At 43.8% G+C, this 288,358-nt stretch overlaps 1 protein-coding gene across 1 annotated transcript; it reads left to right on the forward strand.

Annotated features, from left to right (window-relative positions):
- Nucleotides 1-82,986: 82,986 nt before the first annotated feature.
- On the forward strand, nt 82,987-230,046 carry LOC126456535 (homeobox protein unc-4-like). Its single transcript, XM_050092285.1, has 3 exons — nt 82,987-83,119; nt 127,852-128,030; nt 229,207-230,046. Exons 1-3 carry the CDS (start codon nt 82,987-82,989, stop codon nt 230,044-230,046), a joined length of 1,152 nt encoding a protein of 383 aa, XP_049948242.1.
- The last annotated feature ends 58,312 nt before the right edge of the window (nt 230,047-288,358 follow it).

Here is a 288,358-nt window from a genome sequence, read left to right on the forward strand (position 1 = left end):
GTAAAGCTTATTGGGACATGGTAAATGCTAGCTACAAAGAAGTCGATAATTCGATTGTAATACTGGCACTTTAATTTGATATCCCCCACAACTGACAAAGTTTACCAAAAAATGTGAAATTCTTTGTCCACTCACACACTCCTGAGAATGGCACATTAACAATTTGCAATTACGCGCCCCTATTACCGGCAGATACGTTGATAAATACTCGGCACCTCGCAAGGATAACTACCAGATCAAGAATATTAGGTAAGTTGTTGGAAGTGGTTAAGCGTCGGTGAAAATCTCTCTTCTGAGCACGCAAAGAGCTCTAACCGCAGAACTCTGCACGGAACACGCGTTGGTGCAGTGCTGCGATACAGACCGTATATCTCCCTTCGAAGACGATGGCCAAGACGCCGTCTCCAAGTCCGTACCGCTCGATGGCTCAAGGCGAAGTCCTCTCCCTCCTCAATTCTCCTGTCTCCCACGCATACGAAAAAGCGGCGGAAGAATACTCAGTTTCGGCCAGTGTTGAACGCTCTATCATCGCCGAAATCCCTCCACTGAGATCTACCCAATGATCGAGTAGGCCATAACGCCCCTAGGCAAACGAAATTCCCGTCTTCGCCACGTGTTGCCCAGTGCAGGTGGCTCCGGATGCCGGGTTACCCCCAAAAGCGCCGTATTGTCCCGCGTTTCCGGTGACCGCTACCTGCCGCCCACGGCGGCTCGGCGAGCTACGGCCATCTGCAAACTTTACGTTCCACAATTCTCAACTTCCGACACATTTCACCAACGATTTAAGTTAGTGGGTCAATCATGCAGACATGCAGGGAATACTGCTCGAGAGTGCCTCATGTTTATTATAATTGAATAGAGTCATGATCTGATGCCCTTGCCAGTCCCTTTATTATTAATACTAATGTTGGTAAGCTAGCGTGTAACTGCCCATGTCCTGGCACTTTACAGGAGTCGTGTGCACAAACTCCAGAATCTCGTCCTCTTAGCTAGAGTTGGAGGTCTTGATCATCCCCTCTCCAAACCAGTAGATATTCGTACGAGGGCCGTTTCAAAACTTCTGCACAGAGCGCATGGCCGTCCGTAGAAGTGGAACGATTCTCGCGCGCTAAGCATAAGTTGTGAGACAAACTTTCATCTACCACGACGTGTTTTTAGTGATATGATAATTTGTGTTTTGAGTGAGGTATTCTGATTTGAAATGGAGTGAGAAAATGACTCAGGTAAAACCTTACCTACCGACCAGTTTGCCGGGAAAAACACCTACCGAAATTCACATCGCTCCGTCTGAAAAGTTTGTGGGGATGGTGTAATGGATCGAAGCACAGTGTCACGGTGGGCTTCCACGAAAATCGGAGTAGTACTGAAGATAATGCAAAGAGCGGGCCGTCCGTCGGTATCTGCAACGAGCTACTTTCTCTTTCACTATCGCCATTGACGACTAATTGCAAGAAGATCGACGCAAAACGCCCAAAAAATTTCAAATGAGGCAAACATGCACGTTTCTTTGGCGTTCAGAAACATAACAGAGAGAAACTTTTTTTGTCCATTATAGGTGTGTAAGTAATGCAAATAAATCGATCTCCTAATGCGAATAATTCTCGCCACATTCAGTGCGTACACGTGTCTTTTACACATTTTGCCACAGCTACACGACCCCTCACAATGGTGAAAACATGCAATAAATATGTATCATCTGCTGATGAACCGCTAGAAGATTCGAAATCGGCAAGGAAAAATAAAATCTAAATAATAAAACAAAAAAAGACTGGCTGCAGTAATTTCTGGAAACATTCATAACAATGAGGTCACAGAAGACAAAAGTCGTTGCAAAATGGTTTCCTCATCGCCGTATTGAAGATCAAAAAGCAGGTGGCAAGAAAATCGCGCAACAGTTGCTTCAGCTTCACGAGACTGGAGATCAGTTTTTAAACGGACTGCTGTGTAGATGAAACATATCAGTCTTCGCAGTGGAAATGTCGTGCTTCTCCTCGGCCAAAACAAAACCGCCGCCTACAGTCGAAAGTCAGGCCGATAATGATTGAGGCTTATGACAAGAATGGAGTGATAGCAGTACAGAGTGCCCCAGGGAACCACTGTAACAGGGCGAAATTACGTGGTCTTAATGCGAAATTTTTTGTAGCCACAAATTCGGCGCCGGAGAGCTCATTCTGCGTGACAACGCACGACCACAGAGTTTTAGAGAATTATAGAGGGTAAATCCTTTCGTATTCACCGTACAGACATGACATGAGCTCATCAGACTTTGAATTGTTTCAGAACCCGAGAACCCACTCCGAGAGAAACGATTTCAGACTACCGAGGAAGCGTAAATTGCAGCGACCCGTGTAATGAGACAGATCAAGAAAGATGGCGTCCTAACGGGAATAGAGAACTTGCCGAGACGGTGGTCTGCTGTTATTTAGAGGTATGGAGATTTTATTGAAGGCCTTCTCATTTTGTGAAAGAAACAGAATTGAAGCACAATTTTCCTGTGTGCGGAATTGTCTGAAAGGTCACACGTACAAAGAAGATTCACTTGCAGTGCTGACTGTTGTGTGCTGCTGGGAGCAGTCGTTTATACAGAGTCCTGAATCCCGTCCTCTACATCCAGATTTGTGGATCTTCGACGCCCCCTCGCCAAACCAGGAGATGTGTTGTTATTCGCGTAAGGACGGCGATGGAGACGTTCAAATGTCTCCCTATTTGGACATCTTCGCTATGAGCCAACGGCCTTGCCGCAGTGGTAACACCGGTTCCCGTCACATCACCGAAATTAAGCGTTGTCAGGCTGGGTTAGCACTTGGATGGATGACCATCCGGTCTCCCGTGCGCTGTTGGCAAGCGGGGTGCACTCAGTCCTTGTGAGGCAAACTGAGGAGCTACTTGACTGAGAAATTGCGGCTCTGATCTCGTAAACTGACATATGGCTGGGAGAGCGGAGTACTGAAATAAATTCCACTTTATATCCGCATCTGGTGGCGCCTGTGGGATGAGGATGACACGGCTGCCGGTCGTTACTGTTGGGCCTTCATGGCCTTTTCTGGCGGAGTTTAGGTTTTTAATCTTTACTATGGGTATCTCTCCTGGTACAAATGACGAGCTATCGTAGCCCTTCCGTCCGCGTAACTGTACGTGAAGGGCACTTCTACCAGCTTGCCGGCCGCGGTGGTCTCGCGGTTCTAGGCGCGCAGTCCGGAACCGCGCGACTGCTACGGTCGCAGGTTCGAATCCTGCCTCGGGCATGGATGTGTGTGATGTCCTTAGGTTAGTTAGGTTTAAGTAATTCTAAGTTCTAGGGGACTGATGACCACAGCTGTTAAGTCCCATAGTGCTCAGAGCCATTTGAACCATTTTTCTACCAGCTTTTGATTTAAGCACACGTCGATAGCACATTATTCAGTGTACCCTTCACCTCGGAATTACGCTGTTAATACAAGTATCACCTGTCATAGTAGCTACCTGTTAGAAGAATAGGTGAATAACACTGATTTCAAGGCCAGAAATTTCCAGACTGATGTTGTAATGAACTTCTTTGTTGTTTATGTACAGAGAATACATAAATGAATTTACTCCCTCTGTTTTCGAAACATCTGTATATACACCGATGGATACAGACAGTGTTACACCATGAAGCACAAGTCCGATATTAATCAAACTTCATGATCATTTTCATTACAAATTTATTATACTGTAGCATACCGACCGAATTTGGCCAGAAACGCACAAGATTGCAGCAGCGTCATCTCCAGGCAAGCAAGGGTGTTATGCAGTACAAAATGCAACACAAGCATCGCACTGTTGCGAGGCGAGCCGGCCTGGCGAGATGCCGAAAGAGTTGACACAGCAGTACTTCAACGGTGGGAGGCCTTTCCACACTGGCAGCCGCAGAAGTGTTTAGTATAATGCCGCAAGGCACAGTAAAGCCAAAGCAAGCGGAACTTGAAAGCCAACCGTTTTGTACTAAAGTCAGTTGTGTTAGTAAAAGCAGCATGGGTTCGTGACGCTGGGAGGCACCGTCTGGAATGCTGTTCGTGGGCCGCAGGTCGACTCTGCGAAAGGGCAGTCCACTCTCGCTGACAGAGACGGGTGCGTCTCTTGCCTCCGTTCGGTCGGCGCCGTACTTTGTCAGTATTGCTGAATGGCACACACGGGGAACCGTCAGGCGCCCCAGCCACGTTGCTGTTGCATATACAGAACGATGGTGGGGGGAGGGGGGGGAGGGGCTGTAATAAAGACATCTGAGAATTTATATTTGTCTGTCTGGCATCCCCCTTCACTCCAAATCCACCAGTCTATTACTATACTGTCTTTCCATTCGAAACTGATCTCCACTGTCAATATCTGTTGGAGCCTGCAACCCTCTGGCGTTAATAGACTCTCGTGCTTGTTGTGGCTTGGAAGCAAACAGCCGTATGATGTCATCATGGTAAATTTCTTGCCATATTTTACACATGCTGCGTCAGTTCTTGAAGGTTACTGACCGCAGCCTGGTATGAACGTATACGTCTTTGCACCACGTCCTAGACATGAGCGACAAATCAAGAGATCTAGTAGACCAGTGATAGATTGGACGTTTCTCGCGGCGTTTGTAAACAGCAGTCTGTGATCTTGCAATGCGTACTGGAATACACGGTTTAGTTCTGCAGTCGTGAAGGGTGTGGCAATAGGGTTTTCCAGTCAACACCATCATGAAGCGGCAGGCTTTTTAGCTTGTTCTGCCTCAAAATGGTTCACGCTGTCTATGACGCCCAGCTGTTGTCTAGTACAGCAGCTTTAGTTGTATTATTAGGTACGCATTGGACATGGTCTTTCCATTTCAGTCTCTATTTGTCAGTTACATTTGTAATGGGTACAACATTTGGTTCTTTTTGAAATACTTTAGTAAGAGAGGAGCTGGGAGTAGTAAGGTGCCAGGCACAAAAACATAACATGTAACTCAGAAAAAGACTATAGGAAGTGGTATAAATTCCTTTTTATTTTAAACGCATAAAATTTAACAATGCCAAATAAATGTAAGAAAACACGCAAAATATTTAATATTTGAGAACTGAGAAACTCTCAGTTGATGTATGAAATTGTGAGCTTACGTAGCGCTTCTATCAAGATAATCGCGCTAAAATGCAGAGTGTGAAATTCGGGCATTACTAGAACGGACAGAAAAAAAAAAATTCAGTAATTTCAGTAAAAGACAATTTGAAATTCAGATATTACTAGAACATAAAAAGTGAAAAACTTCAGTTCACTGTAGTTCAAAAGTAGGAATATCGTTAAACACTAGCCAAAACGTGAACTGGCACTTGGATGCCAATCAAATGGTTCAAATGGCTCTAAGCACTGTCGGACTTAACATCTGAGGTCATCAGTCCCCTAAGAACTACTTAAACCTAATCAACCTAAGGACATGATACAGATCCATGCCCAAGGCAGGATTCGAACTTGCGACCGTAGCAGCAGCGCGGTTCCGAACTGAAGCGCCTAGAACCGCTCGGTCACAGCGGCCGACCAGGGATGCCAATCAGTTCAGAACAACCAACAAAGAATTCTAAAATAATGTGAAGTATCGGCTTTACCTAAACCAGAGAAATACTATTATTAATTTGCGGTGTCTGTTCTTTCCGCCTTATCTGAATGAACAGAAACCGCAGATACAATAATGTACAAGCGCCTTGACGGGGCATAATGATACCTTCAGTGCAGATGCACACTGCATGCGAAGTCTTGCGGGAATCAGATGAAGCTGCAAGCAATGATGATACTGGACACTGCAATTTTGTTTGGATGGAAAGTGTCCTCGAATGGCTGAAGGGGTTAGGGCGACCGCTCATGTAAAGTGGGAAATCAGGATTCGAGTCCTGGACCGGAACATATTTTCTCTGGTCGCGATTTGATTTATTTCACTGCCCAATTGCGGCTGATGCCCGACTTACTCTTATGCCAAGAGAATGGAAATGACTCAGTCTACTTCTGTAACAGAATGTATAAATAAAATTCAATCTTCGCAGAGAAAGAAACAGGTAACAATTTGCACAACTTGACTTCAAAGTGAGATTACTCAGGTTAATTCATAAAAGAACGAATAAGTAAAAATTGAACCAGAACGTCCACATGGCTTCAACAGACAGTGGCCTTACATTAATCCTGAGTGTATGATACAAGTACGGGATAGACTCAAATAACATTGACAGAGAGAAATAGCTTTGAGGTACAGAATATAACCAATGTAAATTAGTCCGACCGGTAAACTCATTAAATAGCACCACTGTTAACTGACGCCTAAAGTATATAGCATAAAGAAATGCGGCACAGCGGACAGCTCCGAATAGCGTCTTGTACAGTCTACGTTTTGAGGCGTCCACGAAACAAGTGCATCAAACGCTCAGCTGCCTCACTTTTCCCATGATAGCAGGCCTTCCACCACATCCGAGTGCCGTGTTTCTCAGACGTGGAAACTGACAGAATGGCAACTCTTGCTCTCGCCTAAAATGAAATTCAATTTTGGCCGTTGCTCGTAGCGTCCTTTTGCCTCGTAGCTTGCCCTTGGATGGCCATTCTCCAGCTGTCGGCGATCGGGACGTAAAAGAGGCGGTGGCTTACCTACAGGCGAAGAGGTTATATCGTGCTTTCGATTAAATATCGAAACAGTGCACGCATCGCTTTTCTGGTGCAGTAATGAATGTCCTTCTACTAAGTGGCGTAATGATACGACTCGCAAACGCGCAGTGCATTGAGCTGTACAGGTGCAGGATGTCAGATTGTAGGATGGGATTCCATGCCGGTTGACTTCGTCGGCCAGTACAGAAACGGTATTGCTGTTTGTGGATGAGGCCGGAGTTGTCGCCCGATGATGTCCCATATGTGCCCGATGATCGAGCAGTCCAAGGCAAGAAGTCGAAACGAGAGCATTTTGGTATGTGGTATGTGGGCGAGCGTTATCCTGTTGGAAAACACCCACTGGTATGTTGTTCATGAATGGCTGCGCAACAGGTCGAATCACCACATTGACGACCAAATTTGCACGTCTATTGAAAGAAGTAACAGAATGTGAGGTATCCTCTGCCGTACTAAGTGGCAAACATATATCAGTGACGGCACTGGACGATCACGTCTCAAACTACTTCTACCACATGGACTTGTTCACACACTAACACCTTTATTTAATGCAGTCTTAACTCAAAAAACTGTACCGTCCCAATGGAAACAAAATTGGAATGATTCCGATAAAAAGATAATTGAAACACAACCCTAACTCAGACAGACCTGTCATATTACTTCAAATAATTGGAAGAACTTTTGAAGTAATAATTAGCAACAGACTACAACAGTTTGCAGAAGACAACAGCATTACAGCACATGAACAAGATGGTTTCAGAAACAGTCACAATACCACTTATCCATCATTTCCACCCTTTTTGTTGCTCACGAAAACCACGCATTTCTTGTTGTACCACCACACAGCGAGACCTTCAGAGATGGTGGTCCAGATTGCTGTACACAGCGGTACCTCTAATACCCAGTAGCACGTCCTCTTGCATCGATGCATGCCTGTATTCGTCGTGGCATACTATCCACAAGTTTCTCATAGGACTGCTGGTTCAGATTGTCCCACTCCTGAACGGTGATTCGGCGTAGATCCCTCAGAGTCGTTGGTGGGTCACGTCGTCCGTAAACAGCCCTTTTCAATCTATCCCAGGCATGTTCGATGGGGTTCATGTCTGGAGAACATGCTGGCCGCTCTAGTCGAGCGATTTCGTTATCCTGAAGGAAGTCATTCACAAGATGTGGACGATGGGGGCACGAATTGTCGTTCATGAAGACGAATGCCTCGCCAATATGATGCCAATGTTGTTACACTGTCGGTCGCAGGATGGCATTCAGGTATCGTACAGCCATTACGGCGCCTTCCACGACCACCAGCGGCGTACGTTGGCCCCAGAAAACGCCACTCCAAAACAGAAGGGAACCTCCACCTTGCTGCACCCACTGGACAGTGTCTCTAAGGCGTTCAGCCTGACCTGGCTGCCTCCAAACACGTCTCCGACGATTGTCTGGTTGAACGCATATGCGACACTCATCGGTGAAGAGAACGTGATGCCAATCCTGAGCGGTCCATTCGGCATGTTGTTGGGTCCATCTATACCGCGCTGCATGGTGGTTGCAAAGATGGACCTTGCTATGGACGTCGGAAGTGAAGTTGCGCATCCTGCAGCCTATTGCGCACAGTTTGAGTCGTATCACGACGTCCTGTGGCTGCACGAAATGCATTATTCAACATCGTGACGTTGCTGTCAGAGTTCCTCTTAGCCATAATCCGTAGGTAGCGGTCAGCCCTAGTAGTAGCCCTAGGGCGGCTTGAGCGGGGCACGTCATTGACAGTTCCTGTCTCGCTGCATCTCCTCCAAATAACATCGCTTTGGTTCACTCCGAGTCGCCTGGACACTTCTCTTGTTGAGAGCTCTTCTTGGCACAAAGTAACAACGTGGACGTGATGGAACCGCGGTATTGACTGCCTAGGCATGGTTGGACTACAGACAACACGAGTCGTGTACCTTCTTCCTGGTGGAATGACTGGGAATGATAGTCTGTCGGACCCCCTCCGTCTAAGAGGCGTTGTACATGCATGGTTGTTTACGTCTTTGGGTGTTTTAGTAACATCTCTGAATAGTAAGGGACTGTTTCTGTGATTCATTATCCTCAATCAACGTCTGTCTTTAGGAGCTCTGGGATCCGGTGATGCAAAACTTTTTTTAAATGAAAGAGGAAGCCGCCTGGTAGAATTTTGCACAGAGCACAACATAATCATAACTAACACTTGGTTTAAGAATCATGAAAGAAGGTTGTATACATGGAAGAACCCTGGAGATACTAAAAGGTATCAGATAGATTATATAATGGTAAGACAGAGATTTAGGAACCAGGTTTTAAATTGTAAGACATTTCCAGGGGCAGATGTGGACTCTGACCACAATCTATTGGTTATGACCTGTAGATTAAAACTGAAGAAACTGCAAAAAGGTGGGAATTTAAGGAGATGGGACCTGGATAAACTAAAAGAACCAGAGGTTGTACAGAGATTCAGGGAGAGCATAAGGGAGCAATTGACAGGAATGGGGGAAATAAATACAGTAGAAGAAGAATGGGTAGCTTTGAGGGATGAAGTAGTGAAGGCAGCAGAGGATCAAGTAGGTAAAAAGACGAGGGCTAGTAGAAATCCTTGGGTAACAGAAGAAATATTGAATTTAATTGATGAAAGGAGAAAATATAAAAATGCAGTAGGTGAAACAGGCAAAAAGGAATACAAACGTCTCAAAAATGAGATCGACAGGAAGTGCAAAATGGCTAAGCAGGGATGGCTAGAGGACAAATGTAAGGATGTAGAGGCCTATCTCACTAGAGGTAAGATAGATACCGCCTACAGGAAAATTAAAGAGACCTTTGGAGATAAGAGAACGACTTGTATGAATATCAAGAGCTCAGATGGAAACCCAGTTCTAAGCAAAGAAGGGAAAGCAGAAAGGTGGAAGGAGTATATAGAGGGTCTATACAAGGGCGATGTACTTGAGGACAATATTATGGAAATGGAAGAGGATGTAGATGAAGATGAAATGGGAGATATGATACTGCGTGAAGAGTTTGACAGAGCACTGAAAGACCTGAGTCGAAACAAGGCCCCCGGAGTAGACAATATTCCATTGGAACTACTGACGGCCGTGGGAGAGCCAGTCCTGACAAAACTCTACCATCTGGTGAGCAAGATGTATGAAACAGGCGAAATACCCTCAGACTTCAAGAAGAATATAATAATTCCAATCCCAAAGAAAGCAGGTGTTGACAGATGTGAAAATTACCGAACTATCAGCTTAATAAGTCACAGCTGCAAAATACTAACACGAATTCCTTACAGACGAATGGAAAAACTAGTAGAAGCCAACCTCGGGGAAGATCAGTTTGGATTCCGTAGAAACACTGGAACACGTGAGGCAATACTGACCTTACGACTTATCTTAGAAGAAAGGTTAAGGAAAGGCAAACCTACGTTTCTAGCATTTGTAGACTTAGAGAAAGCTTTTGACAATGTTCACTGGAATACTCTCTTTCAAATTCTAAAGGTGGCAGGGGTAAAATACAGGGAGCGAAAGGCTATTTACAATTTGTACAGAAACCAGATGGCAGTTATAAGAGTCGAGGGACATGAAAGGGAAGCAGTGGTTGGGAAGGGAGTAAGACAGGGTTGTAGCCTCTCCCCGATGTTGTTCAATCTGTATATTGAGCAAGCAGTAAAGGAAACAAAAGAAAAATTCGGAGTAGGTATTAAAATTCATGGAGAAGAAATAAAAACTTTGAGGTTCGCCGATGACATTGTAATTCTGTCAGAGACAGCAAAGGACTTGGAAGAGCAGTTGAATGGAATGGACAGTGTCTTGAAAGGAGGATATAAGATGAACATCAACAAAAGCAAAACAAGGATAATGGAATGTAGTCTAATTAAGTCGGGTGATGCTGAGGGAATTAGATTAGGAAATGAGGCACTTAAAGTAGTAAAGGAGTTTTGCTATTTGGGGAGCAAAATAACTGATGATGATCGAAGTAGAGAGGATATAAAATGTAGGCTGGCAATGGCAAGGAAAGCGTTTCTGAAGAAGAGAAATTTGTTAACATCCAGTATTGATTTAAGTGTCAGGAAGTCGTTTCTGAAAGTATTTGTATGGAGTGTAGCCATGTATGGAAGTGAAACATGGACGATAAATAGTTTGGACAAGAAGAGAATACAAGCTTTTGAAATGTGGTGCTACAGAAGAATGCTGAAGATTAGATGGGTAGATCGCATAACTAATGAGGAAGTATTGAATAGGATTGGGGAGAAGAGAAGTTTGTGGCACAATTTGACCAGAAGAAGGGATCGGTTGGTAGGACATGTTCTGAGGCATCAAGGGATCACCAATTTAGTATTGGAGTGCAGCGTGGAGGGTAAAAATCGTAGAGGGAGACCAAGAGATGAATACACTAAGCAGATTCAGAAGGATGTAGGTTGCAGTAGGTACTGGGAGATGAAAAAGCTTGCACAGGATAGAGTAGCATGGAGAGCTGCATCAAACCAGTCTCAGGACTGAAGACCACAACAACAGAGGGTGTTAACAAAATGTGCGGCCAAACTTTCAGGAAACATTCTTCACACACAAAGAAAGAAAATATGTTATGTGGACATGTGTCCGGAAACGAATCTGTTGTTGAGAAGCGTACGAACACTTCGACTGAACTGTGCAGGAGCTCCATCTTGCATGAACCACATGTAGTGTCGTACTTGTAAAGGCACATGTTCTAGCAGCAGAGGTAGAGAATCCCGTATGAAATCATGATATCGTGCTCCACCGAGCGTAGGTGGAAGAACATGGGGCCCAATCAAGACATCACCAACAATGCCTGCCCAAACGTTCACAGAAAATCTGTGTTGATGACGTGATTGCACAATTGCGTGCGGATTCTCGTCAGCCCACACATGTTGATTGTGAAAATTTACAATTTGATCACGTTGGAATGAAGCCTCATCCGTAAAGAGAACATTTGCACTGAAATGAGGATTGACACATTGTTGGATGAACCATTCGCAGAAGTGTACCCGTGGAGGCTAATCAGCTGCTGATAGTGCCTGCACACGCTGTACATGGTACGGAAACAACTGGTTCTCCTGTAGCATTCTCCGTATAGTGACGTGGTCAACGTTACCTTGTACAGCAGCAACTTCTCTGACGCTGACATTAGGGTTATCGTCAACTGCACGACGTATTGCCTCGTCCACTGCAGGTGTCCTCGTCGTTCTAGGTCTTCCCCAGTCGCGAGTCATAGGCTGGAATGTTCCGTGCTCCCTAAGACGCCAATCAATTGCTTCGAACGTCTTCCTGTCGGGACACCTTCGTTCTGGAAATCTGTCTCGATACAAACGTACCGTTCCACGGCTATTGCCCCGTGCTAATCCATACATCAAATGGGCATCGGCGAACTCCGCATTTGTAAACATTGCACTGACTGCAAAACCACGTTCTTGATAAACACTAACCTGTTGATGCTACGTACTGATGTGCTTGATGCTAGTACTGTAGAACAATGAGTCGCATGTCAACACAAGCACCGAAGTCAACATTACCTTCCTTCAATTGGGCCAACTGGCGGTGAATCGAGGAAGTACAGTACATACTGACGAAACTAAAATGAGCTCTAACATGGAAATTAAGCGTTTCCGGACACATGTCCACATAACATCTTTTCTTTATTTGTGTGTGAGGAATGTTTCCTGAAAGTTTGGCCGTACCTTTTTGTAACACCCTGTATATATCACAAGCATCTTGGCATCTTTGTAGTTGAATTGACAGAAACACATATTCGACAAGATTAAACAAGCCGATAGCAGACTTTAGTTCCTACATCTCATCAACTACAGAACACATGAAGTGGAACAATCAGCAGACAGAAAGTTTTTGTCCGCCCCATTCCCGAAAATGCATATCAAGCATGAATCATGTCATTTACTGGAGGATTCTTCGAATTGCTGGAGATCTGCGCCATGATTTCCCACGAAATTCCCTTTATGAAGCATGTATAGGTCCAATGTGTTTGGGCCACAGGCTGGTTGCAGACGCTCACCATAGCCCCTTCTAAACAACAAATGACCACCGCTGGCCCTGAGCCAGAACCAGATTTCATCAGAAAACACAAAAGATCTGCGCTTTCCCCTCCCTTCCCTCCCCCCTCCTCCTCCCCTTCCATTGAGCTCTCGCTTGACACCACTGAAGTGGCAAACGGTTGTGGTTTGGGGCCAGTGTAATGCACGCTACATGGTGTCTGGCTGAGATCTATCCTTCACTTAACCAATTAGTTCTTTGGGTTACTCTCGTGCGAACTGCTACTCGATTGCTGTTGCAGACGCAGTGGGATGCGCCAGAGCCGTAGACATACGCCGAACACGACAGTCTTTCCCCTCGATAAGACCACATCGGCATGGGTCCGCAGCTCGTGGTCTCGCGGTCGCATTCTCGCTTCCCGAACACGGGGTCCCGGGTTCAATTCCCGGCGGGGTCAGGGCTTTTCACCTGCCTCGAGATGACTGGGTGTTTGTGTTGTCCTCATCATTTCATCATCACTCATGAAAGTGGAGAGACTGGACTGAGGAAAGGTTGGGAATTTGTACGGGCGCTGATAACCGCGCAGTTGAGAGCCCCACAAACCAAACATCATCATCATCATCACATCGGCATCTGGAGCCCGGTCTTCTTGCGACCGTTCATTCTCATGGCCATCGCTGCCAGCAGTCACGTACAGCGGCTACATTCCTGCCAAATCCTTCTGCAATATCACGGAAGGGATATCCACCTTCTGTTCAAAGTCAGTAAGTTGTTGCAAATGGCGTCTTCGTTACCTTTAAGCATTCTTGACCAACATCAACTCACTACATCCAATCTAAACGACCGTTGCAGGACGTACTTAAAGTAAATCTGATTTGCATCCTCTTAGTGGCGCTACTAGCGCCTCTCTGACGCGATTGTCGCGACATTTACAGATGTAAAAGCACGAATATCGACTTCTGTTTATCTGACACAAGTCCTTTTTGGTGTCGGGATATCCTTTTTCCTTTAGTGTACATACACAGGGATTGAATGTCACTACTACCTGCAGCCACGAAGCTTGTATGTTGGAACTTTGTGTCTAGATCTTATGGGAGCAAATTGCTGATGCCATCGGTCGCTAAGCTTACACACTATTTAGTCTTACTTAAACTAACTTACGCTAAGGACAACACACACAGGCATGCCAGAGGGAGGACTCGAACCTCAGACGGAGAGAGCCGCGTGGACCGTGACAAGGCGCTAAAGACCGCGCGGCTACCCCACGCGGCGCTTGTATATTGCTTTAGTTACAAGAGTAAAACTACAGTTTACGACTTCTGTTGACGTATGTATTCTATTACTCATTATTTTCTATTACTCACTATTTTCTTTTAGGCAACTTCTTACTTGCTGTCCTCCATTTTCCATAGTATTGCATACACAATAATCATAAGAGCTGTAGCGTAGTAAACACGTTCTGTGCGTCACAATCGGCTATAGTAGTTAACATAATTTTCATGCAGACACGAAGTAACAAGAAAGGGCCATAATTTAAGTGAATTGAAACACACATAATTACACAACAGGCGGAGATTTAATCGACACACATTAATGAAATTGCCAAGATAACATCGAAATGAATTAAATACCAATGTTCTTAAAGCTGGCAGTCCGAACAATGTTATAGTCATGTTAGTTATTTAAATATAAGCTTTCCTGGACAAAGAGCGTGGAAGCAAGTTTTTGCTTGTATATTACCGACTCCAATAGCCTTCTTCTGACACTTGACGATATGTTTCATTTGTGTGTGTGCAAAGACATTTTTACAAAATCTGATGTACTTTGGAAAAATTTGGAAATTTATGATAAGGTCTTATGGGACCAAACTGCTGAGGTCATCGGTCCCTGAGGTTACGCAATACTTGACCTAACTTAAACTAACTTACGCTAAGGAATAGGATTAAAAACAGCCGACCAGTTGCAAAGGATAAAGTAATCTTTACCTAGGTTTCGATAGATTTAAATCTATCTTCTTCAGAAGGCGGCTAAGGACGACACATACAGCCGTGCCCGAGGGAGGACTCGAACCTCCGACGGGGGGAGACCCGCGAACAGTGACATGACGCCTCAGACCTTTGATCATTAGTTAAGCACTGTGTGGAAGCTGAAAGGTACGGCGTTCACTCGCCTTTCTGCGTAAAGCATGAGCCATTAGCTGTAATGTTTTTTGTTGTCAGCGTATGGTTTTTCTGTTATTAAACGCCGAGTTCTTTTCTCGAGTTTCTCAATGTCATCCTCGATGCTGCCTTTTTCTTATTCTGTGCTTTGCCTCATTGTTTGTTCTTTCGATGGCAGTGCGCCTAATTAATGTGTTAAGCGCTCGTTTACGAGTTTCACGAACTATCCTATCATTTCTTTGTGAAACCCGTTTCACTAGAGGGTTGAACACTAGTAAAAGTGGCTTTAATTACATGCAATGTAGGCACTACAGTCTGCTTTAAGATATTATTTTGTGGAACTTTTCAATTATTCTTACTGAAGGTCCTGCACATAATCGTCCTCTTTATAGTTATGCTATAGATAGCTTATGATTATTGTGTATGCAATACTATGGAAAATGGAGGACAGAGTGTAAGAAGTTGCCTAAAAGAAAATAGTGAGTAATAGAAAACAATGAGTAATAGAATACATACTGGAACACGTGAGGCAATACTGACCTTACGACTTATCTTAGAAGAAAGCTTAAGGAAAGGCAAACCTACGCTTCTAGCATTTGTAGACTTAGAGAAAGCTTTTGAAAATGTTGACTGGAATACCCTCTTTCAAATTCTAAAGGTGGCAGGGGTAAATTACAGGGAGCAAAAGGCTATTTACAATTTGTACAGAAACCAGATGGCAGTTATAAGAGTCGAGGGACATGAAAGGGAAGCAGTTGTTGGGAAGGGAGTAAGACAGGGTTGTAGCCTCTCCCCGATGTTATTCAATCTGTATATTGAGCAAGCAGTAAAGGAAACAAAAGAAAAATTCGGAGTAGGTATTAAAATCCATGGAGAAGAAATAAAAACTTTAAGATTCGCCGATGACATTGTAATTCTGTCAGAGACAGCAAAGGACTTGGAAGAGCAGTTGAATGGAATGGATAGCGTCTTGAAAGGAAGATATAAGATGAACATCAACAAAAGCAAAACAAGGATAATGAAATGTAGTCGAATTAAGTCGGGTGATGCTGAGGGAATTAGATTAGGAAATGAGACACTTAAAGTAGTAAAGGAGTTTTGCTATTTGGGGAGCAAAATAACTGATGATGGTCGAAGTAGAGAGGATATAAAATGTAGACTGGCAATGGCAAGGAAAGCATTTCTGAAGAAGAGAAATTTGTTAACATCTAGTATAGATGTAAGTGTCAGGAAGTCATTTCTGAAAGTGTTTGTATAGAGTGTAGACATGTATGGAAGTGAAACATGGACGATAAATAGTTTGGACAAGAAGAGAATAGAAGCTTTCGAAATGTGGTGCTACAGAAGAATGCTGAAGATTAGATGGGTAGATGACATAACTAATGAGGAAGTATTGAATAGGGGAGAAGAGAAGTTTGTGGCACAGCTTGACCAGAAGAAGGGATCGGTTGGTAGGACATGTTCTGAGGCATCAAGGTATCACCAATTTAGCATTGGAGGGCAGCGTGGAGGGTAAAAATCGTAGAGGGAGACCAAGAGATGAATACACTAAGCAGATTCAGAAGGATGTAGGTTGCAGTAGGTACTGGGAGATGAAGAAGCTTGCACAGGATAGAGTAGCATGGAGAGCTGCATCAAACCAGTCTCAGGACTGAAGACCACAACAACCACAACAACGCCATCATATCTGCTACAGAGGTGAGCTTCCTGATCATGTGCTTTTGTGTCTGTGAGAAAATTGTAACTAGCTTTCACGTACAGCCACAGCCCAATTCAGCATTACTAGTGTCAAACAGAACGAACAAACCCGGCAGAACAGAGAAACTTACTCTCTTCAACACGTAAGAGCACGCGCTAGCTGAACGTGGTTTCTCGATAGTGACGTAACGCGCAGAGCGGAGAAAAAATTTCAGTTCTGCATTCCTCCCTCTGACCTCCCTTCATGCTTGCTGTTTACAGTCATTTACTCTAAGTATCATCACAAAGGTATGACTAATATTGAACATACGTCGATCGTTAATACAGTCATGTGGCAACAGTGTTCTTAGTTCACAGTGGTCGCCTATGTTCAGTAACGGAGTTTTTGCTGCTTCTTCGCTACAAAATTGTACGATCTCAAAGTTCGCCGAGTGGTTGCTGAAGCAAATGAGCTTTTTTTCTTTCCTTGAAAGAATATGTTGAGAGATGCTTTGTCCAAACATCGAAATAGCTTTCAAGATATACATGGCAGTGTGACGTAACTGCGACACTTGACTTCAGTGACGTAAGAGTTTGGTTCGCTAAAAGCAAAGAAATTAAAAGTAATTAATTTATACAATATTAATCATTTATGAAGAGCAAACAACATCTGACCTTCACTGTACATCTATTAAAAGCAATGTACAACACTTGCCATGAAAAACTGGATTTACTTTCAGTTTTTTTTAGAAAGTTTATATAATTTTTAGTTTATTTATGACAGTGATACATTTAGTTGACCGTGTGCAATATCTTCATCAATATAATACATTTAAGAAATATTGTTCAGAACTCCTACATTTTTATTAAACCTGATAACAAAATTATAAGATATGCTATATCAACGTAGAAAAAATTGCCGAAGGGTAGATTTACAGGCAAGGAAGGTGGATGGGAGGGGGTGTTGGCGCGGAGGGGGGGGGGGGGGGGGGAATGGAGAGTGGGATGCAACTTCTGCAGTTCTTTCAGTCTATGGTTCCGGAAAACCGGAATTGTCCCTGATTTTCATGGTGTAATGTCCCGTACGGCTGAGTAAATGTCGTGGATTTTTAGAAAGTAATCCTTTTATGTAGATATCAAGGAAACAAAGTTGTAACGACTGCCTAATCTCTTGAAACTTCGATTAACTGGAATAGTTGAGGCTCAAAAACTAACGATTAAATTTGGTCTTATCGATGAAGTAAGTAAACTGTCGAGTTATCGGGTCTTTGCCGTAATTCCGATGTGATCACTTACTTTCCAACCGTAATACTGGGAAGTACCTTGTTCAATTATCTGTATTTTAAGAGGAAGAATCCTTACGAATCCACTACATTCACTGTGATATTCTGATAAGTGACCAGTATTATCGAGTGTTAGAAAAAGTGTTCTCATGAATGCTCATTGTACTGAGGACAGAATTTGGCATAAATATGTCCACTCTTGACATCGAACTTAATATTGTAAACTCTAGTATCAGTTGTTCTGAATTCTATGTATTAATCTCCAGTCACAAATTGTCAAATACCTTGACACTGTACAGTCATCTCAAAACATCAAAATTACGCTAAATATATTTGTATCGCCTATTTCATTAGGTGCACTAACATGCATTTGTTTGTTTTGTGCAGGAGAATTATGGCAAACCTATGCGAAGGTCACAGGATCGCCTCGGTGCGCTTCCCGGTGATGCGAGCTAGCAGCCGATCCCAGTGCGTGGTTGTGGAGTGCAGACTCGCATGGCGAATGTTGTTGTCATGGTGCCCGACGGCCAGAGAAGCTGCGCTAGGGCGGGGCTTCCGCGTCGCGGAACGTGGAGGGGTGGGCGCAGTGGTGGGGGAAAGCGCTGAGGGGAGGCACGCCGCTACTGCGCGCATGCGCGCTCCGTCGCATTCTTGTCCCGGTCGCCACGCTGTGACGCTGCCGTGGCAGACGCACGAAACTCCGGCGCTTCAGTGGCAAACGGATGCGTGTTTAACTGATTAAAATCTTCACAAGACGACACAGCCAAACGTCTAAGAGTCGCAAATATAATCATGTCGATGAAGCAATGCAGCGATAACAAAGAGAGGTTCAGGAGCGGAAATAAATTTCAGAGCGAAGCGTTAACAGTGATTAGATTCGCACACGACTTTGCTTCCTCTGTGAAAGTGGGCAACACTACTTGCTGAATCGAACGAACATTCGGATCGACACGTACTACGGACTGACAGTAAACGAAAGATATTTCGAAGTGTTGAGGAGTACTTTGTTAAGGTCGGCAGGCAATGTTCCACTCAAAAAGTGTCTGTCTGCTCTAAAATCTTCCAACCATTGTTTCAGTCTGTTTATTAGCTAACAACATGAGCCCTGAATACCAGTCCATTCTGTGAAAACCGCATATCAAGCACCTGCCTGATAACGTGTAGGGACCCCGCGAGCACGCAGAAGTGCCGCAACACGACGTGGCATGGACTCGACAAATGTCTGCAGTAGTGCTGGAGGAAACTGACACTAGAAATCCTGCAGGGCTGTCCATAATTTCGTAAGAGTATGAGGGGATGGAGATCTCTTCTGAACAGCACAATGAAAGGCATCCCAGATATGCTAAATAATGTTCAAGTTTGGGGAGTTTGGCGGCCAGCGGAAGTGTTTAAACACAGAGGAGTGTTCCTGGAGCCACTCTGCAGCAATTCTGGACGTGTGGGGTGTCGCATTGTCCTTCTGGAATTGCCCAAGCCCTTCGGAATGCACAATGGAAATGAATGGATGCAGGTGATCAGACAGGATGCTTCGTACATGTCACATGTCAGAGTCGTATCTAGGCGTATCGGGGTCCTATATCGCTCCAACTGCGCACGCCCCGCAACATTACAGAGGCTGCACCAGCTTGAACAGTCCCCTGCTGACATGTAGCGTCCATAGGTTCATGAGGTTGGCCCCACAACCGTACACCTATCCACTCGATACAATTTGAAACGAGACTCGTCCGTGCCGGTGTTGACGGGTCCAGGTGAGGCGTAAAGCTTTGTGTCGTGCAGTCATCAAGGTTACACGAGCGGACCTTCGTGTCCGGAAGTCCATATCGATGACTTTTCGCTGAATGGTTCGCACGCTGCTACTTGTTGACGACCCAGCTTTGAAATCTGCAGCAATTTGCGGAAGGGTTGCACTTCTGTCACGCTGAACGATTCTCTTCAGTCGTCGTTGGTCCCGTTCTTGCCGGATCTTGTTCCGGCCGCAGCGATGTCGGAGATCTGATGTTTCACCGGATTTCTGATATCCATGGTGCACTGGTGAAATGGCCGTACGGGATAATACCTACTTCATAGCTATCTCGGAGATGCTATGTTCCATCGTTCTTGCACAGATTGCAACACCACGTACAAACTCACTTAAATCTTGATAACCTGTCACTATAGCAGCAGTAACCGATCTAACTACTGCGCCAGACACTTGTCTTGTGTAGGCGTTGCCGACCTCAGCTCCGTATTCTGCCTGTTTACATATTCTATCTCTGTGTTTGAATACACATGCCTATACCAGTTTCCTTGGCGGTTCAGTGTATATACCGCTTACTGGGAAAGCGGGAAAACATTATCCGCTAAGCCAAAATGCGGACGTAAGTGTGTGATGTCTCTTGATGAAAATAACAGGACAACAGCTGAAAAAGTCACTGCAGTACTGAATATTATTCGCAAACGCTGTCGGCACCAAAACAACAGAAAGGCAGATCCGTACGAAGGCAATTTCAGAGCGAGATGGAATTTCGAAATCAGTCATCAGCGATGCAATTGCCCATAACAGAAGAACGTGGTGCCGAGGCCATAATGCCTGGATTATGACGAACGGAAGAGTCTTGGTTTACACTGTTTTCAACTTCTGGCTGACGTTATGTCTGAAGAGGGAAATGTAGCGGTGGGTTTGGTGTTGATTTGGGCAGCATTGCTGCCAAGGATTGTATGACGACTTTGACTGATCGTATTCATCCCATGGTACAATGTTGGTTCCCCAATGGTGATGCTGTGTTCCAAGACGATAGGACCACTATTCACACAGTTCGTATCGTCCAGGACTCTTTTTTGAGCACAAGGATGAATTTTCGCTTCTTCCTTGGCAGCTACAGTCTCCAGATCTCAATATTACCGAGCCTTTGTGGTCTATTTTAGAGAGTGGCAACAGTTTTCCTATACTCTATTAGGCATCGTAGTGTGTTGTGCTTGTGCTGTTTCCACGTTTTACATGTTAAGAGCTGTCAGGCTTGGCTTGCACTTGGAGGGGTCACCGTCCGAGTGCTGTTTGCGTGTGGAGTGCAGTCAGCCCTTGTGAGGCCAATTGAGGAGTTACTAGCATGAGAAATAGCGGCACTGGTCACGGAAACTGACAACGGCCGGGAGAGTGGGATGCTGACCCCATTCCTCTTCATATCCACATCCGATGACGCCTAAGGGCTGAGGATGACACGGCGGCCGGACGGTACCGTTGGGCCTTCAGCACCTGATCGGACGATGTTTGTTTTTATATGAGAGCTACTGTGACGTTTGGGAGGTAGGAGACGAGGTACTGGTAGAAGTAAGGCTGTGAGGGCGGGTCGCGAGTCGTACTAAGACAGTTCAGTCGGTGGAGCACTTGCCCGCGAATAGTCCAACGTCCCGAGTTAGAGTCTCAATCCGGCACACAATTTTATTTGTCAGGAAGTCTCAATTATAACTAAATATCTGGGAAACAACGTATCGTCAAAAAAAAAATCCAAATGAAAAGTTAGCATTAGTTAAGGCAACATCTGTCTGTGCTATAGCTGGCCACCTCCTAACCATCCCTCCAGCGTGGGCAGGGTCAATGTATTCAAATAGGTACCCACATTTTACTGCATATTCGTATTCTACGTCAAAAATTACGTTCTGTTTACTCAACGTATTGTATTGCATTCGTGGTAGATGGCACTATAATCGATAAATAAGAAGTGTGCCTGTTTTTGCAATTAAAGACCGACACATGTAATTCTAAATTTCATTTACGACGTAAATGGAAACGTTTGTGTTCTAACGGTTGACATTTATATTCGGAATTTACTTCAGTGTTTCAAATCCAGTCGTACAGTACAACATGCTTAGCCGTTTCACTGTCTGGCTAGAAACTACACTTAGCTTGATTTGAGGTGAAATGGGCCTCACAAATGTGGATTAACACAAAAAAATCTTAAACGTATTTTCATTTAAAAATAAGTAGATGACTTTGCAGTTCTTCATTTGTCCAAAAGTTACAATTCCTTTACAATGTATCAGCCAACCCTGATTTTGAGACGCATTAGCATTCTTAATCTTAATAATATTATAAACAGCCGACGAGTTGCAATGGATAAATCAATTCTTTACCTAGGTTTCGACAAATATAAATTTGTCTTCTCCGGAAGGTAACAATTTTACATTAGTAAGGACTAATGTACCATCGCCGTTTTTACGATTGTCGGCATAGACCCATGTGTCAAAAATAAAATATAGCTCTAGAATTAGGGTTTGTCACGTTAATATGAAATAGCTCATGAATCTTGCATAGCTCACAACCGACTCACGAGTGAGTCATCCTCTTTCAGTTTACTCTCAATTCCTATTCTGTATTCATTAGATTGTTCATTCCATTCAGCAGATCATGTAATTCTTCCTCACATTCACTAAGGATAGCAATGTCACCAGCGAATCGTACCACTGATATCATTTCGCCTTGAATTTTAATCCCATTCTTGAACCTTTCTTTTATTTTCCTCATTGCTTCTGTACAGATTGAACAGTAGGACCGAAAGTCTACATCCCAGCATTACACCCTCTTCAATCCGAGCACCCCTAGCAGTGAGAAAGGCAATCGTAAAATTATTGTTTGCTTTTAATTATTTTTCTACTTAATTAACGAAATAGTGGTTATAATTTTGCCTTCCAAGCAGTGATAAACTATCGAGAGAATGATTCTGAAATGAATGTAAAAACAACCGAATCTAACTGATGCAGTGACAAAGCTACAACTTACTCTTGAAAACATACTTTCGAATATGTGTATAATTGCAGCTTAATCTGCTGAAAGCAAGAGAATATTAACACTTATTTGACGTACGAGAAGTATATTTTTCTGTCCTTTGCTCAACACATAGGCTAACAATTTAGTGCAGAGTCGAATGATTCGCATATTCTTACACATCACTCGACTATCTCATGCACGAATTTTTTGTTTCAAGAGCGAATGTATTGAAGATTCTTGTCGTTCGTGACTGAGATGGAGCAACAGTTGTGTAACTGCTTCTTCTGTGTTGGGCAACAGTTTTATACCTTTTGACTTTTTTATCATGTCTGAGTGGTTTTTCCTTCATCAACAGTTGTGGTGGTTTATTTGGTGAGTTGAACAAAACTTCATGTTGTTGAGTAGATATACGACATCTGTTTGCGAGAGGTCACGTCTTGTGCTGTTTACTAGCCGTTTTATGTTATTAAAAGGAAACGACACTCTTCAGTAAATATCTGCAGTTACAAGATAGTCATAAATAAACTGCCGAGTGAGGTATCGTTACATACCTCCGTAGCCTCCTTGGAAAACCAAAGAAAAAGAAACGTGGCGTCAATTTTTAATAAACTGTCGATTTTTCTAGCACTACATACTCTCCCTAATGAAAAACTTTGTTACAAATGAACGTAAACGATTTGACTCGCACTAGTCCGATATCATGTTCGGAAGCGTAGCTTACTGACTGCTTTGAGTGCTGTTGTAGTAGTATACTAACAACAGAAATGAGCAAGAGCGTAGTGACCGTAGCTGGACACAAGACGGTCAATTCTTCAACTGTTGTTGAAGGCAATTGTTCGATTAACAGATTAGCTTTTAAGTTAATTATAAAAAACGTTACCGGACTATTGAACTTCCGTTACCTTCCTTGGAGTCCGTTAATTAGTTACTTACTATTTATGACAAAAATGACTCCGCGCCGCCCGCAGAAATCGTGTTTTGCGTCTGCGCGTGCTCATGATGTAAACAAACGAGTGCGAGCGAGAGTAATTAGAAGTTGGCTGTCAGCCATAGTTTGTTTACTGAGCTCGCGTTGGGCACTATTTTTTGTTAATGGACTGACTGTGGAAACTAAGTCATGGGACCGGATTCTAGCTCCACAACGATGAAAATCTGCGGCCAAATTTCAATTATTTCACAAATTTTGTATCCAGATCATGAGATCAAATACTTATCGATTGTTAACTGTGCTTGCCTAAACAATTCAACAATTAGGGCTCACACTTCGAGCCTTAACAATTTGAAATAATACGTAAGGGGAGTACATTGATTTCTGTACTTACAGTTCGAAGAAACAGTTGAGGCAGGATCCAGTTGAGGAAAGTCAAAAAGAAAAATAAATCTCGGGCTGGTAGCAGTAATTCAGTCAAAAGAATACGGCAGAGAAGCGATGGAGAATGTTTTCGCATTGCAACAATTGTTAGCGAAGTGTCTCAAACTAGTGTGGGGCAATGCATAGTAAACTTTTTTGTTACGGACATGATTCCCTTACATGTCATCGAATCAAGTCGTTTAAGAAGTTGAGAAAAACTTTAAATCCCTGCCTCTCGAGTGCTGCAGTGGAACGACTTTTTTGTGTGGGCAAAGACTTTTGCCTCCAACACTCTCGGATGAAACCTGTAACATGTTGATGTGCATGAAGAAAAATATTCACGTTATGTCAGATACTACCGGATTCTCCTATATTATTGCTGTCCCGTAATTTAACAACGTGAACTAAATAATTATAAAAATAATTGATTAAATGATTATAAGCTGTTTTTCTTATTTATCTTCTATGTCCTATCTAAAATTTCCCAACCAAAAGATTTTTATTTAAGCAAAGGTAAAACGTTTGATTCACTTGGCACGTTTCACTGGACCCACAACCGAAAGTTTGCGATTACGAGTTCAGAATTAAAGATTAACTTTAGCTTCCGACCAATCTCCTGTATATTAATCCTTCTACGTTTAACGAAGCAAACTTTTTGATTAACGTTGTCCATTTATGGTCGTGACTCTATGTGTGAGACTGTGCCACAGCGTAATTTGTGGAGTTTCAGAGATACCCATTCATAAAGAGATGCTTCTCCAAAATCAGGTTGTTTCACCGATACGCAATTGATGTAATAAAAATTAAAAATAAAATGCTGTTATATGTGATACAGAGATAAATTACATAGCATTTGAATTACTGTCTAATGAACTTTCCAGTACTTGTCTTGTAAAATACCAAAGAATTCTTGTTTTTGCTTGCAAACTCCCTTTAACGATGACCTGTGAGGAGCGAGTTTAGTACGGAAATAACACGCCAGGAGCGCTGCAGTAGACAACTGCCGCGAGTAGTCCAAAGAGATAAGAGAGTCGCTCGTGTAAAAAGGTGTTCAGACCGGCTGCACCGTGCGTGAATACCGCACGGCAGCAGTTCAGCTCCCGCGACGACACGAGAGAGATGGCTGGTTGGCTGTGTAGCCCTGGGCGGAACCGGTCGCAACGGAATCTTCATTATCCTGCCGCTGCCGCCGCCGTCAAAATAAAACTAATAATAAATTACGTACACTCCGTCTGTGTACGCCGCCTGATTGAGATATTTAATTAAGGCTTATTAATAATTACGTATTTACGGCACGACCGCGCCGCCAGATAACGGGCAGACGCTGCCGCGTATTTTTATTTTTTGTTTCCGTACGGAAAAGGAAAGTGGGAGAAAAAGAGCAACGCCGAATAATCACTGCGTTTAGCGTGTTTCGTCCCGGGACTGTGGGAACCGAACCGCTCATCCCATATTAATAAAACCGACACCTCTCCTTTTTTTTTTTTTTTTTGGTTGTTGTAGCCGCCTCGTGTTCGCAAGCGGACTTCATCATGCGGTTGCGCCGTTTCGAGAATTTCCACTTTTAAATGTTTTTGCAGTCTAATTGTGTTGCAAAAAACGTAGCGAGGGCGTGGAACTTGGCGCTGGCTGGTAGGGGAGTGGCTGTAAATTGTCGGGTGCTGCGGCACTAGAGACCTCAGAATGAAAGAGCTCTCGCGGTATTTTGCCTAAGTCAGAACATTAAAAGGCATTATTTTGAGGAAGTGAATCCATCCTTTTACTACAGTTAATTTAGTCATGTATCGAAACTGGTGCAACATTTTTTGCCTAAGAGTCAAGATGAAAAGTTATCTCTTTCATCTTCACGGGAGCAACAGCGTTCTTGAACAACGAATGTGCACGTTTGTATGATATTTCTACTATTTGGCTGAACAAACTTCTTTATTTATATTACTGTCATGATTTCGACCTTAAGCCGTTATCAAGTACAACACTGAAAAATTATTTTGTAGAAATGAATAAAAACTGCGAAGGACCCGAATTCAACATCAGTGCGTCACTCCAAAGTCAGATTAAAAGTTATCGAAATAATACTACTCATATGTTGGGTATAATTAGGCTTTGCTAAGTGAAGTCATTGTCAAGACCTATTGAACTGGGTGTCCCAGTGTATAGGTAAAACCAAAATCACCAAAATATGTGCAGACAGATAGCAAACGTATTTTCCATCCATGAGACAATTGAGCCGCAGGATGAACATCAATGCTGTAGTTACATGGTCTGAAAATATACTACGAAAGTTGCTGATTGACTGGTTGATAAAGACGAACAGCGTAGGTTGTAAGTCTATGTTGCATAATACATGATTACGGAAAGATCATAGGTACATAAAATCATACCTCTTTGGAAGAACTGTGTTACCTGTAAATACATCTGTAAATACATCTTTGGAAGAACTATGTTACCTCTGAGTACATGGTGTAAACAATATGCGTATAGCACGAAAATATGACAACATGCCAATAGATTATCAATGAATAAGCATTTTCGAAATGCAGTAGAGAAATTTATCTGTTGTTAAGCAAAAGCAACAGGGATTTTTAAATTGTCGTGATTTGAGGATCGAGAATAAGAAAAATGTGTGTGAAATCTTATGGGATTTAACTGCTAAGGTCATCAGTCCCTAAGCTTACACACTACTTGACCTGAATTATCCTAAGGACAAACACACACACCCATACCCGAAGAAGGACTCGAACCCCCGCCGGAACCTACGGCACAGGCCACGACTGCGGCGCCTAAGACCGCTCGGCTAATCCCGCGCGGCGAGAATAAGTTAACAAGCTTGAGATAGTATTATTTTGGAAACTTACTCTCACGTGACAAGCTCTCATGCCACCTTTCTAAACAAAAAATAGCATTCTTGAAAGATGCATGGCATAAGGCTAATTCAAGAATGGTTCAGTCCCCTAGAGTTAGAACAACTTGAACCTAACTAACCTAAGGACTACATACACACCCATCCCCGAGGCAGGATTCGAACCTGCGACCGTAGCAGCAACGCAGTTCAGGACAGAAGCGCCTAGAACCGCTCGGCCACATCGGCCGGCCTAAGGCTAATTCAATCCTGCTAAGCCACAAGAACAAAGATGAAGAAATGAAAGCCGACAAATAGCGGCAGAAAATAGCTTTGAAGCGGTTTCATAGACAGGATTGATGCATCGGTAGGACAGACAGCAAAACAATTAGAAATATCCGCAGAAATGTAGAGTTATGCCATATTTGGGATTTATACTAGCTTAGCGCCCTATGTTTCGTCAGCGTAGACTGTATGGCCTGTACAAATTATTTTTTTCTTTTTTGGTTTTGTATTTTTCTTTGGCAGAATTTTGATGTTGCTCGCAAACTGTAACATCTTCTAAACTTTTTGCGCTAATTAAGACCTCGAAAACATGCTCTTCTCCCAATGCATTTCTGACCAAAAAGCGCTTCTGGTGGCTAGTGAACCGGAGGTCTTTGGTAATCCCGTCTTGAGTTCTTGTGGTGATTTTTCCATAGACACTTTCATCCCCTAATACGCATTTCTTTAGAAGTCAGATAACAGTTTTCATAGATTTCGATTTAAAAATGTTGTAACGTAACGAAATATTTTCATAAAAATTTTCATACTCTTTTGCAAGGGGTGCATTTCCAAAAAAGGGTGAAGCAAGTTATTTTTTTTTTAAATTTCGAACCGAGGAGTCATATACCAGTTTTCATAGACGTAACTTTAAATTTCTTTAGGAGTACTTCAATAAAGATATACCTTAAAAAAAGTTCATCCACTGTTTCAGCCTCTTAGTGGCTGCATTTCCTAAACTTCTGACAATTGTACTTTTCTTTTTGAAACTGAGAAACGAAATACCAATTTTCGTAGTTCTGGCTTCAAAATTGCGTTAATCTAAGAACGTTCCGCCGCTGAGTAGATTAAGTCGATGGCTGCTTCTCAAGGAGGAAAAAATGCCCCTTGGACACATAACAGAAATCTTTTCAAAAAAACTTTCATCCCAAGATTCATATCTTTTAGGGGATGAGTTCGAACACTCCCTTATTAAACGATATCTACGGTGTAAGATTAACCCTTGCCAAATTTCAAGTTTCTGTACTCAGCGGTTTGGTGTGGGCGATGATGAAGCGGTCAGTCAAGACGCTTATTTTTTTTTAGACATGAGAGAACATAAAATGGCGAAGCACTTCAAGAACAAAGGGGCTAAAATTGCATACAGGACAGACGACAAACTGGAGCAGAGGCACAGATGAGAACCAGATCCAAAGCGGGAGTTTATGCAATAGAGTTCCTGGATTGTGAGCTGAAGTGTGGGACAAACTGGGAGAAATCCATAGGTTTAATGAGCATAACAGTAAAGAGAATGGCTCACCGGCGGTGTCTGAGCACCTCACGAACGAGCAGTATTCGTTGGGTAATATTGCTGACAGCATAAATATATTTCACTTTGAAGCAAAGGGTGGCTGCTGTCAAATTTGGTGGAAGCGGAAATTTTTTGCACTTCAAGAGAGGAATGCATCAGCCTGTTTGAGAAGAGAGAAGTGTCCAAGGGGCATTCTGTCCTCCGTGAGAAGCAGACACCAAGTTAATCTACTTAGCGGCAGAACGTTCATAGATTACACTGTAGACAGATGAACTATGTGGACTGTGATATGTACGTCACACGACAGTACTATCTTTGGCAGAGAAAGGCAGCTGCCTTTAGTGTACAACTGATCTTTGTGCGAGTACTATACGCCAGCATGAGGCATTCTGTGTTTGACAACGCTTATATGTTGCTGCCTTTTTGTTTTTGACTGTCCCTAATGGTGTTTTAACTTTAAGCCACTACATGACACTATAGAAATTTGCATCGTCGTCACTATGTGTATTATTACGTTGCATTGATATGCTGATTTCTTTCCTTTATAACACTTGACAATGCGATGACGTAGTCCCATAACATGTTGAGGTAGATATATCACGAGTTCGACAACTGATGCGTAACATGCTGAGTAGTGATGTATTAGAGAAGGCTGTGATGAAATTTTCTTTGGTTAATTGTTTATCGTTTTCTTTCTTTCTTTCATTTGTACCATGTTTGTTGTAAACGTACGTAAACTAATATTCAGAATGTTATACAATTCCAATTACAGGTTTCTAGGAGCTGTAGAGGGGACTTCACAGTTAAAGTTTCTATGAGGGACTCGCGTTCGGCAAAGTATCATTTGGATGTAAAAAAAGTCTGAGTGTCAGATCACTTTCAAACCTCCCTCTTCACGGGACGTACTCAGCGGAGACAATGAGCTCACACCTTTGTGCTCTACAGAAGTTCCCCCATGTGGCTAACCTGATATACGTTGCACAACATACAAGATGTGATCTAAAGTATCCGGACACCTGGCTGAAAATGACTTACAAGTTCGAGGCGCCCTCCATCGATAATGCTGGAATTCAATGTTGTGTGGGTCCATCCTTAGCCTTAATGACAGCTTCCACTCTGGCCGGCTTACTTTCAATCAGGCGTTGGAAGGTTTCTTGAGGAATGGGAGCCCATTCTTCACGGAGTGCTGCACTGAGGAGAGGTATCGATTCGGTTCGGTGAGGCCTGGCACCGTCCCATAATATCAGAAAGGTGTTCTATAGGATTCAGATCAGGCCAGTCCATTACAGACATTACAGAGATGTTATTATCGTGTAACCACTCCGGCACAGGCCGTGCAATATGAACAGGTGCTCTATCGTGTCGAAAGATGCAGTCGCTACTTCCGAATTGCTCTTCAACAATGGGAAGCAAGTAGGTGCTTAAGACATCAGTGTAGGTCTGTGCTGTGATAGTGCCACGCAAAACAGCAAGGGGCATAAGCCCCCTCCATGAAAAACACGACCACACCAGAACACCATCGCCTCCGAATTTTACTGTTGGCACTACACACGATGACAGATGACGTTCGCCGGGCAATCGCCATACCCACACCCTGCCACCGGATCGGCACATTGTGTACCGTGATTCGTCATTCCACTCAACGTCTTTCCGCTGTTCAATCGTCCAATGTTTACGTCCCTTACACCAAGCGAAGCGTCGTTTGGCATTTACTGACTTGACGTGTGGCTTATGAGCAGCCGCTCGACCATGAAATCCAAGTTTTCTCACCTCCCGCCTAACTGTCATAGTACTTGCAGTGGATTCTGATTCAGTTTGGAATTCCTGTGTGATGCTCCGGATAGATGTCTGCCTATTACACATTACGATCCTCTTCAACTGTCGACGGTCTCTGTCAGTCAACAGACGAGGTAGGCCTGTACGCTTTTGTGCTGTACGTGTCCCTTCACGTTTCCACTTCACTATCACATCGGAAACAGTAGACTTGGGAATGTTTAGCAGTGTGGAAATCTCGCGTACAAGCGTATGACACAAGTGACACCCAATCACCTGACCACGGTCAAAGTCCGTGAGTTCCGCGGTGCGCCCTGTTCTGCTCTCTCACGATGTCTTAATGAGCACTGAGGTAGCTGATGGGGGGAACCTGGCAGGAGGTGTCAGCACAGTGCGCCTATTATGAAAAACGTATGATTTTGGGGTTGTCCGGATACTTTTGATTGCATAGTGTATATCTGCTACGCATGCATTCGTTCACGCGATCCACAAACACTGGTGAGTGCGCGTCTGTGGAGGACCACAGTGAACGCTACTAGTGGCGATCAAATCATTTTCTTGCATCCGTTGTATTCGCACGACAGTGCTATGTGATGGACTTACGCGATCCAGAAAGCGTTCTAGATACATGCGTTCTGCATCCCTACCATTGCTTACTGCACTGTGAAGCGAGAGAGATTTGAAAGTGATCCACTCTTATAAATTTTATTTCCAAACGGGACATTATCAAAAATGGGTTCTTTATCAGAGCTTGTCCCCCTACTACCATAAAAGCTGTAATAAGAACTGCGAAGCACCCTGCATTAAACACTGTGTGTGTGTTTCTCCTATTGTATGTGCTGCGCCCGGAGAGACATATATTTGTGTAAAATAAGAACAGACAGTTGAGTGACGAGGAAAATTTGATAAACCACGCTGCGCATTAGAATTGAAGGATCACTTTTTTGAAACCCTACAATTGTTTCCCACTACGACGCGTAACTTCGAGATTTGCCTCCCCCAGTAACGGTGCAAAAGCGTGGCACCCTGCGACGTCACAGTCGACCTCTTTGTTGCTTCAAACAGCAAGATGTCGACACTTGGTAAAAAAAGGACACAGCTCGGAAGATTATGAGAGCTGTAAAGTGGGGTGATTATGTCACATTGACACGAAATTTCACCTCAGTTTTTCCAAAAGCAGTTGTGGACGTGTCGTCACAGTCCCTCTTACCCGAATTTTACTCCTTCTTATGACGTCTGTGCGATGGAGGCCAGAATGTCAACAACGAGCTTTGAAATCACTCGGCTTTCTTAAAGATAACCGAGGGAAACATTTCAGACACACCCATCGCTCAAAATCGACACGGTAAGGCCTCAGGGGAGGCATAAAGGGGGTCAGTGAAACCACCCCTTTCCCTAGGGTGTTGATTCCCACACACTTCGCGGTCGAAAACGACTGTTGGCAGTGCGAGGATTAACAAGATGTCCTTGACACCCTCCGACGTTTCAGTTCTTCCCTAAGGACACTCCCTCATTGAACAAACGTGATCGCACCATTTTGGAGAGCAGAGCGACCACAATTTTTGCTCTTCTGTACAAATTGGAACCACGTCCTTATGCTTTTTCTGCTCTCTTGTTTTTCACTCTCCTATGGCGTGAGCCGGCCGAAGTGGCCGTGCGGTTAAAGGGGCTGCAGTCTGGAACCGCAAGACCGCTACGGTCGCAGGTTCGAATCCTGCCTCGGGCATGGATGTTTGTGATGTCCTTAGGTTAGTTAGGTTTAACTAGTTCTAAGTTCTAGGGGACTAATGACCTCAGCAGTTGAGTCCCATAGTGCTCAGAGCCATTTGAACCATTTTTGTGGCGTGATCACGGGGGAGAGCAATATTAACGTGTGCGAGAGTGAAAAGACGAAGAGTGTAACGTCCCCAGTAAATTGGTTTTTGTCTGAAATTTAGCCCAACTTCACCTCCCGCTCTATAAAATCTACGTATCACGAAAAACTACATATTCATAAACTGTTATCCAACTTACACTCGTATGCTAATCTTTCACTAAACAGAACCTGGTTTGAAGCGAACAGTAACTGATCTGAATGCTGCTTGACTTTGTATTAAATGCGCAAGGGAAGTAAAACGATCATCTGGCCGTAATCAAAATTTCCACTTACCTCGCGTCTTGACAGCATTGTTGCACATCAAAATAGCAAACAGCAAGCAGGCAACGGCTGAACTAGATTGCTGTTTCTGAATACATATTGAAACTCTTGCGTGTGGTGATGCGTAATGATAAACAGTGGCGTGGTGAGAGTAACTACTCCTATGACAAGATATTCGAAGACAACGATTTTAGAATGAAGTATATGTTCAAAAAGAGAGAGTAAAACTTCGAATGATCTTCACACATAACTTAGGTCTGAGCAATACTACGCTTAACAAAGTGAACAATGATTTAAATAAGGTACAGCGCTAGCAGAGAATTTCTATAAAAATCAAACAGCTTAATCAACTAATTCGTTAATCCATGATTGAGGGAACTGGGGTGGTCTTTCTCTGAGCTCAGAGCAAGTTGACTAGCTGACAATAATCATTCCGACAAATTAGGTGCGCAGTGCTGCAGTCTTACCTCATACTTCTACCAAAACCAGTTACATTATTCAAACTTTATATTCCTTTCACCTTTCATTGAACACAATATACTCAACCTTGCTGTCCTTTCTTCATCCAGCAGATACCACCACAAGTCAACACAGCACACTAAATACGTCCATCTCCTGCCACCCTTCAACTAATAATACATCAGAGTGCGCAGAGGCAAAGACTGTGCCACGACAAGACCAAAGATTGTGTAACAGTAACGTAACCTGTTCCCTCTCTGACGTGAACATCGATGACTTACAGACTCAAATGACGTGACTGCCTTACAAGGGTCCCTCTAAGCCCTACCCACCTTTCGGCAACTCCCTCGGAGTCACCCACCCACCTTTATTGAGCACATCAAAAAATGCAGAAATTCCGACATCAAAGCAGCCTGTTAGAGGTTTGTCAATCCCTTCGTCACTCCTTGCGTGGGGTTTCCCCACCTTCAGGCGCTAGAGCAGTCGCCAGACTGAACTGAAATTTCTGAGAGGCACATCTGTGACATGTTCGACAAAGTTGTGTGGCTGGCACCTAGGGTCTTGCCGAACAGAAGGTTGTTAGAAGAACCCTTTGCCGAGGGTGCCAGCTGTTTCAGATATTGCCAAGAACAACTTACTGTTGCTCATCGCACTCGGAACTGTCGACAACAACGAAATGTGTGGGAGTCACCGCCCGAGGGAAAAAATGGTTCAAATGGCTCTGAGCACTATGGGGCTCAACTGCTGAGGTCATCAGTCCCCTAGAACTTAGAACTAGTTAAACCTAACTAACCTAAGGATATCACAAACATCCGTGCCCGAGGCAGGATTCGAACCTGCGACCGTAGCGGTCGTGCGGTTCCAGACTGCAGCGCCTTTAACCGCACGGCCACTTCGGCCGGCGCCCGAGGGAAAGGGGTGGTTTCATAGACGCCCTTTATGCCACACCTGTGCCGATTGTGGGCGGTGATGTGCCTGAAATGTTTTGCTCATTCACGCGTAAAAAACTACGTGATTTCAAGGCTGGGTATTGCGATTCTGACCTCCACCGCAGAAGTGAAATGTCGGTAAGAGGGGCTGTGGCGACCTCTTTTTCGTGTGAAACGTCCACGGTTGCGCTGGGCAGTTGGTTGTGAAATCTGGTGTCAATGCGATATCATCAACCCATCTTTCAGGGCACATGACGTTATGATCTGTGGCCTTTTTTCGCACGAGTCGACACCTTGCTGTTTGCAGAGTCGCCGAGCCAGTGGGTGATGTTGCAGCATGCCACGCATTTGCTCTGTTACAGAAGTAGCTTGTAGACACCTTTGAGCCACATTTGAAACTTACGCGTCGCAATGGCAGACAGTAAAGGGGTTTCGAGAAAGTGATCCTTTAATTTTAATTGCGCTCTGTAGGTGGTGCTACGATGTACAAGAAACACAATAAGTTGTATTAAACAACACTGAGAATTTATTGTTGGTGTGGAAAGCGGTAGAAAGTGACGGAAAGTGGCACCAATAAATCACGGGGAGCAAAATTGCACCGAGCTTATACTAATGACAGCCACAATGAACAGCATTACTTAATCAAAATACTGAAACATCACCGTATGAAGTGCAGAACTAATTTTGGACATGAGGGGCTTCTATTTTGAATGACATGAATAACACAAGTAAAGATTAATAACATCTTAAATACACTGTTTAAGCTCCTCTGCATATAGCAGTTTTCGTTAGTAACAGTAATAGTTCATTTATTTCTTAATTGGAGGACAATATGATGGGGACCCATAAACTGCTGTAGTTTCACTAGCCCAGATTATTGCAAAAGTAAAAACTATCTTTAAAGGCTAATCATTCACTTAAATTACTTTGCAAGGTAATAAAATGCAACACTGGTCTTAATTAACTTCAAATGATGGGTACCAGAACTACACTATCTTTGAAAATGTGCGTAACTTCACTTCTAATAGTACTACCTCAAATCGGTTCATTAACGATTTATATGTACTTGTACTTTAATCAACTGTGAAGCAGGTGTTCTTGGCAATAACATTTACACAATCTTGCACTGTAAGGATACTTTAGCAGTAGCCTATCCAACCTCACTTTTATGGTTTTAGGTTTTAAATATTTAACGTTTTCACTTTCCTATTGATTGATCTTTAAATTTTTGTACTTAACCGTCCTACCTTAAGAATTTCAATTGGAGTAGTCCATAAACAAAGCATCCAAATTTTACTCTTACTTTAACTTTTACTACTACTTTTACTTTAGACAAAAAATCAGTTTTAAACACATGACTGCCAGAATTGTTTATTTAAATCAGGATACTCGGTTTCAGTAACACTTAGGGGAGGACCCTGTGTAGGTTCATGATCAGGATTGAAGTTATGGTTTCGAACACGGACGTTTTATGTGATTATTATTGAAACAACACACAAATTAACTGGTCTATGCCAATATATATTACGTAACTGAACGTATGAAGTCTGTGAAGCAGTGGCGAAGATTAGTGTCAGGCGGCTAAGTGTAATAACGGCTCTTGATGTGCAAACGCCCTATAAAATTTCTTCTTGGCGTCGGATTTTTAACATATTAGAGCCATTCCATTATTCCGTGAATACCAAATACGAGTAATAGCCAGATCCACATCCGAGGCAAACTTCTTCTAATGCAGTTTCCAGCTGCGTCTCTTAGCACCGTCGAGGTGTACCGTGCTAAGCCTAGCCACACACTGCGTGCCGTTGACACAAAGGAGCCGCTCAGTTCGGCATTGAAACCCACCGTTTACATCGCACCATGCCACCTTACAGCGTTTACATGTTACAAATACAAGTTCCCTGAGCATGAACCAGCTTTTAATAAACATACTTTTTTCATAAGGGTATTCACATCATAATAATTTATAATTTCAACATATTCTTTTGCTTTTTTCATATATACATTTCAAAACTATAATTTTCTTGCAAGACATCAAGGAGTTGAAACAATACAGAATGCACACTTCATAAATTGCAGATACACAGTTACTTAAAGTGAACCTACTGCTAATCGACATAAGTGTTACAAGGTTCCCTCCCATTAGGATCTGCTCTACGGGGTACATATCTATCCAGTTCGTGGTCAACTATTCTTTTCAACTTGAGCCATAGTTCCTCTGCATCCTCCTGCCCTGTTCTGAAAGTTTTACGTTCCTCATTGAGATATGACACTACCGATTTTTTAGCTACGTTACTGAACATATACATCTTTCTGCTTGTTTTAGTTGTCCTTTGTACTTTGGTTATCATTGTTGCCACATCTGCATCATGGTCACTAACACCAGCTTCGATGTGGACATCCTCAGAGACATGAGATCTACTCGTTGCCATTACATCCAGCATATTTCCGCCGTGAGTGGGGTTCCCAACTATCTGTTCTAGGTAGTTTTCAGAGGAGTTCAGCATGTCTTAACACGCCTACCACTAACAAAACTGTAAATTTCTTAATTGATTGTTGGATGATTAAAGTCTCCACCGGTGTTACAGTACGACTGGGGAACTTACAAACAAGTGATCTGACGCTTTCTCTAAAGTTTTCGGTTACATCAGGAGATGAGCAACGCAAAGATGAAAATTGCTTCAAGTTCAACAGTGGTTCACACAGCGACAATCCGGCTTTGACTGAGAAATCTGAGTGAAAACATTTCCCCATAACAGATTACGAATTTCTAGCTAGGCAGTCACGTGGTGGGGATGTCACCTTATGCCTCCCGTCCTGTGCTTTCTCTCGGGGTTGTCTGGCCCAACCAGGGTTGGTTGGTCAATTTGGGGGTAGGTGACCAAACAGCAAGGTCATCGCTCCCACTGGATTAGGGAAGGATGGGAAAGGAAGTCGGCCGTGCCCTTTCGGAGGGACCATCCCGGCATTTGCCTGAAGCGATTTAGGGAAATCACGTAAACCTAAATCAGGATGGCCAGACAAGTTCGAAACGTCGTCCTCCCGTTTACGAGTCCATTGTGCTAACCACTGAACGGCTGCTGTGGCCAAGCGGTTGTAGGCGCTTCAATGTGGAACCGCGCGACCGCTACGGTCGCAGGTTCGAATCCTGCCTCGGGCATGGATGTGTGTGATGTCCTTAGGTTAGTTAGGTTTAAGTAGTTCTAATTTCTAGGGGACTGATGACCTCAGACGTTAAGTGCCATAGTGCTCACAGCCATTTGAACCATTTTTTTGCTAACCACTGCGCCACATCGCTGGATCCTGGGTGACATCGTTCTAAAGCGCCAGGGACTCTTTAACCCCGTCCCGTTGGTTGCATAAAATACAAGGTTTCCCAAGTATACGAGATATTCGGTCGAGTTTGTGAGTGGTTTCAGTACTTCCAAGCAAACAGAACTCATAACGTTGACGAAATCGACGCATCTAAATGTTATTTTCAAGGAATCGTTAGACGCCCGTTACTGTTTACAATTTTTATAAATGTTGTAGAGGAGAACGTCGAAAGGTTCATGAGGTTCTTCCTAGACTGTGTCTGTTGGAAGATTTCAGCGCCAGAAGGATGCAGCGGATTGCTTGAAGACCTATGGATGATTTTTGCAGAGACTGGCCGTTGACTCTGAACGTAAATCAGCGTAGCAGACAGTGAAGAAATGGGCGAAACGGATCCATTACTGTTGGGTTGCGCTATTGGCAGTAAATCATTTGAAACAGAAAAAAACGTAAATTACCCTTACCGTCCGGAATGACCTGAAATGGAATGATCACATGAAACTTGCTGTGAGAAAAGCAGATGCCAGGCTGAGTTTAATTGAAAGTATCCTGAAGAAGCATTATTCATAAACATGCCTGACAGAACAGATACCATTCGCGATGAAGCAGCTGCAAAAGGAAAGGAAACGGAGTGGGAAAGAGATAGGAAGGAAATAATGATTTGCAGCCGCACATGGCGCTGCGGCAATGCACCGGTGAGTTTTGAAAATTAGTGTAAGACGGGGACTCACATTTCTAGAGCAGTTACCTTAACTGCCTCTACCATATTTTTTTTATTTTTTTTTAAAGTATTTCGGAAGCTGAAGCAATGAATCAAAATTTGTGCCATGGCCGGAACTTGAACCTAGGTGTCCTTGCTTGCTAGGCAGGAATGCTAGCCACTGTTAGACCTCTTCCAATCACCCATACGACCCCCAAAAATCTATCTAACCTAAAAACAAAAACAAAACTACTAGTGCCTCCACCACTTTCACCCTAACCAACTTTTTTTTTATTCGAGCCAGGATCTCTTTTTTGCCACTACTTCAGCTTTTTTTATTGTTTTTAATTTTTTAACAGAATCTAAATAAATCTCCTTTTCGTACCAAAGTGTCCAGTATCCGTAAAATAGAATAAAATAAAATAATTTTTTATGTATATTTAATGATTTTCCATGTTATGGATTCTGCCAAGATTAGTTTTCCTGGCGCACCTTGACTTAGGCTTACTAACAAAAATAAATTTGTACCAATTTAATTAAAATGATGCAAACTTTGTAGCGACTCGCTTTATTGTTGTGCGCCAACCAAAAATTACCTCTCATTATGGCAAAGTGCGAAATAAGAAATTTTGAAGCAAAGCTATGTATTTCGGACTCTTTTTAAGATTATGGTGCTCTTCCATTATACACTGTATATGCGTCTGTACTCGCATGTTTAGACGTTATAGCGAAATATGCGAACTGGCCAAATCCAAGTGTAGCTGTTCTTCTTTGTTTCTGGAAAGAAATGCCAGTCAGGTTGAAGTACTTCTTTAAGTGTTGTAGCAGATTCTTTACTCCTAGTAATTGTTGCGAGTTTTTTTTTAGTCCAGTTCCATATGTGGAATTGGTCTCAGCAGATTAGGATGTGTGCCAAGATATCTACAGTATGGCAATGATCGCAATATGGACTTTACTTCAGTTTGATATTATGCAGATTTCACCTGTGGGGACCTTCTCGTTTACAGTGTCACACCATGTGGACACTATTTTAGTGTGGAGGATGGGATTGTTAATATTTTTCCAGACGTTACTCCAGTTGACCGCTGGATATTTCGCTTCCACGGGGTTTGGCCTATGGTGTCTCGTGAGGTGGCATTTGATTCAAGGCTAGATTGAGATCAGAACAGGCGACGCACATACTCTTTGGAGTGAAGAAGAATGTTTGAGACAATTTTCATTTATTATTCAGTTTCGTTTGCACATTGCTAGTTACATGACTTGTTTTGATCACTCTAAATTATCTTCAGATCTAAGTGGTTGCGTCAGCAACGAGACTTGTCTGTTCAGAACCTCGTATTACTGTACTGATAGTATGATGTTCAATACTTTCAGTACTCTGATATGAGATTCTGAACAGACAAGATGGATTGGTGATGCAATTACTTACCTCTGAAGATGATCTGGAGTGATCTCAACATCTCATGCAATTAAGCATGTGCAACTGTGACTGAAGAATAAATGAAAATTACGTTACATATCAATATAGTTCCTCATTCTCACAAGATAAAGTGAAGAAAAATAGCCAGAATGAGATAGGCAAAGGTCCCGAGTTCGAGTCTCGGTCGGGCACACAGTTTTAATCTGCCAGGAAGTTTCGTTTGAAGAAAAATAGTTTGCTAGACGAGGCTCATGTAGCTTTTCGGACGACGGAGTTCAAACTCCCATACCGCTATCCTGAAGGGAGAAGGAAGATCAGGCCGTTAGAGGCGAAATGGAAACCCTGATGAGACAAGAATGAAAATGAATATCGGCCGTTCCCTTTTTCAAAGTAAACATACCAGTATTTCCCTTGGGCTATTTAGAGAAATCACGCCTACAACTTCATGATCGGTAGAGGATCTAAATTCATTTTCTCTGTAATACATGTCCGGAGTCGCAACCATTACACAAACTCATTCATTGTTGTTGAATTCAATGTTCCTTGCTGTTTGTCCTTAAAATGCCTCTGCCACTTCTTCATAGGAGAAAATATGGCGCAAATAACTAGCAGGTACACGGTCTTAGGCCAATCGAGATTGTAATTTCGAACCTTTGGAGAAGTAAAACACTGAAGGAAGAGATACAGCAGTCAAAACTGATATTGGTTCCAGTACTAATGGGAATAGCGTCATACATTAATCGGCATAGAACTGTTAATTACTCTTTTGTATGCCGTCTGGCCGGCAGCGGTGGTCTAGCGGTTCTAGGCGCTCAGTCCGGAACCGCGCGACTGCTACGGTCGCAGGTTCGAATCCTGCCTCGGGCATGGATGTGTGTGATGTCCTTAGGTTAGTTAGGTTTAAGTAGTTCTAAGTTCTAGGGGACTGATGACCACAGATGTTAAGTCCCATAGTGCTCAGAGCCATTTGAACCATTTTTTTACGCCGTCTGAACTCCAATACTGAACTTGATATGTACAGCGAAAAACGGGTATAAGTGCAGATATTTTAAATGTGGTACCTTAATATGTACACATATCACTGTCTTCCCAAAAACACGTCGCAAACTTTACGATGCGATGTTTTCTGCATAGCCGTACCTGGGCCGGTAAGTGGACAACGCCTGGCAGTATAGACTATCGTTTTGCTTCCTCGTACCTCGATACCTGATCTGCTGCGCAGGGGGAAATAGACATTAACGACTTACTGGTGCCACGCATACGTGGAGATACCACCCAACCTAAAAACATATGATCTGTAATAGCTATAGTTATTAGTCTGCAAATGACTTAACTACTGATGTAATGTTGTTCAGCATACCGTCCTTAGTCACCAGTAGAAATATCTGCACTTATACCTGCTATACCCTGTATAATATTATTTACGGAAAACAAAGATACGAAACGTACGATGCGAAAGCAATTTTTTCCCCTCAGCTTCATGTCAATTTAGAACATAACTTCAGTCACTTCGCCATGAAGTCGTTAACGATGTCCACATGTGTTGTGAGGGTCTGGAGAAATTTTGTTTAAATAAAAGTTTCTGATGGTTTAAAATTGTGTGCCAGACCGGGACTCGAACCTGTTTCCTTTGTCAACGATGAGCGTGATCTCTAAAAAACGTTTTTTTCGCTCTGTAGCGGTGGTCCCGTTCCAACCCTCCAAGAGCTAAGGACGGAAAATGACCTTACTGGATCAAGAGACTTTTATTTGAATAAATTTATTTATTTATCTATTTATTTATTTATTTCCCACCGGATCCTAATACCGTCATCAAAAGCTTCCGAGTAGTCTTCGGGCAAGTTAATGGAGGGGGAGATTCCCTCTAAACCGTTTTCTCGGAGGATCGGTCATATTCCGTGAGTCGTCTTCAAGTGTGCCTTCTGGTACTCGGAACGTTCCCGAGGAGCGGGGGTTGGGGGGGTCCACTGGGGGCCGAACCGCACAATAACCCTCGGCTCGGTGTGGGGTGGCGGTGGGGTGAGTGGACTGCTGTAGCCTGTTGTGGGGTTGTGAATTACTGAGGGCTACGGCGGGGACGAAGCCTCTCCGTCGTTTCTAGGTCCCCAGTTCCATACAATACAATACAAGGTCGATTCTAATTTTTCCCTTCACCGTCTTTTCAAGTGATGTCTGTAGGAAGAAGCAATATATTGGCTGACTCACATGAAGAGAAACTTACCACTTTTTTTGTAGTATCAAAATGTTGGGAAGTCGATTGAAAAATTTCACACACACAAAAGTAAAAAGCGGAAAGTTATTATTTAAATAAACACCTTTTTAATATAATACCTTTTTAAAAGGGTATAAAAAGTATAAAATAATTTCTCCTATTCGCATACAGATTCCTAACCCCACACAGACAGTCCTGGAAATTTGGGCTTGTGAATTTTTAATACGAGGGCGGTTCAGAAAGTAACCTCCGATTGGTCACAGTGCGGGTTGTGGGGGGAGTAGCGATGCCATCTGTTCGTTCACGCACTCAACAGGTCAGTCGGCATCAAGCCGTGGTCGAGTGAACGTCGTACCTGCGCTAGTTTAGTTTTTGTGGCAGTTTGAAATGTGTGCTGCAATCGAATACCCCGCCAAATGTGAAGTGCGTGCTGTCATAAGGTTTTTTACAGCCAAAGGATATTCTGCAGCAGCTATTCATCGTGAGCTTTGTGCCGTGTACGGACCAAGAGTTATGAGTGAAGGAGTTGTCCGTGAATGGGTACGTTTATTTAAAAGTGGACGAGAAAACTTTCATGATGAAGAGAGGAGTGGTAGACCATCATTGGTGACTGACGAACTCGTTCAGACAGTTGATGCAAAAGTTCGTGAAAATCGACGTTTCTCAATGTCGGAGTTGTCTACTGGTTTTCCACAGATTTCTAAGACTCTCTTGTACGAGATAGTGACAGCAAGATTGGGTTACCGTAAGTTCTGTGCACGATGGGTGCCCAAAATTCTTACCGACCACCACAAAACTCAAAGAATGGCCTCTGCATTAGACTTTCTGTCACGTTATGAGGACGAAGGAGAACCATTGTTAAACAGAATCGTGACCGGTGACGAAACCTGGATTAAGTACGTGAACCCTGAGACAAAAGAACAATCAAAGATGTAGGCACATTCAAATTCGCCTACCAAACCAAGAAAAGCCTCGCAAGATTTTTCTGCCAGAAAACTGATGGCAACGGTGTTTTAGGATGCCAAAGGGGTGTTGTTGGTTGAATTCATGGAACGTGGTACGACCATTACTCAAGACGTGTACTGTGAAACAATAAAAAAGTTACGACGGGCTATACAGAACAAACGCCGTGGTATGCTGACTTCCGGTATCGTTTTTTTGCACGATAACGCCCGTCCTCACTCTGCTCGCAGAACAACGGCCCTTCTTGAGTCCTTCAAGTGGGACGTTATCAACCATCCACCTTACAGCCCAGACCTGGCGCCAAGTGATTATCACCTCTTCATGCATTTGAAGAAATGGCTCGGGTCACAGCGGTTTGATGACGACGAAGAGCTCAAAGATGCGGTCACAGGCTGGCTCCAGGCACAAGCGGGTGATTTTTATGCAGAAGGAATTTCAAAGCTTGTGAAGAGATACGATAAGTGCCTCAATCGCTATGGAGACAATGTAGAAAAATAGTGCAAAGATGTAGTTGTAAGATGTATATATTAAAATATTTTTATTTAATTTGGTGTATTTTTTTAAATCAACCGGAGGTTACTTTCTGAACGGCCCTCGTAGCAGTGACAATATTTGTAAAATTTAAAATGAAAAACATGCGGCAGATGCAATAGATAATAGAAAGGAGTGTAGAGAGTGGCTAAGTGGCTATGATTAAGAAAAAACCACACGCCCGAAATTTTATGGAGCAAGACCAGTTTGAATGGGAGAGTTGGTAGGGATCGACCTCAGCAAATGTATCTATTTCACACGGAGGACGTTTTTAGCAAAGGCCGGCTTAGGAGTACCCTAATTAACACTGTACCTCATCATCATCATCATCATCATTTATTGTATTTACGGGCCTTTAAGGCCTACAGCAGAATAAAAAGGATACAAACTACAATATAAAAGGAATACAACAAACCACATATTTTAAAAATTTGCAAAGGTACACATTACAAAAAAACACCAGTCAGTCACAATCTCACTGCAGGAGACATTTATTGCAGATGGCGGTCCGTCGCTGTCGGTCCTCAGCCTCATATTCTAGCGCTGTCGGCTCCGCTTGTTTGGTCATGGCGAGTACCCGATCCTTCCGTCGCGACGTCGGTCGTCCCTTTGGGCGTCTCCCAGCAGGGTGGGAGTGGAGAACACGGTTACGGACGGATCCACAGGCTCGGAGGATGTGGCCAAACAACTGTAGCCTCTTCTTCCCCAATATCCGGCAGATGTGTGGCTTTCCATACCGCTGGTAAAGGGCTTCTTTCGTTCTTCGTTCCCATTTACTTTCCACGGTATTGTAGACAGCCCATACATATTTCGAAGTGCTTCCTGTCGAATGCACAAATTGCTTCTTTACTTGCTGAACTACTGGCCATACTAATGTCATGAACAGCCGAATCTTGTTTTTGAGGGATATCAGCCGGACCGGCTGCTGTGGCCGAGCGGTTCTAGGCACTTGAGTCCGGAACTGCGCTGCTGCTACGGTCGCAGGTTCGAATCCTGCCTCGGACATGGATGTATGTGATGTCGTTAGGTTAGTTAGGTTTAAGTAGTTTTAAGTCTAGGGGATGTTTAGTTCTATAGTGCTTAGAGCCATTTGAACTAGTTGATATCAGCCGGGATTTGAATGTATTGTTTAGGCTGAAGAAAACGCGGCTAGCGTTTGTCATTCGTTGCTGCACCTCTTTCGTCATTTCACTTTAGTTGGTCGCTATGGACCCCAGGTACTTAAATTCTCTTACTCGTTCGAAGGCATGCCCTTCAACAGTAATGGGGGGGGGGGGGGGGGAGGGGAGAGGAACTTGATGTCGCGATGCAACGAGATATTGTGTTTTCCTCTCGTTCACTACCAGCCCTTTTTGTTTCACGGTACGGTGGAATCGTGAAGTGTCAGCCCTTTACTTGCTTCTGGATGTCGCCAAGGATCACAACATCGTTAGCAAATGCCAGGATTGTGTCTGTTCCCACCATCTCCATTTCTCTGTACCTACCTTCAAGTTTACAAAATCTGGCACTCAGAAGAAATTTTATTCGTTTACAACTGATATTTTCCTGTGTTGACTAACGAGTTTGCCGACCACTAGGCTAGAAGAACGCGACCACATTGCGCTGCATTAACGACTTCGGCACCACCGTGACGTGTAGGCACTGATGTTCAAATGCGCGTGAATTCCTAAGGGACCAAACTGCTGAGGTCATGTGACTAGGGCCTCCCGTCGGGTAGACCGTTCGCCGACCCAGACGGGAATGGAACCCGGGCCCTTTGGACTGACAGTCTGTCACGCTGACGACTCAGTTACCGGGAGCGGACGACTGCTGAGGTCATCGGTCCCTAGACTTACGAACTAGTTAATCTGACTTAAACTAACTTATGTTAAGAACAACACACACACCCATGCCCAATGGAAGACTTGATCCTCCGGCGGAAGGGGCCGCGCAATCCGTTACATGGCGCCTCAAACCGCGTGGCCCCACCGCGCGCTATAGGCACTGATGTACGGCGACAGGGGCCTCTTTTGCCAGCCTGGCAGTGGCCGACCGCGAGGGTCGTGTTGGTCGTGACATTAGCCGGCATAAGCGCGTCGAGACGACCACCAACCGCGCCCGCCCCTTTACTGCCGCGCGATGGCTGTAAACAGCGGCGTCTAATCCCGTTTCAATTTGCATGTATAACGCAATAAAACGATAAATAACGCGCCGAACTGCGGAAAGTGGGCGCGTCTCGCACTGCTCTATTTTTATATTATTCAATCTTGTTACGGTTTTATGGCCAGCCGCCGCCGCGTATCTCGCGTCCCCGGTATCAGATGCGAATAAAGATACCGTTACTCTCCGGATTAAAATAAATGTCTTTATTTTCCCGTAGATGCCACAATAAACCCGGAACGAGTATTTTCGTATGGAAATTGAATCCGGGCAGGGAGGACGGAGAGATATGATCGGGAAATATGTCGTGTTCTCTCGAAACAATGTTGCTACTAGGGAAGAGGACAGCACTGGAGATCTGTAGATGCGTCGATATCCAGCAGAAACAGCAGGGGAGCCACGCATTCTCGTTGATTCCTTTCCATTGTTAGAAGTCACCAGCTGTATTATTTTGTCTCCGATTTACACCTATGTGGAAGGCAAATGCGATGCAAGATCGTGGACATGATTCTGCCATTGTGTAGTTTCTGTACGAAAGTAGTAGTGCCAATCCACTTGTGCGTGCTCTCAAAAGTATTGCTCGTCTCCCTTTGCTGTTAGTTAGGAATAACATAAGATATTAATGAAGGTCTACATCTACATCTACATCCATACTCCGCAATACACCTGACGGTGTGTGGCGGAGGGTACTTTCAGTACCTCTATCGGTTCTCCATTCTATTCCAGGCTCGTATTGTTCTTGGAAAGAAAGATTGTCGGTATGCCTCTGTGTGGGCTCTAATCTCTCTGATTTTATCCTCACGGTCTCTTCGCGAGATATATGGAGGAGGGAGCAATATACTGCTTGACTCCTCGGTGAAGGTATGTTCTCGAAACTTCAACAAAAGCCCATACTGAGCTACTGAGCGTCTCTCCTGCAGAGTCTTCCACTGCAGTTTATCTATCTTCTCCGTAATGCTTTCGCGATTACTAAATGATCCTGTAACGAAGCGCGCTGCTCTCCGTTGGAACTTCTCTATCTCTTCTTTCAACCCTATCTGGTACGGGTCCCACACTGGTGAGCAACATTCAAGCAGTGGGTGGACAAGTGTACCGTAACCTATTTCCTTTGTTTTCGGATTGCATTTCCTTAGGATTCTTCCAATGAAACTCAGTGTGGTATCCGCTTTACCGACGATCAACTTTATATGATCATTCCATTTTAAATCACCCCTAATGCCTACTGCCAGATAATTTATGGAATTAACTGCTTCCAGTTGCTGACGTGCTATATTGTAGCTAAATGATAAAGGATATTTCTTTCTATGTATTCGCAGCACATTATACTTGTCTACATTGAGATTCAATTGCCATTCCCTGCAACATGCGTCAATTCGTTGCAGATCCTCCTGCATTTCACTACAATTTTCCATTGTTACAACCTCTCGATATAGCACAGCATCCGCAAAAAACCTTAATGAACTTCCGATGTTATCCACAAGGTCATTTACGTATATTGTGAATAGCAACGGTCCTACGACACTCCCCTGCGGCACACCTGAAATCACTTTTACTTCGGAAGACTTCTCTCCATTGAGAATGACATGCTGCGTTCTGTTATCTGGGAACTCTTCAATCCAATCACACAGTTGGTCTGATTGTCCATATGCTCTTACTTTGTTCATTAAACGACTGTGGGGAACTGTATCGAACGCCTTGCGGAAGTCAAGAAACACGGAATCTACCTGGGAGCCCGTGTCTATGGCCCTCTGAGTCTCGTGGGCGAATATCGCGAGCTGGGTTTCACTCGATCGTCTTTTAAGAAACCCATGCTGATTTCTACAGAGTAGATCTGCACAGTTCATGTAGAATTAGTATTTTAAGAGATCAAATTTCTAGCAGCCTATGGATTATGGGGAAGGCAGGAGAATTCCGGAAAGATTTGTATCTCCACAATTAAATAGGCCTAAATTCAGAAAGGAGTATGGTTACTCTGTATCCAAACTATCCGAACAGGTCGTGAAGGCCCAACGGTACTGACCGGCCGCCGTGTCATCCTCACCATTAGGCGTCGCCGGATGCGGATACGGAGGGTCCTGTCATCAGCACACCGCTGTCCCAGCCGTTGTCAGTTTGCGTGACCCATGTCGCTACTTCTCAGGCAAGTAGCTCCTCAATTGGCCTCACAAGGGCCCAGAGCATCCCAATTGCCAACTGCACTCGGCAGACCCGGACAGTGACCCATCCAAATGAGCTTCGGTGAGCTGTCGGGAATCGGTGTTACCACCGTGGCAGGGCCACTGGCTTACGTTGTATTTTGCCATCTTATTTTCTTATTTATTTGGATTGTATGCAAGGTACATTACGAAGTTTACCGTGTTAGCTGAAGAAGAAACAGGAATTAAAATAGCTGGGATAAATACACTCCTGGAAATTGAAATAAGAACACCGTGAATTCATTGTCCCAGGAAGGGGAAACTTTATTGACACATTCCTGGGGTCAGATACATCACATGATCACACTGACAGAACCACAGGCACATAGACACAGGCAACAGAGCATGCACAATGTCGGCACTAGTACAGTGTATGTCCACCTTTCGCAGCAATGCAGGCTGCTATTCTCCCATGGAGACGATCGTAGAGATGCTGGATGTAGTCCTGTGGAAAGGCTTGCCATGCCATTTCCACCTGGCGCCTCAGTTGGACCAGCGTTCGTGCTGGACGTGCAGACCGCGTGAGACGACGCTTCATCCAGTCCCAAACATGCTCAATGGGGGACAGATCCGGAGATCTTGATGGCCAGGGTAGTTGACTTACACCTTCTAGAGCACGTTGGGTGGCACGGGATACATGCGGACGTGCATTGTCCTGTTGGAACAGCAAGTTCCCTTGCCGGTCTAGGAATGGTAGAACGATGGGTTCGATGACGGTTTGGATGTACCGTGCACTATTCAGTGTCCCCTCGACGATCACCAGTGGTGTACGGCCAGTGTAGGAGATCGCTCCCCACACCATGATGCCGGGTGTTGGCCCTGTGTGCCTCGGTCGTACGCAGTCCTGATTGTGGCGCTCACCTGCACGGCGCCAAACACGCATACGACCATCATTGGCACCAAGGCAGAAGCGACTCTCATCGCTGAAGACGACACGTCTCCATTCGTCCCTCCATTCACGCCTGTCGCGACACCAGTGGAGGCGGGCTGCACGATGTTGGGTCGTGAGCGGAAGACGGCCTAACTGTGTGCGGGACAGTAGCCCAGCTTCATGGAGACGGTTGCGAATGGTCCTCGCCGATACCCCAGGAGCAACAGTGTCCCTAATTTGTTGGGAAGTGTAGGTGCGGTCCCCTACGGCACTGCGTAGGATCCTACGGTCTTGGCATGCATCCGTGCGTCGTTGCGGTCCGGTCCCAGGTCGAAGGGCACGTGCACCTTCCGCCGACCACTGGCGACAACATCGATGTACTGTGGAGACCTCACGCCCCACGTGTTGAGCAATTCGGCGGTACGTCCACCCGGCCTCCCGCATGCCCACATACGCCCTCGCTCAAAGTCCGTCAACTGCACATACGGTTCACGTCCACGCTGTCGCGGCATGCTACCAGTGTTAGAGACTGCGATGGAGCTCCATATGCCACGGCAAACTGGCTGACACTGAGGGCGGCGGTGCACAAATGCTGCGCAGCTAGCGCCATTCGACGGCCAACACCGCGGTTCCTGGTGTGTCCGCTGTGCCGTGCGTGTGATCATTGCTTGTACAGCCCTCTCGCAGTGTCCGGAGCATGTATGGTGGGTCTGACACACCGGTGTCAATGTGTTCTTTTTTCCATTTCCAGGAGTGTATAAATAACCTTAAATATGCAGCGATGCCATCCTGATGGCGAAAGTGAAGAAGAGAGTTCATCTTACTGAAGGTGAAAGAAGAAAGTGCAAAGAGTGGACTAATGTCAAGGAAACAAAATTATGGCAACTGCACACATCACTCTGTGGCATATAGGACTAGGAACATGAAGGTAGTTTCTATTTTCAACTATCTGAATTCCTAGGCTTCTTGTGTTGGTGAGTGGAACTACGAAACCAAGACGGTTGTTACTTGGCAGAAAGTCAATGTCCAAACTTGACAATGTTTTAAGGGGCAGGGCATAGTTTTAACAACAAAGATCCGTATTGTAGAGGCTATGGTCTTTCCATTTATCATATACGGATGTGAGAGCTGGGCGTGAGATAGGCTGGACGTCGTGGAGTAGACATTCTTTGAACAGTGTTGTTGGAGAAATGTCCTTAGAGTTCCATGGGCTGCAGACGAGAATGAACAGGACCGTATTCCAGCAAATAAAATCAGGTTGCTCTTCGGAAGGTCTGATACCGAACAAAAGCTGATCTACACTTGGCACATCTTGAGAAGACATGATTTGCTGGAAATGACCTTAATGCTGGAAGAAGAGGGCGGCAGAAGATAAGATGCACTGACGGGTTCATAGGAGTAAGAGATTCCAACCAAGAAAGATTTCCGGAGGTAGTGCAATATAGGAGAAATTGGGATGCTATAATTCATGGAGTCACGGAGAGTCGGGATCAACTAAACGACAAGAAAGGGACTTTGGACCGGGATTGTGTTCGTAGCACGTGCCTATTGGGATGCAAATAGGCCGTAGAGCCCTGATAATTATCATCCACTTTGCATCTGGATAGTTATTTTACTGTATAGCACTGACAGGACTGACGTCGAGAAAGCTGTGTGTTTGAAAATGTCGCAGAGCGCTACTCACATATTTCTAAAACGCACGGCATTTTGGTTCCATGCTCTCTGACTCACAGCTTTCTCAGAGACCACTGGCACAGAATGGAAGTTCATGACATGACTCATGAACACCTGCCAGTCCAAATATTTGTCTCTCCATGTTCAGACTGTGCCATTATTCCAATACTGTATATTCATTTATTGAAAGGCCGCTACAGTTGCTGCTGTATGCGTCCATGACCGGTTGCGGACTTCGCATCCAGTCCCTTTTCAGGTTGGCCTGAAAATTGTGCTGTGGTGAAGCAGATTCAGGTGCTACTTCAGAATGGCCCAGATGTGAGACCGAGACCGATCACGGACTTATACAGGGTGAGTCACCTAACGTTACCGCTGGATATATTTCGTAAACCACATCAAATACTGACGAATCGATCCCACAGACCGAACGTGAGGAGAGGGGCTAGTGTAATTGTTTGATACAAACCATACAAAAATGCACGGAATTATGTTTTTTAACACAAACCTACGTTTTTTTAAATGGAACCCCGTTAGGTTCTTTAGCACATCTGAACATATAAACAAATACGTAATCAGTGCCGTTTGTTGCATTGTAAAATGTTAATTACATCCGGAGGTATTGTAACCTAAAGTTGACGCTTGAGTACCACTCCTCCACTGTTCGATCGTGTGCATCGGAGAGCACCGAAATACGTAGGGATCCAAAGAGAACGGTGATGGACCTTAGGTACAGAAGAGACTGGAACAGCACATTACGTTCACATGCTAACACCTTTTTATTGGTCTTTTTCACTGACGCACATGTACATTACCATGAGGGGTGAGGTATACGTACACACGTGGTTTCCGTTTTCAATCACGGAGTGGAATAGAGTGTGTCCCGACATGTGAGCCAATGGATGTTCAATGTGGTGGCCATCATTTGCTGCACACAAAAGTAATCTCTGGCGCAATGAATGTCGAACACGCCGCAGTACATCTGGTGTAATGTCGCCGCAGGTTGCCACAATACGTTGTTTCATATCCTCTGGGGTTGTAGGCACATCACGGTACACATTCTCCTTTAACGTACCCCACAGAAAGAAGTCCAGAGGTGTAAGATCAGGAGAACGGGCTGGCCAATTTATGCGTCCTCCACGTCCTATGCAACGCCCGTCGAACATCCTGTCAAGGGTCAGCCTAGTGTCAATTGCGGAATGTGCAGGTGCACCATCATGCTGATACCACATACGTCGACGCGTTTCCAGTGGGACATTTCGAGCAACGTTGGCAGATCATTCGGTAGAAACGCGATGTATGTTGCAGTGCTCTCCGATACACACAATCGAACAGCGGAGGAGTGGTACTCAAGCGTCAACTTTAGGTTACAATATCTCTGGATGTAATTAACATTTTACAATGCAACAAACGGCACTGATTACGTATTTGTTTATATGTTCAGATGTGCTAACAAAACTAACATGGTTCCATTTAAAAAAACGTAGGTTTGTGTTAAAAAACATACTTCCGTGCATTTTTGTATGGTTTGTGTTAAACGATTACACTAGCCCCTCTCCTCACGTTCGGTCTGGGGAATCTGTTCGTCAGTATTTGATGTGGTTTACGAAATACATCCAGCGGTAACGTTAGGTGACTCACCCTGTATATCAGCAACTGCAGCGACCTTCCATTAATTACCTTCGTGCCCATCCACTACTGGATAATTTGCTGGATAATTCTACTCAGCCCTATCGGAGTCAGGAGACCAACGTGGGTGGAAGACTGTCTTTTACAGAAACGACATGTCTTATCTGGAGAAATAAGTGGAAGTAGGGAGGGAACGTTGTGAATGATTCCTACAGAATAGATAAGGCCGTACACTAACAACTCAAGAACCCGGTTTGGTGTGCAACAGTTCTGTAGTAAACAACATGCTGTGAAGTAGAATAATCGACTCGCTTCCCCATGTTATGCCGCTAAAAGGTGTCCAATCGAATATCTACGTAGGACACTAAACCTTTTATTCCAGTAACAGAAGATGCTATATATTTTTACCTAGTTTGCAGCTGAGGGAAGACTCCCATATGGATTTAAATCGAGAGAAAAAAATTTATAAACATATTCATAAACTTAATGAGAATTGTAACACACAGAATTATTACGATTACAAGTACAACTACTCGTCGAAAAATCAGTTTGCTTTCCTTAAAGAGAATTGAAATGCCCTGCGTAACCCACAGGAGGGGACAGATAAAATAATTGTGGAAAGGGGTCAAAATAAGGAGCGGTCAGTTACACTCGAACATACAACTTTATTATTTGATCAGACATTACAATAGCCCAAAAATTTTTTAAACACGCAGCTTTAATCTTTGGGGCTTAATTTAAAAACGGCTGAAGGCCAATAACTTAAAACGCAAGCATAATCAGAAATTTAAAAGGCAAGCCTTATCTTAATACAGTTCTTTAGTTTGGCTGAAATAAACAAGTTAAATTCAAATCAGCTGAAGGCCGAACACTTAAAACTCGAAAACATTTTTTTTTTTTAAATACCAAAGTCCGTCTGTGAAACAGTCCTTAAATATAGGCTGAAGGATTTAAGCGTAAAAGAACTCTAATTTAAAACACAGAACCGGCTAGAAGCCATACAAGTTCCAACGACAAGAACAAATTTTAAAAAATAAGGCAGTACACACAAGGGCGCCCAGATGTTCGAGGGTCGGCCTGTAATTCAAACACGAACTCTCGCTTAGGTGAGACAGGCAGTTGGGCCAACCATTCACGATCCGACGACAACCCAACCGACCGACAGTCAGCCGTCCCATCCCAAGATAACTTCCACTTCAGCCGGCCGAAATGGCCGTGCGGTTAAAGGCGCTGCAGTCTGGAACCGCAAGACCACTACGGTCGCAGGTTCGAATCCTGCCTCGGGCATGGATGTTTGTGATGTCCTTAGGTTAGTTAGGTTTAACTAGTTCTAAGTTCTAGGGGACTAATGACCTCAGCAGTTGAGTCCCATGGTGCTCAGAGCCATTTTTGAACTTCGACTTCACCCGACCAGGGCACAACAGGGAGTTCAACGGAACAACGTAGAAGATATTGGCGCCCACAACCAATCATACACGGAACTGTCAAACTACACACCGTGCTGGACAGCAACAACACGATGAGGAAACTACACTGCCTGAAATTTACGTCAACGCTTGGGGCAGGTGGAAGATTCCGCTGGTGCACTTCAATTCAAATAACCAAATACAGTGAAACTCCACTGGAGAGTGGCTGGAATTCTCCAACTTGAAAACCACGTTGTTGCTCGCGGGAATATCCCAACAGCCGACTACAAACTCCAAACGAAACAATGTGAACTGTCTTGACTTGCTGGTAGGTTAAATCAAAACTCAACTTTCGTGTCCAGGGTCGGTGAGCCGCGGACCTCGTGGCAGCGGCGCACCCTCCGACACGTGTAGAGACCGCCAGCGCGTCTCGGCCAAACTACGCCCCGCCGAGAATTCCTCACTGCTCCACGCCAACCGAACGACTCGACAGAGCCAGTACCCGATAACATTTAAATTAACTTGTCAGTCAACATTACACAAACTACACACAGTTTCACGAACACTTGCCCGAAGAACTAGACAATGCTAACGGCAGTGACTGTACAATAACAGGGACAAATCACGAGTCGGCACACACAGCCAACACGTATGCGATGGCTGACCAAATAAACGTCGTCCGGGAAGACAACCGACCGACGACTACCCAAAGTCGTCGCCACTCCAATCATGTGTGTCGGCAACCGTCGGGCGAGTCATGGAGGTCCGGATCTCATCGCTGCCGCGCCCCGACTGAACTTGGGCCGCGTGCCAACTGAAACACTGCCAGGTCCGAACTATCTAACAACACATGACGACCGGGGAGTAATACCAGTCCAACAAAGATAACACTGCAGGGCCTGTATCGATAAGCGCTGCTGGTGCCGCTCACGGTCAGGCAAGCCAGCAAATCAGTGACACCAGTAGTTGATAATTAACATAACGAGGTGGCAGTACGGTAAAAAGAAGACGTAAAATAAGAAATGGCACGAACACGAGCCACACACGGCTTAAGAATAATTTACAAACATGAGTCCTAGGTAACAAGTAAATGCTATTACAGGTTTTTCTTTCGGCGTTATCTCTTTCGCGGCAATAAGAGCATTTTCTTTTCTGTGGTAATACAAATTGCTTTGTAAACTATCTAGGACTGTAATACATAAATTATTTTTACTATCAATATGTGTGCCATGGAAAATGCAGAAAAAAAACCAGAAGCTACAGGATGACAGGACGCATGGTAAGACATCAAGGAATAACTTCAGTGGTACTTTAGGGAGCTGTAGAGTGTAAAAACTGTAGGTGAAGACAAGAATTGGAACATATTGAATAAATAACTGAGAACGCTGGATGTAAGTGCTGCTATTGTCCAGTCAGCCAACGGCCTTGAAGCAGTGGTAACACCGGTTACCGTCAGATCATCGAATTTAAGTGCTGTCGGGCTGGGCTAGCACTTGGATGGGTGACCATCCGGTCTGCCGAGCGCTGTTCGCAAGCGGGATGCACTCAGCCTTTGTGAGGCAAACTGAGGAGCTACTTGATTGAGAAATAGCTGTTCCGGTCTCGTAAACTGACATACGGCCTGGAGAGCGGTGTGCTGAGCACATGCCCCTCCGTATCCACATCGAGTGATGCCTGTAGGCTGAGGATGATACGGCGGCCGGTCGGTGCTGTTGGGCCTTCCAAGTCATGTTCGGACGGAAAGTGTAGTGTCCAGTCACATTAATGTGACCACCTGTCAAAAGCCTGCATAACCACATTTTGCAGCACGGATCACTGCCTCACTTTGCAGGAAGAGAGCAAGTGAGGTTCTGGAAGGTACAGGCAGGGATGTGGAGCCACGCTGACTCCAGTGCCGTGGCCAGCTGCGCTAGGTTTCCCGGCTGAGTATCCATGGCCCCAACGGCCCGAATGAGGTGATCCCGGGCAGTTCGGTGACAGAAGAGGACAGCAAACTCATCCTGCTGCTCTTCGAACCACGCACATACACTGCGGGTTGTGTGACATTTTGCAAAGTCGCACTGGTAGATGCCGTCGTGCCTAGGAGGAAACAAACTTCTTGTAGGGGTGGACATTGTCCCCAAGGATAGATGCATACTTGTATTGATCCGCTGTATCTTTAAGAATGACGAGACCGCCCAGGAAATGTCACGAAAACGTCCCCCAGACCAAAATGAATGCAGGGTGTTTGCGTTCATGTTTCACTCGTACACGGCAACGGCCGTATGTTCGATGGAGCACAAAACGTCATTCATCTGCAAAGGCCACCGGTAGCCACTCAGTATACGTCAAGTTGCAGTACTGGCGTGCCTTCGTCGCCGATTAACAGCAGTCAGCATGGGTGCATGAAGCAGGCTTCTGCGGCGGAAGACACTGTTGGTAGCTCCTTGGTTCATCAGGTTGGTCAGATGCTCCTCAGCTGCACGTCTATTTGTCGGTTCACACAGGTTCAAATGGTTCAAATGGCTCTGAGCACTATGGGACTCAACATCTTAGGTCATAAGTCCCCTAGAACTTAGAACTACTTAAACCTAACTAACCTAAGGACATCACACACAGCCATGCCCGAGGCAGGATTCGAACCTGCGACCGTAGCAGTCCCGCGGTTCCGGACTGCAGCGCCAGAACCGCACGGCCACCGCGGCCGGCTACACACAGGCTCAAAATTATTGATCTACATGAAAAAGAAACGTAAATTAGTTACAAACTACGGCCTGCACACCCTTTACTCAACACGTAATCGTCACTAAAGATATTCCGATTTAAGTTATGTATGTTTGATATGTCTGCCGTCATTGGCGATGATGTGCTGCAGACGAGTAGCGAAATTCTGCATGACTGTCGGAACATAGAGGCTGTCGATGACCTCTTGAATGACTGTTTTCACCTCAGCAATGGTTTTGGGGTTATTGCTGTGCACCTTGCCTTAAATCACAAAATGGAGTCGCATGTGTTCAGATCCGGAGAATACGGCGGCCAATAGAGGACCATGCCAGTGGCCTCTAGGTACCCCAGAGCCAGAATGCGCTCCCCAAAGTGCTTCTCCAGGACATCAAACACTCTCCTGCTTCGATGGGATCGAGCTCCGTCTGGCATGAACACATCTTGTCGAAATCGTGTCACTTTGGATAATGGGGACGAAATCCTCTTCCAAAACCTTTGCGTATCGTTCGGTATTCACCGTGCGATCAAGGAATATCACACTGATTATTCCGTGACTGCACATTGCACGCCACACAGTCGGCCGTTGAGACTGAAGAGACTTGTCTGCCGCGAAATGCGGATTCACAGTCCCACAAGTGCGCCAGTTTTGCTTATTGAGAAACCCGTTCAAATGGAAGGGGGCTCCGTCCCTAAACCAAACCACGCATGCTCACACTAATTCCCATCATGCCCCGCGGCCAAAACCTGCAGTTTGAACGTCCTAACGCAAACTGTTCTGAAGTTATGACGATTTTATTTCATATAGTTCAATTACTGTCATCCTGTATCTCCGCAACCGTAATTCACCCGTCATCTACGCCACGTGGCCTCGACGCAGGTTTTGGATAGCGCTATTTTGCCATGTACGGTGTACTCAACCACGGCGGCACACGGACAGTTTACAAACTTATCCGCTTTGGACATTCTTCGACCCTTGGCCCGAAAGCAAACGATTATGATCTTTTTGAAGTCAGATAAATCACTTCGTTTGTACAGTACGACAAAGACTGCACTGTTTGCCCCGTCACCCCGTCAAGCTTTACACAACCTGCTAGTACTGCAACCTACCGTCTGTGAGTGGTTACTACAGGTTGACATCGAACATAGGCGGTGGTGATAGTAAAGTAACTGGCCGTGCATAAGATGAAAACGTAGGCATAGAATAGGAAGTCGTGAAGGTCCACATCAAACCAGTCATATAACTGAATGCCTAAAATAGTTTTAGATTGTCTATTACAATTATTATTATCACTGCAGACAAAATAAACACATATTTGAAAGACAAAAATAAAAATACAGGAGCAGGGATTTTGGACTTCTGTCGTCATGAATGCAAGTCTAGTGTTAATAAGGCGCCACCTTGACAAAGAGAGAGAGAGAGAGAGAGAGAGAGAGGTGGGGGATGGGGGGATGAAGAAGGAGAAAATAGCACTTTGCATACTGCCACCATCACTTGCAAATTGAGGTCAATGTTCAGTGGGACGTGTCGTCCATGTCAGAAACTAATAACATCTGCCACGAGTAAAGTTATAATATTGTGTACAACTTCTCTCAAACCACATTGATTCGAGAATATAGCCCGTTTCAAACTAGAGGAACGTCCGCCTCGGATTCTCGTATTTTACGTAAGGTACCTGGAATAGCATAAGCAATTTTCGCAGCAGGTATGATGTAGCGAGGTTTATGAAGTCGCAGCAGTTATGTGACGAGAAAAACACGTCAAGCCCGGAATTACCTTATTAAGTTAGCATTTTACGTGACCTGTTTCCACGGGTGGCAGTTAACAAGAGCTGCGAGTCACCGGGCAAGTTTCGCGACAACGAGCGGTCGTTAACGCGCTGGTGGAGGGTAGTCCAGCACTGATTGAATAAACACCACAGATCGTTCGGAAAACTCGAGTACAGCATCAACGATACGTCGATCGCTGTCTGAGTTGAGCGTCTTTCTTGCCTTGGAAAAAAACAACCACAATTAGGTGTTAGTGCTAATTGTTGTTGTGGTCTTCAGTCCAGAGACTGCATTGCTGCAGTTCTCAATGCTACTCTATCCTGTGCAAACTTCTTCATCTCCCAGTATCTACTGCAACCTACATCCTTCTGAATCTTCTTAGTGTATTCATCTCTTGGTCTCCCTCTACGATTTTTATCCTCCACGCTGCCCTCCAGTACTAAACTGGTGATCCCTTGATGCCTCAGAACATGTCCTACCAACCGATCCCTTCTTCTAGTCAAGGTGTGCCACAAATTTCTCTTCTCCCTAATTCTATTCAGTACCCCCTCTTTAGTTATGTGATGTACCCATCTAATCTTAGCATTCTTCTGTAGCACCACATTTCGAAAGCTTCTATTCTCTTCTTGTCGAAACTATTTATTGTTCACCTTTCACTTCCATACATGGACACACTCCATACAAATACTTTTAGAAACGACTTCCTGACACTTAAATCTATACTCGATGTTAACAAATTTCTCTTCTTCAGAAACGCTTTCCTTGCCATTGCCAGTCTACATTTTATATCCTCTCTACTTCGACCAGTGCGAGTATCAAGACGATAAACGGGGAATTTCTTGAAAATTTAATATCGAGCAAAAATTTTCAAAAGTCAGTCAGGCCCAACGCATTTCTGTCGCTTTTCCACTACTACAGCAGTTACAATTCAACCAGCGAACTGAATAGGAGCGTACGGTATGTTACATCAGCTTTGCAATTGGAATGGGGAGCTCCGAGCAAACAGAATATATCAAGTCCAACGGACAAAAAAATTCAGACGTAAGTAACCTCGATGGTATTTCAACGTACTGTTATGGACCATTACTATTCGCTGTATTCACTAATGTGTCAAAACATTTTGACCAGCTGATTAATAGCTTGTTTGTCCTCCTTGGGAACGAAATAAACCACTGATTCTGCGTACGAGGGATCCGACATGTGTTGGTAGTTTTATGGAGGTATGTGGCATTAGATGTCTACTCACATGTCATGTAATTCGCGTAAATAACTGGCCACTGATTTGCGCACGCGGTGATGGCGCCTGCTAGCGACTCAGATAGGTTCAAAAAATGTTTGAAATGGCTCTGAACGCTATGGGACTTAACATCTGAGGTCATCAGTCCCCTAGAACTTAGAACTACTTAAACCTAACTAACCTAAGGACAGCACATACATCCATGCGCGAGACAGGATTCGAACCTGCGACCGTAGTGGTCGCGCGGTTCCAGACTGAACAGCCTAGAACCGCTCGGTCACAAGACTTACGTCAAGTGAATTTGGTTCCGAGACATCAACGTGAGTTCATTATAATGCAACTCAAACCACTGTAGCACGGTTCTGACTCCGAGATAGGGACAACTATACTGCTGAAAGATGAGATCGCCATCGGTGAGGACATGAATCATAAAGGGATGCAGGTGGTTCGCAGCTGTCAACGTGTCTTCGATTACTACCACAGGTCCCATACAATCGTAGGAGAATGTCTCCCCTAGCATTATGCTGCTCCCACGAGCCTGCGTCCGTGAAGCGCTGCACGTTTCGAGCCGCCGTTCACCGCGACGACGGCGTTTGTGGAGACGACCATCGACCTAGCGTAGCAGAAAGTGATTCACCCGAATAGTCGACACATTTCCATTGATCGACTGTCGAACCCCGATGGTCCCGTTCCCGCTCCATTCGTAACTGACGATGTCGTTGGGTGACCCTGTGAACACGTAGGGGCGGTTTGCTAAGAAGCTTGATGTTGAACAATGTACGATGAACGGTTTGCTCCGAAACACTTGTGCGTGCACCAGCGTTGTGCTCTTTTAGCAGAGATGCCAAAGATCACCATCTATCCCACTTTAGAGCAGACAAGCCTCCGAATCCCAAGTTCTGTGAAGAGTCTTGGACGGCCAGCGCCTGGCGGTAGTTTTACAGTCCCTCTACCTCTTTCCGTAGATGCTCACGACAGTAGCACGTGAACATTCGACCAGCTTCGCCGTTTTCGAGATACTCGTTGAAAGGCTCTGCTTTATATCGCTCTCTGACATCCGACCGTCAGTTGGCAAGACTCAGGGGCAGGGATTTGGAAAACCGATCGATTAAAAACTATACCGGTATTTTATTTCCGAATGACCTGCGTTTTTCGGTATTTGTTTTGTCTTGGTTATAAAGGGTGTTCTTCTTTTTACTAATAACCGGGTTGAGAACCGAAATATCAAGTAGTCAAATCAGAAGTGCTAAAATTTTTGTTTTTAAATAAATCTTTTGTAAAAAAGACGAGTAATTTTATTCGTAAAATTTCCATTACTTCGAAATATGCTATTATTATAGCAAATGGTTAAAACGATCAGTGCTCTTTTAATAGCAATGCCGACGGGAATGAGCAACAATCACGTAGTTTAAGGATTGGTACAGCATTGCTGAGACAATAACGTACCAGTTACCATGTGGCGTGGCCTATTGGATAGTACGCATGTACATGCATTGTACGTGACTTGCCGCACCTGGTCTATTTGATAGTTTGGCGCTGTCGTCGTCTGGAAATATTTCACGAATTGCGGTACTGATCAAGACAATGCTTTATTTCCTTTAAAACATTGAGAACGGGGGGACCCACAATAAACTTGCGACATCGTATGAGGAGAAAACTTATAACTTAGCAATTGGTTCATAGTTTACAATAAAAACTCAGCTGATGACTACGTAATATGCCTTCATTTGCTTGTAGCCCTTGAAAAAGGACAAATAAGGCGAAAAATATAGTTCTTCAACCTCAGTTTTCACCCTTTATCACTATTGCTAATGCCCGAATTGTGATATGATCCTCGATTACAATATGATTTTTAAGCAGAGTTTCAAAAGATTAGAATCAATAGGAGAATAATGGAGATTTTTTTGTGGTATTCAGCCACTTAACACTTTTCGACAAAAGCAGGGAACGGTGTACGAACTACGTTTGCTTTTTATTTGGCTGTGTAGTGTTTTGATTCTATGCATCTTGAAACATAGGGAGTCAAAATTATTCAGTCTTTGTTGGATTTCTGCGTTTATTACAGGAAGTAACGGGAACAGAAAAGCTAAAATCGGTTATTTCAGAAACCTGTTATTGTGAGTGGTTTTAACACTCAAGTTAAATTGGCGTTGAAAAACCGTTATAACCGACAACCGGTGGTTTCAGCGATAACCACCACCCCTTCTCAGCGGAACCAGGAGCACCTCTGAAGATGTACACTGCATCTCCGGACTTAACGTCAGGAACAAAACTGTTCCATTGACCACGGTAAATTCATCAGCTGCTAAAAATGAAATTGTCTTCTGCGGGAGACCATCGCTTAGAACAAGCTGTCGTGCCACAGATGATAAAAAAAGCAAAGATTCGGGACCGACCGACCACCATGTCATCCTCTGTAATAGCGTCACTGGATGTGAGGCTATGGTGTCACCACGACGGAAACAGTCTCAGCAAATGTGCGTATGAGGTCTTGTTGTTGTGGTCTTCAGTCCTGAGACTGGTTTGATGCAGCTCTCCATGCTACCCTATCCTGTGCATGCTGCTTCATCTCCCAGTACGTACTGCAGCCTACATCCTTTTGAATCTGCTTGGTGTATTCATCTCTTGTCTCCCTCTACGATTTTTACTCTCCACACTGCCCTCCAATACTAAATTGGTGATCCCTTGATGCCTCAGAACATGTCCTACCAACCGATCCCTTCTTCTAGTCAAGTTGAGCCACAAACTTCTCTTCTCCCCAATCCTATTCAATACCTCCTCATTAGTTACGTGATCTACCCAACTAATCTTCAACAGTCTTCTGTAGCTCCACATTTCGAAAACTTCTCTTCTCTTCTTGTCCGAACTATTTATCGTCCATGTTTCACTTCCATACATGGCTACACTCCATACAAATACTTTTAGAAACGAGTTCCTGACACTTAAATCTATACTCGATGTTAACAAATTTCTCTTCTTCAGAAACGCTTTCTTTCCATTGCCAGTCTATATTTTATATCCTCTCTACTTCGACCATGATCAGTTATTTTGCTCCCCAAATAGCAAAACTCATGTACTACTTTAAGTTTCTCATTCCCTAATCAAATTCCCTCAGCATCACGCCAGTTAACTCGACTACATTCCATTATTCTCGTTTTGCTTTTGTTGATGTTCATCTTGTATCCTCCTTTCAAGACACTGTCCATTCCGTTCAACTGCTCTTCCAAGTCCTTTGCTGTCTCTGACAGAATTACAATGTCATCGTCGGATCTTAAAGCTTTTATTTCTTCTCCATGGATTTTAATACCTACTTCGAATTTTTCTTTTGTTTCCTTTACTGCTTGCTCAATATACAGATTGAATAACATCGGGGAGAGGCTACAACCCTGTCTCACTCCCTTCCCAACCACTGCTTCCCTTTCATGTCCCTCGACTCTTATAACTGCCATCTGGTTTCTGTACAAATTGTAAATAGCCTTTCCACTCCCTGTATTTTACCCGTGCCACCTTCTGAATTTGAAAGAGAATATTCCAGTCAATGTTGTCAAAAGCTTTCTCTAAGTAGAAACGTAGGTTTGCCTTTTCTTAATGTAGCTTCTAAGATAAGTCGAAGGGTCAGTATTGCCTCACGTGTTCCAATATTTCTACTGTATATGTTGTATTTAAGAGACAGGCTACGGAGTGCAGTCTGCACCGCTACTGGGACTCGATCCCGGTGCCACCGCAGCGGATGCCAGCCGGTTGTGCCTCATCGCTATGCAGACGGCCGGCTGCGCGGATTTATCTGCCGTTCCAGGAAACGCAGCCGGCAGGGCAGTAACAGCTCTATCAACCGAGCGATAGCATCCGCCGGCTATCAAGACATAAAGCCCCCCCCTCTTCTGCCCCCCTGTCTTCCCCTCCCTCCATGTACTACTCCCGACACCCGCGGCCCAGCCGCCTATAAACAACAATTTAAATACATAATACGCCCGCATAACTCTGAAGCAGCGCGGCCGTTTTCCCGGCAATAATTACATTTCCCCGAAGATCGTGTCCGAGGCCCACAAATTTGTCAGGCCGGCCCGGGTGCCCCCAGGGCCCTCCCCCCCTTGCCGTCTCCCCCACTCCCTCCTCACTCTGGACTCCAGTACACGGCTCCTCGGCGCTCCACCGAGGTCCGGCTCTCCAGCGCGCGGCCCACCGCGCAGCACCGCCTAATTGCCTATTCAATTTGGATGCGCCGGCCATTAGGTTCCCGGGCCCACCGCCGGATTACGCCGATATTGTCTCTTTTTTTTTTCTCGGCGGCTTTTATTAATTTTCTGCCTAATTCCTACGGACTTTAAAAGACGAACCAGGAGGTAGGCGCCGGCCAGCTAGTCCGGAAAGATGACCGGGGACGCCGGGGAAAAAGTGACGCCGGGACCCCTCTGGGAAGCAAAGTGAAATATTCTGTTTGTCGTTTTTTGTTCTGCTCTGATGGCTTAATTCGGCCGAACCGAGCAGGTTGTCTCTCTCTCTCTCTCTCTCAGCATAAATATTTAGTTTACGATGGCCATTCGAAGCAAATTATTTCGGAGGGAGACGTGATGGGAATAGCAAGTGCTTCTCATCGAAACGCGCCCATGTTGTGCGGCTTGGTGCACAATTACTCACAGATTAATAGACGGTACAATACTTCAAGCACATCTACATCTACATGACTACTCCGCAATTCACACTTGAATGATTGACAGAAGGTTCATAGAACCACCTTCAACTAATTCTGCACCGTTCCACCCTCGAAGAGCACGAGGGGGGGGGGGGGGGACTAACATTCAATGATTTCTCTTATGTTATTACGATGGTTGTTGTATCTCTATACGTAGACGAGAGTCAACAAAATACACGGTGGTTATAATGAAACTTTCTTTACTTGAGAGGGCCCCCCATGAAAACGAGTGATTATAGAACGATGGAGCCTCATGGAAACATTTCTAAGGACATGGAGACGAGAAATAACGAACAAACCACTGAAAGAAACATATTTTAATTTTTTTATGGGAGGGTAACATTTGTTGATTACGCACCATGTTTACGTTCCAGGTGACGAGCATCTGCATCCTCGACTGCCTGGAATCGCAGTAGAGATTGCACTACTGCTGCCCGAAACATTTTAGGCGGGATGTTGGCTACCTCCTTCGCTATCCTCATCTTTAACGTGTGTTAATCTCCCGTTGATAAACCTTGTCCTTTAGGTAACCTCTCAGCTATAAATCACACGCGTTCAAATCTGGTTGCCGGCCGCTGTGGCCGAGCGGCTCTAGGCGCTTCAGTCGGGAATTGCGCTGTTGCTACGGTCGCGAATCCTGCCTCGGGCATGGGTTAGTTAGGATTAAGTAGTTCTAAGTCTAGGGGACTGATGACCCCAGATGTTAAGTCCCATAGTGCTCAGAACCATTTGAACCATTTTTGAACCAAATCTGGTGCTCTTGGTGGCCATGCACTTTGGAACGATTGGCCAATGGCTCGGTTTTCTCCAGATGTATTACAGAGTAACCGGGTGACCTCAAAAAGCGGTGTGAGGTGGAGCTCCAGTGTGTATCAGAACACTTGATTTCAAAGCACTTATCTTTCATAGAGCTAGAATATTATGTTGGCGAAGCAGACCACAGTAATGTGTAGAGTCCAAGCTGCATCGTCTTCGTCCTGTAGTCCGAGTTCCTCAAAGAAAAATGGACTAGCCATGAACTGTGCAATGTAGTCACACCGCACGGTGATGTTTTCGCTATGCAAGTGAACTTCATGAGCGTTCGTTGGCGGCGAAGATCCCCAAATGCGACAGTTGTGAGTGTTCACTGCCCCGGTGTGCGTAAAGTGTGCTGAACCGCTCCACAAAATGTTCCAAGGCTACATTTCGTCAATTGCAGCCACTGCAAGAAAGGTAAGAGCAAAGTGTATTCGAATGTCTGCGTCACTTGGCAAAACTTGGTGAGTAATGTGAAGTTTGAGCGGATACCATTTCACAAAGGTTCGGAGCAACTTTCGAACGGCGGACCACGGAATATTCAGCTGTCATGACATCCCCCGTGCACTGCTTGAAAACCACACATTGCATCCGTCAATGTCAGCAATGGCAACAGTAACTTCTTCAACAATTTGTGGTGCAATTGGCTGTTGGTCTCTCCCAAGAGCAAATGCCAAATAGCCAATTAATACGAAATTCCGAATCATGTTCTCCAGTACCGCTGTGGAAAGAAGGCCCCTCTGTGGTACTTTAATATGGCGATACTCGCGAAGAGCACCAGCACTATTACTGTTGTATTGATAAAGCAGCTTTGACTGTCTGGAACCGTGCGTCGCCATACCAGCACCGGCACCTAGCGGCAGTTCATCACGCTTTCTAACCTTACTAACAACGCGTATGCTGCAGCGCATAGACTGAACATAACTCTTATAAAGCTGGGTACGCATGTGGCAAATAGTTTTCCCTCTTCACTGGCACAAATCATTAACTTTAATTATAATCACCCCGTATTTCTGCATTCGGAGGAGAAAGTTGGTGATTGAAATAAATTTCGTGTAAAGATCTCGCCGCAAGGAAGAGTGCCTTTGATAATTAATTGAAATCCTCAGCTGCCGACAGGTGTTGTTGAGATACCTCGATGGGGACAGCTAAAATGTGTTCCTCGACCGGGACTCGAACCTGGGATCTTCTGCTTACATGACAGACGCTCTATCACTGAGGACACAGATGAATAGCGCGAATGCAGGGACTTATCCCTTGCACGCTTACCGTGAGACCCAAATTCCCAACTGTCCACAATCTACATACGTAATGTACCTAATACATTACTCGCTCACACTAAGCTGACGATTCCCGTAAGGGTTCGAGCAACCTGTGCGCATTCGCACAGACTAAGGTCAGTGGCTGGGTAGCCTTTAAATATATATATATATATATATATATATATATATATATATATATATATATATATAATATACTCCTGGAAATTGAAATAAGAACACCGTGAATTCATTGTCCCAGGAAGGGGAAACTTTATTGACACATTCCTGGGGTCAGATACATCACATGATCACACTGACAGAACCACAGGCACATAGACACAGGCAACAGAGCATGCACAATGTCGGCACTAGTACAGTGTATATCCACCTTTCGGAGCAATGCAGGCTGCTATTCTCCCCTGGAGACGATCGTAGAGATGCTGGATGTAGTCCTGTGGAACGGCTTGCCATGCCATTTCCACCTGGCGCCTCAGTTGGACCAGCGTTCGTGCTGGACGTGCAGACCGCGTGAGACGACGCTTCATCCAGTCCCAAACATGCTCAATGGGGGACAGATCCGGAGATCTTGCTGGCCAGGGTAGTTGACTTACACCTTCTAGAGCACGTTGGGTGGCACGGGATACATGCGGACGTGCATTGTCCTGTTGGAACAGCAAGTTCCCTTGCCGGTCTAGGAATGGTAGAACGATGGGTTCGATGACGGTTTGGATGTACCGTGCACTATTCAGTGTCCCCTCGACGATCACCAGTGGTGTACGGCCAGTGTAGGAGATCGCTCCCCACACCATGATGCCGGGTGTTGGCCCTGTGTGCCTCGGTCGTATGCAGTCCTGATTGTGGCGCTCACCTGCATGGCGCCAAACAAGCATACGACCATCATTGGCACCAAGGCAGAAGCGACTCTCATCGCTGAAGACGACACGTCTCCATTCGTCCCTCCATTCACGCCTGTCGCGACACCACTGGAGGCGGGCTGCACGATGTTGGGGCGTGAGCGGAAGACGGCCTAACGGTGTGCGGGACCGTAGCCCAGCTTCATGGAGACGGTTGCGAATGGTCCTCGCCGATACCCCAGGAGCAACAGTGTCCCTAATTTGCTGGGAAGTGGCGGTGCGGTCCCCTACGGCACTGCGTAGGATCCTACGGTCTTGGCGTGCATCCGTGCGTCGCTGCGGTCCGGTCCCAGGTCGACGGCACGTGCACCTTCCGCCGACCACTGGCGACAACATCGATGTACTGTGGAGACCTCACGCCCCACGTGTTGAGCAATTCGGCGGTACGTTCACCCGGCCTCCCGCATGCCCACTATACGCCCTCGCTCAAAGTCCGTCGACTGCACATACGGTTCACGTAAACGCTGCCGCGGCATGCTACCAGTGTTAAAGACTGCGATGGAGCTCCGTATGCCACGGCAAACTGGCTGACACTGAAGGCGGCGGTGCACAAATGCTGCGCAGCTAGCGCCATTCGACGGCAAACACCGCGGTTCCTGGTGTGTCCGCTGTGCCGTGCGTGTGATCATTGCTTGTACAGCCCTCTCGCAGTGTCCGGAGCAAGTATGGTGGGTCTGACACACCGGTGTCAATGTGTTCTTTTTTCCATTTCCAGGAGTGTATATATACAAAGATAGTAACTGTTTCCGAAAGAACAGATACCATTCATGACCGTGCAGCTTCTCTAGAGTACATGATAGTTGATTGAAACCCTCAGCTGCCGACAGGTGTTGTTGATATACCTCGATGGGGCAGCTGAAAATGTGTGCCCCGACCGGAATTCGAACCCGGGATCTCCTGCTTACGTGGCAGACGCTCATGCTATCTGAGCCACCGAGGACACAGATGAATAGCGTGACTGCAGGGACTTATCCCTTGCACGCTTCTCGTGAGACCCAAATTCCCAACTGTCCACAATCTACATACGTAATTTACCTAATAGATATTTGCCAATCCACTGGGAATGTGGGTCTCACGGGAAGCATACAAGGTATAGGTCCCTGCAGTCGCGCTATCTTTCTGTGTCCTCGGTGGCTCAGGTGAATAGAACGTCTGCCATGTAAGCAGGAGTTCCCGGTTTCGAGTCCCGGTCGGGACACATATTTTCAGCTGTCCCCATCGAGGTATATCAACAACACCTGTCGGTATCTGAGGGTTTCAATTAATTATCATTTATTCTAGAGAATCTGCACGGTCATCAACCGTATCTGTCCTTTCGAGAACAGTTACTATCTTCGTATAAAATGCCTTTGTTTTGATAATTGCTGCCCCCCTCCCCAACTTGCGCATTATAACTGTGAAATTCCCTCCCCTGTTACGCGAGCGACAGTACAAAACGAGCTGCCCTTCTTTAAAATTTTCAATGTCCTCTGTCAATCCTATCTGGTAAGTATCCCGTACCTTCAACAATACTCAGTAAGAGATCGGAAATGTGCAATTTCGGCAATCTCTGTAGTAGATATGCGGCATCTTCTAATTGTTCTGCCACAAAACACATTCTTTGGTTCGCCATCCCCATAACATTATCTATGTGATCGTTCCAGTTTAGGTTGATTGTAATTGTAATCATTAGGTTATTAGTTGAACGGAAATTGCTTAAAATAGTCTGATTTCCTGTGTAACCTAAATTTAAAGGATTTCTATCGGTACTCATGTGTTAGATTTCACACAATAAACAACACCAGCAGCCATAAGCAAGAGGGTTGCCATGCGCCACCGCCTCCGGCAGACATCTGTGGTATATCAGCGTTATTTGCTGTTTTATCAATATACGATTTCGTCTTTTATTTGTTTATAAGGATTCTGGTTCATTCTTATAATAAGATCGTAAACGGTCACCACATTAAAAAATTATGCGATCAAGACTGCTTCCAGTTTATTTATAATAATTATAGATCGCTGATTCCTATAATAAGAACTATGTTTTTTTTAAATATTAAATAATGAAAAATGGTTTCAATGGCTCTGAGCACTATCGGACTTAACTTCTGACGCCATCAGTCCCCTAGAACTTAGAACTATTAAAACCTAACTAACCTAAGGACATCACACACATCCATGTCCGAGGCAGGATTCGAACCTGCGACCGTAGTGGTCGCCCAGTTCCAGACTGTAGTGCCTAGAACCGCTCGGCCACACCGGCCGGCTAAATAATGAAAAGACAAGATGTTTATATGGTGCGAAAAGTGACAATTGTCTCTATATTAGAAGCATCATTTGCCACTATTCGTACCATTCCGATATCTTGTCTAAACCATTTTGTGATTGCTTTCGATCTTCTGATCACTTTACTAGACGGTTTACTGCAGCGTTTGAGAAAAGTCCAAGGGGGCTGCTCAGTCCTAAATCATTGATATAGATTAGGCCCCTGTTGGGGGCCAGTCAGGTTAGTACCCCATTGCTGTCCGGAGCGTCTGCATACACATCTTCGGCCTGGAATTTTATTGGCTGGAGTAGAATTGTCTTAAGTCATGAGTCCCTCTTCGAACAGGGCTTCGATGACCAGCTAACACTTGTGTGAAAGACGGCCCCGACAGTGATGGGATACCATATTGACTGTCGCCTGCCATACGCCCCGACAACTAGGAGTGATGGTCTGGGACGCCGTTTCTTTTCACAGCGGGTTGTCATCCGCGGCACCGTTGCAGCACAGCAGTATGTAGACAATATCCTGCACCGCGTTTTGTTGCCCTTCACTGCAAACCATCCTGAGCTTACATTTCAGCAAGATAATGCCCGCCCGGATACGGCGAGAGTTTCTACTGCATGTCTTCATCCTTGACAACCCTACCTTGTCAGCCACGTCGCCAGATCTCTCCCTAAGTGAGAACACTTGGAGCGTTAAGGGCAGGTTCGTCCAACCAGCTCGAGATTTTGGCTACCGAAAACGCCAGCTGCACAAATGTGGCACGATATACCTCAGGGTATCAAGCAACGCCAAACTGAATAACTGCTTTCGTAAGGGCCATAGGTGGACCGACGCGTTATTGGCTTGCTCAGTTTGTGAAGATATTTCTACTGAATAATTCTTCCATTTTTTCTTAAATTGGAATCATTTGTAGAATGAATGCCATACTGCTCCTATATTCATTTAGTACCTGAAAGTGAAAACACTTTCAAATCTTTTCGATACTTTTTCTCATTGACACCCACGACCACAAAAATAATTAAAGGAAAAATGTTTATCGCTTACTACATTTTCGATATTCATGCATTAAAATTTCAGCATCAGACTTGACTTTTTACTACAGACTCTATTTGCAACACATTTTGTAAAACGTATCCACTTGTAGCACTGAATCTACCTGCAAAATTATATCATATTGCTCTCACAATTCAGGAGATATGGCCTCGTAAACATTGAGATGGGTGGCAAATCAGTTCTTCTTAAAACAGAACGCGAATTACACTATATTCATTGTGTTATAGTGAGAGCAGTTGGCTACTCCCAACTGACTCCAAACAGAATCTGAAACTTCCTATAAACGTTTTCATTAGTTTATTGTTGTGGTCTTCATTCAGAAGACTGTTTGCTGCAGCTCTCCATGCCCCTCTATCGTGTGCGAACCTCTCCATCTCCTAATAACTGCTGCAACCTACATCCTTCTGAATCTGCTTGCTGTATTCATCACTTTGTCTACCTCTACGATTTTTCGCCCCCACTAGTACTAAGTTGGTGACCCCTTGATGTCTCAGAATGTGTCCTATCAACGGTGCCCTTCATTTAGTCAAGCTGTGCCACAAATTTCTTCTCTCTCCGATCCTATTCAGTACTTCCTTGTTAGTTGCATGACCTATCCCTCTAACCCTCAGCATTCTTCTGGAATGGCCCCATTCTCTTCTTGTGTAAACTGTTTATCGTCCATGATTTGACTTCCATATATGAGTACCCTCCAGACAGATGCTTTCAGAACAGACTTCCTAACACTTAAATCTACATTCCATGTTAATAAATTTCCCTTCTTCAAAAATATTTTTCTTGCCACTTCAGTCTACATTTTACATCCTCTCTACTTTGGCCATCATCCGTTACTTTTCTGCCCAAATAGTAAAACTCATCTACTACTTCAAGTGTCCCGTTTCCTAATCCCCCCCAGCATCATCTGATTTAATTCCACTACATTCCATTATTCTTATTTTGCTGCTGTTGATGTTCATCTTGATTCTCTTTTCAAGACAATGTCCATTCAATTCAGCTGTTCTTACAAGTCCTTTGCTATCTCTGACAGAATTACAATGTCACCGGTAATTCCCAGAGTTTTTATTCCTTCCCTCTGAACTTTAATTTTTACTCGAAATTTTTCTTTGGTTTCCTTTACTGCTTATTCACAGTACATATTGAATAACATCGTGGATAGACTATAATCTGTGTCACTCCCTTCTCAACCACTGCTTCCCTTTCATGCTGCTCGACTCTCATAACTGTCGTCTGGTTTCCTTAAAAGATATAAATAGCCTTTCACTCCTTGTGTTTTACCCCTGCTGCCTTCAGAATTTCAAAGAGAATATGCCAATGAACACTATGAAAAGCCTTCTCCGAGTCTACAAATGCCATAAGTGTATGTTTGCCTTTCCAAGGTAAGTCGTAGGGTTAGTACTGCTTCCTATATTCCTCCGGAATCTAAACTGATCTTCTCCGACGTCGGCTTCTATCAGTTTTTCCATTCTTCTGTAAATAATTATTGTGAGTATTTTGCGACCGTGAATTATTACACCGTTAGTTTGGTAATTTTCACATGTCAGCAACTGATTTCTTTGGAAATTCAATTATCACAATCTTCTTGACGTTTATTTATTTATTTATTTATTGTTCCGTGGGACCACATTGAGGAGGAGTCTCCATGGTCATGGAACGAGTCAATACATGAAATTTTAACACGATTGTAGAAACAGATGAAATGAAATATAAGAAACATATTCAGGCGACAAGTCGTAAGTTTAAATAAAGAAAATCAACAATGTAACACTGGAATTTGCTTAATTTTTTAGCTCTTCCAGGAGCTCCTCGACAGAATAGGAGTGAGCCATGAGGAAACTCCTCAGTTTAGACTTAAAAGTGTTTGGGCTACTGCTAAGATTTTTGAATTCTTGTGGTAGCTTATTCAAAATGGACGAAGCAGAATACTGCACTCCTTTCTGCACAAGAGTCAAGGGAGTGCATTCCACACGCAGATTTGATTTCTGCCTAGTATTAACTGAGTGAAAGCTGCTAACTCTTGGGAATAAGCTAATATTGCTAACAACAAACGACATTAAAGAAAATATATGCTGTGAGGGCAATGCCAAAATTCCCAGACTATTGAATAGGGGTCGACAAGAGGTTCTCGAACTTACACCACACATAGCTCGAACAGCCTGTTTTTGAGCCAAAACTACGCTTTTTGGATCAGAAGAATTACCCCAAAAAATAATACCATATGACATAAGCGTATGAAAATATGCGAAGTAGACTACTTTTCGTATTGAAATGTCGCTTATTTCAGATACTGTTCTAATGGTAAATAGAGCAGCAATTAGTTTCTGAACAAGATCCTGAACATGGGCTTTCCACAAAAGCTTACTATCTATCCGAACGCCTAGGAACTTGAACTGTTCCGTCTCGCTTATAATATGCCCATTCTGTCTGATCAAAATACCAGTTCTTGTTGAATTGTGAGTTAGAAACTGTAGAAACTGAGTCTTACTGTGATTTAGCATCAAATTATTATCCACAAGCCATGAACTTATTTCATGAACTACATTATTTGATAATGTTTCAATATTACACACAAGACCCTTCACTAATAAGCTGGTGTCATCAGCAAACAGAAATATTTTTGAATCACCTGTAATACTAGAAGGCATATCATTTATATAAATAAGAAACGTCTGAAGGTATTTCGCCTGTCTCATACGTCTTGGACACCAGGTGGAAGAGTTTTGTCATGGCTGGCTCTCCCGAGGCTATCAGTAGTTCTGACGGGTTATCGTCTACTCCCGGAGCCTTGTTTCGACTGAGATCTTTCAGAACTCCGTCAAATTCTTGTCGTGGTATCATATCTCCCTCTCTATAATGCCGGCTTCAAGAACACTCATTAGATAATTACTATTAAAAACAGTCTTGATCACGATTTATTTCACAAGGTGACCGGTTTCGACCACTACTGTGGTCATCTTCAGAATTGGAGAATTCTCCAACAGAAAGAGGTTCCTACTCAATGGTCTGAAGATGACCACAGGAGTGGTCGAAACCGGTCACCTTGTGAAATAAATCGTGATCAAGACTGTTTTTAATAGTAATTATTTATAAGACATTGATCACTGCTGTTCCCGTAATGCATTCAAAAGTAATACATTCATTAGAGTTTTGCTTCTTAACAATAGAGATTTTATATGCTTATCGTTGAATATTTAACTTATTAACTCATTGTAAGGTAATCCGAGATGTGAAGCAATTTCATACATGACAGTTCGATTCTTTAAAGAATCAGTATCGAGGAAATTACTGGTAGTCTTCCATATAGTGTAAACCAGAGCCCCACCGACAAACTTTGAGAGGTGGTAGTATGGACCAAAACAAGAAAAATGCATTCTTTAAGAGCTATGAGCGCTTGTTCATCTTCGATACTGTGAAATACATCTCTTCAACAGCAAGATCTTTGGTTTCTTAAGTATGTGTCCAGTAAACATGGGCTCTAAAATGCATATCGTAAGAGCTGCGAGCACTTGTTCAGTAGAAGAGATGTGTTTCACTGTAGCGAAGAGCCTTTGTTTGCGAGACTTTTCTTTTTGTTTTGCTCTGTACTACCACCTGTAAAAGTTCGTCGGTGGAGTTCTGCTTTATCCTGGGGATTTTTCACAGACACGTATAGAAAATCGCGTTAAGATATTGTTTAAGGCAGGTACCCGAAGAGGCCGTGCCAAGTCTACTGTAACTGTCAGGGACCTTCTTTAGCCTCCTCTTACGTAGCTAAAGGTTACTACACGCACATAAATAAAAGGGATATAAGATAATGGCGAGCTTAGTTGCTGAACAAGTTCAATGGCTCAGTGATGAACACGAATAAGAAACTCTTAAAGTGGTGGAAAATTTTGCCATCTCGAAGATGCAACAAAGACGTAATAGCAAGGACTGTACACGAGAGAAAGGCATTCCAAAGACAAAAAAGTAAATAAGAATGTCACTGCTAACAGCAAGAAATATAAACCTTGAGCCGAGCAAAATACTCATGAAGAGCTACGTTTGGAGAAATGACGTGCTACAGGAGACAATTCAAGATCACTCGGAACTACTGAAGAAGTTTGTCAACGAGCTAACAACAGAAAACACCTAGTAGGGAATGAATCGAAGAGGTATGCTGTTTGGACAAATATAACAGCATTTCGTTCTATTGAGTTGCTTGAAGTGACTTAATAGCCGAAAATCCTCATAGACTTCTTGTGTTATTCAATTACAGAAACTTTTTCGTTAATGAAGTTAATTATGCGATTGAAATCTTCCGAATAATCCGAATTTTCATCTGCTTCAAACCTAAAGCGTCATGTGATAAGCTCTAAATCATGTAAGCATAATGTGAGACTTAAAGCTTAGCTTATGGGAGCCTGAGCTAGGCGGCAGCGCGCTCCGTTTCATTTCGAGAAACAGAACATAATACGTAAGGGGGCCACTCAGTGCGACTCCGCTGCGGGTATATAAGAACCGACTTGTAGGCAAGCACTTAATGTGGCATTCGAGTCTTCCCGACGTGCGTAAGGTAAATGCGCAAACGTAAACTATGGCGACGTTAATACTACGTGTGTCCAAACAGGACCAGTGTGCTGTTATTCTTTTCTTGGCTGCCGAAGGAAAGACACGGGTAGGAATCCGTCAGAGAATGAAACATGTGTGTTGGGCAGCATGTCTGTGAATGCCACCGTTATGGAATGGTGCGCCAAGTTCCGTGCTGCTCGCCATTCGACAGAAGACGTCGGTAGATCTGGGAGGCCAGCCTCATCTATTAGGGACAACAACAAGCGGGCGGTTGGTTATCCAGTTAGGGGGGACCGGCGCGGAAGCATTCGTGTGCTAGTGTCTAGACCTCAGCTTCGGTAGCGTGCAACACCTTATCCGACAGCAGTTACGCTACCATAAGCTTTGCAGCAATGCATACCCCGGGCTTGAATGTCGAACAGAAATAAAACCGGATGGCTGTTTGCCTGAAGCACCTGATGCACTTCAGTGTTGAAGGAAACACTTTCCATGAGTGGACTGTTGCAGTCTGCGAAAGCTGGTGCCACCACTGGGAACCTCAGGCGAAAGGGTCGACGATGCCATGGTGTCATCCATCGTCCCTTGTCCCGAGAAGTTCAAGAGCCAGCCATCATATTGCAGCCCAAAGGAATAGGCACTGCGGCAACTATAGCCATTATTAAATACACTACTGGCCATTAAAATTGCTACACCACGAAGATGACGTGCTACAGACGCGAAATTTAACCGACGGGAAGAAGATGCTGAGATATGCAAATGATTAGCTTTTCAGAGCATTCACACAAGGTTGGCGCCCGTGGCGACACCTACAACGTGCTGACATGAGGAAAGTTTCCAACCGATTTCTCATACACAAACATCAGTTGACCGGCGTTGCCTGGTGAAACGTTGTTGTGATGCCTCGTGTAAGGAGGAGAAACGTGTACCATCACGTTTCCGACTTTGATAAAGGTCGGATTGTACCCTATCGCGATTGCGGTTTATCGTATCGCGACATTGCTGCTTGCGTTGGTTGAGATCCAATGACTGATAGCAGAATGTGGAATCGGTGGGTTCAGGAGGGTAATACGGAATGTCGTGCTGGATCCCAACGGCCTCGTATCCCTAGCAGTCGAGATGACAGGCATCTTATCTGCATGGCTGTAACGGATCGTGCAGCCACGTCTCGATCGCTGAGTCAACAGATCTGCACGAACAGTTCGACAATGTTTGCAACAGCATGGACTATCAGCTAGAAGACCATGGCTGCGGTTACCCTTGACGCTGCATACAGACAGGAGCGCCTGCGGTGGTGTACTCAACGACGATCCTGGGTGCACGAAAGGCAAAGCGTAATTTTTTCGGATGAATCAAGGTTCTGTTTACAGAATTATGATGGTCGCATCCGTGTTTGGCGACATCGCGGTGAACGCACATTGGAAGCGTGTATTCGTCATCGTCATACTGGCGTATCACCCGGCGTGATGGTGTTGGGTGCCATTGGTTACACGTCTCGGTCACCTCTTGTTCGCATTGACGGCACTTCGAACAGTGGACGTCATATTTCAGATGTGTTACGACCAGTGGCCCTACCCTTCATTCGATCCCGCCGAAACCCTACATTTCAGCAGGATAATGCACGACCACATGTTGCAGGTCCTGGACGGGCCTTTCTGGATACAGAAAATGTTCGACTGCTGCCTTGGCCAGCACATTCTCCAGATATCTCACCAATTGAAAACGTCTGGTCAATGGTGGCCGAGCAACTGGCTCGTCACAATACGCCAGTCACTACTCTTGATGAACTGTGGTATCATGTTGAAGCTGCGTGGGCAGCTGTACCTGTACACGCCATCTAAGCTCTGTTTGACTCAATGCCTAGGTGTATCAAGGCCGTTATTACAGTCCGAGGTGGTTGTTCTGGGTACTGGTTCTCATGATCTATGCACCCAAATTGCGTGAAAATGTAATCACATGTCAGTTCTAGTATAATATATTTGTCCAATGAATACCGGTTTATCATCTGCATTTCTTCTTGGTGTAGCAATTTTAATGGCCAGTAGTGTTCGAAATTGCGAATATGTACAATCATAAACTGTAGAACGTAATGACGAAAACGAAAACTTATGCCGGACGGGGACTCGAACCCGGATTTCCTACCTTAACACAGACACTGCAATATCGTATTTAGCCTCCGACACCGGGCAAGCAACTTTCAAGTAAAATGTCTCTCCTATGCGGAAATGTACATAATGGATGTACGACTACAGGTTGTAGGAGCATGGTCGACGACATATAGAAGTTTGGATCTAGTTTTGAGTCGTGCACGGATAGCCAAATGGTAAGGCGACCGCGAAAGCAGGATATCCGGGTTCAACTCACGGTCCGGAACAAATTTTGGTTGCCGTCATTCCATTCTACAGCTGATGGTTGCACATATTCGCAACTGGGAATACATTTAATATATCAGCTGGGAAGGTGACGCTCACCCTATTCTTTGATTACAGGGGCCCATTTCTTATTGGCTTCAAGGAACTTGGTTTTTATATCATCGAGGAACGCTAATGTGGAACACTAGAGAAACTGAGGCGAGAAATTGAGGTGAAACCTCAGGGAAAACTGCGACAGGGGGTGCTGATGCTTCGTGATAATGCGCGTCCCCATATAGCAAATGCCGTAATGCAGAAGTTACGTCAAGTGCGAGACACTCGAACACATTCCCTATAGCTCTGATCCCTCCCCATGCTATTATCTCGCCTTCGGTACCTTAAAACAGACCTTGAAGAGCCGACGGTTTCTGTCGGACGAGGATGTGCAGCAGACAGTTAAGGACTTCTTCACGCAGCAGGACACGGTGTATTACCAAACGGCTGTCTTCTACCTGGTGTGTCGGTGGGAAGATTGCCTCAGAGCTCACGGTGATTTTTCTTGACCGGCATACCGATTCCGGACTGTACGGTCTTCGAACGGAAACTTTCCAATCGCCCCTTACATATTACCAAGAGCTCTGATTTCTTACTGGTATCATGCATACGGGGTAACAACTACATGAAACATCTGAACGGTTTGCGTTAGGACGTTCAAACGGCGCTGTTGGGCGAGGAGCGTGATGGGAATTAGTGTGGTTAATATGGCTTGGTTTAGCCATGAAGCCCACTTTCATTAGGATGCGTTCGTCAGTAAGCAAAACTGGCGCATTTGGGGGACTGAGAATCCGCATTTCGCGATCGAGATGTCTCTTTACCCTCAACAGGTAACTGTGTGGTGTGCAATGTCCACTCACGGAATAACTGGTGCGATATCTCTTGATGGCACGGTGGCTACCGAACGGTACGTGAAGGTTTTGGAAGATGATTTCATCTCCATTGTCCAAAGTGACCCTGATTTCGACAAGATGAGGTTCATTCAAGACGGAACTCGACCCCATCCAAGCAGGCGAGTAATGTCCTGGAGGAGCACATTGGGGACCGCATACTGGCTCTGGGGTACCCGGAGGCAACTGGCAAGGGCCTCTATTGGCCGCCATGTTCTCCGGATCTTTACGTATGCAACTCCTTTTTGTGGGGCTGTATTAAAGCCAAGGTGTACAGCAATAACGTCAAAACCACTGCTGAGGTGAAAACGGCCAATCAGAGGGCCATCGGCAGTATCGATGTTCGGACACTTTAGCGGTTCATGCAGAATTTCGCTATTCGTCTGCGTCACATCATCGCCAATGATGGCAGGCATGTCGAACACGCCATAACCTACATCCGAATATCTTTAGTGGCGTTTACATGTTGAATAAAATGTCTGCACGCCGTAGTATGTAACTACTTTATGTATTTTTCATATAGTTCAATAATTGTCACCCTGTCTTTCACTGATCATCAGGTACGTAGACTTCCGTTTACGCTATGAAAGCCACTCTAAGGAGCGTGATGTTTTCTGCTGCTTAATATAATGAAATCTTATCTAGTTGCGTCGATGAATGTACTTTCGACACAAGGATTGCATATTACGCCCCGTGCGAGCTACAAATGTTATTTTCATGATGCCTGCAATAACCAATTATTGGGAGTTTCCAAGTTTTAAGTTCGAGATGTAAACGCAGAAGCACTAATTTTTAAGTGTTTTAAAGGCGGAGCCCTTCGTCGTTTGAATTGTGTTAACAAAATAATGTATGATCTCCTGTTACGTGCACAAGTGGTAATGCTTTTGTCCTTGTGCTACCTTCGGACTTCAATTTCTGAATTCCGAAATGAATCATGCATATTTTGTGATTGATGAATACATTCTTCACATCCTGTATGAGTTTTAATGTGACCTAGGCAATTTAACTGCAGATATATGCATATTTACGAGAATGTTCGCTAGTCTTCTACATGATTTTATGTTACATCTCCATTAAATGAAAATTTATTGCAACGAGAGTGTTGAGAAAAGTTCAATCATAAAGAACACCAGTGTCGCCATCATGTACAGGTAACACAAATCCCTTTACAGATCAATAAAAACATTTCTTGGTCTCTTCCCCTAACTTTTAAATTTTACGCAACCACAACACGTCGCACACATTATATATTATATACGAACTAGTGACGTGTAAAACTCCCAAACAGAACAGTCGCAGTATTTAGCAACGGAATTCATAAATTTATTGGTTCTATGACGAGTGACTTTTCAAATCGATATTCTACGTCACATATCTTTTAATTCCGCCCCCCCCCCCCCCCCGTCTTATCCTTTCCTGATTTTGCTTCTTCCCTACAACTGCTAAGGGAAAATAACTTTCCTCTATCTTCAAGCGTACGGATTCAATAGGTATTTTTTTCTGTTAAATCGCTAAGTTGCTAAGTGGCCTTATAACATGCTAGTGAGCTGAATTATTAGCGTAATATTTTGTCTTTCATTTCGTTTCTCCTTCGTTTTGGTTTACACACACACACACACACACACACACACACACACACGCACGCACGCACACACGCTCAAGCGAACTCAGATGTCTTTTCTCCACTAATACGAAGAAAAAAGGTTTGCTGTTGCTGGGTTCAAGCCAAAGAGAACAAAATTCCCTCGGACAGTGTTTCACGCTGTAATGGGGTCTGGAAATAAAAGCAGATGGAGCAACTTAGCAAAGACGTTTGTGAAGTTTCCTTCTCGAGATAGCAGAGAAATGGATTTGTCTCCATGTTCCCAGCAGAGCTGCTATCTGGCTAACCTCCTCCTACCGAAGTTGTCCCGGTGCCTTATTTAATATCAATTTCAAGCAAGACGATATGCGGCGTGGTCCAGAGGAGAAGTTTGGACGACCCTTCTAACCGTCATAGCGTCTTGCTGAGAAGATGGCCTCAACTAACATATAAAAATACGCCAGAAAGGAGAGTACATAAACAAGTTCTCGGAGAGCTTCTCAAGAGATTTCGCAATGATTTCTGTTTAGGAAAAATATTTTTCTCCGCAAATGCCGCAAAGAAATATAAACATCCACAAAGAGAATTAGTGCACTGCACGAAAACTGTTCTCGACCAACAGTGTGTAAACAGGAGGATAGAACAACCCGTGAGACATTGTACTATTTCAGCACTTAACAAAGGGTAAGGATGCTTCTATGAACTAGAAGGCGATTATTCCGGGAACCGAGCTACGTACACACAATTTAGTTTAGATACGTTTCTTTCTAATAAGCAGTGACACTCATTAGCAGTCTGTTAGCAGTGAGTTTATGCAATGCTATATCACTGACAAACATTTGTCGACACAATGATATTTTTTTAAAATTGTGTTCCTTTCTGCAAGACAGCAATGTGTGAAGTGCACAGTTTTTGGGATATCAGCGATAGAGTAAAGCAATCATTCGCTAAAGCAACGTACACTAAGGGATACCTCCGAATAAAGTGTAGGATCTCCTTTTGTCCGTACTCATCCATGACTGCGAAAGGGTTACCCTTCAGGATAGTGTGCACAAACTAACCTCTCGATTAACTCCCATAAATGTTCGATACGATTCATGTAGGGCGGTAGATACAGATTCTGGATTGTCGCACTAAGCGGAATTGTAAGGTGGTTAGTACTTAACACGCACATCTGACAGCAACGGAACTTAAATTCATACTCTGGCATCCAAATGCCGTTCCTCCCACTTTCCCCGCAATCTGGATGGTCAAATAATTCACTCGTTCTGTCCAGAATTTTCTTCGCGAACAATTGTGGCCCAATGACGTGGCACATTATTAGCCATAAAAATTCCATCGTTGTTTGGCAACATGAAGTCTATGAATGGTTACGAATGCTCTCCAAGTAACTGAACATAACCTTTCCGAGTCAATGTTCAGTTTGACCAGAAAACCCATTGCATTCCCTGCAAACACGGCACACGCCATTATGGGATCACTACCCGTTTAAATTTCAAGGTGAGAGGGTATCATTAATATGTGTTCGAAATTAAGATGTCATTTATTGTATGGCTACCAGTTTCGGTGCTTCAGTGCACCCTCTTCAGGTCTTAGCTGATATTGCAGGGGTTAACACCATCCATATACACGATGCATCAGTGGGCAACATCCATAACTGGTTTACGCAGACTTCCTGTAACCGTGATGTCTCTCCAGCCACCGACTATCAACTGATGAGTCGATAGTTTATGGCTGGAGAGACCACATCGTGGTTACAGGTAGTCTACGTAAAGGAATTACAGATGTTGGCGACTGACATATCGTGTATACAGATGGTGTTAACCCCCGCATTGTCAGCTAAGGCCTGAAGAGGGTGCACTGAAGCGCCGAAACTGGTAGTCACACAATTAATGACATCAAGGACGGCTGTTGGTGTTTTGTTTTCTTGCGTAACTGAACGTCAGAAGTGCGCCAGAAAGTCCGCCAGACCTCCAGTCACGAGGATGGACATACAAAAATCACTAATAAGATTCACTGGTGACGCTGCTATCATCAGTGACTGCGAAGAAGAATCACAGGATTTGCTGAATGGAATGAACAATCTAGTAAGTACAGAATATGGACTGAGAGTAAATCGAAGAAAGAGAGAAGCAATGAGAAGTAGCAGAAATGAGAAGAACGAGAAACTTGATATCACGTTTGAAGATCACAAAGTAGACGAAATTCAGGAATTCTGCTACCTGGGCAGAAAAATAACCATCCGAGAGGGGGTAGAGAGGGCATAAAAAGCAGACTAGCACTGACAAAAAAGGCATGCCTGGCAAAGAGAAGGCTACTAGTATCAAACATAGGCCTTAATTTGAGGAAGAAATTTCTGATACCCTACGTTTGGAGGACAGCATTGTATGGTAGTGAGACACGGACTATGGGAAAACCAGAACAGAAAAAAGTCGAACCATTTGAGATGTGGTGCTACAGACGAATGTTGAACAATAGGTGGACTGATAACGTAAGGAATGAAGAGGTTCTGCGCAGAATCGCTGAGGAAAGGAAGATATGGAAAACACTGACAAGAAGAAGGGACAGAATGGTAGGGCATCTGTTAAGACATCGGGGAATGACTTCCATGGTATTAGAGGGAGCTGTAGAGAGTAAAAAATGTAGAGGAAGGCAGAGATTGGAATACATCCGGCAAATTATTGAGGATGTACGTTGTAATTTTCTAAGGGGACGTTACAACGTTGCGCTACGCTGAGAAGAGGTTGGCACAGGAGACGAATTCTTGGTGGGCCGCGTCAAACCAGCTGGAAGACTGGTGAAAACCCAGCTTACACAGTGATTTGTTGAAAACTTGGATCCATGGTTTTGTGGCGTCTGCGCCCCGCCCGAACCCTGCTACAGCTCTTACCAACTGAAATACGAATCCATCTCAGCAGTTCACGATTTTGCAGTCGTCTAGGGTTCAACAGATATAGTCACCAGCCAAGGACAGGCGCTGCAGGCGATATCGTGGTCAACAAAGGCACTCGAGTTCGTCCTCTGCTGCTGTAGCCCATCAACGCCATTCGCCGCATTGTCTCAATAAAAAAATGACCATGTGGGATTGTTGGCCTGGAGAACCCATCAGGGGAAATTCGGCCAACGACTGCGAGTCTTATTTCAGTCGATGCCACATTGAGTGACTAGCGTGCCGGTGATGAAATGATGGCCGGCCAGGTTGGCCGAGCGGTTGTAGGCGCTTCAGTCTGGAACTGCGAGACCGCTACGGTCGCAGGTTCGAATCCTGCCTCGGGCATGGATGTGTGTGATGTCCTTAGGTTTAAGTAGTTCTAAGTTCTAGAGGACTGATGACCTCAGAAGTTAAGTTCCATAGTGCTCAGAGCCATTTGAAACATTTGATGAAATGATGATGAGGACAACACAACACCCAGTTCACGAGCGGAGAAAATCTCCAACCCGGCCGGGAATCAAACCCGGGCCCGCTTCATGGGAGGCAAGCACGTTACTAACCAGCTAAGCAGGCGGACAGTGTCCCAATGAACATCTTCGTCGTACGTCCCACGATCATGCAGTGTTGCCTGCTGTATAGCACTGACAACGCAAGCGTCACTGCTCTCGCTCGTTACGTGAATGCTGTCGGCCACTGTGTTGTCCGTGGTGACAGGTAGTGCCTGAAATTTGGTATTTTCGGTACACTCTTGACACTGTGAATGTCGGAACATATAATTCCCTATCGATTTACGAAACGTAATTTCCCATGCGTCCAGCTCCGACTACCGACTCGCGTCCGAAGTCTGTTTATTCCCGCCGTGCGGCCATAAGCACGTCGGTAACCTTTTCACGTGAATCATCTGAGTGCAAATGTCGGCTCCGCCAATGGACTGCCCTTTTATACCTTGCGTATGCTATACTTCCGCTATCTGTATTTGTGCACAGCGCTATCCCATAACTTTTGTTACCTATGTTTATTACCAAAACATCTAACGGCGGTCGCAAGTCATACTCGGAGGTAGGCAAAGTACTTTAAAGGAAGAGTAATAAAAACAGGGAAAAGCTAAAAGTCGTCCTTTACTGCTACACACTCAAGTAAAACAAACAACGGCCGATTACATCGACACACGGACGCACATGCCGTCCGGCATGTAATGAATACGTAACGAGAGGAGCAGGCCGGGCGCAGTAGCGGCGACCCGAAATACTAGCGCGATAATTCGTGTGTTTAACGTTGCGCCGGGCCGGACCGTATCGGCCACTTGGCGTACGCGGCGTCTGCTGCGGCCGCGCGGCCAGCTGGCTGTGCCAGAGCGCGGGCCGGGATTGAGCCATCAGGAGCGGCTGGCGCGGCCCCGGGCGCCTGAATAATGCATGCCGGACCGGGCCGAGCCACCTGCTGCGGGCCACGGCGCCATTACAGAAACAGAAGCCCATCGCGCCCACAACCAATTAACAATTGAAATCCGGATGGCTGGCAGCGCTATGGTAATGCACGAGGAAATATGTATGCGGCGGGCGGGGCTCGGCGTGATGGAGCCGGCCAGCTAGCCGCGTGTTTATATTTATTTATACGCGGCGCGGCCATTAGCCGAGCGAGTCGGAGCGAGGCCGTAATGGCCCTCCACGTCTCCGGCGGCGGCTCCCGGCTGGAGCAGCGTCGTCGGCGTTTCCGCCATCTCGCCAGATGGGAACATGCGCGGCCGCCGCCACGGTCGTTACGTTCACAACACCACGCCTCTATTGTTGCTGTGCATATGCCAGGGAATACCCGATACATCGATGTCTCTCACATCTTCAGTATGCCGACCCCTGGCGCACGTGTGTAAACCCCCAACCCCCCCCCTCCCCTCCCTCCCAAAAAAACAAAACCTAGAATGACAGAAGGTATGAAGGCGACTGAGCCGCGACTATCGAAAGCCCGATTAATCGCATCCCCCAGAGTGCGCTATTGAGGTGGTGTATCTGGTTTCCTTGCGTGCAGAGGTCTGTGGGGGTCTACAGGACATCTCCAAGGGGGGGCTTTATTTTTATTTTATTTTATTTTTATTTATTTATTGTTCCGTGGGACCAAATTATGGAGAAGTCTCCATGGTCATGGAACGAGACAATACGTGAAATTATAAAACGATATTAGAAACAGATAAAATGAAATACAAGAAACGTATTCAGGCGACAATTCGTAAGTATAAATAAAGAAAATCAACAATGTAACACTGGAATTTGCTTAATTTTTCAGCTCTTCCAGGAGCTCCTCGACAGAATAGAAGGAGTGAGCCATGAGGAGTCTCCTCAGTTTAGACTTAAAAGCGTTTGGCAACTGCTAAGATTTTTGAGTTCTTGTGGTAGCTTATTGAAAATGGATGCAGCGGAATAGTGCACCCCTTTCTGCATAAGAGTCAAGAAAGTGCATTCCACGTGCAGATTTGATTTCTGCCTAGTATTAACTGAGTGAAAGCTGCTAACTCTTGGGAATAAGCTAATATTGCTAACAACAAACGATATTAAAGAAAATATATACTGTGAGGGCAATGTCAAAATTCCCAGACTATTGAATAGGGGTCGACAAGAGGTTCTCGAACTTACACCACATATAGCTTAACAGCCCGTTTTTGAGCCAAAAATACCCTTTTTGAATCAGTTATCAGTTGAATTAGTTATAATGGGGCTCTGTCGTTTGGAAATCAAAATTAGGGAACAAGCAGCGTGGTACTGGGCAAAAAATGGGGATATCATGAAAACGGGGGACGTACTGGGTGTTAGGGTTGAGGGCAATGGTGTGATACAGAAAAGAGGTGAAGAGTTGTGGCAGGAATCATGGGAAGCGGAAGAAACTGGTCGAAGAACGTTTGAATTTTTACCGGATGTGAAGGAACGACTAGGTACGAAGTACTTCGAACCAACCCGGGAATTCCAGAATGAGATTTTCACTCTGCAGCGGAGTGTGCGCTGATATGATACTTCCTGGCAGATTAAAACTGTGTGCCGTGCCGAGACCCGAACTCGCGATCTTTGCCTTTCGCGGGCAAGTGCTCTACCACTTGCCCGCGAAAGGCAAAGATCGCGAGTTCGGATCTCGGCACGGCACACAGTTTTAATCTGCCAGGAAGTATCATACTAGCGCAAACTCCACTGCAGAGTGAAAATCTCATTCTGGAAACATCCCCTAGGCTGTGGCTAAGCAATATCCTTCCTTTCAGGAGTGCTATTTCTGCAAGGTTCGCAGGAGATCTTCTGTAAAGTTTGGAAGGTAGGAGACGAGGTACTGGCAGAAGTAAAGCTGTGAGGACGGGGCGTGAATCGTGCTTGGGTATCTCAGTTGATAGAGCATTTGCCCGCGAAAGGCAAAGGACCCGAGTTCGAGTCTCGGCCCGGCACACAGTTTTAATCTGCCAGGAAGTTTCAACCCGGGAATTGTTCCATTTTTTCACTGGACGTGGGCCCTACCCGACATACCTATGTCCGTTTGGGAAGAGGGCTATGCCCGCGTGTGACTGTGGCGCATCGGAGGGTACTCCCGACCATGTGGTTTACGAGTGCTCCCTTTTCAATGATGTAGCAACCACACTACGTGACCAATTACCTAACACTGACACTTAACACTTACTGAGGTGTAAAGGCACATTTCAAACTCTGAACAGTTTGGCAAACGAGGTATCACGGAAAGTGTTGACGGAATATCAGAGGGACGTTAAGTAACTATTGATCCGTGAATAGTAACTAACACCAAATGCGTCCAGTACCCTGATCGTACACCGCCTGTGATGGACAGGCCGACTTACATCATAGTTGGAATCCGCCACGTGCAGGACTAGGGGGAGTGGGGTGCGACAACACCAAACACAGAACATGACATAGAATAGATCTCAGGTAGTAGGACTTAGAATTAGGAAATTAAAATAGGAACCTGCAGTGTTAAACATCCTCTGCCTGCCTAGTGTCAGGGACATCCTCATCGGGATTAACTCGGTGAGCAAGGCTGCATAGTGGGTTTGTACGTTTGCTGACACACCTGTGACGCTGCAGACAGTAGGGATTAGACATAAGTACCTATTATAGAGTATTAGTATTAACAAAGTTGTCCGTAGTAATTATGTACTGACTGTAGTTCAGGTGTGAAAACTGTAAATTAGCTGTAATTATAATGATATGTAACATTTAAGGACCCACTAATTATGTAAGGTGGTGGGTTGAATATGAATAATTATAAAGAATTGTAAATAAAGAAAAAAAAAGAGTATACAAGGCAATCAGCTGCCCCTACAAATGCCGTTTTATGCAGCCCGCAATGCTATATCTGGCCTTCAGAAACTACGGGCGAGATTTTGATATTCTCTCGCTCGCTAAGCGCAAACTGTTAGTCCTGCAGAAGAAATGAACAAGATCTTTTCGGTAGAAAATTTAATGCAGTTAGATATTGTACTGGGATACATTTTCGCTGGAGGCGGCGGTTTTTGAGTTATTCAAGGAAAACGAACAAATGTGACCTTCCGACGCACCTCCACCCCAACATTTATCACTCCCCAGTCAGGATTTCTAGTATGTGTTTCGAAACACTCTCTCCTTGTTAGTTTATCCTCAACACAACTTTCACCACAGTAATACTTGTTAAACACTACTAATAACAAAGAAACGTGAATAAAATATATTCGCCAATAATAACATCAGAGCTTGGCGTAGTTACATGCTATAAGGCAAGGCTTTCAATTTATCCAAAAATGTTAGTTAAATAGAGAAGGCTGAAGACAAGATAACTACCAAACCAACCGACAAATTGAAGTACAAAAAACGAGAATACAGATCCTAAGTTTCTTTGTGCAATTTAAACAATAACGATGAAGTGTGACATCATAAACACTTCCTCGCTACATCTTATTTTGTCCGAAATTTCGCACTTGTGAAAGGTTTGTGCCAGAACGGTGCCGTAAGACCTCACAACTGTGAAGAAATACAATCGAAGAAACTTGACAGGACTGTCAGTGACCACGAGTGGTTTATTCGTGTGATCCCCCTGGCGATGAGTGCTGGATTTTGAATACGATCCTGAGAGAAAGCGGCAAGGTTGGAACAGCCATCTTCTCGATGGAAAACGCCCGAATGAGCAAATCAAAAACCAAAATAGTACTGATTTTTTTGACAGTAGGGTCATCGTGCATATTTTTCCCTGCAGGACAAACTGTTAACCAAGCGTTTTACGAAAATGTCTTTGAAATGCTCAGGAAAAGGGCGAATCCAGTGAGACTGGATATTGCCGACAAGTGGGTGCTTGATCGTGAGAACGCCCCATGTGGCAAGGAATTTTTAGCCTCAAAAGCATTCCTATTGTTCCACAGCCCCCCCCCCCCCCCCCCTGTACACCTGATCTGAGGGTTTGTGACTCTTTGCTTCTCCCAAAATTAAAAAATGTCTTAAAAGGACTTCATTTTGGGACTCTGCAGAACATTTGAAGGAAGGAAGTCCCTAGCAACTGAATCGTTTCAGCGCTGCTGCCGACACCGGAAACAACTTCGCCAGTTTAAAGTTCTCGAAGGGAATTACTTTGAAGCGGACAATGTTGTTGTTTGAAAAAAGTGAAAACTTTGGTAGACAAAAAATCGATCTCACTACTTTTCTCACACACCTCGTATATCAGGTTTCTCAGTTTCGCCTGTGAACGAAAAACGCATTTAATGTCGAATTTGTTGAGTATTAGTTTGATTAATGAAGACACCACTCCAGAATGCGGCATGTAGGACGTTCCAGTGGTTGCCTCCGTGTCTTTATTTAAATCCCTACATCCAGTTCGCTTTGATCAAAAAGCTATACATAATGGTTTATCAGAGGAACATACCTGTTGGAACACGGTTCTAGAGTGTTGCCCCGTGGGATTAGCCGAGCGGTCTAGGGCGCTGCAGTCATGGAGTGTGCGGCTATTCCCGGCGGAGTTTCGAGTCCTCCCTCGGGCATGGGTGTGTATGTTTGTCCTTAGGATACTTTAGGTTAAGTAGTGTGTAAGCTTAGGGACTGATGGCCTTAGCAGTTAAGTCCCATAAGGTTTCACACACATTTGAACATTTTCTAGGGTGTTGCAGCTCACCTGGCAGACTGTTGGGATCTGTTACCACATATGCTCTGTGTATCGGGGCGTATGACACTACAGCATTGTGTAGGGTGATGGCAGCAGATATAAGAGCTGATAAACTCAATGAGGCATGCAGAAGGGGAGGAGGAAAAGTTATAAGCATATCTGCTGTCATCCGTCTTGCATCAAGATATACGCATATTAGAGTTCCTTTGTTGCGGTTTTACTGTCACGTTCGAGAATCATGATGAGCTGTGCGCGACTCGAGTTCGTGCCGCTTGTTACTTGACATCTTGTCTTTGCATTACTGGCGTACCGTTTCTTATTCGATTTACTAGCGTCACTAAGTTGCTGGCCTGCCTGCCCGTGAGTGGCAGCAGCAGCGCTATCGATAAGAGCACTGTCGTACTATCTTTGGAGCGACCGCTACTACAGGGTTATTACAAATGATTGAAGCGATTTCACAGCTCTACAATAACTTTATTATTTGAGATATTTTCACAATGCTTTGCACACACATACAAAAACTCAAAAAGTGTTTTTTGGCATTCACAAATGTTCGATATGTGCCCCTTTAGTGATTCGGCAGACATCAAGCCGATAATCAAGTTCCTCCCACACTCGGCGCAGCATGTCCCCATCAATGAGTTCGAAAGCATGGTCAATGCGAGCTCGCAGTTCTGGCACGTTTCTTGGTTGAGGAGGTTTAAACACTGAATCTTTCACATAACCCCACAGAAAGAAATCGCATGGGGTTAAGTCGGGAGAGCGTGGAGGTCATGACATGAATTGCTGATCATGATCTCCACCACGACCGATCCATCGGTTTTCCAATCTCCTGTTTAAGAAATGCGGAACATCATGACGGAAGTGCGGTGGAGCACCATCCTGTTGAAAGATGAAGTCGGCGCTGTCGGTCTCCAGTTGTGGCATGAGCCAATTTTCCAGCATGTCCAGATACACGTGTCCTGTAACGTTTTTTTCGCAGAAGAAAAAGGGACCGTAAACTTTAAACCGTGAGATTGCACAAAACACGTTAACTTTTGGTGAATTGCGAATTTGCTGCACGAATGCGTGAGGATTCTCTACCGCCCAGATTCGCACATCGTGTCTGTTCACTTCACAATTAAGAAAAAATGTTGCTTCATCACTGAAAACAAGTTTCGCACTGAACGCATCCTCTTCCACGAGCTGTTGCAACCGCGCCGAAAATTCAAAGCGTTTGACTTCGTCATCGGGTGTCAGGGCTTGTAGCAATTGTAAACGGTGAGGCTTCTACTTTAGCCTTTTCCGTAAGATTTTCCAAACCGTCGGCTGTGGTACGTTTAGCTCCCTGTCTGCTTTATTCGTCGACTTCCGCGGGCTACGCGTGAAACTTGCCCGCACGCGTTCAACCGTTTCTTCGCTCACTGCAGGCCGACCCGTTGATTTCCCCTTACAGAGGCATCCAGAAGCTTTAAACTGCGCATACCATCGCCGAATGGAGTTAGCAGTTGGTGGATCTTTGTTGAACTTCGTCCTGAAGTGTCGTTGCACTGTTATGACTGACTGATGTGAGTGCATTTCAAGCACGACATACGCTTTCTCGGCTCCTGTCGCAATTTTGTCTCACTGCGCTCTCGAGCGCTCTGGCGGCAGAAACTTGAAGTGCGGCTTCAGCCGAACAAAACTTTATGAGTTTTTCTACATATCTGTAGAGTGTCGTGACCATATGTCAATGAATGGAGCTGCAGTGAATTTATGAAATCGCTTCAATCATTTGTAATAGCCCTGTATTTCGGGGTCGTGGTTTGCGGTGAGTTCAGGCGCGACGCAGCGCCAGTGAGGTTCGGACTGCCAGTACTCGCCGACCGCTTGCGACACACATGCACTGTCCGACGGAAGGACACTGGGGCAGGAACGACCATTCGTTGGTCGTTCGGTCGGTCGTATCGTCGGGCGACGTGTATTTGGTCTTCCGATCGCTTCTGGGCCCCTTCAATTGATCATCTTGCGGGACTTTGGTCGGTTCCTTCCTCGTGTAGAGATGTCGCGTGGCCAAAGGGCCGGTGTTCCCTCTGCATGATTGGGTCCGAGCCAGTGTCTCCGGGACGTCGTCCGTCCGAAGGGAGTCGGGTTGGAGCAGCAGTGAGATCCGGACAGCCATGACTCGCCCGACCGTTGCCGACACACGTAACTTGAGTGGGGACGACCTTGGTTCGGTCGCTCTTCTCGCCGGACGACGTATATTTGGTCGCCGATCGCTTCGGGTTCTTTGTGTGTGTGTCGACTTGTCATTCGTTCTAGTTATTCCTCAGTGACTGGTTTTAGTATTGTTCGAGTTGCCTGTGGAAGTATTTCGCGGAACCGGGTGTAGCTTGTGTGGTTTTGACTGAGCAGTAGTTTTAATGCTGTCTGCGTGCTGGATGGAGTGAGTCGGTTGGGACGGAGCAGCAAGCAAGTGGATATTGTTCCCCTCGCTGTTTTAGACGCCAATTCCTGGAGGCGTAGTGCTGTTCGTATTTTCATCCTCGGCCGATATTCTCCATCGTTGTGCCGTTGGTCGGACGGAAGTGAATTAGTTAAATTGTTGGTCGGTCCTTGTGCCGGCCCTAGTTTTGGCTGCCATCCGATTACCTAGCTTCAAGTCTTGGCTGCCTGTCTCATCTCACGTCACCTTTCAGCTACCTTCCCAGGCCGACCCTTGGAACACTTCTGAACACCACTTGTTCTGTGGCCGGCAGGAGTGGCCAAGCGGTTCTAGGCGCTACAGTCTGGATTCGAACGACCGCTACGGTCGCAGGTTCGAATCCTGCCTCGGGCATGGATGTGTGTGATGTCCTTAAGTTGCTTTTGAACCATTTGAACTTGTCCCGTTTGTTTTAAATTGTGATTTTCATTTCAGTTGAAGTATTGTGCGAGGCCTTTGGTCGTGTATTAATTCAGTTTTTTTTTAAATTTTACATAAAGACCTTCAGCCGTGTTACATTAAAAGTTTGAGCATTGATTGTTTAGAAAAACATTTTTTTATTCTTAGAAATTGTTCTATCTTAAATTGTTTGTAATCCAGGGACGAAGCCTTTAGTTGTTCCATGTGTTATGTGTGGCCTTCAGCCGATGATACGCGTAACCCCTTAATAAGGCCTTCAGCCGGGTGTATTCCGTAAAGAAATTTTTTTATAAGAAGCAAGGGGTTTATTCTAAATTATTTATCTCACTTGTTGTTCAGGTCTTCAGCCGTTGTTGCAAATTTGTTTGTGGCCTTCAGCAGTGCAATAAGTTAATTAGGCTTCGGCCGTTCTGTTGTAAGTTTAAAAAGAAATTTTCTTTCTTAGAAAAAACTGTTTATTAGTGTGCTTTGATTATAGTTGTTCTTCAGAAGTGTAGTGTAGGCCTTCAGCCGCTAATTGTTTTCATTGCATTTTTTAAAAATTGTCTTCTATTTTTAATTGCTTTTGATTTCTAAGCCAGTCCTTCAGCCGTTCTTGTGTTTGTTGTGTGGTTTTGGGCCTTCAGCCTTGAAAGCATCTTAAGTTTTCTTTAACTAGGCCTTCAGCGGTATTGTTTAATTGTGATCCTTAAGCCAACGTGTAAATAAGTGGTTCATAGAAAATAAAGTTGTGTGTTTGATGGTGCAACCCACAGTAATTGTTTACGGCCCCATCCCCAACCTTATCCTGTGCGCTCTCTGGTTACCTACCAATCAGGTCTCACATGAAGTTTTAGTTTTTTGGCATGTTGACCACAAGACGCGTAATATTAAAACATTTTGTTCCGAAGATATTGTGAGGAAGGGGTTCGAAAATATATCTTCAACCTGTACATCTGCGTTATCATATCGCGAAGGCGTAAGTATTGTAAATGTTCGGAAGTGTACTGCAAGGATGCGACCTACATATTTACAAGAGCGACAATAATCATTTTTGCTTATTTTCGGGACGGATCTGAACAAAATAAGCATTACTCGCCGTCTTCATACGTCATGAGATAGGAGAGACTTCTTTGCGTTCATCTTTCAGTATCGGAAATATTATTTAATAGAGAAGTGAACTCGCAGGCGAGTTCAACTGGACAGTTCATATGCACATACGTTTCGGATGTATAAGAGTTAGTTTTATGTATGTAAGTTTGCTGTTTGTCATGATTAATGATGCTAGGGGTACGAAGTAGGATAAATTAACAATACGTACGCAGATTGCAATATTAGTAATCCGAAGCAATCTTTATTGTGAAGTTTACGGATCAGTTTGCTGTTTCTCATGATCTGATTGTACTAATGATAATAGCTAGGATAAAATAATAAACCGTACGCAGTACTGCAATTTTATTAAACCGAAGCGATCTTTTTTGTAAAGTTTACTATTGTTCTATGTCGCCTGCAAGCACGAAATAGAATACGTGTGTTGTGTATACAGTTTTTACGCTGTGATAAATACTAACAGCGGGAAGGTTTTTTTCTTGTTAGTAAAGGAAGAGTGTAATCATTATATCGTATAAGGTTAAAACACATGAGTGAATACCTAATAAGGCAATAATAAATACACTGTCTCAGTACATACAGCCATTTATTTGGTTCCCATATGAGGAATCAAAAACGTGAGAATTGATCGACCGGCGAGGCCATGAGTAAGCGGGTCTACTTTACATACTCGCGCAAATTACCGCTATTAAGTGTGACAGCACGTGATCAGTCGATGCCAGCTAAGGGTGCGCCGTGAGTCACTGTTGGCACCTGCCACCTAAGGCATAGGCAGTAGGAGTGAGGGCTAAGTGTTCTCAACAAGGTCCTTTCTGGAAATGGCACTGACAGACTTTCCTTTCAGAGCATTAGTCTTTCAACTACTCAGTACAATATCAGCATCTCTTTATCTTCGGCATTCTTAGCACTGCAGCAAATTTTTTTCCTCACGTGGATACAATTTAAATATTGTTCCCGTATCTATAACGTCCTTAAAACTGAGCAAAGCAGGGCGTGTACGACACACATCACGTGACGCTTGGTTGGGGGAGAGCGTACATTTTTCAGATCTTCGTCCCAAGCCAGTCAAATAACAGAAATTTAACATACTTTCTTATTTCATTTTAAAATTGTAGCTTTAAGTTTTATGTGCTGCAGTGGTTTTTACTTCGGAAAATTAAGGTTTTCCCAAATGTGATAACATGTTCCAAGCTACAACGTGGTCATGTACCTGGGAACACATATATACGTTCTAGTGGAAGTGGACGTTTCAGGCGAAGTATCCCATCACTGGCGATACTCCACCTTCACTGGCCCTTTTAGTGAAAGTGGATTACTGATTCCAGTTCTGCCGAACAATACACATCGACTACGGATAGTGCACTGTCACTAGTGAATGTATACCTTCACTGCCAAGAGGTAAGGAATGTGAACCATGGCTGTAATAACAAAACAGTCGTACTTCTAAAGTTGCATTTAGCACTTGTAATTTGAAAACATAGTCATATTATGTAAAACTGATTTATTGCAGCAAGGACGTGCACCATGGCACTTTGAGTTGTACAACACATTTTTGTTTTTTCAAAAGCATCTCAGAGTCAGACATTTTTGCTGGCAGCTGAAGAATCACTGGCCGCTTCCCATGCCGGCCGTGGTAGCCGAGCGGTTCTAGGCGCTACAGTCTGGAACCGCGCGACCGCTACGGTCGCAGGTTCGAATCCTACCACGGGCATGGATGTGTGTAATGCCCTTAGCTTAGTTAGGTTTAAGTAGTTCTAAGTTCTAGGGGACTGATGACCTCAGAAGTTAAGTCCCATAGTGCTCAGAGCCGTTTGAACCATTTGAACCGCTTCCCATCGGCTGAGACATCGCAATTCTCCTCTCAGAGCAACAGTTTTCTCCACTGGAACTTCCTCCTCTTAGATTATTCTTAGAAGGCAAGTACTGAACTGGGACCTGAAACAAAATGTTGTAGCCGCAGTGCCATATCGTACCGTCCCTTCCGTAAGCGAGGGAATTTGCCCCCTTCATGCAGCGGTGAACCGCAGTTCTCTAAAAGAGCGTAGCTTTCCAAAAGATTGGAAAAGGGCACAGGTCATCTCCGTTTGCAAAAAGGGGCGTCGAACAGATGTGCAGAACTATAGGCCTATGTCTCTAAAGTCAATCAGTTGTAGAATTTTGGAACAATTATTATGTTCGAGTATAATGACTTTTCTGGAGACTAGAAATCTACTCTGTAGGAATCAGCATGGATTTCGAAAAAGACGATCGTGTGAAATCCAGGTCGCGCTGTTCGTCCACGAGACTCAGAGTGCCGTAGACACGACTTCCCAGGTAGATTCCGTGTTTCTTGACTTCCGGAAGGTGTTTGGTACAGTTCCCAACAGTCGTATAATGAACAAAGTAAGAGCATATGGACTATCAGACCAATTGTGTGATTGGATTGAAGAGTTCCTAGATAACAGAACACAGCATGTCATTCACAATGGAGAGAAGTCTTCCGAAGTAAGAGTGATTTCGTGTGCCGCAGGGGAGTGTCGTAGGAGCGTTGCTACTCACAATATACACTGCTGGCCACCTTAAATGCAACACCCTGAAGTAAGCATCCGAATCCAGTGAAATTTACACCATGGGTTTGCAGCGATGAGATATGCAACTGATTAGAATTTCAACGCAGACGCACATTACGCGTGCCTGTGGCGCCACCTCATAGCGCCATTTAAGGCTTGGCGATTTCGACGAGTGTACGTTCGGCACGTGTGTTTACCTTGTGGTTGTTTCACAAGACGATCAGTTATGCCTCGTAGACAACAGCGAACATCTTTTGATCAAGTATCCGAGTTCGACAGAGGAAGGATAGTGGCTTACCGAGATTGTGAATTATCATACAGGGAAATCGCTAGTCGTGTTGGACGAAACCAAACAACTGTAATGCGGATATGTGACCGTTGGATGCAGGAGGGTACGACGGACCGAAGTGGTCGATCGCATTCACCTCGGTGCACCACTGCACGTGCTGATAGGCAAATTGTGCGCATGGCAGTGACGGATCGCTCAGTGACATCCCGAACCATAGCACAGCACATTGCGTCTGTAACACATCATCCAGTGTCTGCGCGTACCATTCGACGCCGTTTACAGCAGAGTGGTCTGTCCGCAAGAAGTCCATGGCTTCGTCTACCATTGACGCAGAACCACAGACGTCTCCGTCACCAATGGTGTGATGACAGACGGATGTGGACGGCAGAATGGAATGACGTTGTCTTTACTGACGAGGCACACTTCTGTCTGCAGCACCACGATGGTCGGATTCGAGTGTGGAGACACCGTGGAGAGAGGATGCTGGACAGCTGCATTATGCACCGCCACACTGGTCTTGCACCGGGTATTATGGTATGGGGCGGTATTGGATATTACTCTCGCACGCCTCTAGTACGCATTGCCGGTACTTTAAATAGCCGGCGCTACATATCCGAGGTGCTGGAGCCACTTGTCCTTCCTTACCTTCAGGGCTCGGCCACAGCCATATTTCAACAGGATAATGCGCGACCACACGTGGCACGCATTGTCCAAAGGTTCGTCATCAATAACCAGATTGAAGTGCTTCCCTGGCCGGCTCGCTCTCCGGATCTTTCGCCGATAGAAAACATGTGGTCCATGCTTGCTCAACGAGTGACCCAGATTACATCCCCAGCTGCCACACCAGATGATCTCTGGCAACGTGTGGAAGCTGCTTGGGCTGCTGTACCCCAGGAACACATCCAACGTCTCTTTGACTCATTGCCGAGACGTGTGGCAGCGGTGATCTCCAACAATGGCGTCTACTCTGCCTACTCTGTAAACGTAATCATTTGATACTTGGTCAACATGTTATCTACAAAATAAATCTTGTTGTGCTACCTCTTGTCTTTCTTGGTGTTGCATTTACGGTGGCCAGCAGTGTATATAAATGACCTTGTGGATAACATCGAAAGTTCACTGAGGCTTTTTGCGGATGATGCTGTAGTATATCGTGAGATTGTAAGAATGGAAAATTGTACTGAAATGCAGGAGGATCTGCAACGAATTGACGCATGGTGAAGGGAATGGCAACTGAATCTTAATGTAGACAAATGTTACGTGCTGCGAATACTACAATATAGCAGGTCAGCAACTGGAAGCAGTTAATTCCATAAATTATCTGGGAGTGGGCATTAGGAGTGATTTAAAATGGAATGACCATACAAAATTAATCGTCGGTAAAGCAGATGCCAGACTGAGATTCATTGGAAGAATCCTAAGGAAATGCAATCCTAAAACAAAGGAAGTAGGTTACAGTACACTTGTTCGCCCACTGCTTGAATACTGCTCACTGGTGTGGGATCCGTGCCAGATAGAGTTGATAGAAGAGATAGAGAAGATCCAACGGAGAGCAGTGCGCTTCGTTACAGGTTCATTTAGTAATCGCGAAAGCGTTACGGAGATGATAGATAAACTCCAGTGGAAGACTCTGCAAGAGAGACGCTCAGTAGCTCGGCACGGGCTTTTGTTGAAGTTTCGAGAACATACCTTCACAGAGGAGTCAAGCAGTGTATTGCTCCCTCCTACGTTTATCTCTCGAAGAGATCATGAGGATAAAATGAGAGAGATTAGAGACCACACAGAGGCATACCGACAATCCTTCTTTCCACGAACAATACGAGACTGGAATAGAAGGGAGAACCGGTAGAGGTACTCAAGGTACCCTCCGCCACACACCGTCAGGTGGCTTGCGGAGTGTGGATGTAGATCATTAAAAAAGAAACAATTTATTACCGTGCGTATAACTGGCTCAGGCCACCATATCTCGTTCCTGTTCAATAGAAGCCATCGGCCGTCCTCTCGAGGACGAGACCCAAAATCGACATCCCTGACACCCTGAATATGGCCTTCCCCACCACAGTAGTATAATGGAGCATTCGAGCATTCGCGAACGTTGTGAAAAATTATAGTGCATTCTCGAACCTTTTGGAAGTCTGTGTAATATTGTGGGATATTCTGGAAAATTATTGTCGAGCCATCTGGAGGATTCTGTAATATACTTTAACTTTCATGATTGCTTCAATTTTGGCAGAGTTGCATACTTGCGAATTAATTTTCAATATTATTCCCAAAGGCGACGGTAAAATTCAGTCCACTGCTTTCTTTCAAATAGTTTCTCCGACCGAGCGTTCGTTCGCAAACACACCTTCAGACTCCCTGTAACGAGTGCTGCACTGGTGCACTCTCAAGATCAAGCTACCTTAAAACTGTACCTCGCAGAGATGTAATACCGCCCGTTGTCACACCTCACAGAGATTTTATTTGATGTTGTACCAATCGAGCAGCAGCATCCACGACCTCACGAACTTCTTCATTTCGGAGCAGCACTTGCATACTTCGTCCTCATTTACTTTTTTCATCTATTCCAATCTCTGTCTTCCTCTACAATTTTTATCCTCTATAGTTCTGTCTAGTACCATGGACATTATTCTCTTATGCTTCAACTCATGTCTGTACCATCCCGTCCCTTCTTATCAGCGATTTCTGTATGTTCCTTTCTTTCTTCACCGATTCTGCAGAGAACCTCCGCATTCCCTAACAGTGCATTCAATTTTCAACATCCTTCTGTAGCACGACATCTCAAACGCTTCGATTCTCGTCTGTTGTGGTTTTCCCGCTGTCCATTATTCACCAGCACACAATGCTATGCTCCAAACGTACATTCTCAGCAATTTCTTCCTCAAATTGAGGCCTATATTTGGTACCAGTAGACTTTCTTTGGCGAGGAATGCATTCTTTGCCTGTGTTAGTCTGGTTTTTATGACCTCCTTGCTTCATCCGTCATGGGTTATTTTGCTACCAAGAAAGCGGAGTTCTCTAACTTCGTCTATTTCTTGATCATCAATGTTGATGTTAAGTTTCTCGCCTTTCTTATTACTTCTGATTTTCCCTACTTTCGTTTTTCTTCGGTTTCCTGTCAAGTTATATTCTCATCAGACTGTTCATTCCATTATACAGATTCTGTAATGCTTTTTCACCTTCAATGAGGATAAGAGTATCATCAGCGAATCTTGTCATTGATATCCTTTCATGGAGAATTCTAGTTCCACACTTGAACCTTAATTTCATTTCTGTCACTGCTTCCTCGATGAATAGGTTGAACAGCAAGGACAGAAAATTGCGTTTCTGTCTTACACCCTTTTTGATCCTCGTCTCCGTTCTTCGTTTTTGGTTCAAATGGTTCAAATGGCTCTGAGCACTATGCGACTTAACTTCTGAGGTCATCAGTCGCCTAGAACTTAGAACTAATTAAACCTAACTAACCTAAGGACATCACACACATCCATGCCCGCGGCAGGATTCGAACCTGCGACCGTAGCGGTCACGCGGTTCCAGACTGAAGCGCCTTTAACCGCACGGCCACACCGGCCGGCCGTTCTTCGTTTTTCATTCTAATTGTTCACTCTTGATTCTGGTACATACAGTCTATTTCGTTTTTCCCAATAACTTTTCCTAGACGGACAGTTTCGATGGGACTGTTTGTTAATTACCAACAGTACTAATGCTACCACTTCATTATAAGTAAGTACCGCGTACAGTGTTTAACAGAGAGTATGGTTTTTACGTATCACTTTGCTATAACACAAGTAACTTTCAGGTAGAAGCGAATTTTGTCTTTATCCGCATTTTTATAGTTGGGCATTAGTGGGTAAACATCGCGAATTGGAGATATAACATTATTGGAGACTAGAAGAACATAGAGCTGGCTGGCTTTTTCAAATACAAGGAGCATAGCGGCAACGGCGAAACCGTCTTATGATTTCATGTCAAACGGCTGTGAATGTATTTGATACTAGTCCGTACCCTGTAGAATTTCTGGCTCTCTAGCTACGGATAGTATGTGTGGCGGGAGAAGATGTTAGTTCGGTTTGCGAGCTTTTTTTTTTCGTAAGGTATGTGTGTGTGTGTGTGGGGGGGGGGGGGGGGACAACTTCGCTCCATTGCTTCTCGCTGGTCACGCCTTTGTAAGGTATATAAAAGAACTGATTCTCACTTCGTAATTAATCGTCTTCCTACATACGGTAGTTATTTGTGAAGGCAATCTCGGCTCTATAGCTTCGTTTCTCGTTGACGTCTGGTCTAAAGTTTATATCTTTAGGCTAATGCATTTTAGGATAAAGATTCCATGGACGGCGCTTTCACCCTTTAACCACGCTGTATTATAAGTTAGAAGTTTTCTTCATAGATGCTGCCGTTACCCGTCACAGTAAAAAGCGCATAGACACGAAGAAATAATTAGAGATACCTTTGGCGACGTGGAGGTACTTCCTAATTGGCAGGCTACTGGAAAGGAACTCCGTGTTTTCTTTCCCTCTCTCTCTTTCTCTCTCTCTCTCTGCCTCGACAAAAAAGTCATCCACTTTGAAGTGCCAATAAGCATATATTAGACGTGCTTTCTTACGCTTGCAGCTGTGTGTCTCAGAGAAATCTTTTTGTGACCATATATCAACTGATTTGACGCAGGAGCCGTGACTTCCATTTAAGATATAATGTATAAGGCACGCCGGGTTCCCTTGTTAACTAACGAGCAGCCCGCCGTAAATTAAATGAGGAATAATGCTTTCGGTGCCTCTTAGAACCAAGCCAGGGTCGTGAGCTGGTGAGCTACTGTTATCCCTCGCTACCGGAGTCGGCATTCCAGATTTAACGTTTTCCTTGCTTTCTTAAATTACTGCAGGCACATATCCTTTTCCATACAGAGCCACAGGTTGGCACCTTCACCGCATGTCAGTGTTGACCCTTTCCATGGAACACACAAGTAGAGCAATACAGTCTTATTTTTGGAGTCGGCCTGCGTTCTATGAACAGTAACAGGTAGCCTAAGGCTGTGCGGATTTTGTACTATGGTCCGAAGTTGATGAGTGCCTCTGGATTAATAAACCGGTTATATTCGAAAGAATTGAGGAAGAAATGTTTGTAGGTGATGATCTTATAACCGTTTCCAGTACGTCGCGTCTTGCAGTTCCCAAATATTGAAGAAAAGGCATTTTTAAATGTTTTTTACCTAAGCTGCTGTTTATTTACTGGCTGATTAGTTTAAGGCTTAGCCCGTTTTCAGAAGCCTTGTATTTTTTATTTAGGATATGTTTGGTGCGGACAGTTCCATTTATGTCACACTTAAGTGCATCTCAGATCTTCATTATCCAGCATGATATAACCCACGTGACAACGATATTTTATGTGCAGTGGAGAATTTGTTCTCATTGGATTACACTGTGTGTCGACGCTGACTTGTTTATCGTAGGTGTTATCGTAATTTTGGATCAACACCTGTCAAAACTACGATAACGTCTGTGATAAAAAAACCAAGCAAATAAGCAAGAGTACACACAGTGTAATCCAATGAGAACAAACTCTCTATTATACATAAAATATCGTTGTTACATGACTCACATCATACTAGACAATAATAAGCCACTGTGGTCTGTGCTAAGCAACGCTTGAGGTGAAAAGGGTGACGCCATTGGACAGTGGATGACTGGATACAGGTGACTTGGAGTAATGAATCACTCTGTACCCTGCGGGGATCCGATTGAAGGGTTTGTGTTTGACGGATGCTAGAAAACGTTACGGTATGGGGCCGTTTTTCATGGTAAGTGTGTGGTCCCCTTTTTACTGCCCAGAAAACGACGCATAGAGATCTATACGGACACACTTTACAGTATTGTTTAGTGTGTACTGTAAGAAACAGTTAATTTACTAATACATTTTTTCGTGTTTCGATGTTAGCCGTCACAAGAATACTGATTCAGCGACAAACCAGAGGACTTCGCAGTTACGTGGTTGAACTGAACGAACGTGGCTAGTGTACTCATGTATATTTTAAAGTTATTTTGTTGTCTCCAATTTTGTTATTTTAGTTACGTTTTAATAAATGTTACAATGTTTTAATATTGATATCGATCTGTATCCTTAATGACATTATTAGTTTCTCCGTATGATTGTATGTCACGTGCTTATGTTTTTGGTAAAGTGCCTTCTATTTTATTTATCCTTTTCATACTTTATAATGATTTTTGTTATCATAATGTGACAACTGACATTCCTATGGTTATTTCCTGTATATATGCCGTCTAGTAATAAAGAAGTTTCTTTGTTTCTATTTATACAGATGTTCTAGATGTTGGCCAACTATGTACCACATGTTAAAATTACTCAACTTTTCGGCCATTGAACTAGCTCCATTTTATCAGTCCAAATTTCCCAACATCATTGACATCATATACTTGTAAATAGTTATTTGTGTTGCTCTTGTTTTTCGTGGGTGGCACTGGTGATCAACATGGATGTACTGTGGCACCACCTAGTGACCAATTCGTTGTACCTCTCTGAATTTGCGGTATCGGCCGCCATCCGCTCAGCAGGACTTTCAAATACAAGCGCCGCCAGTTACGCCGCTGCGTTTCCTACAGCCACTACCTCGACACGAGGCGCTTCCACGAACGATTACGCCTCTGCCAATAAGAGATGCAAGCATCACCTCTCTGGAGCTCCAGCGGCGGTTGTATTTAGTTGGTGTATTCAAGGACTAAGTTCATTTTGTGTGTTTGTCAGCTTAATAACATTTGCAGACTTTCATAGCGGCCAGGAGCCAGCCGTTGTGGCCGAGCAGTTCTAGGCGCTTCAGTCCGGACCGCGCTGCTGATACGGTCGCAGGTTCGAATCCTGCCTCGGGCATGGATGTGTGTGTTGTCCTTAGGTTAGTTAAGGTTAAGTAGTTCTAAGTCTAGGGGACTGATGACCTCGGATGTTAAGTCCCATAGTGCTTAGAGGCATTTGAACCATTTCAACCATAATGGCCAGGGATGGGCATCTTATGAATAGACATTATATTAAAGAGTGACAGATTTATAAACCTATTGTATCTGTATATATTTTTACATTCAAACGACAGTCGCTGTATATACAGCAACAAAGTTATGTATTATTTTTACTATTTGAAATTAGTTATAGAATAAATTAATATTTGATTGCTCTGTTTATGCACGGCATTTGTTCCTCGCTCCTGTATCCACTAAAGAACCACACGGCGTGCAATGGAAGACATAACAGTATTCACAATCTGAATTCCGTCAGTGCACTTATGTTCGTTACAAATCAACCATGAAACTATGTAATGCTCTGGTTTTTACCGGAACCACAGTAGGTATCTTTCGCAAAATGTTGGATGTTTCTAGTCTTCATGCATAGTATGGTTCCACTTTACTAGACGAGCCTTATCTACACTCCTGGAAATTGAAATAAGAACACCGTGAATTCATTGTCCCAGGAAGGGGAAACTTTATTGACACATTCCTGGGGTCAGATACATCATATGATCACACTGACAGAACCACAGGCACATAGACACAGGCAACAGAGCATGCACAATGTCGGCACTAGTACAGTGTATATGCACCTTTCGCAGCAATGCAGGCTGCTATTCTCCCATGGAGACGATCGTAGAGATGCTGGATTTAGTCCTGTGGAACGGCTTGCCATGCCATTTCCACCTGGCGCCTCAGTTGGACCAGCGTTCTTGCTGGACGTGCAGACCGCGTGAGACGACGCTTCATCCAGTCCCAAACATGCTCAATGGGGGACAGATCCGGAGATCTTGCTGGCCAGGGTAGTTGACTTACACCTTCTAGAGCACGTTGGGTGGCACGGGATACATGCGGACGTGCATTGTCCTGTTGGAACAGCAAGTTCCCTTGCCGGTCTAGGAATGGTAGAACAATGGGTTCGACGACGGTTTGGATGTACCGTGCACTATTCAGTGTCCCCTCGACGATCACCAGTGGTGTACGGCCAGTGTAGGAGATCGCTCCCCACCCCATGATGCCGGGTGTTGGCCCTGTGTGCCTCGGTCGTATGCAGTCCTGATTGTGGCGCTCACCTGCACGGCGCCAAACACGCATACGACCATCATTGGCACCAAGGCAGAAGCGACTCTCATCGCTGAAGGCGACACGTCTCCATTCGTCCCTCCATTCACGCCTGTCGCGACACCACTGGAGGCGGGCTGCACGATGTTGGGGCGTGAGCGGAAGACGGCCTAACGGTGTGCGGGACCGTAGCCCAGCTTCATGGAGACGGTTGCGAATGGTCCTCGCCGATACCCCAGGAGCAACAGTGTCCCTAATTTGCTGGGAAGTGGCGGTGCGGTCCCCTACGGCACTGTGTAGGATCCTACGGTCTTGGCGTGCATCCGTGCGTCGCTGCGGTCCGGTCCCAGGTCGACGGGCACGTGCACCTTCCGCCGACCACTGGCGACAACATCGATGCACTGTGGTGACGTCACGCCCCACGGGTTGAGCAATTCGGCGGTACGTCCACCCGGCCCCCCTAATGCCCACTATACGCCCTCGCTCAAAGTCCGTCAACTGCACATACGGTTCACGTCCACGCTGTCGCGGCATTCTACCAGTGTTACAGACTGCGATGGAGCTCCGTATGCCACGGCAAACTGGCTGACACTGACGGCGGCGGTGCACAAATGCTGCGCAGATAGCGCCATTTGACGGCCAACATCGCGGTTCCTGGTGTGTCCGCTGTGCCGTGCGTGTGATCATTGCTTGTACAGCCCTCTCACAGTGTCTGGAGCAAGTATGGTGGGTCTGACACACCGGTGTCAATGTGTTCTTTTTTCCATTTCCAGGAGTGTATTTTTATGTGATGTACCTTCTGTTTGCTTTAAGCTAGCCCTAAGTGCTTCCATAAATTCATATTACATATGTATCTGCATATGCAGATTCGGATAATGGCTAACGCTAAAACACGTAAAAGTGCATTAATAAATGAGGAATACTGATTTCAAGTTTGTGTGCACTACAATTCCTTCATCTGCGACCAATTCAGCGTATGTAAACTACTTAAATTATTCAACATGGTCGCCTCCCTCCTGGGTGCCTTTATGCCATAACTCTGATGAGTTAGAACGCCGACATCACTCTTCACCCCATCGTCCAACATCATTACGTTCTATGTATTTTACACATGTTGTTGTGGCGACCTCTGTTTATTATAGATATTTTTTGTGAAAGCCAAGATCGCTTGATCTTAAGACCCTTATTTCAATTACTAGTTTCGACAGAATCATCCTGCCATCCCGGCCGGAGTGGCCGTGCGGTTGTAGGCGCTACAGTCTGGAACCGCGTGACCGCTACGGTAGCAGGTTCGAATCCTGCCCCGGGAATGGATGTGTGTGATGTCCTTAGGTTAGTTAGGTTTAAGTAGTTCTAAGTTCTAGGGGACTGATGACCACACCAGTTAAGTCCCATAGCGCTCAGAGCCATTTGAACCATGCTGCCATCTTCAGACTGGCACTACAGTTGCGTATACGTTGACACACATGTGCCGTTGACATTTTGGGAACAATGTATTTACACGTTACCAAAATGTCGATGACACATGTATGTGGACACATACGCAAAGTGTAATGCCAGCCTGAAGGCAAGAGCGCTATTCTGTCGACACTTTAACTGGAACGAAGGTCTTAAAATCAAGTGATGTTGGCTTTCACAAAAAATATGTACTACCTTCTCTGCTTTTGGCTCTTGATGAGCAATTGCTTTCCAGTCCTCCGCAGACATTCTGACGCGTCATCGAAAGTGTCCCCAGAAGAGGTCAAGCTGTCATAAAGGCTAAATGTGTACAAACGCCACATTATTGTCAACTGATAGGTGGCTGATTACTTTCGCTCACATAGGGTAAGTGCCGAAACCTGAAACAGTCATACTTCCAGAAGGTTTTTATTGAAACTCACTGGCACTTCCGGAGCCGAAGCATGCCCGTTTTCAAAGCTGGCTTGAAACTGGACGTGGAGATAAAACACATTAGTGAAGACGTCAGCGTCCTCTTCCGGCATCGTCGGTCGTGGAGAGAAGCGGCCGAAACCTGAGATAGTCATACTTCCAGAAGATTTTCATTGAAAATTTCGAGCACTTCTGGAGCCGACGCATGTGTCTTTACAAAGCTGGTGCGAACTCGAATGTGGAGACAAACGCGTTAGTGAAGATGTTAACGCCCTCCTCCGGCGTCCTTGATCGTGGAGAGAAGTGTCCGAAACCTGAGACAGTCACACTTCCAGAAGGTTTTCATCGAGACTTTCTTCTGGAGCATATGCACGCGTGTTAACAAAGCTGGCACGAAACCCGGTCGTGCAGATAAACGCATTGGTAAAGACATTACCGCCCTCCTCGGGCATCCTCGGTTATGGAGAGAAGTGGCCGAAACCTGAGACAGTCATATCTCCTGAAGGTTTTTACTGAAACTCTCGGTCACTTATGGAGCTAACGCAAACGTGTTTACAAAGCGGGCATGAAAGCGGACTTGGAGATAAACACGTTAGTGAAGATATTACCGCCCTCGTCCGGCATTCTCGATCGTGGAGAGAAGATCCTCTGGCCATCGATAGGGCAGTAGCGACGCAGCCAGGCCCCGAACCCTCGTGGCAGCACGTACTGTGAACCGAGACGCCAGCAGCGGCGGCAGTGGCGGGCGCCAGAGATTCCGCCGCGATTGGAGAATCGGCGATACCATCGCAGGCGCCATTAGTTCCGGCGTATCCGCGGGACGGAATAAATTACGAACCGACGCAGAGTGTGCGCCACGCACCGGTCAGCGCGTTTTTACGCACGGCTACGCACCGCAACGGCTGCGTCGCGTCGCTCCGTAGCTGTCCACAGCGGCCTCGTCCGTTGCGGTTCACTGGCTGCCGCCGGCCCACGCCCTAATCGCACACCACCCACCACACAGCAGACAACAGCCAGCGCTCTGATTTACGACGACCGTACGTCGACCGCCGTAACTCGACAGATCGCCCAGCTCAGTTCGTCCCACGTCTATTACTGTAACTACAGTTCCGTAGTTTTGGTGCACAAGATAAATGGCGTAGTAAATGGTAGGATTACCAGTTGTATTGGTAACACTGTTAGGGAAAGAAATATAACTGAATGCGTAAGACAGATCCTCGGACACGATGGCTTCTCCATATTTCTTTTTCTTTTTTTTTTAACTGTTTGTTTCGCACATAATTAGAACCGCACTTCATTCAGTACTAGTTCACCGTGCATTTTATATACCTACAGTATATGAATTGCATTTTTAAGTAATAAAAATAGCTAATCGTGGAAAATCTGCGCTTTTATGTAGCACAAGCAATTACTCCTGATGCAAGTATAGTTCACGTGAGCCAACATAAAAATATATGTTGTTGCTTTTGTGGTCTTCAGCCCTGAGACTGGTTTGATGCAGCTCTCCATGGTTATCCTGTGCAAGCTTCTTCATCTGCCAGTACCTACTGCAGCCTACAACCTTCTGAATCTGTTTAGTGTATTCGTCTCTTGGTCTCCCTCTACGATTTTTACCCTCCACGCTGCCCTCCAATACTAAATTAGTTATCCCCTGATGCCGCAGAACATGTCCTACCAACCGATCCCTTCTTTTTTCAGGTTGTGCTACAAACTCCTCTTCTCCCCAATTCTATTCAGTACCTCCTCATTAGTTATGTGATCTACCCATATAATCTTCAGCATTCTTCTGTAGCACCACATTTCCAAAGCTTCTATTCTCTTCTTGTCCAAACTGTTTATCGTCCATGTTTCACTTACATACACGGCTACACTCCATACGAATACTTTCGGAAACGTCTTCCTGACACTTAAATCTATGCTCGATGTTAACAAATTTCTATTCTTCAGAAACGCTTTCCTTGCCATTGCCAGTCTACATTTTATATCCTCTCTACTTCGACCATCTTAAGTTATTTTACTCCCCAAATGGCGTAACTCCTTTACTACTTTAAGTGGTTCATTTCCTAATCTAATTTCCTCAGCATCACCCGCCTTAATTCGACTACATTCCATTTTCCTCGTTTTGGTTTTCTTGATGTTCATCTTATATCCTCCTTTTAAGACACTGTCCATTCCGATCAACTGCTCTTCCAAGTGCTTTGCTGTCTCTGACAGAATTACAATGTCATCGGCGATCCTTTTAGTTTTTATTTCCTCTCCATGGATTTTAATATCTACTCCGAATATTTCTTTTGTTTCCTTTACTGCTTGCTCAATATACAGATCGAACATCATCGGGGATAGGCTACATCCCTGTCTCATTCCCTTCCCAACCACTGCTTCCCTTTCATGTCTCTCGACTCTTATAACTGCCATCTGGTTTCTGTACAAATTGTAGATAGTCTTTCGCTCCGTGTATTTTAATCCTGTCACCTTCAGAATTTGAAAGAAAGTATTCCAGTCAACATTGTCAAAACTTTCTCTAAGTCTACAAATGGTAGAAACGTAGGTTTGCCTTTTCTTAATCTAGCTTCTAAAATAAGTCACAGGGTCAGTATTGCCTCACGTGTTCCTATATTTCTACGGAATCAAAACTGATCTTCCCCGAGGTCGGCTTCTACCAGTTTTTCTATTCGTCTGTAAAGAATTCGCGTTAGTATTTTCAGCCGTGACTTATTAAAATAGTTCGGTAATTTTCACATCTGTCAACACCTGCTTTCTCTGGGATTGGAATTATTATATTCTTCTTGAAGTCTGAGGGTATTTCGCCTGTCTAATACATTTTGCTCACCAGATGGTAGAGTTTTGTCAAGACTGGCTCTCCCAAGGCTGTCAGTACTTCCAATGGAATGTTGTCTACTCCCGGGGCCTTGTTTCGACTTAGGTCTGTCAGTGCTCTATAGAGTGATGTTTTCCACCGTGTGCAAACCCTACGGATTGATCGATGAGAAGATACGGGACAAAAAAGGTCTAATAAGCTTGTATCTAGAAATGAATGGTTTCCATGTTAGGGACCATTTATTGGATCATAAATTGTTACAAAGACTGCGGTCTAATACGCTTTGTACCACGCAGCCACAGTTGCAATATGTGTTGAAAATGGTTTCCGTATACCTCAATGCAAGCGTGTACGAGCCGTAGCACGTTCACATCGGCCATGCTGCATCCGAACAGTGTCAAGGGCAGCATGAATGCGCTGCTCCAGTGTCTCCACATCTGGAATAGGCTCTGCATACACGATGCTCTTGAGACAGTCCCGTAACCAGAAATCGCACGGGTTGAGATCCGATGAACGAGCATGCCAAGCAATTGGACCACCTCGTCCGATCCACTGACCAGGGAAGACACCATTCAAATGCGTCCGGACGTAAATGGTGAAGTGGCTGGAGCACCATCATGTAGAAACCACATAACCCTTCGAATCATCAGTGGGACTTCTTCCAACAGGGGAGGCAAAGTCACCCGCAAGAAACGCCGACAGTTACGGCCTGTTGGGCGACGTGGAAGGAAAAGTGGTCACAACATACGTTCGCCAGTTATCCCGGCCCAAACATTCCGGCTGCACCGATGCTGATGATTCGCTGTCACTGCACCTTAGGGCTAAAAATGGTTCAAATGGCTCTGAGCACTATGGGACTCAACCGCTGAGGTCATTAGTCCCCTAGAACTTAGAACCAGTTAAACCTAACTAACCTAAGGACATCACAAACATCCATGCCCGAGGCAGGATTCGAACCTGCGACCGTAGCGGTCTTGCGGTTCCAGACTGCAGCACCTTTAACCGCACGGCCACTTCGGCCGGCGCTCCGTAGGGGCTCTGCATACTATCCCACAAATGACTATTATGAAAGCTGAAAATACGCTATGTAATTAAAGTATCCGTGCACCTGGCTGAAAATGACTTACAAGTTCGTGTCGCCCTCCATCGGTAATGGTGGAATTCAGTATGGTGTTGGCCCATCCTTAGACTAGAACACAGCTTCCACTCTCGCAGGCAGTCAGGTGCTTTCTTGGTGAATGGCAGCCCATTCTTCACGGAATGCTGCACTGAGGAGTGGTATCGATGCCGGTCGATGAGGCCTGGCACGAAGTTGGGGTTCCAAAACATCCCAAAGGTGTTCTATAGGATTCAGGTCAGGACTCTGTGCAGGCCAGTCCAGTACAAGAGTGTTATTGTCGTGTAAACACGCCGCTACAGGCTGTTCATTATGGAAAGGTGCTCGATCGTGTTGAAAGATGCAATCGCCATCCCCGAATTGCTCTTCAAGAGCAGTGGGAAGCAAGAAGGTGTTTAAAACATCAATGTAGGCCTGTGCTGTGATAAAGTCACGCGAAACAAGACGGGGTGTACGACCCCTCCATGAATAATACGGCCACACCATAACACTACCGCCTCCGAATTTTACTAATGGCGCTACACACGCTGGCAGATGACCTTCACCAGGCATTCGCCACACACACACACACACTGTGCCATTGGATCGTCACATTGTGTAATATGATTTGCCAGTCCACACAACGTTTTTCCACTGTTCAAACATCCAATCTTTAAGCTCCTTACGCCAAGCGAGGCGTCGTTATTTACCGGCGTGATGTGTGGCTTATGGGCAGCCGCTCGAGCGTGAAATCCAAGTTTTCTCACATCCCGCCTAACTATCATAGTACTTGCTATGGATCCTAATATCGTTTGGAATTCCTGTGTAATGGTCTGGATAGATCTCTGCCTGTTACACATTACGACCCTCTTCAACAGTTGGTGGTGTCTGTCATTCAACAGACGAGGCCGGCCTCTACGCTTTTGTGCTGTATGTGTTCCTTCACGTTTCCACTTTACTATCACATCGGAAACAGTTCACCTCGGGATGTTTAGAAGTGTGGAAATTTCGCGTACGGACGTATGGCACAGGTGACACCCAATCACCTGACCACGTTCGAAGTCCGTGAGTTCCGCGGAGCGCGGCATTCTGCTCTCTCACGACGTCTAATGACTGCTGAAGTCGCTGATATGGAGTACATGGCAGTAGACGACAGCACAATGCATCTAATATGAAAAACGTATGTTTTTGGTGGTGTCCGGATACTTTTGATCACGTAGTGTACCACTCAGCATAGAGGTGGCCTCATCTGTGAATAGGACTGATGACACATGATGTGTTGGCAAATGTGCCAACACCTTGTAGATATAGGAGGCCGAAATGCACGCTATCTAACGCAGACCGGCGTGAATTCTGGAACAGGATAAGTATTGAATGCTAATAAGAAAAGTATGCAGCTCCTCGAATACTTAACTTTTATTTATCCTTGTGGTACATCGCTCTTGTTGAGACATGCTTTATACGGTAAGTATCAAACTATGTTAAGCTACTGGCGCCTTGCTAGGTCGTAGCCAGGGACTTAGCTGAAGGCTATTCTAACTGTCTCTCGGCAAATGAGATAAAGGCTTCGTCAGTGTAGTCGCTAGCAAAGTCGTCGTACAACTGGGGCGAGTCCTATTTCGTATCTCGAGACCTGCCTTGTGGTGGCGCTCGGTCTGCGATCTCACAGTGGCGACACGCGGGTCCGATATGTACTAAATGGACCGCGGCCGATTTAAGCTACCACCTAGCAAGTGTGGTGTCTGGCGGTGACACCACAAGACAAATACCGGAATCGTGGTTGCCTGGTGAAAAAACCAGTGATAAAACTGCCCCCCGATGTGGAAATTCTGTCGCTAGTAAGCCCTGCACGCACTGTAAGTGATAAGGGTAGTAATGGAGAATGTTCCACATGGTCGTCTGGCTTACCCTGTACTGAGCGGCCAACTGCCTGGTACTGACACGGCGGTCGCCTTCCGCAGAGTTAATCACATTTTCCTCCATGTCTAGTGTCCGAACATTTCGGGTACGTTCTTCATGATTTCCTGCTTCCTGAAGCGACCCTGTCTCAGAAACACGTCGAAACACTTTTACAAACATTGAGTGCTGTGGTTGTTGTCGGCAGAGGTAGGTCTCCTGAAACCGTCTTGCTGGCCGCCGCGGCCCGTTGCCATATGCCTATCCGTAAGTAAACACCATGCCCGAGCCGTGGATTCGAATATGGAACCATTGTGTACAACGCTGTATCACATCCACTACAAAGTTAGTCAGTAAGTGAAATGAATCTGACACAACAATGCCAATCGCTATGGCAGTAGAGGGCCTTGGGGCATGACCCATTAGAAACGGTACCACCCTCTAGGAGGAACCCATGCATACTGTAACAGTTGCTGCATGGTACAGTGCTTATTACACTGCAGCCTCTGTAAAAGTAATGACTGAATAAATAGCCTTTAGCATGGAAACCGTGCATTTCTGGACATAAGGTCATTAGACCTTTTTTGTTCCGTATCCTCTCATCGATCGATTCCTAGAGTTTGTACACAGTGGAAAAAATCACCCTATATAATTATAATAATAATTATTATTTTTCACTCAGCTGAACGCTCTTCATCATGATCGAAGTTACCTGTTATTACTGATAACCGTGAAAGTTTTTGCGAATGACACAAAAACTGTGCAATTGTTGTTATTATTGAAAGTTTTTATGAATGACAAAAACTATATTTCGCTTGTCCGTCCTCTTTCGAAGTATTGCTGCGCGGTGTGGGATCCTTACCAGGATTATCGCAGTACATCGAGAAAGCTCGAAGAAAGGCAGCACGTTTGTATTATCGAGAAACAGGGAGGGATTGCAGAGGGATATTTTCACGAAATTTCAATCATCAACGTTCTTCTCCGAATGAGAAAATAATTCGTTGGCGCCGACCTACCTAGGGAGAAACAAGCATCATACAAAAATAAAGGCCGGCCAATGTGGCCGCGCGGTTCTAGGCGCTTCAGTCTGGAACCGCGCGACCATTACGGTCGCAGGTTCGAATCCTGCCTCGGGCATGGATGTGTGTGACGTCCTTAGGTTAGTTAGGTTAAGTAGTTCTAAGTTCTAGGGGACTGATGACCTCAGCAGTTAAGTCCCATAGTGCTCACAGCCATTTCAAACATTTGAACGAAAATAAGGAAAATCAGAGCTCGCACAGAAAGGTGTAAGTGCTTGTTTTTTTCGTGCGCTGTTCGACAGTGGAATGATAAAGAATTAATGTGAAAGTGATTCGATGAACCTTCTGCCAGACATTTGAGACTGATATGCAGAGTTTACATGTAGACGTAGAGGTAGATGTGGGACATGTTCGATGAAATATTGACGAGATTTTATATATATATAAAAATATATATTGACGAGATTTTATATATATATATTCGATAGTTTCCAAATGTGTTTCAGAGAAGCAGGAGGACTTCACAAGCAATGTGCGGTGGGGCCCCATCTTGCATAAAAGCTGTTGAGTTCAAAGCGTCTCTCTCCTGGAAGGCGGGTATGACATGCTGGCGAAGCACATCGCAGTAACGCTGGACAGTCACGCGGCACGTCTTTGGTCCTTGAGCGGCAACCTGTTCAAAAAAGAAGGGGCCAATGACGAACGTAGCCGTGAAGCCACACCATACGGTGACACGTTCACCATACAGAGGAAGTTCATGCACAGTGACTGGAGTGAAAGATCCCCACACTCAGCAATTCTGTGTGGTCGCCTCACCCGTCAGAGAAAAATGAGTTTCGTCTGTCCGTAGCATGGTTCAGGGTCAGCCCTCGTCAACCTCATTGCTTGCAAGAAAGTGGAGAGAGAAGTCAACCCGTCGTTGTGCGTCCTGTTCTGCAAGCTACTGCACGATATGGATCTTATATGGATACCATTTGAGAATGGTTTGAAGCACCTTCCGTACAGTGGACCACGGGATGTTCAACTTTCGTGACACAGCACGCGCACTGCCTGAAGATCGGGAATTGCGCGCAGCGTTGTCTGCCATAGCAATAGCGATTTCATCAACCACCTCAGTTGCAGCCGGTCGTCGGCCACTTCCCGGAGCGACGCCCAGTTCTCCAGTTCATTCCGACTTCTTCATTATACTCCGCACAGCAAGTAGGGAAAGAGGACCCTTCCGTAATCCTTTCAGCCAGCGATATTCTCGAAGTGCAGCTGCAGCATTACTGTTGTTTTGATAACAGAGCTTCACCAGTAATGCCCTGCTCCTTTTGTCCAAGCTCATGTTGATACGCCAACAAATGCACTGCGACTGGTCATTTGTGTGAAACTGTGAATCACAATGACTGATCACGGCACCTGGCGACCATAGTTGGAATTAGACGATGACACTGTGATGCATGGAAACCATGGACATTAAGGCTGCCAAGTTTGTGACTCGAACGGTAATTAGCTTCCGCGTTATAACGTATTAAATAGGGAAAGTTTAATTATAACCACCCGGTACAAGATGACCACATTTTTCAAACCCCAGGACTTGTATAATGTAGACAACACTGGTATTCATACTGTGAAAGTTCCAACAAAAGTATTGGCACAGAAGGGGAAGACGATCACAAGTTGAGGCAGTTACTTCAGCAGAACGAAATTATGCTGTCATGGCATAACGATTGGTCGGATTTCTTCAAGAACATTATTTGGTGACATGAGGTGGTGTTTTATGTTAGGGGATTCGTCAATCGGCACAACTGCCGTTGTAGGGCAGAAGCAAATCCTAGAATTATAACTGGAAATTCACAAAGACGACCAAAATCTACAGACTGGTGCGGTATGACCGCGGAACGTCTGACTGATCCAACAGCGACTGGTATCGCTGAATGAGTACGTGTGATCACTGATAGCACAGTGGGGTAGTGTCGTGGATATCCTTTTTCAGCAAGATGGAGCACCATTTGCCTGCACCGTTCGTGACTGACTGGACGAACACTTTCCGGGACGTTGACAGGGATGGCGAGGACCCCATGAATGGCCTCCGAGAAGTCCTGGCCTCACCCTTTATGCCTTGTTCTTGCGGGCTTTGGCCAAAGAAGAGGTGTACCTAACCAAACCACGCACAGTAGATGAACTGGAGCTGAGGATCACAGTTGTCCCGGAAATGTACCTTTGACATTCTTGTAGAAATCAGTTGATGACATTCCTGTACATTTAGGTCGTTTGGTCGGCAGCGCAGAGGATATGTGAAATTGTAGTGTAGTACACACATTCTCATGGTCCTGACAACCGACTGCAACGAGTTCCGTGAACAAATATTTGTTAAAAAAAACTACGGACATTTAAAAGTAAAGAGCGACTTCTCACCCACCCTGTACAGACAGTCGTTTTTCACCCGCTCTGTTTGCAAATGAAATAGGAAAGGAAATGAGTAGTAGTGGTACAAGGTACCCTCCACTACGCACCATAAGGTAGCTTGCGAGGGATATACAGGGGTAGATTTAGATATTGAACATATTCAAAGATAGTGTTCTTGCCAACCCGTAGTTGCACTTTTGTGTTCTAATATTGTTAATTCCACAGAAACATTCTCGAGCCACACTCATGACAAAAATAGTGTAATCCCTCTATTATAGCTTAAACTGGTTTTTAAGTACTAGTTAACAAGGTCGGAACTGTAAAATTACCATAGGCTACTGCAGGTTATCATAAGTAAGACTAGTTTTCCTAATAGCTTTGGTCAGTTAAGGTCGTATGCATATTACCTGTACATTAGATGTGCTGCCTACCTGTCGGGCGTTAACTCATAACGATCGCTTTCTTTCGACTTACTAGGATTCCCCTAAAACCCGGGAGTGATGAACTGACTGGAAATTGAGTGAGGTTTTATAAAGGACCAGGCAACCTGCGGGACATTTTTGTTCTACGTAGTTATCCTCTTGTCTGTTACATACAGATAAACAATATTTGTAGCAAAATTGAAATTGTTAATGTATAAGTCTTTTGTTCGAAAGTTGTTAACCTGTGACGTGAAACAGAAGAATGTTGTAGTAAAAATAAAGAAGACAACACAGATTTATCATATAACGCTAGAAAACGCCCATTTCGTCAGGGAAAAGTTAAATTAGAAAACCATTGTATGTATATATATATATACACATTTGGAAACTATCGAATTACCAGCCGATCGTTATCAAATGTTTGGCCGGCGCGATCGCCTTATCTCACTCAATGTGATTTCTGGTTCTGGGGCTACCTGAAGGACAGGGTTTACCAGCGGACTTTCATAGATAACAAGAGAGGCAACCAGCACACAAACGGGCATGCTTCGTTCTACTGTGCAGCATGTAATCCTGCGCTTTCAGACTCTTCTAGACACTGACGGGCGCTATATGGAGCCCCTCCTGTAGCGGTAACGGTAGCGATAAGCAATGGTATGATGTACAGTAGCAGCACATTTAAAATTGTTTCAGTTGAATTGATTCTGCATTATATCGCTTCCTCATGTCCTTGGCAATAATACTGCCAAGTTTGGTGCTCGTACGTTGATTAGTTTCCCTGTTATAACGTGTTAAATAGGGAAAGTTTAATTACAACCACAAGGTACTTTCTGCCACGCTCTCTTTATTGTAACTGATTGCTCAGGCGAGATTAGTTCCCGCTGGACGACGAACTCATAATGAAATATTCCGTTGTCGAGACGCATTCGGCCAATTCACTCCCACGCTATCTACTTTACATCATGCCTCTGGAAACTTTAGAAAAAATGGTTCAAATCGCTCTGAGCACTGAGGTTATCAGTCCCCTAGAACTACTTAAACCTAACTAACCTAAGGACATCACACACATCCATGCCTGAGGCAGGATTCGAACCTGCGACCGCAGCGGTACCGCGGTTCTAGACTGTAGCGCTTAGAACCGCTTGGCCACTTCGGCCGGCGGAAACTTCAGACTACAGTGTAAAGAGCACACTGAAAGCTAACTTCCTGACATCCTGACTCAAGAAACAGATTGGCAAAATGTTTGCTGGAATCTGCAAGTTTGTCGCTGAATACACGGTATTCTGGTTTGCATCCTGCTTTTAGGATCTCGTTTTTCCTCGTTTTCTGGCAAACGTCTATGCGATCAGACGTGACGTACGCTAGATTCTTGACTCACACTGCTTACAGATTTTCTGGAACTTAAAACTTCCGCAACAATAACTTCCATAGTTTCTCGTGGCACCTATCCCCCTCTCCTGAACACTTACGATTCCTCGGCCTGCTATAGGAAAAACGTCGTTATAGCCAATTTTCAGGCATTTATCTTACAGACATTATTGAAATGTTTCAAACTGTGTAGACATGGAAACAAAACCAATTCGCATTCACTGGGGATCAACTGTAACACGTTATAGTCGCCCCCAAGGGCACTATTACAACTGACGCCATCATGCCACATTAAGATTAATGCTCAGTAATATACTATATTCAACCAGATATCTAAACAATATCTCCATAATTGAATGCTGGCTGACAAGTTAAAAAATTAAATGAATCTCTGTAAAGGTTACTGGTCTAGTTGGCAGTTACGTTTATAGTCTGTCAGACGTGAAGCTGATTAAATCGAATTAATATTGTTCGTTAACTGTCTCCAAATTTTTCTTTTTGCAGAAAGGAATTCAGTGTCTTCATCGTCCACGACGTAGTGAATCTCTGTCTTGAAGATCAGACAAATACGAATGTCGTTAGCTCTTGCAATACACCAAACACCAACAATGCGTAATATATCTAACAAAGAAACCCGAAAAACTTTGCTAAAATCGTTTATCGGCTAATGACTCTGTCTGTCGTGAAATGCTCCATGTGATTTAAGAGTCAGGGAGTTCGTCTAATGCGCAATGACGAAGCTCAGCTTGGAGGCTGATCAGTTATTCTATGTTGTACAGTAATATGCAATTCCGTTCTTTAAACGTTTGCGTGAATCGCAAGTCCTTCATCCTTCCCCGTATCTTACGTAGAGAAAGTATCTGGTACATGAAATAGGATTCTATAATTATCGAGGACTTCAGTGAACGTATCTTAATTAATATAGATAATTATATTTTTTCAGAATTGAATGTGGGCATCGGACATTATTTATAAATTACAGCCTTTAACTGGAAGTAATCTGAAGAAAATCTCTCAAGATCGTAATGCCAACCCATGCAGTAAGCGTTGCTCGTTCCATACATAGCCAATTTCTGTAGCCACTTCCATATCATCACTTAACACACATACCGAGAAGTTCGTAGAGGGATGTGGATAGCATAACAGCCATACGAAAAAAATAAAAATTAAATTTTAAGCAAAGTGGAACTGTTGTAACATGTTGTATTGGTCTTCAGTCCCTAGACTGGTTTGATGCAGCTCTCCATGCTACTCTATCCTGTGCAAGCTTCTTCATCTCCCAGTAGGTACTGCAGCCTACATCCTTCTGAATCTGCTTAGTGTATTCATCTCTTGGTCTTCCTCTACGATTTTTACCCTCCACGCTGCCCTCCAGTACTAAATTGGTGATCTCTTGTTGCCTCAGAACATGTCCTACCAACCGATCCCTTCTTCTAATCAAGTTGTGCCACAAATTCCTCTTCTCCCCAATTCTATTCAATAGCTCCTCATTAGTTACGTGATCTACTCATTTAATCTTCATCATTCTTCTGTAGCACCACATTTCGAAAGCTTCTATTCTCTTCTTCTCCAAACTATTTATAGTCCACATTTCACTTCCATAAATGGCTACACTCGATACAAATACTTTCAGAAACGACTTCCTGACACTTAAATCTATACTCGATGTTAACAAATTTCTATTCTTCAGAAACGCTTTCCTTGCCATTGCCAGTATACATTTTATATCCTCTCTACTTCGACCATCATCAGTTATTTTGCTCTCCAAATAGCAAAACTCTTTTACTACTTTAAGTGTCTCATTCCCTAATCTAATTCCCTCAGCATCACGCGACTTAATTCGACTACATTCCATTATTCTTGTTTTGCTTTTGTTGATGTTCATCTTATACCCTCCTTTCAAGACACTGTCCATTCCGTTCAACTGCTCTTCCAAGTCCCTTGCTGTTTCTGACAGAATCACAATGTCATCGGCACACCTCAAAGTTTTTATTTCATCTCCATGGATTTTAATACCTACTCCGAACTTTTCTTTTGTTTCCTTTACTGGTTGCTCAATATACAGATTGAATAGCATCGGGGAGAGGCTACAACCCTGTCTTATTCCCTTCCCAACCACTGCTTCCCTTTCATGTCCCTCGACTCTTATAACAGCCATCTGATTTCTGTACAAATTGTAAATAGCCATTCGCTCCCTGTATTTTACCCCTGCCACCTTCAGAATTTGAAAGAGAGTATTCCAGTCAACATTGTCAAAATCTTTCTCTAAGTCTACAAATGCTAGAAACGTAGGTTTGCCTTTCCTTAATCTTTCTTCTAAGACAAGTCGTAGGGTCAGTATTGCCTCACGTGTTCCCATATTTCTACGGAATCCAAACTGATCTTGCCCGACGTTGGCTTCTACCAGTCTTTCCATTCGTCTGTAAAGAATTCGCGTTAGTATTTCCAGCTGTGACTTGTTGAACTGATTGTTCGGTAATTTTCACATCTGTCAACACCTGCTTTCTTTGGGACGGGAATTATTATATTCTTTTTGAAGTCTTAGGAAATTTCGCCCGTCTCATACATCTTGCTCACCAGATGGTAGAGTTTTGTCAGGACTGGCTCTCCCAAGGCTGGCTGTCAGTAGTTCTAATGGAATGTTGTCCACTCCCGGGGCCTTGTTTCGACGTATGTCTTTCAGTGCTCTGTCAAACTCTTCACGCAGTATCATATCTCCCATTTCATGTTCATCTACCTCCTCTTCCATTTCCGTAATATTGTCCTCAAGAACATCGCCCCTGTATAGACCCTCTATATACTTCTTCCACCTTTCTGCTTTCCCTTCCTTGCGTAGAATTGGGTTTCCATCTGAGCTCTTGATGTTCATGCAAATGGTTCTCTTTTCTCCAAACGTCTCTTTAATTTTCCTGTAGGCAGTATCTATCTTATCCCTCGTGAGATAAGCCTCTATATCCTTACATTTGTCGTCTAGCCATCCCTGCTTAGCCATTTTGCACTTCCTGTCGATCTCATTTTTGAGACGTTTGTATTCCTTTTTGCCTGCTTCACTTGCTGCATTTTTGTACTTTCTGCTTTCATCAGTTAAATTCAGTATCTCTTCTGTTACCCAAGGATTTCTATTAGCACTCGTCTTTTTACCTACTTGATCCTCTGCTGCCTTCACTACTTCACCCCTCAGAGCTACCCAGTCTACTGTATTTCTTTCCTCCATTCCTGTCAATTGTTTCCTTGTACTCTCCCCGAAACTCTGTACAACCTCTGGTTCTTTCAGTTTATCCAGGTCCCATCTCCTTAAATTCCCACCTTTTTGCAGATTACATATTCAAATACTTGTTGAAATAAACTGCGTTTACCCGAAAATTAGTAGAATAACATTTCAGAAAATTTTCACATGTTGACATCATGCAATACATTATGTGACTTTCTATAATGTTTGTATAAGTTTTAAATGTTTTACAATTAGCTGTTGGTACCTTTTATTCATAGTTACCAGGTGCCACAAGATGGTCCATGTATTTGCAAAAAATAGTAGGAGGTTTAGTAAAAGGTTTGACATCAGCTGATGGTGTTAGTACACAAGTATGTCTTTCATGAAACACATAGCAGCTGTGGAGTTCGACTCTGAGCTCGTAAAAATCTCAAAACTTTGATGTTTCCTTACGAGAAATTATTGCTACTCCTTCACATAAGTGATGGTGCAAAAATGTAAAGCGAAGAAGCGAATGTGATAGCGACACCGTTACACCGTTGCATTCGTTAATCCGTTGTCGGCGACTGTTGCGTCATTCAAATCAAACAGGTGGTCACCTGCCCCGAGCAAAACACCTGCCTCAATCACTCATGCCAATTTCCGATCCTGGTGCCCATCATTATCGAATGTTTGGCAGGACGATGAGTGATTTCTGAACGCAGCTTCATCAGACATGACAACTCTTTTCTGATTGCCGGTTGTCGACGTTTCCATCGCCCACTTTTTATGGGTTTCTTAACAACAGCCTTTAGCAATAATGAAGGATAGCAGATCAGATGAAATCGTTTCGGTCCTCATGCTGCAGAAGCTCCAGGTAGTAACTGATAAATTACTCCTGAATTTGTAATTACAGCACTAAGACTTGTTGTGCAGCAAAGCAAGTGTTGACTGAACGGTAAAATTTTATTGAACCATGGCAACCCTTATAATTTTTTACAGAGAGTGGTGTTGGATGCTGACAAAAAAAGAAAAAAAAAAAGGGAACACTAGAGTTCATCACATCCGAAATGAAAATTTAAAACTAAGATTAGGTGTAAGTGTTCGTAGTATACCGGAAGAAATTGAAGGACATCAGAGAAATAGTTGATTCACCTTGAAAGAATGGCCCACATTAGATATAAACATGTGTAACTAAGAAGTTAAAAGGAAACATAGTGGAGGAAACCCGCAGAAAAGGTGGAAAGAAAAAATTTGAGATCCAAGAATACGGAACAGTCTTGACCAATCCATGATATGAAACTTCCTGGCAGATTAAAACTGTGTGCCCGGCCGAGACTCGAACTCTGGACCTTTGCCTTTCGAGGGCAAGTGCTCTACCATCTGAGCTACCGAAGCACGACTCACGCCCGGTCCTCACAGCCTATCTTCCAAACTTTACAGAAGCTCTCCTGCGAACCTTGCAGAACTAGCACTCCTGAAAGAAAGGATACTGTGGAGACATGGCTTAGCCACAGCCTGGGGGATGTTTCCAGAATGAGATTTTCACTCTGGAGCGGAGTGTGCGCTGATATGAAACTTCCTGGCAGATTAAAACTGTGTGCCCGACCGAGACTCGAACTCGGGACCTTTGCCTTTCGCGGGAAAGTACTCTACCATGGTAGAAAGCCAAAGGTCCCGAGTTCGAGTCTCGGTCGGGCACACAGTTTTAATCTGCCAGGAAGTTTCATATCAGCGCACACTCCGCTCCAGAGTGAAAATCTCATTCTGAATCCATGATATGTTTGGCAATGATGTTGAAAGGATAACGTACGTTTGCAATCACACATTTAGTAATTGTTGAGAATTTTACAGAAATCACAAGAGTTCCATCTCTGTGAATTCTTAAAACACCATTAAATTCATGAAATTTTAAACTTTTTGTGCCGGCCAGGGTGGCCGAGTGGTTCTAGGCGCTACAGTCTGGAACCGCAAGACCGCTGCGGTTGCAGGTTCGAATCCTGCCTCGGGCATGGATGTGTGTGACGTCCTTAGGTTAGTTAGGTTTAAGTAGTTCTAAGTTCTAGGGGACCTCAGCAGTTAAGTCCCATAGTGCTCAGAGCCATTTGCCTTAAACTTTTGTCAGCGTACACATTCAGCAAATTGAAGGTAGAGGGGAAGAAACGAAAGGAAATGCAAGGAACTGATGATAACAGCTACATCGGGACTTTATGCAGACTCAGCGATGATGAGTGAAGATGAGGGCCAGACTTGGTCTCGATCCCGGTATCTCCTGCTTGCTAGGTAGTTGCTTTATCCACTGCCACCATCCGGACACAGTGTTAATCGCAAATGCTCGTCACACTCCTCGACCGATACACATTCCCTCCTAGCGGCTCCCCTTATCCACAGTCCCCGTGCAGTTCCTCCGTGATCGCTAACTTTAGATTCATCCTGGAGGTGGAACGTATATGTGCATCTGCTCTGATTGTTGCCGTTTCATAGTTCAACGAGACATATCAGTTATATGAATGCATGGTGTTTATACTTTCCGACATACTACCACCTCTCAAAATACCGAAAGCAAATTGATACGTTTCATTCCTTGAGTTTTTGTAACATCATGACGGAATCACCTTTTGTATGGCTTTTTTCGTCGGCAGAAAAAAGTCTGTGTACACTCTAAGATACAACAAAGGAATAAAACCTAATGAGACGGAAATAGATAGATGTGATGTACGTGTACAGATAAACAGATGATTACAATTTCAGGGAAAAATGGTTGATTTATTCAAGGGAAAGGGCTTCACAAACTGAGCAAGCTAATAACTCATTGGTCCACCTCTGGCTCCTACGCAAGCAGTTATACGCCTTGGCATTGATCGGCGGAGTTGTCGGGTGTGCTCCTGACACATAGCGTGCGAGATTTGGGAGTTATTTCATCCAAATTCCTAGATATTCGGAAGATCCTGCCCACAATGCTCCAAACATTCTCAGCTGGGGAGAGATCCGGCGATCTTGCTGGCAAAGGTAGGGTTTGGCAAGCCCGAAGACAAGCAGTAGAAATTCTCGCCATGAGCAGTGGGCGTCTATTGTTGAGATGTAAGCCCAGGATGCATTGCCATGCAGGGCAACAAAACGAGCCGTCAAATGTCTTCGATGTACCGCTGTGCTGTAAGGGTGCCCCGGATGACAAGCAAAGGGGACCTGCTACGAAAGGTGCGCAGCTCGTGGTCGTGCGGTAGCGTTCTCGCTTCCCGCACCCGGGTTCCCGGGTTCGATTCCCGGCGGGGTCAGGGATTTTCTCTGCCTCGTGATGACTGGGTGTTTGTGTTGTCCTCACCTCACGGTCGCAGGTTCGAATCCTGCCTCGACCATGGATGTGTGTGAGGTCCTTAGGTTAGTTTGGCTTAAGTAGTTCTAAGTTCTAGGGGACTGATGACCATAGATGTTAAGTCCCATAGTGCTCAGAGCCATTTGAACCATTTGAACCTGCCACGAAAAGAAATGGCACCACAGACCACTGCTCCTGGTTGTCGGGCTGTACGGCAAGTGAGGGTCAGGTTGGTATCCTACAGCTGTCTGGGCGCGTCTCCAGAAACGTCCTTCGTGGTCCTCGGGTCTCAGTTCGAAGAGGGATTAATCACTGAAGACAATTGTACTCCAGTCAAAAATGGTTCAAACGGCTCTGAGCACTATGGGACTTAACTGCTGTGGTCATCAGTCCCCTACAACTTAGAACTACTTAAGCCAAACTAACCTAAGGACGTCACACACATCCATGCTCGAGGCAGGATTCGAACCTGCGACCGTAGCGGTCGCGCGGTTCCAGGCTGTAGCGCCTAGAACCGCTCTGGTGGCTTCATTAACCAGGGGCTAAAACTTTCAGTAAAAATGGTTCAAATGGCTCTGAGCACTATGGGACTCAACTGCTGAGGTCATTAGTCCCCTAGAACTTAGAACTAGTTAAACCTAACTAACCTAAGGACATCACAAACATCCATGTCCGAGGCAGGATTCGAACCTGCGACCGTAGCGGTCCTGCGGTTCCAGACTGCAGCGCCTTTAACCGCACGGCCACTTCGGCCGGCTAAAACTTTCAGTAAACAAGTAAATAATAAACATGTGACGATGATAGTTTTCCGAGAAAATATAGTTATCGAACCAGTCCCAGAAGCAGAGGCAACTGCTCCAAGTGGCTCTTGTGTCAAAGTTGCCACTGACGGAGAATAGCGTCCCGCCGAAGGTGCGAGTCCTCCCTCGGGCATGGATGTGTGTGTTGCACTTAGCATAAGTTAGTTTAAGAAGTGTGTAAGTCTAGGGATCAATGACGTCAGCAGTTTGATCCCTTGGAAATTCACACACATTTGAACAGAGGATAGCCAGCGGCCGGAGGATGTGGTGTGGAACAAAGACAGCACTTCGGTGACGCCCAGGACAAGCCACGCACCCGTTTTCTTACTCGCACAGCGCTACAGTAAGGCGTACATCGATTTCAGTGCCTTAAGGCATATCTGCAGCCACAAGATATGTGCTGTGCCAACATTCTGAATTGTACATCTGGCAGCGCTGTGATGAAAGAAGCATCTGTATTCTATGACTGAGCGAATGAGCTCCTTGTACATCAAGAGAATGTAAAGTTCCAGCGACACATTTTGTTGCTTAATGGTGTCTACAATTTTCCTGATTATCTGAGATACTGTAAAATGTTGTGAATAGAAAAAAATTTAAACTTTACACGCAAAAATTGATAATTTAAATAAGAAATATGAAAATCAGCATTCTGTGGAATACAAATGTTATGCCTAACTTGAAACTTATTATTAGTTCCGAGCTTATTTCTCGCTCTTGTAAAATAATAAAATAAAAACTTGATATTTCTGTTCAATCCAAGGAGAGGTATGAATAGAAAAAGCAGTGTTAATCATATTTTTTATGCACATTGGTTTTAGGGGTGACCTGCCAAATGTCAAACTCAGTTTCGAGCCAGGAGAAGCAGAAACAAAATTTCTCGGGTTCGAAAAAGTTTTCCAATGCAAAACAAAAATATTGCATGAATTGTGATTTTTATTCTGTTTTAAAAATAAAAACTGTTAAATCTCTAGTTACTTTGTTGTTAACATTAAATCGATGAACTTGCTTTGTTTGTTAATTCATTCAGTCACTGACATCATGTTTAGAAATTATATCTCTGAATCCACAAGTCGTATTCTGAGAAGTAACGAAGAGCTTTCAAACAATATTACCCAGCGTAATAGCGCAGTGGTTAGCATGCGGGAGGATGGCTCTTCAAACCCGCGTCCAGCCATCCTGATTTAGGTTTTCCTGATTTCCCTAAATCGCTTAGGGTAAAAGCAGCAATGGTTCCTTCGAAAGGGCACACAGTCGCTTTCCTTCTCCATCATTCCTAATCCAACCTTGTGCTCCGTCTCTAATGACCTCGTTGACGATAGGACGTTAAACACCAATCTCTTCCTCTTCGAATAACATCGCTTTGACTAAAAAATGACACCTCATGTGCTACAATACACGTGTTTAATGGACCTTGTTCTTTTCTTAAGAAAAAGGACAGTAACATAACCTTCGCTTTCATTACAACAAACTTAAATACATAGAATTCAAGTGACTGCTTACTTTCTCCATACACGGGGTGTTCAAAAAGTCTCTCCACAGTGCCGTATGATTGTTAGCCGCTCGTGCCGTATGCCGCAGTGAATATACCAAAATGAAACTCAGTGGAATACAAGTTATTAATTTTGAATATTTATTTTTACTTACAAATTTTCACATTAAATGTTGAAAGTGTCCTCCCTGTTGTTGAATGCACAATGCAATTCGTTTAATCATGTTCCAAACACAAACTGTAACATTTTTTCTGTAACAGAAGCAGAGAAAGTGGATATTGCAGTTTTCAATTCATCGATGGATTTTGGACGGTTTTTATAGACAGCTGCTTTCGCTGCACCCCAGAAGAAAAAGTCAGTTGGTGTTAGGTCAGGCGATCGTGGAGGCTAAAGTCCCTGTGGAATTATGCGCTCACCAAAAACATCAGCAAGCAGTGACATTGAAACGCGAGTTGTATGCGCGGTTGCACCATCTTGTTGAAAATAACCGTTCAATGTTTCACTTAACACAAGTTCTCCTATGAATGGGTACAGAATATCACTGCAGTATCGTTTTGCTTTTATTGTTTCGTTGAAAAATATGGGACCCACATTCCGACATCTAGAAATTGCAATCCAAACTCCTATATTCACAGAATGAGGTGGTTCCTCATCAATAAAGAACGGATTTGCAGTAGTCCACGAACGAGAATTTTGCGAGTTCATGTACCCGGATAAATGAAACCACGCCTCAAAAGTGAAAAACGTTTCATTAAGAATATCCCTTCCATTTTGTTGAGCGACATTTTTGAACCACTGACAAGTCGAACGAAATTTTTGAACCACTGATAATAATGCTGTCTCTTGCCATGATCAGTATTTTTCAGTTCTTGCATGACTGTGACTTTGTATGGGAAAAGTTCTAATTTTTTCCTTACAGCTGTGTGGGACGTTTCCTCACTAACATCGATTTTCCGGGCAGGTTTTCTTACTGACTTGTTGGCACTCATGGACATTTTATCGGAAATATCGAGTATTTTATACTCAGACAAAACGCTAGGACGACCACTTCTCGGTGCACATGTCACTGAACCCACACTTCGAAATTCGTTAATCAAATCTCCCACAGTATCGCGATGTGGGAGTATTGTCTCCGGGAAAACTGAATTAAATGTTTGACGATCTGAAACTGTGTATTTACCGCCAGCTTTGAACAATTGTTCGACTAAAAACAGCCGGCCGTTGCGGCCGAGCGGTTCTAGGCGAGGGTTCGAATCCTGCCTCGGACATGGATGTGTGTGCTGTCCTTTGGTTAGTTAGGTTTAAGTAGTTCCAAGTCTAGAGGCTGATGACCTTAGATGTTAAGTCCCATAGTGCTCAGAGCCATTTGAGCCATTTGACTAAAAACACCCCTTCTTCAATGGTTAGCATTTTAACAGTGACAAAAACGAACAAAGGAACTAAACTTAAACGTTCGCGTCAACACGTAACGACAAACACCAACGATACTACTGACGGTGGAATGTTGGGAGAGTCCACTTGAAGGGAAGTAACCCAGGCAGGCGAACAACCATACGGCACGCGCGGCTAACAATCAAATGGCACTGCGGGGAAACTTTTTGAACACCCCATACTTAAATCACACCATCATCTCCTGGTTCGAAAACATGGTTCGTCATCTCCGTCAAATACTTGGCCTCTTCTTGAAGACACACAGACGATTATTATTTCTACGCACACCATAAATTGCAAAACACAGTCCTACATTTTCATTTAGCCTGAATACAAATTAGATGTAAGTGTATTTCAAAACTGAATTTTTGATTAATGAAAGAGGATTACAAATTTTCTTTCTGTGCAATTACACTAAAACGACACTGTTTGGATTAGTACTTGGAAATAAAGTTCGAAGTGAGCGAATTCGGCGCCGCATCCGATATGCGCCATAAACTGAACGAAACATCGACTAGCAGTGTTGTAACTTGGGAATCTACACTACTGGCCATTAAAATTGCTACACCACGAAGATGACGTGCTACAGACGCGAAATTTAACCGACAGGAAGAAGATGCTGTGATATGCAAATGTTTAGCTTTTCAGAGTATTCACACAAGGTTAGCGCCGGTGGCGACACCTACAACGTGCTGACGTGAAGAAAGTTTCCAACCGATTTCTCATACACAAACAGCAGTTGACCGGCGTTGCCTGATAAAACGTTGTTGTGATGCCTCGTGTAAGGAGGAGAAATGCGTACCATCACGTTTCCGACTTTGATAAAGGTCAGATTATAGCCTATCGCGATTGCGGTTTATCGTATCGCTACATCGCTGCTCGCGTTGGTCGAGATCCAATGACTGTTAGCAGAATATGGAATCGGTGGGTTCAGGAGGGTAATACGGAACGCCGTGCTGGATCCCAAGGCCTCGTATCACTAGCAGTCGAGATGACAGGCATCTTATCCGCATGGCGGTAACGGATCGTGCAGCCACGTCTCTATCCTTGAGTCAACAGATGGGGACGTTTGCAAGACAACAACCATCTGCACTAACAGTTCGACGACGTTTGGAGCAGCATGGACTATCGGGGACCATGGCTGCGGTTACCCTTGACGCTGCATCACAGACAGATAGGAGCGCCTGCGATGGTGTACTCAATGACGAACCTGAGTGCGCGAATGGCAAAACGTCATTTTTTCGGATTAATCCAGGTTCTGTTCACAGCATCATGATGGTCGCAGCCGTGTTTGGTGGCATCGCGGTGAACGCACATTGCAAACGTGTATTCGTCATCGCCATACTGGCGTATCACCCGGCGTGATGGTATGGAGTGCTGTTGGTTACACGTCTCGATCACCTCTTGTTCGCATTGACGGCACTTTGAACAGTGGACGTTACATTTCAGATGTGTTACGACCCGTGGCTCTATCCCTCATTAGATCCCTGCGAAATCCTACATTTCAGTACGATAATGCACGACCGCATGTTGCAGGTCCTGTGCGGGCCTTTCTGGATACGGAATATGTTCGACTTCTGCTCTGGCCAGCATATTCTCCAGATCTCTCACCAATTGAAAACGTCTGGTCAATGGTGGCCGAGCAACTGGCTCGTCACAATACGCCAGTCACTACTCTTGATGAACTGTGGTATCGTGTTGAACCTGCATGGGCAGCTGTACCTGTACACGCCATCCAAACTCTGTTTGACTCAATGCCCAGGCGTATCAAGGCCGTTATTACGGCCAGAGGTTGTTGTTCTGGGTACTGATTTCTCAGGATCTATGCACCCAAATAGCGTGAAAATGTAATCACATGTCAGTTCTAGTATAATATATTTGTCCTATGAAAACTCGTTTATCATCTGCATTTCTTCTTGGTGTAGCAATTTTCTTGGCCAGTAGTGTATACTTTCCCTATTAGACTGGTATATTGCAAAATATCTTTGAATGATGATCCTATTCGTCTTCCGCTACGATGGAAGTTTCCTTTCGGTTTATCTCACTCTTTCCATTCACTCCATTTTACGGTATGTGATCTGGTCATGTTAATCGTGTTGGTCACCAGAGCGAAGGAGACGCCTCATTTTGAGACGCTTGCGCTGACCGGCACGACGGGGTCTCGGAAGACCGCGTTACTGACTGCGACTCGTGGTCGCCGTGTGTTGCAGACGTGGACAGCGACGACGTGTGCGGCGGCGGCGGCAGCAAGCGGCGGCGGTCGCGCACCAACTTCAACAGCTGGCAGCTGGAGGAGCTGGAGAGGGCCTTCCTCGCCTCCCACTACCCGGATGTCTTCATGCGGGAGGCGCTCGCCATGCGCCTCGACCTCAAGGAGTCGCGCGTCGCCGTAAGTCCCTGTCCTGTTACTGCAAACGCTCGTCTTCGTGAATTGCTCCGCTGTGTATGACTTTGTTGCTGTCTACTTGGACAACATGTCCACTTGGTTTAGTCAACGGCCCTCTTTGCATGTTGATAAGAATAAGAAAAAAAATGTATGTTTGATGACTATTAGTTTGGCTTTACGAAAGGTATGGACACTAGAGAGTCACTTCTATATCCATACCTACAACACTAAAGGAAAAACCCATTATGAAAGCCGTCAGTGGCTCAGAAAGGAGTTCAATATATAACAACAAAAATTCTGGGTCAATTTGGCCCAGTAAAAATGTAAATGTCGTGTGACTAGGGCCTCTCGTCGGGTAGGCCGTTCGCCGGGTGCAAGTCTTTCGATCTGACGCCACTTCGGCGACTTGTGCGTCGATGGGGATGAAATGATAATGATTAGGACAACACAACACCCAGTCCCTGAGCGGAAATTTTCTCCGACCGAGCCGGGAATCGAACCCGGGCCCGTAGGATTGACAATCTTCGCTCTGACCACTCAGCTACCGGCGGCGGACAATTTGGCCCAGTACCATCAAATGTCTGACAAATGGCAAAGAAAGTTCTAAACGTAACTTTAAATCATTTCTCATGAACAACTTCTATTCCATGGACGAATTTCTATTCTATTTAGAACTGTTAGCCCGTAAAAAAGCTAGTTATTAATTGTACTGGCATGACATGAGTAGTACGAAAAAACAGCATATTCATTACTGTTAACACTAATCACGTGTAATGTGTGTACATCGCGTAAACTGACTCGTTCCACATACGAGTGGTCGTCAATAATTAATGCAACACATTTTCTCGCCCAATTTGTGTTGAAACTATGCGGAATTTGATGAGGACATCGTGGAGTAAGAGTCGAGGGGCATGAAAGGGAAGCAGTGGTTGGGAAAGGAGTGAGACAGGGTTGTAGCCTCTCCCCGATGTTATTCAATCTGTATATTGAGCAAGCAGTAAAGGTAACAAAAGAAAAATTCGGAGTAGGTATTAAAATTCATGGAGAAGAAGTAAAAACTTTGAGGTTCGCCGATGACATTGTAATTCTGTCAGAGACAGCAAACGACTTGGAAGAGCAGTTGAACGGAATGGACAGTGTCTTGAAAGGAGGATATAAGATGAACATCAACAAAAGCAAAACGAGGATAATGGAATGTAGTCAAAAAAAAAAAAAATGGTTCAAATGGCTCTGAGCACTATGGGACTTAACATCTGTGGTCATCAGTCCCCTAGAACTTAGAACAACTTAAACCTAACTAACCTAAGGACATCACACACATCCATGCCCGAGGCAGGATTCGAACCTGCGACCGTAGCAGTCGCGCGGTTCCGGACTGAGCGCCTAGAACCGCTAGACCACCGCGGCCGGCGAATGTAGTCAAATTAAATCGGGTGATGCTGAGGGGATTAGATTAGGAAATATGACACTTAAAGTGGTAAAGGAGTTTTGCTATTTAGGAAGTAAAATAACTGATGATGGTCGAAGTGGAGAGGATATAAACTGTAGACTGGCAATGGCAAGGAAATCGTTTATGAAGAAGAGAAATTTGTTAACATCGAGTATAGATTTAAGTGTCAGGAAGTCGTTTCTGAAAGTATTTGTATGGAGTGTAGCCATGTATGGAAGTGAAATATGGACGATAAGTAGTTTGGACAAGAAGAGAATAGAAGCTTTCGAAATGTGGTGCTACAGAAGAATGCTGAAGATAAGGTGGGTAGATCACGTAACTAATGAGGAGGTATTAAATAGGATTGGGGAGAAGAGAAGTTTGTGGCACAACTTGACTAGAAGAAGGGATCGGTTGGTAGGACATGTTTTGAGGCATCAAGGGATCACAAATTTAGCATTGGAGGGCAGCGTGGAGGGTAAAAATCGTAGAGGGAGACCAAGAGATGAATACACTAAGCAGATTCAGAAGGATGTAGGTTGCAGTAGGTACTAGGAGATGAAGAAGCTTGCACAGGATAGAGTAGCGTGGAGAGCTGCATCAAACCAGTCTCAGGACTGAAGACCACAACAACAACAACATCGTGGAATGTTCCCGCTTCAGCCTCTATAGTTTCATAACGTTCCAATCGGTGGCGGTGCTATACATACCCTTCAAAAAGGCGTCTGTAAAGGAGAAAAGTTGCAAGCAAAGAGCTGTCAACGACTTTGTGTTGGCGGGAAACCGGAGCATCGCAGATATTACTAGGCACTTGCAGAATATCTATAGTGACCTGGAAGTGAACAAAAGCATGATGAGTCATCATCGCAACAAGATCGCGCAAACCTGTCATGTCTGCCACGAGCCGGCCGACCGCACACACACACACACACACACACACACACACACACACACAAAAGGGCACCGTACGAACTTCCTATCACGGATTTGATTCATACTGACAAGTGTGTAGGGCATGTCGAGGACTTCAATGTATGTAAACAGCAATGCGCAGCTGTCAACCATGGTAGAGATAATTGACTTGTAAAATTTTAGACGCTCTAATCTACTTTAGACATTCAAGGGATCAACAGCCGAGCGAGTAAGCGCTTATTTTTTTCAGAGGGAGGCTGCTGCATTGAATCTCGGTGCCAGTAACTTTTTTTATTCCCACGTAATTCTAACAACAGATTAATTATCAAGTGTAAATTATTAGTGTTTAAATGATTCATTCATTTTTCCTTATCTTTATCCCGAAAGACGGTTATTTTTTTCTTCAGGGGACTGTGTAAGTAGGCCGTTTAGCTTTTTAAGTTGGTAACGCCACGTAGTGCTCTGTATGAAAATCACTGGCTGTGCTGTGTGCAGTCTGTGGCTGGTTGGCATTGTTGGAATATTCGCCATTGTAGTGTTGGGCAGTTGGATGTGAACAGCGTGTAGCGTTGTGCAGTTGGAGGTGAGCCGCCAGCAGTGGTGGATGTGGGGAGAGAAATGGCAGAATTTTGAGAACGGATGATCTGGATGTGTGTCCATCAGAAAGAGTAAATTTGTAATATTGGATATCATGAACTGATATATATATATATATGATGACTTTGGAATATTATTAAGGTAAATACATTGTTTGTTCTCTATCAAAATCTTTCATTTGCTAACTATGCCTGTCAGTAGTTAGTGCCTTCAGTAGTTAGAATCTGTTGTTTAGCTGGCAGTATTGGTGCTCGCTGTATTGCAGTAGTTCGAGTAACGAAGATTTTTGTGAGCTAATTGATTCGTGAAAGGTATAGGTTATTGTTAGTCAGGGCCATTCCTTTGTAGGGGTTTCTGAAAGTCAGATTGCGTTGCGCTAAAAATATTGTGTGTCAGTTTAGTGTTGATCATAATAGGTAAAGAGCGAAATGTCTTAGTACGTTCAGTTCTGTTTGTACGTTCAGCTGTTTGAAAATCAAATGATGTAAGAGGTTTATCAGCACAGTCATTCATAAATTTTTCTAAGGGGATGTTTCAGCTGTAAAAAAGCGGCAATGAGTCGTTTCAAATCAGTATCATTTTATTTCTGTTATTGTGTCTACATTTGTAATAAGCATAATACACTGAAGCACCAGAGAAACTCGCACAGGCGTGCGTATTCAAATACAGAGATATGTAAACAGGCAGAATACGGCGCTACGGTCGCCCACACCTACATAAGGCAGCAAGTGCCTCGCGCAGTTGTTAGATCAATTACACCTGTTATAATGGCAAGTTATCAAGATTTAACGTAGTGTGAACATGGTGTTATAATCGCGCAAGAGCTATGGGATACAGCTTCTCTGAGGTAGCGATGAAGTGGAGATTTTACCGTACGATCATTTCACGAGCGTATAGTGAATATGAGGAATCCGGTAAAACATCAAATCTCCGACATCGCTGCGTCCGTAGTAGGATCCTGTAAGAACGGGACGGACGACGATTGAAGGGAATCGTTCACCGTGACAAAACTGCAACCCGTCCGCAAGTTGCTCCAGATTTCAGTACTGGGACATCACCAAGTGTCAGCGTGCTAGCCACTCAACGAAACATCATCGATATGAGCCTTCGGAGCTGAAGGCCCACTCGCGTACCCTCGACGACTGCGCGACACTAAGCTTTGCGTCTCACCCTGGCCCGTCAACGTAGACATGGGACTGTTGATGACTGGAAACATGTTGCCTGGCCGGACGAGTCTCGTTTCAAATTGTATCGAGCGGATGGACGTGTACTGGTGTGGAGACAACCTCATTAATACATGGACCCTGCGTGTCAACAGGGGACTGTTCAAGCTGGTAGAGGCTCTGTAATGTTGTGAGGCGTGTGCAGTTGAAGTGATACATCTCTGACAGGTAACATGTAAGCAAGAGTCCTGTCTGATCACCTGCATCCATTCATGTCCATTATGTTTCCCGACGGACTTGGGCAATTTCAGCAGGACAATGCGACACCCCACACCTCCAGAATTGCTACAGAGTGGTCCCAGGAACACTCTTCTGGGTTTGAACACTTCTGCTGCCCACCACACTCCCCAGACATGAACATTACTGAGCATATCTGGGATGCCTCGCAAAGTGCTGTTCAGAAGAGATCTCCACCCCTCGTACTCTTACGGATTTATGTACAGCACTGCAGGGTTCATGGTGTCAGTTCCCTCCAGCACTACTGCAGACGTTAGTCGAGTCCATGCCATGTCGTTTGCGGCACTTCAGATTGCTCGCGGGGGCCCTGCACGATAACAGACAGGTGTATCAGTTTCTTTGGCTTTTCAGTCTTCCAATTGTGACGTCCACACATCGGAGCCAAGATACTGTAGTATCTTGACTAATGGTGCTTCCGTCTTTTCTCCGGAACGGAGAAGCGACCCAATGTGTTACGCAGCTTCTGAGTGTGGGGCACCCTGGCACACTACAGCATCGCTACGACGCGCCAGATGGCCTATCCCGCGGGAGTCGCACGCAGTAAACGCCGTCCTGGGAATCGGGAGTCGCTCACTAGACCGCTGGGAGGGGCCTCTGCTCTTTATGGCCGCCTCCGAGCGCGCCGGAGCCCGAAATGAACCGCGGCTGTTGTTACGAGCGGACCAACTGCGATATCATTGTTGTACAGGCCATTCATCGAGAGCAGAATTGCCCTGAGATGGACAATGCAGAAGCGTCTCTTGCGCAATGTTTGCGACAACTGTTAATGTAGTCGGCGAAATGAAAAGTGGTTCTGTAGCCATCGGAATTTTGATTTGTATGAAGCGGCTCCCTGCTTGTCTCTTTACCGTGACATTCAGACACTGTCTGAGAAAAAATGTGAAACATTCAGAGGGGAAGGAGGAAATGAAAAGATATTTCAAGGGTTCAAAGGGTTTGTGATATTAGAAGAACGTTATGGTTTACCGTCAAGAGTTGCTGATAAAATTTATTTATTGAACAAGTGGTTTCGATCCACAGATCATCATCAGGTTCATCAAACCATTTACATCATAATAGTAGGCGATAAAACCGATGGCGTCAAACAATAAAATCCATGAATTCGTCACTGTTGTTAGATAGTAAAAAACCTGTTGTTGTGATGGGAGATAGGTTTACATATTAGTGGATTCTATAATAGCTGTTAAACAGAAGACTGTTTAACAATTTTGCAAGAAGACGTTAAAAATCAAAATTGTGGGCGATCTCGAAGACTGGAAGCTTTCAAATTTCAGTAATTAAAATGTCATGAATGTCGGAATATACCACCGAATTAAATGTATGAGAGGACACATGTGAAATGAATCACTTTATACTTAAAGCTAAGGCTACAACTAAACCGAACTTCGTTATTATTTATATTTGTTATGTGCCGCTATAAGTTAAAAGCAGTTTTATATATATATATATATATATATATATATATATATATATATATATATATATATATACATATATATGTAATAACGAAGTTCGGTTTAGTTGTAGCCTTAGCTTTAAAGTATAAAGTGTTTCATTTCACATGTGTCCTCTCATGCATTTAATTCGGTGGTATATTCCGACATATATATATATATATATATATATATATATATATATATTGCAGATGACCTGGTGATCCTATGTCAGGTCATTCAAAGCAGTACAAAAACAAAAATTAATTCTTAAAGAAACAGTAGAAAGAGTAGGGCTCCAAATACAATTTCGTAAAAAAGAAACTCTCATCTACCTAAATCCTGGCAGCAAAAATTCTGATCAACAAATACACGAAAATCAAGAGAGTTCCTCAGACAAAATATTTAGGTGAAACAGTTCTGAAAACAAGCCTGGAAAATATTGGTCACGAAATTCGTTGTCACAAAAGACGTACAAGGTGTCCCAGAAATGTTATGACAGACTTGAGGGGCTGTAGATGGTGTCTTGAGGAACAAATAGAGCATAGGAACCCGTGCTCGGAAATGTCATCTAACGACGCTACAGAGCGACGACGTTACAGGCGCCAGTGCCTGCCACAACGCCGCCCCTTCGACAGCAAACGTGACATTGTACACTGAAGTACTATAGGCAGAATGTCTGGCAATGTTGTTTGTTATTCAGACGCCACGATCGCAAGTGGAGAAATTGGAGACAGGTGTTGCGTAGACAGACTTTGTCTCCGATGAATGCGATCCTCCGTTGCCTTGGTGCATGAAGGTTTCTGACACGGGTTGCCATAAGAAGTTTATTTTTGTCCTGTACAACGAAAAACAATGGAGATTTTAGAGGTTTCGAAGAGAAAAATAAGTTACTGGTGAAACCCCGTGTCCGAAACCGCCATCAATCAAGGCAACAGAACATCGTATTCACCGGAGGAAAGGCCTTTCTACGGAATAGCTAGCTCCATCTTCTCCATTGTCGATCGTGGCAATCAGTCACGATAACTGAATAACAAACAAAACTGCGAGACGTTCCGCCGACTGTCCGTCAGCGTACAAAATCGCGTTTGCTGCCGAAGAGGCGGCCAAGGAGCAGGAGCCGGCGCCTATAACTTCGATGCTGTGTAGCATCGTTCGATGACGTTTCCGGACACAGGTTCCGATCCCCGATTTGTTCCTCAAAAAAACCTGTACAACATCTCGAAGTTTTTCGCAGCATTTTTGGGACTTACAGCATAAAACAAGAAATGCGCCTCAAAATACGCGAAACTGAGACACTACAACACGGTCATAGAAGTAGATTATCTTTATGGAACCGAAACATTAATTTTAAACAGAAACAGAGACGAAACTTCTTGGCAGAAAAAAATTGTGTGCTGGACCGAGAGTCGAACTCGGGACCTTTGCTTTCGCGGGCAAGTGCTCTACCATGCACGACTCACGACCCGTCCTCACAGATTCAATTCTGCCAGTAACTCGTCTCCTACCTTCCAAACTTCACAGAAGCTCTTCTGCGAACTTCGTCCGCAGCAGGTAGCTCAGTTGGTAGAGCACTTTCCCGCTAAAGGCAAAGGTCCCGAGTTCGAGTCTCGGTCCGGCACACAGTTTTAATCTGCCAGGAAGTTTCATATCAGCGCGCACTCCACTGCAGAGTGAAAATCTCATTCCAGAAAAAGAGACATGAAAGAATCAAAGATAGAGAACAAAAAGTAATCAGGAAATTTTTGAACTAAATTATACTGGAGAAGGAACTTAAAGACTAAGAGCAAATAAAGAGATTGGAAAGTATACCAACATTTTTTTCGACATGAAAAAACACAGGCATTATAAAAATGGAAGCAACCAGATTAACCAGGTTGTTGATTTCTACGAAACTCCCAGTAAAACTAAAACTGAAGCAATAAAATGGATCTGTCCACTTAAAGCAGAACTGAAGAACGCAGGAATAACCCTACTTGATGTATCAGGCAGAAAAACGTTTAAGCAGGAAACTCAGAAGTGGACAGTTAGCCTGTCAGAAAAAAGCAAAAAGATCCGAAGAACGTGGACTTACCAGCGGAAAATGGCGTAAACTTCTCAGAGAACAACGATAATGTGGGCTTTGGAAAGCCGAAACAAAGCTCTGGAAGAGTACCTTGTTGTGCGTCGAGAAAACGTGAAGCACCGAGAACAGAAAAGAAAACGAAACGAAACTTCATGTTTGAGAAGGTATGTGATGTTATTTCAGCGACTGCAACATCGAGCCAAATTTACAAAGAGTTTGGCAGTATGAACCCACTTTTCAGTATGACATTGCACCCTGTCTGGCCTGGTTGCACGCACTGAAACAGTTCCTCTGAGGCAAGCAGGCCACAGACGTTGTAAGTGGTCCTCGTTGTCCTGGATGCTGGAAACGGGACGCAGTTGACGTCAGAGCTGGTCCCACACGTGTTCCATCACGGACAGATATGGTGATATTTCTGGTCACAGGAGTACCTCAACATCACGCTGACAGCTTATAGAGGCAACTGTCTTTTGTGGACAAGCATCGTCCTGTCACATGGAGGGTAACACGTGGGACGCAGTAGGTGGGTAATGTATCTTTCGGCCGTCAGACTCGCCTCAATCGCTACCTCTCCTGATCTGATGTCTTACCCCTTAGTAGGGCTGTTAATAAAATATCGATAAATCGATATATTTTCCAAAAAGTATCATTTACCGGCTATATTTATTTCCACCGATATTTTGGTATATCGATATCAAAATGGCAATGCAGAGTGCCGATACTTTTATTTTATATTATTTTTTCGCAATTTTTAGTATGTACTTGAAGTTGTAGTAGACCATAATTTTGCTTTCACTGTGTGGAGTCTAACTACTTTTTGAGCTTTCATCAAGTCCAGTCTTTTTCATTTGACTTTGTGAAGCAAGTATATGTGCGAAAAAGAAGAAGCCCGACTGCACTGGAGGTGGCGGTGTGAATGGAATAACAAGATTTCCGATGTGAAGAAATAGCACACCAGTTGCGTTAAAAACCAATCTGTAACGCAGCGCCGGCCGGTGTGGCCAAGCGGTTCTAGGCACTTCAGTCTGGAACTGCGTGACCGCTACGTTCGCAGGTTCGAATCCTGCCTCCGGCATGGATGTGAGTGTGATTTCCTTAGGTTAGTTAGGTTTAAGTTGTTCTACGTTCTAGGGGACTGATGACCTCAGATGTTTAGTCCCATAGGGCTCAGAGCCATTTGAATCATTTTTTGTAACGCAGCTAGTGTGCTACCTCTTTAGATCGGCATTCTTCAAAAAAAGTTGCTGCAAATGATGAACAAAGCTCTAAATGACAAGACTGGTCTTTGCGACTAGTGGAGACGTGTCAAATGGAAATGGGAAATGCTGTCGTAATCGGCACTCGGCGTTAACAACAGAAACTGCAACGTTTAGCTTCAGTACGCTCTTTTGACACTACAACTGCTAGGTCGTTAGCGTTGGCAGAAGTGAAAAGATGGGGAAGTCGACATGAAGTGTTCCGGACAAATCCGATACGTGACGAAACCTAATGACGGACCCTTCGGACATCTTTCGTTGTGCCACTCGCGTGTGGTTACCATTGTTAGCAAAGTGGTTATCGCCAAGTGTGAGCATGCAATGTTTTCCTTTCATTTCTTGCTCGAAGGGGGATAGGCAGGTTGCTAGCTTGTTGATGCACGAAATATCTGATAATAAATCAGTACTTACACATACGACTCTAAAACCGACAGTATATTTACAATGTGCAGCCAATATTTTTATAGGCAGGGTGCATCGATACTTTTTCTGTCGATATTTTTCTATATCAATGGCCGGCAATGATATATTTTTAAATATCGATATATCTCATACCTGATATTTTTAGAAATATCTATAGTCCTTCCCATTGGCTCCCCACGCCATTACGCCAGGAGGAATACTGCTGTGAGTTTCCAAAACATGGGACCTATTCCCATGTTGCCGCCCTAATCGATGACGATATTCATTCGGAGTACTTCAGAATAGCGATTCATCGGTAAACACACACGATACAGTTCACTATCAGCCCATGCTTCAAAGTCTGGGCACTAATCTACTATTTTTTATCGGGTCAGTGTTTTTTGTGGCCTTCAATAGGCTTAACGAATGTACGGCATATGCCTGTTTCCTATAGTGAGGTCAGCAAGGTCCACCCAGTTCACTTTACATAGGTGTAAAATTGTCCTCTGTTAATAAAATATGCATGTTTTCATTTTATCATACGACTATGGCGCATTCTGTACTGTGGCATTATTTGTCTCCTCACTAATTCAAAATTTACCTGTCTTTCACGATGTAAAGTGCGCCTCACGTCATATGTAATGTAAGCCTCGATTGGATGTCGACGGTTGGTTAACAGTTTTAAACTGACCCCATATTTAATGTCTTCTTTTAATGCTATTGCTGCTAGCTATTAATTGGAATATTACTGTCTGCCAGCATAGACTGTAAGATTTCACTACTTTCCTTGTTGATCAGTAACGAGAGCTTGTAAATAGGAGTGGCACATGCGCATGTTCTTTTAACTGATGACTGTGGCGCGTTGTTCCACGTTGCCACTTATATATCCCCACTAAATTTAAAACTTGTTTGCCACTCATGTAAAAGGAAAGTTTCATTGCGCTTTATGGTTTATGTAATAATTTTATATAGCACCTTCCACTCAGTTTTACCACAGTTGTGGACCGACCTGTTCAATACGCTCCTTTACTACGCACAACGCTCTTTTAACTTATATCGTGTATTTTTTGTTTTTTTTTTCTTCATTTTAAATGTAAACCATTAAATTCAAATTGTGAACGGCCGGGCTAGTGGCCCCGCCTTCTTCTCTCCGTCAATAGATGGCAGCACTTTTGCCACTCTGGTTACCAATTTGCCTCCTCTTTCGCATCCGCCACTCCCTGTTCTGCGCTCATAGGCAGCACACCGCACCTGTTACACGTGGCGCTCGGGGACCACAGCACAGTGTAAGTGACGTGATATCATTTGTATGTATTCCCTACACAGGCAGTCGTCCGTAGTACTGTCTGGCGCCACTTGCGCATTGAAATAGGTTTCACAGTACCTAGGATTTTTTTTGTAAGTTTTTAAAACTTTTTAGAAAAAAATTGTTTTTTATGTGTGTTTCGACGTGTGAAAATTATCTCCCGTGTTTTGCTATTTCCAGTACGACACCTGAGGATGGGTTTGTAACAGTCCGAAATCGGTCGTGTGAAAATAAAGTAATTTACAACTAAAGCGGTATTTTCAACCTCTGCTAGATGGTGGAGGGGTGGGTTATGAGGTGTTTGGTGTATAATAGGGTCATTCTACCTTGTGGTGGTCAGACGTGGTCGGAAGTAACCTTAACGAAGAGCGCGCCTGCCCTTACGTTCTCAGGGAATCCAGTATCAGGTTAATGCAAAATCCGAATGCCTCACATGTCTAGATATTACACGATTCGACCACTTAGCCAATTGGTGATCGACAGTGACGCCCCTTTCAAAGACTGACTCACATGAGTACGCGGCACCTCCGCGAAACTCTCTTTACTACCACACACGGTTAATTTTTAACGTTAACAGCTACCAAATTATGATACCGACTTCGCTTTCTTTAATGGAACTTCTTCTTGGTGGCACTGAAAAGACCCTTCAAGGAGGATTTTAACGATGAAACACATGTGAAACTTGAAAAATTGATATTGTTACGAAAAAGGAATCTATAGTCTCAGTTTTAATTATATAGCAAGTAAGAACTGAGGATAATACTCTACTCCATTTACACCTGATGCAGCAACAGTGGTTCAATGTTCCAAAAATAGAAAACAGTCTCTGCTGCATTTTATCACTGAGGATGCGTTTCGCGCTGTTAGTGCAGCTTCAGATTATCTTGAACAGCAGAGATGGCAGCTTTCGCTTTAAAGCCATCATATCAATGGCTTTTAGATATGACTCATGCGGTCTCCGCTGTTTGGAACTTTGTGTTCCAAAAATGAACAGCACAGAGACAGAAGCGATGACACTTCCTGCAGGAACTGACCATCATTTTGCAGAACAATGCTCAAGCACGTACAGTGCAAGCTGTTACTGATTTGTTTGACTGATGGGGCTTGCACTCCCCTGACTTAAGCCCTCATGAGTTCAACTCGATTTCTAAACTGAAAGAAACACTTCACGGCATTCGCTTCAGTGGTGCTACAAATTCGTCGGGCATTAGACCACGCCGCTCGAACTGTCAGCACAACTGGCATTAACAGGGCATACAGGATGCTCCACTGAACAATTTGAGGTAGGGAACCTTGGGTTAGGGAAACCACCTTACCGGGAGATAATATGAATAAAATCACATTACCGTGTACTTTTTTATTTACGTTAATGACAGTTAACTCCAAATACTACTATTGACGCAATGAACGTCCCATTTGTACTGTATCTTACAAAATGTGCTGAAACTGACGGCCATAAATCTCAATGCAACAATGACATCGGCGAATAAGATTCTGACACAACCTGACAAGTATCCCTGGTGCGTTTCGAATCACATCACAGGCAGTTAACAATTCTGGCAACTAATTCCAACTCGGTATCTATTGGGGTTCTCAAACACAGGTGCCTTTAGACAAGTTTACTTCCATATCTCCTCAAGCTGGCTTCTCCGACCCTACATTTCCTACCTCAAATTGTTCACTGGAGCATTGTCTACGTCCTGTTACATTTCTGCACGTTCTTACGGAAACACCTGGCTTACTCATCATCTCCCAGCGCTAACTACTAGGGACAGAAACTTGAATTGGAGAGGGTGTTGATCCTATACGGTACGCATCGTTTAAGACGGGGCTTTTCGAAATTCCACCCCTAAGGGGGTAAATTAGGGAATGAAATTTTTTTAAAAAATATATCACTTTTAAGAAAATTTTGAAGCTATACCTGCGAAAATTGGTATTTGGTTTCTCTATCTGAAGTATATAAATAAATGTTTAGGCATTTACGGAAATTTAATCCCTACGGGTGTGAAATGCCGGGTGAAATTTTTAATTACAAATGATTATTAAAGAAACACTAGTGTTTTTAAAACTGCATCTATGAAAACTGGTATTTGACACCTCGGTTACAAATTAAAAGAAATGTTTCCTTCATTGCTTTCGTAAATTCAACATCTAAAGGCGTGAAATAGGGCATGAAATGTTACAGGAAATGTTTCAGAAATGGTTCAAATGACTCTGAGCACTATGGGACTTAACTTCGGAGGTAATCAGTCCCCTAGAACTTAGAACTACTTAAACCTAACTAACCTAAGGACATCACACACATCCATGCCCGAGGCAGGGTTCGAACCTGCGACCGTAGCGGTCGCCCTGTTCCAGACTGTAGCGCCTAGAACCACTCGGCCATCCCGCCGGCAGGAAATGTTTCATTACGAAAGCAGTTTTAGGCTAAATCTATTCAAATTGGCTTTTCTGTTGGAAATAGATATAGATATGCATTTCCCTGTTTTTGAAAATGGGTGAAATGTCTTACGAAAATATTTATTTGTGAAAGCATTTTAAGAGCTAAATATCTACAAATGAAAAAAGATACGTGTTTAACTGCTTTTGGAAACAGGGAGTGAAATAGGGCCAGACTGGTTCACTGATTCATCATCGCTCCGCCAAAACCGGTAAGGATAGAAAGCTGGAATTTGGAGAGGATGTGGGGCTTATACTGTAGACGTCGTTAAAGAAGGGATTTCTCGAATTTCCGCTACTAAGGGGTGAGATAGGAGATGGAAGACTGTTTGAAAATACGTCGCTATTACGCAAATTGGTATTTGGTTCCTCAGTCAGAAAAAAAATTCCACCGCTTAGGGGGTAAAATAGTGGATGGAAGTATTTTTTGAAAACAAATCATTGTTATAGAACATTTTTAAAGCCATATGAAAATGATATTTGACTTCTGAGATATGAATAAAAAATAGGTCTTTCAGGGTTTTTGGAAATTCAACCCCTAAGGGGGTGAAATAGGGGATGAAAAAGTTTAAAAAATATTTCGTCGTACTGTAAAAATTTTAAAGCTAAATCTATGAAAATTGGTATTTCTCTTCTCGGTTAGATATAAGAAATATGTGTTTGGGAATGAAGTTTCTATGGAAACATTACCAAAAGAAGGCAAAGTGAATGATTAACAAGAACCTTTGACTCCAGGTACGAGCCTCAGTGTTTCGTCAGAAGTACATTCGCAATACCATTGTTGTATCGCCTTAATTAGCGTGATAACTTTAGAAGGTGTTGCCATTTTGTGAACAACATAGTCTGGCGGGATTAGCCGAGCGGTCTAGGGCGCTACAGTCATGGACTGTGCGGCTGGTCCCGGCGGAGGCTCGAGTCCTCCCTCGGGCATGGGTGTGTGTGTTTGTCCTTAGGATAATTTAGGTTAAGTAGTGTGTAAGCTTAGGGACTGATGACCTTAGCAGTTAAGTCCCATAAGTTTTCAAACACATTTGAACATTTTTGAACATTTGAACAACATAAAAATTCGATTAAAGAGGAACAAAAAAATATGTGTGCAGACCATACAGTCTACGTGAGTGAAGCAGCGTGCGCTAAGCTAGTGGCTAGTAAAGCATTTGCAACAGAGACCGTTTCTATTTTTGGAACAAATATGAACTGTGCTCGAGCTGTTCATTAATTTCCAGGATTCCTTAAAGTTTCCGCATTTTCCACTTATTTTCTAGTGCAAAAACAAGGAGCGTTATTAGTGACTGGGAAATTAATGCTCTCGAATATTCAGTGTCCGTATTTTTCATTATTCTAAATATGGCATTTAGCATGAAGTGCACTGGGAACGCGAAGCTACGAAAAAAGTTTGGCGTAATGGGAAGCGAAGTAGAAAAAGTTAGGGGCTGACAAGCTGTGTTCTCCGAAACTGTAACCGCGGCCTCCGCTAAAGAGAAGCCTGCTGTGGGTAGACACTTGTAAATGAAGCGGACGCCGTGTCAGCAAGACAGCGGCCACTCGAGCCGGGGGTTTATTCTGGGCTGCGTGTGGAGAAGGCGGGGTGGCAGCGGCGGCGGGAGCCGGCAGGCAAGTAGGGGGTGGCGAGCGCAATCTGGCCCCCGCACCACCGCCGGCACCACCACCACCGCCAACACCGACACCGTGGCGTGACGTCTCGAGCCTCGCCTACCCACCCCACCTAGGGTACAGTCGCGGCACCCAATAAACCGTCTTCTAAGAGCGCTGCAACTCTCTCCACATACTGTGCATGTCAGATGCGTACGCTTCTACCGGGAGGAAGACGAATTTCACCCTACGGGTCCGTACAGATACAAGCAAAGTAGCTCGTGACAAACACTGCTTGCTTCATCGGTTTTCAAAACCGTTTACTATACAAACAACTATTCTTTCTGGTGCCTAAATTTGTTTCAACACATTTGTGCCATCATCAGTACGCACTTTTGTTGGTGTCTGTGAAATAAACACGCGTTTTAAAGCAAAAGTTATTGGAATGAACATTACGCCTGAGTATACTTCAAATCTACCGTGGTTGTTGCGAGTGGCGTTCAATAAGTAATGCCACATTATTTCTTTTGGTTTGTTTGGTTTTTTTATCGACCGACGATTGATATTCATTGAAGATTCTAATGCATCCTAATTATTCTGCACTCTTTTGGGTACAAAAAAATATTTTTCAACATAATCTGCGTTCAGTGTGATGGTTGGTACATGGTTTCCCTTATTCGTACCACACTATTTGTAATTAAGACAGTTTATTGACATTACGCCTTTTAAAGAATTTGAAAATTACAAATTGTGGACGAGCCACTACATAAAGCTTTGCAAATACAGTTAGAACCCCAACGTACTCAGTACTCAAATGAACAATCCCTTAAGAAAAAAAATGACTCTGAGCACTATGGGACTTAACATCTGTGGTCATCAGTCCCCTAGAACTTAGAACTACTTAAACCTAACTAACCTAAGGACATCACACACATCCATGCTCGAGGCAGGATTCGAACCTGCGACCGTAGCAGTCGCGCGGTTCCGGACTGAGCGCGTAGAACCGCTAGACCACCGCGGCCGGCACAATCCCTTAAGAGAAAGTTATAAAAAATTTAATGTGCCAGGAATTCATAGAAACCTTAAGCATAGCAATTATCAATTACTTCACATAGCTACTTCATCAAATTCCTTAAAAACAGTTATTACATTAAGATGGCCACACTTAAAACTTTCTTCACTAATATATCCTTATAAACTTACTATTTCAATCCGTTAAAGAAGCACTTTTTAAAACGTCAATTACAAACTTAACGTAGCCAGGCAGTAATATCCGTCGCTTTATTTCCCCTTATTAAGTTCAAATGGTTCAAATGGCTCTGAGCACTATGGGACTTAACATCTGAGGTCATCAGTCCTCTAGAACTTAGAACTACTTAAGCCTAACCAACCTGTGGACATCACACACATCCATGCCCGAGACAGGATTCGAACCTGCGACCGTAGCAGTCGCGCGGTTCCGGACTGAAGCGCCTAGAACCGCTCGGCCACCACGGACGGCCCTTATTAAGTAAACAGAATTACTGACAAACTTCAGAAATTCAAACTCCCATACAGGATTTCCCTCAAAATACATACAATGAAACAGTTACCAGTAAAGGGTGACTTAATGACACTTCAACACTAGTGCCAAGCTAAGATACAATTACATAACATGATAGAACAACCTACATAAAGAACTACAACAGAAACACTGATCCTTAAAAATGAATGTTCAGGTGATCAGACGTGTTAATAAAGGACTACCAGAAAGAGCTGCTCAAGGAACTCAGCAGATGCTATGCAGTTTAAAGTTTAGACAGTTGCCAGTCGCTAATATTTAAGGAAACAGGTTCGTATAAGAACGGGTTACATACAATATATATTTGCACATCTACCAGCTTAACCCGCCTTTATGGAAGGACAGATAAATACCAAACTTTGGAAGGCGGTATGTGAACAACTCTCGGTAGTGGCCAGGTTCTTATACACTGCCAGGCCTAGACCTCGGATGATGTTTCACTACCCGCCAAGGCGCTGACACAATGAAAGGTTTTTGCGCGAATCACAAAGACATTCCAGTAACTCTGAAACATAGAAACACTCGGCAGAACCTTTCACTCGTTGTATGAGTAAGCGTGTAAAGGAACATGTTGCTCTACTGACAAATTCACAACTTTGAGCTTACGCATTTTACACATGGACAACTGTATTGATAGAGTGCAGGCTTTCAAAACGCCAACATAAAATCATTTTGTGGCAAGAAACACAGAGCACTAGTAAAACTTCTGAGAAAGCTTTCAAATAACGGCCACCATTTTACTAGGCCAACTGAACTCTTCCACACCATCTTGAAAGTTCGACTATGAACGTCTCGCCATAATAATAAAACTTAAATCCCCGTGAGTGCGTCGGTCAAGAAAGACAATTACGACCACTTACTCATATCACGAATACAATACGAAGGAGCGGCTTCCACTTCTTCACCGCTTCACTTCAAATTATGTTTCCAGCGAAGTCACAGAACTTGTTATCTCATAGCTGCCCGTGTGGCCAAAACACCCTACTAATTTCACACCACAACATATAATGGTCATCAAGCTTGTTCGGCAGCCGTTGACACTCGTCTCCCAGCGAATGTCACGAGATCTCGAGGGTTATCCGTCGAAGGCTAACAACCAACTCGCTTCGCCCGTCAACCTGGAAGACACGACACGCGAAAAGCAAAGATAGCTTAGCTCAACCACAATAGATCTCAACGATACATGAACAAAATAACACTGGCGCCAGCTGGCCACGGCTCAAGTCTTCCGCTGCCTTACTGGGACGGCCTGTAAGCCCACATGTTACCACTCAACTGGCCGACGTCGGAGCCGTTACACTGCATCAGTGACCTCCCCATCTTCCACGTACTGCTTCCCACGGAGTGCATCTTTCGTTCGTGCAAACAGATTTAAGGTGCTGGATCCTGGCTGCAGGGGAGAACAGTCCAATGAAACCCTGTGAGCTCCTGTCGGGTGCGCAACCTCGTCTGAGGCTTTGAGCTGTCATGAAGAAGGAGAAGTTCGTTTGCGTTTTTGTGGAAACGAACACACTGAAGTCATTTCTTCAATATCTTTAGTGTAGCACAGTACACTTCAGAGATGATCGTTGCACCATGAGGGAGGACATCAATCAGAACAAACCCTTCTGGGTCCCAGAAGACTGTCGCCATGAGGGTCCGGCTTTGAACTTTTTCTTCAGAGGAGAGGTGCCATTTTGTTTCCGGTTCGAAGTGAGGAACCCACGTTTCATCGCCTGTGACGATGTTCGACAAAAAATTGTCTCGAACAGCCTCGTAATGCGCAAGCAATTTCGCACTGGTGGACCTTCGTTGTTCTTTATGCTCTTCCGTTAGGCGACGAGGAAGTCGACGGGCACAAACCTTCGGTTGGGGTTGGTTGTTTTGGGGGAGGAGAACAAACTGCGAGGTCGCCGGATCAGGGAAGGATGAGCAAGGAAGTCGGCCGTGCCCTTTTCAAAGGAACCATCCCGGCATTTGCCTGAAGAGATTTAGAGAAATCACGGAAAACCTAAGTCAGGGTGGCCGGACGCGGGATTGAACCGTCGTCCTCCCGAATGCGAGTCCAGTGTGCTAACCACCTCGCCACCTCGCTCGGTATACAAACCTGCGGGAACCCAACTGGTGGACGATTGTGTTACTACTAATAACAGAGTCCTCCCACTTGAGCAGCGAGGTGTTTGTGAGCGTCCGCACGTTGCAACAGCAGGTGTGTGTGGCCGGCTGACACGCAGGAGGTCGGACATGTTTGTGCGACTTTGTAGCGATGATGACAGACGCCTCGCTCAACGACTCACCGTGCTTTTGTTCAATGCAAGTCTCCGTAGACATTCTGCAAGTGCCGATGAATATCTGGAATGCCCTTTTTTCTGCAAAAAAAAAAACCCTCAATCAAAGCTCTCTGCTTGGAGCGCACCTCCGTTACCTCCGCCCTTTTGACAAGTTCACATAGCGCCATCACTTATCGGAACTTCATGAAACTATAGCGGCTGAAGCGGGAATATTCCACCACGTCACACAATACTCAGCATTTGAACTGAAACTGAACGAGAAAAAAAAATTGTTACAGTACGTACTGAACATCCCTCTTGCTTTATTCTTTAGACTTTAAGGCTCTAGCCGGCCGAAGTGGCCCTGCGGTTCTAGGCGCTACAGTCTGGAACCGCGAGACCGCTACGGTCGCAGGTTCGAATCCAGCCTCGGGCATGGATGTGTGAGATGTCCTTAGGTTAGTTAGGTTTAATAAGTTTTAAGTTCTAGGGGACTGATGACCTCAGAAGTTAAGCCCCGTGGTGCTCAGAGCCATTTGAACCATTTTATACACTGTGTAAATTGTTATACAGGTGCAGTGGCATATGTTTCGGGAGCCGGTAATGTATACCGATTCGTATAAAACATTCAACATGTACTCAATTTATATTGGTTGCTTAGATGAAACTATTAGAACGTAACCCAAACAAATAATGAAGGTGTTTAGCAAGGCCAAGCGATCAAATTCAAAGCTGATTTTTATACATTACGCCTCCGACTTCAAGGCACTTTAGAGTTGTCTTGCCAACATCACGTGTAGCTCTTTTGAGGGGGTCTCTATGTTCTTTTACGGGAGCGGCACGATCAGTTCGTGTCTTCTATTCACTTTTTCTTTGTAGACATCGCCTTTTAACCATCGCTACGTTAAAAAATCTGATGGGATCTTGGTAGCCAAGAAACGTGACCATTTATGCTGATCCGTTCTCTGAGGAATACTAAGCGTAGGTGATGTGTCACCTGATGATTAGGATGTGCAGGGGGCGCGTCATGGTGGGAGAACGTATCCATCCGTGCAGCCGAATAAACCACCTCCAGTAGTGCTGGAAGCTCATTTTCAAGAGTGTAGATAATGGGGCCCGCAAGATGATGTGGTAAAAGAACAGGCCCATTCAACTGACTGCCGTTACGTGCCTTACATTTCCAGTGACGCGTAATTGGAAATCGATTTCCACACAGTAATTGGGTTTTCTTCTTCCTACTGAGTTAATTACTTGGTTTCATTTCCTTGGATCATTTTGCTCGATAAATCGCAGCCATACGGAAAGAGTCGTTTCACATTCACATTACAAATTACTTTCTAAATACGGCTACATGCCGAACGTTTATAAGTACTTTTTATTTTTATCTTTTTTTATTTTCAAAAAAATGGCTCTGAGCACTATGCGACTTAACTTCTGAGGTCATCAGTCGCCTAGAACTTAGAACTAATTAAACCTAACTAACCTAAGGACATCACACACATCCATGCCCGAGGCAGGATTCGAACCTGCGACCGTAGCGGTCACGCGGTTCCAGACTGAAGCGCCTTTTATTTTCATTTTATTTTAAATATACGGATCTGAGTTAGTAATTCCTACACACACCTTCTACGGAATTCTTCCACGGAAAGAGATGTCAAGGAGAAACATTTTCGGTTTTTTTCAACCTTTACTTTACTGTCTGTCAGACATTATATTTCACTGGGTAAGTGAGCATAAATATTTTCGCTCCTTTTTCTGCTAAAGACAACCTTAGCGTGGAATAATGAATCTCATTTTTCGTTCAAGTATTGTATTTAGGTACATTATTCTTCCTTTTGGTTTGTAGAGGGTACATCATGCTCATGAGGGAATACATATACCGTGGAACAGTAGTGAGAATGCTCAACTCATTAAACAAATGTCTACAATATGATCGTGGATGAGCACCACATATATTTCTTACAACACGTTTCTGATCAAAGAAGACTTCCTTTCTTAAAGATGAGATACTTCAGAACATCATTCCATATGACATTATTTAACGAAAATATGCGAATATGGCAACTTGCCGATTTGTGTCTCATCAAGATTTGCAGTGATTCTAAGTGCAAATGTGGCTGAATTAAACTTTTTTTACGTGCAGAACTGAATATACGAGTATTGTGTGTGTTTAAAACTGGGGATGGGGTCATTCGCTGAATACCAATCAATGGCTCTCTTAAGAACACTCTTTCTCATCTGTTTCTGTATGTAGGACAGATTACAATACTGGTGTCATCTGCAGAAAGAACTAACTCTGCTTGTTGTATATTCGAAGGAAGATACTTTACACATAGAAAGACTAGCTGACCTAGGCTTGAGCCTTGGGGAACCCGAAACTTGATTTCTCCCGAGTCAGAATTACCTCCACGGACAATATTGCTTGAATTACCAAATACAACTTTATGCATTCTTTAGGTTACATATGGCAATCCAGTCATTGGCAATACCTTTAATCCCATAAAACATCAATTTATCCAGGAGAATCCTATGATTCACATAGTCAAGTGCCCTAGATAGCTCGTAGAAAATACCACCCAGAACTACTTTCTTATTTAATGCTTGTAAAATTTGTTGAGTGAACTCGTAAATGTCATTCTCAGTAGTTCCGAAAACCAAACTGCGACTTTGTGAGGCTTTTTTTTTTTTTTTTTTTTGTTGCTCGGGTGAGACACTATTCTAGAATATATCACCTTCGCAAAATGTTTTGGAAAACGATGTCAGCAGTGAAACAGATCGGTAGTTATTTACATCTCTCACCACCTTCCTTAAAGAGGGATTTAACAACGACATCTTTCTATCTCTCTCTACAAAAGTGCCTTGCTTTAGTGATGCATTACATATTTCAGATCAGAATGGGCTTATTATATGGTAGTGTTATTGATACCATCACTATTGAAAGTGCCTTCATCAGTAAAGAGTATTAATAGGATTATTCACCGATTTGCAAAAAGCTAAGGATAGATGCCCTACCTACGTAAGCTCTGCCTCAGTCTTCTCTGTGGAACACCGATACACGTACAAATTTGGCGTGTTCTTTTTGAAGGGCTACATTTTACCGATTTAATACATTCTACTTCATTTACGCTCTGTTCATGTTTACATATAGATAATATATTACTGACAGATACAGCAGCGTCCTTAAGCACTTTAGTGAAAACAAAAGTAAACACTCTTTGAACTGATAGTCCATGATTAGAAAACCGTCAACCATATTCTCTACAAGGAACAGCGATGTTTCAATTACAGAACTCTTACACATATACCAAATCGGCGTACTCAGTATTTGTAAGTATGTTTAAACGGTACAACAGAATTGACTAACAAGTCATAATCACAAACACAGATAAAAAATTCAGTTATCTAAATTCAAACACAGATTCAAAACTTCAACTACTAAACAGAAGTAACACTCGATTAATGGACCCATTGGAAATGGAGTACTAACATGCGGAATGACAAATTGTCTATGTATCCAGTTGCATCACTGAACCAGTAAAAATTAAACACATGTTATATGGAATGTTTTTGAAGTGACAGGATCGGGGAGGAAGCGTTAAGACGCTGGACCGAACTTACATCATACATATTGCTTAAAATAATTTATTACATAGAAATCCAAATTTAAGCATTTAAATTCAAAAACCTTGTTTTAACTTTCACAGAATGAATAACACATGCTCTGTACTTCATATTATAATTTATGATGACCTCAAGCTACAAGAAATAACAATTGAACAGATCTACATGAAACCAAGCTGAAACCACAAATTCTACACTCTGACTACAGCTCAGGGAAAGTGTAGGTGTCAAAACGCAAATGAATTTCATAGATTGTAGATAACAACTATAAAACAACAAGTCAAACCCTGAGTTGAGCAACATAACTGTGCATGCGAAATTTTAACGTAATCCAATTACAATATTTCCACCTGATCAAGCTGATATGAACTTGCAACTGTAGTATAAACTATTAAACACTGTAAGGGGCGTTATGCAATAGTTCAGTGCAGTGGCCAGATTTGTAAAAAAAAAAAAAAAGAAAAAAAAACAGTAATCACGTAAATTCAGCTAGCGAAGAACTCTTAAAATTTAAAGGCTTTATTACACAATACGAAACACCATTAATCGCAGGCACACAGCCTGTTGAAAAAGGTATCTGCCTAAAGGAGCCTATTTCTTTATTACAAGGCACTCAGTTAAATCACACAGTTAAGGAAAAAAATGGAGAGACAGTAATTACAGCTTGGAGCTCAATAGCAAATTTTTGTAACTGACAGTCCCCACAGTACACAGAACATGAACAGCGAAGTAATAATTACAATTGACTAGCTGACAACAGGACGAAAGAAAAAATTATTTAAGAGTCTGGCTCCAAATAATAACACACAGATACAAGCCCCACTGTCAGATGGCTGCTCTGCACGTTTTTTAAAACATCAGTCATCAGTGTGGCCTTTACAGTGCATTACATAGAGTGGAACATTTGGATAGAAATACTTCAAACATAAATTTTTTACCACCAGCACCGATATATATAAAAAAACATAAGGGAAGGCACCAATGCCCTAAACGAGTACCGAATTAGTGGTGTCTGTACGCACAATAGCTACTGATGTAAGACTTAGCAGAAGAGGACCAACTTGAGATGACGACACTGCACAAAATTTGACAGGAGAGTATGGTCATTACTCGGATTTCAGATTTAACCGGGGCGTGGGAACACCATAAGAAGCACAATAATTCTCACCATTTGATGAAAAACCCGGAAGAAGGGAGTTATTGCACATACACTAGCTGAGCTCTCAAAACTGACTAGAAATAACGTAGTGGCCACAGGCTACCAGAGTGAAGCAGAATTTACGAGAGCCCCATAGTAGTTCGCCAAAATGTCGCCAACTCATTGTGGACAAGACCCTACGCCACAGAAACGCAGAAAACCACGCTGTACCTTGACTTGTTCTTTAGGTTGCTGATAGAGCCGTTGAAGACCCACGCGCCTCTAGCAATAACAAAGTGGCCCACGCTATTACTCAAGGAACATCGGCACCGGACACACCACTGCCGAGTGTTTCGGGTGCTGTCACCATACTCCGCGAGGTGGTGCAGTGGTTAGCGCAATTGACTAGCGTTCGGGAGGATGACGGTTCAAATCCGAGTCGGGCCATACAAATTTAGGTTTTCCATGATTTTCTTAAATCGCTCGCGGCAAATTGCGGGATAGTTCATTTGAAAAGACATTGTCGATTTCCTTCCCCATCCTTGACATAAGCAGAGCTTGTGCTCCTTCTCTAGTGACTTCGATGTCGAAGGGACGTTAAAAACAATCTTCCTTCCTTCTTTTTCTTTCACGGAGCGCCGCTACTCAACACAGGTACATACAATCCAAGCCTCTCCAATGGCAATGCGCACGCGCCCAAATAGCCTGCCGCTCTCTGCAAAAGGAACCCTCTGACGGGAAGTTGCTAGAGAGCAATCGAACCAACCAAGGAGGTAGACGGTACAGCAAAATCATCGCAAAAATCGTTTGCTACAAGCTAGCCGGGGTTGGCGTAATTCTATTCCGAATAGTCTGCGCCTCAACCTCCTAAAATATGCACAATTCCCCTGATGCAGACTGTATATCGTTCGCTGTAGTCATTTCTGAATATTCTGTATATTTTAAGCCCATGCCGAGGCATGAGCGGTGATCGAGCCCGTAATCTCCACACCTCGTCAGCACGGATTTCGGCCTAATCGGATGACTTCGACAACTAGTAATTTGCCCAGATATCTGCACTTTTCTCTTGTTAATCATGAGGCGACATTGTGAGTTGGATATTCACGGTGGATTGATTACGTCAAATAAAATTGTGCACTAGAAAGCTAATGAAGAAACTGTAAAACAGTGGTTGTGGCCAAGAAACAAAAAGCTTACTTTTTATAGTAGCAGCAAGGCAAACCGAAATCAAAGATGTTTTAGAAAACAACGGTTAACAGCAAAATTAAATACTAAGGAATATTTCAAGAATTTCTGTTTACATAAAAAGTTTTTAATCAATGAGGCGATGAGACGGATCTATTAAATCGGCCTGAGATGAAAGAAGACCATGTTCGGATAATGGCTTCTTTAAGCCAGAGCCGTCAGTGGGCTACGCTGGACAAACAATTTTCCATCGCAGAGCTGTTAGCTTCTATCAACATGTAGATTGAAATCTCAGTATTCTGCCTTTACAACCCGCGCCTGCCAAAACTATAATAATTTAAATATTAATTAACTGCACAGAAGCAAGATAAATGAATTTCGTTAGCACTGAATACATCACATGAGGCCTTGTAGTGGATTTTATCTCCACCGTGCGGGAATACACAGACACACATGAGGGAAGTTCTCCACATGTACGACCACGATGAAAAGCTCTGTCATTGAGAAAAAATAAAAAGTCAGAAAAATTGTTATATGACGCACCACAACACTTCTCTTTTAGTAAAGCAAACAAAAGAAAAATTCGGAGTAGGAATTAAAATCCATGGAGAAGAAATAAAAACTTTGAGGTTCAAATGGCTCTGAGCACTATGGGACTTGACATCTGAGGTCATCATTCCCCTCTCTGAGGTTCGCCAATGAATTTGTAATTCTGTCAGAGACAGCAAAGGACTTGGAAGAGCAGTTGAACGGAATGGACCGTGTCTTGAAAGGAAGATATAAGATGAATATCAACAAAAGCAAAACGAGGATAACGGAATATAGTCGAATTAAGTCGGGTGATGCTGAGGGAATTAGATTAGGAAATGAGGCACTTAAAGTAGTAGATGCCTTTTGCTAGTTGGGGAGCAAAATAACTGATGATAGTCGAAGTAGAGAGGATATAAAATGTAGAATGGCAACGGCAAGGAAAGCGTTTCTGAAGAAGAGAAATTTGTTAACTTCGAGTATAGATTTAAGTGTCAGGAAGTCGTTTCTGAAAGTATTTGTATGGAGTATAGCAATGTATGGAAGTGAAACATTGACAATAAATAATGTGGTCAAGAAGAGAATAGAAGCTTTCAAAATGTGGTGCAACAGAAGAATGCTGAAGATTAGATGGGTAGATCACATAACAAATGAGGAAGTATTGAATATGACTGGGGAGAAGAGATGTTTGTGGCACAATTTGACTACGAGAAGGGATCGGTTGGTAGGACATGTTCTGACATATCAAGTGATCACCAATTTACTATTGGAGGGCAGCGTGGAGGGTAAAAATCGTAGAGGGAGACCAAGAGATGAATACATTAAGTAGATTCAGAAGGATGTAGGTTGCAGTAGTTACTCAGAGATGAAGAAGCTTGCACAGGATAGAGTAGCATGGAGAGCTGCATCAAACGAGACTCTGGACAGAAGACCACAACAACAACAACAACAAAATGGATAATTAAGGTTACAACTGTATCTTTTGGATTGAGCCACTTAGCTTGTCATTTTCCTATACTACAGTAATGTGCAAAATTTATGGACGACAGCAACATTCGCTTGGTGTGTTACTGCCGAGCACCATAGCCCGGTAAAACTTGGAACATATTTAGAAAGGACTGCTGTATTATGGTACAGAAATAAATACGGAATCAGACAACCGAAATGACACTTTTCTTCGAAGACAATAATTACACTAAATTCACTGTGATTAATGATGGTCGCCTGGACGTTACAAAAGGCGGGACATGGTTCTTAATAGGACGTGTGATCGCCAAGGGCGGCAATGCATGCTCTGCAATGTGCTACAAGGTTGGTAAAAAGTTCTTGCGGTAGGGCGTTCCATTCTTCCACCTGTGAGGTTGACGACAGCCGGACGATTGTTTTTGTATGTGTAAACGCTGAAGTACGTCTTAACGCATCCTATGCGTGCTCTATGATATTTAAGCCGAGTATCCTCTCGTTCCAAGAACTTCTTCACTTCGCTGTTCAATGTTGTTGAGCATTTCCACAGAAATGAAGGTCGGTTCGACAATGTTCGAGAGTGCATTACGCATTCCTAACTCACGCTGTATGAGAGCAAGTCCAGCATTGTCGAACACGATTGTTTTGGTGGTCCAGATGTCACGGGTTGGGAGGAGATTACGTTGCCTAGGCTTACTGACCTCTAAATCTTCTAACACAATACAGTCAGCGGTCAACTTTATCGTAACACTGTACTCCTTCCCCATACGCCTCTTTTCATGGGTGCATTCGGCCCTGACTTGATTTTAATGCATGGAAAAGTGCGATTCCATTGAGTAGCGTAGGTTCAAAATGGTTCAGATGGCTCTGAGCACTACGGGACTTAACATATAAGGTCATCAGTCCCCTAGAACTTAGAACTACTTAAACCTAACGAACCTAAGGACATCACACACATCCATGCCCGAGGCAGGATTCGAACCTGCGACCGTAGCGGTCGCGCGGTCCCAGACTGAAGAGCCTAGAACCGCTCGGTCACAGCGGCCGGCTAGTAGTGTAGGTGGAGGAACTCTTGGAACGAGAGACTAATTGGTAAATAGACTGGCCTGTCCTTACTCCCGACTTATTCCGATCGAGCACGTGGGAAATCGGTTGGGCAGTCGTACTGCAGCACGTCCAAATTGCGACGTTACCTAACGGTGACAGCTGAGTACTTGCTCTTCCTAAACAGCATCCCATACGAGCAGACCAGTTGCATCTTTCCCTTCGGTTACTCGTACTTTAGGTACTGTGGCTACCTTTAGGTACTGGTTAAAAGACAGTAACTCATTATAGTCATAGGGTCGAGCCACGCACGTCTGCTTTCATGCCCATCAGCTAATTCGCAGCAAATAATAAACTGTAAGTGTGATCATGCAGTCAAATAGTCTATACATTGACTAGAATTACGAGCTAATAAAATACACACAAATAGAAACTAAAAGATAAATGAACAATTTAATAAGGAGGACTATTTTAATGTCTGTAATTGATGTAGACGGCAGAGAATTACATTCAATAATGCTCATTGAAGAAAGGACATCTCAAATAAACGGGAAGTAGTTCTACGATATTCAGTTGAAATACAGACAGAAAAAAATCCTCATGAAATGAAGTAAAGTTACATTGAGAGCGTTTCGAGAATGGTAGCAAAGTTCCCAAACTAAATAGTGGTCAAAGTTACGCGAAAACTAAGTCCATTTCATGATCACAGTATACGAAACATGTACCGCTCACAACAGTTCATAGTTCACCATGATGATTCAGAAATTAACATAAGCGATACAAAGAATAGTAAGCCATACTCGGCCTGTCCTCAGTTGCGTAGTATAGGGGGCAAAAGTCAGAGTCCTACTTCGCAGCACATTCAGACCTCTCGAAATATGAAGTCCCTTGAAAATTTAAAAGTACTGTAGCGGCTGTTTACCGCCCAGAATCTATCAGCTACACAACCGAATAAAGCACTGCATCACTCGAAGGTCTGCCTGCTTGAAGAACAAACGTAAAAGAGTCCAGGTTCGCTCCCCTGAGCCCTTCACTAGAAAAGTCCTATTCTCCACATGACTCCAGCGATGTTTCGCCACTTTCCAACTCTCATTGGCTGAGAGCCATCCTCACCAAAAATACGTTCTCAACCCCTACAGACATGATTTGACTCACTTGATCACTTTCTCACACAAAACTATTATATTATAACAATATTTAAATAAAACGAAATGTTATGAACATTCGGTTACATTCAGACAATTTACATTAAATATAAGTAATAGTTGGTTAATAAATAAATAAGACAGCAATCTTACGCAAGTGCGCTCATGTTAAACGACAATGAATTGTCGTTAAATATAGTTTAAACAATTATTGCAGCCTGCTTGCCAGGCCTCCTTTGGCGTAATTCAACAAAGGTGGTCTCCGCTAGCACATGCGATTGATCACTTTTAAATTAGCACAGTTTTTTAATAGCACTTGCAATAAACATTTAAATAAAGTTACGGGCAAATTAGCAAAAATTCATTAAATAAAAACACAAGTATAACAAAATATGAGGTGTTCATGCTGCATTCATTTGCTGTGTAAATGTGGAGAATAGACGTTCTGACACACATTTGTATAATGAAAAATACGTTAAAAAGCTTCGTAAATCAATAAATAAAACAGGTAAAGGTACGTAACTTTCAGCCATGATAGTTGTAGTGCAACGCTCTCATCTGAGATACCGCTCGTTCAAATCTTATGAAGCGATTACAAGTTGTTAATTATTAGGTTCATTGTGTAAATATTTATTCACTGTGAACTACACTGAAGTGCCAGTGACACTGGTATAGGCATGCGTATTGAAATACGGAGAAATCTAAACAAGCAGAATACGGCGCTGCGGTCGGCAATGCCTGTATAGAATACGAAGTATCTGGCGCAGTTGATAGATCGGTTACTGCAGCTCCAATGGCATATTATCTAGATTTAAGTCAGTTTGAATGTGTTGTTATGGTCTGCGCACGAACGTTGGGACACAGCATCTCCGAGGTTGCGATGAAGTGGGGATTTTCCCGTGCGACAATTTCACGAGTGTACCGTGAATATCAGGAATCTGATAAAACATCAAATCTCCGACATCGCTGTGGGCAGAGAAATATTTTGTAAGAACGGGACCAACGACGACTGCAGAGAATCGTTCAACATGACAGAAGTGCAACCATTCTGCAATTTGCTGCAGATTTCAATGCTCGGCCGTTAAGAAGTGTCAGCGTTGAAACATTCAACAAAACATCATCGATATGGGCTTTCGGAGCCGAAGGGCCACTCGTGTACCCTTGATGACTGCACGACACAAGGCATTATACCTCGCCTGAGCCCGTCAACACTGGCATTCGACTGTTGATGACCGTAAACACGTTGCCTAGGTGGACGAGTATCGTTTCAAATTGTATTGAGTGGATGGAAGTGAATGGTATGGAGACAACCTTCTGAATCTATGGACCCTGCATGTCAGCGGGCTGGTGGAGGATCTGTAATGGGTGTGTGCAGTTGGAGTGATATGGGACCCCTGATACGTCTAGATACGACTCTGACAGGTGATACGTACGTAAGCATGCTGTCTGATCACCTGCATCCATTCATGTCCATTGTGCATTCCGACGGACTTGGGCAATTCCAGCAGGCCAATGTGGCACACCACACGTCCAGAATCGGTGCAGAGTGGCTCCAGGAACACTCTTCTGATATTAAACACTTCCGCTGGTCGCCAATCTCCCCGTACTCTTACGCATTTATGGACATCACTGCAGGAATAATGATGTCAATTCCCTCCAGTGCTACTTCAGACGTTAGTCGAGTCCATGCAACGTTCTTCTGAGTGCTCGCGGGGTACCAACACCATTTTAGGCAGGTGTGCCAGTTTCTCTGGCTCTTCAGTGTATTAACTTCTGCAGTTATAGTGATAATGAGATACTGTTGTGTGTTTGGATGTGCCTTATTTTTCGGAGATTGCAGACCTATTCAGATTCTGGCTAATATCTAACTGTGATGTATTGTCGAACCTCAGAGAGTTGTAACTTAGCCACGTTTAAGATTATCTGACACTCCATTTCCTGGAGCATCTCCTGCACAAAGGACATGCGAGTAACAGCCGTCCAAATTCCCAGCGTCGTGATTTTCCCCACGTTCGGTCCTTTGCTAACGCACGTGACCGCCTGGAGCGGCCTGTCTGGCCTCGTCGTTCTATCGGCCCTGGGACCGCACAGATTCGCAGATAAATTCACCTTACCTTGCAAAACTTCTAGGAGGCCGGCTAGCTCGCCTACTTGCGCGTAACGTTGCACGCACCAGCGACCATCCAGCAGATGCCAACCGCACTGGTGGAACAGTGGTGCGCCCTCACACGATCACTTTTTACCTACCACGTGGCCAGCATGGGAACACACTGCAGAGAATTCATTGCCATCCGTGGTAACCATACGCCCTGTTAAGTACCACGTCCCGTCGTTTGTAGCGTTCAGAGAACAATCAGGACTCGCGGTGACTTCAGTTTAATTATTGTCTTTGAATAAGAGTGTCATTTCAGTTTGTCTCAGTGTGTATTTCTTGCAGTTTCCTTCTGTACCATACTGCAGTAGTTGCTTCTATGTATGGCTGACGTTTCAAGGAGCTAAGTTACTTGGCACTGACACATCATGGGAATGGTACTTCCGTCCTTAAGTTTTGCACGCCAGTGTGTATTAATGAACACTAAGTCTGAAACATAGCAAGGAGCAATTATTTTGATTACCAAACAGTTTAAAAACATAACAAAGTAAGTGTTCAAATAATACCTTATTACATGTTTTATTATCCTCTTAGCGAAGAATTCTTGACCAAGATCTCAAAACTAGTTTTGTACTTTTTCCTTTAACACATCGTTGCCTTTGATCTTGATGCCATACAGGGATTCTTTCAAACGAAAATCCGAATGGAAGTCTCATTGCAGCTGTAATATCTACTGGGAATTTGCTGACCACCAGATTCGCACATTATATGCGTTCACATTTCCACTGAAGTGAAATGTCGATTCGTAACTGAGCCGACACGACCCAGAAAATCTTCATCGTCATGCAGCAGTATTTCGGTTGCGAAGTTGGCAGGTAAACCGTTACCCGTAGGCTTTAGAGTTTGTGAAAACTGCGACCGATAAGGACGTAGTTTTAAGCGTCTCTTGAAAAGTCTTCACACAGCGTGTCTCTGGAATTGCTTATTGACGACTAGCCTTCGGAATTGTTTTCTGGGAGCTAAACGTCAAACACTATCACTCGTTCAACACGTTCTTCAGACACTATTGGCCGTTTCCCCCTTGGCGCACAATCTGTTTGAGTTGTTCTTTCATTTGATGTATTTTGTATAATTATGAGCTGAATGTAATAAATGCTACAAAGATTTAAACTCGTATAATTAATTTGAAACAGCATGTACTTTCTTTCAAAGGACACGCCACCATAGCTGAGTGCTTAGACGTTATGTTTACGCAAATATTAATCTAACAAATGAGCAATACTCTTCGCAAGGTTGTCAAATAACAGTACAGTAGCAGGTGAAATAGACAACCAAACATTAACAATAAATGGTGGTTTTCAATCAATCATTACCATAATGAGATTTTCACTCTGCAGCGGAGTGTGCGCTGAGATGAAACTTCCTGGCAGATTAAAACTGTGTGCCGGACCGAGACTCGAACTCGGGACCTGGCAGAAGTAAAGCTGTGAGGACGGGGCGTGAGTCGTGCTTGGGTAGCTCAGTTGGTAGAGCTCTTGCCCGCGAAAGGCAAAGGTCCCGAGTTTGAGTCTCGGTCCGGCACACAGTTTTAATCTGCCAGGAAGTTTCAATCATTACCATAGTTTCAACGGATTTAAATCCGTCTTCCTGAGAAGCATTAGTAATCGGTCAGTAACCATTAATTAAAGCTTCCGGGATAAGAGGCCGTGGTCGACAAGTAGAAATTCTTCCTCCTGACGCTTCGTTGCCAACTGCGGGTAACTTCTTCTGAGTCACCTCAGAAGAGGTTGCGAAGACGTGGGCCGTGAAAAAATGGTTCCAATGTCTCTGAGCACTATGGGACTTAACAGCTGAGGTCATCAGTCCCCTAGAGCTTAGAACTACTTAAACCGAACTAACCTAAGGACATCACACACATCCATGCCCGAGGCAGGATTCGAACCTGCGACCGTAGCGGTCGCGCGGTTAAAGACTGCAGCGCCTAGAACCACTCGGCCACCCTGGCCAGCGGGGCCGTGAAAGCCTACACGTTAATCTCCAAATAAAATGTGCCGAGAACGGTCTGTACGCCCTATATAAAAGTTAAGGCCCTAGAATCAACGGCTTGTCACATCAGTAAAACCAGTGACATAAAATACCAGACCATGTTAAGACCTACACGCCGTAGCATGCACTGGTGTTACAAGCCATTGATTCTAGTGGCTTTAACTGTCATATATGGACGTACAGACCGTTGCCGACACATTTCGTGTGGAGACACCTTTACTGACTTTTTGCTAATGTGAAGTTTATGTCTTGTTGTTCTGAGAAAGACTGGTTTAAATCCATTGAAACCATGGGAAATGTTAATCGAATACGACCATTTATTGCAAATGGTTGGCTGTGTGCGTCACCTGCAACTGTGTAGACGTCGCTGACTTACAGAAGTTTCAGCTCCCTGCAGTAGGCGTTGTTTAGTTCTTGAAATCCACGTACCTTCTCAAAATAACTGAAGTAATTGAAACTTCCTGGCAGATTAAAACTGTGTGCCGGACAGAGACTCGAACTCGGGACCTTTGCCTTTCGCCGGCAGAGCTACCAAACCACGACTCACGCCCCGTCCTTACAGGTTTACTTCCGCCAGTATATCGTCTCCTACTTTCCAAATTTTACAGAAGCACTCCTGCGAACCTTGCAGAACTAGCACTCCTGAAAGAAAGGATATTGCGGAGACATGGCTTAGCCGCAGCCTGGGGGATGTTTCCAGAATGAGATTTTCACTCTGCAGCGGAATGTGCGCTGGTATGAAACTTGTCTCCGAAATATCCTTTGTTTCAGGAGTGCTAGTACTGCAAGGTTCGCAGGAGAGCTTCTGTAAAGTTTGGAAGGTAGGAGACGAGATACTGGCAGAAGTGAAGGTGTGAAGACGAGGCGTGAGTCGTGCTTGGGTACCTCAGATGGTAGAGCACTTGCCCGCGAAAGGCAAAGGTCCCGAGTTCGAGTCTCGGTCCGGCACACAGTTTTAATCTGCCAGAAAGTTTCATATCAGCACACACTCCGCTGCAGAATGAAAAACACATTCTGGGAACTACAGGGTGAAAAGTACTTAAACCGACAAACTCTGGGAGGTTGTAGGGGACATCAAAACAAATATTTTTCCCTAATGTTATTTTTTCCTATGAGGAGTATTTAAAACGGTAGAGGAAGATTTCTCTGCCGACAAATTAATTAAACCAACAAACACTTTTCCATTTTTTAATGACCAAGAGACAATTCATTGACACAACCCAATTTCAATTACAGTAGATTTTCAAAAATGCCTCCATTGACACGTAAACCAAGGATACACCGTCTGATCGTGTTCTGTCTAACACGGGCAAAAACCCCAGGAGTATCCTGAATTGTTCCTGCTGCTGCTACTATCCGGGCAACCAGATACTCTTCTGATGCAAGAGGAGTTGCGTAAACAAGGTTGCGCATCTCTCCCCACAAAAAAAAGTCCAGAGGGGCCATATCTAGGGATCGAGCAGGACCATCTCTGCCAATCCACGTTTCTGGGAATCGTCGGTCCAGGAATCGACGCACACGACGAGTGAAATGTGCCGGCGCGCCTTCAAGTTGGAACCACATGCGTTGTCTTGTAGGGAGTGGGACGTTTCCAGCAATTCTGGCAATGCTCTGGCAAGAAAATTGTAATAGTGCCTGCCATTTAATGGCCTAGGTAGCAGATACGGCCCAATTAAACAGTCCCCAATAGCACCGACCCACACATTAACGAAGAACCGCACTTGGTGAGCGCTAGAAACTGTGGCATGTGGGTTATCCTCACTCCAAACATGCGAATTGTGCATGTTGAAGACTCCATCACGCCCGAACGTTGCTTCATCGGTAAGCAACACAGAGGATGGAATTGTAGGATGCATTTCACACTGTTCCAGGTACCACAGCGAAAACTGTGCTCTGGGTGGGTAATCAACTGGTTCCAGGTTGTGAACACGCTGTAAGTGAAATGGACGTAACAATTGTTCTCGAAGGACTGTTCCAGGTAATCTGCTAAATGACCTGGTCGCACGCAGAAGTTGGTACACAGCAGCAAAGGTTGTATGATGCGGAATACGGCGATTAGGATATTGTCTCGCTGTGCAGCTCGTCCGCTGTGCTGCGCTACGTAGTACGCGCCAACCATATCAGTGTACTCACACCAGGTGTATCGCTCCATTAGTAAACAGAGACAATGCACTGCTGCACTGGTGGACAGCAGTTGCCTACAACTGAAGAGCGTAATACGCCCTCCACCGATTTAAATAATCCTCATTGGGAAAAATGACATTAGGAAAAAATATTTGTTTTGATGTCCCCTACAACCTCCCACAGTTTGTCGATTTAAGTACTTTACAGCCTGTTTAGTAATTGTCTGGGACGTTTCGCTTTATCTCTCAGCAAAGGGTCGGATCCGACGATATGTTGTAAATGACAGCCTGCAGTTTTCTTTCTCGTGTAGGTTCCGCTGCACCACTCTGGGGTCTACAATCTCGGATCACCCTGTACGCCACTGAACTGTTGCAGTCAAGAGGGCTGTCAGTGAGGCCGGAATGAGTCTCGATTCGGAACGAGAAATCGAATTTACCTGACGAAACGTTGGGAAGACGGGGCGAACGTAATTGTGTCGTCTGCGGCGGGCCCTTTCCCCGGGCACAGCGCGGCTGCGATTGGTCACGGCGCGACTGCGGGGGTCCCCGGATTACCGATTGGAGTCGCGCAGCGGGCGACCGCCGCGTCGGGCCGGCGCCGGGTCGGGAACACTGTGCACAAAGCGCCGCCCGCCCCGCCGCCCCCGCCGCCCACCGCCGCCGCCCACCGCCTGTAATTGAATGTCGCGCGGACACGCACGCCGTGCCTTATCGCCGCGCGCAAACGAGCTGCCTGAACGACGAAAAGGCGGGCCCGGCCGCTGGCTGCTAATTAATTACCCAACGTGGCGTGCCGGCCCGCCAATGTCTTCATCAGCGCCGACGCACTGGCCACCTGCCAAACATGCTTCGCCGACCCACAGCACTGCAGCATACCACCACAAACGCTGCGGATGGTGCATAATGTCGGAAGCTCTACGAGGCCTTTCGCAGAAGATGCTGATCATTATGGGACGGCTGTAACGCCAGAAGACTTGCAAAGCACCCGCAGAGGATAAATGTTTGCTGCATGGAGTGGCACTTAACTGTGGACGTAAATAAATGTAACAAATTGTCCTTAAAGAGGTGAAGAGATCCGCTACTATTGGATTACACTATTTGTGGAGAATCGCTGGAAACTATAACATACTGACGGAGGAGATAGAGAAGATCCAAAGAAGAGCGGCGCGTTTCGTCACAGGGTTATTTGGTAACCGTGATAGCGTTACGGAGATGTTTAATAAACTCAAGTGGCAGCCTCTGCAAGAGAGGCGCTCTGCATCGCGGTGTAGCTTGCTCGCCAGGTTTCGAGAGGGTGCGTTTCTGGATGAGGTATCGAATATATTGCTTCCCCCTACTTATACCTCCCGAGGAGATCACGAATGTAAAATTAGAGAGATTCGAGCACGCACGGAGGCTTTCAGATAGTCGTTCTTCCCGCGAACCATACGCGACTGGAACAGGAAAGGGATGTAATGACAGTGGCACGTAAAGTGCCCTCCGCCACACACCGTTGGGTGGCTTGCGGAGTATAAATGTAGATGTAGATGTAAATGTAGAAACCACGCTGGAGTAACATAACAAATCAGGTGCCGTGGAAAAACTGGTAGCGGCCGACCTTAGGGCCGATTGGTTTGGTTTTGGGCAAATGTAGGAACGCGCGAAGCAGCACTCACCTTGCGACTTGACTTAGAGGATAGGTCGAAGAAAGACAAATATACAGTTATTGTTAATAAAATTTTCTCGCCTTCTAGACGCGTCATTGGTTGAAATCCCACGAGCTTTCGACCCAGGTCTCCTCGGGCATTGTCAAGTGGTAAATGACTCAGTTTTAATTTTTAAAATCAACGGCCTCAGTTGCACAGATTCCCTACATTTCCCTAGGTTTCAGTCGGGATAACCCAACCTTCTTCAGAATAAAAGTAACTACCGTTGTCCATAGGGACATCGTCAAGCTAAAACCGCAAATCCATAAATTATCGTCAGACTGTAAAAACTTATCTGAAACTGCCTCGGTCCCACTTCGCGACCGCGATGCGGCAGCGCCGGCAGAAGTGGCCGTGCGGTTCTAGGCGCTGCAGTCTGGAACCGCGAGGCCGCTACGGTCGCAGGTTCGAATCCTGCCTCGGATATGGGTGCGTTTGATGTCCTTAGGTTAGTTAGGTTTAACTAGTTCTAAGTTCTAGGGGACGTGAGACGACGTGAGACTCGATACCTGGGCATCATCATTGATGAGAGGTGGTCATTCGGCAGACACATTGAAACCGTAACACAAAGAGCCTTACAAGTACTCAACAACCTCATCTCCATTGGGCATAAACGTTTCCACCTCCCACCACATCTTATCAAATTATATCATAACAGCATACTCACCTCCATAGTGGGTTACGGTTCTGGAGTCTGGGCACACAGGCTCACGAGGGTGGTGCCTGCCATGACAGTGAGAAGAATACAAAGAAACATGATTATGAGATCAACAGGGGCTTACAGGACCACACCGGGAGGGGCCCTATTAGTCATAATGGGACTCTGCCCCTTAGACATTAAAATTCGTGAGCAGGCTGCCTGGTACTGGGCAAAAAAGGGGAACATGGATAAGATAGAAGAAATTTTGGGGAGTAGGACAGAAAACAAAGTTGAGATCAGGTTAAGAGGGGGTCAGCTGTGGCAACAGTCATGGGAAAACGAAGAAACAGGACGAAGAACATTCAACCTTTTACCGGACGTTAGGGAAAGATTGGAAATGAAGTATTTCGAACCAACTAGGGGATTGATCCACCTTCTCACTGGCCATGGACCCTATCCGACATACTTATGTCGATTTGGAAGAAAGGCGACACCCGCGTGTGACTGTGGTGCTCCGGAGGGTACTCCTGACCATGTAGTCTACGAGTGCCCCTCTTTCAATGATGTGGCCTCTGTGTTACGCGACCAACTACCCCACAACGACACATTCAGACTCTTAAGACAACGCGACACTTTTCAGACTATCAACGAATTGGCAAACGCGGTATCACAGAAAGTCTTAAGGGACTATCTGCGAGAACCAAACTGGCCCCATACTAAGACACAATAATACCGATGAAGTCTAGTACCCTATTCCCAAGCCGCCCGAACCCGGAAAGGCCGACTTCGTTAGTCGAGAATCCGCCGCGCTCGGGATCAGGGGGAGTGGGGTGCACCAATAACCTAAATTAGACAACGCACCTGAAATTGACCCTAGGATAAGTTTAGTTGTAGAACCTAGTTTTAGAATTCAATTATAGGAACCTGCAGCGACTAACACCATGGCCTGCCCAGTGTCAGGGGCACGCTCATTGGGATTCGCTCAATGAGCAAGGCCTTACAGTAGGTTTATATTCCAGCTGACACATTTGTAACGCTGCAGGCTATAGCGACTAGTCCATAGTTAGTAGTTAATTAGGATACCACTTAGTACTTAGAACATATAATTATGCCCATTGTAGTTTTCATATAGTGCATAACCAACTAGTCACTAAGTTGAATGTGGAATAGCTGCAAAAAGATGAATAAATGTATATGTATAACGGCCCACTAATCATATAAGGTAGTGGGCTACATTGTATGATTAATATGTAATTGGAAATAAAGAATTTTTTTTTTTTTTAAAAAAAAAAAAAAAAAAAGTTCTAGGGGACTAATGACCTCAGAAGTTGAGTCCCGTAGTGCTCAGAGCCATTTTTGATGCGGCAGCCAAGAGTGCTGTACTGTAACTGACCGTAGCGTCATGAGGCTCGCCTAGGCGGACACAATACCTTGCGCCTGCGCATAAACTGTGTGAACGGTACATACTGGGAGTTAGGTTCACGTCTTGTCCCAGCAAGTACCGTTCACACAGTTTATGCGCTGGCGCAAGGTATTCTGTCCGCCTAGGCGGGCCTCATGACGCTACGGTCAGTTACATTACAGCACTCGTGGTTGCCGCATCGCGGTCGCGAAAGTGGCGCCGAGGCAGTTTCAGATAAGTTTTTACAGCCTGACGATAATTTAAGGATTTGTGGTTTTAGCTTGATGATGTCCACTATGGACAAACGGTAGTTACTTTTATTCTGAAGAAGGTTGGATTATCCCGACTGAAACCTAGATAAATCTAGGTAATCTGTGCAACTGAGGCCATTGATGTTTAAAATTAAAATTAATATTTATACAGTTGCTGACAGGGCTACGGAATGTTGAAAATATTTAAGTAAATGAGTCGCGTGTCGCCGTTGCCTTGCCGTTACATAGCCGCTCTGCTGGCTATGACGTCACTGGTGCTCTCTTCCTCGCCAGCTGTGGTGGTGTTTGGTTTGTGGGGCGCCCAACTGCGCGGTCATCAGCGCCCGTACAAAGTCCCAAGTTTACACAGTCCAATTTTTACACAATCCAGTCAAGACACTGTCACGAATGATGACTATGATAATGAAATGATGCGGACAACATAAATACACAGTCCCCGGCCAGAGAATATCCTCAATCTGGCCGGGAATCGAACCAGGTACCCCATAATCCAGAGGCAGCAACGTTAGCCACTATACCACGAGCTGCGGACGTTTGTGCTATGCTGAGCTGCAATCTTCCGTTCTTACTTATGCTCTTTTCAGATATTCTTATTTCTACAGTTTCTTTTATAGCGCTATCTCAAAATCCCTTCATCCTCATAATGACAGATGTTTCGTCAAACAGAATTCGATGTCGATTTTCGAAAGCGTGTTTTGCCAGCGCTGTCTTTTTAGGATAGTGTGAAGCATCTCTCGTCCGCGATTGCTCCACAGCGTGTACTGTTTGGGCGACGTTGCAGCGGGCACACTGGCATGTTATCTTGTACAGTCCAGATGTTCTAAGCCCTAGATCGTCCCCTCACAGGCCTCTGGAACTGCCGTATTTTTGTTTGGTACCTGAACACTGATGAGATGTTGTGTCTCTTCAATCTTTCTCGACATTGTACCACAGAAAGGCATAAACGCAAGTTTCTTGTTCTGTTCCTGCGATTTTGCCTTTCTGTGGTTTCTGGAACCACACGACAGCCGTAAGACCTGAAGGGCGTAAAGGGTAAGCCGTAACTCAGAAGGGAGTGAATCAGCTTTGCAGCCTATTCACGATGTTATTAAATCTGTACATTGAGCAAGCTATGAAGGAAGCCAAGGAGAAATTTAGAAAGGCGATTATAGCTCAGGAACATGACCCACCAGTTAGCTGAACGCGCTAACGCGCTGTTTCCTGGACTCGGGTAGGCGCGCCGTCCCCGGATCGAATCCGCCCGGCGGATTAACGACGAGGGCCGATGTGCCGGCCAGCCTGGATGTGGTTTTCCACATCCCCCTAGGTGAATACCGGGCTGGTCCCCACGTCCCGCCTCAGTTACATGGCTCGCAGACATCTGAACACTTTAGCACTATTCCATGGATTACACTAGTCGCAGACAGGTGGGGTACATTAATTCCTTCCTGGGGGGTAAGGAGTGGCGGCAGGAAGGGCATCTGGCCACCCCTTCAACTAACATTGCCGCATCCGATTAACCATGCCGACCCTACGTATCCGCGGGAAAAACTGCACAAGCAAAAGAAAGAAAGAAAGAAAAGATTAAAGCTCAGGAACAAGAAATAAAAGCTTTGCAGTTTGCCGAAGACGTTGTAATTCTGGAAGAGTCGACTAACGACTTGGGATGACTGAATGGAATGGATAGCGTCTTGATGGTAGGTTATTATATGAAGGCTATGAAAGTAAAACCTATGAAAGTAAAACTAGCGTACTCGAAGTAAATCAGGCGGTGCTGAGAGAATTAGGTTACGGAATGATACAATAAATATAGTAGATAAGTTTTGTTCTTTGGGTGGCAAAGTAACTGATGATAGCCGAGTTCGGGAAGATATAAAATGCATATTGACAATATCGAGCAAAGCATTTCCGAAAAAGAGGATTTTGTTAACATATAATATGAAGTATACAAGCTTAAGTGTTGAGAAATCTTTTCTGAAGGTACCAGTCAATTTTTTAAATAACTGAACTCACGTGTATAAAACAGCTTTAAACGTCTTGTTGCCTTACAAATGAGTCAATGTGTTAAATAATTGGCGTTAATCATGTAAGGGAAAATAAATTTAGAAAAGGTTTGAAATTATGCTTTAAGTTCGTTGGAAGTCTCCCAGAGCTCTCATTATGAAACACTGGATGATTAGAGACTGGGTAATTTGCGCTCCTTTTAAGGAAAAGCAAGCTTTCCCGCATCTCAGTGTTTAAGACGTCGTATCTCCTGAACTATCGGTCGTATAATGATATAATTTTTCAAATAAATTCTCTGAAATATGTAAAAACTGCCTACAAAGCGTGTTGCGAATAGAGGTAGTAGTAAAGAACTAACAGATTAAAAACTCATGCCTGATGTTCAAGTTTTACTGCGTGTTTTATTTTAACGAGAAGCTAGATTCTCACGCGCTTAAATATCTGTGATACCATATTATCTCCTGAACTGTGTGCAGCACAATGATATAATTTTGCAGGTACATTTAGTGGTATATATGGATAGTGTATGCAAACTTGGGAATCGAATGGGTAGCAAAGAAGTTGATGCTGAAGTTTTACTGAATGCACAGCGAAAATGTAGTAGCATATTTTGGTAGATGTCAGCAAGGAAAAATCCTCGTAAAAGTTTGAAATTATTTTCAAATAATGGATGAATAAATCTGCCTCAAGACAAAAACACAGTTCTGACTTCACAAGTTGCGACATAGTAGTGAATACAAGCAGTGATCGAAGTACTGCCAAATGTTTTTTATTCCAATCTTTGATCACAATATAAAGTCTTTCTACGATGACCGGTTTCAGTCAGTAATGACCATCTTCATATCTGTTCTACATCATGTCCTAATGTGATAAAGCGGTAATGGCATCTCAAAACATGTAAACACACTCAGCAAAGCATCGACACGTAGAACTAAGATGTGGTGTAAAGCAGGCCACATAGTCCATGCAGTCATTTTGCAACTAGCGTGACTGTACAAAACATACTGAAGTGCGGTCTGTTTTGTGCAGTAACGCCAGTTGCAAAATGACTGTGTGGACTATGTGGCCTGCTTTACACTATATCTTAGTTCTACGTGTCGATGCTTCGCTGAGTGTGGTTATATATTTTGACGATGCCATTACGACTTCATCAAATTATGACATTGTGTAGAAGGGATCTTAAGATGGTCATTACTGACTGAAACCGGTCATCGTCGAGGGACTTTATATTGTGATCGAAGACGAATAAAAAATATTTGACAGTTCTAACAGTAATACTTGTGTCATTGTGTTAAAGTTTCAACATAACATTATATCTGTTAAAAATACAATATGATTGCATTTGAATTTTTAAATTGGGTCAATTACTGCGCTGAATGTTGAAAATAAAACTTTCGTAGCGCCTGGGAGCCGTTAGTTAAGCAAGTGGTTCTCGGTTCCCGGTGTAAGTGGGCTGCTTCTGTGTTGGAAGCGCTGTGTAGCGCTTTGCATTGGATCTCTGACTGCGCTTTCTTTGTAAGAGACTCTGTGGCTGGTTGGACTCGTTGTTGGAAGTTAATCGCCAGTAATGATGGGCAGTTGGAAGTTAGTCGCCAGCAGTGATGGAAGGGGCAGTTGGAGGTGAACAGCCAGCAGTAATGGATGTTAGATGTGAGTAGCTAGCATTGATGGAGGGTACAGGTCTGAAGTGTTAACGTAGGTTAACGATCTGTTCATGTTATACTTGGAGATTGAATATTATTCATGATTATATACCTTTGTACTAGATGTCAATGACGATTTATATTCGTGTCTCAACTGGATGTCACATTATTAATGTAAAAAAATACATTATTTGTTTTGCAACAAAATCTTTCCTTTGCTAACCACATGCCTATTAGTAGTTAGTGGCTTTAGTAGTCAGAATCTTTTATTTAACTGGCAATATTGACGATCGCTGTATTGCAGTAGTTAGCTTAGTGAAGATTTTTGTGAGGTAAGTGCTTAATGAAATAGGTTATTTTTACGATTTATTTTTAGTCAGGGCCATTCTTTCGAATTAATTATATGAAGTGCAGTTATCTTTTTTTGGGCAGTCAGATTGCGTTGAGCTAGGATATTGAAGGTCAGTGTTGACATGATAAGAAAGTAGGCTCAGTACGTTCAGTTTCACTCAGCAGCTTCAGAATCAAATAACGTAGAAGCTTCAACTTCTCATTTCATTCAGCAGTTTAAGTACAGAATCACAACTGAAAATAAAGAAGTTTCAAGGGTTGCGAATTACGGGATGGTCTCTTAGTAATATACATAGATCTGGAGTATAGCCTTGCATGGAAGTGAAACTTCGACGATAGGTAATTGAAACGAAAGGAAGATAGGAGCTTTTGCAGTGTCGTGCTATAGAATATCGATGAACGTTGGGTGGGTTGATCTAATAACGACTATGGAAGTACTGAGTCGATGTGGGGAAAAAAGACATTTATGGAACAATTTGAATTCTGGAGGAATCGGCTGATCGGACACATCTTGAAGCATCGAGGAATTTACAATTTTGTAACAGAGAGAAATTTTGTGGTTAAAAATTCTAGAGAGGAGAGAGAGAGAGAGAGAGAGAGAGAGAGAGAGAGAGAGAGAGAGAGAGACAGACAGACAGACAGAGACAAATACTTGAAAACAATGAAGAGGTTCGGATGGTTGTAAGCTGCGTTAATTATCAAGAAATAAAGAAAGCTGCATAGGATGGACTAACAAGTGGAGCTGTATCAAACCAGTCGCCGGAGTGAGGATCACAGCAGCACCAAACAAACCGTAACTTCACGTTTGAAATTAATATTTTCTCGGGGATTAAAATACGTATGTAACTAGATCGTTGCAGACGTACTCTCCACTGCACACGGTAAGGTAGCTTTCGGAGTATAAATGTAGGCATAAATGTACACTACTGTTTTGTAAAAAGCGAAACGCTCACAAACAATGATCTGCAACACGCCACGATAACAGGACGTACAGAAGAGCGAATACGTAAACGATTGAAATGGAGGAGAGGACGCGCAAGTAGGCTCACTGGCGCTCTCTTGTGTGTGACCGGACATGTCAGGGTCATGTAACACCTAGTAAGTGCGGAGCCTTCTTACGAAGTGGAAACGTGTAACCAAGTGCCAGTAGTGTCACCGACATCACAGGGTGGAATATCGGCACACGAGTGCGTTCGAACGGGGCAGAATGGTTGACCTCCGGGAGGCCGGTGTGTCGTTCCGTAACATTTCGGCTCGTACAGGGCACGCTGGTTCAACGGTGGGGCGTATGTGGAATCAGTGGAGAGAAGAGGGCTGTACACAGTGCCAACGGGCTACAAGGCCGCACATCTTGAAAGCAATCTGAACAGTTACCGCTGTATCAGAGAGGTTTCACCGCCCGAGGTACTGCCCTTCCTGCAGGCCGTTCCAAGTGCCATGTTTCAGCAGGACAACGCGCGGCAGTAGGTGGTGAGGAACGTGCAAGCCTCCATCGATGAACGATGGGTGGCACTGCCTCCCTGACCTGCCGTTTCGCCTGGGTATATCATCCGTCGAACGTATCTGGGGTATGGTTTGTCGGCAACTCGTTTTGTTCAGGTGCTCCCGCAACCACAGTTGATACTTTGTGGAGGGCCTAAAATCCGCGTACCAGAGTATTCCCCAGCAGCTTATTCAGGCGCCCTTTTATTCCACGCCACGATATCTAGCGGCTCTGATTGCCTCACATGGAGACACTACACCGCACTGAATTTCCACAGTCACGGTGTATGAACACGTCAACATCTACTTCTTCTACATCTACATCCACACTCCGCAAGCGACTTGACTGTGTGTGGCGGAGGGTACTCTGAGTACCTCTACCGGTTCTCCCTTCTATTCCAGTTTCGTATTGTTCGTGGAAAGAAAGGTTGTCGGTATGCCTCTGTGTGGGCTCTAATCTCTCTGATTTTTTCCTCATGGTCTCTTCGCGAGATATACGTAGGGGGGAGCAATATGCTGCTTGACTCCTCGGTCAAGGTATGTTCTCGAAATTTCAACAAAAGCCCGTACCGAGCTACTGAGCATCTCTCTTGCAGAGTCTTCCACTAGAGTTTATCTATCATCTCCGTAACGCTTTCGCGATTACTAAATGATCCTGTAACGAAGCACGCTGCTCTCCCTTGGATCTCCTCTATCTCTTCTCTCAACCCTATCTGGTACGGATCCCACACCGGTGACCAGTATTCGAGCAGTGGGCGAACAAGTGTACAATAACATACTTCCTTTTTTTTCGGATTGCATTTCCTTAGGATTTTTCCAATGAGTCTCAGTCTGGCATCTGCTTTACCGACGATTAATTTTATATGGTCATTCCATTTTAAATCACTCCTAATGCCTACTCCCAGATAATTTATGGAATTAACTGCTTCCAGTTGCTGACTGCTATATTGTAGCTGAATGACAAAGGATGTTTATTTCTATGTATTCGCAGCACATTACACTTATCTACATTAAGATTCAATTGCCATTCCCTGCACCATGTGTCAATTCGTTGCAGATCCTTCAGCATTTCAGCACAATTTTCCATTGTTACAACCTCTCGATATACTACAGCATCATCCGCAAAAAAGCCTCAATGAACTTCTAATGTTATCCACAAGGTCATTTATATATGTTGTGAATAGCAACGGTCCTACGACACTCCCCTGCGGCACACCTGAAATCACTCCTACTTCGGAAGACTTCTCTTTATTGAGAATGACGTGCCGCATTCTGTTATCTAGGAACTCTTCAATCCAATCACACAATTGGTCTGATAGTCCATATGCTCTTACTTTGTTCATTAAACGACTGTGGGGAATAGTATCAAATGCCTTGCGGAAGTCAAGAAAAACATCTACCTGGGAACCCGTGTCTATGGCCCTCTGAGTCTTGTGGACGAATAGCACGAGCTGGGTTTCACACGATCGTCTTTTCCGAAACCCATGCTGATTCTTCAAGAGTAGATTTCTAGTCTCCAGAAAAGTCATTATACTCGAACGTATGTTCCAAAGCTCTACAACTGATCGACGTTAGAGATATAGGTCTATAGTTCTGCACATCTGTTCGACGTCCCTTCTTGAAAACGGGGATGACCTGTGCCCTTTTCCATTCTTTTGGAACGCCACGCTCTTATAGAGACCTACGATACACCGCTGCAAGAATGAAGGCAAATTCCTTTGCGTACTCTGTGTAAAATCGAACTGGTATGCCATCAGGTCCAGTGGCCTTTCCTCCTTTGAGGGATTTTGTTTTTCTGTCCCTCTGTCATCTATTTCGATATCTACCATTTTGTCATCTGTGCGACAATCTAGAGAAGGAACTACAGTGCAGTCTTCCTCTGTGAAACAGCTTTGGGAAAAGACATTTAGTATTTCGGCCTTTAGTCTGTCATCCTCTGTTTCAGTACCATTTTGGTCACAGAGTGTCTGGACATTTTGTTTTGATCCACCTACCGCTTTGACGTAAGACCAAAATTTCTTAGGGTTTTCTGTCAAGTCACTACGTAAAAGTTTACTTTAGAATTCATGGAACGCCTCTCGCATAGCCCTCGTCACACTACGTTTCGCTTCGTGTAATTTTTGTTTGTCTGCAAGGCTTTGGCTATGTTTATGTTTGCTGCGAAGTTCCCTTTGCTTCCGTAGCAGTTTTCTAACTCTGTTGTTGTGCCACGGTGGTTCTCTTCCATCTCTTACGATCTTGCTTGGCTCATACTCACTTAATGCATATACGTCTGATGCTACTTTAGTGTCATGTCACTAGACGATGGAATAAATTTCATCGTGAACACATCTCTCGGGCTTGGTGGTTCGCTTTCTCGAAACAGTAGTGTAGATGCACATGAAAATTTAATCAATCATGGTGTAGTTCTGTGTATCCGTTTGCGATCGTAAGGGGACTGCTGGGATTGTCGTTCCCCTCCAAGTGCTTCCCTCATTACGAGCTGTCAGCAAACGTCACCACGTCGTAGGGCACTGCCATTAGGCAGAGAGGGCTGGGTGAGGAGGTTTGGGTGGGGAGGGGCAGAGGGGAGGAGTGTGCCCGCCGCCGTTGACAGTGTCCGGCGCCGCCGAGACGACATCGCTCCGGCGACAGACCGCCGCGGCCCCGCCCAGACCTCAGAGCCGGCCGGCTCCGGCTGGTGATGGATGGCCTCTCGGATTACGGAGGCGCGTGCGTGTGCCCGGGCCTGGTGCGTGCACGCGTGCGCGCCGCCTCGCGTTACGCACCCGCCACGCCAGCGCCCGCCCTTTTATTGGCACCAAATAGATTCTGGCCGAGCGGCGGCGCTAAAGTTCGGCACGTGTCGCGACCGTGGAAATCAAACCGCCCTCCTGCTGCACGGTACTGTACACATTTGATACAGCTGCGATTGTGTTATTATCTGGCCGTAACTGTTTTACCAATTAACTAGTCGCTCTCCGGAGTCGCAGCTGTTGAGCAACTTTGGTTGCTTAGGGGCAACTCTGGAGTTTACGTTAAGTACTGCCAGTTCTGATGGAAATGGGTACGGGGTAACAGTGTCAAACATTTATTAATGAAATTCGTACAATAGATGAAAAAGGTAAAAGAGTGATACACATTGAGGTGACAAAAGTCATGGCATAGAGTTGTACACATATACAAACGGTGGTAGTACAGCGTACAAAACTTGTAAATCCCGCATTGCACTGTTGGAGCTGTCATTTGTATTCAGGTGATTCACGTGAAAGGTTTCCAACATGATTATGGCTGTACGACGGGAATCAACCCACTTTGAATCCGAAATGGTAGATGGAGCTGGATGCATGCGACAGACCATGTTCGAAATCGTTAGGGAATTCAGTATTCCGAGATCCACAGTGTCGAATTTCAGGCATTACCTCTCACCACGGACAAAGCAGTGGCCGGCCACCTTCACCTAACGACCGAGAGCAGTGACGTTTGCGTAGAGTTGTCAGTGTTGACAGACAAGTAACACTGCGTGATCAAAGTGGGACTTGGGCCTAACGTATTCGTTAAGACTATGCGGCGAAATTTGGCGTTAATGGGCTACGGCAGCATACGGCCAATGCGAGTGCCTTTCCTAACAGCACGACATCGCCTGAGGCTCCTCTTCTGGGCTCGTGACCACATCGGCTGGACCCTGGACGACTGGAAAAGAGTGGCCTCGTCAGATGAGTCCAGATTTCATTTGGTGAGGGTTGACGGGGATTCGAGAGTGCTGCAGACCCCACGAAGCTATTGACCCAAGTTGTCAACAAGGCACTGTGCAAGCTGTACACTATAGAGAAAGATCGATAATATTCCAACATGGTTGGATCCCCTTTGGTATATTGTACACAAGGTGACAGAGGAGTAAGAATGGTTCAAATGGCTCTGAGCACCACTGGACTTAACATCTGAGGTCCGCTAGAACTTAGAACTACTTACACCTAACTACTCAGAGGGATCAATAAGAATATAAGACCTGGAAGAAGTGCTCGAACTGAAAAATACCTAAAATATCGAAACAGTCTCTGTCCTCTACTGCTGAAGCTGTACATCGGAAACTAAGCAACGGAAAACGAAAAGCGGGTCGTTATTTGGATAACAATTCAGGGTGAAAGGCTATCAAGGATAAAATTTGCTGATGACATTCGTATCCAGTTTGGTTTAAGTTACAGAGCCTGCTGAGTAAAATGAACAGTCTACTAAGTGCAAAATGCGAAAGTAATGGAAAACACCGGGAATTAACAGTAAAATTAAAATAGTAACTTGCCGCCCTGTAGTAGACTAAATGAGAGAACTGTACTACGTCGGAAAGGAAATAATCTACGACGGACGAACCGAGAACGATGTATAAAGCAGACTGGAACATATAAAGGAAAGCATGTCTCACGAAAAGATGTTGACTAGTATCCTGCATAAGATTTAAGTCTAGTAAGAGATGTTCCACTAGACCACCAAATAGTAGTGAAGCTCTAATCTGACTCTTGATATTAGAACTTTTCACAAATAATCAAAATAAACATAAATAACACTCATAAAACGTAGCTCCCACAACGATCTGTTTCAGTCATTGCCCCTCAGTGCTTTGAGAAGTAAATATAAGGAATAGCATAAGAACCGTTCACTAACGCTTTTAAGAAGCTTGCAACAAGTGATTTTTCTTTCTCTTATTCTCTATTTGTGGTCTATTCGTTATTCCATTTTGTTACTGTTGTTGCTAAAGTACGTCTAGAGGTGTATTCGTAGTTGCTAAACAGATTTTAGGTTCCAAAAAAATATTCAAATGTGTGTGAAATCTTATGGGACTTAACTGCTAAGGTCATCAGTCCCTAAGCTTACACACTACTTAACCTAAATTATCCCAAGGACAAACACACACACATCCATGCCCGAGGGAGGACGCGAACCCCCGCCGGGACCAGCCGCAACCTCCATGACTGCAACGCCTGAGACCGCTCGGCGAATCCCGCGCGGCTTTTAGGGTCCCAATTTTCTTTCATATACACTAGTAAGTGGAATGTAACAGGTCGTTTCACTATTTTTTCCACTTTTTATTATAATGGTTCGAATGGCTCTGAGAACTATGGGACTTAACTTCTGAGGTCATCAGTCCCCTAGAACTTGGAACTACTTAAACCTAACGAAGACATCACACACATCCATGCACGAGGCAGGATTCAAACCTCCGATCGTAGCGGTCGCACGGTTCCAGACTGTAGCGCCTAGAACCGCTCGGCCACTTCAGCCGGCTTTTATTATGGTCTTCACTGATAATTACAACCAGTACAACGCAACAAATCATTATGATCGACACACAACTGCCTCAGAAACGTGTCTTGACTTCTTCCCGCCAAGGAGCAAAAAACTCGCAGAAGTATAAAATGTCGGAAGTATCGATGACATGGTAACACTAGTCAAATGCACAAAATATGTGCACCTATATTGAAAGGACGTGACTTGAATGAAAATAGCCTTTTCTTATATATATTTCATATTAGTATATAAACTTCTGTGCGGAACGTAAGAGCGAAAGTGACTTCTGCTACCAGTGCCAAGTAACGGCTTGATGAAACTTGGACCATACTAGAAATGCTACAATATAGTACAGAATGTTACCGAAACAAATACGAAGTGAGATGAAAAGAAACAACACTTTTCTCGTATGACAAAAATTACACTGAAGTTACCACGATTTATAACGGTACGCTGAACATTACAAAAGGTGGGACGTGTTTTTTAAGAAGGTATGTGATCACCACGAACAGCATTACGTACTCTCATATGGCGAAAGGTACGAACACGTCCATACATCGAATAAAATCAGCGGTTTTGTGGTCCGGGTGTTTTGTTGTGGGGAGGCACAGTGTTGCGTGGTCGTACTGACCTCCATATGACTGAACACAGTGGACTCGCTAGTCAAAGTTACTGTCACAATGACTTCATTTTTACGGGTGACAGTGGGTGACAACATCGAACAGCGTACGTGGAGGAGCTCTTGCAACGAGATCTTCGGCGAAGGGGCTGGCCTTTCCGCTCGCCCTTCTTAACTCCCGTCGATCACGTGTGGGATACTTTGAGGAGACATACTGCAGCACGTCCGCTTCCACCAACGCCCATCAAGGAATTGTCAGACGCCTGGTGGAGGAATGGCCACCCTACTACAGGAACTCCTTACCAACCGTATGGCCGACGAGGGAGCACATTGCAGAGCACGCATTGCCGTCCAAGGTAATCACAGGTCGTATTAAGAACCATGTCACGTCTTTTGCGGGGTAGAGAGGACTATCATAAATAGTGGCGACCTTAGTGTAATTACTGTCGTTCAATGAAACAATAAAACTGTCAATTTTGTTCATCTCACCGCTTATTTCTTTCAGCTATCTTGCGTAGCATACTGTAGCAGTTCTTTTTAGGTACGGTCTATGTTTCGTCGAGCTGTGTTATCGACAGTCATACGACATGCGAAAGTTCATTTCGTCTTTAAGTTTTGCACAGCATTGTTCGTAAATGTCACGTTTATAACATCTCAATGAATTTTTTTTGAAAATACATGTTGTGCGTGAAATTTTATACGCTTGCGATGTGCATTAAATGAGTTATTGCGTTCTTTACTAAACGCCGAGAGTGTTCAACTGATCCGTTCCATTACAAAGTGAAACATGGACTGTAGGAAGACGGGAAAAACGAGAACTCAGGCAGTTGAGATGTTGTGTTACTCGTGGACGTAGAGAATTAAATGGGTCGATATGATAGGAAATAAGTAGATTCTCCACAGCTTTGTAAGGAAAGGAATATGTGGCAAACATTAGATAGAGAAATGATACGATAACGGGACATGTGTCAGGGAATTAGTTGGAAATTCGTGATACGATCTTGTGCAACCAAACTGCTGAGGTCATCGGTACTTAGGGAATTAGTTCCTTTGTGCTAGACAGAGCTATAAAGGTTAAAAAATGTAATGGAGGAAGAGTGTAGAATATATAGAACAAATAAATGAGGACCTTAGCTATAAACACTGATGACCTCCTCACATCTTCCCCCAAAAATGAGACAAAATATTAGGGTTTTTGCTGTAAAATGGAAATGCCGAGTGGCTAAGGCATCCCGTCAGGTAGACCGATCGCCTGGTGCAAGTCTTCCGAGTTGACGCCACTCCGGTGACTTGCGTGTCGATGGGGATGAAATGATGATGATAAAGACAACACAACACCAAGTCCCTGAGCTGAGAAAATCTCCGACCCAGCCGGGAATCGAACCCTTGCCGTTAGGTACGACATTCCGTCGCGCTGACCTCTCAGCTACCAGGGGCGGACTTTGCTGTAACATTGACGGAAACAGTGTTTGACCGCTTTTTGCCTCATAGCGAGCAGCTGTTTGCCTGATTGTGTCTCCTATCTCTTCGGTATAGATATCTAGGCGCCTTGCCACGGTTCACGCGGCTCCCTCCGTAGGATGTTCGAGTTCTGCCTCTGACATGGGTGTGTGTCTTGTCCATACCGTAAGTTAGTTTAAGTTAGATTATGCAGTGTGTAAGCCTGGTGACCGATGACCTCAGCAGTTTGGTCCCATAGGAACTTACCACAAATTCCAAAGATATCTACGGGGCTGGATAATACTTGAAACTTCTGCCGAGAACGATATGGGTAGAAGTTTTATAAGTAGCTTGACAGATGTGCAGCGTCTCTCTTTGAGAATCTGCGATATGAGACTTTTCATCATTTCTTCCAGGCCTATACGAAAAGTAAGTTTCGATCAGTCGCGAAATGGAAACCACACTGAAAATTTAAAATGTTTTATTTGCAGTAGGTTCCTACACATTTCGGCTACTTCTCTGCATAGTCGTCGCTATGACCTAGACATCAGTCGTAGCGTTGTACTATTGTCTGTCACAAGGTGTTGTCTTCATAGCCAGCGGTTCATGTGAGCAGGGATGAACATCAGAGTGAGCCAAGTCCTGGCTGTACGGTGGGTGATCAAACAATTCCTGTCGAAAACGCTGCGGGGGCGTCCTCTTTGCCCCTGCACTGTGAGGCAGGGTATCGTCATGAAGAAGGAAATCTATGACAGGCACGTTATGTCAGCTTGCATGGAATCAGGCGCAACCTCGCAGCGGGCACCATACTTGACAGCAGACACTATTGTTCTAGGTGTCTTACGTGCTCATTGAGTGCTCAGAACTGTAAAGAGCTACGTCACACAGTCGACAGGCATACTGGAGACACCGCCGAATACACCTGTTCAAAGCCTTATCGGATTTTCACCGTGCGTTTCATTTCGCGACCTGTCGGACCTTACTTTCCGAACAGCTGTCATATTACACTATTTCGCCTGTCAAACTAGCCTGTGCCCTTTCTCACTCTCCTTTCTTTGTGGTCCTTGATACCGATCCTACACACTTGGGCAGCTTTGAGATACAGGCCGCTTCCAAATAGTTACGCTATGTGATTGACTCTGTTTATGACTCATTAACACTGTTGTAAAATAATACAGCATTCTTAACGCTCTGTCACCTTGTGTACAATATACCAAAGGGGATCCAACGTGTTGGAATATACGGAGTGGAGTAGCAAATTTTGATTTCACAGACGTCCAAAGACGTACACTTCCGAACAGACTGCCTTTATTTTGATTATTGTGTTGTTATTATTTCAAAATAAAACTATTTTTATTCAGTTTCATAAAACATATTCTTTTAGTCCTTGCTCTACTTGAACTTCAGCACCTGTTCGTAGGCATGCCGGTGGTGGATTCTTTTTAGTAGTTTTAGTGTTGTACAATAAGTTAAAAATAATGTTATATTATTGAGTTAGATGACTTAATAATTACAACGTAGAGGTAGCTGCTTATTAATTGCGATCCCGTGTCATAGTAGGGGAAATCCGTCGGCAAAATGTCGAGGTTGTTCAGGGATATTTTCTGAGTATATTTGTATAAAAGACCCCTAGTCTGCGGTGCCTCGTTACAGAGTAGTGTTGGATGTCTCACCCTTACGTATTTTAGAACTTCTATTGTACTGAAAATATGTCCACATTAGTACAAATGTCTTTGGTATGCGCTCTGTATCTTCTTTGGAAACAAAGTTGTCTACTCAGTCAAGGTACTTGTAGATAACGATAACTTTCACTTTAATCTTCGCCTTTAAAGCTGTTTTCAGTGTTGCTCGGATCAGTCTCCTGGTCTTTTTTCCATTTTTTTCTAGTTTTATGGTTTTAAATTAACAGTAACATACAGTAATATGCGTAGGTGTACTGATAATGGTTTGCCGATATGCTCCTCATTTATGGGTTCACCGAACGCAAGAAGTGGAACAGCGACTGCAGTCACACTTCAGTAACTCTGCTTCGGCTTCTGATCGATGGTTCAAATGGCTCTGAGCACTATGGGACTTAACTTCTGAGATCATCAGTCCTCTAGAACTTAGAACTACTTAAACCTAACTAACCTAAGGACATCACACACATCCATGCCCGAGGCAGGATTCGAACCTACGACCGTAGCGGTCTCGCGGCTCCAGACTGTAGCGCCTTGAACCGCACGGCCACTCCGGCCGGCTCGGATCGATGGTGTACAGTGTGTTTCGTACTATACGATTTGGTGATTGCATACAACAGACTTTTTCGAAGGAACGAATATAACTGGGGCAAGAAATAAATAATTCATAATTGCTCTATTACCCTGTAACGGCCGTCTGGAGACCACTGGTCTTCTATACCGAAGTATCCCTGAACAGTTTTAGAAATTTTGTTGGTTCACACTGAATATCAGGAGATATAACATAACAGTCGTTAAAGGATTAGAACAAAAAGTAAAGTCGTATGACATTGCTGGGTGGGAGACGGTGAAAGGCAGGCTCAGCTACCTAACTGGAAAGATTTCCTGCCTTTCGCGTACAATGGCACCTTTACTTTGCAGTGTATGGTAGGTTTCGTTGTATCTGATAAGTGTGTGTCGCTGCGATGGATGTGTGTGTGTGTGTGTGTGTGTGTGTGTGTGTGTGTGTAGTGTGGTGTTATGTTTGTGCTGGGTGATGAAGGAAACAGAGGAGTGAAACCCGATGCAGGAACATAGCCTACTCCCCTGGCAGCCGAGCATAATGTCCCCATCCGATGGACCGCCACCAAAAGTGTCACATGCCCTCGCAAGACGCGGCTGACACGTTTGGAATTTAATGCAGGACATTCGCGCAAAGTCTAGTGACTGAGAACTTTACACCACTAGCACCCCGCCTCCCCGTTGCCGTAAAGGCATATGGAAAGCAGCCAAAAGCACTTGGCGTACCCACCCAGTTACTGGCTACGCCCAACATTGCGTAACTTGGGTAATCTGATAAGAACGGAGCATTCAATGAGGCAAGGCAGTTGCCTGCACTATAACAGATGTAATATCTCTTTCTGGAAAAAAAAGGAAAAAAAAGAAAAACTTCTGTATCGGGGCACTTGATCCACCAGTAACACAGGCGTGTCCGGCGGGTTGCAGGAGTGTAAGATCTGCAGGCTACGCTCTTCAGGAACCAAATATACCAGTATTCCGGGATGACAACATCAACACTGGTTTGCTTTCGTGTAAAACTCTACCGGACGCTGCACAAGCGAGCGATACTTAATTCGCCAGCAGGAGTCAGCTGTATTCCCTTTGGGGTGCTTCCACACTAGGCCAACTAAAGCCAACGATCGAAAGAGACTGAATTCGGCCGAACGTTTGGTCTCTAATGCCTTGACGTTCGGCTTCTTAACCAAACCAAACAATGTATTTGGGGCCAAGGGATTCGCCCATGAGAAATCGCAGTTACTCTGATAACTTGCCGACAGTGCACCCGGTTTGTTATTGTTGTAAAGTATAGTTTTAATTGCATTTTCACCGACTGATATTATAAGGGGAGAATAGAATTTAGCAGTCGTCGTATGTGCAGCATTTATTTTACTGCAATTAGCTGATTATCAGAGAAAGAAGAAGAAGAAGAAACGACGTTGGTGGACGACCTCTTTTTGTAAAAGTAGGAAGCAGCTTTAATTCATATTTAACTAGAAGAATGCAGAAGTTTGAAATTAACAGTTCAGATAGTCTGCAAATATCAGCAGAGTCCTCTAGCTGGGGAGGTATGAAGAATGGTGTCCCACAGGGCTCAGTCTTCGTTCTCTTATTGTTCTTAATATATATCAATGACTTGCCACACTATATTCATGAAAATGCAAAGCTAGTTCCATCTGCTGATGATGCAAGTATAATAATCACACCCAACAAACAAGAATTAGCTGAGGAAATTTTAAATAATGGTGTTCAGAAAATTATAGAGTATTACATTTTAACTGAAGTTCAGTCTTGATCACAACACTTATGTGTCAATAACATAGGTGACCGGTTTAGATTATATTTATATAACCATCTTCAGACCCATGGCTTCCTTGAAGGATGGTAGGAGGAGCTTTCCTCAGCTGCTACGAAGTCAACTGATCAGTTGACTTTGTAGCAGCTGAGGACAGCTCCGTCTACCATCGTTCAAGGAAGCCAAGGGGCTGAAGATGGTTATATAAATATAACCGAAACTGCTCACCTATGTTATTGAGACATAAGTGTTGTGATCAAGACTGAACTTTAGTTAAAATATGCTATAAGAAAAGATGAACTTCACTATTGTGGGTTAAACCGGACTTTGGCATAGAAAGGGGTGACTTTCGATACCACAGAAATATTTGGTCATTTATCAAATAGCATTAAAAGTTTAACATATAGCTAAAAGTCTGACAGATAGCCAGACAGAATTTAAAAACAAATCAAAAGAATTTCTGAATGAAAACTCCTTCTAGTCAATAGATGAACTTTTAGATATGAAGTAGTAATTGTAAAAAGAAATTAAAAAATTAGTGTTTTCCATAAAGCTAAACTGGAATATGGCTATTTCACAATTTCTTTCCTGATTTCTTAAAGCGTTCGTTGCCGATTCTGTCAACAGTTACAGTGCTTATTTTTCCCACTGGAGCTACAGATTTCGAATTATTATTGAACTGCGTAGGTTCTAAAACTCTCAAAGTTAACACCTGCTTTCGGAAAGGTGCACCTACAGCACAAAGTTAACAGTCACCCCCAGTTTTGTTTGTTTCACTTTGCCATTCACGGCTAAAAGAAGTCGATGAAGACACTGTATTCTTTTTCACATCATGCACATCACTTTCTAACTGAGTTATTTCCCTCAAGGCGTCTATCGTTTCAGTATATTTTTATAATCACAGTGCATCTGGTCCCATACACATTCTCGTTCACGATAAATTCCGTTCGGCTTTAATGCTCTCACTATATTTCACTCTATACTCCAGCATTTTTAAACACAATAAATACACACCATTAGCCAGCACAGGCTTTGCCTGCAGGGGAAACAGCGACTGTGGAAATTAAGTGTCTGAGGACGGTCACAAGTCGCACTCAGTATGGTTTAGTGATTGATTTCGCTCTTTAATTCACAGCCAGCTGGAAGTTCCAGAGCTTCCGATGATGCTCTTGTTGAATTATAGAGTGAAACTGGTCACTAAAACACAGTAAGCGCGACTTGTGGCTGTTCGGGAAATCTTAAATACACACCCATTCTAAAGGCACAACGTATCGCTACTGAATTAGTGAACATTCGAACCGGTGTCCACACTACGAGAGAGGTCCCAACACCAACCACCCATCAACGCTTTGATGTTCCCGCCAGCGGACCGAACCGCAACCAAGGCCAGCCGCTTCGTTGGCTCCGATTTGCCACCCGTACACGCTAAGCAAAAGTCGGTCAACGAAGTGGCTGACTGTCGTTCGTTGGCCTTCGTTGGCCTAGTGTGCACATGCGCTTAGACGCGGCGAATGCGGCAGAACCTGCTTCCGCCATGCCATGTGACAGCAAGTATGCCGAACCAAGTCATTCCGCTGAAATGGTATTTAGGTAGCCGTCCAGCAATAGACCTGGCAGTTTTCAACTGCCACAGCTACTTGGAAGTTACGCCTCTGCAACCGTCACATGTACATCTACGTGATTACTCTGCTATTCACAATAGAGTGCCTGGCAGAGGGTTTAATGAACCACCTTCAAGCAGTCTCTCTACCGTTCCACTCTCGAAAGACACGCGAGAAACACGAGCACTTAAATTTTTGTGAGCGAGCCCTGATTTCTCTTATTTTATAGTCATGATCATTTCTCTCTATGTAGGTGGGTGCCAACAGAGTGTTTTCGCAATCGGAGGAGAAAACTGGTGATTGAAATTTCATGAGAAGATCCCGTCGCAACGAAAAACGCCTTTGTTTTAATGATTGCCACTTCGATCCACGTATCTTGTCTGTGACACTATCTCCCCTATTTCTCGATAATACGAAACGAGCTGCCCTTCTTTGTATTTTTTTGATGTCATCCGTCAATCCCACGTGATGCGGATCCCACAATACTCCAGAATAGGACGGACAAGCGTGGTGTAAGCAGTCTCTGTAGTAGACCTGTTGCACCTTCTAAGTGTTCTGCCAATGAATCGCAGTCTTTGGGTTGCTCTGCCCACAATATTATCTATGTGGTCGTTCCAATTTAGGTTATTTGCAATTGTGATTCCAAAATATTTAGCCGAATTTACAGCCTCCGGTGGACTTTGGGCGTCAGGACTTTTGTACCCGCGGGTAGTCATGTCTTCTGTGATTGAGTTTAAAGGCTGATACCAAAATTGAGGTCCACTCGGCTTAGACTTTTACTATGAAATATTATGTGGTGATGGAAGTCCAACCCAGCATATTTACTTCATGTGGTAGTGTATTTAACACGAACTATAGGAATTTTTGAGAACATTTCTCGTGGAGAAACAGCGATCGGGCTAAAAGTAAAAATGTATTAAAAACATTCTCGACCGCAATAGAACATAAAATTTACTTACAGTGGTCACCGGTTTTGTCTGAATGTCTCCATCTTCAAACCGTTTAGACCATGATGGTAAACGGTGTTCGTGAACGGAACAAATGTTACGCCTCTACGAGCGTCAACTGCTCATTGCTCAACAGACGTTCGTCGAATCAAAACACCTGCTCTATTCAGCGCAAACGCCTACCATCACCGCATAAATGATATGAAAATGGCCACATTACGACTGAAGATATGTTTTATTGCGGTAGAGACTGCTTCTAATCCATAGGAAACAATTATTCAGTATCAATTATCGATCAGGAAGATTATTTACTCGCGTCACATAAACTCCCCAATTCGCTGCATCTGTGGACATTTGTTGTGAATCATTTGTTCATGCTATGCAAAATAAAAAGTTTATGGTTTTATCTCTATCTGGGTATTTTCTCATTTTTTGTCAACGTGCATAAGGTCACCACAGTAATATTATATTAGGTTTGGTGCATAAGTTCGAAGCGTTTTTGTTTTGCATGTTGGTATTCCGGCTGCTATGGGTTTATTTATCGATTGTCGTTTTTTATTTGTAGTTCACTGTTTCTATATGAGTTTAAACATTGTCAATTTGTCATTTGGAGATAGTGGAGCTGTGGACGGTAGAAAATTAAGTGCCAAGGGAAGAAATTGGAACATTACCGACGTATAATCTGTTAGAGTTCAGTAGGGGGTGAGAGCAGCGGAGACAGGTAGAAACATTTGCCCCGCGTGTGTGGGTAATACCATTGGGCAGAGGACGACAAGAAAATGGTTTTCTCGTTTTAAGTAGGACCTTTTGACATTAGTGACTCTCCGCGTTCAGGAAGACCTTCGGCGTTTGATGAAGATTGTTTAAATGCATTAATCCACAACGACCAAAGTCAGTGTACTCGAGAACTGGCAAGTGGGATGAACTGTGATCTCTCTACTATCGTGCGATATCTGCATGCAGTGAGGAAGGTTCGAAAGTCGGGTCATGGGCACCGCATGCACAAGCCAAAATAAAAAGAAAATCGGCGACTGACCATATGTACATCTCTGCTTACACGTTACGAGTTGGCCCGTCAACAACACAGACCGTTCCTATCCTGTATCGTTACTGTTGACGAGTAATGGTGCTTTTATGCTAAAATAAGGAGAATGTAAATGTTGTGTGACTAGGGCCTCCCGTCGGTAGACCGTTCGCCGGGTGCAAGTCTTTCGATTTGACGTCACTTCGACGACTTGCGTGTCGATGGGGATGAAATGATGATGGTTGGACAACACAACACCCAGCCCCTGAGCGGAGAAATTCTCTAACCCAGCCAGGAATTGAACCGAGACCCTTAGGACTGACATTTTGTCGCGCTGACCACTCAGCTACCAGGGGCGGACAACATAAGGAGAAGAAAGGAATGGTTGAACCCTAATAAATGAGCAAGTCCCCGTACAAAAACCTGCGTGCATCCTCAAAAGCTAATGTTATGCATCTGCTGGAACTGCGACGCCGTAGTGTACTACGAACTGCTTCCCTGAGGTATCCCCGTCCTTGCTGACTTTTATCGTCAACTGACACGCCTCGCAGACGCAAAACAAGAACAACGATAAGGAGGACTGTGTGAAATGACGCTACTATACTAAAATGCGAGGGCGCATTCTTCTAGACTGACAAAAAACATTATACGTGAGCTGGGTTGGGAAGACATTCCACATGCACCTTATTCACCTGATCTCGCGTCCTCACATTTTCACCTTTTCCGTTCTGTACCGAACAACCTTCATGGAACTTCATGGAAGGCGCTAAACACAGTTCCTCACTGTCGCTTGCTCCAAAAAGTGCGCGCTTACGGTCTATCTGATGACAGATGCGGTTGGATAGAAAGTTTAGACAAGGAGCAGTATATCGTCCAGAACGGGGTGACTTCAACAGCAACAAGCGTAACTTCAGGTGTGCCCCAGGGCAGTGTAATAGGTCCGCTGCTTTTTACAATTTACGTAAACGATCTGGTTGATGGTACTCACAGCGGCATTAGATTGTTTGCCGATGATGCTGTAGTCAACAGGTAAGTAGTATCACATGGAAGTTCTGAACAAATCAATGAGGATTTGCAGAAAATAAATGCGTGGTGTAATGACTGGCGGTTATATCTCCATATTAGTAACTGTAACCTACTGCGTATAACAAGGCGAAAATCCCCGTTAACGTTCGAGTTCAAAATAAATACCCAGTCTTTGGAAGCGGTAACATCCTGCAAGTATCTGGGTGTGGCTGTTCGAAATGATCTCAGATGGAAAGATCGGATTACGCAAGTAACGGGCAAGGCGAACTCTAGATTGCGGTTTATTGGTAGAATCCTGAAGCGACGCAGTCCGTCAACAAAGGAAATGGCTTATAATACGTTAGTTCGTCCAGTCTTAAGAGTACTGTTCGTCTGTATGGGAGCCTTACCAGTTGTGTCTGATTCAAGAGATTGAGAAGGTCCAAAGAAGAGCGGCAAGGTTCGTGACTGGTACATTTAGCCATCGCGAGACTGTTACAAATCTCATAGAAAGTCGAAGTGGGACACACTTGCAAACAGACGGCGCGCTAAACGGAAGGGGCTGCTCACTAAATTCCGAAATCCGATCTTCGCCGAGGATGTAGAGCATATATCATTACCACCAAATTTCAAATCGTGCAATGATCACTATTCAAAGATAAGGGAGCTTAGAGCTCGTAATGAGGCGTTCAGACCGTCGTTTTTCCCTCGCGCGATCTGCGAGTGGAACAGACCGGGGGAATTATGACTTTGGGGCAACTTGTGCCCTCCGCCACACACAGCTTGGTGGTTAGCGGAGTATATATGTAGATGTAGAACTTCCTTTCCGAACATGGTTGAACGAGTTCTTCGCCTCAAAAACCACGTTATTTCTGCAGTCTCGGAATCGAACAGTTACTCGAGCGTTGGCGGAGTGTTGTCCAGGATGAAGGAGAGTATATTACTGATGACTAAAGTATTTGTTACAAAAACGCTACCAACTTACGCACCAACCCAGTAGTATTAGAACTGTAGTGCAACCATATATCGGAGTAGGTACTGTGTAACAATGACAAGAAATTTAAAACACGTCACAAGGATCATATTTTGGAAAGGTATAATTCAAATCCCTCTTCAGCTCTCCTGATGTAGGTTTTCTGTGGTTTCAATAAGCACAGTGAACGTCGGAATGCCTATATAAGAGCGACCGGTCTCTTCACATCCTCATACCTATGTTTGCTCCGTCCTTTAGAGTTCTCTGAGTCGAAGAACCAATAAATAAACCTCCCCTCTTTGTATTTCACAAGTGCTTTGTCCTCCAAGTCATTAGCGATGTCTTGGTCTATCGTCCCACCAACTGGGGCTCCAGCCATCCACCGGCATTGCATGCAGCTCACCGATTTGAGGCTGTCGTGTTCCCTTCGTGTACGTTTCTTTTCCCGTTTTTACTGCTCCCTTTTTTGCCCCGCGTGTTTCTCCAAATTAATATGTCCGTGTCTGCGGGAAAATGACGTGCGGCCGTTTCCGCGTCTCTGGAGGGAGCCGCGTGCCGCCTTCACAACTCCGTGGGGCCAGCGCCACTCCGGACCCAGGTAATGGACAGGGGTGTCCGCAACGATCTCTGAAACGTGGCCGTCTGCACTGTCGTCCTGGATAGATACAGACATTACTAGGTCATCTCTGCGATAGGTATGGACTTTACCAGTTCATGTCTGGGATAGGTATAGACATTACCAGTTCATCTCTGGGATAGGTATAGACATTACCAGTTCATCTTAGCGAACTAATTCAGAAGTGACCGAACCTCTTTGGCATCCCTTCAGTTTTACTCGATCATCGTTTTTTGTTACGTAATCGCAAGTCAATATGTAAACTATTACTACTGTACTATTGTACCCAGTAACGTGTGTTTACCCATGATCTGCACTGTAACAACCACCTCTGCGATAGGTATGGACTTTACCAGTTCATGTCTGGGATAGGTATAGACATTACCAGTTCATCTCTGGGATAGGTATAGACATTACCAGTTCATCTTAGCGAACTAATTCAGAAGTGACCGAACCTCTTTGGCATCCCTTCAGTCTTACTCGATCATCGCATTTTTGTTACGTAATCGCAAGTCAATATGTAAACTATTACTACTGTACTACTGTACCCAGTAACGTGTGTTTACCCATGATCTGCACTGTGACAACCACCTTTTACAATGCTGGATAAAATATTGTCAGAATTTTTAAAAATGAAAATTCTTAAAAAGTTTTAAATGAAAACTCTCTCTCATGACACATATTCAATTGCAATAAAAAAGGAAATAGATAAGTATATATACGTGACCAAATACGTAATTTTAAAAACTGAGGTATTTGGAAATTTCTTTGTTGTTGTCAGTTTCTCGTGTTATTTTATGCAACCCAACAGGCATTCTCTTTCGTCAGCCTCTTCATTTCAGAGTAGCACTTCCATCCTACGTTCTCACTCGTATTTGATGGATGTATTCCAGCCTCCCCCTTCCTCTATAGTTTTCACCCTCTACAGCTCCTTCTAGAACCGTACAGTTGATTCAATGACGTCGAACACATGTCCTGTTACCCTGTTCCTTCTTCTCGCCACTGTTTTATGTACACTCCTTTCTTCGCCGATTCCGCGGAGACCCTCCTATTTTCTTTTCTCAGCACTCCATCTAATTTTCAACATCCTTCCCTAGCACCACATCTCAAACGCTTCGACTCTCTTCTTTTCGATTTCCCTGCAGTCCACGATTCACAACCATACAATGCTTGTGCTACAAACGTACATTTTTAGAAATGTACGTTTAGAAAACGTAGGTACGTTTGAACATTTTATTTCGGTTGTTCCAATGTGATACCTGTACCTTTGTGAACTTATCATTTCTGAGAACGCATGCTATTACGGCGTGATTACCTGTAAATACCACATTCATGCAATAAATGCTCAAAATGATGTCCGTCAACCTCAATGCATTTGGCAATACGTGTAACGACATTCCTCTCAACAGCGAGTAATTAGCCTTCCGTAATGCTCCCACTTGCATTGATAATGCGCTGACGCATGTTGTCAGGCGTTGTCGGTGGATCACGATAGCAAACATCCTTCAACTTTTCCCACAGGAAGAAATCAGGGGAAACGGGCCGGAGACAAATCCGGTGAACGTGCGAGCCATGGTATGATGCTTCGACGACCAATCGACCTGTCATGAAATACGCTATTGAATACCGCTTCAACCGCACGTGAGCTATGTGCCGGACATCCATCATGTTGTAAGTACATCGCCATTCTGTCATGCAGTGAAACATCTTGTAGTAACATCGGTAGAACATTACGTAGGAAATCAGCATACATTGCACCGTTTAGATTGCCATCGATAAAATGGGGGCCAAGTATCCTTCCTCCCATAACCCCGCACCATACATTGATCCGCCAAGGTCGCTGATGTTCCACTTGTCGCAGCCATCGTGGATTTTCCGTTGCCCAGTAGTGCATATTATGCCGGTTTGCGTTACCGATGTTCGTTAATGACGCTTCGTCGCTAAATAGAACGCGTGCAAAAAATCTGTCATCGTCCCGTAATTTCTCTTGTGCCCAGTGGCAGCACTGTACACGACGTTCAAAGTCGTCGCCATGCAATTCCTGGTGCATAGAAATATGGTACGGGTGCAATCGATGTTGATGTAGATTCTTAACACCGACGTTTTTGAGATTCCCGATTCTGGCGCAATTTGTCTGCTACTGATGTGCGGATTAGCCGCGACAGCAGCTAAAGCACCTACTTGGGCATCAACATTTGTTGCAGGTCGTGGTTGAGGTTTCACATGTGGCTGAACACTTCCTGTTTCCTTAAATAACGTAACTATCCGGCGAACGGTCCGGACACTTGGATGATTTCGTCCAGGATACGGAGCAGCATACATAGCACACGCCCGTTGGGCATTTTGATACATGAACACGATATCGACCTTTTCCGCAATTGGTAAACGGTCCATTTTAACACGGGTAATGTATCACGAAGCAAATACCGTCCGCACTGGCGGAATGTTACGTGATACCACGTACTTACACGTTTGTGACTATTACAGCGCCATCTATCACAAAGCGAAAAATGTGGTCCAACTAAAACATTCGTATTTCTTTACGTACTGCACGAATATGAAGTAAAAAAGGGGGGTTCTTATTTTAAAAAACGCAGTTGACATCCGTTTGACCTACGGTAGCGCCATCTAGCGGGCCAACCATAGCGCCATCTGGTTTCTCCCTTCAAGCTAGACAAGTTTCGTTATTTGTAGTTATTTCGTTTGATGCTTATTTCGTGAGACATTTTTCCCGGTCACTATCAATGGACCACCCTGTATATCCGGTTACCTTGGTGTCTTTTACATTATATGTGGTAGTATGACTGATGGGTCACGTATCCACTTACATTTACACAATCTGATGATACCGCAAATGGGTGAAACGCGTCGTTGACATTAAATGATTTCGCAACCAAGACTGTTTTTGTTCTGAACCACTTTTAAACCGGTTGCTATAACAACCTGCCAAGATGGAATGTAAAAAGCGTGTCTACCATATAAAAAGCATAGGAGAGGAAGATAACGGAAAGTGTTCGCATGTACAGTGACTTTATTTTGAATTTAGAGGCATTAAAGCTTCAGAAAAACGTGCACATAGCACGCACGGTTTTAGCGAACGTCGAATGCTCGTGAAACGTGTGGTGGCGAGCCATGACTTCGTCCCGCGCAGTACACTCCTGGCCGCAGCTCAATTAACAACGCGCAATCTCTTTGTGCGGGTGACGCCCCTGCAGGCTTGCACGGGACGAATGGGGGCAATTAGTTCGGGCTGCTGTCGGGATGCGTTTAGATCGCGGCGTGGCGCGGCCTGGAGGGATGAATTACCGGAAACGGGTGCTTACTCTCGCCGCCGCATTCAGCAGTGATAAAATGAGGTCAGCGCCGGGGTGCCCGCCATCTGTGAGAATTACTCATTCTGTCCAGGCGTGAGGGAGCGCGTTAAAATAGAAACTGTGCAACAACTTTATCACATCTGCTGGTATCGGAGCTGAGGAAACGGGCCGGAGACAACTGTGACCATATTTCTTCAAAGTCACTTACTCATATTCCTTGAAATTGTACAGATAACATGTGCGCCATACGTAATGAGTGGCGAAGCTGCCAACAGGACGCTGAAAATTTATGGCCAAAGATAATGCGCAAGGAGAAATACATATTTATGAGTGTGTCTTCCACTGTAATTAATCTTCGCCCCCGTCTCCTCCCATGCCTCCTGTTTCTACACAACAGTGAAGTTGCGAAGCGGTTAATGCAATGCACGCGCAATCGTGAGGGACACGCTTCAAATCCCCGTTCGTCTTCCGTATTTGGGTTTCCAGGATTATCCTAAAATGGGTAAGGGGAATTCTGTGATATTTCCTTCAAAAAAAGACACAGCCGACCTTTTTTCCGCTTCCGTGCCCAAGCTGAACTTGTCTACATCTACACAAATACTTCACAAACCACCCTACAGTGGATGGCGGCGGGTGCATTGCACCAATTTTATCGAATTTGTTTCCTACATCTACATCTACATCTACATGGATTCTCTGCTAATCACACTTAAGTGCCTGGCAGAGAATTCATCGAACCAGCTTCACAATATTTCTTTATTACTCTACTCTCGAACAGTATGTGGAAAAAGCCCTACGTCTTTCTGTGATTTTCCTTATTTTATTATGATCATCGTTTCTCCCTATGTAGGTCGGCGTCAATAAAATGTTTTCACATTTGAAAGAGAAGATTGGAGATTGAAATTTCCTGCCGAAACGAAAAATGCCTTTATGTTAATGGTTTCCACTCCAAATGCTGTATCATGTCCTTGACACTCTCTCCCCTATTTCTCGATAGTACAAAACGGCCTACCCTTCTTTAACTTCCACGACGCACTCCGTTAATCCTGACTAGTAAAGATCCCACGCCGCGCAGCAGTACTCCAAAGGAGGGATGACATGCGTAGTGTAGGCTGTCTCTTTAGTACATCTGTTGCATCTTCTGAGTGTTCTGCCAATAAAACTTTGGTTCGTCTTCCCCATAACATTTTCTGTGTGTCACTTCCAGTTTAAGATGTTCGCATCTGTAATTTCTAGGTATTTATTTGAATTTACTGCCTTTAGATTTGATTGATTTATCGTGTAAAGGAAGTTTAACTGTTTCCTTATAGCACTCATGTCGATGATCTGACGCTTTTCATTGTTTACAGTCAACTGCCAATTTTCACGCCATACACATATTTAATCTAAATCATTTTGCAATTGGTTTTGATCTTCTGATGACTTTATTATACAATAAGCAACACCATCTGCAGACGACCTAAGACAGTTACTCAGATTGTCTCTTAAATCGTTTATATAGATAAGAAACGGCAGAGGGCCCATAACACAACCTTGGGGAGCCAGAAGTCACTCTACATTTATATCATACTCTAGAAGCCACGTAATGGTGTGTGGCGGAGGGTACTTTCGGTACCATTATCTAGTCCCTGCAACCATGTTCCACTTGCGAATAGTGCTTGGGAAGAATGATGGTCGGTAAGACTCTGTATTGGCTCTAATTTCTCGAATTCTAGAAGCCACGTAATGGTGTGTGGCGGAGGGTACTTTCGGTACCATTATCTAGTCCCTGCAACCATGTTCCACTTGCGAATAGTGCTTGGGAAGAATGATGGTCGGTAAGACTCTGTATTGGCTCTAATTTCTCGAATTTTCTCCTCGTGATCAATACGCGAAGTGTATGTTGGGGGAAGTAATATGTTGTCCGACTCCGCCGGCCGGGGTGGCCGAGCGGTTCTAGGCGCTACAGTCTGGAACCGCGCGACCGCTACGGTCGCAGTTTCGAATCCTGCCTCGGGCATGGATGTGTGTGATGTCCTTAGGTTAGTTAGGTTTAAGTAGTTCTAAGTTCTAGGATACTGATGACCTCAGAAGTTAAGTCCCATAGTGCTCAGAGCCATTTTTTTGTCCGGCTCCTGAAAAGTGCTGTCCCGAAATTTCAGTAGTAACTCTCTCCGTTATGCACAACGCCTCTCTTGTAACGTCTGCCAATGGAGTTTGTTTAGCATCTTCGTGACGCTCTCTCGCCAGCTAAACGATCCCGTGCCGAAACGCGCCGCTCTTCGTTAGATCTTCTCTACCAGTCCTACCTGATAGGGATCCCAGATAGATGAACAGTACTCAAGAATCGGGCGAACAAACGCCTTATAAGCCACTTTTTTCGTGGATGAGTTACATTTCCTTAAGATTCTTCCGATGAATCTGAGGCTGGTGTCTGCTTTTTTCACTATTTATTTTATTTGGTCATTTCATTTAGGGTCGCTCTGGATAGTTCCGCCTAGATATTTCACGGCAGACGCTAACTCCAGCTGTTTGTCATCAATAGTGTAGCTGCACTGAAGTAGATTTCTTTTCCTGTGTATGCACAATATGTTACATTTATGTTTTACTCGATGACTTTCCGTCGGCTACTGCGGGCTGTGACACTCTGGCAGGAAATCAGGAGTCCAGTCACATAACTGACAAGATATTCGATAAACGAGCAATATGATTACAAGCCACTTGTGGGGTACTATGTCAAAAACCTCCTGGATTTTTATAAATACAGAATCAATTTGAAATCTTATCAATAGCACTTAACACTTTGTCGAGTAATGAGCTAGTTGTGTTTCAGAAGAACGACGTTTTCTAAATCATTGTTGACTGTGTGCCAATAGACCTTTCTCTTCGAGATAATTCACAGCGTTCGAACACAATATATGTTCCAAATCCTGCCGCATATTGACGTTAATGATATGGGCTGTAATTTAGAGGATTACTTTTACTGCCTTTCTAGAATACTGGTGTGACCTGTGCAACTTTCCAGTCTTTGCATATAGATATTCCGTCGAGGGAGTGGTTGTGTATGGTTGTTAAGTACGGAGCTATTGCATCTGTACACTCTGAAAGGAACCTAACTGATGTAGAATCTGGACCGGAAGATTTGTTTTTATTAAGTGATGTAAGCTGCTTCATTACTCCGAAGGTATCGTCTTGTACTACTTAGTTACTCATATTGGCATCTGTTCTTGATTCGAAACCTGGAATTTTTACTTCGTCATCTTTGGTGACGGAATTTCAGAAGGCTGTGTTTAGTAATTCTGCTTTAACAGCAGTGTCATCGATAGTACTTCCATTGCTATCGCGCAGAGAAGGCATTGATTGTGTCTTGCCGCTAGCATATTTTACGTATCACCAGATTCTGTCTGGTTTTTCTGCCAGGTTTCGAGACAAAGTTTCACTGCGGAAACTATTATGAGGATCTCGCATCAAAGTCTGCGCTAAATTTCGAGCATCTGTAAATGATCGCCAGTCTTGGGGATTTTGCATTCGTTTAAATTTGGTACAATTTTTTCGTTGTTTCTGCAACTGTGCTCTGACCTGTTTTGTGTACCAGAGAAAATCACCGTTGTTTCTAATTTACGTTGTATAAATCTGCCTCAGTTGCTGTCGATACTCTTTCACTGAATTCAAGCCACATCTGGTCCACACTTAAATTCTAAATTTGGACGGCCTTTTTCTTCTATGGGTGCTACGAAGACTTTCACATTTTTATTTCTCTTTTTTCAAAAGAGTGAGTGAATTTTAAAATTTAGGAGTTATTTTTAGACAGAAATTGATTCTGTGTACCTTTCATGTACGACACGTTTGATTTGGAACATAAGCATAACGCAGTTTTCCTCCAAAGTGATAAAATCTGCCGATCTTTGATGATGTTTGTGGCTGAATGGCTGAACCGATGCTAACACTTAAGTAGGTTCTTCTACGAGAAATTTTAAGTTCTTCCATCGGCTTTTTGGATATTTTCTGGAGGATCTACAGTTTTCGAGTTAAAAAGGAAAAACGAAAAATGTTAAAAAATTTCGTGGTTTTCCGGCCCTCAAAAGTTTGGTACAAACCAGAAATCGTCACAAACTCATTTAATTGTTATCTGGGATGCCTAACACGGATTAAAATTATTTCCAGCTTGTGCACATTTATTGGCCAGCAAAAGTCTAATTTGCCTACATTAATCGTAGGAAAAAATCTTCCTGATCAACTTTTTTTATTCACATTCAGGCTATCTCTAAAATTAATAAGGTAATTGTAAAACATGCATCCTGTTTCGTATGTGGTTTCCTCTCTTGTATCAGTATGGCTACGATCTACATTCAGATTTTCATTTTAGGGTGCAATCGTACAATTCTCACTATTTTGACGTTGACGATCCTCGCTTTATCTTGCACTTTAGAGCTCCCGAACTATTTCAGAATATACTAAATGTTGTAACAAATTGAAAATGATGTACCAACAAGAGCGTACTACTACAGCTACTAATCATGTAGTAAAACTATGGCTGAACATTAAAGATAATTAACCGGGACAATATGCATCGTTGTCCAACAAACGCTTAGCAAACATTTGGTTTAATGCAGAGATTTGTGCGACTGCCTGACAATCAACGCATCGGAGTGTAAAGGCTATTAAATTTGACTTTTAAATTTATGTTCTAAGTTTCAACAACACAGTGTAAACGAAGAATTAGTTGAGTTTCGTGGAATCTTGAAACATGGAGATGTCGAGGCCTATGAAAATGTGCTACATTCAGGCGCATTTTACTACGACTAATATTCAGTTTTGTCGTATTTGCTTTTAGCCATTGAGTGAGGCTCGTATTAAAGCAAACAATCGGTTAAAAAACGAGTTTTGAGAAAAATGACGTTTGTTGAACTTCGTTAAAACGATCCTCAATTGTTCTTCCTGCGAACCATTCGCGTCTGGAACAGGAACAGATGGAAGTGGTACGCAAAGTACCCTCGCCACCTTCAGTGAGGTGGCTTGCGGAGTATAGATACATATGTGCATGACGAATTGTTTGGTAGAGACAGTCTTATTAGCTGATATCGCATGACGGTTCTCAGCACACACCGGCTGAGTCATACCCAACCCAATTCCTAGTGAACAATTCAGTCACACTCCATCAGTGATGAACATTTTGGTGTGAGTTGATCCTTTCCTCGACCCGAGAGTGGAACGGAGAGTGACTGGGAAGTAACGTGGCGCCCGGGGACCGGCCGGCAGTGGACAGCCCTGGGCGGCAGCCCCCGTGATTAAGTTGTAGCCGGTGTTTAGCGAGAGACAAAAAGCCGCCAGGGGTGGCAGCAGAGCCATGCCGGCCTGATTGAATTGTTACAAGAAAATTGCTGTTGGCCGGCACAGGGGGGTTCCTACACGGTCTTCCCACACACGCCAGGCACCCAGGTAGGCAGGCGTGGGGAGATCAAGGCAGGATGTCTTCATCTCGTTCTCTCCTACCTTCCTCTGTCGCTTAAAGTTGTATCTGCAGCTATATCTACGTACGAGGTGCATTCAAGTTCTAAGGCCTCCGATTTTTTTTCTAATTAACTACTCACCCGAAATCGATGAAACTGGCGTTACTTCTCGACGTAATCGCCTTGCAGACGTACACATTTTTCACAACGCTGACGCCATGATATTCCATGGCAGCGGCGAAGGCTTCTTTAGGAGTCTGTTTTGACCACTGGAAAATCGCTGAGGCAATAGCAGCACGGCTGGTGAATGTGCGGCCACGGAGAGTGTCTTTCATTGTTGGAAAAAGCCAAAAGTCACTAGGAGCCAGGTCAGGTGAGTAGGGAGCATGAGGAATCACTTCAAAGTTGTTATCACGAAGAAACTGTCGCGTAACGTTAGCTCGATGTGCGGGTGCGTTGTCTTGGTGAATCAGCACACGCGCAGCTCTTCCCGGACGTTTTTGTTGCAGTGCAGGAAGGAATTTGTTCTTCAAAACATTTTCGTAGGATGCACCTGTTACCGTAGTGCCCTTTGGAACGCAATGGGTAAGGATTACACCCTCGCTGCCCCAGAACATGGACACCATCATTTTTTCAGCACTGGCGGTTACCCGAAATTTTTTTGGTGGCGGTGAATCTGTGTGCTTCCATTGAGCTGACTGGCGCTTTATTTCTGGATTGAAAAATGGCATCCACGTCCCATCCATTGTCACAAACGACGAAAAGAAAGTCCCATTCGTGCTGTCATTGCGCGTCAACATTGCTCGGCAACATGCCACACGGGCAGCCATGTGGTCGTCCGTCAGCAAATGGTTCAAATGGCTCTGAGCACTATGGGACTCAACTGCTGAGGTCATTAGTCCCCTAGAACTTAGAACTAGTTAAACCTAACTAACCTAAGGACATCACAAACATCCATGCCCGAGGCAGGATTCGAACCTGCGACCGTAGCGGTCTTGCAGTTCCAGACTGCAGCGCCTTTAACCGCACGGCCACTTCGGCCGGCCGTCCGTCAGCATTCGTGGCACCCACCTGGATGACACTTTTCGCATTTTCAGGTCGTCATGCAGGATTGTGTGCACGCAACCCACAGAAATGCCAACTCTGGAGGCGATCTGTTCAACAGTTATTCGGCGATCCCCCAAAACAATTCTCTCCACTTTCTCGATCATGTCGTCAGACTGGCTTGTGCGAGCCCGAGGTTGTTTCTGTTTGTTGTCACACGATGTTCTGCCTTCATTAAACTGTCGCACCCACGAACGCACTTTCGACACATCCATAACTCCATCACCACATGTCTCCTTCAATTGTTGATGAATTTCAATTGGTTTCACACCACGCAAATTCAGAAAACGAGTGATTGCAAGCTGTTCAAGTAAGGAAAACGTCGCCATTTTAAGTATTTAAAACAGTTCTCATTCTCGCCGCTGGCGGTAAAATTCTATCTGCCGTACGGTGCTGCCATCTCTGGGACGTATTGACAATGAACGCGGCCTCATTTTAAAACAATGTGCATGTCTCTATCTCTTTCCAGTCCGGAGAAAAAAAAGCGGAGGCCTTAGAATTTGAATGCACCTCGTACATTCTCCACAAGCCACCGTGTGGTGCATGGCGAACGGTACCTTGTGCCACTAGAGTCGCGTCCCTTCTCGTTCCACTCACGGATAGAGGGAGGGGTTAACGACTGTCTATATGCCTCCATACGTGCCTAATTTCTCTTATCTAATCTTCTTGGTCCTTCCGCGAAAATTTAGTTGGCGGCAGTAGAATCGTTCTGCTGTCTGCCTCGCAGAAGGAACGCCATTTTTGCCTCCAGCGAATCTCACTTGATATATATCACCACTGTGTCCAGATGGCGAAGTGGTCATTGAATCTGCCTGTTGAGCAGGAGACCCAGATTCGAATCCTGGTACGGCACAAATTTTCAAATTTCTCCATTGATTTCAGTTTGCCGACTGGCAGCTAATGTCATCAATTGGCTCAAATGCCTCTAAGCACTATGGGACTTAACATCTGAGGTCATCAGTCCCCTAGACTTAGACTACTTAAACCTAACTAACCTAAGGACATCACACACATCCATGCCCGAGCCAGGACTCGAACCTGCGACCGTAGCAGCCGCGTGGTTCCACAGCGGCCGGCCACAGCGGCCGGCAATGTCATTAATTACTTTGTGTCTTAATTCATAGTGACGGCAGGGTCATGTCTGGAAGAACAGACACCACATATATAATTAAGGCATGGATAGCCAATAATCAAATGATCACTTCAGTGCGGATGCACACCACGCTGCATCTCTTACGGGAGTCGGTGAAATACCGCTAGCAACGAGGATAATGGGCAAGGGGCACTACACCAGAAGTGTGTGGCTATGTTGAGAATTTGAGTCTGATGGGAGGCGTACTAAGGTTGTCAATACAGTTTTGATGACATGTCAGTCCAGATGGTGAAATGGTCAGCGCATCTGTTTAGTGAGTAGGAGACCTGCGTTCGAATGTTGGTGCATTACGAATTTTCAACTTTTCACATTGATTTAAATCATTGCCCACACGCAGCTAATTTAATTAGTTCCTCTGCGTATTGAAACAACGTTAAAATCACTTACGATTATTTGACTAGAAAGGAAAGAGAGAAAGAAAGGATAGAATATGTAAGATTCCAGCACCGGTACCATTCCACATGCGGAGACATCGGTTGTACACTTCGAGCCACACATCCTGCGTGGCACATGTAGTGATATCTAATCCTGGTGACGGACATCTCCGAATAAATGGCTAGTTTCTGCCTCAAATCAGTCTTCAACGATATTCCATTCTGGCGGCCGGAGTGGCCGAGCGGTTCTAGACACTTCAGTCTGGAACCGCGCGACCGCTACGGCCGCAGGTTCGAATCCTGCCTCCGGCATGGATGTGTGTGATGTCCTTAGGTTAGTTAAGTTTAAGTAGTTCTAAGTTCTGGGGGACCGATGACCTCAGATGTTAAGTCCCATAGTGCTTAGTGCCATTTGAACCATTTGAACCACTATTCCATTCTAATTACTATTCTAATTTAATCTGAATCCTTGTATCGTTCTATGTGTGTTGTTAGAATATTTCGTTTGTATACTATTTATTGATGTAGTGGTACTACCTCTACACTATAGGTGTTACATGGTTCACGTGCCTATTCAGGGCACGCCCTGGCACAGTTATAGCTAGCTGTAGTCCGCAGGTGTTTCTTCCCGAATTGGGAGCTGTTAGCCGGCAACCTTTGTTATTCATGCGGAGTTGGTCCCGTGTTTTGCTTCTGCTGCATGTCGGTCAGTATTTTCGTTCAGCTCAGTGTCGGATACTTTCCACCGGATAGTTTCACTTCGAGTAATTCTGTATGATTCGACTGTACGCTCTCGTTTCTGTGTATTCGGAATATAGTATTCATGATGTAATGTCAGCGACTCTGTTCAAGTCATGTTCATTGTCATGGTCTCTTCCGGATTCGCATATAACGTCATGTGTGAAATTTGTTTGTCGGGTCCGCATGTGTAGTGTTCACTGTAGAAGTACATGTTCGGTGCATCGTGGTTACACACGGGAACACTCTATTCGCTGACCGTGGTGCATTTGAGGCTGGTGTTAAAAAGGGCACTATGTCTCGACTGGGGTCCGCATGGTGCGTTTTCAATCGCTTTCGTATGTGGGGGAGAAAGGAGTAAACTCACAGGCTTTAACACGACAACGCATTCTCTCGCCATTGTCTTAGTTGGCGTTTGTCCCTTAAAATTTTCCCTGTGATTTCCATTACTTCATCTAACATGACTGTATACAACCAATATGTCCAATGTGTCGTAGCTCCCTAGAGGACTCTTAGGTCAGTCGGATGTATTCAGAGCCAGCGACGAGAAAGCCGGCCAGTTAAAACCGATACCGGTATTTTAGTTCAGGATACGCTGTATTTTTCGGCGTTTGTTTGCTCTCGGTTGTAAAGGATGTATTATTTTTATTTTTTGTAAATAACCGGGTAAAAAAAACCGAAATACCGATTACCGATAGCAGCAGTGCTATAATTTTTGGTTTTTGATTAATCTTTTTTAAGGGTATTTTTATTCGTAAAATTTCCACTGCTAAAAAATAGTGCGTTATTATAGAAATTGTGAGAAGCGATCAGCGCTATTTTAATAATACTGTCGTCAGAAACGAGGAACAAACAGATGGCACAAGAGCACTGCTGAGAGAATTGTCTACCTGCAACCATGTGGTGTGGCGTGTTGGGCGGTATGCGTCAGCGAGCAGCGCGCTTGACTTGCCCTGTCCGGTCTATATGTAGCTGTATATCAGAATGGCACCATCCCTAGTCTGGAAGCAAGCGTATGTTACAAAGGGCATCATCGATGAATGCCCCAATTCCTTTAAAAGATTAAGAACAGGAGGAACGAAAACAAACTTGTGAGATGATGTAAGGAGGTAACTTAGAACTTGACACTTCGCTCATAGAATTAGAAATTAGCTAATCTGTTGCCTGTGCCTAAATAATATACCTATATCTGATTGTAGTTTTTGAAAACAGACAAATTAACATGAAAAACAGCGTTCTCTGACGTCAGTCTTCACCCTTTAGCATTGACTATTCGTGATGGCCAAAAAGTGGTATGATCTTCGATTACAACATGGTTTTTGAGCAGAGTCCCAAAAAATTAGAATCTATAAGAGAGTACTGGTGATTGTAGAATTCAGCCACTTATTTTTCGAGAAAAGTGGTGAACGGTTGACTAAATTTTGTTTATCTGCCTTCTTAATTTTACATTTTCACCCTGTTGTTGTGTTCTTCAGTCCGAAGACTGGTTAGATGCAGCTCTCCATCCTACTCTACCTTGTACGAACCTCTTCATCTCTGAGTAACTACTGCAACCGACATCTTTCTGAATCTGCTTACTGTGTTCATCTCTTTGTCTTCCTCCACGATTTTTTACCCTCCACACTTCCTCTCCAATACTAAAATTGTGATACCTTGATGTGTCACAATTCATCCTATCAACCCATTCCTTCTTTTGATCAAGTTCTCCCACAAATTTCTTATCTTCCCAATTCTATTCACCACTTCCTTATTAATTACGTGATCGACCCATCTAATCTGCAGCACTATTCTGTAGCACTACGTTTCGAAACCTTCTATTGTCTTTTTATCTAAACTGTGTATCGTTCATGTTTACCTTTCAGACATGGCTACTCTAAAGAAAAATACCTTCAGAAAGAATTCCTAACACTTAAATCTATTTTCGATGTTAACAGATCTCACTTCTTCGGAAATGCTTTTCTAGCCACTGCCAGTCTACGTTTTATTTCCTCTATCCTTCGACCGCCATCATTTATCTTGCTGCCCAAACAGCAAAACTCATCTACTACTTTAAATGCCTCGTTTCCTTATTTTATTCCTTTAGCATGACCTGATTTAATTCGACTAGATTCCATTATCCCCGTTTTGTGTTTGTTGATGTTCGTTTTATATCCTCCTTTCAAGACATTCTACATTCCGTTGAAGTGCTCTTCAACATGCTTTGCCGTCACTGACAGAATCACAATGTCATCGGCAAACTCAAAGTTTTTACTTCTTCTCCCTGGACTTTAATTCCTATTCCAAATTTCTCTTTGGTTCCTTTACTGCTTGTTCAGTAAATAGATTGAATAACATCGGGGATAGGCTACAACCTTGTGTCATTCCCTTTTCGACCACTGCTTCCTTTTCATGCCCCTCGACTCTTATTACTGCCATCTGGCTTCTGTACAAGTTTTAAGTAGCCTGTCGCTACCTGTATTTTACCCCTGCCAACTTCAGAAATTCAAAAAATGGTTCAAATGGCTCTGAGCACTATGGGACTTAACATCTGTGGTCACCAGTCCCCTAGAACTTAGAACTACTTAAACCTAACTAACCTAACGACATCACACACATCCATGCCCGAGGCAGGATTCGAACCTGCGACCGTAGCAGTCACGCGGTTCCGGACTGAGCGCCTAGAACCGCTAGACCACCGCGGCCGGCAGAAATTCAAAGAGAGTATCCCAATCAACATAGACAAAAGCTTTACATCTACAAATGCTATAAATGCAAGTTTGCCTTTCCTTAACCTAGCTTCTAAGATACTCGTAGGGGCAGTATTGCCTCGTGTGTTCCTACATTTCTCCGGAAACCAAACTGATCTTCCCCGAGGTCTGCTTTACCAATTTTTCCATTCTTCTGTAAGGAATTCGAGTTGGTATTTTGGAACCGTAACTTATTTTCTGATGGTTCGACAGTTTTCACTTCTGTGAGTAACAGATTTCTTTGGAATTGGAATTATTATATTTTTCTTGTAGTCTGCTGGTATTTCGTCTGCCTCAAACAACCTGCACCCAGATGGAAGAGTTCTGTCAGTGCTGACTCTCTCAAGGCTATCAGTAGTTCTGACGGAATGCGTTCTACTCCCGGCTTAGTTCTTTCAGAGCTTTGTCAAATTCTTCTCACGTTATCATCTTTCCCTTTTCACCTTCATCTATGTCCACTTCCCATTCTATAATATTGCTTTCAAGTGCATGTCCCTTGTACGGACCCTCTATATTCTCCTTTCGCTTTTCAGATTTCCCTTCGTTTCTTAGGACTGTTTTACCTTCTGAGCTCTTGATATTCACACAGCTGCTTCTCTAATCCTCAAAGGCCTCATTAATTTTCTTTTAGGCGGTATCTATCTTTCCCCTAGTGAAATATGCTTCTAAATCCTTACATTTATGCTCTAGCCATTTTCACTTAGCAATTTCGTACTTCCTATCTAATTTTTTGGATGGTTAATTCTGTTTGTCTTGAAACTGAGGGATTCAAAATTATTCAGTCTCTTTTCGATTTCTACGTTTATTAAAGGAAGTAATAGGAATAAAAAACCGTAAAACGCTTATTTCAGAAACGGGTTATTTTCAGCGGTTTTGACACTCAGTTTAAACTGGCGTTGATAAAGTCGATATAACTGAATACCGGTTGTTTCAACGATAGTCGCCATCTCTGTTTCGAGCACCATCGCACTGTATCTCCACTGGCGTGATGCTGAAAGCCCCTGATAATCTCAGCAGAAAATTTCTTTGACCTCGTCTAACAACGGTTCTGATCGTTGCGAGATAAAGCCTGTGTGCCCACGTGCTCACCGCGAAACATATCATTGATTTAAACAAGGTACACGGATACATTCGTACAGTTTGCAATAGAAATCCGTAAATGGTTCTGTTGACGCGTGCGAGTTTGACTGAAAATGTTTCTGTTTTATCAATTGGATGTTTTGTGTATTGCTTAAACTTCAGTCGACTGATAAACTGTACCCCAAATTGGTTACATGATTTGAGTGAATATTTGCATTTTGTAGTTCCATGATCGGCTCCCTCTGTAGTTCTGCTTGCACCAGTATACACACCGTCTTGTCCGGGCCCACGGTGAGCTGGTTTTTCAGGCACCACTTGCCCATCCTGTGTAGAACGCCACTGGCTTTGCTTTCCAGTTCTCTTTCTTGAGAACAAACAACAGACCATCAACATATGCGACGATCCCATCAGTATACGTATCCCCGTCCATTTTGGCTAATAATTTCGAATCGTGAAGATATACTCTAGTAATCTTTCTTTGAAATGAACAACGCAATGGAACAGTACAGTTTAAATCACTAAATTACTTTCTATAATTGTTGTACGATTCAACAGTTTCGGTCTTACACCACGGGCAAATATCTGTACAGAAATTCATCGATGAAACGTGATGCTATACAAGTCTCTGCACCTGTGCGTCTTTCAATGATGCCCACTGTCACATCGATTGTGAGTGCAGGAATCGTAGCTGCCATAAAACCGGTATCATTGGCACCGTTTGACGAAAGCGTGCTATCGTTTTAAAATTACATGTATTCCACGTAACACAGCTCTCAACGTATACGTTATGGCCGCACAATTAAAATTTTGCGGACGTAAAACTTGAGGGCATTGTTACGTGAAATACATGCAATTTTAAAGCTATTCAAATCAACATAGCAGCAGAGACTTGAATGGTATAACTTCTTCGACGATGTCCACTTGGAAACTGGTATCAGCTATAGCAAAATTATTACCAAAATACAAAGGGCACCCCAAAAAAGAAGTAGGATTTATATTTTCAGCAAGCTAGATATACAGGGTGTTACAAAAACGTACGGCCAAACTTTCAGGAAACATTCCTCACACACAAATAAAGAAAAGATGTTATGTGGACATGTGTCCGAAAACGCTTAATTTCCATGTTAGAGCTCATTTTAGTTTCGTCAGTATGTACTGTACTTCCTCGATTCACCGCCAGTTGGCCGAATTGAAGGAAGGTAGTGTTGACTTCGGTGCTTGTGTTGACATGCGACCCATTGCTCTACAGTACTAGCATCAAGCACATCAATACGTAGTGATGTGTTGGTAAATGTGCCAACACCTTGTAGATAGAGGAGGCCGAAATCTAACGCAGACGGGCGTGAATTCTGGAACAGGATAAGTAGTGAATTCTAATACGAAAAGTATGCAGCTCCTCGAATACTTAACTTTTATCTATCCTTGTTGGTACATCGCTCTTGATAATACAAATAAGACTATCTTCAGATACGGTTAATGGCGCCTTGCTAGGTCGTAGCCATGGACTTAGCTGAAGGCTATTCTAACTGTCTCTCGGCAAATGAGAGAAAGGCTTAGTCATTGTAGTCGCTAGCAAAGTCGTCGTACAACTGGGGCGAGTGCTCGTCCGTATCTCGCGACCTGCCTTGTTGTGGCGCTCGGTCTGCGATCACACAGTGGCGACACGCGGGTCCGACATGTACTAAATGGACCGCGGCCGATTTAAGCTACCACCTAGCAAGTGTGGTGTCTGGCGGTGACACCACACGTAGCATCAACAGGTTAGTGTTCATCACGAACGTGATTTTGCAGTCAGTGCAACGTTTACAAATGCGGAGTTGGCAGATGCCAATTTGATGTATGAATTAGCACGGGGCAATAGCCATGGCGCGGTACGTTTGCATCGAGACAGATTTCCAGAACGAAGGTGTCCCAACAGGAAGACGTTCGAAGCAATTGATCGGCGTCTTAGGGAGCACGGAACATTCTAGCCTATGACTCGCGACTGGGGAAGACCTAGAACGACGAGGACAGCTGCAATGGACGAGGCAATTCTTCGTGCAGTTGACGATAACCCTAATCTCAGAATCAGAGAAGTTGCTGCTGTACAAGGTAACGTTGACCACGTCACTGTATGGACAGTGCTACGGGAGAACCAGTTGTTTCCGTACCATGTACAGCGTGTGCAGGCACTATCAGCAGCTGATTGGCCTCCACGGGTACACTTCTGCGAATGGTTCATCCAACAATGTGTCAATCCTCATTTCAGTGCAAATGTTCTCTTTACGGGTGAGGCTTCATTCCAACGTGATCAAATTGTAAATTTTCACAATCAACATGTGTGGGCTGACGAGGATCCGCACGCAATTGTGCAATCACGTCATCAACACAGATTTTCTGTGAACGTTTGGGCATGCATTCTTGGTAATGTCTTGATTGGGCCCCATGTTCTTCCACCTACGCTCAATGGAGCACGTTATCATGATTTCATACGGGATACTCTACCTGTGCTGCTAGAACATGTGCCTTTACAAGTACGACACAACATGTGGTTCATGCACGATGGAGCTCCTACACATTTCAGTCGAAGTGTTCGTACGCTTCTCAACAACAGATTCGGTGACCGATGGATTGGTAGAGGCGGACCAATTCCATGCCCTCCACGCTCTCCTGACCTCAACCCTCTTGACTTCCATTTATGGGGGCATTTGAAAGCTCTTGTCTTCGCAACCCCGGTACCAAATGTAGAGACTCTTCGTGCTCGTATTGTGGACGGCTGTGATACAATATGCCATTCTCCAGGGCTGCATCAGCGCATCAGGGATTCCATGCGACGGAGGGTGGATGCATTTATCCTCGCTAACGGAGGACATTTTGAACATTTCCTATAACAAAGTGTTTGAAATCACGCTGGTACGTTCTGTTGCTGTGTGTTTCCACTCCATGATTAATGTGATTTGAAGAGAAGCAATAAAATGAGCTCTAACATGGAAAGTAAGCGTTTCCGGACACATGTCCACATAACATATTTTCTTTCTTTGTGTGTGAGGGATGTTTCCTGAAAGTTTGGCCGTACCTTTTTGTAACACCCTGTAGAGGCAGTAGTGCCTTATCTCAACAAGGACTTCGAAACATTTAGCTCTGGAGACGAACTTGTAGTAGAACTGTGGCTCAGCTTTCAAAGAATAGTTTGATTTGATAGATACGCACGTAGTAGAGCAGTTCACGGCGGGAGGCGCCATGGTATGCAGTCACATAAAGAAATAGAGACTGCTGCATAATAGGTCTAAAATATAAAAAAAAAAATAACGCTGCATGAAGGGGTCAATGCGTGAAGCCTTCAGCGACAATCGTTGCAGAATGTGAAGGCTGTTAGTGGCACCTAAGTTAGTCTCCAGGCACGCATGGACGAGACAGGTATTGAAACTGTGGGTAGCAAAAACCAAAAGCAGAAACACTGAAAGTTTTCAAATGTTCCTTTAGAAATGAAAATCCAGGTGTAATACCTCAGTTTAATACTCGCACCACTGAAAGGATCAGTGATACAGATATTTGGTGAAAATGCGTGTTTAAGTCGGCGGTAGACATAAAAAGTGGTCAGAAATCGTTCTGGATTGCGTTCCTAGACAATAACTTTAAACAATTAGTTAAGGAGCCCGCTGGAAGTATAATGATTGTGGAAACATTTGTGACCTCTTTGCAGCAAATAAACCTGAGCAAATAGGGAACATCATGACGGATTCTAGGATTTGTGACCAAATACCGTAACTTCGAAACTTACCAAAAATAAAAGAAAAATACATCTATTTAAAAAAAAGGCTTGACGCTCTCCTAAGAAACAGTCTCTATGCCTTCAAATCTCGCATGTCAGTGTAGATGAGATGTGGTTTACATCCAAAGAAATAGTATCGACGGCAATCGAGAGATATGTACCAAATAAACTGTTGAGAGATGGTACTGACCCCACTGTGGTACACAAAACAGACTGGAAGGTTCGAATCGAGGAGGTGCATGATATTTTCATTCCATTGATTGGGAAGGCAATGTGTCAGGAAGTGAAGGCATTTGGTACTGTTGATGGAAATCCGTCCGTCGGATGGGGACCTTAAGCTTGGCAGCCCCCTTGCTGCTATTCGAGAGGAGTAGTCTATGTGCCGATACATTTCCCTTCTGTCACTATCATCATACAACCCAAACATACGCTACGCTATAGAAGCATCCATTACACCCACCTACACTCCACAAATACCCAAGTCTCGCATATGTGATGGTAAGGGAACAACGTGCGCGGTGGAACAACACCCTTTCCGACAGGCCGCTGAACCCACCCTGTGAGATATTCCAGCCAACAATGTCATACGATATTGACATTTAATACGTAGTTGTAACAATTTGTGGCCACAAAAAATGGAACTATCACACAGCCTCAGTCGTGGATAAATAACTTGTCAGAATTCGGGTCATTGGTAGAATACTAGGGGAATGCAATCACTCGACACAGTAGACGCTGAAGAAACTGAGCAGGCAAACGTTTGAAGATAGACAGAAACTATCCCGAAAAAACCTACTTACAAAGTTTCAGGACACTGCTTTCGGTGATAAATCTAGGAATATTGTTTTCTTTCAGTTTCAACATTTGTTGACACGAAACCATCAACATTATCAAATTTCATGAAGCGTTTATAAACGACTCTGTCAACACTTGTACTGATATATTTGGCTACTAGTTTCAATCCTTACAGGTTCATTTTCTAGCTTGGTCTATTAAGGATGTACTGAAAATGCATGATCTCAATAATTAACATCAAAGTGGCGGCGCATGCTTTATAAAATATTTGGAGAATGAATTTCACAATCCACACGTGAGTTTGACTTGCCACTTGCGGATTGTGACATTCAGTTTCCAAAAATTTTGTAAAGTATGTTTGCCACTTTGATACTAATAATCAAGATCAGACACGTTCAGTGCAGTCTCAGTAGGCGAGACTTGAAAACTAACGTGCAAGGTTTGAAACTGGTCGCAAAATGTAAGTAGTGCAGCTGTTGACAGATTCGTTAGCAAACGCCTTATTAAATCCAGGAATATACCACATCCCAGTTCGTATTAGGGATCGCGAGGACAAGATTGGATTATTGACAGCGTTTAAGCAATCATTCCTTCCACACACCATCTACATCTACATCATTACTCTACAATTGACAATTAAGTGCCTGGCAGAGTGTTCCTCGAACGACCTTCAAGCTACTTCTCTACCTCTCCATTCTCGAAAGGCGCGCGGGAAAAACGAGCGCCTTCCTCTGCGAACTCTGATTCCTCTTATTTTACAGTAATGATTATTTGTCCCTACGTAGGTGGGCGCCAACGGAATATTTTCAGAATCGGAGGAGGAAGCTGGTGATTGAAATTCCATGAGAAGATCCTACCACAACGAAAAATGTCTTTGTTTTCGTGATTGCCGCCCCAATTCGCGTATCATATCCGTGGCGCTCTTCACCCTATTTCACGATAGTGAAAAACGTGCTGTCCTTCTTTGAGCTTTCGCGTATCATATCCGAGGAACTGTTTCCCCTATTTTGCGATAGTACGAAAGGAGATGGCCTTCTTTGAGGTTTTTCGATGTCCTCCTTCAATCCTGTCCGACGCGGATCCCAAGCCGCCCAGCAATATTCCAAAGAGGGCGGACAAGCGTACAGTAAGCACTCTCTTTAGTAGAACCGTTGCACTTCCAGTAAATCGCAATCTTTGGTTTACTTTCCCCACAGCGTTACGTATTTGATCGTTCCAATTTCAGTTATTCGTAGTTGTAATCTCTAGGCATTTAGTTGAATTTATAGCCTTCAGATTTGTGTGTTTCACTATGTAACCGAAATTTAGCAGATTGCTTGCAGTTTTCTTGTGGATGACTTCACAGTGTTCACTACTTACCGTCAATTAGAATTTTTGACATCTAAATCATTCTGCAATTGGTTTCGATCTTACAAGACGGTAAATGACAGCATCATCTGCAAAAAATCTAAGAGAGCTGCTCATATTGTCTTCTATTCTAGACCACGAACAGCATGGGCGTACAACACTTCCTTGGGGAACCGCACATTTTAGTACTGCTTTATTCCATGACTTTCTTCAATACTACGAACTGTGAGCTTTCCGAAAGTTACGGGAAAAAGCCATAACAACTAGTTCAAATGGCTCTGAGCACTATGGGACTTATCTGCTGTGGTCATCAGTCCCCTAGAACTTAGAACTACTTAAACCTAACTAACCTAAGGACATCACACACATCCATGCCCGAGGCAGGATTCGAACCTGCGACCGTAGCGGTCGCGCAGTTCCAGACTGTAGCGCCTAGAACCGCTCGGCCACTCCGACCGGCCCATAACAACTGCTTCTGTGAGAAGTACCTTCTGCCATGCACTACACAGTGATTTGCAGAGAATGAGTGTAAGTGTATACATGTCTATCGTTGGCCCCAGAAGTGAATCTGAACTGCTAATATACGCCAGTGCGATTCGTGTGCCATCTGTTCCCCGACGCGAGCGAACCGAAGATATCTATCTTCCTTCCAAAAGTCTCCTCTCCTTTTGAATAAAGAAGATTTATGTTGCTCTCCGACCCACCAACTGGAGCGTCCCCTTTCCGTCTTCGCCACATCGTAAATTCGAAGGCGTGCCTATTTGTCCTCGTGGTCAAATAATTCCTGTGAGGGCAGTGACTAACGAATTTTGTGTTGTACGAGTAAACACTTCTGTTTAAGTTATTAGATGCGTTTTGTCGGCCGACGCATCCAGTTCCGCCAGCACTGGCTGAATTATAAGGCGACATAATTCCGGCCGTTTCCCGAGAAATGCCCCCCCCCTCCTCCCCCCTATCCTCCACCCCCTGTTGGAGGGTTTGGCGCGGCGGGTCCGTAATTTCAGTCGCTGAGCACCTGTTGATCCGGCTGATTTATGGCCGTATGGGTAAAGACGGTAATGAAGCTGAGATGGGTCTGACAGTTGATCGTAACGGCCGGGCCCGTGGCTCCAGGGCCATTCCAGGCGGCCGCGCTCGCTGGAGTGAGCACTTCCGCCCTCTGGAGCTGGAACGAGGGCCAGAGGAGGGCGATATCACACCAGAACCGCTCACCCGCGTGTGTGAAGCAGAGCCAGCTGCTGATCATTGATCAGCTCCAGATCTTAAGTGCTGCGTCGAGAGCGATGTTTAATTCAAACTCCAGCACATGCCTCAGTTTGATGGTTTACGGAAGTGCACCCTGGCAGCATGAATATCAAACGACATTTCGGTTCAATTGCAGGACAGCGATGTCGCTATTTCAGGATAATGGGAGTAGTTTTCTTTGTATGCATGGTGCCCCACGAGGTACGGTCAGTATTGAGGGATATGACAGGTCGATCATTCGAATCAAAAAAGGTAAATATGGGCTCTAAGATGCATACCTTGACAGTTACGAACGCTTCTTCAGTACTGCGAAATAAATCTCTTCTGGTGCAAGCTCCTGCTTTCAGTATTTTAGAAGGAGGTAGTGTGGACCAAAACGCAAAAAAAGTGCTACTAGATATGGGCTCTAAAACAAATACCTTAAGAGTTATGCATGGTGAAGAGATGTGTTTCACAGTAGCGAAGATCAACAACCGCTCATAACTTTTCCAGTGTGCATTTCGGAGCTTCTGTTTAGTAGATGTTTTTGCTGTGTAGTAGTAAGCTACAGAGAAATGTAAACTACGGTTATTCAAATGAAAACTTTAGAAATGAAATAAAATTCCTAAAAGTTATAGTATTCATTCCATTCCATCGTTGACTGATTGATACACAAACCAATTATCAAAGTTATTTTAAAAATAAAACAGTCACGGTTGGAAAGTTATTTTTATTCAAAAGTAAAGCGTTTCGCCTTGCTTAGTTGTCATCAGATTATGTAAAACCATAAAAAGAAGTTCACTGCGTCAGCTACCAAAGCTGTGCGTCAGACACGCACACAGACGGTTTTATGTGTATATGGCCGACGTAGAGCTTTGCTGGCTGATGGCGTGAATTTTATCTGACAGTTTTACGGAATCCGCTGATGCTTAACAAAGGCGAAACGCATTATTTTTAAATAAAAATAACTTTGCAACCGTGACTGTTTTGTTTTTAATATAAGTAAGTTGGCTAGAGTTGTGTTTCGATAAATGACCAACAGCTGGCAGCCAGATCTTGCATCATAGGACAGGTAGTTTCGTCAATGCCAAGATGGAAACCACATCGTCGATTTGCACCACGTTGGAGCAGCGACCTGTGATTCGAATTTTGAGTGGTGAAGGTGTTAACCTTGCAGAAATGCAAAATGCATTTTTGGACGAATTCACAGTATGTGTTCCTACAGTAAGTACACGAGCGGCGCAGAAAGTTTATTACAGGCGTAACTTCCGTGGAAGGCGCTCCGCATCAGGGCTAGGCAAACCGAGGCAAACCGTGTAGTATGAACGAAATCACTACAGCAATCGCAGTGGGACAGGTGGAGGAAACCAGGCATATTACTGTAAACGATTCAGTAAAATGCCTGGGAGCTGTGTAGATGCCAGTTAACACTGAATTGAGAAATCACCGCGTCGATCCTTTTGGGGAACCTTATCATCATTTTCAGGTCGAAGCTAATGGATTACTGGAGAAAGCTGTTACAGCAGATGAAACGTGAGTGCATTCAACACCAGTTCGAAACGAAAATATCGAGCAAGGTATGGGGCCGTGCCCCTTTGCCAAAACCAAAACAGTTCTCACTCAACCGTTGGCAGGAAAACACTCACTCTCTTTTTGGGATGCCAAAAGACGTACTTTTGGGGCATGACATGGAAAGAGAATTAACAGGGAATGCTCAGGTTTGCTAAGAAACCATCTTCGGCCTGCAATCAGGAATTGAAAGTGAAGACTTCTGACTGCGGGTGTTTTCTTGGAACACGACAATGTTCGTACCCAAAACTGGCCGCTCAGGCGCACGAACAGTACAGGATTGAAATCTGAATGTCTCGAACACCTTCCTTACTAACCGGACCTCGCTCCAATTGGCGATGATGTGTTTTGAGGGCTCAAAGAAGTACTGGGAGGCATACATTTCAGAAGCGACGAAGAGGTGAACGCTCCGGTACGCGAGTGGCTGTATACACAACAAAAAGAATTCTCTTTCCGAGGTATCCAGCCACTTTCTAAGTGGTATAATTACACCTCACGGGAACTATAACGAAAAATGATACATCTGCAATTTTTGTACATTATCTCGTTAGCATAAAACACCGATGGAAAAAAATCTCAGCGCCAAGAAGGAGTTGTGTAACATAAACGAAATTGGTGGCTCTTTTTCTTCATCTGAATGGTGATGTCTATTCAAATTTCGATTGACTCGCGTAAGAGTGGCTCCAGTTGCACCACTGTGAGGATCCAGTTTAAATACACGCTGTGACGGTCTTGAGGGTTAGTTACGTTTGAGACTGGCCTTGGTGGGTTGGTGTAGGACAAGAATGCCTTCAAGGCGACAAAGACGCCTTTATCAACTCTTCACTGAGTTAGGGGTCGTGTAGTAGGACAATAACAAGCTAGATGTTTCTTCTGCGATACTGCAGAAAGACTCGGCGAGAATGTAGCTACTATACGTTATTGCTGGCAGCGATGGTCACGGGAATGTTTCGTTGCAAGAAGCTGGGCTACACACGCTACAGGCGTATAGCTTTGGTGCATCACACTGCATCTGCAGCAGCAATCTGGGCCGCGGTCCACACCGCAGTGCCACAAAAAAAAAACAAAAAAAATTACAAATCGGTTACTTCAAGGACACCTTAGATGCAGACGTCCTGCCGTCCGGAGTGGCCGTGCGGTTCTAGGCGCTTCAGTCTGGAACCGCGCGACCGCTACGGTCGCAGGTTCAAATCCTGCCTCGGGCAGGGATGTGTGTGATGTCCTTAGGTTAGTTAGGTTTAAGTAGTTCTAGGGGACTGATGACCTCAGATGTTAAGTCCCTCAGAGCCATTTGAACCATTTTTTTTTTGCAGACGTCCTGCAGCATGCATTCCACTGGCCTCAAACCATCGCCATTTGCGATTTCTCTGGTGTCGAGCGAGAGCTCATTGGAGGACAGTGTGAAGGCCTGTTGTGTTTTCTGATGGAAACTGGTTCTGTCTTGGTGCCGGTGATGGCGGTATGTTGGTTAGAGGGAGGCCACTTGAAGGCCTGCAAAGAACCTGTCTGGGTGCTACACACACTGGACCTACAGCCGGAGCTATGGTCTAGGGTGCGATTCCGTATGACATCACTAGCACTCTCGTGGTTACCCGAAGCACCCTGACTGCAAATTTGTACGTAAGTCTAGTAATTCGACCCGCTGTGCTGCCATTCACGAACAGCATTCCAGGTGGTGTTTTCTAGCGATTAGTACTCGCCTGCATGCCGCTATTGTAACCTAATATTCTCTGCAGAGTGTCAAAATGTTGCCTTGGCCTCTTCGATTACCAGTTCTTCCTTCCAAACGAACACATGTGGTACACCTTCGGACGACAACTCCAGCGCCATTCACCGACAGCATTAATCGTTCCTGTGTTGACTGACCAAGTGCAACGGGCATGGAACTCCATCTCACAAACAGACATCCGACAGCTGTGCAACACAACGCTTGCATGTTTGTATTCAACATTCTGGCGGTTACACCGGTTATTAGTGTACCAGCATTTCATATTTGCAATGCCTTACCTCGCACTTACATTAACCTGTGATCTTGCAATGATAATCTCCGAAATATGTCACCTAGAAAGGTCTATTCCCGAAGTTTCATTACATAATTATTTCTTGTGTTGCGATTTTTTTTCGTCGGTGTATCAACAATTAAGATTTCCATTTGTATCTCCTTCATATATAAAGTATAAAGCAATTCGTTCAAGCTTTAGGAAACAATGTCGAACTCACTCTCTGGTGAAACGGAAACAGATCGTCGTTATTTCCCTAAACTGTTCCATGTCAATGGCGGGATGATTACTTCAACAAAGGGCACCTCTGCTGCCATGTCCCTGTCTCCAAATGGCAGTGTCAGTTAACTCGAAACTGACGTTTAGCAGTAAATTTCCATCCCAAATAATTGGGCAGCTGACTGTCGTAGACGGCTGCAGCATTACGTTTTTCCTCGGCGTGTGCTCATTCTCGCAACTCCTTGAAACATATGTCTTCCAATTTCCTCCGTTTCAGAAGTAAGGTGTCCAGCAATCAAGTGATTTACAAACAGTAAGTTCTGAGTCCACGTTTAACTTGTTTAATTTTGAATGGGGTCGCAGGGTCAGGATGAAGGTGTTATTGGGGACAGGGATGGCGTAGAGCAAGCATGTTTTGTTACAGTTGTCTACGCTGAATGCAGACAGTTAGCTTTCTTTTCTCAGAAAGTGTTGCGGACATCACTCGCGATCCACTGAGAGTTGTTCCATTCTTTTCAAAAGAAAACTTGTTAGAAATGAGCATTACCAGTTGGTTCACTGACTCATTAGTTCGTTGTTTAATAAAACACCTACAAAAAATAAATGTCATGTATCTTTTGTCATTTTAAATATAAAAATTTCAAAGAGAGTTCTTTTTCATTCTACAGTTTACTTACGCTAATATCGATGATGGTGGGGCCGGGGAGTGGTTGTGGGGGTGGGGTAGTAGGTAATATCTGACCACATTCAGGAGTAATGGACTCGGAAAGTTTGGGGGACCACTGAACTAGAGCACAACGTTGTTTGGAAGTGAAACGTAGAGCGGCGCAAATTCCGAGAATACAAAAATTTGGAAGCATTTGAAGTGTATTGATACCGAAAATGTTAAACCATGAAATACTGAAACGAATAGGTGAGGAAAGACTTTATGGAAGAGCCTTAGCGGAAGATGGGCATATTAGGTCGAAAATGTGCTACAGCTGCTGGCGGGAGTAGTAAAGGGAAGGGGAAACTGTTGGTGCAAACAGGGTAGAGTTCTGGAATATGCCAAGCAGGGTGTACAGCATCTTCATTTAATGTTGTGGTACACAGTGTTTACAATAAAACATTCCATATAACACGTGTCCAATTCTTATTTGCTATAGAGATATGGATGTCAGAATGTAACTGAAATAAATTCTCATAGAAGATGTTAAGTAAAGACAAATATTTGAGTTCGAAGTTATTTTTATGAATTACATCTCAGATTTCAATATAGTTTCCAATTCTCTTGTCAACACCAGGTGCAGCTCCTCTCAGACCGTCTTAGCGTTAATCAATGGGGGGGGGGGGGTCTATGCATAGTTTGATCAGTCAATTCGTCTTTTGTGTTTACTTTTTCCTTGTCGATTTCAGCTTTCAACCAGTCCCACAGGCATAGATCAAAACTGCTTAGGGGACTTTGGTAGCCAAGAAACTTGGCTATTTCACTTGCTCCATCTCCTGGGGAATGTTAGGTTTAGATGATGTGTGACCTGATGACTGGAATGTGCAGGGACCCCCTTCGTACTGGAAGAAAATGCTCATCTTTGTAGTAGAGGGAGCCTCTTTCAGTAATGATGGAAGCTCGTGCTTCAGACAATGTGGATAACGGGACACTATAGGAGGATGTGGTAACACATGATGCACAAAACCTAATTGTCTGACGTAACGTTCATACAGGGTGTTTAAAAAATGACCGGTATATTTGAAACGGCAATAAAAACTAAACGAGCAGCGATAGAAATACACCGTTTGTTGCAATATGCTTGAGACAACAGTACATTTTCAGGCAGACAAACTTTCGAAATTACAGTAGTTACAATTTTCAACAACAGATGGCGCTGCGGTCTGGGAAACTCTATAGTACGATATTTTCCACATATCCACCATGCGTAGCAATAATACGGCGTAGTCTCTGAATGAAATTACCCGAAACCTTTGACAACGTGTCTGGCGGAATGGTTTCACATGCAGATGATATGTACTGCTTCAGCTGTTCAATTGTTTCTGGATTCTGGCGGTACACCTGGTCTTTCAAGTGTCCCCACAGAAAGAAGTCACAGGGGTTCATGTCTGGCGAATAGGGAGGCCAATCCACGCCGCCTCCTGTATGTTTCGGATAGCCCAAAGCAATCACACGATCATCGAAATATTCATTCAGGAAATTAAAGACGTCGGCCGTGCGATGTGGCCGGGCACCATCTTGCATAAACCACGAGGTGTTCGCAGTGTCGTCTAAGGCAGTTTGTACCGCCACAAATTCACGAAGAATGTCCAGATAGCGTGATGCAGTAATCGTTTCGGATCTGAAAAATGGGCCAATGATTCCTTTGGAATAAATGGCGGCCCGGACCAGTACTTTTCGAGGATGCAGGGACGATGGGACTGCAACATGGGGCTTTTCGGTTCCCCATATGCGCCAGTTCTGTTTATTGACAGAGCCGTCCAGGTAAAAATAAGCTTCGTCAGTAAACCAAATGCTGCCCACATGCATATCGCCGTCATCAATCCTGTGCACTATATCGTTAGCGAATGTCTCTCGTGCAGCAATGGTAGCGGCGCTGAGGGGTTGCCGCGTTTGAATTTTGTATGGATAGAGGTGTAAACTCTGGCGCATAAGACGATACGTGGACGTTGGCGTCATTTGGACCACAGCTGCAACACGGCGAACGGAAACCCGAGGCCGCTGTTGGATCACCTGCTGCACTAGCTGCGCGTTGCCCTCTGTGGTTGCTGTACGCGGTCGCCCTACCTTTCCAGCACGTTCATCCGTCACGTTCCCAGTCTGTTGAAATTTTTCAAACAGATCCTTTATTGTATCGTTTTTCGGTCCTTTGGTTACATTAAACCTCCGTTGAAAACTTCGTCTTGTTGCAACAACACTATGTTCTAGGCAGTGGAATTCCAACACCAGAAAAATCCTCTGTTCTAAGGAATAAACCATGTTGTCTACAGCACACTTGCACGTTGTGAACAGCACACGCTCACAGCAGAAAGACGACGTACAGAATGGCGCACCCACAGACTGCGTTGTTTTCTATATCTTTCACATCACTTGCAGTGCCATCTGTTGTTGAAAATTGTAACTACTGTAATTTCGAAAATTTGTCCGCCTGAAAATGTACTGTTGTCCCAAGCATATTGCAACAAACGGTGTATTTCTATCGCTGCTCGTTGAGGTTTTATTGCCGTTTCAAATATACCGGTCATTTTTGAAACACCCTGTAGATAAGAGTATTTTCTATCACACCGTTTATAGATAAGCAAATTTTTTTTTGAAACTTGTGGTAAGGTCTTATGGGACCAAACTGCTGAGATCATCGCTCCCTAGGCTTCCGCACTTTAACTTACGCTAAGGACAACACGCACTCCCATGCCCGAGGGGGGACTCGAACCTCCGGTGGAGGGAGCCGCGTGGACTGTGACAAGACGCCCGAGACCATGCGACTTCTTCGTGCGGCTATAGATAAGCGTTGCTGGAAATGCATCTCCACAAAAACCTGTATGATTTCATTGGACTCCGATGTGAGTTACGAGTGTTATTGATTCATACGCTGTGCAGTGCCTGTTTTATTCCGAATGACGATGCAACGTTCCTTCGGGCATGTATACGTGTCCAAAGGAACATCGCATCGTCTTTCGGAATAACACAGGCAGTGCAATATCGTATTTATCCGCGGACACCTGGCACGCGACTTTCAAGTAAAATTTCTCACCTGTACTTGAATATACATAATGGATATACGAGTACAGTCTGTAAACACATACTTGACGACATACGGAAGTTTGGGTCTGGCCGTGAGTGGTGCTCAGGTAGCCTAATAGTCCTGTTTCTCTTGTTTCTCTTTTTAGTTCAAAATGGCTCTGAGCACTATGGGACTCAACTGCTGAGGTCATTAGTCCCCTAGAACTTAGAACTAGTTAAACCTAACTAACCTAAGGACATCACAAACATCCATGCCCGAGGCAGGATTCGAACCTGCGACCGTAGCGGTCTTGCGGTTCCAGACTGCAGCGCCTTTAACCGCACGGCCACTTCGGCCGGCCTTCTCTTTTTAGTTAATAAAAAGAAAATAAATAACAAATAGTTGTAGTCACCGACAGGAAATGGATTTTTTATTTTTATTTTTTATTTTTTACATAGCGATAGCCATGTAGTATGGACTCCTAGTCTGTTTCATTTCTTTTGCGTAGCAAGTTGTAAGGGTCTAAAAAAATTAAAAAATTATGAATAACCTGTCAATACCAAGTGAGGGACTAGCACAGTGACATGCCTGGGAGGGGGGCTGGGAGGGGGGGATGGAGGAAGGAGGAGGGGCGAGAGAGATTACCGCTAGACCTCGGGATTTGACCCCTATCCACCTCGTCTCCACCCAGCCTGAAGCTGACTTGTCCGTTCTTTCCTCCCGAAAAAAAAAGTGGACAGTGTAGCTGTCAGTCAATAGCGGGGTCTCTGAAAAAAGTGGCATGTCAGAGTTCACTGGTTCAAACCCCGGCGTCTCCACAGTATTTTATTGTTATTTAATACGTCATCTGAAGAGGTTTCCTGGTACGTTGAAGAATCAAACAGGGATATCTGTTTTCTCAGAGAGTGAATAGCGGTCCTCATGGCAGAAAACTGTAGGTGTTCTGTTTTGTTTCCACTAAATTATCAATGTAAAACTCGTTTGCTTGACCTCTCAACCCAAATCTACTATTTCGGGACAGTTGAAAAGGCAGACGACAGGAAAAAAAGGTAAGGCGATGCCTCAGTACAAGCGTTAAATCTAGGTTCGAATCCCACTCTGACACAAAATTTCATCGTCGTCATTCCATTATACAGCTAATGCTTGTCCATATTTGCAACTTAGAATACATGTCACGTGTTGTTAATACATTGACGAGTGCAGTGGCTTATTTAGTAAGCAGTATTACTGGGATTACTTGACGATTTGCAATTAACGAATGCCACAATTTGTCTTCTTTCAATTCTTCCTCGTTAGTGTTGAATCTGCTGCAAATGATCGAAACAGATGCTGTGCATACGTAATTCCTGCCATATTCTTGTATGTGGTACGCGTAGAAATTCTGCGCGTGCATCTCGAATGACTACGTTCTGTGACTACGTTCTGCTAACTGAATTCTGTCTTCTACTTCATTCACTTTCTGTTCAGTTGGACGTTCAGATGGTATTTGACAGCTGATGACTGCGCCAGTCTCACGCAGATTATTAAAATCACGAATAAACACTCTTGCATCTGCTACTGTGAAGTTAGGAGACCGTCTGTCGTATTTTCTGCAAGCAGCAGAAGCAGCGTTTCCTTAAAAAAAAACCTCAAATCGGCATAATGTGGATTTTCAAATACGTGCGGACTGCTTAAGATTGTAGATCAAGGTATAAATTGTTTTTAGGGAGATTTTTTTCATTCATGTACAGTGTGTCATAAATGAGAAATTATGTCAAAAATGGTTCAAATGGCTCTGAGCACTATGGGACTTAACTTCTGAGGTCATCAGTCCCCTAGAACTTAGAACTACTGAAACCTAACTAACCTAAGGACATCACACACATCCATGCCCGAGCCAGGATTCGAACCTGCGACCGTAGCGGTCTTGCGGTTCCAGACTGCAGCGCCTTTATCCGCACGGCCACTTCGGCCGGCTCTTTTCTCAACAAGAGCTCTCTACGTCACATGGTTCGTGAACGGTAAACAGTCTGAAAATACTTGCTTGTCTCGCTTCTGCTTAAATTGTCACTACGCTTGTTTTTCTTTCTTTTTTTTCTTTTTTTTTATACGAAGTAAAACGTGAGTGCTTGAAAATGAGAAACATACATATTTTATGCACAGCAAAGTTTCCAAAAGTAATGCCAATCGTTCAAAAAACCTTTCAACTGGTTAGCGGAAGCCAATAATCGACATAACTTGGAATATCGAAATGACAGTGATTCGAAATCGCCGAAAATAAGGCCAACTGCAAGGTGCTAGCATTGCCGATTAAAGGTTTGCTCAACTTCAATAAGGACAGATGCCGGAGGAAACTATAACTCATGAAATACACATAAAATTACATTAAACATTTTTGTATCTGGCGAGTCGCAGTTTTTTCTAATATAGTACATACGATTTCGGCGATACGCATTAATTGTGGGTTTTGGTGCATGTTTTTATAACGAATTTTCGGTCGAAAAATTGACTTCTATTTTGTTAAAAAAGCATTTCTTTTAAATACCACGACGGACTACGCTAGACAGTGTATCAATTTCAAAGCCGTTTTTAAAATTTGGTTGTAGGTTGAAAAACGTGGCGTTCAGGCCTCCCACCAACCGCCCTCGCACTCCGCGAAGGCCATTCGTCGATGTCGTGCAGTTTCCTTCGGGTGCAAGATTTTTACTTAAATAACACATAATACGATTTCAATGGTGTATAATAAAGGCCTAAGGTTAGTTTTGTTATATGTAAACTCAAGCACAACTTCACAACCTGAACTTCAATCAAAGAGGACAATCGAAAAATAAAGCCACGCCAAATGAAAACATTTCTGTAACGAAGAAAAATTGAACAGACTTTATATGGGATGTTTTATTCGAATTATTCTACTACTGCCACCTCATAAAATGTTTACCATCGCGTCTGGAACACCCTTCTAGAGAATGTAGGATATCGAAATCGCGCAGAGGCGAGAATATCACCGTAGGATAGTAAAAAGGTGAACTGCATCAAATCAGGTAAAAGACTGACAAGGAACTTCTTGGGTGAGATACGACAAAAGACCCTACGATGTTTATGACATTCGATGCCCCACATATCGACTACAATGGAACCACAGTATTGGCTGTTAAAGGTAACAGGGGGCGGAACTGGAGGTATCCATTGATGAACACAGCATGAGGCTGTGGAGCGTAGTTGAACTACGTAGTCGACGAGTAACTCACAACATTGCTACAGTGCTAGTGGTGTTGATACAAAGTAGAGCAACGGCAACGATAAACAAAGCAAACATTGTGTTATATCTCCGACAATAGTTGCTGACGTTGACGTTTCGTCGGAAAGGTACCCAAGGAATATCTCACAGTGAGAAAGAAGTGGCAGGTGAAATATTAGCGTTTCTGCAAGATGAGTCAGTGGAATGTGTGCTGCCGTATACGCTCGGCTCTGTGGACATAGTACATGAAGAGTACAATTATGACGATAAGTGCTTGACAATGGTGTCGAGCCATGTGGTTCATCCTTGTCGGACAGGGAGCCACAAATCGCGTCTCCAGTGAAACGCAGTAAAGAACTATCGTTGTTCAAGGAACGGGTAGTAAACATTATTACGTTCGTGGAAGAATATCCGCAGCATAATAAAAAAAAGTGTTATGAACAGATTTCGAATACGTCAACAACAATATGACCGTGTAGCGCACAAGGAAAACTACGGATATTGAAGGGAGGATAGCCTCACTTCTTACAAAAACTAGTTTTTGTGCGTTTCAAGGATGCTCGATACAACTTACGGGATATGCATGAGAGTGACCTACTATGTTAAGCATATCAAAATTGCGCGCGACATTGGTTACAGTGATTGTTGCATAACTTCAAACTTCGCAACAGAACTGGAAGACGTAACACAACGAAATTTAAAACAAAGGGTCAACTTGACGATGTACAGCAAACTAGTGAAACCACCTGAAAATTTGTGGAGGAGATAAAAAAAAGTTATCTCATCGCTCAACAAGAAATTTCTTTTCAACTCCGACAGACGGGATTTGAAGAGAAAATGCATATGAAAGGAACCCTCGAAATTACAGGTACCAAGAGAGTTGTATCAAGATCAGCTAACATCGACCCCTTACACATTCGTATACAGTTACGCGCCTGTTAATCTGAATAGTAAACTGTCTGGAATGTTATTTATTGTGCTGTCAGAAGTTGGAGGTGCTTTGTCCCCTTCGATTTTTTCTCGTGCGTGTGATCTTGCAAGGGCAGTAGGAAACATTTACGTGACAGGAAGCAAAAGTGGGAAAATAGGTGTGAGAGAATTACAAGTATTGTATGAACACTGCCTTTGGGTTTTGCTTGAGTCCTATTCTGCGTATAACAATCATAGTCCTTTATAGCAAACTACCCCTCCTGAAAGGTTTGTGACATTGTAGTTCATATCACCTGGAACCACTGAACTAGTTCAACCTCTGGATGTTCGTTTTTTTTCGTGTCTTTAAAACATATTATTGCACTAACTGCAGCTACACCTTAAAGGATAGACAGTTTCACGATAAGTTTCACGACAGACTATTTCGCATTCGCTTACATGCCACACATTCCATCAGTTTTTATCACCCATTTACACCAATATGACTCTATACGCATTCTTCGGGAGTGGATACCTAGCTGATTGTCCTGCATGATTTGTAAGTCCCGAAGAGTCCGCCTTCGTTCTTGATGTTGCGAACGCTTGTGATCACTTGGTGCGGCCTTTTTCTTTCGGTGTTTATGGTGGAAGTTAGTGGTTTGTTTTGTTTTGCACTTTTCTTCAATGTCGACTATGTCCATTTTGTAAAGTGTTGTACATTTTTCCCTGAGAAAGTTAATCTCTACACCTCCCGGACACCCATTTCCTGCCGCCCTCCTGACGCACATGGTGAGTCATTACTAGTTAATATTTTTCCTGTCACAACTGTTAATACAGTACTTTCGAATGAGCCTTACTAAAAATTGAATTTGCGATCTTGCACTCAAGGGGTTCCTTGTGAGAGTTACAAAAGAGGAAACTTTAGCAACGTAGAATCTCCACAGAGTTTCCTCAGAAATAGAGTGAAATGGAAATTTTCGGCACACTTGTAGGACAGTTTCCTTCACCACACACACACACACACACACACACACACACACACACACACAGAGAGAGAGAGAGAGAGAGAGAGAGAGACGTGAAAGATGTACGTTGATAATGTGTAGCAGTAGGAGGGCTGGGTGTAACCAGAGCGATCCTAGTGCTGGGCTGAACTTGGGATGGCGGATTGAGTGAAAAAGCCGCTAGCATCGTTAAGCTGTGCGTCGCGCGTCGCCATCTTGCGTGATGGAGTGTGCGCGGCGACGCATGAATAATTCAGCATCCGGCAGCCACCACGAGCCACGGGCCTAGCGCTCAGGCCCCTGGCTTCCTCCGCCTTCCAAATCCCTGCCCCTCCTCAAATTATTCCACGGGGAAGACCCTCTTCTGCATGTACCTCCTTCACTCTCCACTAGATACCAGTAAAGTCTGTGTTTACACTTGAGACAGTAAGAATAATATAAAGTGAGGGAGCTGGATGAATAAAATCGTTCTTCTTTAGGAAAGGTAATCATGAAGGCTCAAGCAAAGTCAGATGCATACTAACTGATCTTAACCCTCCAGTGATTGACTCTAAACATTATTACAGTTGTCTTTCAAATGCCGGCCGCGGTGGTCTAGCTGTTCTAGGCGCTCAGTCCGGAACCGCGCGACTGCTACGGTAGCAGGTTCGAATCCTGCCTAGGGGCATGGATGTGTGTGATGTCCTTAGGTTAGTTAGGTTTAAGTAGTTCTAAGTTCTAGGGGACTGATGACCATAGATGTTAAGTCCCATAGTGCCCAGAGCCATTTTTTTGTCTTACAAATGGCAACTTGCAAAGATTCAGTTACACTGTGTAAGCCAACTATGCTGCTTCGTATTGTTTTGAGTATGCCCTACTTGAAAGGCAGCTTTCAGAAAAATATCCTAAACAAGTGCGCTGTTGCATACAAAGCGTAGTTCCGAGGAATATTTTGAAAAGAATATTCCAGAACTGACAGTTCTTGCTTTACACGACAGAAAGAATTAACAGCATAAATGAATATTTGAGTGAATTTTATGATCGCAGTTATTTGTAGCAGATACATAATGCGATTCAAAGATATATAGCTAATTTCCTATGATTGTGAATCAGGTGCAAAGAACAGATTTGTCTCCATCTGACAACCTAACACATTAGTACTTAAAATCTGAAATATAAAGATTCAGAGTAACAATGTCAAAAATAACATGACAGCAGAAAGCATTCTTGGAATTTCCACGCTGTCATTTACCTTGGAACCTGTCAATGGAAAGAAATACAAAAAGGCTTTCGCTGACTGCAGTTCTGAAAAAGTATGCACCGAACGAAGTTTGGGCTCACACTGATACATCGCTGCTAGAGGCAGAGGGTGGATGAGAGTTAATCAATGCTTGATGTTAAGTACAGACTGCAGAATGCATACAAGGAACTATCAATGGCAGTGGAATGTATGTAAATCATAGATGCTGTTGTTCAGTAAATGACTTTTTTGATGCAAGCCATACTCGTTGATAATAAAAAAAGTACAGTTGTCCATTCATGGACCACGTGGCATATTCGGCCACCACATAATAAAGAATTAAGCAAAGAAGGTTTCTAGACAACTAGAATGTCTTGAAATCATTTAAATAAACGAGACTGTGAAGTAGTCAATGTACCTATTGTTCGGATGGGTTAATGAATAACTGATCCTGTACCAAGTGGATCAAAGGTATCTACTTCTCTTAACAATGAATGCTAAGCATAATCGTGAGTGAAGTCACATTACAGATCTGAAAGTAATGGAAAGCGGTATTGTAGCCATCAACTGAATGCTAGCGTCAAGTGTAAGCTAATCGCTACGAATAGTAAAATTATCTAGTGATGTGTCCAGGACATTTGAGGCATGTCTCGCACCATATAGCAGGAATGTAATTTGGTGATGGTTTTCATTACGTCGTATGTCCTGCTTCATTTTATCCTCTGATCAATTTTGTTGTTATGCTGTTTTATCTGTAATACTTTTTTTTTACATCCCCTACATAGTCACATTACTCGACTGCCAATTTCTTACAAATTTCCGTATTGAAGACGGAGATGTGAATGTTGTAGAATATATAACATTTTGTACAATCAGTTTTTTCTGTAGAATAAAATTTTGGAAAAACAGTGATATTAAAATTTTAATTCAGTTATGCAATTTTGATTACACAGTAGAAGTTTTACATTTAGACTTTTAAAGGTCTGGAAAATAATTTAACTTTAACGCAGCGTGGTATCTCTTCCCGTAAGGATTCATTTCGCTGAGTCCCTGCACCATCAAGACGCTTGATTTTGGTGAATCCCTCGACGCTCAACATCAGGGAGACTGATTTCGGTGTGCGACATTGCAGTGCCTGTGTTATTCCGAATTACGATGCAAACGTCCCTTCGGACATGCATATGTGTCTGAAAGAACAGGCACTGAGGTGACCGGAAGTGGCCGTGCGGTTAAAGGCGCTGCAGTCTGGAACCGCATGACCGCTACGGTCGCAGGTTCGAATCCTGCCTCGGGCATGGATGTTTGTGATGTCCTTAGGTTAGTTAGGTTTAACTAGTTCTAAGTTCTAGCGGACTAATGACCTCAGCAGTTGAGTCCCATAGAGCTCAGAGCCATTTGAACCATTTGAACTGAGGTGACTACAGCCATTATCAAATACGTGAGATGCATTCACAGTTCCAAATATGGACAACCATGAACTATACAATGGAATGACGACAAGGAAAATTCACGCCGTATCAGGACTCGGTTTCCCGCTTATGGCAAGCGGTCGCTTTGCTATTTGGCTATCCGTGCACGACTCACAGCCAAACCCAAACTTCCATATGTCGTCAACTACTTGCCTAGAACCTGTAGTCGTACATCCATTATGTATATTCCCATGCAAGGAAGAGACATTTTACTTGAAAGTCGCTTGCCCGGTGTCGGTGGATAAAAGCATTCTGCAGTACCTGTGTTACTTGGAATTACGATTCAATGCTCCTTCGGATACGCATGCATGGAAGTTAGAGTCTTGTGAGTCGTGGTAGGGAGGCCAAATGCTATCAGCTCGGTAGCTCAGCGTGACCTGCCCTCTGTAATAAAAAAAGCTGAGGGAATGGAAAGTTGATGTTTTCAAAGGGGATTTGTGCCTCTGCTGCTGCTGCCATTGCTGAAACTGGCCACACCTAATCCCCTCACCACGCATGGAGGTCAGGTTTTATTTTCAAATCGATAACGCCCTTTTTCATTGCAGTCTCTGATACTACGCAAAAAGGGAACAGATACGTTTCGTCGAAATAATTCTTTCCATTCGTGTCAGGTGGCACTGTAATCAGCACGGTAGTTACGTCGGTTGGATGGTAGAACACACAGAAATCATGAAACGCATTCACAGTTGCGAATGCGGACAACCATCGGATGTATAATGGAATAACGACAGTCAAAATTCGTGCCGGAGAGGGACTCGAAACCGGATATACAGCTTATCGCGAGCGGTCGCTATACAATTTTAAAAAAATGTCATTCTGTTCATTACTGTTTGTTGCATTTGTTCAGGGCGGACGTTCCACGACACCTTTTCAAGTTCATCGTCGATCCATTCAAAAATGGTTCAAATGGCTCTGAGTACTATGGAACTTAACTTCTGAGGTCATCAGTCTCCCCCCCCCCCGAGGCAGGATTCGAACCTGCGACCGCAGCGGTCGCGCGGTCCTAGACTGTAGCGCCTAGAACCGCTCGTCCACTTAAGCCGACGATGCTGTCAGGAGTCGTATGTGCGATGAAATACGCTGGTTCGTGTTAGGGAGGGTACTGGACTTAGGTACTCCTAGTAGGTGTGGTAGCCACATTGCGCAACCGCCTAGTAAGCAGGAGACCCGGGTTCAGGTCCCAGCCGTGGCACAAATTGTAATTCATTGCTTGAGTTTATATCTTATCAGATTCACAGTGAGTTTTGGCCACTCAGTTTGTAACACCTTGTCGGTTTCCGTGTTGCAGGTGTGGTTCCAGAACCGGCGCGCCAAGTGGCGCAAGAAGGAGCACACGAAGAAGGGCCCGGGCCGGCCGGCGCACAACGCGCACCCGCAGACGTGCAGCGGGGAGCCCATCCCGGAGGAGGAGCTGCGGCGCAAGGAGCGCGAGCGGCGCGAGAAGAAGCTGCTCAAGTCGCTGGAGCGCCAGCAGCGCAAGCTGGCCGCCAAGGGCGTCGCCGTCGACCTGGACACGCTGCGCCGAGAGTGGGAGGCCCAGCAGCAGCAGCAGCAGGCGGGGGGCGGAGGCTGCCGCAAGGTGGCGGGGGCGGCGGCGGCCGCGGCGGCGGCGGCAGCGGCGGCTGTCTCGCGCCACCAGCTGCTGTCGGCGCACGACTCGTCCAGCTGCTGCAGCAGCACAAACGCCTCCACGGCGACGGCCCGCGACGTCGAGATCGACGTGGTGGGCGACCCCTCCGAGGACGAGGCGGCCGCCCACGCAGACCAGCCGCAGTTCGACTCCCCTAACTCCCACGCCACCCGGCCGGAAGACTACGGCTCCTTCCAGCCGTTCCAGCAACAGCAGTTCCACCACCACCACCAGCAGCCGCTGGACGTCCCCAAGTCGCCGTCACCGCCCGCGTCCAGCGACGCGGCCAAGCAGCGCAGGCCCAACCCGTTCAGTATCGAGTCGCTGCTGTCGCGACCCGACGACCGACACCAGCGGCACACGCCACCGGCGCCGACGCCGCCCCCACGCGACGCCGGGACGCTGTGCAGGCCGGCGCCCGTCTCGCTGAGCGGCGGCGTCCTCATCGGCAGCAGGACGCCGCCCACGGGCTGCTTCAGCCACCTCATCACCGGCTAGCGACGCGCTGGCCTCTCCACCAGCGCACATCGACACCTGTTCTGTTTGACAGACATCAGCTATCGCTGTAGCTTCCAGACTAACATCTAATCGGACCTCTAACATCGTATGCATCTTTTGAAATCGAAAAATCTGAGCTATGCTTTTCCTGAAAACTGGAGTTATGTCATGAAACGATGGTCTGGTTTTAGCTTACGAGACGGTGCTGATAAATCTTTAGCTGTAGACATAGCTTACTGGTCACCGAAGTTGGGCACTATTGGGCATGGCTAGCACAGCACGGGTCTTCCGAGCACCGTTGACAAGCAGGATGCACTCAGACCTTGTGAGGCCAATTGAAGAGCTGTTGACTTAGAAGTCGCAGATCTGACAACAGATGGAATAGTGGTGTGCTGACCACATACCCTCATATGAGTATGCAGCGGCGCCTGTGATCTAGGGATGACACGTCGGTCGGTCGATACTGTTGGGCCGTCTGAGTCCTCTTCCGATGGATTCAAAGTTCTAGAGTACTGGACGTTTCGACCCCTCTGCTTGAACCATCTTCAGCATCCACTCTGCAACCAGCGAAATCAGAATAATCCTAAGGATTTACACTTCGTTTCCGTTAATACGAGGTGTATGAGAAAAGTAAAGAGGCAGATTCTTTATCTACCAAAGTTTTTATTTTTTTCCAAACAAGAGAATTGTGCCCTTCAAAGCAGCTCCCTTCAGCAGCTAGTCACCAGCAGAAATGTTGTTTCCAGTCTTGGGTACAGCGGTGAAAGGCTTTAACTGGTAGTGCCTTCAACATGTCGGTCACATTCTTTTGAACGTCCTACAGAGTCACAAAATTTTGTCCTTTTAAGACATTTTTCAGTTTCGGGAAAAGAAAAGAAGTCACAGGGACTGAGATCAGGTGAATAGGGGGACAGTGGAACAACAAAAATTCTTTTTGAGGTCATAAATTCCGTGTTGAAAATGACCATGCGTCATGAGGGGTTTTCGTGATGGCGTATCTACTTTCCTGCAATGTCCAACCTCACTCGATTCACCATTTTCCTGAGCCTTTCAAGGACATATTTATGAAACACTTAGTTGACAGTTTGTCCTGGAGGAACATATTCTTATGCTAATTGGTCAAGAAAGGTAACTGGCATTGTTTTGATCTTTGATTTGCTCATTTGAACTTTTTTCAGTCGAGGAGATATCTCAGTGTACCACTCCCCACTTTGCTACTTTATCTCAGGATCATACTCAAAAATTCACAGTTCATCACCTGTGATCATACGACTGATGCATTCGTGGTCATTGGCAATTGTCTCAAGATGATCAGCGCATACGTTTCTTTGATTGTCTTTCTGCCCAGCTGTTAGGTTTTTTTGCCACCATTTTGGCACAAATCTTTCGCAAGTGAAAAATTTCGGTGAAAATTTGTCATATGGTGAAAGATTTTTTCAAATTTATTTGATTTAAGTACAGCAGTCAAGCCAGGGACCTAGAAACGACAGAGAGGCTTTGTCCCACTGTAGCCCTCAGTAGTTCACATCCTCAAAACAGGCCACAGCAGTCCACCGACCCCACCGCCGTGCCACACCGAACCCAGGGTTATTGTGCGGTTCGGCACCCAGTGGTTTTTGAAGTTGGAAGTCTTCCTGAGCAAGGTTTATCTTCTCCGTGTTCTCGGTTTTCCAAAAACGATTTGTCCCAACGAAAAACTTGTGCTCTTGATGTTCCCCATAGACCTTTCAAAAGTCACATTAGCGAGTTCTAGAAGTTTAGTACAAAACTTGATGGCATGACTTTGCTCCAAGTTCCACTCTTCCATTTTCATAACACACAACAAAAACATAACTCCTCAAATGGCGCTCTCAGAATTCATGTGATGGGTGTAAGGAGCTGAAACTCGGACTGAGCATCTAGAAGGAATGAACACATCGCTCTACTCTAACAGAATAACACAGTGTTGCCAAATCGCTCGCCGTGTTGTTTGGCTCATTACTTTTCTCACGGAAATATCTTTGTCTATTAGTGTTTCTCGTTTTTGAAATGTGCCTTACGCAAAACAATATTTATTTTTATTCGCCGAGGCAGGTTTCGACACCTATGTGTTATCTTCTATGGGTCAGAATTATTTCTGTAAAGTATAATACAAAATTTATACTTGTTTACCTATTGCAGGTCTAAAAATTATAACATGTGCATTTTGTTTGGTTTGTTTTGATCGCTCGCCTGACGGTTACATTGAAAGTGAAAATGCATTTCTATAGATCGATCTTTGCGCCCATTGTTGTCATTTTGGCTGCATGTCACTGAAAAGTAGTCATGAAGAAAGTTCGTACATTTTTGTGACACACAGAAGATGACACAGATCTCGAAACATGTCCGGGTGAATAAAAAGAAACAGCGTTTTGCATCAAGTGGATAAAAAATAAACAAGTTCTGTGTCGCAAACACGGAAAAACGTCAAGAGAAGTTTCCGACCTGAGCAAGATGAGTCTTTGTCTCCAAACTTACACTGTCGAAGTCTTCCACCTGTTACGTATGTGCAGTGGAGGTATTCATAATAATCCTAGGTATTGGTGGGTCACTTTTTATACACATTTTCATGTTCATGTTATAGGTCCTCATCTCAATTTCGGTTAGAATGGAAACCCAGTTTACATCCCTGTCATTTTCTCAAGTAAAAAAAAACCCAAGAAACAAATAAGTTTCAATGTTCATGAAATTGGGTAACCACATATTCAAATGCTTTCTGTCGCTCAACTGATTATTGATGAATGTTTTACTCCCTGCTACGCAAAGCAAGGCCAACGCAGGTAGAGTCGCTGTGGTACTGGTGATGGAGATTCTTCAGTCTTCCAGCGATAACTTATTAAATGCCGTTCACACATCCCGGGACAGCTGTGGGATTGCCATTTCAAGAAGCAGTTAATCTCAGCAGGTCAATGGCCCATCTATGTCGACGCATTTCTATGAAGGAGTGTAGGATTGAGAATTGAAGCCTAACAGCTCTGTAGCATCATCATGAATATCTTTCTCTGTCTTTTTACTTTTAAGCACTTGGCCGCCACCCTTCATTTCATTCCGTACGAACTCAGGGTGAGATGTCAACTGTATTTGACTTAAAATCAAGAGAGTAAGTAATTGTGACAGTGAGGTGAGACTTTCGTATAGCAAAGATATAGAAAATCTAAACAAGATACTGCATTACCTTCTCGTAACCTTTTACAAAAAAGTCTACACTACAGATATATCAGCACCGGCTTATGGGATCTAGACTTCTTCCAGCGACATTCCAAACTGACGTGTACTCCAGAAATCACCGAAAGCTTCGATGGACGCCTATTGTGCAGCAAAGATGGAATTACATCCTACCTGGGATGGTTACGTAACGTTACATGAACAGTCTTGAATGTAGACTGAAATACCACGTTGTTGTGCTACGTCCGATCAAACGTACTACTTAGGCCAGATCCGTTCTCCAAAAGAATCCTTCGATCCGTAAGTGTAGTCCTGCGAATTTAGTTGAAGGCTTTTCGTTGATATTCGAAAGAGTAAGACATCAAAACCATACTGTAACCGCAGTGGTAGTGCTTCAGGATAGCCTTTGTGCAATTAAGTATTTGAGAAAAGAAACGTACTTCAGCATTGAACGTTTTCCTGAAATGTGCCCAGATAGCTCAGAAGGTTCGAAATTACCTGAGAGAGGCGAAACTAAACCTTCTGTTCAGGAAAACCAATATTTTACAGAGATTCAGTACTTAGAATTGACAATGGTAACAATAAAAGCAGAGAAAGAAGGAAGCAGGATATCAAACGTAGTGACACCTTTTAATCGAAGAGTGCGTGGTAAAAGTGAAATGGAGAACACAGCTTACTGAGATATTTCCTGATATTGAAGCAATAATCAGTGTTGAAATAAAATTTTTGCTTTCATTTGCCTATGAACTCTGTGAAGCGCTGAAGTGTATATATACTATATGTGCTGTGACATGTACGTGTGTCCGAAATTTGTTGATCTAGTGTTAACGAAAACTGGAAATGGCTGTTAAATTCATTAACTTCTTCTCCATATGAAAAGTTGGAGCTGAGAAAAACCAAATGAAATTTGATCTAGCTTTTCATAACTTGTACATATGAAACCTTTAATATTTATTCTTTAACAATGGTTTCAGCCTGTCTGCGAGACTACTACAATGAATCATTGTAGAGGCAACTGTTTCAGTCATTTTCAGTTTTACTGTTGAGAACTTAACACTGAAATGCTAATAGAATGAGACACAGTTTTCCACATTTTCCGATAAAGAGAACCACGTTCTGACCGATTTCGAAAGTATGATGATATGAATAGCAGAGTCTTATGTTTTCCATTGTAGCCCAATAATTTAAGACCTACTTCTAGGCACAACGGCTGTCTAGCTCCCATACTATTCTGTAAAGTCGATAGAGTAGTTGTCCATAACAATTTAACAAGACTCTGTATTGTGAATATCAGTTCACTGTAAATGAATCGTATTTATGTTGTGTTATCATTAAGACAGTAATATTTATTTGCTAATCGATGGAATTTTTCATTCGTTATGCCTTACCTGCATTATCCATTCAACAGCACAGGAGTTTCAAGACAGAAAATGTAAATCTACTGCCCCGTGAGTATCAAAAATGAGTGAAAAACAGAGTCGACTGCCGGATATTTACTATTCAATTGGAAAATATTTTGAAAGTAAGTGCAGGTTTTAGAATATACTTACAACAAAAACTTAAATACATTTCTTATTTTAATTTGATTTGAGTTTATTGAACAATACCTACCAACAGCTTTTTACAAATACGAAATCATGGATACACGGAAATCACAACGTAAACAGTTTAAGATTATTTTAAAAATTCCTTGTAGATACAATAGATAAGCAATCTTGGAGTATCAATTGCAGACAAAATAGAATGCAAGAAAGAAGTCAACATACATTTGATAGCATACATCTGCACATTCGACTGTTTTTACTGCTCCACATGGCACACCTATTTCGTATACTAACATTGTTGTGTCGCATGAAATAAAAAAGATCTTTGTATATTTGAGGATGTTCATGACACATTGAAACGGGAGCAACTATCGGAAGTGTCCCCTATTATCTCACAAAGTTTCATGGTAAACTGTTCGCTGTGTTTCGAAGAAACTGCTGGAAAACAGCCAGGCGGTTAATGTCTCCTTGTCCATTCTTCTGACAGTCGCAGAAAGATTTATCCTTCATGTCTGTCAAATGTCTGAAGGAGTTGAACCATGGTTGGTAAACATGCGCACCGAGATAGTTACCAACTTCAAGCTCACCCAAAATTTTCGATACCAGGGGAAGCTTCTAATTTCGGGTTTGGCCATTATGGGAGTGAAAGGCAGCAATTCACCACGTACTCTTTCTTGGGCAGTTCTCACAACTCTGAGGTCTGTAGACCGACGTTCCTTACGGAAACAGAAACAGTGGCCTCCAAATAAGTCTTTAACAACGAAGTCGTGAGGACCAGTGTAATCGCCTACATGACAGAGGCACAAAAAGATGTGTGAGTTTTTCGGCAGAGAATAAAACTGCCTCTCTTATCCTTGTAATAACTGCTACCATTCAAGTACAGCACAAATAATTTCTGTAAACACTCTTCTGCCCTGGTATATTACATGCATTCAGTCACATCACTCACTCCAAGAGGTAAGAAGAGATCCAGGCCAAGTCCTTATGAAAGGTGCTCATAAGACATTAGAAAACATTGCTGCAGCAACATGAATTTGTAAAGGTGAGGAATACAGTGCGGGGAGATGCCTGCATATATTTCAGGCAAGTGGATGTGAAATGGATGATGATGACAGTGATGCTCCTCATGCAGTTCGAAGAACGTTATAGACTTCCAACGTTTGAGACAAATTTGTAACTGGTGGAATGTCTGATTCATAACGCCAACCTCACCTGCATTATCCATTCACAAGGGCAGTTGCTTCAAGACAAAAAGGTAAATGTACTCGTCCGTAAGTATAAAATGTTGATAGCCTCTAAAGGAAATATAGGGTTCATCGCCAAAAAATATGCTAAGATGCTACTCCAGGTGGGTGTAAAAATAAATGTGCCCAAAGGAAATTACTGAACACGAAAATGAAGATTTGGCCCAGTCTAATTACCCCCTGAAGCAGATCTTAGGATCTCTTAATGGTGATATTACTTCCTTCTTCTTGCTCTTTAACATATACATTACAAAATATAAATGAACGTTTAAGAGAACTAGTACCTACAAAATATAAATGTTTTTTCTGCTTATACATTTATTTTAGATTAAAACCCCTTCATATATCATAATTGTTTGCATATCAATGTCCAATGGACATAAAGAGATACAAATGAATTTCCTAACTAATATTATTGATCAATTGCCCAAATCTGCCCTTTTATGGCTATGCGATCTAATATAAATAACGCGAGATGGCTGGCATCATCTAGGCACCAAGTACTAGGAGACACTACTTTTAAAGATGATCTACAGTGGTGTGCAACCCCAGTGGAAATAAAGTTACGTGATCACAGATATTTAGCTTTATAGCCCTAATAAGCCGAAGCGATTAGCAGTATCACCGTATGTACTGAGACCGGTGCGTTGGGGTGATAGTTCTCGTACACGTCTCCGACAACAGAAGAACTCCAGCCACAGAATATGAAAACCAAACTCATTCAAGCACTAGGACGGCATGAGGCGGTCCTCTGACTTGTGTAATCTATTACTGTCTTCTCGTCTCTGTGTGCTACAGACGAGAAACGCGAACTCCCAGCCACACGGATGGAATTCACATAACGTCTCAATGTGAGTGTAGACAGAAGAAGTGCTCTCAGTCGCTGAACACTGTGTGCTTAACGACGACTCCCTACCCGGAGGCGAAGTCCAGAATCGAATAAGTTCCCAACAGTACAGTGCCCAACTATTTACTGACTACAAAATCTCCTGAGAGCAAAGACAGCAAGCCCGTCTGTACCAACAAAAACTGATACTGAGCGACCGTCAAATGCGGGCACTCAAAACAGAAGACCTCTTTCTCTCCACCACTGGCTTCCCAGCAAAGCTTGGCTCCTCTCCCTCGTAATTGCAGAAGGCGAATCATATTCTCAAAACCACGGAATATTCTCCTTCTGTACACATTCTTCTGAACCATGACCAACCATACTTTAGTCTTCTATCGTCCAGCACGGATAGTTTGCGAGGAAATGCCTATTCCCGTTAATTAGGGATTCATACAATGGTACGCTTCTCAGAGTACAAATGCTCAGAAATAACGCAGCCTACGTGATTTCTGAGGTAACGCTTCCTCGTTCCTGTCTGTCGCGTCCAAGATTTTCAGAGTTTCCGAAGTATTATCCAGTAATTCTTCTGGCCTCACTACATAACTGACCGCCCGCCACTCTATTGTGCTTCAGGGCTCAGTTGCTCTGACCATCTACATTGGAGTATTTCCTGTGTTAAGCAGGACCAACGCACCTGTTCGGGCTTTTCCACCCAGGGCCTGAGTCATGCCTGTCGTTTCTTTATGCCTGTCGTTCCAACCTCTGCTAGTATAAGCAATTATTCATTATGCTGTTTTGATAATAAAGACAATCCATAGCCTTTCATGCAAATAAGCATTAACAACTGTTTACAATGTGTATGTGACAATGTCAGTCTTATTTAAATATTCATATATAAACGATGTACAGCCTATCAAATGGTACCTAATCCCAATTGCAAATCACAGAAAAGTATGTAGATGAGTCATTGTAAGGTGTGAAATTATAGCCACCTTACAATACCCCCCCCCCCCCCCCCCAAAGAGTTATTTTGTGTAGGATGGGGTAATTCTTATAGTATTATCTCACCCAATTCAAAATATTGTAACCATCAATTGTCCGTACAGCCGAACTAATAAGAATATGAGGGAAGAGGAACTATTGCATCATGATATGTTCTTTTAATGTCATTCTATGTTCATTCATGGGCTTACTGCTATAAATTTATTTACTACATGTTTATTATTTAATCTGTCTGTTCCTTATGTTTGGATGATTGCTGCGTGACATGACAACTGGAATATACAATAATACAAAAGATAGTGCACGTTATCGAAAAAGAGATTTAACTAACATAACAAATTTTTATGCTCTTTTAAAAATACTTGAGGCCCATGCTCTCTGTCATTCATCAAAGACACTGGTTAAGGCAATAAATATTAAAGTATTTCTAATCTTTTCAAAGTGGTCGTCCAATAAATTACATGTGCTTCATTTAGCCTTTAATGTGCAATACAAGGAACTACGTCAGTTATTCTAGAGGCTATCTGTTGGTCGTTATACACACATCAAAAAAAGTTTTGCATCACCTCGGTTCCCAGAGTTCCGGAACCTGTACAGAAAATTGGAATAGAGAGCAACAAAAACATCATTTCTGCCCTTTTTATTGCCCATGAAAACCACACGTTGTATGTAGTACCACCATACAACGAGACCTTTAGACATGGTAGTCTGTATTGTTGAACACGCCAGTACCTCTAATACCCAGTAGCACGTCCCCTTGCTTTGATGCAAGCATACTTTGTGGCATACTATCCACGAGTTCATCAAGGCACTGTTGGTCCAGATTGTCCCACTGCTCAACGACTATTCGGTGTAGAACCCTCAGAGGGGCTGATGGGCCACGTAGTCCATGTACAGCCCTTTTCAATCTATCCCAGGCGTGTTCGATAGGGTTCATGTCTGGAAAACATGCTGGCCACTCTAGTCGAGCAATGTCGTTATCCTGAAGGATGGGGTCGCGAATTGCAGTCCATGAAGACGAATGATGCTGCAGATATGGTTGCGCTATCAGTCGGAGGATGTCATTCACGTCTCGTAGAGAGATTACGGCGCTTTTCATGACCACCAGTGGCATATGTCGTTCCCACATAATACCACCCCAAAACAGCAGGGAACCCCCACCTTGCTTCACCCGCTGTACAGTGTGTCTAAGGCGTTCAGCCAGCAAACACGTCTCCGACGATTGTCTGGTCGAAGGCATATGCGACACTCATCGGTGAAGAGAACGTGATGTCAGTCCTGAGCAGTCCATTCGGCATGTTGCTGGGCCCATTTGTACCACGCTGCATGGCGTCATGGTTCCATAGATGGACCTCCCCATGGACGTTGGGAGTGAAGTTGCGCATCATACAGCCCATTGGGCACAGTTTGAGTCATAACACGACGTCCTGTGGCTGCACGAAAAGCGTTATTCAACACGGTGCCGTTGTTGTCTGTGTTCCGCCGAGCCATAACCCGTAGGTAGCGGTCATCCACTGCAATAGTAGCCCTTGGTGGCCTGAGCGAGGCATGTTTCGACAGTTCCTGTCTCTCTGTATCTCCTCCAGGCCTGAACAACATCACTTTGGTTCACTCCCAGACGCCTGGACACTTCCCTTGTAGACAGCCCTTCCTGGCACAAAGTAACAATGCGGATGCGATCGAACCGCGTTAGTGGCCGACTAGGCATGGTTGCACTACAGACAACACGCCCTCCTTCCTGGTGGAATGACTCGTACTGATTGGCTGTCAGAGCCCCTCCATCTAATAGGCACTGCTCACAGATGGTTGTTTACATCTTTGGGCAGGCTTAGTGACATCTCTGAACAGTCAGAGTGACTGTGTCCCTGATACAATATCTATAGTCAACGTCTATCTTCAGGAGTTCTGGGAACTAGGGTGATGCAAGACTTTTTTTAATGTGTTTACAATTATATAAAATTCAGTGAAACATCCTGCGTAATTTTACTTGGTCATATTTATGCTCTTGGCTTGCATTAAATAAAAAAATAAAAAATAAAAAGAAAATTTCACAAACTGATGGTCGAATTCTAGTGTTTCCCTAACGTTTATACTCTTTAAACATTTGAAAAATCTATTGCTCTAAAGCGTTCTTTGACAGACACATTTACATTTGTTGTGACAGCTAATATTTAATAAGAGTTCGTAGTGGCCACCAATTTTAACTAATGTTCTCATTCACAGTGGATACCAATGGAATATATTAAAACCTTAAAACCCATAGCATCATTATCTAAGAAAACGACAAACAATAATTTTACATAAACAAATACTTAAAAACGTTGAATAACGTAGCATCATTATCAAAGAAAATGACAAACAATATTCTTACATGAATAACAAACAAATATTTTCTTAAGACTACCCTGTAAAATTAGTACATGATGTTAACAAAAATGATAAATATATCAGAAACTGTTAGTTTGTGGGCGTAACTGTTCAGTATTCATCAAATTATACTCCTTTTTTTTATCAAGAGTCATACACAGATTCGGAATTCACGACACGTTTTCATCTTCATTTGTATGCTGGGGTGGAAGCTACAGTTTTTGTGAGGTTTAGGAAGCGAAAATTGAACAACTGGGCTTTGAAAGTCAGTCTTTGGTCCCTCAGCCCATTGTTGATCCCATCAGGTTACAAGTTTGTTGCAGAGTTGATGATGTGGAAGGATCCTCAGAATATACAGCATGGTATGTGGGTGTATGTATTGAAACAGCCAAGTTGTTGTCGAACTTGCACACAGCATGAGGGAGGTACAGCAAGGTGGGATCTTTATAGGTCAGCTAAAATTGTTCTGCATCGACTAGGAGAAGTGTAATGGTATCTAGTCTTCAGTTCTTCATTTTTCTTCTTTTTCACTACGTTTTTTTGTGTTCCTACATTTCTGTTCTTCATATCGCTTCTTTCTCTTGTATAAATATTGTGTTTTGGATAGCGATGTCGGTGATTGTGGACATGTAGGTTGTCTGTTTGGTGACATTATACATGGAACTTGAGTCATAGTGTGTGACTCAGGTTCCTCAGAATCCAGTGCCAGATGCTACAGATTATGATGTTTATCAGTCTCTGTCTGACAGAGAAAAGCAGAAGGAAAAGCAAATAGAGTTCACAGTTCTGTACAGCTGTTAGCATTTGTGCTGTAGGATTAACTGTCTGTATCATGTGTACAATTTGCTTATCTCATCTCCATCCTGTAATACAACTGTGGAGACAAGTCATTAGTGGCCGTTTTAACACCCACCTTGACCCGACTCAGCAGGGTTGCTGTGGATGGCTGCTTACTACCTTGCTCTGTCATCGCCTGACACCTGAGGTCTTCAGGCAGCCACATTTGAATAGGCCAGCTGTTTGCCCAAGTTCACGACATGGCTTCGGTTTACCGATGGCGTCCCTTTGCTTCTACTTTTCTCTGCAGCTGTGCTGTTAGCCACCTGTTCCATCTGAACATCACGTTGTTGCTTCCAGTGTGTCTTGCAAAAGCTTTTTGTGAAACCTGTACCCATTAATACATGCAATTAGTTTCTGATTTACACAAATAATTTGGAATAAATAACACAGAATCATTGACCTGTTTCTGTTGTGAAGTACAATTTTTTTAAGATGCACTCATCAGTGTAGTCATTTGTCTTTGCAGATATCATTGTTCTAATTGTACTATCAACCAAGACGCTCATTTACTCTTATTATTCTGACCAAAATTTCATGTACAAAGTTGATGTTAATTATAAAAAATACGTTCCTCAACCTATGTAATTTAATTATTAAATACCTATAAAAACATCTTATTCATTAGTTATCCAAATAACAGTAGAATTATGGTCATCACCAGATCCCAATGTTAATAACTGCAAGTACTGCTGGTTGAACCACTTGTTAAACTACTGGCCAGTAGGATGTTTATACTAGTCTAACTACAACCCTGTTCAAAGTACTACACTGTCGTCGGATCTCATGGCTCTTGATATCGTCATGGATGTCATCATGAATATCTGTGAATAGTAAAGTGCACGCCTGCACAAAACATACACAAAGGAGTGATTAGGCGGGCCTCTTCTTCATTCCGAGCTTGGGCTTGCTTCAAATGGTTCAAATGGCTCTGAGCACTATGGGACTTAACTTCTGATGTCACCTAACTAAACTAAGGACATCACACACATCCATGCCCGAGGCAGGATTCGAACCGGCGACCATAGCGGTCTCGCGGTTCCAGACTGTAGCGCCTAGAACCGCTCGGCCGCTCTGGCCGGCAGGTTTGCTTCCTGTGGACAATTAAAAACTACACAAAAAGTACAGTACAAAATTACTGATACTTTCTTTCATCACAGTGTCACGTACCTTCTGTCATATTTTTACTCAGTATTACCTTCTCTGTCGCTGTACTTTCTATGGAGCTGCTGCTATTACCTTTATCTGTCGTTAACTCTTCCTTTTATGTTTATAAAGTTACATTTTATTTTACTAGAGGTGCCTGCAAACATGAAGGTTTTAGTGTATTATACAAAATCAGTGCTCATCAACATGACTGCCATGCCCATATGTATTACCCATGATGCCATGCGCTTTGAACGTATAGCATTTCGTACTTTCCTTTATTAATTTTTATGTCTTTATATCCGCTTATTACACGTCCATTTCATGGTGCTATAACAATTAGACAATATTTCTGTGCGCTCTCTTAACAGACATAAATACAACACTTCCACATACAAATAATGGTGCGCTCTCATGTAGCCACATGGAGCAGGCCATGTAGTGAACACTCGTTTCTCTGAATGGAGACGAATCATACTTGGTCGACGTACCTGCGTGTCACCGCAAACCACTACTAGCATATCAGTCATATATGATCTCATTGCTAAACATGGGAAATAGACACCAATTTCATGAAGCACCTCTAAAGTCTTTTGAAAATGCTGACATTCTCCGCCAATATATATACGTTCCACATCAACTGGATAACAAACTTACCTATTCACACATAGTTACAACATTATTTTTTTAGTACCACACGTTTCTCATTTTTATTTTATTTTTTCATGGACAAATAGCATATATTAAACTACAGACACCTTTTATATTGTACGCTCAGCTTGCTCTGCGGATAGTTATAGCCTACACAAAGAAATATACATTAATTTTATCTCCCTCTCGACATCCTTCCGTTTTATGTACTGCAGCACCTCTTTTAACATGATAATAGTACAGAAAATATTGATAGATCTACATATCCCTTCAGAGCAATAACTTAACTCAATTGCTAACTATACACAATATACTTTATTTTCACCATAAAAGCTCCTTCAATTCTTAGTACTTATTCTATAAATGGCTTGAGATGGCTCACATGATAGCGTCCCCAAGATTTTCCTTATGTCACAGCCTCAATTTCAACCGCATTTGCGTGCGCTTGTCTTCTTATACGTACAGGGCCGCTACATCTCTTGTAGAACTTTGACATAGCTTCATCTGTTTATTGGACAACCTATAAGAGTTAACTAAGACTTTTTGTCCAGCTACAAATTCCCTTACGTGCGCCTTTTGGTCCACGCGCACCTTGCTCTTCTCTCCAGCGACCTGAATACTGCGAAAGACTCCTCCACTATGACTTTATGTTGTCAGCGCGTCTTTTTTGGAAAAATCGATCAGTCCTCGAATTTTATCTGGAGAGTCCCTATACTTCAGAGACATCACAGGTGGCATTAGTGTAGTAATGTGTGGGAGCTGGTTTATTACAATCTGAAAATCTTTAAGAAATACATCCCAGCTAGCATGATTCTTTCCACAGTGTAGTCTACATAAGTTACCCAAATCTTTCATCATTCTCCCTACGGGATTAGAACTCGGATGAACTCTACTAATAAATATGGGCTTTATTTTATACCTCCTTAGTGTTCTTTTCCATACCTTTTCCAACTAACGCACCTCATACCTTCGTTTTTTGTATTGTGAGCATGAGTAGATTCACTGAATCCTCACATTTAGCGAACAGCCTATCTGAAATAGCTGAGAGTTTCTTCCACTATCTATTACAGTAGTATCCATAATTCCTCCAGTCTGTACTTTACCACCGGATAGATTTCCTATTTAGGTAACGTTTCCTTTTCTTCAAGTAATACCTCCCTCATGTACTCATATTCTATAATATTTATCTTATTACCTCCGAGGTGGTTTATGGACGCATTTTCACTAGTGCCCGTCGTCTGGCCTAGTCACTGTTCATTCTCTATGTCATTTTCGCGTACTCTCCCAGTGTTAGGTGGCATAATTTCAATTGATTGTTCCCGATTCCTGTTGTTATTCATTCCACCCCATCCTTGGTCAGATCGTTGACCAATTTCTCTATTGTCGCCCCATGATGCGCCATTATTTTGTGGCTCCCATCTTCGTTCATTTTGTTGCATGTATTCTCTGCCACAGTTCTTCCACTGTACATTGTTCCCACTACGATATCTATGGTCCATGTTTGGGTGAGGCGGCTGATTTACATTGTTTTGCCAATTATTACCTCTATTATTCCCTCCGTTGTTCTCCCTTCTTTCACTTTGCACATCTCTCTGCCAACGTTTTTCTCGCGCCTGCTGCTAGTTGAAAACGAACTCCAACTCTCTTAGGATACCCTTGAATCCTTCTGCATCACTTCCACATCGGCCGACGATCGTTTGCTGGAAGGAAATTGGCAACTTCATGTAACACAATCTTATGATCTCAGTCAGTGTGCATAGATCGTCCAAATACTGATTTTTTTGGTCAAGTTTTCGAAATACTTCACCGGACTATGGAACGTTGAACTCTCCTGATCTCTGCTCATCATTATTTCCTGTTTGATCCTGTCCTGTGTCTCCTTGGACCAGTATTTGTTTAAAAATGCGTCAAGAAACTCTTCATATGACGTGCATGTTTTTGCAATGTTCCGCATGCATTCGGCCGATTTTCCTTCGTCTTTGTAATTCTGGAATATTCGTACAGAAATGAAATGCATAAAATTGAAAACGTCATTAGAATTTCTTCCTGCTTGGCCTACCATATTCTCACTTGGCGCTAACATTTCCTGTCTACCGTTACCTTGGGCATCCTCTCTTCTACTCCCTGTCACTGGAGAAACTTCCAGCGGTGCGCGTTATCGGGTAACAATTATGGACATGAAATATCTCACTGCTGTTCTCCGTATTCGCAATTTGCGACCCAACCGTGCCCCGTGTAGACGCTGGGGCCATATCTCTAGCGATATTTCGTTGCTCTGCAGATACGCATTCAGTCTGTAACTGACGAGCAACTCTTACATTCGAGCACATTCTAGTATCGTCAGAGCTTGGACATGATCATGCTGAGTTTGAACTGGCTCTTTCGATTTCTGCTATTTCCAAATCGCCTACTATTTCTTTTCTGAGATGTGATATCTGCTCGGCTGCGACCTGCCTTCCTGAGATAATTGCTTAATTGCGCTTTCAACGCTTTGTTTAAATTGTGAGAGCTCGGCTGTTAATGCCTTATTTGGCTCAATTTCTGTCTTTTGAAGCTGCGTTATTTCTACTTACTTCACGCCCCTCTGCAACTTCGTTATGCACCTCTACCTATTTTTGTCTTATTTTTTGTCTTCTCTAACGTTTGAAGAGCAATCCGCTTTGCCCTCCTCGCTAGTAATCGCGCCTCGTTCGCGGTTCTTTTGTCCTACGAAATCTCTCGTTCTAGTTTTGTTTGGAAGGTCACTACCTCATTTTTCACTTCCCTCGTTTCATGTTGTATCGACTGAATCTCGACACTAACGTTTTGAAATTTACTTCCCATTTCAGAGGGTACTTCATCATTCCACTTTCAGCTTCCCAATTCAGAGCTGACCTTTAGAATTTTATTTCCCATTTCACTTCCCATTGCTTTTAGGTGCCAAAGGATGTCCAACACGCCTGTGTTATCTAAATCTTCTCTTCTTTTGTGACTTTATCTACTCCGAGGTGATCTTTTTCCCTTTTCGATTTCCACTTCTTGGAATTCTAGAACGTCATCACCCCACGCCCCTGATTTGCTGCCTCTTGATGATGTCACTGACGGCGATCTACCACGATTCTTATTTGTCTGTGTTCCCTTTGACTCCCTACATTATAGTCCCGTATCTTTACGATTTCCTCAGTGTGTCTGTGTTCCTCATCTTCGCTATCAGATTGCCCATCACAGGCTTGACTGTGCCTACCATCCTCAAATAGTTTCCTTGGATCGGTAGTCTCCTCATCTGTGCCTTGTGCTGCAAACAAAGCTAACTCTTTCTCATTTCATAGGCTTTCTTGACTACCCCGTGTATCTGCCATTTCTATGTTGTTATAATTAGTGATCTGTTGTGCAACGAAGCGCTCTTTCGTCCTAGTTATCATGGAGTCATCCCTGATAACTCTTAAAAGTACATATAATTTACAGTAACCACATTTATTGTGTAACGGGCATGTAACATAAAATATCTACAACAAACAAGCTAAACTATTGACAACGTCGTGAACGAGCAGTGTTATTACAATACAAACAAAGTACATAAAAAAGACATAACATAAATATCAATAAATTGCAGTCAGCGGGCTGAAGTGGAACGCCTCTGAAAAGAAATACAATAAAATACACAAATATTATTTTTGATGTTATTGTGTGACTTTACCAATTCAAACTATACACGGAAGCTGGTGATCACTCTCAACAACACCTAATCATTGAAATTTTTTTTTAATTTCCGAGGCTTCAAATCGCTTTATGACTACTATCAGAAGACTACGTAGATCCTGGTAGGATAAGCCGTATTCGAGATGTTACGCCAGTCAGGCGCAGAAATGAATGTGGGCAGTGGAAAATACTGAATGCGAAAATGAAGACTTGGCCCTGTCTATCCCCTGAAGAAGATCTTAGGATCTCTTAATGGTGATATTATTTCGTCCTTCTTATTCTTTAACATATAAATTACAAAATAAAACATAAATGAACGATTATGGGAACTAGTACCTACAAAATGATACATTTTGTTTCTGCTTATACATTTATTGCAGATTGAAACCTCTTCATATATCACAAATGTTTATATATCAATGTCCAATGGACATAAAGAGATAAAAATGAACTCCCTAACTAATATTACTCATCAGCTGCCCAAATCTGCCATTTTTATGGCTGTGTGATCTAATATAAATAATGTAAGATATGCCGGCCGTGGTGGTCGAGCAGTTCTAGGCGTTACAGTCTGGAACCGCGCGACCGCTACAGTCGCAGGTTCGAATCCTGCCTCGGGCATGGATGTGTGTGGTGTCCTTAGGTTAGTTAGGTTTAAGTAGTTGTACGTTCTAGGGGACTGACGACCTCAGATGTTAAGTCCCATAGTGCTCAGAGCCATTAATGTGAAATGACTGTCAGCATCTAGGCACCAAATACTAGCAGACACTACTTTCAAAGGTGATCGACAGTGGTGTGCAACCTCAGCGAAAATAAAGTCACGTGACCACAGCTGCTTAGCTTTACAGCTCTAATAAGCCGAAGCGATTAGCAATATCACTGTATGTACAGCGTTCGGTGCGTCAGAGTGATGGTTCTCATACATGTCTGCTACAACAGAAGAACTCCAGGCACAAAATATTAAAAAAAAAAACCCTCATTCAAAGAGTAGGACGGCAGGAGGCGGTCCTCTGACTTGTGTAATTTAATACTGTCTTCTCCTCTCTGTGTTCTACAGACGAGAAATGCGAACTCCCAGGCACATGGATGGAATTTAGATAACGTCTCAATGTGAGTATAGACAGAAGAAGTACTCTCAGTCACTGAACACTGTGTGCTTAACGACGACTCCCTACCCGGAGACGAAGTCCAGAATCATATAAGTTCGCAACAGTACAGTGCCTAACCGTTCTAACTATAAAATCTCCTGAGAGCAAAGACAGCAAGTCCGTCTGTACCAACAAAGCTGATACTGAGCGAACGTCAAACACAGGCGCTCAAAACGGAAGACTCTTTCTCTCACTGCTGGCTTCCCAGCAAGGCTCAGCTGCCCTCCCTCGTAACTGCAGAAGGCAAACCATATTCTCTAAACAACGGAATATTCTCCCTCTCAACAGATTTTTCCGAACACCGACCGTCCATATTTTAGTATGTTGTCGTCCAGCACGGGAAGTTTGCGAGGAAATACCTATTCCAGTTAATTAGGGATTCACCCAATGGTACGCTTCTCAGAGTAAAAATGCTCGGAAATAACGCAGCCTACGTGATTTCCGGTAGCTCTTCCTCGTTCCTCTCTTTCGTGTTCAAAATTTTCAGACTTTCCGAAGTATTATCTGGTTATCCTTCCGGCATCGCTACAATACTGGTCGGCCGCCGCAATATTCTGCTTCAGTGCTCAGTTGCCCCGACCGTCCGTCTTGGGGCATTATCTGTGTTAAGCCGGACTAACATACCAGTTCGGGCTTTTCCACCCAGGAGCTGACTTACGCCTGTCGTTTCGTTTTCCCTGGAATTCCAACCTCTGCTAGTATAAGCAATCATTCATTATGCCGTTTTTATAATAAAGGCACTCCGTCACCTTTCATGCAATAAGCGTTAACAACTATTTACAAGGTGTGTACGTGACAATGTCAGTCTTTAAATATTCAAAAATGGTTCAAATGGCTCTGAGCACTATGGGACTTATCTGCTGTGGTCATCAGTCCCCTAGAACTTAGAACTACTTAAACCTAACTAACCTAAGGACATCACACACATTCATGCCCGAGGCAGGATTCGAACCTGCGACCGTAGCGGTCACGTGGTCCCAGACTGTAGCGTCTAGAACTGCACGGCCACTCAGGCCGGCCTTTAAATATTCTTATATACGATGTACAACCTATCAAACGGCACCTAAATCCGATTGTAAATCACGGCAACATTTGTAGATGAGTGCTTGTAAGGTGCAAAATTATAGCCACCTCACATTTCATTTCATCGTTTTTTACTTACGATTTCATTTTATGCTTCTATTTCATGTGATGCCACAAACTTGTAGCTACAGAAGGACGAGCAGAAACATCTCAATTATCTATGTGACAGCACCTAACATTAGCAGCTTACCTATCTAGGATTCACTTTCTATAACGCACTTCACTCTGTAATTCTTACTCTCGTTTCTGACGGCGGCTACTGTGGAAAAGTAGGAGGAAGTTTGGCCTCATGTTGGTGGGCGGACGTAAGCCCCCGATTTTGTGGCGACCTTACACATCAGTCAGTGATCATGCAATCTTAGCCAACGTCGCTCAGCTTTAACCTAGTCATTGTAGACTTGTTTGCGAAGAACCATCGCTGCTCGAATCTGTTGATCTAGTCGTTTTACGGATGCAGCATTTCGCCACGGCCCAATGCTCATACTGAACAAATGTGACATACAGTCATGTAGGCGACCATTATTATAAAAATCAGCAGCTTTATATTCAGCCTGACTCGGTCACAATGGTAAAAGTCATATAGGAGGCAAGGGTCAACGTTGTTGTTCATATCATGCGATTCGGAATTCATCTGTAATCAGACATCCAGGAGCGATTACTGCACGTAGATAAGGCGTTTGAAGTTGCATGTAAAACAAACACTCGCAGACTAGTTTCACGTAAAACTTGAAACGCCGTATCTACGTGCAATAATCTCTCCTGCATGTCTGATAAAGAATAAATTCCGAAGCTCGTCATATGAGCAATGAAATCAGTCCTTTCCTGGTGTTTGGCTTTTACCATTGAGACGCAGTCGACCCGAATACAGAAATACTTTTTTTTTTAATTTTAAGTTTGACGTCGGATAACAAATACATAAGAAATATTTTTCGTCGCGTGATATAGTTACAAGTTAACGATTTTCGGATTTTTTTGCTTTGGTTGTACTGCGAAACCTTCCTTTTTATCAATATACAGGATGGTCCATGGATCGTGACCGGACCAAATATCTCACGAAATAAGTGTCAAACGAAAAACTACAAAAAACGAAACTTGTTAGCTTGAAGGGAGAAACCAGATGGCGCTATGGTTGGCCCGCTAGATGGCGCTGCTATAGGTCAAACAGATATCAACTGTTTTTTTTAAAATAGGAACCCCCATTTTTTATTACATATTCGTGTAGTCCGTAAAGAAATATGAATGTTTTAGTTGGACCACTTTCTTTGCTTTATGATAAATGGCGCTGTAATAGTCACAAACATATGGCTCACAATCTTAGACGAACAATTGGTGACAGGTAGATTTTTTAAATTAAAGTGTAGAACGTAGGTACGTTTGAACATTTTATTTGGGTTGTTCCAATGTGAAACATGTACCTTTGTGAACTTATCATTTCTGAGAACGCATGCTGTTACAGCGAGATTACCTGTAAGTACCACATTAATGCAATAAATACTCAAAATGATGTCCGTTAACCTCACTGCATTTGGCAATACGTGTAACGACATTCCTCTCAACAGCGAGTAGTTCGCCTTCCGTAATGTTCGCACATGCACTGACAGTGCGCTGACGCATGTTGTCAGGCGTTGTCGGTGGATCACGATAGAAAATATCCTTCCACGTTCCTTCCGGGGACGTCAGATCCGGTGAACGTGTGTGATATGGTATCGTGCTTCGACGACGAATCCACCTGTCATGAAATATGGTGTTCAATACTGCTTCAACCGCACGCGAGCTATGTGCCGGACATCCATCATGTTAGAAATACATCGCCATTCTGTCATGCAGTGAAACATCTTGTAGTAACATCGGTAGAACATTACGTAGGAAATCAGCATACATTGCACCATTTAGATTGCCATCGATAAAATGGGGGCTAATTATCCTTCCTCACATAATGCCGCACCATACATTAACCAGCCACGGTCGCTGATGTTCCACTTGTCGCAGCCATCGTGGATTCTCCGTTGCCCAATAGTGCATGTTATGCCGGTTTGCGTTACCGCTGTTGGTGAATGACGCTTCGTCGCTAAATAGAACGCGTGCAAAAAATCTGTCACCGTCCCGTAGTTTCTCTTGTGCCCAGTGGCAGAACTGTACACGACGTTCAAAGTCGTCGCCATGCAGTTCCTGGTGTATAGAGATATGGTAGGGGTGCAATCGATGTTAATGTAGCGTTCTCAACACCGACGTTTTTGAGATTCCCGATTCTCGTCCAGTATGTCTGCTACCGATGTGCGAATTAGCCGCGACAGTAGCTAAAACACCTACTTGGGCATCATCGTTTATTGCAGGTCGTGGTTGACGTTTCCCTTGTGACTGAACACTTGCTGTTTCCTTAAATAACGTAACTATCCGGCGAACGGTCCGGACACTTGGATGATGTCGTCCAGGATACCAAGCAGCATACATAGCACACGCCCGTTGTGCATTTTGATCACAATATCCATACATCAACACGATATCGACCTTTTCCGCAATTGGTAAACGGTCCATTTTAACACGGGTAATGTATCACGAAGCAAATACCGTCCGCACTGGCGGAATGTTACATGATACCACGTACTTATACGTTTTTGACTATTACAGCGCCATCTATCACAAAGCGAAAAAAGTGGTCCAACTAAAACATTCATATTTCTTTACGTGCTAAACGAATATGTAATAAAAAATGGGCTGCCTATTTAAAAAAAACGCAATTTATATCTGTTTGATCTATGGCAGCGCCATCTCGCGGGCCAACCATAGCGCCATCTTGTCTCCCTCTCCAAGCTAGACGAGTTTCGTTCTTTGTAGTTCTTTCGTTTGATGCTTATTTCGTGAGATATTTTGGCCAGTCACTATCAGTGGACCACCCTGTATATAAATTCAGAAGATATAACTCACTTAATCCATAAAGATTGAGTCTTTAGTAACAGTTCAATTGAACAGTAAGTAATAGGCTCTTTGGTGAAGGGGACAGTTGATGTGGGTTGACAGTGATTATGATGATGCATTTAATGGTAGCTGGATGCATGAAGACATTAGAGGTGGAGCAGCCGATCACTTGTTTTATTGGCGGGCCACAGGCGTGACAGGTGAGTTTTGATGGTGCCAGTTCTGGGATGTGGTAAGTCACAGGTGTAGAGAGAGCGAAAAGGGACCCGGGCTGTCACGTTCACGCAGCAGAAGGCACGGCAGAAGACTCAGACTACACCACAGGGGTCACTGGCCATAGAAAGCGGAGATCCCGGAGCGGGGCAGCAGCATATTGTCGCTGCGGTCAGAGGCGGAACTTTTTACGACTGCTCTCGCTAAGTTACGACACACTGAGGAAGTGGAAATAAGTTCCAGGCTGCGACGAAGCGCATTCTATCGTTTCGGCAAGGCTCCTCATGTTGTTTTCTGGGAAGCCTCCTGGAAGATCGGTGTCAGCTAGGCCGGCGAAAATATTTCACTGGAAGGGGCGAAATGGGACGACATTGCGAGAGGCCAGACACTGGATGGCCAAGAAACATGAGGCGCTTTTTTATCAGGGCACGTAGATGTGTGGGGTCCTGCCCACTCGTCTCTTATAGAGTGCCTAAACGATGGTACTTTCTCGGATAGCTGCACAAAAATTTAAGCAAATCACATTACTGGTTTTTATTACAATAAAGTAGATTGACAATACCAAACTTTGCTTTCAATGTTGCGTCGCAATCTATTGGTGATATGCAGATAACCAATGTCGTTCGCTGTATAGAATGTCCATGCCAGTAATGGACATGTACAGGGTTATTACAAATGATTGAAGCGATTTCACAGCTCTACAATAACTTTATTATTTGAGATATTTTCACAATGCTTTGCACACACATACAAAAACTCAAAAAGTTTTTTTAGGCATTCACAAATGTTCAATATGTGCCCCTTTAGTGATTCGACAGACATCAAGCCGATAATCAAGTTCCTCCCACACTCGGCGCAGCATGTCCCCATCAATGGGTTCAAAAGCACCGTTGATGCGAGCTCGCAGTTCTGGCACGTTTCTTGGTAGAGGAGGTTTAAACACTGAATGTTTCACAGAACCCCACAGAAAGAAATCGCATGGGGTTAAGTCGGGAGAGCGTGGAGGCCATGACATGAATTGCTGATCATCATCTCCACCACGACCGATCCATCGGTTTTCCAATCTCCTGTTTAAGAAATGCCGAACATCATGATGGAAGTGCGGTGGAGCACCATCCTGTTGAAAGATGAAGTCGGCGCTGTCGGTCTCCAGTTGTGGCATGAGCCAATTTTCCAGCATGTCCAGATACACGTGTCCTGTAACGTTTTTTTCGCAGAAGAAAAAGGGGCCGTAAACTTTAAACCGTGAGATTGCACAAAACACGTTAACTTTTGGTGAATTGCGAATTTGCTGCACGAATGCGTGAGGATTCTCTACCGCCCAGATTCGCACATTGTGTCTGTTCACTTCACCATTAAGAAAAAATGTTGCTTCATCACTGAAAACAAGTTTCGCACTGAACGCATCCTCTTCCATGAGCTGTTGCAACCGCGCCTAAAATTCAAAGCGTTTGACTTTGTCATCGGGTGTCAGGGCTTGTAGCAATTGTAAACGGTGAGGCTTCTACTTTAGCCTTTTCCATAAGATTTTCCAAACCGTCGGCTGTGGTACGTTTAGCTCCCTGTCTGCTTTATTCGTCGACTTCCGCGGGCTACGCGTGAAACTTGCCCGCACGCGTTCAACCGTTTCTTCACTCACTGCAGGCCGACCCGTTGATTTCCCCTTACAGAGGCATCCAGAAGCTTTAAACTGCGCATACCATCGCCGAATGGAGTTAGCAGTTGGTGGATCTTTGTTGAACTTCGTCCTGAAGTGTCGTTGCACTGTTATGACTGACTGATGTGAGTGCATTTCAAGCACGACATACGCTTTCTCGGCTCCTGGCGCCATTTTGTCTCACTGCGCTCTCGAGCGCTCTGGCGGCAGAAACGTGAAGTGCGGCTTCAGCCGAACAAAACTTTATGAGTTTTTCTACCTATCTGTAGTGTTTCGTGACCATATGTCAATGAATGGGGCTACAGTGAATTTACGAAATTGCTTCAATCATTTGTAATAGCCCTGTATAATAACTAGCAGTTCTTTTGGTGCTCTCTTCTAGTTCGGGTTTAGTAGTGTCCATCTTCTACTGCCCGGTCGAGGCTGAAAGGAGCTGCGCTTATATTCTCTTCGGCTCTAGGTCGCCCCTGTCGTCGTTCGGTCCCAGTCAGCGAACTATTGACTGACGTCGTCTCACAGCCTTCTCTGCTCTTGCGTTTTTCATCTTCGTGCCGGTGCTTCACGTTACGGTGGAACAAGTTGCACGAGCTGCTTTATTTCCACGCGTAAAAAATAAGAGTGCTCTGTTTCCCTCACGTGAAAAATAGCGGTGTGTTGAGTGGGATCCGATCTTGGAGAAGAGGTCTGATTTTGGTCTCGGAAGCTGGGCACGAAGGTGGGTCAGAACAAGAGGAGGAGATGGAAGTACGGCGTTCGACCTGATGGCGGGCCCACTGGGCATCAGATCTCGACATTTCGACAGGCAGATGCCGAGCGTTTTGCAGCATTGGACCAGGAATCTTTAGAGTGAATTCTCATCACGCGTTCACAGCAGCAGCACTCGCTGTCTGATTTAAGAGGACTGTGGTAGTTTGTTTCATGCTACAATTCACCATCACTGTCATTCATACTAATCAATATTAATCACAGTCTTACCCATTTTTAAAAAAAATCAGAATTAGTGTCAAGTCACCACCCTTTGTTCAGCTTCTACGTCTACATCTACACCTACATCTCTACTGAACAAGCAAATGAACAGCGTGTGGCGGCGGGGTACCCTGTACCATTGCCAGTCATTTCTTTCCTGTTCAACTTGCAAATAGAGCGCGGGAATAACGACAGTCTGCAATCCTCGGTACGAGCCCTAACTTCTCGTATCATATATTCGTTGTCCTTACGAGCAATACACGGGGTGAAAATTACTGAAATGTGAAATAAAATCGTGGTAACATCTGAACGGTTTACGTTAGAACGTTCAAACTTCCCGATTGGCAGTGCGACATGATGGGAAATAGTATCCACATGATTTGGTTTAGTACACATTCATTTAGATGGGTTCATTAATAAGCAAAATTGGCGCATTTGGGGGAGTGAGAATCAGCATTTCGCGATCGAGAAGTTTCATCACCCTCAATGGGTGACCGTGTCGTGTTCAGTGTCCAGTTACGGAATAATCGGTGCGATATTCCTTGATGGCACGGCGACTACCGAACGGTACGTGAAGGTTTTGGAAGATAATTTGATCCCCATTACCCAAAGTGACGCTGCTTTTGACATGATGTGGTTCATGCAAGACGGAGCTCGACCCCATAGAAGTAGGAGAGTGTTTGATGTCCTAGAGGAGAATTCTGGGGACCGCATACTGGCTATAGGGTACCCAGAGGTCTCTGGCCTGGGCCTCGATTGGCCACCATATTCTCCGAATCTGAACACATGCGACTTTCTTTTTTTTTTTTTTTGGAGCTGTATTAAAGACACCGTGTACAGCAATAATCCCAAAACCGTTGCTGAGCTGAAAGCAGCCATTCAGGAGGTCATCGACAGCATCGATGTTCCGACACTTCAGCGGGTCATGCAGAATTTCACTTTTCGTCTGCGCCACATGATTAGGTTCAAACGCCGGTTCTCTAAATCTCCTCAACAGCGTTCCTCGGAAAGACCGTCGCCTTCCGCCCAGAGCTTCCCATTTGAGTTCCCGAAGCATCTTCATAAAACTTGACTGTTGTTCGAACGTGCCGGGCAGAAATTTAGCAGCCCCCCTCTGAACTGCTTGTATGTCTTCCTTTAATCTGACCCGTAATGGATCCCTAACACTCTAGCAGTACTCAAGAATAGATAGCACTAGCGTCCTTCATGCGGTCTCCTTTACAGGTTAACCACTCTTCCTAAAATTCGACCATTCGTCTGCTCTACACAGTCATCACACGCTCATTCCACCTCATAACGCTTAGCAACGTTACGCCTACATATTTAAACAACGTGACTGTATCAAGCAGGACACTAATAATGCTGTACACGAACATTACAGATTTGTTGCTTTGCCAAATGTCTATATATAATAAAATCGAAATGTTATTTGACCAATATTCCATTTAATGCGTACTCACAGAGCGCCAGTGTGGACCGTTATTATCGTATGGTAACTCTAATGCATTAATGCGGAACCGATTTGCCGCGTGGGTTTAGCGGAGCGGTCTAGGGCGCTGCAGTCATGGACTGTGCGGCTGGTCCCGGCGGAGGTTCGAGTCCTCCCTCGGGCATGGGTGTTTGTGTTTGTCCTTAGGATAATTTAGGTTAAATAGTGTGTAAGCTTAGGGACTGATGACCTTAGCAGTTAAGTCCCATAAGATTTCAAATGTGTGTGAGCATTTGAACATTTTTGCGGAACATTTTTGCGGAACCGATATACGCTGGAAAAAAAATTGACAGCGATTGTTCTCCGTTCGCATGTCCACAACGACTACTTTACAGCTGAGCGGCGTTGGCTAAGATTGCGTGATCACTCACATATGTGTGAAGTCACCACAGGATCGGGGCTTGTGTCCACCCAACAAAATGAGGCCAAAATAACTCCTGCTTTTCCACAATAATCACCGTTAAATCGAGAGTAAGAATTGCACACAGAGTGAAGTGCGTAACAGCGAGTGAATTCTGGTTAGGTGAACTGCTAACTTTAGGTACTGTCACATAGATAATTGATGTTTTTCAGCTCGCTCTTCTGTTGCTACCAGTTTGTTGCATCACATGAAGTAAGAGCATGTAAAGAAATCGTAAATAAAAACGGTGTTTCCCCTGTCTGCATCAGCTGATGTGTTATTCATGTAGTAATATATTTACAGGCAAAATCTCAAATCACAGAACATTTCAGATCACTGCTATTTACACATCGTTAAGGTTCACGGTTATCTGCATATTTACAAATTGTAGAAACTTCTTGGGGCTTCGAATAATGTAATACGAAGTAAATATCGTCGTAGATAAGATGTAAATGTAGCGGAGAAGCCACTGATTACGCAACAGGAGTGGAGAAATTTCTGCGCTTGCCATAAGGCGATCCATCACATTATGCATACGACCACGAGAGAGCATACGACTCGGAGGACGCCATAATAAAGGTGAAAATGCTTTACATTCTACAACATAAAGTGTCAATTAGTTCCTGGCTCAGTATGTTTCACATTGCTCCTTACTCGAAGTAAACATCTGCGGAGAGTCTTTACAAAATTTATCACAAAGTCATTCATCAATGGCTTAGTAACTTCCAAAACATAAGTTAACACATTAGAACTTTCGCTGCAAAAAGAAAATACTGGCCAGGAGCGAGTAGGACTTTCGTACTGAAGATTCCGTACAAACTTCTTAACTATGAATATAGCTAGTTCATCCATTCTGAGAATCGAGAAGCTTGACAATTTTTGCCTGTTATCGACATTGATACTGCCGAGATATCAGTTCCACGGATTCCAGTATTTTTGAAAATGTTTTAATTCCAATAACATGGTTGTGACATAGAGTCATGCAGGAGGCAGACGACCATTATTACAATAATGAGTATCTTTGCATTCAGGCTTACTGGGTCGCAGTGGTAAATGTCAAACATGAGACAAGGATAGACTTCATTGTTCATATGATTAGTTTCGGGATTTATCCATAATTATATATTCAGGAGCGGTTACTGCACTTAGATACGACGTTTCAAGTTGTATGTCAAACGGACATTTTCAGACTAGTTTCACGTAAAACCTGAAACGCCATATGTGCGTGTCCTGGATGTCTGGTGAAGGATAAATCCCGAAACACGTCACATGAGCAATGAAGGCTATCCTTGTCTGAGGTTTGACTTTTACCAAGTCAGACTGAATACAAACTACCGATTTTTTTTAAAATTTCGATTATGACGTCGGATAAAAAATGACAAAAGAAATATTTTTTTCGTGTGCTGTAGTTGAAAATTAACAATTTTCAATTTTTTTCCTTTTGTTGTACTTTGAAACCTTCCTTTTTTGCCAGATTTCACGATTCTAGATTAATGAGAAGTGCCCTGTAATTTTTGATGAATGAGTTTGCGAGCATCAAAATATGTGACATAAATGGCCGTATCTTTCGGCTGCATTGACTCAGAAGCTAACGTTTGTTATACCAACAAGTGGCCATGGACCTTAGTATGTGACTTAAATTTGTACTTGACACATCTAAAAGTTCCTGAGAAAAAGGGTTTTTAACATTCGGACATAGAACAGAAGTGATGCTACAAGGGTACCATTTTTATCGATTACAGTACGAAACCTGAAAATAAGGAGAAGGGTAATACAAACTACACACCCAGTGCTGAATACTTCCTTATTTCCATTCCAGAGAAACCAGTATTTCACGAGCACCAGACATTACGAAAGCAACTGCAGGTAAAAGGTGTCATTGGTGAACTGTGTTTGCTGGAGGAATACTTTCATAAAAGTTGTTCCTGCTACGCACAACTGTAAGATACCGTAAACGTACAAAAGGAAGTAGTTTTTGCACTGGGAGGAATCTTTGGTATTGGCCTCTACGTACACCAGTAAAACCGGATCAAACTTGCTGGGACGCCTCTCCGTTGGATGTATCGATCTCTCTTTTCAGAGTCTGTTTATTAACTAAGAACGTAAATTTACATTAACGTTAACAAATAAGTAGATCTGGACCTGTATGAGGGGTTGGGTTTGGTTGTTTGGGGAAGGAGACCAGACAGCGAGGTCATCGGTCTCATCGGATTATGGAGGGACGGGGAAGGAAGTCGGTCGTGCCCTATCAAAGGAACCATCCCGGCATTTGCCTGGAGCGATTTAGGGAAATCACGGAAAATCTAAATCAGGATGGCCGGATGCGGGATTGTACCGTCGTCCACCCGAACGCGAGTCCAGTGTCTAACCACAACAAATAAGTAGTGTGGCAAACAAAATCTCTGGCTCTTAGGTTAACAAACTTACTACTAAACGAACTAAATAAATGCACACACACACACACACACACACACACACACACACACAGAGAGAGAGAGAGAGAGAGAGAGAGAGAGAGAGAGAGAGAGAGAGAGAGAGATCAGTTATAAATTAATGTCAGTTTTAACAGGATTTCGACGAGAATTTTAAAAATGTTTATATTCCTTTTCTCAACAATATAATCACATTCGAAGGAGGTTTTTGCATCAGTTTCACCAAGTCCTTAAACAGCTAGCCTAATACTTTTCTTAGTGAGACAATGTATGTGTGACGTCCTTGATCTCCCAACAATGACAGTGTGGTCATGGTATGACGTGCATTCTATGGAAATTATGTCGGTAAAAGGCGTGGTGGAATTTCAGTTTGACGATGGTTCTTAAGAACTGCCTAATGCTTCCTTTGGCAGTACTTTGCAGCGTACCATTGTGGGTTCGTCTGCATCAGATCATCAGCCAGCCACTCCGTGCTCCATTCACTATGCCCATGTTTCCTACTACGGTTATTACTTCACCAGCTTAAGTTCATCTCTCTTGTATTTCGTTCATTGGTGCGTCCTTCGCCGGTTGTTCGGCCTTCTCATAACCCAGAATCCTAGCATGCCCCTTGATTCAAATACTGAGGTGACAAAAGTCATGCGAAAGCGATATGCAGTTAGACAGATGGTGGTCGTATCGCGTGCATAAGGTATAAAAGGGCAGTGCACTGCCAGATCTGTCGTTTATACTCAGGTGATTCATGTGGAAAGGTTTCCTACATATGGCCACACAATGGGAATTAACAGACTTTGAACGCGGAACAAGTTGGAACTCGACACATGGGACATTTTGAAAATCGTTAAGAAATTCAATATTCTGAGATGTGTAGCGTCAATAGGGTACCTAGAATACCAAATTTCTTTCATTACCTCTCACCAAGGACAGCGCAGTGGCCTATGACATTCACTTAACGACTGAGAGCAGTGGCGCTTGGGCAGACATTGTTAATGATAACAGATAAGCGGTACTGCTGGAAATAGCCACAGAAATGTGTTGGACGTATGACGAACGTATCCGCTCTGTCAGTGAGGCGAAAAGTCGCGTTAACTGGCTGTGGCAACAGACGACCGACGTGAGTGCCTTTGGCTAAAAGCCTCTCCTGGGCTCGCGACCATATCGGTTGGAACCCAGAGGACTCGAAAACAGTCTCCTGGTCAGATGAGTCTTGATTTTCTTTCGTTTGTCTTGCTTAGAACAGCTCACTGTCAATTAGATCGTCAGTGAGAGAGCACCACGAGTTCCTGCTCGTAATAAGGCGAGTACACCTTTTGTTTTACGAGTTTCAAACAGGAGACAGTTCAGAAATGGATAGGCACTGTGATTGCGGTGTACAAATGCGAGCTGGGTTGGTGACCCATCGCTCACCTGCTGGTAGTGTTGGCTTCCGTCACACAGCTTGAGGGGTCGGACGCAGGGATGCGAGGGACGTCCAGCACGACCCACGTGTCTCCCGATCGATCCACTGCTGTAGCCATCCCGGGTACCGCCTGAACTGAGTTGACCCCTCACTTGTGGTCGAGTGGCAGATCGTTCCAAAGTCTGGCAGGCAGTGAAAGACTTCCCGTGGGGCCAATTGTAGGGCCTCCCCAGTTCGTTTGACGAAAAGGTTTCGGGCGTTATCTGTGGCTGACGAATTCTCTGAGCCGGATGCAGTCGTCCACCCTGTTCCAAAGGAAGCTTCTCGGCTCGCTAGGTCTGGGCATTCACAGAGGGTGGGTTTTCTTGTAGCTGGGAGCTCCAACGTTAGGCGTGTAATGGGGCCACTTAGGGATGTGGCTGCCAAGGAGGGGAAGGAAGCCAGAGTGCACTCCGTATGCATACGGGGGGGAGTCATTCCGGATGTGGAAAGGGTGCTTCCGGATGCCATGAAGAGAACAAGTTGCAGCCAACTGCAGGTGGTCACCCATGTCGGTACCAATGCCGTGTGTCGATTTAGATCGGAGCAGATTCTCTCTGGTTTCGGGCGGCTAGATGAAATGGTAAAGACTGCCAGTCTTGCTTCCGACATTAAGGCGGAGCTCACCATCTGCAGCATCGTCGACAGAACGGACTGTGGTCCTTTGGTGCAGAGCCGAGTGGAGGGTCTAAATCAGACGCTCAGACGGTTCTGTGACCGTGTAGATTGCAGATTCCTTGACTTGCGCCATCGGGTGGTGGGTTTCCGGGTTCCGCTTAATAGCACAGGAAGCGGCTACACGCCTAGCGGGGGCTGTGTGGGAGGGACTGGGCAATTTTGTAGGTTAGATGGTCTCAGAAAACCACAAAAAGGGCGTCCGTCTAAAAGGGAGCAGGTAAAACGCGTAAGCCAGTTGTAGCAACAATCGGTATTGCAATTGTAAATTGTCGTAGCTGTGTTGGGAAAGAACCAGAGCTCCAAGCCCTAATAGAAAGCGCTAAAGCTCAAATAGTTATAGGTACAGAAAACTGGCTAAAGCCGGAAATAAGTTCAGGTGAAATTCCTTCAAATGGTCTAACAGTGTTCAGAAAGGATAGATTAAATACAGTTGGTGGTGGAGTATTTATTGCTGTCAGAAGTAGTTTGCCTTGTAGTGAAATTGAAGTAGACAGTTCCTGCGAAATAGTATGGGTAAAGGTTGTACTTGACTATCGGACTAAACTATTTATTGGATCGTTTTACTGAAGTCCCGACTCAGAAGATGTAGTTGCTGAACAGTGCAAGGAAAACTTGAGTCTCATTTTAAATAGGTACCCCACTCATACAGTTGTAATCGGTGGTGACTTCAATCTACCCTCGATATACTGGAAAAATTATATGTTTCATGCCGGCGGCAGGCATAAAACGTCATCCGGAATTGTACGGAATGCTTTCTCAGAAAATTATTTTGAACAATTAGTTCATGAGCCCTCTCGAAGCATACTTGGTTGCGAAAGCATACTTGACCTCTTAGCAACAAATAATCGTGGACAAATAGGGAGTATCTTGACGAATACATGGATTAGCGACCACAAGGAATTTGTTCCTATGCTGAATTCCGTAACACTCACAACCATCAAAGAGAAACGCAAAGTACATCTATTTAAATAATCTGATAAAATGCTCTTAACGCCCTTTTAAGAGACAGTCTCTACTCCTTCCGATCTGATCACGTAAGCGTAAAAAAGATGTGGAATGTTTTCAAAGAGACAGTACCGACAGCAATTGAGACATATATACCACATAAATTAATAAGTGATGGTACTAATCCCCCATGGTACACAAAATCGGTCAGATCGCTGTTGCAGAAGAAACGAAAAAAAGCATGCCAAATTTAAAAGAACACAAAATACCGAAGAATGGCAAAGTTTTGCAGATGTTCGAAATCTAGCGCGTGTTTCAATGCGAGACGCTTTTAATAATTTCCACAACGTAACTCTGTTTCGGAATCTGGCAGAAAACCCAAAGAGATTCTGGTCATATATGAAGCACACCAGTGGCAAGACGCAATCAATACCTTCACTGCGCGTTAACAACGTTGAAGTCACTGATGACAGTCCCACCAAAGCAGAGCTATTAAAGACGGTTTTCCGAAACTCCTTCACCAAAGAAGACGAAGTAAATATTCCCGAATTCCAATCAAGAACAACTGCGAAGATGAGAAACATAGAAGCAGATATCCTCAGTGTATCAAAGCAGCTTAAATCAATAAAGGCAAGGCTTCCGGTCCAGATGGTATACCAGTCAGATTCCTTTCAGAATTTGTAGATGCAATAGCTCCATATTTAGCAATTATATACAACCGCTCGCTCACAAAAAGTTTCGTATCCAAAGACTGGAAAGTTGCTCAAATCACACCAATACTCAAAAAGGGAAGTATGAGTAATCCGCTGAATTACAGGCCCGCATCACTAACGTCGATTTGCAGTAGGGTTTTGGAACATATACTGTATTCGAACATTACGAAGTACCTCAAAGAAAACGATTTACTGACACTAGTCAGCACGGATTCAGAAAATATCTTTCTTGCGGAACACAACCAGCTCTTTATACTCGTGAAGTAATGAGTGCTATCGACAGGGGATGTTAAATTGACTCCATATTTTTAGATTTTCAGAAGTCTTTCGACACCGTTCCTCACAGGGGTTTTCAAACCAAGCTGTTTGCCTATGGAATATCACCTCAGTTGTGCGACTGGATTCGTAGTTTCTTGTCAGAAAAGTGACATTTCGTAGTAATAGACGGAAAGTCATCGAGTAAAACTGAAGTTATACCCGGCGTTCTCCAAGGAAGTGTTATAAGCCCTCTATTGTGCCTGATCTATATTAACGACATAGGAGACAATCTGAGTAGCCGTCTTAGATTGTTTGCAGATGATGCTGTTATTTACCGTCTTGTTAAGTCATCAGATGACAAAAATAAATTGCAAAATGATGTAGATAAGATGTCTGTATGATGCGAAAACGGGCAATTGACCCTAAATTAAGAAAAGTGTGATGTTATTCACGTGAGTACTAAAAGAAATCCGCTAAATTTCGATTACGCGATAAGTCATACAAATCTGAAGGCTCTAAATTCAACTAATTACTTAGGAATTACAATTACAAATAACCTAAGTTGGAACGACCACATAGATAATGTTGTGGGTAGAGCAAACCAAAGACAGCGACTCATTGGCAGAACACGTAGACAGTGCAACAGGTCTACTAAAGAGACTGCTTAACTACACCTGTCCGCCCTATTCTGAAGTATTGCTGTGCGGTGTGGGATCCGTATCAGCTGGGACTGCCGGATGATTTTAAAAAATTCAGAGAAGGGCGGCTCGTTTTGTGTTATCGCGAAATAGGGAAGATGGTGCCACAGACATGATACGTGATTTGGAGTGGCAATCATTAAAACAAACGGGTTTTTCGGTGCGACGGGATCTTCTCGTGAAATTTCAATCACCAATTTTCTCCTCCGATTGCGAAAACATTCTGTTGGCACCCACCTACATGGGGAGAAATGATCATCACGATAAAATAAGAGAAATCAAGGCTCGCGCAGAAAAATTTAAGTGCGCCGTTCGAGAGTGGAACGAGAGAGAGGCAGCTTGAAGGTGGCATACAAGCGAAGATGGTGAATCCAAACAATTATTGTTCTCTTTTTCCGTTTTAATTAGAGTTTTACTGAGCGTAAAGGACAAGCAACCTAATGACATGTAGATTGCGCCCTGGATTTTTATATCCCACTATATTAACAAATTCTACATCTCTCCAAATGTATTTCGGTCGCCGGAACTGACAATATTGTTATCGGTTACAACACAACGAATTCAATTAAAGAATGTGCTTTTAATCTACACCATCTTTGTCACCAAAACTGGAATTAAATGAAGACATAAAAGATAAAACAGTATATATTTTTCCACTAAGCAAACTAAATTTGAAAGTTGTGTCTCTGTTGCTAGTTAGATAAGACGCCTGATCACAATATGGTAACTCCTATGGTAGTGCTGTTGGCACATCTATAAATCGCTCAAAATTGAAACAAGTGCTGCCACAAGGTATTTACACCCTGAGAATTGCAGTATCATATGGCTTGGGTCACCTCAGTTTTTTTTTTTCATTCATCTGTATATTATTCTTGTTAGCGCCTTGGATGGATGACCTGTTAAGCTGACAGCGCGATAATTTTCGCCCTTGTCATCTCCTGCAATCTTTGGAATTGTGTGGATGATGTTTTTCCGAAAGTCAAATACTATATCGCCAGACTCATTCATACTACACATCAACGTGAATAGTCGTTTTATTGCCACTTCTCCCAACCACTTTAAACATTCTGATGCGATGTTATGTATACCTTCTGCATGTAATGTACCTTCTGCCTTATTTTGTCTCAAATCTTCCACACTCTTTCACACTGTGATTCGAATAATGGATTCTTTCTCTCTTCTGTATACACTTCTGTTTCTTCTTTTATCATGTCATCAGACAAGTCTTCTTCCTCATTGCGACCTTCAGTATACTCTTTCCATCAATCTGCACTCTCTTCTGAATTTAACATTGGAATTTCCATTGCACCCTTAATGGTACCACCCTTGCTTTTAATTTTACCGAAGGCTGTGTTGACTTCCCCAAGCACTGAGTCAGGCCTTCCGACAATCATTTTTTCAATTTATTAACATTTTTCATGCAGCCGTTTTAGCTTCCCTGCACTTCCGATTTATTGAATTCCGAAGTGACTTGTATTTTTATATTTCTGAACTCCCCTGAACGTTTTTCTACTTCCTTCTTTCATCGATCAACTGAAGTATTTCTCTGTTGCCCATGGATTCTTTGTAGCTATGATTTGCCTAACGACTTCTATGACAGCCCTTTCTGGAGATGTCCATTCCTCTTCAACAGAACCGCGTACTGATCTATTCCTTATCGCAGCTTCTCTATCCTTTGAACACACAAGAGTACCTCTTTATTGCTTAATACTACCGTATCCAACTTCTTTGCACACTGATTCTTCCTGTCTTGTTCCCTAAACTTCAGCCCACTCTTTATCGCAACTAAATTGTGGTCTGAGTCTATATCTGCTCGCGGGTTCGACTTACGATCCATTATATGTGTTCGGAATCTCTGCGTGACTGTGATGTAATATAACTGAAATCTTCCCATATCTCCTGGGCTTTTCAAGGATACTTCATCAATTGTAATTCTTGAACAGAGTATTCGCTATTACTAGCTGAAATTTATTACAGAGTACAATGAGTATTTCTGCACTCTCATTCCTAGTACCAAGTCCATATTCTCCTGTAATATTTTCTTCTACTCCTTCCCCTACAACTGCATTCCAGTTGCTATGGGTATCAGATTTTCATCTCTCTTTACGCACTGAATCATCGGTTCAATATCCTCATATACTTTATCTCTTCTTCTTCTTGAATTAACTATGTTTGTATGGATGTATTAAACCGGAGACCTAGAAAAGACGGAGAGGCTTCATCCCACCGTAGCTCTCAGTGGTTCACAGAACTGTTCACAGTAAGTCACTCTCTACCCTAGCTTCCCACTCATAACGAACCCTACTCCCTTTATACCATTTTCTGCTGCTGTTGATACGATGATGAAGCAAAATATTATGGCCGCCTACTTAAAATCGTGTTGGACCACCTCCAGAACGCAGTTCAGCTGTGATTCTGCTTGCTGTGGATTCGACAAGTACCCGAAAGGTTTCCAGAGGTTTGCAGCACCAGATGCCTACGCACCGGTCACACACTTCCCGTAAGTTACGGGCGGCTGTATTGTGGACGCTGAGCTGTCGCCCGGTTGCGTCCCAGTTGGGTTTTTTTGGGTTCAGATAAGCCGAATTTGACGTCTAAGACATCAACGTGGGTTCACTACCACGCTCCTCAAACCATTCCAGCACGAGTCTGGTCTTATGACAGGGTCAGTTATCCTGCTGGAAGATTCCACCACCGTTGGGGAAGACATCAAACATAATGGGTTACAGGTGGTCCCTAATAGTGTTGACGCAGTCCACAGCTGTCATGGTGCCTTATATTCCTACCGCAGGTCGCATGGAAGCCAAGGTGAATGTCCACTATAACATAATACGGCACCGACAGGCCTGCGTCAGTAGCACGCTGCATGTTTCGAGCAGCTGCTTACCTGGATGAGGGCGTATCTGGACATGACCATTGACCTGGTTTATCAATAAACGGGATTCATCCTACTATGCGACAGGTGGTACCATCTTGATGATCGTGTGCCCACTGCAATAATAACTGACGATATTGATTGATCAACATGGGACCACATGGGGGTTCTCTGCTGCGAAACTCCATGTTCAACAATGTGCGCTGGACGGTGTGCGCCAAATCACTTGTGCCTGCGCCAGCACTGTGCTCTGTTGTCAGGTCTGCTAGATTGCCGCCTATCCTGCTTTAGAGAGAGCGAAAGCCTCCTATCCCTAGCTGTTCACGACAGTAGCACTCGAACGGCCTACAAGCTTCACCGTTTACGAGATGCTCGCTCCCAAGCAGTGGACCAGAAAATCCGTCTTTTGTCAAAGTCGCTTAAGTCGACGGATTTCCGCATTTGCGCCACTTATCGTCGCTAGAATGTTTCCCCGTTTGTCTCTGCTCCGCTTATATACTTCTCTTATCTCGTCACGTGCCCTCAACGCCACAAGACAGCATACAATCTGGCTGCGGGCAGTGGTCATAATGTTTTACCTCATCAGTGTATTACACTATACTCATCGGACCACAAGTCCTTGTCTTCTTCACTGATCCCACTATACATACACTGATCTGTAGCATTTCTCTTTTCAAGATTTTCTACCTTCCTTATGGAAAAAATTGAGAATGTGTTAGATGACGATCGGTTTGGCTATAGAAGAGGTAAAAGCACCTGAGAAGCGTTTCAGTCGTTCCGCCTGATAATACAAGAAAGACTGAATAAAAATCAAGACACGTTCAAAGGACCTGTCGACCTGGAAAAAGCGTTCATCAATGTAAAATGGTGCAAGATGGTCGAAATTCTGAGAAAAACAGGTGTAATGTGCAATATGCAATATGTACAAGAGCCAAGAAGGAAGAATAAGAGTGGAAGATATTAACGAAGCGCTGGGATTAAGAAAGGTGTAGGATTTAGATATAGCTTTTGGCTGCCATTGGCCAATCTATACATCGAAGAAGCAAAGACGAAAATAAAAGGAAGGTTCAAGAGTGAAACTAAAATTCGGGGTGAATTGATATCAATGATATGATTCGCTGATGTCATTGCTATGCACAGTGAAACTGAAAAAGAGTTACAGGATCTGTTGAATGAAATGAACGGTCTAACGAGTACAGAATATCAAATGAGAGTACATCGATGAAAGGCTAAAGTAATGAGAAGTAGCAGAATCAGAGCAGAGAGAAACTTAACATCAGGATTGGTGATCACAAAGTAGATGAAGGTAAGGAATTCCGCTACCTGGCGGGAAGATAACCAATGACTGACGGAGCAAGCAGGACATAAAAAACAGAATAGCACTGATATAAAGGGCATTCATGGCCAACAGAAGTCTATTAGTATCAAACACAGACCTTAATTTGAGAAAGAAATTTCTGAGAATGTACGTTTGGAGCACAGCATTGTACGGTAATGAAACTTGGACTGTGGGAAAATCGGAACAGAATCAAAGAATTTACGATGTGCTACAGAAAAATGTTGAAAATTAGGTTGACTGATAAGGTATGCAATAAGAAGGCTCTCTGCAGAATCGGTGAGGGGAGGAAATTAATGAAAAACCCTCTCAAGAAGAAGGGACAGCATGGTAGGACATCTATTAACACATTACGCAATAACATCCATAGTCCTATAGGGAACTGTAGATGGTAGGCAGAGGCTGAAATTTATCCAACAAATAACTGAGGACGTGGGTTGCGGGTGCTATTCTGAGGTGAAGAGGTTGCGGAGGAGAGGAATTCCTCGCGGACTGCATCAGACTTTCATTATGTCCTTGGGATCGTATCCTCTGCCATATGTAATGTGCAAAATATGTTGAAATTCTCGATTATGTGCCTTCGTAGACAAGGGTACGCTGCACATTGCACATTTCAACGGATACTATCCCAAGGATATAATGAATATTAATAACGAATATTAATAGCATTATAGTGCGTAAAAAAGAATTCGCTAGGAAAAAGCAGAGGTCAGATGGCAATGAAATCACAATGCGGAGGGTGGACGAAGGGGAAGACGAGTTCATTGGTTACTATAGGATACCATACTATGGCACGTTTTCGCAGAAAGTAGGCAAAAAGTTAAGAACAAAAAAGATACACCCAGATTTCTGTGTCCCACAGAATCTTGGTCAAAGACCTGTAAAAGGAGAGAACGTAGCTTGTGAAATATGCGGAGCTGCTGTCGTATATTGCATCGGTTGCGACAGCTGTCCTGCCAGGTATGTGGGGCAGACTGATAGAGGGTTTGGTATTAGGTTCCGAGAACACCAGAGTCTCAGGAATTAGAAGTCTACTTTAAGTAGAAAGTGGTTCTGCCCACTCCATAACAGACGCTAATAATTTAAAAATTCTGCATAAAGAAGTAAATTGTCAGACCTAAAACACTCTAGAAGAGACTGAAATTATGTGGAACCTAAAGCTACACCCGCAACACACTCTTAAAAATCGAGGTGGTCTTACGACTTTACAAACTTTGATTGCCTTTCAAGGACATAATGTCACAGTTATTCGACCGCTTGGGTATTGATGCTGGGCTTGCTGTTATACGCTTGCGTCTGGTGTCTACGATTTTAACGATTTTTATGCTGGAGTGTTTCATAATTTATATGGTTATGCTATGCAACTGGTGCCTCAGTCATTTCAATGATACTCGTATTTGGATACGCGACTAAATGTTTGTAACCTTCGCCGCTATGTGCATGGTGGTGCTAATGCCCTCCGTGGTACACACGAGCACGTTGACTGTAAGCGTGGCCCTGCACGGCGAGTGTAAGGTAGCTGTCCGCCGATTCCTGGTGTACAGGTGTTTTCTTAACCATGGACTTTCAATGTTGCTAGCTTGTTCTTTGTCAGTTTCTCAACTGATCAATTTGAAAGTATGACGCCCTGCTTGTTGCGGATACTAGTATTTTATTCGAGAAGGTTGAGTATCGTAAGAGGGCTAAAATGTTTAACTGGGGCGTGAGTATTTCGTATTGGTTGTCACGAGCATAGATTATCAGGATAGGTATCTGTCTTTTTATCATAATAACGATTGTACGGTTACTATCTTGTACACGCACCCCTGATGATGTGGTCTGAAATCACGAAACTGTTCATGAGTGCACCTGATGCGGTTTATTTCAGGAACATTGATTACTTCAGTTGCAGTGCCCCCAACAGCAAACTATTTGTAAAGAAGCATCCTGTCAGAGTCGCCATGTAAATCTTGAATGGTGACTTCTGAAAACCAATTGGCAGCATATTTTTCTAATTTTGGGCGAGTCCTTTTGGTCACGCTAACAACCCACTACCTTCAGCATTAAGAGAAAACATCGTACCATCACCAAATGCGTGCGTGCGTTAACATATACGAAACATGTGAGTGTAAAATATCTCTCAAATAGCCATAGTGATATCTCGCCGCAACGGATAAAAGAGTTAATAGCTTCACGCCATCATTGAAACCCGCAATTCTTTTCACCCGTATGAATTTAGCATCTTTCAACAGAAAAATTTCGTAGCAGCTCACTAACATCATGTAAAACCTACACGAAGGCTTGCAACTTTTGAGGAGATTTAATAAAAATATATTTTCGCAAATTAAACATGAGCAAAAAGTACAATTTCAAACATAAGCAGAATATTCTAATGTTTTTTTTTTTTCGTTTCAATTAAAGTACCTACTAAGCAATGGCTTTACACTGAAGTGCCGCGCGGGGTAGCCGCGTGGTCTTGGACGCATTGTCGCAGTCCGTGCAGCTCCCTCCGTCGGAGGTTCGAGTCCTCCCTCGGGCATGGGTGTGTGTGTTGTCCATAGCGTAAGTTAGTTTAAGTACCGTGTAGGCTTAGGGACCGATGAACTCAGCAGTTTGGTCCCATAAGACCTTTCCACAAATTTCAAATTTTTTTACGGTGAGATAACAAAAGTCATCGGACAGCGATATGCAGGTGTACAGATGGCGGTGGTAACGCATACATAAGGTGTAGATGGGCAGTGTATTGGCGGAGTTGTCATTTGTTCTCAGGTGAATCGTGTGAAAACGTGATTATGGCCGCACGACGGGAGTAAACAGACATTGAACGCGCAATGGTAATTCGAGCTAGAAGTATGGGACATTCAGCTTCGGAAATCGTCCGGGAATTCAGTATTCCGAGATCCACTGTGTCAAGAGTGTGCAGAGAATACCAAATTTCAGTCATTACCTCTCAAACTGGTCAATGCGGTGGCCGACCGCCTTCACTTAACGACCGAGAGCAGATGCTTTTGCAAAACGTTGTTAGTGCTAACAGACAAGCAACAATCTACATCTATATCCATACTCTACAAACCACCGCGAAGTACATGGCAGACGGTACGTCACACTGTATCAGTTACTAGAGATTCCCGCCGTTCCACTCAGTTATGGAAAGCGGAAAGAGTGATTGTTTGGATGTCTCTGTGCGTGCAGTAATTATTAGAATTTTGTCCTCACGATCCCTATGTGAGATATGAAGGGGGCTGTAGTATATTCCTAGAGTCATCAATTAAAGTCGGTTCTTGAAACATTTTTACAGACTTTTTCGGAATAGTTTACGTCTAAAAAATGGTTCAAATGGCTCTGAGCGCTTTGGGACTTAACTGCTGAGGTCATCAGTCCCCTAGAACTTAGAACTACTTAAACCTAACTAACCTTAGGACATCACACACATCCATGCCCGAGGCAGGATTCGAACCTGCGACCGTAGCGGTCGCGCTGTTCCAGACTGTAGCGCCTAGAACCGCTCGGCCACCCCGGCCGGCTAGTTTACGTTTATCTTCAAGAATCTGGCAGTTCAGTTTCTTCAGCATCACTGTGACAGTCTCCCACGGATCAAACAAACCTGTTACCATTGGTGCTGCCCGTCTCTTTATACTTTCAATATCCACTGTTGACCTGTTTTGTAGAGGACCCACACACTTCAGTGATATCCTAGAGTGCAATGTCCTTTGTAGCCAGACTGCACTTCCCCAGTATTCTACCAGTAAACTGAGGTCTACCACCTGCTCTACCCACAACTAAACCTATGCAATCATCCGAGTTGGCGGATTATAACTTGGACTCATTGTAATTATTGTGAAAGGATACTACGTTTTTTTTGTGAACTGCACAGCTTTATATATATATTTGTGAAGTGCACAGATTTATATTTCTGAACATTTAAAGCAAGTTGCCTATCTTTGCACCACTTAAAAATTCGAAATATTATCAAGAACTCGCTGAATATTTGTGCAGCTTCTTAATAACTGATAACTGCATCGTCTGGAAAAATCTGAGATAACTATTAACATTGTCCGCAAAGTCATTAACATACAGCATGAACAGCAAGGGTCCCATCACACTTCCCTGGGGCCCACCCAAAAAATTACTTCTACATCTGAATATGACTCTCCATCCAAGATAACGTGCTCCTTACCAAAAAGTCCTCAGTCTTGTTGCAAATTTCACTTTATACCTCAAATGATCGAACTATCGAAAATAAGCGTAGGTGTGATACTGAGTCAAATGGTTTTCGGAAATCAACAAATACTGATCCAAAGCTTTCAGTATGTCGTATGAGAAAGTGAAAGTCGGATGCTACACGATCGATGTTTTCGGAATCCATGCTGGTTGGCTTGGAGGAGGTCATTCTATACAAGATAACTCATTATGTTTGAGCTCAGAATATGTTCTAAGATTCTACAAAAAATCGAGTCAAAGATACTAGGCGGTAGGGATATACGATACATTATAGTTAACGGATGGTCTAAGTCAGCTGCAAAATCAGTGTAGAATCTGATAGGGTTTCATCGGTCCTTGGAGCTTCGTTCAGTTTTAACCATACCAGCTGTTTCTCAAACACAACTGACACTAATACTTTTTCTTTTCAGTGGTACGAGGATAAAATTGGAGCAATACTCTTGTAATGAACCATTTGAAAACAGTTAAGCATTTCAGCTTTTGCTCTGCTACACTCAATTTCAGTAGCTGTCTCATTCGCTGGGGACCGGACACTAACTTCGGTGCCACTAAAACGCTTTACATACGACCAGAATTTTTTTGGGTTTTGTGAAAGATCATTTGACTAATTCTGCTACGATAGTCACTGAAGTCTTTACATGTTTCCGTCTTAACAGCCAAACAGATTTCATTCAGCATTGTACTATCTACAGCCCTACGCTTTCTTTTACGTCTATTATGCATTAATGGGTGTGTACCATGGAGAACACTTCCCATTATGAACTGTTCTGCAGGATACATATCTATCCAGTGCGTGGTCAACTATCCTTTCAGACTTGAGGCATAGTTCCTCTACAAGCTCCTACTCTCTGCTGAAAGTTGCAAGTTCCTCATTGAGATATGACATTACTGATTTTTTATCTCACGAAATAAGCATCAAACGAAAAAACTACAAAGAACGGAACTTGTCTAGCTTGAAGGGGGAAACCAGATGGCGCTATGGTTGGCCCGTTACATGGCAATGCCATAGATCAAACGGATATCAACTGCGTTTTTTTAAATAGGAACCCCCATTTTTATTACATATTCGTGTAGTACGTAAAGAAATATGAATGTTTTAGTTGAACCACTTTTTTTCCCTTTGTGATAGATGGCACTGTAATAGTCACAGACATATGGCTCACAATTATAGACGAACAGTTGGTAACAGGTAGGTTTTTTAAATTAAAATACAGAACGTAGGTACGTTTGAACATTTTGGTTCGGTTGTTCCAATGTGATACATGTACCTTTGTCAACTTATCATTTCTGAGAACGTATGCTGTTACAGCGTGGTTACCTGTAAATACCACATTAATGCAATAAATGCTCAAAATGATGTCCGTCAACCTCAGTGCATTTGGCAGTACGTGTAACGACATTCCTCTCAACAGCGAGTAGTTCACCTTCTGTAATGTTCGCACATGCATTGACAATGCACTGACGCATGTTATCAGGCGTTGTCGGTGGATCACAATAGCAATATCCTTCAACTTTCCCCACAGAGAGAAATCCGGGGACGTCAGATCCGGTGAACGTGCGGGCCATGGTATGGTGCTTCGACGACCAATCCACCTGTCATGAAATATGCTATTCAATACCGCTTCAACCGCACGCGAGCTATGTGCCGGACATCCATCATGTTGGAGTGCCGGACATCCATCATGTTGGAAGTACATCGCCATTCTGTCATGCAGTGAAACATCTTGTAGTAACATCGGTAGAACATTACGTAGGAAATCAGCATACATTGCACCATTTAGATTGCCATCGATAAAATGGGGGCCAATTATCCTTCCTCCCATAATGCCGCACCATACATTAACCCGCCGAGGTTGGTGATGTTCCACTTGTCGCAGCCATCGTGGATTTTCCGTTGCCCAATAGTGCATATTATGCCGGTTTATGTTGGTGAAGCCCGCATCTCGTGGTCGTGCGGTAGCGTTCTCGCTTCCCACGCCCGGGTTCCCGGGTTCGATTCCCGGCGGGGTCAGGGATTTTCTCTGCCTCGTGATGGCTGGGTGTTGTGTGCTGTCCTTAGGTTAGTTAGGTTTAAGTAGTTCTAAGTTCTAGGGGACTTATGACCACAGCAGTTGAGTCCCATAGTGCTCAGAGCCATTTGAACCATTTTTTTATGTTGGTGAATGACCCTTCGTCGCTAAATACAACGCGTGCAAAAAATCTTTCATCGTCCCGTAATTTCTCTTGTGCCCAGTGGCAGAACTGTACACGATGTTCAAAGTGTTCACCATGCAATTCCTGGTGCATAGAAATATGGGACAGGTGCAACTGATGTTGATGTAGCACTCTCAACACCGACGTTTTTGAAATTCCCGATTCTCGCCCAATTTGTCTGCTACTGATGTGCGGATTAGCCGCGACAGCATCTCAAACAGCTACTTGGGCATCATCATTTGTTGCAGTTCGTGGTTGACGTTTCACATGCGGCTGAACACTTCCTGTTTCCTTAAATAACGTAACTATCCGGAGAACGGTCCGGACACTTGGATGATGTCGTCCAGGATACCGAGCAGCATACATAGCACACGCCCGTTGGGCATTTTGATCACAATATCCATACATCAACACGATATCGACCTTTTCCGCAATTGGTAAACGGTCCATTTCAACACCGGTAATGTATAATGAAGCAAATACCGTCCGCACTGGCGGAATGTTACGTGATACCACGTATTTATACGTTTGTGACTATTACAGCGCCACCTATCACAAAGCGAAACAAGTGGTCCACCTAAAACATTCATATTTCTTTACGTACTACACGAATATGTCATAAAAATTGGGGTTCCTATTTAAAAAAACACCAGTTGATATCCGTTTGACCTATGGCAGTGCCATCTAACGGGCCAACCATACCTCCATCTGGTTTCCCACTTCAAGCTAGACAAGTTTCGTTCTTTGTAGTTTTTTCGTTTGACGCTTATTTCGTGAGATATTTGGCCCGGTCACGATGAATGGACCATACATATATATATATATATATATATATATATATATATATGCTTGTTTAGGTGCCCTTTGTACTTCGGTAATCACTGTCTCATAACTGCGACGTGATCATGATACCAATTTCGATGTAGACATCCTTAAAGGGGTCAGGTCTGTTTGTTGTCATTAGATCCAATATGTTTTCATCATGAGTGGGGTACCATAGTATTTGTTCTAGGTGATTTGCAGAGAACGCATTTAGTAATGTTCTACAGGATGTCTTATCACGCCAACCACTAATAAAATTGTAATGTTCTCAGTTGCTTTGGATGATTAAAGTCTCCACCGATGATTACAGTGTGACTGGGGGACTCATGTACAAGCGAACTGAGGTTTTCTATAAAGTTTTTGGTCATATCGAGAGAGGAATCTGGTGGCGATACAAGGATCCAATTACCATTTTATGCCAACCCTTGGTAGTGAGTACTACCCAAACAATCTTACATGCAGCTTCAATTTCTATCTCGGTGGATGTGTGTTGCTCGTCTACTGTGACAAACAGACCACCTTCATTTCCCATTTGCCTATTCTATCTACGTCCACTCAATTTTTCCTCAAAAATCTCACTGCTGACAATTTGAGGTTCCCATCAGCACTCTAAACTTACTATTATGAGAGCTTCACTGCTCTTCAGGAGCGTTTCGATCTTTAGCACTTAACTGCGAATGCTTCGGGAGTTAGCCACTAGGATTTTAATAGTATCACTTGTGGGAGGTACTAGATTGAATGAAGAGTTATCTAATCAAATAAACCCTTGTGTGCCCCCACACAGTCAGATACCTGGGTAGCAACCTCTGATGTGTAGCGCACATCTAACCCATTTCGGGGCACCCTACAGTTCTCAATCCTATGGCGCAAGTCCAGGAAGTCGCAGCCTAGCTTGTCACAGAACTTTCGAAGTCCCTGGCTCAGTCCTTCCACTCGACTCAGGAACAAGGGGCCACGATCAGTTCTGGGGACAATGCTGAAAATTGTGATCTTCGTTGAAATTCCGTGCCCGTCTTCTCAGCCTTCTCTACCAGTCACTGGAATGATCGAACTATGACCTTGGAGCTCAGACGGCAACCAAATTTTTTCCAGCGTCGCACCAGTCTGCAGTTGCTTGCATCCTTTTCCCTGAAGGACTGCCTCTTCAACATGTTGACTGACGCCCCCAGGTCCACACACGAAGTGCACATCTTGTCCTCACCTATCACTTGCTGTCATTTCTCTAAGGGGTACCATCATTCGTCGTACTTTTGAAGTGCCACTACCCTTTTGGATTTGCCTCGTCACCGCAAAAAACAGGTGACATGGGTCCCACTGGCTCATTTCCAGTTTCAGTGAAAGACAGCACCTCGAACTTGTTGGTTACGTGGATCGGTAGAACACCCTGAGTCCTCCCTGGCACCCGTCCACACTGTGGCAGTCAAGTCGGCAAGTAATAACAGATTCTGTACTTCCTGCACATGAGACAGTATCCACAGGAGAGGATAGTACATGAGGTACCTGTACCACAGGTACACGACTTTCGGGTGCTCTTCCAACACACTAATTCGCAGCAGCTGCTAATCGTATGACAGTAGTGAGGGCGATTTCCAGCTGCTTACGAACTTCAACCAACTCATCTAGTGCTCGAGAGCAGCATTCATATAGGGGCTGCATTTTAGCTGATGTAATGTATTACAGGACAGTGAACAAATAACCTTAAGCTACGCAAGCTGATTATCTTTCATATTTAAAACTTCCTGGCAGATTAAAACTGTGTGCTCGACCGAGACTCGAACTCGGGACCCTTGCCTTTCGCGGGCAAGTGCTCTACCAACTGAGCTACCGAAGCACGACTCACGCCCGGTACTCACAGCTGTTCTTCTGCCAGTACCTCGTCTCCTACCTTCCAAACTTTACAGAAGCTCTCCCGCGAACCTTGCAGAACTAGCTCCCCTGAAAGAAAGGATATTGCGGAGACATGGCTTAGCCACAGCCTGGGGGATGTTTCCAGAATGAGATTTTCACTCTGCAGCGGAGTGTGCGCTGATATGAAACTTCCTGGCAGATTAAAACTGTGTGCCCGACCGAGACTCGAACTCGGGACCTTTGCATTTCGCGGTTAAGTAGAAGACGGGGTACTGGCAGAAGTAAAGGTGCGAGTAGCGGGCGTGAGTCGTGCTTCGGTAACTCAGTGGTGGAGCATTTGCCCGCGAAAGGCAAAGGTCCCGAGTTTTAATCTGCCAGGAAGTTTCGTATCAGCGCACACTCCGCTGCAGAGTGAAAATCTCATTCTGGATCTTTCATATTTGCTGAGCAAAAAAAAAAAAAAAAAAAAAAAAAAAAAAATTAATAATTTCCTAAAAAAATTAATAATTTCCTAAAATTTTTGGAGGTTGATTATAGTTATTAGAAAACTCGAGAATACAGTTAATTTACGATAAATGTAGAGAACATATACTTCTCTTTAAGGAAAAATTAGATGTAACACAATTTGTTGTTGTTGTTGTGGTCTTCAATCTTGAGAATGGTTTGATGCAGCTCTCCATGCTACTCTATCCTGTGCAAGCTTCTTCATCTCCCAGTACTTACTGCAGCCTACATCCTTCTGAATCTGCTTAGTGTATTCATCTCTTCGTCTCCCTCTACGATTTTTACCCTCCACGCTGCCCTCCAATAGTAAATTGGTGATCACTTGATATGTCAGAACATGTCCTACCAACCGATCCCTTCTCGTAGTCAAGTTGTGCCACAAACTCCTCTTCTCCCCAATTCTGTTCGATACCTCCTCATTAGTTATGTGATCTACCCATCTAATCTTCAGCATTCTTCTGTAGCACCACACTTCGAAAGCTCCTATTCTCTTATGTACAAACTATATGTACAAACTATTTATCGTCCACGTTTCACTTCCATACATGGCTACACTCCATACAAATACTTTCAGAAACGACTTCCTGACACTTAAATCTATACTCGATGTTAACAAATTTCTCTTCTTCAGAAAAGCTTTTCTTGCCATTGCCAGTCTACATTTTATATCCTCTCTACTTCGACCTTCATCAGTTATTTTGCTCCCCAAATAGCAAAACTCCTTTACTGCTGTAATTGTCTCATTTCCTAATCTAGTTCCCTCAGCATTACCTGACTTAATTCGAGTACATTCCATTATCCTTGTTTTGCTTTTGTTGATGTTCATCTTATATCCTCCTTTCATGACACTGTCCATTCCGTTCCACTGCTCTTCCAAATCCTCTGCTGTCTCTGACAGAATTACAATGTCATCGGCAAACCTGAAAGTTTTTATTTCTTCTCCATTAATTTTAATACCTACTCCGAATTTTTCTTTTGTTTCCTTTACTGCTTGCTCAATATCGGGGCCGGCCAGAGTGGCAATTTGGTTCTAGGCGCTACAGTCTGGAGCCGAGTGACCGCTACGGTCGCAGGTTCGAATCCTGCCTCTGGCATGGTTGTGTGTGATGTTCTTAGGTTAATGAGGTTTAATTAGTTCCAAGTTCTAGGCGACTGATGACCTCATAGGTTATGTCGCATAGTGCTCAGAGTCATTTGAACCATTTGAATAACATCGGGGAGAGGCTACAACCCTGTCTGACTCCCTTCCCGACTACTGCTTCCCTTTCATGCCCCTCGGCTCTTATAACTGCCATCTGGTTTCTGTATAGCTTTTCGCTCCCTGTCACCTTAAAAATTTGAAAGAGAGTATTCCTGTCAGCATTGTCAAAAGCTTTCTCTAAGTCTACAAATGCTGGAAACGTAGGTTTGCCTTCCCTTACTCTTTCTTTACTTATCTTTTTAAGATAAGTCGTAAGGTCAGTATTGCCTCACGTGTTCCAAAATTTCTACAGAATCCAAATTGATCTTCCCCGAGGTCGGCTTCTACCAGTTTTTCCATTCGTCTGTAAAGAATTCGCGTTAGTATTTTGCAGTCGTGATTTATTAAACTGACAGTTCGGTAATTTTCACATCTGGCAACACCTGCTTTCTTTGGGATTGGAACTATAATATTCTTCTTGAAGTCTGAGGGTATTTCACCTGTCTCATACATCTTGCTCAACAGATGGTAGAGTTTTGTCAGGACTGGCTCTCCCAAGGCCGTCAGTAGTTCTAAGGGAATGTTGTCTACTCCCGGGGCCTTGTTTCGACTCATGTCTTTCAGTGCTCTGTCAAACTCTTCACGCAGTATCGTATCTCCAATTTCATCTTTATCTACGTCCTCTTCCATTTCCATAATATTGTCCTCAAGTACATCGCCCTTGTATAGACCCTCTATATACTCCTTCCATCTTTCTGCTTTCCCTTCTTTGCTCAGACCTGGGTTTCCATCTGAGCTCTTGATATTCATACAAGTGGCTCTCTTTTCTCCAAAGGTCTCTTTAATTTTCCGGTAGGCAGTATCTATTTTACCCCTCGTGAGATAAGCCTCTACATCCTTACATTTGTCCTTTAGCCATCTCTGCTTAGCCATTTTGCACTTCCTGTCGATCTCATTTTTGAGATGTTTGTATTCCTTTTTTCCTGCTTCATTTACTGCATTTTTATATATTCTCCTTTCATCAGTTAAAATCAATATTTCTTCTGTTACCCAAGGATTTCTACTAGCCCTCGTCTTTTTACCTACTTGATTCTCTGCTGCCTTAACTACTTCATCCGTCAGAGCTACCTATTCTTCTTCTACTGTAGTTCTTTCCCCCATTCCTGTCAATTGTTCCCTTATGCTCTCCCTGAAACTCTGTACAACCTCTGGTTTAGTCAGTTCATCCAGGTCCCATCTCCTTAAATTCCCACCTTTTTGCAGTTGCTTCAGTTATAATCTACAGTTCATAACCAATAGATTGTGCTCAGAGTCCACATCTGCCCCTGGAAATGTCTTACAATTTAAAACCTGGTTCCTAAATCTCTGTCTTACCATTATATAATCTATCTGATACCTTCTAGTATCTCCAGGATTCTTCCATGTATACAACCTTCTTTTATGATTCTTGAACCAAGTGTTAGCTATGATTAAGTTATGCTCTGTGCAAAATTCTACCAAACGGCTTCGTCTTTCGTTTCTTACCCCCAATCCATATTCACCTACTATGTTTCCTTCTCTTCCTTTTCCTACTCTCCAATTCCAGTCACCCATGACTATTAAATTTTCGTCTCCTTCACTACCTGAATAATTTATTTTATTTCATCATACATTTTATCAATTTCTTCATCATCTGCAGTGCCACAATTTGTTCGTTAGAATATATGCTACAGTGACTAAATGACAAATGCTACTTTACAACAAATTAGGTTATGCACAGGGAAATGATAGTTCCGAACATTTTCAAAAATACACATTTATTTGCGTTAATATACAGTGAAATTCGAGGTGATCTGTTCTTTGGGAGTAGCTGTGAATCAAAAGCTGATTTGTTCGAAATAAATTATCCATAAACACGAAAGTATAGTTTTGTAAGCCACCGAAAATTCTCTTCAATAACTTGTTTCTATTGTAATTATTGAATGAAACTACATAACGATAGCTTTGAGCGAGGATGGGAGTACTCTTTTTAAAAAAAAAACTTGAAAGGGCACAAATAAGTTTAGCCTGAACTGACGACAACAGCAGGAGCTCACAGTGGCACTCTTGAATGTACGAAATTTCCCAACATATCACAACACAAACGGATATTGATAGGTCGAGGAAAGGTTAATATTAGGGAGAAGCGACGCGAACAGTAAAGTATGCGAATCTAGAATATCATATTGGCACACGAATCTTGCGCAAGTGGTCTTGAACAAAGGAAAATACCAAAGTCGGCTTCCACATGTAAATAAACATGCGAATTGTACGGATTTTTTACCTATCCGTTTCTGTGCCTACTTCTACACTGGCATGCCGAAAAAAAACACTGCAGCTTGAGTTTATCTCGGTCAAAATCTATAAAAATGTGCGCCACCAGCAAAGCATGTCTTCTGCCTGTTCGTGAAATAACCGCAGAAATCAATGTGGGACGAATGACGAACGTATCCGTTAGGGCCGTTTGGAAAAAAATTGACGTTGATGGACTACAGTAGCAGACGACCAACGGCAATACTTTGCCGAAAGCACCACGTTGCCTGCAGCCTCCCTCCTGGGTTTGTCACCATATCGGTTGGACCGTAGACGGAAAATGGTGGCCTGGTCATTAGAGTCTCGATTTCATTTGGTAAGAACTGACTTTAGGGTTCGAGAGCAGCGAGCGCAAACTCTACCAAGCCATGGATCAAGGTTGTCAATAAGGCGCTGTGCAAACTCGTCGTTGCTCCATAATGTTATGGACTCCTTTACATGGGATGGACTGGGTCCTCTGGACAAACTGAACTTATGATTAACTGGAAATGGCTACGTTCGGCTACTTCATGGTTGGACCACCCACAAGACCCGCCATGAATTACATCCTACATTTATGGGACATAATCGGGAAGACTGGTCGTGCTCAAAATGCTACACCAGCAACACTTTCGAAATCACCAAGTCTAGTTGCTGCCCTTGACCAGGTAAAAGTGGGTCCGACATGATATTAGGTGATAGTGCATGACTTTCGTTACCTAAGTGCAATTATCTTTCAAGTTTGATGTGCAACTTCGAAGAAATAATAGACATGAACATTATTGACACAATAAGTCTCAATGTTCTTGACCGAATGACCACATTTTCAGTTGATTTCTGAAACAAATGTGTCATAATATTATAATTTCTGTCCTAAAACATTAAGGTAAATCTGGCTTTCACAGGCCGCATTCAGTGACCGCTTCAAGTTCTATTAGTTGTTACTAAAACAAACGAGAGGTAAATTTGTTTCTCCTTTGCATATGGATGAAATTAAAAGAAAAAAAAAAGTTCTGTGCTTAAAAGTACCGCTAGCAGTTTGAGCTGAACGCGGCTTTAAGCGGAAATTCAGACCAGTAGACTAGCAGAACGAATTAGCAGACTAGCAGAACTTCTTAGCAGCTAGAATTCAACAACACGGTGACCAAAGAGAGAAGCTCAACGATGGACAATCAACTTTAGGGCTACGACGCAAGATAGGGGTGAAATAATGAATCAGTAGCACTGTCCGCTTTGTTTTTGACTCATTTCTTTTAATTACGTCCGCATTTTGTCATTATGTGAGCCTCTTTGCTCAGATGTAGTATTTGACATGACAAATAGATGTACTACTTAACATGAGAATTCGCTTTTTATAATGGAAAAACCATCGCAATGTATTATTTTTTCTCACATAAAACGTTCCTAGTCGCTGAATATATAAGTTATTTAGTGAAATCAGTGTGTAAATGTTACTAATATATAATTTCTAACTTCAGACTTTCTCTGCGGGAATTGCATTGGAAATTACAGCGGTACAGACAGAGTACAAGAATTTCATAGAAGTATGGTGGAGGTATGTGTATTTGCCTGAGGTGACAGAAGTCATGGGATAGCGATGTGCACATATACAGATGGCTGTAGTACCGCTTACGCAAGGTAGAAAAAGGGCAATGCGTTGGCAGGGCTGTCACCTTTACTCGGGTGATTTATGTGAAAAAGTTTCCGTCGTGATTATTGTCTCCCCACGGGCATTAATAGACTTTGAACACGGAATGTTAGTAGGAGCTAGGCGCATGGGACGTTCCATTCCGAAAATCGTTAGGGAATTCAATATTCCGGGATCCACAGTATCAAGAGCGTGCTAAGGATACCAAATTTCAGGCATTATCTCTCACCACGGACAACGCATTGACCGTCGGCCTTCACTTAACGACGGAGGGCAGCGGCGTTTGCGTAGAGTCGTCAGTGCTAACAGACAAGCCATACTACGTGAAATCACAGCAGAAATCAAGTTGGGACGTACGACGAACGTATCCGTTGGGACAGTGCGACGAAATTGGAGTTAATGGGCTATGGCAGCAGACGTCAGACGCGAGTGCCTTTGCCAACAGCACGTCATCGCCTGCAGCGCCTCTCCCGTGCTCGTGCTGTATCTTTTGGACCCTAGACGACTGGAAAACTGTGGCTTGGTCAGGTGGGTCCCGATATCCGTTGGAAAGAGCCGGTGGTATAGTTCGAGTGTGGCGCTGACCCCACGAAGCCACGTCCCCAAATTATCATCAAAGCACTGTGGAAGCTGGTGGTGGCTCCATATGGTGTGGGCTCTGTGTTTGTCTGTAATGGACTGGGTCCTGGTTATGTTCGGCTACCATTTTCAGCCATTCCCAAACGCCGATGGATTTTTTTATGGATGATAATGCCCCTTGTCACCGGGCCAAAGTTGTACGCGACTGGTCTGAAGAACATTCTGGGCAATTCGAGCGAATGATTTTCTTACTCAGATCGCCCAACACGAACCCCACCGAAAATGTACGGGACATAATCGGGAGGTAATTTCGAGCACGAAATCCTGTCCCGCAACGCTTTCGCAATTATGACCGGCTATAGGAGCAGCATGGCTCGGTAGTTCTGTACGGGTCCTCCAGTGACTTGTTGAGTCCATGCCACGTCAAGTTGCTGCACTACGTCCGGCAAAAGGAGGTCCGACACGACATGAGAGGGTATCCCATGACTTTCGTCGCCTCAGTGAATGCAACCTTTCTTGGTGTGCTTAACGAAGTGACGACAGACGTAAAAATGCGGTAGAAGCTAGGAAGGACGATAACGTAAACTACGTGAAATCAACGTTTATACAGATAAGAGAGTTGGAAACCCACAGCGTTTTGCTAACAGACAAGCTGTCATCAAAGCGAAGTTTGATTTGAACAGCGTAATGATTCTATTGGAAGTGGTACGCCGTTGCCTCCTCCTAGCGTTGACCTGATTTACCCAGCCACCTGTTGGAGGATTTACTGATTAATGTTGACTCCGTTCATAGTACAACGTTGTGTCTTTCACGAAAATCAATTACAATGCTAAAAAGAAGCGATAAGGACAAGCTGATAGTTGAACTCCGGCAGCTGTCAAGTATCAAAAGAATTTTTTACGTTTTTTATATTTGAGTTTCAGCTTGAGTACAGTATTTAGCCATCAACAGTTACAAAATGTAGCCTTTAACAGTTTAAATCTTTAACCACCAACAATAACAAAGGATCAGCATATATATTTGAAGTAGAAGTGAATATTCCGTAAGGTTTTTGTTACCTTTGAAAAGCAGATTACCTATGAAAGTATGTCCGAATACGCTCGTAATTAAAAACAACGTCTTCTCATATACAGAGCCGAGCAGGACGCAGATCTGTCCTGCAATGCCGTTCGGATGAGGCGCCGATCTTCTCAGCGTGAGGCCGGGGTGAGGAAGGGGGGAGGGGGGAAGAGGGATCTGGATGCTGCTACCCGATCCATCTAGTAGTGTTCTATGGCCTTCAGTGAACCATTCTGCACACACCGGTCGCACTGCCGAAACACTTGGTCCCACACGAGCAGAAATTTCTCGGATGGATGCATCACGTACTCTCATGCCAACAATGCGTCGTTTCTCAAACTCAGTGATCTGACGGTACGGTTCGCTCGTACCTCTGCGAGGAATCCTGCACGTTTGCTCAAGTCACACCGCTCCATTAACTTTTGGTTTATAATGACAATGAGAGCCGCAGGAACATTCTACCGATGGGTGGTGTTACTCCGCTATATCGATGTTGACTCTGAACTCGCGGGCCGAGATGATTCAAATGTTAATCAGTTCTGCAGATCATTTCAGTAAAACAAAAAAAATTGGAAATTTATGGTAAGTCGAAAATGGCTCCGAGCACTATAGGACTTAACATCTGCGGTCATCAGTCCCCTAGAACTTAGAACTACTTAAACCTAACTAACCTAAGGACATCACACACATCCATGCCCTAGGCAGGATTCGAACCTGCGACCGTAACAGTCGCGCGGTTCCGGACTGTGCGCCTAGAACCGCGAGACCACCGCGGCCGGCTATGGTAAGTCGTATGGGACCAAACTGCTGAGGTCATCGGTCCCTAAGCTTACACACTACTTAATCTAATTTAAACTTACACTAAGGACAAACACACACACCCATGCCCGAGGGAGGACTCGAACCTCCGACTGGGACAGCCACTCGATCCGTGACAAGGCGCCTCAGATCGCGCGGCTACCCCGCGCGGCAACGCAGTAAGATACTGGAAAACTAGTACCAGAGAAATAAAGAGAATGTTATAGCAAGTGCGAGGGTATAAGCCAGCCCTAGGTGCGATGAATAGTTTTAAGCTATTCAGTGATAAACAACTCATAAAATGCATCAGCTTTAAAAAATTGTAACCCGGTGGCAACGACACCGATTTTCATAAACGAAGTGTCAATGGACAACTTTCGTTTAGACCTATCAGAGAATTAAACCAAAATTGTGTTAATGATAACATTTTTGAACTGTAGGCCGGAATGTGCCTTCAGTGCTGAAAAATCGGCGAATTTAGCCACAAGGATAATTTACGTCGCAAAAGAAACGGCAGCGTTAAAGAATAACAATGGTTAGGAAAGTACAAATAGGTTCATAATTAATTGTTTATGTATGTTAACAATAATATCAACAACAGTAACGTTTTTTCAAGTTAAAAGTCTAATTTGTGCGAAAACCAGTGAGTATTTGCGAGCAGTCTATGTGTGAGATGGATGCGCGGCGCATCGGTCGTCTCGTGAAAATACTGAGATTTTTCTAAGTACCGAATTGTGCACTTAAATGTTCACGTGTGTCGTCGATGAACAGTTAGTAATATTTTCGAGCTGTGGACTTACAGTACTTTTCGTCAGGGGACGATTCTGAACTCTGAAATTTTACCACCTACATAGAGTGTGGTTTCGGACTTGTTTGCCAGTTAGCATCAGAGAACTTTAACTTGAATCTGAAACAGGTCGGACATCGAATTTTTCGAGGTTTTGGAATAAGTGGGGACCTATAAGAGATACTGCAGATTGCCCGCATCTCGTGGTCGTGCGGTAGCGTTCTCGCTTCCCACGCCCGGGTTCCCGGGTTCGATTCCCGGCGGGGTCAGGGATTTTCTCTGCCTCGTGATGGCTGGGTGTTGTGTGCTGTCCTTAGGTTAGTTGGGTTTAAGTAGTTCTAAGTTCTAGGGGACTTATGACCACAGCAGTTGAGTCCCATAGTGCTCAGAGCCATTTGAACCATTTGATACTGCAGATTATTTACGTTCTCATACAGGATAAATATTCATTCTTGGAAGTTGATTAAACTTCTTGCTGAGGGTCGTAGGGTAAATCTAACCATTTCGTGAAATTCAAACCCTTGTGAGCTGTGAACTTTATTACACAAATCGTTGCCTGCATTCTGTTGAATAATTTGGGCATATGTGATGATTGAATAGTTCGTTCCTAGAAGCTAACGTAGCCAGACTTGGAAAAATCCAACCTTACACTGTAGCTCTTGTTGGTCTGCTACTAACTAAAACTTTAATATTTAATTCAGCAGTAGTGCTGGGGACTCAGAGCTGTTTCAGTGATCCATTGGACACTGATGGTTCAAATGGCTCTGAGCGCTATCGGACTTAACATCTGAGGTCATCAGTCCCCTAGAACTTAGAACTACTTAAACCTAACTAACCTAAGGACACCACACACATCCATGCCCGAGGCAGGATTCGAACCTGCGACAGCAGCTGCAGCGCGGTTCCGGACTGAAGCGCGTAGAACCGCTCGGTCACAACGGCCGGCATTAGCTTTGAAGTTATATTTGTTTAGTTCAGTACTTCAGTCTTACATTTACATTTTCAAGTTAGCTAGTGCACGTAAGAATTAGTAGACAGTACAGTACAGCCGCAGAAGACAGTCCGTCATAACAACTCCCAAATACAAGGCCTCGCATAAACACATTTTCTGTAGAATTAACTGCTGAGACTCTGCCTGCTGCGTCAACAGCGACACTTACCTGTGATACTTGCAATAACTGATGCTAATTTTGATGATAATATCAGTAAGAAATACACAAAATTTCACCAACTGCTGAAGGCAAGTAGCAATTGATTGCAAATAATGATCGACCGCTGACTGCTGAGCCCAAGTCGTCACAGAATCGTATGAATAGGAAATACTTGGCAAGGAATAATTGATTTGCAAGGAAACTTCTATGTAAATTAGTATAACTGTGTTCAGAAAAGCAATCAAATCAAACTTGCACGTGTAACATTACTGGTCTCAAGGAACCCCTTGGGTATGAAGTCGCATATTTAATCTTTAGTAAGACTAGTTTGAAAGTGTTGTGGTAACACAACAGAAAAATATTAGCTGCTAATGTCTCATAATGTGCGTCAGAACCGCGACAGAAAATAATGCCCAGGAGATGCAGTGATCAACCTTTTATGAATTGTGTGTGTTATACTTCACGAAATGGACATCGTCAGAAATCAATAAATGTCCAAAATAACCATTAAAAACCATTTACTTTTAACATGAACACCCAATGAAAAATTGCACTCCACAGTGAATGCAAGGGTTCGCACCATCAAGATCGACAGAGAGCTCCTTTGGAGTTACGAAAAAATGCAGGACTCTCAGCTAAGTATCCACTTAAAAGAATGCATATAGAATCATATTGGTGTGACGAGATTATGATAACTGATGGAATGTGATGGCATGCAACCGAATGCGAAACATTCTGTCGTGGAGCTTATCGTGGAACTGGCTGTCATTCAAGTCGTAGCTGTAAATAGTGCGGTAATATGTTTTATAGGCGCGGAAAAAAAAAATCCAGAGGCTCAAATTGTCCAATGGTTTCAGGTGGTATGAACTGCAATGTTACACACTTTTCAGAAGGGATAGTTTGCTATAAACGAGTGCGATTTCTACATGCAGACAAGAAATCAAGCAAAAGCAAGTAATTTTGACCAGCTATTGGACAAAAGAAGTGCTCATAACATAGCTTTATTTCACTTACGTCCGTTTTCCCACTCTTGCTTGTTGTGACATAACTATTCCCTATTGCCCTTGCAAGATCACACACACACACACACACACACACACACTCTTCTCGCAGCGCAATAAATAACTTTCCAGCCAATTTGCCATCCAGAGTAGCAGTCGACATCATTACGAATGCGTTAAGGCACTGGTTTTTTTGTTGGTCTTGATACAACTCTCTTGTTACCTCTAATTTCCAGGATTCCTTTCATATGCATTTCCTCTTTAAATCCCAGTAGGTCAGAGTTGAAGACAAATTCTTTGCTGAAAGATGGGAAAAGTATGTTTATTTGACCTACAAATTTTCGTTCCGATTCCGCAGTTTCCTGTTCATCGTCTAGTTGACGCTTTATTTGAAATTTAATTATCTTAGAACTTCGAATGTGTAGCACTGTTTGAAGTTATGCAACAATCCACTGTTTTCTTTGAAACCGCTGCAATCTATGTGGCGCACAATATGATGCGGCTAAAGT

The sequence above is a fragment of the Schistocerca serialis genome, chromosome 2 (assembly GCF_023864345.2).
Source record: "Schistocerca serialis cubense isolate TAMUIC-IGC-003099 chromosome 2, iqSchSeri2.2, whole genome shotgun sequence".
In the NCBI taxonomy this organism is placed as follows: Eukaryota; Metazoa; Arthropoda; class Insecta; order Orthoptera; family Acrididae; genus Schistocerca; species Schistocerca serialis.

What these genes read in the sequence shown, in the direction of transcription:
- LOC126456535 (XM_050092285.1), top strand. Translation starts at nt 82,987, where the DNA reads ATGCCGGACCGGGCCGAGCCACCTGCTGCGGGCCACGGCGCCATTACA. An exon ending in GGTAATGCACGAGGAAATAT is followed by an intron (nt 83,120 to 127,851) that starts GTATGCGGCGGG and finishes CGTGTGTTGCAG; the next exon opens with ACGTGGACAGCGACGACGTG. An exon ending in TCAAGGAGTCGCGCGTCGCC is followed by an intron (nt 128,031 to 229,206) that starts GTAAGTCCCTGT and finishes TCCGTGTTGCAG; the next exon opens with GTGTGGTTCCAGAACCGGCG.